General features: G+C 45.1%; 2 protein-coding genes across 2 annotated transcripts; both read left to right on the forward strand.

Annotated features, from left to right (window-relative positions):
- Positions 1-25,732: 25,732 nt before the first annotated feature.
- VWCE (von Willebrand factor C and EGF domains) lies at positions 25,733-177,868 on the forward strand. The gene is made up of 30 exons (XM_069740406.1): positions 25,733-26,218; positions 39,266-39,360; positions 46,945-47,034; positions 47,114-47,155; positions 56,678-56,797; positions 92,812-92,937; positions 93,022-93,138; positions 97,396-97,518; positions 100,129-100,257; positions 108,287-108,406; positions 108,566-108,981; positions 109,059-109,149; positions 118,869-118,951; positions 119,432-119,519; positions 119,850-119,935; positions 120,019-120,136; positions 127,059-127,144; positions 140,627-140,723; positions 140,925-141,007; positions 141,106-141,196; positions 141,269-141,351; positions 148,577-148,667; positions 149,012-149,094; positions 150,210-150,285; positions 150,354-151,142; positions 152,583-152,665; positions 161,796-161,900; positions 164,408-164,531; positions 175,976-176,154; positions 176,797-177,868. The coding sequence occupies exons 1-29, from the start codon at positions 26,112-26,114 to the stop codon at positions 176,059-176,061; spliced, it is 3,828 nt and encodes a 1,275-aa protein (XP_069596507.1). The 5' UTR covers positions 25,733-26,111; the 3' UTR covers positions 176,062-176,154; positions 176,797-177,868.
- An 81,865-nt stretch (positions 177,869-259,733) lies between these two features.
- LOC138648706 (4-galactosyl-N-acetylglucosaminide 3-alpha-L-fucosyltransferase 9-like) lies at positions 259,734-261,031 on the forward strand. The gene has a single exon (XM_069738517.1). The coding sequence runs from the start codon at positions 259,819-259,821 to the stop codon at positions 260,872-260,874; it is 1,056 nt and encodes a 351-aa protein (XP_069594618.1). The 5' UTR covers positions 259,734-259,818; the 3' UTR covers positions 260,875-261,031.
- The last annotated feature ends 27,327 nt before the right edge of the window (positions 261,032-288,358 follow it).

The following is a 288,358-nucleotide window of genomic DNA, read 5'->3' on the forward strand; positions in this document are numbered from 1 at the left end:
TGTCCTCTGATTGGGGTCTGGTATGCAAATCTTTTCATGGCCAAGCTTGAAAGCGACTTTTTGTCCTCATGTCCCATCAGGCCTCTGGTGTACTACCGCTACATTGATGACATTTTAATCATCTGGACGAAGTCTGAGCCACAGCTAAAGACGTTCCATGAACAGTTTAATCAATTTCATCCTACCATCAACTTGACACTCAACTACTCCTGTACTGAACTTAACTTTTTGGACACTATCATTAAGCTGCAGAACAATAAAATAGAGACATCCCTGTATCAGAAGCCAATTGACTGTCCAACATACCTTAAATGGGACAGTTTCCGTCCAAAACACATAAAATACTCCATTGTCTACAGCCAAGCCATCAGATACAATCGTATATGTTCCAACCCAATGGATAGGGATGAACACCTTGGTCGCCTCAGAAAGACCTTTTTGAATCGGGGCTACCATCCAAGAATAATTGAAAACCAGATTACAAGAGCCACCAGAATATCAAGGAATCACCTGCTACATTACAACGCTAAAGAAGAAAATAACCGGGTGCCTCTAGTAGTCACCTACAATCCAAATCTGGAGGTGCTAAGGGGAGCTGCACGGAAATTACAACCTTTACTACAAAAAGATGTTCGATTACAATCCATTTTTCCAGACCCCCCCCTACTGTGTTTTAGGCAGCCCCCAAATCTAAGAAGCATCATTGTCAAGAGCTCCCTGTCTTCTCCAACAGCTGCAGGTACCTTTCCTTGCAATCAGAAAAAATGTAAAACCTGTCCATTTATAATGACCACGGACAAGATAAAGATCCCCAATTCACATCAGGACTACAAGATACCAGGTACTTTCAGCTGTGTCACTTCTAATGTGGTGTACCTAATTATTTGTACTAAATGTCCAACTGGGGGTCTGTATGTGGGGGAGACAGGGCAAAAGCTTAGAACAAGAATGAATTCTCACCGCCACACAATAAGAGAAAAATGAATGGATCTACCTGTGGCATTACATTTTTGTCTCCCAAATCATAACATTATGGACATGAAATTGCTTGTGTTAAAAGGCAGCTTCAAATCTAAGAGAGACAGAAGAGTATGGGAATATAAACTGATGACGACCTTTCACAGTCTTACTGCAGGAATGGATGTGTCGCATGGATTTATGTCTTTTTACATCAACTAAGGAACTTTCCCCTCAGACTATGAGGGGTCATCACAACAGAACCAGACCCCAATCAGAGGACAATAAAACATTCCTTATCTAAGAACTGGTCCAATATTAATGGACATAACTGTTTATCACTCATGGTTTGGGCACCGGTACTCAGGAAGGATATAATGGAACTAGAGAGAGTACAAAGGAGGGCAACAAAATTAATAAAGGGGATGGGAGAACTACAATACCCAGATAGATTAGCGAGATTAGGATTATTTAGTCTAGAAAAAAGACTACTGAGGGGCGATCTAATAACCATGTATAAGTATATAAGGGGACAATACAAATATCTCGCTGAGGATCTGTTTATACCAAGGAAGGTGACGGGCACAAGGAGGCATTCTTTGCGTCTGGAGGAGAGAAGGTTTTTCCACCAACATAGAAGAGCATTCTTTACTGTTAGGGCAGTGAGAATCTGGAATTGCTTGCCTGAGGAGGTGGTGATGGCGAACTCAGTCGAGGGGTTCAAGAGAGGCCTGGAAGTCTTCCTGGAGCAGAACAATATTGTATCATACAATTATTAGGTTCTGTAGAAGGACGTAGATCTGGGGATTTATTATGATGGAATATAGGCTGAACTGGATGGACAAATGTCTTTTTTCGGCCTTACTAACTATGTTACTATGTTACTATGTTACTATGTAATTCTGCTTCATGTCACCTGTCTTATCCATTTTTTTTTTGTGCTATGTTGTGCATAAAAATGTGATTCTTCAGAATTTCTTTTAGTCTTTGCCTAATGAAGAGACCTGGGTAGTCTCGAAAGCGTGCAATTTGTTACCATCTTTTCAGTTAGCCATTAAAAGGTATCAACCACTGAGGACTCTCAATTCTAAATATTTTTCTATCTACTGGCTAACACGGTACAAAGATATACAGTTAGGTCCATATATATTTGGACAGAGACAACATTTTTCTAATTTTGGTTATAGACATTACCACAATGAATTTTAAACAAAACAATTCAGATGCAGTTGAAGTTCAGACTTTCAGCTTTCATTTGAGGGTATCCACATTAAAATTGGATGAAGGGTTTAGGAGTTTCAGCTCCTTAACATGTGTCACCCTGTTTTTAAAGGGACCAAAAGTAATTGGACAGATTAAATAATTTTAAATAAAATGTTCATTTTTAGTACTTGGTTGAAAATCCTTTGTTGGCAATGACTGCCTAAAGTCTTGAACTCATGGACATCACCAGATGCTGTGTTTCCTCCTTTTTGATGCTCTGCCAGGCCTTCACTGCGGTGGTTTTCAGTTTCTGTTTGTTTGTGGGTCTCTCTGTCTGAAGTTTAGTCTTTAACAAGTGAAATGCATGCTCAATTGGGTTGAGATCAGGTGACTGACTTGGCCATTCAAGAATATTCCACTTCTTTGCTTCAATAAACTCCTGGGTTGTTTTGGCTTTATGTTTTGGGTCATTGTCAATCTGTAGTATGAAACGACGACCAATCAGTTTGGCTGCATTTGGCTGGATCTGAGCACACAATATGGCTCTGAATACCTCAGAATTCATTCGGCTGCTTCTGTCCTGCGTCACATCATCAATAAACACTAGTGACCCAGTGCCACTGGCAGCCATGCATGCCCAAGCCATCACACTGCCTCCGCCATGTTTTACAGATGATGTGGTATGCTTTGGATCATGAGCTGTACCTCGCCTTCGCCATACTTTTCGCTTTCCATCATCCTGGTAGAGGTTGATCATGGTTTCATCTGTCCAAAGAATGTTCTTCCAGGACTGTGCTGGCTTTTTTAGATTTTTTTTTAGCAAAGTCCAGTCTAGCCTTTTTATTCTTGATGCTTATAAGTGGCTTGCACTGTGCAGTGAACCCTCTGTATTTACTTTCATGCAGTCTTCTCTTTACGGTAGATTTGGATATTGATACGCCGACCTCCTGGAGAGTGTTATTCACTTGGTTGGCTGTTGTGAAGGGGTTTCTCTTCACCATGGAGATTATTCTGTGATCATCCATCACTGTTGTCTTCCGTGGGAGCCCAGGTCTTTTTGCATTGATGAGTTCACCAGTGCTTGCTTTCTTTCTCAGGATGTACCAAATGGTAGATTTTGCTACTCCTAATATTGTAGCAATTTCTCGGATGTTTTTTTTTCTGTTTCCGCAGCTTAAGGATGTCTTGTTTCACCTGCATGGAGAGCGCCTTTGACCACATGTTTACTTCACAGCAAATCCTTCCAAATGCAAGCACCACACCTCAAATCAACTCCAGGCTTTTTATCTGCTTAACTGAGAATGACATAACGAAGGGATTGCCCACACCTCTCCATGAAATAGCCTTGGAGTCAATTGTCCAATTACTTTTGGTCCCTTTAGAAACAGGGTGGCACATGTTAAGGAGCTGAAACTCCTAAACCCTTCATCCAATTTTAATGTGGATATCCTCAAATGAAAGCTGAAAGTCTGAACTTCAACTGCATCTGAATTGTTTTGTTTAAAATTCATTGTGGTAATGTCTATAATCAAAATTAGAAAAATGTTGTCTCTGTCCAAATATATATGGACCTAACTGTATATATTTCCTATACAATTTATACACATAGAATAGATAGTTATACAGATGTCAGTTACATATACAGCTCTGGCAAAAATTAAGAGACCAATGCAAAATGTTCAATTTGTCTGATTTTTCTCTTTATAGGTATATTTTTGAGTAAAATGTATTTTTTTAATTTATTCTATAAACTACTGACAACATGTCTCCGAATTTCCAAGCAACACATTTTGTATTTTTTTTTAAAAGGAGAAATTTTCAAAATTACAAAAAAAAACCAGTGCTTTCAGACCTCACGTAATGCAAAGAAAACAAGTTCATAATCATTTAGAAACAACAACACTAATGTTTTAACTCAGGAAGAGTTCAGAAATCAATATTTTGTGGAATAACCATGATTTTTAATCACAGCTTTCATGTCTCTTGGCATGCTTTCCCCCAGTCTTTCTCACTGCTTCTGGTGCAAAAATGTAAGCAGTTCTTTGTCTGATGGCTTGTGACTATCCATCATCCTCTTGATTACATTCCAGAGGTTTTCAATGGGGTCCAGGTCTGGAGACTGGGCTGCCCATGACAGAGTTTTGATGTGGTGGTCTCTTAATTTTTGCCAGAGCTGTACAATTAGTACAGTGTCTGTGCAGCTTCCTGTACATGTATTTAATTATTTAAAAAAATGTTCTTAAAAAAATGGGATGGGCTCCCACGTACTTTTCTTCACCAGCAGAGGGAAAGCCGATGGCGGCTCTGGGCTGATGTTGATAGCCTAGGAAGAGGGTAATAGCCATGGTGCTTCCCAGGCTATTAATATCAGCTCACAGCTGTATACTTAGCCTTTACTGGCTATTAAAAGGGGAGACCCCCCAAAAATAATGTAGGGTCCCCCTATAATTAATTACCAGCAAAGGCTATACAAACAGCTGTGGGCTGTTATTAATAGCCTAGGAAGGGGCCATGGATACTGACCCCCCTCCCCAGGCTAAAACATCAGCTCTAAGGATGTCACCTGACAATACATAGTTGACATCATCATCCCTAACTATCACCTCACTTGCCACCGCTACAGGGCAAGTGGGAAGAGCGAGGCTAAGTACTAGAATTGGCACATTTTAGAGATGTGCCTTTTCTGGGGTGGCTGAGAACTGATCTTTTTAGCCTGGGGAGGGGGGCAGTATCCATGGCCCCTTCCTAGGCTATTAATATCAGCCCACAGCTGTCTGCAAAGCCTTTGCTGGTTATTAATTATTGGGGACCCTACGTCATTTGGGGTCCCTAATTTAAATAGCCAGTAAAGGCTAAGTATACAGCTGTGAGCTGATATTAATAGTCTGGGAAGTTCCATGGCTATTACCTCCTTCCCAGGCTATAAACATCAACCCCCAGCCATCGACTTTCTCTCTGCTGGTTAAGAAGATTATGCGGAAGCCTACTCCATGTTTTTCAGAAAACTAATCTTTTAATAATTAAATACATGTACTGTAAGCTGCACACACTGTACTAACTGTATATGTCACTGACACTGACATCTATATATCAATCTATTCTATGTGTATTTACTGTATGTAATCCATCTATTCTATCCTGTCGGGTCCTGCTGTGATTTTACAGTATGTGGCTGCTGAATTGCAGGCTTTTATTATATATATATACTAGCTATTGAACCCGTTCTACGCCCGGGTGGCGAGCATTTATATTGGTATATGGTCTCCATCCTGGTATGTGCTGCTCCATCCTGCGTCCCCATCCTGTCATGTGCTGCACCCATCCTGCGTCCCCATCCTGTCATGTGCTGCTCCCATCCTGCGTCCCCATCCTGTCATGTGCTGCACCCATCCTGCATCCCCATCCTGTCATGTGCTGCACCCATCCTGCGTCCCCATCCTGTCATTTGCTGCTCCCATCCTGCGCCCCCATCCTGTCAAGTGCTGCACCCATCCTGCGTCCCCATCCTGTCATGTGCTGCACCCATCCTGCGTCCCCATCCTGTCATGTGCTGCACCCATCCTGCGTCCCCATCCTGTCATGTGCTGCTCCCATCCTGCGTCCCCATCCTGTCATGTGCTGCACCCATCCTGCATCCCCATCCTGTCATGTGCTGCATTTATATTGGTATATGGTCCCCATCCTGTCATGTGCTGCTCCATCCTGCGTCCCCATCCTGTCATGTGCTGCACCCATCCTGCGTCCCCATCCTGTCATGTGCTGCACCCATCCTGCGTCCCCATCCTGTCATGTGCTGCTCCCATCCTGCGTCCCCATCCTGTCATGTGCTGCACCCATCCTGCGTCCCCATCCTGTCATGTGCTGCACCCATCCTGTGTCCCCATCCTGTCATGTGCTGCACCCATCCTGCGTCCCCATCCTGTCATTTGCTGCTCCCATCCTGCGCCCCCATCCTGTCAAGTGCTGCACCCATCCTGCGTCCCCATCCTGTCATGTGCTGCACCCATCCTGCGTCCCCATCCTGTCATGTGCTGCACCCATCCTGCATCCCCATCCTGTCATGTGCTGCACCCATCCTGCGTCCCCATCCTGTCATGTGCTGCCCCCATCCTGCATCCCCATCCTGTCATGTGCTGCACCCATCCTGCGTCCCCATCCTGTCATTTGCTGCTCCCATCCTGCGCCCCCATCCTGTCATGTGTTGCTCCCATTCTGCGCCCCCGTTCTGTCATGTGCTGCTTCCATCCTGCGCCCCCGTTCTGTCATGTGCTGCTGCCATCCTGCGCCCCCGTTCTGTCATGTGCTGCTCCTATCCTGCGCCCCCGTTCTGTCATGTTCTGCTCCCATCCTGCGCCCCGTTCTGTCATGTGCTGCTCCCATCCTGCACCCCCGTTCTGTCATGTGCTGCCCTATTCTGTCATGTGCTGCTCCCATCCTGCGCCCCCGTTCTGTCATGTGCTGCTCCCATCCTGCGCCACCGTTCTTTAATTTGCTGCTCCCATCCATATGCCCCATACGCTGCTCCATAAAGGTTTATGGCCCCCATAAAATGCTCCATAGTATATGCCCCGTACACTGCTCCATAAAGGTTGATGGCCCCCATAAGATGCTCCATAGTATATGCCCCCATACACTGCTGCATAAAGGTTTATGGCCCCCATAAGATGCTCCATAGTGTATGCCCCATACGCTGTTCCATAAAGGTTTATGGCCCCCATAAGATGCTCCATGGTATATGCCCCCGTAAACTGCTCCATTATGGTTAATTGCCCCATAAGATGCTCCATAGTATATGCCCCGTACACTGCTCCATTATGGTTTATGGCCCCCATAAGATGCTCCATAGTGTATGCCCCGTACACTGTTCCATAAAGGTTTATGGCCCCCGTAAGATGCTCCATAGTATATGCCCCATACACTGCTCCATAAAGGTTTATGGCCCCCATAAGATGCTCCATAGTGTATGCCCCGTACGCTGTTCCATAAAGGTTTATGGCCCCCATAAGATGCTCCATGGTATATGCCCCCGTACACTGCTCCATTATGGTTTATGGCCCCATAAGATGCTCCATTGTATATGTCCCCGTACACTGCTCCATTATGGTTTATGGCCCCCATAAGATGCTCCATAGTGTATGCCCCGTATGCTGTTCCATAAAGGTTTATGGCCCCCATAAGATGCTCCATAGTGTATGCCCCGTACGCTGTTCCATAAAGGTTTATGGCCCCCATAAGATGCTCCATGGTATATGCCCCCGTACACTGCTCCATTATGGTTTATGGCCCCCATAAGATGCTTCATAGTGTATGCCCCGTACGCTGTTCCATAAAGGTTTATGGCCCCATAAGATGCTCCATACTCTATGCCCCCGTACACTGCTCCATTATGGTTGATGGCCCCCTTAACATGCTCCATTCTGTATGCCCCCGTACACTGCTCCATTATGGTTGATGGCCCCCTTAACATGCTCCATTCTATATGCCCCCGTACACTGCTCCATTATGGTTGATGGCCCCCTTAACATGCTCCATTCTATATGCCCCCGTACACTGCTCCATTATGGTTGATGGCCCCCTTAACATGCTCCATTCTATATGCCCCCGTATGCTGCTGCAATATATAAAAAAAAAAAAAACATACTCACCTATCGTCGCTGGGCGCCGAGTGCTGGGGGGCCTGAGCAGGCGGGGACACCAGCGCGCTGTGGGGGTCAGGTGCCGGTATCGCCGCCAGCTCAGGCCCCCCAGCACTTACTATATTCACCTGTCCTCCGTTCCACCGCTGTGCGCCACCATCTTCCCGGTCCTCTGGCTGTGACTGGTCAGTCAGAGGGCGGCGCCGACGCGCATTAAGTGCGTCATTGCGCCCTCTGAACTGAAGATCACAGGCCGAGGACCGGGAAGATGGCGGCGCACAGCGGTGGAACGGAGGACAGGGGAATATAGCCGATACTCACCCTCCTGGCGGTCCCTGCTTCTCTGTTGGAGATCGCGGTGTGCGTTCAGTGTTAACGCATATCGCGATCTCCCGGGAGCGTCAATCTGTGAGGCCCAGACTGCGCCGGCGCTTGCGCAGTCTATAAAGGCTTCGGACAGAGTGACGCTCCCAGCGTTATATTATAGATATATATATATATATATATATATATATATATACAGTATATACAGTACAAACCAAAAGTTTGGACACACCTTCTCATTTAAAGATTGTTCTGTATTTTCCTGAAAATTGTACATTCACACTAAAGGCATCAAAACTATGAATTAACACACGTGGAATTATATACTTAACAAAAAAGTGTGAAACAACTGAAATTATGTCTTATATTCTAGGTTCTTCAAAGTAGCCACCTTTTGCTTTGATCACTGCTTTACACTCTTGGCATTCTCTTGATGAGCTTCAAGAGGTAGTCACCGGGAATGTTTTTCAATTCACAGGTGTGCCCTGTCAGGTTTAATAAGTGGGATTTCTTGCCTTATAAATGGGGTTGGGATCATCAGTTGTGTTGTGCAGAAGTCTGGTGGATACACAGCTGATAGTCCTACTGAATAGACTGTTAGAATTTGTATTATGGCTAGACAAAAACAGCTAAGTAAAGAAAAACGAGTGGCCATCATTACTTTAACCCCTTAGCGACCGCCGATACGCCTTTTAACGGCGGCCGCTAAGGGTACTTAAACCACAGCACCGTTAATTAACGGCGCTGTTGAAAAAGTAAATAGCGCCCCCCAGAGTCGGATTTTCTCCGGGGTCTCGGCTGCCGGGAATAGCCGAGACCCCAGAGAACATGATTCGGGGGGTTTTGTACCAACCCCGCATTTGCGATCGCTGGTAATTAACCGTTTACCGGCGATCGCAAAAAAAAAAAAGCGATTTCTTTTTAATTTCTCTGTCCTTCGATGTGATCGCACATCAGAGGACAGAGAAAAGGCGTCCCCGATCGCCCCCCGATACTCACCTGTCTCCCCCGGTGCTCCTCGTGGCTCCCGATGGGCGCCGCCATCTTCAAAATGGCGGGCGCATGCGCAGTGCGCCCGCTGGCCGGCCCCGGGAGAATTTTTGGGGTCTCGGCTACCAGAGGTAGCCGAGACCCCAAAAAGCATGATCGGGGTCGGTTTTACTGACCCCTGTTTTGCGATCGCCGGTAATTAACTGTTTACCGGCGACCGCAAAAAAAAAAAAAAAAGCAAAGTGTGATTCTCTGTCCTCTGATGTGATCGCATATCAGAGGACAGAGAAATAGGGGGATTCGGGGACCCTATCATACTCACCGGTGTCCCTGGGTCCTCCTGCTGCTCCTCCTGGCCGCCGGGGAAAAGAAAATGGCGGGCGCATGCGCAGTGCGCCCGCCATCTGTCTCCATCTGCCGGCCGGCAGGAGAAGAGCAGTTGTGTTGTGAATTCTGTGGCAGAGCTCCCTCCTGTGGTCACAAGTGGTACTTCGGCTGATTCTCTCTGGGAGTTTCCGTTTGTGGAGGAAAGTGGTACTGCGGCTTCTGAGTTTCCTCCCTCAGGTGATCTTGTGAGCTCGTTAGGTGCTTCTCTACTTAACGCCACCTAATGCTTTGATCCATGCTTCCTGTCAATGTTCCAGTGTTGGACTTGTTTTTCCCTGGATCATTCCTGTGGCCTGCTGCTCTGCATAGCTAAGTGCTTCTTGCTATTTGTTTGCTATTTTTTCTGTCCAGCTTGTCTATTTGTTTTGCTGGAAGCTCTGGGACGCAAGGGGTGTACCTCCGTGCCGTTAGTTCGGTACGGAGGGTCTTTTTGCCCCCTTTGCGTGGTTTTCATTAGGGTTTTGTGTAGACCGCAAAGTTATCTTTCCTATCCTCGCTCTGTTTAGAAAGTCGGGCCTCACTTTGCTGAATCTATTTCATCCTTACGTTTGTCTTTTCATCTTACTCACAGTAATTATATGTGGGGGGCTGCCTTTTCCTTTGGGGTATTTCTCTGAGGCAAGATAGGCTTATTTTCTATCTTCAGGCTAGTTAGTTTCTCAGGCTGTGCCGAGTTGCATAGGCAGAGTTAGGCGCAATCCACGGCTGCCTCTAGTTGTGTTGGAGAGGATTAGGGATTGCGGTCTGCAGAGTTCCCACGTCTCAGAGCTCGTTCTATGATTTTGGGTTATTGTCAGATCACTGTATGTGTTCTGACCGCTATGTCCATTGTGGTACTGAATTGCCTTTCATAACAGTACAGGAAGCCAAAAGTACTAATGATTCTCAATAGAGGGAAAAAATAAGTTCTGAGACCATTTTTTTTCCTTTGCACTGTGTTTTGCCTTTTTTTTCCCCTAGACATTTGGGTGGTTCAGGACACAGGTGTGGACATGGAGATTCAGGGTCTGTGCTCTTCAATGGAAAATCTCGTTATAAATGTACAAAAGATTCAAGATTTGGTGGTTCAGAAGTCTATGTTTGAACCAAGAATTCCTATTCCTGATTTGTTTTATGGTGATAGAGTCAAGTTTGTGAATTTCAAAAATAATTGCAAACTGTTTTTGGCCTTGAAACCTCACTCCTCTGGTGACCCAGCTCAACAAGTGAGAATTATTATTTCTTTTTTGCGTGGCGACTCTCAAGACTGGGCATTTTCCCTTGCGCCAGGAGATCCTGCATTGAGTAATGTTGATGCGTTTTTCCTGGCGCTCGGATTGCTGTACGATGAGCCTAATTCAGTGGATCAGGCAGAGAAAAATTTGCTGGCTTTGTGTCAGGGTCAGGATGAGATAGAGGTATACTGTCAGAAATTTAGAAAGTGGTCTGTACTCACTCAATGGAATGAAGCGGCGCTTGCAGCGATTTTCAGAAAGGGTCTCTCTGAAGCCCTTAAAGATGTCATGGTGGGATTTCCTATGCCTGATGGTCTGAATGAATCTATGTCTTTGGCCATTCAGATCGGTCGACGCTTGCGTGAGCGTAAAGCTGTGCACCATTTGGCGGTATTACCTGAGATTAAACCTAAGCCTATGCAGTGCGATAGGACTTTGTCCAGAGTTGAACGGCATGAACACAGACGTCTGAATGTTCTGTGTTTCTACTGTGGTGATTCCACTCATGCCATCTCTGATTGTCCTAAGCGCTCAAAGCGGTTCGCTAGGTCTGCCACCATTGGTACGGTACAGTCAAAATTTCTTCTGTCCGTTACCTTGATCTGCTCTTTGTCATCGTATTCTGTCATGGCATTTGTGGATTCAGGCGCTGCCCTGAATTTGATGGACTTGGAGTATGCTAGGCGTTGTGGGTTTTTCTTGGAGCCCTTGCAGTGTCCTATTCCATTGAGAGGAATTGATGCTACACCTTTGGCCAAGAATAAGCCTCAATACTGGACCCAGCTGACCATGTGCAGGGCTCCTGCACATCAGGAGGATATTCGCTTTCTGGTGTTGCATAATCTACATGATGTGGTCGTGTTGGGGTTGCCATGGCTACAAGTCCATAATCCAGTATTAGATTGGAAATCCATGTCGGTGTCCAGCTGGGGTTGTCAGGGGGTACATGGTGATGTTCCATTTCTGTCAATTTCGTCATCCACCCCTTCTGAGGTCCCAGAGTTCTTGTCTGATTACCGAGATGTATTTGATGAGCCCAAGTCCGATACCCTACCTCCGCATAGGGATTGTGATTGTGCTATCAATTTGATTCCTGGTAGTAAATTCCCAAAAGGTCGATTGTTTAATTTATCCGTACCTGAGCACACCGCTATGCGCAGTTATGTGAAGGAATCCCTGGAGAAGGGGCATATTCGCCCGTCATCGTCGCCATTAGGAGCAGGGTTCTTTTTTGTAGCCAAGAAGGATGGTTCGCTGAGACCTTGTATAGATTACCGCCTTCTTAATAAGATCACGGTTAAATTTCAGTACCCCTTGCCATTGTTATCTGATCTGTTTGCTCGGATTAAGGGGGCTAGTTGGTTCACAAAGATAGATCTTCGTGGTGCGTATAATCTGGTGCGAATTAAGCAAGGCGATGAATGGAAAACTGCATTTAATACGCCCGAGGGTCATTTTGAGTATCTAGTGATGCCGTTCGGACTTGCCAATGCTCCATCAGTGTTTCAGTCCTTTATGCATGACATCTTCCGAGAGTACCTGGATAAATTCCTGATTGTGTACTTGGATGACATTTTGATCTTCTCGGATGATTGGGAGTCTCATGTGAAGCAGGTCAGAACGGTTTTTCAGGTCCTGCGTGCTAATTCTTTGTTTGTGAAGGGATCAAAGTGTCTCTTTGGTGTGCAGAAGGTTTCATTTTTGGGGTTCATCTTTTCCCCTTCTACGATCGAGATGGATCCTGTTAAGGTCCAAGCCATCCATGATTGGACTCAGCCGACATCTCTGAAAAGTCTGCAAAAGTTCCTGGGCTTTGCTAATTTTTATCGTCGCTTCATCTGCAATTTTTCTAGTATTGCTAAACCATTGACCGATTTGACCAAGAAGGGTGCTGATGTGGTCAATTGGTCTTCTGCTGCTGTGGAAGCTTTTCAAGAGTTGAAGCGTTGTTTTTCTTCTGCCCCTGTGTTGTGTCAACCAGATGTTTCTCTTCCGTTCCAGGTCGAGGTTGATGCTTCTGAGATTGGAGCAGGGGCTGTTTTGTCACAGAGAGGTTCTGATTGCTCAGTGATGAAACCATGCGCTTTCTTTTCCAGGAAGTTTTCGCCTGCTGAGCGAAATTATGATGTGGGCAACCGAGAGTTGCTGGCCATGAAGTGGGCATTCGAGGAGTGGCGTCATTGGCTTGAAGGAACTAAGCATCGCGTGGTGGTATTGACTGATCATAAGAACCTGACTTATCTCGAGTCTGCCAAGCGGTTGAATCCTAGACAGGCTCGTTGGTCGCTGTTTTTTGCCCGTTTTGACTTTGTGATTTCGTACCTTCCGGGCTCTAAAAATGTGAAGGCGGATGCTCTGTCTAGGAGTTTTGTGCCCGACTCTCCGGGTTTGTCTGAGCCGGCGGGTATCCTCAAGGAAGGAGTAATTGTGTCTGCCATCTCCCCTGATTTGCGGCGGGTGTTGCAAAAATTTCAGGCTAATAAACCTGATCGTTGTCCAGCGGAGAGACTGTTTGTCCCTGATAGGTGGACGAATAAAGTTATCTCTGAGGTTCATTGTTCGGTGTTGGCTGGTCATCCTGGAATCTTTGGTACCAGAGAGTTAGTGGCTAGATCCTTTTGGTGGCCATCTCTGTCGCGGGATGTGCATACTTTTGTGCAGTCTTGTGGAATTTGTGCTCGGGCTAAGCCCTGCTGTTCTCGTGCCAGTGGGTTGCTTTTGCCCTTGCCGGTCCCGAAGAGGCCTTGGACACATATCTCTATGGATTTTATTTCAGATCTTCCCGTTTCTCAAAAGATGTCAGTCATTTCGGTGGTCTGTGATCGCTTTTCTAAGATGGTCCATCTGGTACCCTTGTCTAAATTGCCTTCCTCCTCTGATTTGGTGCCATTGTTCTTCCAGCATGTGGTTCGTCTACATGGCATTCCAGAGAATATCGTTTCTGACAGAGGTTCCCAGTTTGTTTCGAGGTTTTGGCGAGCCTTTTGTGGTAGGATGGGCATTGACTTGTCTTTTTCCTCGGCTTTCCATCCTCAGACTAATGGCCAGACCGAACGAACCAATCAGACCTTGGAAACATATCTGAGATGTTTTGTTTCTGCTGATCAGGATGACTGGGTGTCCTTTTTGCCTTTGGCTGAGTTCGCCCTTAATAACCGGGCCAGCTCGGCTACCTTGGTTTCGCCATTTTTCTGCAACTCTGGATTCCATCCTCGTTTCTCTTCAGGACAGGTTGAGTCTTCGGACTGTCCTGGTGTGGATACTGTGGTGTACAGGTTGCAGCAGATTTGGACTCATGTAGTGGACAATTTGACCTTGTCCCAGGAGAGGGCTCAACGTTTTGCTAATCGCAGACGCTGTGCGGGTCCCCGACTTCGTGTTGGGGATCTGGTTTGGTTATCTTCTCGTCATATTCCTATGAAGGTGTCCTCTCCTAAGTTTAAACCTCGTTTTATTGGTCCGTATAGGATTTCTGAGGATCTTAATCCTGTATCTTTTCGTCTGACCCTTCCAGATTCTTTTTCAATACATAACGTATTCCATAGGTCATTGTTGCGGAGATACGTGGCACCTATGGTTCCATCTGTTGACCCTCCTGCCCCAGTTTTGGTGGAGGGGGAGTTGGAGTATATTGTGGAGAAGATTTTGGATTCTCGTGTTTCAAGACGGAAACTCCAGTATCTGGTTAAATGGAAGGGTTATGCTCAGGAAGATAATTCCTGGGTTTTTGCCTCTGATGTCCATGCTCCCGATCTTGTTCGTGCCTTTCATGTGGCCCATCCTGGTCGGCCTGGGGGCTCTGGTGAGGGTTCGGTGACCCCTCCTCAAGGGGGGGGGTACTGTTGTGAATTCTGTGGCAGAGCTCCCTCCTGTGGTCACAAGTGGTACTTTGGCTGATTCTCTCTGGGAGTTTCCGTTTGTGGAGGAAAGTGGTACTGCGGCTTCTGAGTTTCCTCCCTCAGGTGATCTTGTGAGCTCGTTAGGTGCTTCTCTACTTAACTCCACCTAATGCTTTGATCCATGCTTCCTGTCAATGTTCCAGTGTTGGACTTGTTTTTCCCTGGATCATTCCTGTGGCCTGCTGCTCTGCATAGCTAAGTGCTTCTTGCTATTTGTTTGCTATTTTTTCTGTCCAGCTTGTCTATTTGTTTTGCTGGAAGCTCTGGGACGCAAGGGGTGTACCTCCGTGCCGTTAGTTCGGTACGGAGGGTTTTTTTGCCCCCTTTGCGTGGTTTTCATTAGGGTTTTGTCTAGACCGCAAAGTTATCTTTCCTATCCTCGCTGTTTAGAAAGTCGGGCCTCACTTTGCTGAATCTATTTCATCCCTACGTTTGTCTTTTCATCTTACTCACAGTCATTATATGTGGGGGGCTGCCTTTTCCTTTGGGGTATTTCTCTGAGGCAAGATAGGCTTATTTTTTATCTTCAGGCTAGTTAGTTTCTCAGGCTGTGCCGAGTTGCATAGGCAGAGTTAGGCGCAATCCACGGCTGCCTCTAGTTGTGTTGGAGAGGATTAGGGATTGCGGTCTGCAGAGTTCCCACGTCTCAGAGCTCGTTCTATGATTTTGGGTTATTGTCAGATCACTGTATGTGTTCTGACCGCTATGTCCATTGTGGTACTGAATTGCCTTTCATAACACAGTTGGGGCTAAAATTAGGGTTAGGGTTAGGACTAGGGTTAGGGTTAGGGCTAGGGTTAGGGCTAGGGTTAGGGCTAGGGTTAGGGCTAGGGTTAGGGTTAGGGCTAGGATTAGGGATAGGGCTAGGGTTAGGGTTAGGGTTGGTGCTAAATTTAGGGTTAGGGTTGGGGCTAAATTTATGGTTAGGGTTGGCGCTAAATTTAGGGTTAGGCTTCTTTCACACTTACGTCGGTACGGGGCCGTCGCAATGCATCGGCCCGACATACCGACGCACGTTGTGAAAATTGTGCACAACGTGGGCAGCGGATGTAGTTTTTCAACGCATCTGCTGCCCAATCTATGTCCTGGGGAGGAGGGGGCGGAGTTACAGCCACGCATTCGTGGTCAGAAATGGCGGATGCGACGTACAAAAAAACGTTACAGTGAACGTTTTTTTGTGCTGACGGTCCGCCAAAACACTGATCCAGTGCACGACGGACGCGACGTGTGGCCATCCGTCACGATTAGTGTTGAGCATTCCGATACCGCAAGTATCGGGTATCGGCCGATACTTGCGGTATCGGAATTCCGATACCGAGATCCGATACTTTTGTGGTATCGGGTATCGGTATCGGATACATAGAGATGTGTAAAATAAAGAATTAAAATAAAAAATATTGATATATTTACCTCTCCGGCGGCCCCTGGTGAGTCCGCGGGTAACCGGCAGGCTTCGTTGTTCAAAATCAGCGCTTTTAGGACCTGAGAAACACGTCCCGGCTTCTGATTGGTCGCGGGCCGCCCATGTGACCGCCACGCGACCAATCACAAGCCGCGACGTCACCGCAAGCTATTAGCGCGCTCATTTTTGAAAAATGAGCGCGTTAATGACTTTCAAAGACGTTGCGGCTTGTGATTGGTTGCGGCCACGCGACCAATCACAAGCCGCGACGTCACCGCAAGCTATTAGCGCGCTCATTTTTGAAAAATGAGCGCGTTAATGACTTTCAAAGACGTAGCGGCTTGTGATTGGTCGCGGCCACGCGACCAATCACAAGCCGCGACGTCACCGCAAGCTATTAGCGCGCTCATTTTTGAAAAATGAGCGCGTTAATGACTTTCAAAGACGTAGCGGGTTGTGATTGGTCGCGGCCGCGACCAATCACAAGCCGCGACGTCACCGCAAGCTATTGACGCGCTCATTTTTAAAAATGAGCGCTTTAATGGCTTTGAAAGACATAGCCGCTTGTGATTGGTCGCGTGGCCGCGACCAATCACAAGCCGCTACGTCTTTGAAAGTCATTAACGCGCTCATTTTTCAAAAATGAGCGCGCTAATAGCTTGCGGTGACGTCGCGGCTTGTGATTGGTCGCGGCCACGCGACCAATCACAAGCCGCTATGTCTTTCAAAGCCATTAACGCGCTCATTTTTAAAAATGAGCGCGTCAATAGCTTGCGGTGACGTCGCGGCTTGTGATTGGTCGCGGCCACGCGACCAATCACAAGCCGCTATGTCTTTCAAAGCCATTAACGCGCTCATTTTTAAAAATGAGCGCGTCAATAACTTGCGGTGACGTCGCGGCTTGTGATTGGTCGCGGCCGCGACCAATCACAACCCGCTACGTCTTTGAAAGCCATTAAAGCGCTCATTTTTAAAAATGAGCGCGCTAATAGCTTGCGGTGACGTCGCGGCTTGTGATTGGTCGCATGGCGGTCACATGGGCGGCCCGCGACCAATCAGAAGCCGGGACGTGTTTCTCAGGTCCTAAAAGCGCTGATTTTGAACAAAGAAGCCTGCCGGTTACCCGCGCTGAGTTCAGGGGCCGCCGGAGAGGTAAATATATCAATATTTTTTATTTTTATTCTTTATTTTACACCTCCCTATGGATCCCAGGGCCTGAAGGAGAGTTTCCTCTCCTTCAGACCCTGGGAACCATGAGAATACCTTCCGATACTTGATGTCCCATTGACTTGTATTGGTATCGGATATCGGTATCGGCGATATCCGATATTTTTCGGGTATCGGCCGATACTATCCGATACCGATACTTTCAAGTATCGGACGGTATCGCTCAACACTAGTCACGATCCGTCGGCAATACAAGTCTATGGGCAAAAAACGCATCCTGCGGGTACATTTGCAGGATCCGTTTCTTGTCCAAAACGACGGATTGCGACGGATGCCAAATGACTCAAGTGTGAAAGTAGCCTTAGGGCTAGGGTTAGGGTTGGGGCTAAAGTTAGGGCTAGGGTTGGGGCTAAAGTTAGGGTTAGAGTTAGGGTTAGGGTTTGGATTAGGGTTAGGGTTGGCATTAGGGTTACGCTTGGGATTAAGGTTAGGTTTGGGATTAGGGTTAAGGTTAGGGTTGTGATTAGGGGTGTATTGGGATTAGGGTTAGGTTTGAGGTTAGGGTTGAGATTAGGATTAGGGGTGTGTTGGATTTAGGGTTTTGATTAGGGTTATGGTTAGGGTTGACATTAGGGTTGTTTTGGGGTAAGGGTTGTGATTATCGTTAGGGTTAGTGATTAGGATTATGGATCGGGTTAGGATTAGGGTTAGGGGTATGTTGGGGTTAGGGTTGGAGCTAGAATTGGGGGGTTTCCACAGTTTAGGTACATCAGGGGGTCTCCAAACACGACAGCCAATTTTGCGCTCAAAAAGTCAAATGGTGCTCCCTCCCTTCTGAGCTCTGCCGTGCTTGGGCATTCAAAGTTCTCACCACACATCTAGATAAGTTCCTTGGGGGGTCTAGTTTCCAAAATGGGGTCACTTGTGGGGGATTTCTACTGTTTAGGCACATCAGGGGTTCTCCAAACGCGACATGGCGTCCGATCTCAATTCCAGACAATTCTACATTGAAAAAGTAAAACGGCACTCCTTCTCTTCCAAGCTCTGCGGTGCACCCAAACAGTGGTTTACCCCCACATATTGGGTATCAACGTACTCAGGAGAAATTGCACAACAACTTTTGTGGTCTAATTTCTCCTGTTACCCTTGTGAAAATATAAATTTGGGGGCAAAACGATCATTTTTGTAGAAAAAATGCGATTTTTTATTTTCACGGCTCTACGTTATAAACTTCTGTGAAGCACATGGGGGTTCAAAGTGCTCACCACACATCTAGATAAGTTTCTTAAGGGCACAAAAGAGAATAGTAAAACCAAAAACACTCAGTTTGAAAAAATGTTGCAGTAATCCGCAAGTGCTAGTAAAAGATGTAAAAAACAGGGTATTTGGTTGATACGTTTTTTGCAAAAAATGTATACTAAGCTGCTCTACCAATCTTCACGGTATACCCTTATCAGAGCAGTCCTAACTAATGTATGCAATCCCTATCTGATGTATTTAAAAACCTGATCATCTGTATATAACCTGTGTGAACAGGGTTCAGAGAGGGAAAAATCCATGTGTGCATACAGGGTAGAACAGCTTTTGTGCAGATAGCCCAAGAGGAGTGGTGGAACTCCCCAGTCTTGTAGACACAAGAGAACAATTATGGAAACAGGAACACATGGGCTACTTGCACAGTGAACAAGTCTGTATGATCATGTTCACACACCACCAAGAAACCTGAAGACACAAAAGAGAATAGTAAAACCAAAAACACTCAGTTTGAAAAAATGTTGCAGTAATCCGCAAGTGCTAGTAAAAGATGTAAAAAACAGGGTATTTGGTTGATACGTTTTTTGCAAAAAATGTATACTAAGCTGCTCTACCAATCTTCACGGTATACCCTTATCAGAGCAGTCCTAACTAATGTATGCAATCCCTATCTGATGTATTTAAAAACCTGATCATCTGTATATAACCTGTGTGAACAGGGTTCAGAGAGGGAAAAATCCATGTGTGCATACAGGGTAGAACAGCTTTTGTGCAGATAGCCCAAGAGGAGTGGTGGAACTCCCCAGTCTTGTAGACACAAGAGAACAATTATGGAAACAGGAACACATGGGCTACTTGCACAGTGAACAAGTCTGTATGATCATGTTCACACACCACCAAGAAACCTGAAGACACAAAAGAGAATAGTAAAACCAAAAACACTCAGTTTGAAAAAATGTTGCAGTAATCCGCAAGTGCTAGTAAAAGATGTAAAAAACAGGGTATTTGGTTGATACGTTTTTTGCAAAAAATGTATACTAAGCTGCTCTACCAATCTTCACGGTATACCCTTATCAGAGCAGTCCTAACTAATGTATGCAATCCCTATCTGATGTATTTAAAAACCTGATCATCTGTATATAACCTGTGTGAACAGGGTTCAGAGAGGGAAAAATCCATGTGTGCATACAGGGTAGAACAGCTTTTGTGCAGATAGCCCAAGAGGAGTGGTGGAACTCCCCAGTCTTGTAGACACAAGAGAACAATTATGGAAACAGGAACACATGGGCTACTTGCACAGTGAACAAGTCTGTATGATCATGTTCACACACCACCAAGAAACCTGAAGACACAAAAGAGAATAGTAAAACCAAAAACACTCAGTTTGAAAAAATGTTGCAGTAATCCGCAAGTGCTAGTAAAAGATGTAAAAAACAGGGTATTTGGTTGATACGTTTTTTGCAAAAAATGTATACTAAGCTGCTCTACCAATCTTCACGGTATACCCTTATCAGAGCAGTCCTAACTAATGTATGCAATCCCTATCTGATGTATTTAAAAACCTGATCATCTGTATATAACCTGTGTGAACAGGGTTCAGAGAGGGAAAAATCCATGTGTGCATACAGGGTAGAACAGCTTTTGTGCAGATAGCCCAAGAGGAGTGGTGGAACTCCCCAGTCTTGTAGACACAAGAGAACAATTATGGAAACAGGAACACATGGGCTACTTGCACAGTGAACAAGTCTGTATGATCATGTTCACACACCACCAAGAAACCTGAAGACACAAAAGAGAATAGTAAAACCAAAAACACTCAGTTTGAAAAAATGTTGCAGTAATCCGCAAGTGCTAGTAAAAGATGTAAAAAACAGGGTATTTGGTTGATACGTTTTTTGCAAAAAATGTATACTAAGCTGCTCTACCAATCTTCACGGTATACCCTTATCAGAGCAGTCCTAACTAATGTATGCAATCCCTATCTGATGTATTTAAAAACCTGATCATCTGTATATAACCTGTGTGAACAGGGTTCAGAGAGGGAAAAATCCATGTGTGCATACAGGGTAGAACAGCTTTTGTGCAGATAGCCCAAGAGGAGTGGTGGAACTCCCCAGTCTTGTAGACACAAGAGAACAATTATGGAAACAGGAACACATGGGCTACTTGCACAGTGAACAAGTCTGTATGATCATGTTCACACACCACCAAGAAACCTGAAGACACAAAAGAGAATAGTAAAACCAAAAACACTCAGTTTGAAAAAATGTTGCAGTAATCCGCAAGTGCTAGTAAAAGATGTAAAAAACAGGGTATTTGGTTGATACGTTTTTTGCAAAAAATGTATACTAAGCTGCTCTACCAATCTTCACGGTATACCCTTATCAGAGCAGTCCTAACTAATGTATGCAATCCCTATCTGATGTATTTAAAAACCTGATCATCTGTATATAACCTGTGTGAACAGGGTTCAGAGAGGGAAAAATCCATGTGTGCATACAGGGTAGAACAGCTTTTGTGCAGATAGCCCAAGAGGAGTGGTGGAACTCCCCAGTCTTGTAGACACAAGAGAACAATTATGGAAACAGGAACACATGGGCTACTTGCACAGTGAACAAGTCTGTATGATCATGTTCACACACCACCAAGAAACCTGAAGACACAAAAGAGAATAGTAAAACCAAAAACACTCAGTTTGAAAAAATGTTGCAGTAATCCGCAAGTGCTAGTAAAAGATGTAAAAAACAGGGTATTTGGTTGATACGTTTTTTGCAAAAAATGTATACTAAGCTGCTCTACCAATCTTCACGGTATACCCTTATCAGAGCAGTCCTAACTAATGTATGCAATCCCTATCTGATGTATTTAAAAACCTGATCATCTGTATATAACCTGTGTGAACAGGGTTCAGAGAGGGAAAAATCCATGTGTGCATACAGGGTAGAACAGCTTTTGTGCAGATAGCCCAAGAAGAGTGGTGGAACTCCCCAGTCTTGTAGACACAAGAGAACAATTATGGAAACAGGAACACATGGGCTACTTGCACAGTGAACAAGTCTGTATGATCATGTTCACACACCACCAAGAAACCTGAAGACACAAAAGAGAATAGTAAAACCAAAAACACTCAGTTTGAAAAAATGTTGCAGTAATCCGCAAGTGCTAGTAAAAGATGTAAAAAACAGGGTATTTGGTTGATACGTTTTTCCTCTTGGGCTATCTGCACAAAAGCTGTTCTACCCTGTATGCACACATGGATTTTTCCCTCTCTGAACCCTGTTCACACAGGTTATATACAGATGATCAGGTTTTTAAATACATCAGATAGGGATTGCATACATTAGTTAGGACTGCTCTGATAAGGGTATACCGTGAAGATTGGTAGAGCAGCTTAGTATACATTTTTTGCAAAAAACGTATCAACCAAATACCCTGTTTTTTACATCTTTTACTAGCACTTGCGGATTACTGCAACATTTTTTCAAACTGAGTGTTTTTGGTTTTACTATTCTCTTTTGTGTCTTCAGGTTTCTTGGTGGTGTGTGAACATGATCATACAGACTTGTTCACTGTGCAAGTAGCCCATGTGTTCCTGTTTCCATAATTGTTCTCTTGTGTCTACAAGACTGGGGAGTTCCACCACTCCTCTTGGGCTATCTGCACAAAAGCTGTTCTACCCTGTATGCACACATGGATTTTTCCCTCTCTGAACCCTGTTCACACAGGTTATATACAGATGATCAGGTTTTTAAATACATCAGATAGGGATTGCATACATTAGTTAGGACTGCTCTGATAAGGGTATACCGTGAAGATTGGTAGAGCAGCTTAGTATACATTTTTTGCAAAAAACGTATCAACCAAATACCCTGTTTTTTACATCTTTTACTAGCACTTGCGGATTACTGCAACATTTTTTCAAACTGAGTGTTTTTGGTTTTACTATTCTCTTTTGTGTCTTCAGGTTTCTTGGTGGTGTGTGAACATGATCATACAGACTTGTTCACTGTGCAAGTAGCCCATGTGTTCCTGTTTCCATAAGTTTCTTAAGGGGTCTAGTTTCCAAAATGGTGTCACTTGTGGGGGGTTTCCACTGTTTAGGCACACCAGGGGCTCTGCAAACGCAACATGGCGTCCGATCTCAATTCCAGACAATTCTACATTGAAAAAGTAAAATGGCACTCCTTCCCTTCCAAGCTCTGTGGTGCGCCCAAACAGTGGTTTACCCTCACATATGGGGTATCAACGTATTCAGGAGAAATCGTACAACAACTTGTGGGGTCTAATTTCTCCTGTTACCCTTGTAAAAATAAGAATTTGTGGGCGAAAAGATCATTTTTGTGTAAACAAAAGCGATTTTTTATTTTCACGGCTCTACGTTATAAACTTCCGTGAAGCACTTGGGGGTTCAAAGTGCTCACCACACATCTAGATAAGTTCCTTAAGGGGTCTAGTTTCCAAAATGGTGGCACTTGTGGGGAGTTTCCACTGTTTAGGCACATCAGGGGCTCTCTAAACGTGACATGGCGTCCGATCTCAATTCCAGCCAATTCTGCATTGAAAAAGTCAAATGGCGCTCCTTCACTTCCAAGCTCTGCGGTGCGCACAAACAGTGGTTTACCCCCACATATGGGGTATTGGCGTATTCAGGAGAAATTGCATAACAAAATTTATGGTTACATTTCTGTTTTTACACGTGTGAAAATTAAAAAAATGGTTCTGAATTAAGATGTTCGTAAAAAAAGTTAAATGTCAATTTTTTCCTTCCACATTGTTTCAGTTCCTGTGAAGCACGTAAAGGGTTAATAAACTTCTTGAATGTGGTTTTGAGAACCTTGAGGGGTGTAGTTTTTAGAATGGTGTCACACTTCGTTATTTTCTATCATATAGACCCCTCAAAATGACTTCAAATGTGATGTGGTCCCTAAAAAAAAATGGTGTTGTAAAAATGAGAAATTGCTGGTCAACTTTTAACCCTTATAACTCCCTAACAAAAAAAAATTTGTTTCCAAAATTGTGCTGATGTAAAGTACACATGTGGGAAATGTTATTTATTAACTATTTTTCGTGACATATCTCTCTGATTTAAGGGCATAAAAATACAAAGTTTGAAAATTGCAAAATTTTAAAATTTTTCGCCATATTTCCGTTTTTTTCATAAATAATCGCAAGTAATATCGAAGAAATGTTACCACTAACATGAAGTACAATATGTCACGAAAAAACAATCTCAGAATCAGCGGGATCCGTTAAAGCGTTCCAGAGTTATAACCTCATAAAGTGACAGTGGTCAGAATTGTAAAAATTGGCTCGGTCATTAAGTACCAAATTGGCTCTGTCACTAAGGGGATAAGAAATGAAGGTCAGTCAGTCTGAAAAATTAGGCAAACTTTGAAAGTGTCCCCAAGTGCAGTGGCAAAAACCAACAAGCGCTACAAAGAAACTGGCTCACATGAGGACCACCCCAGGAAAGGAAGACCAAGAGTCACCTCTACTTCTGAGGATAAGTTTATCCGAGTCACCAGCCCCAGAAATCGCAGGTTAACAGCAGCTCAGATTAGAGACCAGGTCAATGCCACACAGAGTTCTAGCAGCAGACACATCTCTACAACAACTGTTAAGAGGAGACTTTGTGCAGCAAGCCTTCATGGTAAAATAGCTGCTAGGAAACCACTGCTAAGGACAGGCAACAAGCAGAAGAGACTTGTTTGGGCTAAGAACACAAGGAATGGACATTAGACCAGTGGAAATCTGTGCTTTGGTTTGATGAGACCAAATTTGATATCTTTGTTTCCAACCACCGTGTCTTGTGCGGCGCAGAAAAGGTGAACGGATGGACTCTACATGCGTGGTTCCCACCGTGAAGCATGGAGGAGGAGGTGTGATGGTGTGGGGGTGCTTTACTGGTGACACTGTTGGGGATTTATTCAAAATTGAAGGCATACTGAACCAGCATGGCTACCACAGCATCTTGCAGCGGCATGCTATTCCATCCGGTTTGCGTTTAGTTGGACCATCATTTATTTTTCAACAGGACAATGACCCCAAACACACCTCCAGGCTGTGTAAGGGCTATTTGACCAAGAAGGAGAGTGATGGGGTGCTACCCCAGATGACCTGGCCTCCACAGTCACCAGACCTGAACCCAATTGAGATGGTTTGGGGTGAGCTGGACCGCAGAGTGAAGGCAAAATGGTGAACAAGTGCTAAGCATCTCTGGGAAGTCCTTCAAGATTGTTGGAAGACCATTCCTGGTGCTGACCTCTTGAAGCTCATCAAGAAAATGCCAAGAGTGTGCAAAGCAGTCATCAAAGCAAAAGGTGGCTACTTTGAAGAACCTAAAATATAAGACATAATTTCAGTTGTTTCACACTTTTTTGTTAAGTATATAATTCCACATGTGTTAATTCATGGTTTTGATGCCTTCAGTGTGAATGTACAATTTTCATAGTCATGAAAATGCAGAAAAATCTTTAAATGAGAAGGTGTGTCCAAACTTTTGGTCTGTACTGTATATATATATATATTTCCCTTGAAAATGATGTATAAATGACATAGAGAATTGCTCTTTGTAGAATCTCATAATAAAGTCACATTGCAATCGGATAGCAATCACACTGCATTCAGATGTAAATCGGATGCTAGGTGTAAAAAATCGGATTGTGCTTGCATTACACTCGTGCGACTCTCGGCAGTGAGAATTGGACTGATTTTTTTTTATATGTTTTGTCTGACTCCAGCCTTATTCTGCAATCCTCACTGGATCGATGATGGCCCTATATAAATTAATGCAATAACAATAGCAAAACAGATAAAAAAGCATGGTAAAGGTTTAATGACCTTGACCTTACATTACATGTTTCTACAGATATGATTATTTAGCAATGAGGGGGCAACTTCCTCCTCCTCTTCCATCTCTTTTTGCATCTCTCCAGGAGATTAGTTTTTTGGGGATTTGAGTATTACACATACTTGTTTATGTTTAATTTATTTAGTAACGGAAAGTTGAGCTCAGAAGTCCCGAGGCTTTCCGAGGAGATGTACACAGTCACACACATGCAATTCCTTAATAAACACTACATAGAAGCACACGCTTGTGCAGAACAGATAGACACACGCAATCTTGGCACATCAGAGAGTGTGACATCTGGGAGCGGATAGAGAGATCTGCATCTGGCAAAACTTTCTATCCGTTCCCAGATGTCACTGTGGGGCCACTTCCTTCTTACTATGATGTGAGGGGCTCCTATCCCATCAAATTCATCAGCAGCAGAGCAGAGAGGGAGAAAGTGAGTCAAAGGAGGGAGAGCTTTCGAGAGGGGAGGATGGAGAGTTTTTCGAAGGTGATAGTTCAGAATAGGATACAGCTAAGGACACGGCATTAGGAAAAAAGTAGGGAAGCAGAATACAAACACTGAATAGAGATAGAGGGAAAGACAGAGAGAGGACAAGAAAGGGGCAGAGGAAGACCGCAGATGATCAGGGGACCAGACCGGTAGTGGACGTCTATGTAGCTGGAGCAAGGGCCAGATATTCTGTAGGTTCATTGAGTGGAGGGCCAGAGAAGACGGTTTATATTTGGAGTAAAGGTGACAGAGACACAATAGAGAGGAGAGACCTAGCGAGATCCACTCACTATTGGTCACTGCCGGATTTGGGGCTGGTTCGAGAGCTCATCATGATCCCGTTTTGGATGAGGGTGTCCTGCATACTCCTCCTAACTGCTGGAAAAGAAGGGAGAATTTACAGCGGGAGGAAGAAGCCGCCAGCACTGACAGCACAGAGGTATAGTAACTCAGAAACTCAGATTCTGGGACTTGTAACTCTGGACATGCGCAGATTCGGGGGACTGCAAAACACGAGGATGGGGCTTTCTTCTCATGCAGTACACTATACAGATGCAGACTTTAATATGACATTTTATTATTATTATTTATTTATATAGCACCATTAATTCCATGGTGCTGTACATGAGAAAAGGGTTACAGAGTTATAGATATAGTTTACAGTAAACAAGTTTACAATGACAGACTGGTACAGAGGGGAGAGGACCCTGTCCTTGCGGACTTACATTCTATGGGCTATGGACTATGTCTATGGACATTTAATTCATTGCTTGTCATTGAAAATATCAAGTTAACATTTGTTGCTAATACCTGTGTAAAAGAACATTGACACATTTTTACATCACTACATCATCCATAATAGTGTAATATATTGGATTTATGGCAGGAAGCCTACACTACATTGTTATAGGACCTGCTCACATGAAGCTTTCTGCAACAGGGAGATATTTGTTTCACAGGGGCAGCCTGCGTTATGAGGGCACTGTTGCTGGAGGCACTATGGCTGCTTTCACACATCAGTTTTTTGCCGTCAAGACAATCCGTCGAATGTTGAAAAAGATGGATCTGTCGCAGATTGTGAAAAACTGATGCGATGGATCGGTTTTTTCAACGGATCAGACTAGCTGATCCAGCTAATTGGATAAAAAAAATGGAGCATGCTCAGCTAAAAACAACGGAATCCATCGCCGGATTCCGTCATTTGACTGATCCGGCGCCATAGGGTACCATTGTAGCAAACGACGGATGGCGACGGATCCGTCATTGTCTGTTTTTTTCTACACAAAAAACTTTACTATGTCTGTTTTTCTGGCCGCCGGAAAACCAATTTTTGACGGATCCGGCAAAAAACGGATGAAACGTGAAACAATCCGTCACTAATACAAGTCTATGAGAAAAAAAACAGATCCGGCGGCAATTTTTGCAGAATTCGCCGGATTGAGCCTGATGGCAAAAAACTGATGTGTGAAAGCAGCCTAAAGGAGACTGTGTCGCCACTATTACTAGGAGTATTGTGGGTGCCATTGTTATAAGGCACGCTAGCTGACAATATTATTGCGGTCCTGTAGCTGTCACTGTTATAAGGCACTCTACTGATACTGTTATGGGGCACTGTGGCTGGCATTGTTATAAAGCACTTTAGCTGACACTATTGTGGAGGCACTGTGGCTGGCTGGCATTGTTATAAGGCACTCTAGCTGTCACTGTTATGGGGCACTGTGGGGGGCATTGTTATAAAGCACTCTAGCTGACACTATTGTGGAGGGACTGTGACTGGCATTGCAATAAGGCATTCTAGCTGTCACTGTTATGGGGTACTGTTATAAAGCACTCAAGCTAACACATATGGGGCACTGTTATAAAGCACTCTAGCTGACACTATTGTGGAGGGACTGTGGCTGGCATTGTTATAAGGCACTCTAGCTTACGTTATTATGGGGGTACTATGGCTAACATTGTTATAAGGTGCTCTAGCTGACAATGTTATGGGGTACTGTGGCTTGCGCTGTTATAAGACACTATAGTTGACAGTATTATGGGGTACTGTGGATGTAATTGTTATAAGCTATTCTAGCTGACAGTGTTATGGGGCACTGTTATGAAGCACTCTAGCTGACACTATTGTGGAGGGACTGTGGCTGGCACTGTTATAAGGCACTCTAGCTTACGTTATTATGGGGTACTATGGCTAACATTGTTATAAGGTACTCTAGCTGACACAATTATGGGGCACTGTGGCTGCCACTGTTATAAAGTGTCCTAGCTGACAATATTATGGGGGTACTGTGGCTGGCACTGTTATAAGGCACTATAATTAAACTATTATGGGTTACTGTGGGTATAATTGTTATAAGCTACTCTAGCTGACAGTGTTATGGGGGCACTGTGGGGGGCATTGTTATAAAGCACTCTAGCTGACACTATTGTGGAGGGTCTGTGGCTGGCATTGTTATAAAAGCACTCTAGCTGACACTGTTATGGAGCACTGTTATAAAGCACTCTAGCTAACACTATTGTGGAGGCACTGTGGCTGGCACTGTTATAAGGCATTCTAGCTTATGATATTATGGGGGTACTATGGCTGACATTCTTATAAGGCATTCTAGCTTACACTATTATGGGTCACTGTGGCTGGCAATGTTATAAAGCACTCTATCTGACACTATTATGGGGCACTGTGGCTGGCACAGTTATAAAGCACTCTGACACTAATATGACAGCACTGTGAGTGGCACGGTTATAAGGCACTCTAGCTTATGTTATTATGGGGGGACTATGGCTGATATTGTTATAAGGCACTCTATCTGACACTATTATGGGTCACTGTGGTTGGCACTGTTATAAAGCACTACTTGACACTATTATTGGGCACTCTGGCTGGCACTGTTATAAAGCACTCTATCTGGCACTATAATGAGGGCACTGTGGCTGGCACTGTTATAAGCACTCCAGCTGACACTATTATAGGGGCATGGTGAGTGTCATTGTTAAAAGGCACTATAGCTGACACTGTTATGGGGCACTGTTATAAGGCACTCTAACTGTCACTATTATGACGACACTATTATAAGGCATGCTAGGCAACACTATTATCGGGTTATTGTGGCTGAAACTGTTTTAAGCCACTCTTGCTGAAACTATTATGGGGGCTATGTGACTGGCACTGTTATAAGGCGAGGTACTATGGCTGGCATTGTTATAAAGCACTCCAGCTGAGACTAGCTCCCCGACCGCTCTTGCAGCCCCACATAAGAGCACTTCCACCACCATGTTTCACTGTAGGCACCATGTATTTAAAAAAAATGAATTAAAAAAAATGCTTGGTGCCTACAGTGAAACATGGTGCTGGCAGTGTTCTTATGTGGGGCTGCAAGAGCGCTGCTGGTGTCGGGGAGCTACAGTTCATTGATGGTATCATGAATTCACAGATGTACTGCTCGATATTGAAAGAGAAGATGCCGCTTGGTAGACATGTACTTTCCCAACTTGACAATGATCCAAAACAAACATCTCTTGCATTTCTGAAGAACAGAGTGAAAGTGATTCAGTGGCCAAGTGTCTCCTGATCTGAACTCAACCGAACACCTATAGGGAATTCCGAAGAGACAAGTTGTCATCACTCTCCATCCAGCATCCAGGCTCTAAAAGAGGTGGTTCTTGAAGCATGGAAAAAGATAGATGTTGTAATATGTTACCAATTTGTTCATTTCATGCCTAGAAGACTTGGTGCTGTGCTTATAAATCATGGAGGTTATACAAAATACCAGATGTAGTATTTTTTGATATGGGGTATGTTCATTTTTGCATCAACTAATTTGAGTGGTTAACACTGTTGCTTTGCAGCGCTGGGATCCTGGGTTCTAATCCCACCAAGGACAACATCTGCAAGGAGTCTGTATGTTCTCCCCGTGTTTGTGTGGGTTTCTTCCCACATACCGCTAGGGAGTTTAGATTGTGAGCCCCAATGTGGACAGCAATCACAATGTATGTAAAATGCTGTAGAATATGATGGTGCTCTAAAAGCAAAGAATAATATTGTCCAAATTATGAAAATAGCTCTTTTGTTCAGTGTGATACTGATTAAAGCAGGATTTTGCACAGTAACCTACAGGCAGTGTCAGGTCGGCGCTGTTATACTGATTACAATGAGACCAGGTGATGGAGTCTGTTGTGAATTCTGTGGCTGAATTCACTCCTGTGGTCACAAGTGGTACTGCAGCTTCTGAGCTTCCTCCCTCAGGTGTTCTGGTGAGCTCGTTAACTGCTTCATTACTTAACTCCGCCTGATGCTGCTATCCTTGCTCCTTGTCAATGTTTCAGTGTTGGATCTGAGCTTCTCCTGATTGTTCCTGTGACCTGCTGCTCTGTATAGCTAAGTGCTTTTTGCTTTTTTGTTGCTTTTTTTCTGTCCAGCTTGTCTTTTGTTTTGCTGGAAGCTCTGAGACGCAAAGGGTGTACCGCCGTGCCGTTAGTTCGGCACGGTGGGTTTTTTTTGCCCCCTTTGCGTGGTTTTGCTTTAGGGTTTTTTGTAGACTGCAAAGTTCGCTTCACTGTCCTCGCTCTGTCCTAGAATATCGGGCCCCACTTTGCTGAATCTATTTCATCCCTACGTTTTGTCTTTTCATCTTACTCACAGTCATTATATGTGGGGGGCTGCCTTTTCCTTTGGGGAATTTCTCTGGGGCAAGTCAGGCCTATTTTTCTATCTTCAGGCTAGCTAGTTTCTTAGGCTGTGCCGAGTTGCCTAGGTAGTTGTTAGGCGCAATCCACAGCCGCTTTTAGTTGTGTTTAGGATAGGATCAGGTGTGCAGTCTACAGAGTTTCCACGTCTCAGAGCTCGTTCTTGTATTTTTGGGTATTTGTCAGATCACTGTGTGCGCTCTGATCGCTAAGCACACTGTGTTTCTGGATTGCCTTCATAACACCTGTCATTAGCAAACATAACAGTACAAGGAGCCTAACTAATGATTCTCAATAGAGGGAAAGAAAAAGTTCTGACATCATTTTTTTTTTTTTTCTGCTCTGTGTTCACTTTTTTTTTTTCCCCTAGACATTTGGGTGATTCTGGACACAGGTGTGGACATGGATATTCAGGGTCTGTGCTCTTCAATGGATAATCTCGTTATAAATGTACAAAAAATTTGCTGGCTTTGTGCCAGGGTCAGGATGATATAGAAGTATATTGTCAGAAATTTAGGAAATGGTCAGTACTCACTCAGTGGAATGAATCTGCGCTGGCAGCTTTGTTCAGAAAGGGTCTCTCTGAGGCTCTTAAGGATGTCATGGTGGGATTTCCTATGCCTGCTGGTTTGAATGAGTCTTTGTCTTTGGCCATTCAGATCGGTCGACGCTTGCGCGAGCGTAAATCTGTGCACCATTTGGCGGTACTGCCTGAGGTTAAACCTGAGCCTATGCAGTGCGATAGGACTATGACTAGAGTTGAACGGCAGGAATCCAGACGTCTGAATGGTCTGTGTTTCTACTGTGGTGATTCCACTCATGCTATTTCTGATTGTCCTAAGCGCACTAAGCGGTCCGCTAGGTCTGCCGTCATTGGTACTGTACAGTCCAAATTCCTTCTGTCCATTACCTTGATATGCTCTTTGTCGTCGTTTTCTGTCATGGCGTTTGTGGATTCGGGCGCTGCCCTGAATCTGATGGATTTGGATTATGCTAAACGTTGTGGGTTTTTCTTGGAGCCTTTGCGGTGTCCTATTCCGTTGAGAGGAATTGATGCTACACCTTTGGCCAAGAATAAGCCTCAATACTGGGCCCAGCTGACCATGTGCATGGCTCCTGCACATCAGGAAGTTATTCGCTTTCTGGTGTTGCATAATCTGCATGATGTGGTCGTGTTGGGGTTGCCATGGCTACAAACCCATAATCCAGTATTGGATTGGAATTCCATGTCGGTATCCAGCTGGGGTTGTCAGGGGGTACATGGTGATGTTCCATTTTTGTCGATTTCGTCATCCACCCCTTCTGAGGTCCCAGAGTTCTTGTCTGATTATCAGGATGTATTTGAAGAGCCCAAGTCCGATGCTCTACCTCCGCATAGGGATTGTGATTGTGCTATCAATTTGATTCCTGGTAGTAAATTCCCTAAAGGTCGATTATTTAATTTATCCGTGCCCGAACACGCCGCTATGCGCAGTTATGTGAAGGAATCCCTGGAGAAGGGACATATTCGCCCATCGTCATCACCACTGGGAGCAGGGTTCTTCTTTGTAGCCAAGAAGGATGGTTCACTGAGACCGTGTATTGATTACCGCCTTCTTAATAAGATCACTGTTAAATTTCAGTATCCCTTGCCATTGTTATCTGACTTGTTTGCTCGGATTAAGGGGGCTAGTTGGTTCACTAAGATAGATCTTCGTGGTGCGTATAATCTGGTGAGAATCAGGCAAGGAGATGAATGGAAAACTGCATTCAATACGCCCGAGGGTCATTTTGAGTATCTAGTGATGCCGTTCGGACTTGCCAATGCTCCATCTGTGTTTCAGTCTTTTATGCATGACATCTTCCGTGAGTATCTGGATAAATTCCTGATTGTTTACTTGGATGACATTTTGATCTTCTCAGATGATTGGGAGTCTCATGTGAAGCAGGTCAGAATGGTTTTTCAGGTCCTGCGTGCTAACTCTTTGTTTGTGAAGGGATCAAAGTGTCTCTTCGGTGTGCAGAAAGTTTCATTTTTGGGGTTCATCTTTACCCCTTCTACTATCGAGATGGATCCAGTTAAGGTCCAAGCCATCCAGGATTGGATTCAGCCGACATCTCTGAAAAGTCTGCAAAAGTTCCTGGGCTTTGCTAATTTTTATCGTCGCTTCATCTGTAATTTTTCTAGCATTGCCAAACCATTGACCGATTTGACCAAGAAGGGTGCTGATTTGGTTAATTGGTCTTCTGCTGCTGTGGAAGCTTTTCAGGAGTTGAAGCGTCGTTTTTGTTCTGCCCCTGTGTTGTGTCAGCCAGATGTTTCTCTTCCGTTCCAGGTCGAGGTTGATGCTTCTGAGATTGGAGCAGGGGCGGTTTTGTCACAGAGAGGTTCTGATTGCTCAGTGATGAAACCATGTGCTTTCTTTTCCAGGAAGTTTTCGCCCGCTGAGCGTAATTATGATGTGGGCAATCGAGAGTTGCTGGCCATGAAGTGGGCATTCGAGGAGTGGCATCATTGGCTTGAAGGAGCTAAGCATCGCGTGGTGGTATTGACTGATCATAAGAACTTGACTTATCTCGAGTCTGCAAAGCGCTTGAATCCTAGACAGGCCCGTTGGTCGTTATTTTTTGCCCGCTTCGACTTTGTGATTTCGTACCTTCCGGGCTCTAAAAATGTGAAGGCGGATGCTCTGTCTAGGAGTTTTGTGCCCGACTCTCCGGGTTTATCTGAGCCAGCGGGTATCCTCAAGGAAGGAGTCATTGTGTCTGCCATCTCCCCTGATTTGCGGCGGGTGCTGCAAAAATTTCAGGCGAATAAACCTGATCGTTGTCCAGCAGAGAAACTGTTCGTCCCTGATAGGTGGACTAATAAACTTATCTCTGAACTTCATTGTTCGGTGTTGGCTGGTCATCCTGGAATCTTTGGTACCAGAGAGTTAGTGGCTAGATCCTTCTGGTGGCCATCTCTGTCACGGGATGTACGTACTTTTGTGCAGTCCTGTGGGATTTGTGCTAGGGCTAAGCCCTGCTGTTCTCGTGCCAGTGGGTTGCTTTTGCCCTTGCCGGTCCCAAAGAGGCCTTGGACACATATTTCGATGGATTTCATTTCTGACCTTCCCGTTTCTCAAAAGATGTCAGTCATTTGGGTGGTCTGTGATCGCTTTTCTAAAATGGTCCATCTGGTGCCCTTGGCTAAATTGCCTTCCTCCTCTGATTTGGTACCTTTGTTCTTTCAGCATGTGGTTCGGTTGCATGGCATTCCTGAGAATATTGTTTCTGACAGAGGTTCCCAGTTTGTTTCAAGGTTTTGGCGAGCCTTTTGTGGTAGGATGGGCATTGACCTATCCTTTTCCTCGGCTTTCCATCCTCAGACTAATGGCCAGACCGAACGAACCAATCAGACCTTGGAAACATATCTGAGATGTTTTGTTTCTGCAGACCAGGATGACTGGGTGTCCTTTTTGCCGTTGGCTGAGTTCGCCCTTAATAATCGGGCCAGCTCGGCTACCTTGGTTTCTCCATTTTTTTGCAATTCTGGGTTCCATCCTCGTTTCTCTTCAGGACAGGTTGAGTCTTCGGACTGTCCTGGTGTGGATTCTGTGGTGGATAGGTTGCAGCAGATCTGGACTCAGGTAGTGGACAATTTGATCTTGTCCCAGGAGAAAGCTCAACTTTTCGCTAATCGCAGACGCCGTGTGGGTCCCCGACTTCGTGTTGGGGATCTGGTTTGGTTATCTTCTCGTCATATTCCTATGAAGGTTTCCTCTCCTAAATTTAAACCTCGTTTTATTGGTCCGTATAGGATTTCTGAGGTTCTCAATCCTGTGTCTTTTCGTTTGACCCTCCCAGACTCCTTTTCCATACATAATGTATTCCATAGGTCGTTGTTGCGGAGATACGTGGCACCTATGGTTCCATCTGTTGAGCCTCCTGCCCCGGTTTTGGTGGAGGGGGAATTGGAGTATATTGTGGAGAAGATTTTGGATTCTCGTGTTTCTAGACGGAAACTCCAGTATCTGGTTAAATGGAAGGGTTATGCTCAGGAAGATAATTCCTGGGTTTTTGCCTCTGATGTTCATGCTTCCGATCTTGTTCGTGCCTTTCATGCGGCTCATCCTGGTCGGCCTGGGGGCTCTGGTGAGGGTTCGGTGACCCCTCCTCAAGGGGGGGGTACTGTTGTGAATTCTGTGGCTGAATTCACTCCTGTGGTCACAAGTGGTACTGCAGCTTCTGAGCTTCCTCCCTCAGGTGTTCTGGTGAGCTCGTTAACTGCTTCATTACTTAACTCCGCCTGATGCTGCTATCCTTGCTCCTTGTCAATGTTTCAGTGTTGGATCTGAGCTTCTCCTGATTGTTCCTGTGACCTGCTGCTCTGTATAGCTAAGTGCTTTTTGCTTTTTTGTTGCTTTTTTTCTGTCCAGCTTGTCTTTTGTTTTGCTGGAAGCTCTGAGACGCAAAGGGTGTACCGCCGTGCCGTTAGTTCGGCACGGTGGGTTTTTGTTGCGTGGTTTTGCTTTAGGGTTTTTTGTAGACTGCAAAGTTCGCTTCACTGTCCTCGCTCTGTCCTAGAATATCGGGCCCCACTTTGCTGAATCTATTTCATCCCTACGTTTTGTCTTTTCATCTTACTCACAGTCATTATATGTGGGGGGCTGCCTTTTCCTTTGGGGAATTTCTCTGGGGCAAGTCAGGCCTATTTTTCTATCTTCAGGCTAGCTAGTTTCTTAGGCTGTGCCGAGTTGCCTAGGTAGTTGTTAGGCGCAATCCACAGCCGCTTTTAGTTGTGTTTAGGATAGGATCAGGTGTGCAGTCTACAGAGTTTCCACGTCTCAGAGCTCGTTCTTGTATTTTTGGGTATTTGTCAGATCACTGTGTGCGCTCTGATCGCTAAGCACACTGTGTTTCTGGATTGCCTTCATAACACCTGTCATTAGCAAACATAACAGGAATCCATCTTGTGGTTGTTGTTTATTCTGTATTTGTAGTTTTCAGTTAATGATTTGCTCGTGCCCCGGGGCGGCCTATGGGGGGCTTCATGTGGTGCTCTGATTAGGTATTCATGTGCATGGCTTCTGATAGATCACTCACTTGCCCCAAGTTTACATAATGAATATCTACTATATAATTGTCTAAGGGTCCCTTCCATCTTTCTGTCTGTCCTTCTGTCTGTCTTTCTGTCTTTCTGTCACGGATATTCATTGGTCGCGGCCTCTGTCTGTCATGGAATCCAAGTCGCTGATTGGTCGTGGCAAAACGCCCACGACCATTGTCACGACCAATCAGCGACGGGCGCAGTCCGGCGGCAATATGGCCGCTCTTTCCTCCCCGCAGTCAGTGCCCGCTCCATACTCCCCTCCAGTCAGCCCTCACACAGGGTTAATGCCAGCGTTACCGGAGCACGTGGCTGGGCAATATACTACATCACTGGGCAATATACTACGTGGCTGGGCAATATACTACGTCACTGGGCAATATACTACGTCACTGGGCAATATACTACGTCACTGGGCAATATACTACGTGGCTCTGTGCTGTATACTACGTAGCTGGGCAATATACTACATGGCTGGGCAATATACTAAGTGGCTCTGTGCTGTATACTACGTAGCTGGGCAATATACTACGTTGCTGCGCAATATACTACGTGGCTGGGCAATATACTACGTGGACATGCATATTCTAGAATACCCGATGCGTCAGAATCGGGCCACCATCTAGTTATATATATTTGATAAAAATGACCTTCTGCAGGGCTGCGCCAGCAGCGGCCCCTGCGCTGCAGCATGATTGCATCTATAATGTGTATTTAATTATTTTTTGGAATGGTATACATTAATTCATATAAAAAAATCAGTCTGCCCCTGTTCAGTAGCATATATCAGATCGCCGATAGATGTTGCTTAGTGGAGACAATGTTTTTTTCTCTAGCAAGAAGGCGCCGGCACTGTAACAACTATCAGGTCGCCGATAGCTGCTACTGTGCAGGCACAGCTGGCACCATTTTCAGGCTGATTTTTTTTTTTTATGAATGAATGTATACCATCCAATCCAATAGATGCTACGGAGCAAGCGCCGGCAGCACCATCTTGTAGGAGGCAATATTTTTTCTCTAGAAAGATGGCACCGCAGCAGCTATTGGTTCACTGATAGCTGCTATTGCGCAGGCGCGACCTGTGCCATTTTCAGACTAATTTTTTTATGAATGAATGTATACCATCAAAAAAAAAAATTACGTACACATTATAGATGCGATCATGATGCAGTGCAGGTGCTGGCACTGGCGCCTGCCTGCAGAAGGTGATTTTTTTTTAAAATATATAATATTCATTATGTAAACTAGGAGGCAGGTCAGTGAGGAATGGGTGACCTGTCAGAAGCCATACAGATGAATACCTAAGCAGAGCACCACATGAAGCCCCCCCCCCCTCCACAGGCCCTCCGAAGCACGAGAATCTCATTAACTCAAAACTGAAATTAAAGATTAAACAACAACCACAAGACGGATTTCATCAACCAAGGTATCATTTTAAGGGCTCATACTCATTTGCGAGAAAAACGGACGAGTACAATCCGATAAAAAATTGGATTGCACTCTGACCAATGTTATTCAATGAGTTACGTCTCATCTGCGATTTTTTTCTCAGCTGAAATCGGACTGAGAAAAAAAATCTCAGCATGCTGCGTATTGCTGCGTATCTCGGACGAGACTCGCCAATGTAAGTCAATGGATGTGAGAAAAAAACGCACAGCACTCACACCATGCGAGTACTGTCTGTTTTTTATGCATCGGTGTCTTTTGAAAAGCCGGTAATTCATGTGCCGTGTACAGTAAAATCACACTGGCATGTTAGAATAGAATACATAGAATAGAAATATACACATAGAATACATACCGTATTTTCCGGCGTATAAGACGACTTTTTAACCCCTAAAAATTTTCCCAAAAGTCGGGGGTCGTCTTATATGCCGGGTACGGGTGCACGGAGCAATCCTGAATGGTTCCCAGGGTCTGAAGGAGAGGAGACTCTCCTTCAGGCCATGGGATCCATATTCATGTAAAAAATAAAGAATAAAAATAAAAAATATGGATATACTCACCCCTCCGACGGACCCTGGCTCTCAGCGCTGCAAGCGTCTACCTCCGTTCCTAAGAATGCAGTGAGTGCAGGACCTTCGATGACGTCGCGGTCACGAGAGCGGTCGCATCTTGGCACCGTCTTGGTTGAAAACTGTATATACCCCAGACATGGATTACGGCGTGGGACACAACTACGGACAGGTATGTGTATATTGTTGGTTTATTATTTTACTTTTATTACAGGAGATCGAGGGTGTTGCATGGATTAGGAGTAACAATAAAATGGTAAAACTGTGTTGTGTTTTATTTCATTAAAAGAGTTTATTCTGCCTGTGTCTTTATTTAACATGTACCAACTATAGGACTAGTAATGGATAGGTGTCTTGTTGACACCTCTCCATTACTAAGCCATGGGCTTGATGTCACCTTTCAATACAAAGGTGACATCAACCCCACAACTATTACCCCACTTGCCACCGCTACAGGGCAAGTGGAAAGAGCGAGGCTAAGTGCCAGAATTGGCGCATCTTAGAGATGCGCCTTTTCAAGGGCGGCTGAGTGCTGATGTATCCTTGGCCCCTTCCTAGGCTATTAATATCAGCCCGCAGTTGTCTGCATAGCCTTTGCTGGTTATTAATTATGGGGGAACCCCACATCATTTTTTTGGTGGGTCCCTCATTTTAATAGCCAGTGAAAGCTAAGTATACAGCTGTGAGCTGTTATTAATAGCCTGGAAAGCTTCATGGATATTGCCCCCTTCCCAAGCTATAAACATTTGCCCCAGTCGCTGGCTTTCCCTCTGCTGGTTTAGAAAATTGTGCAGAAGCCCACGCCATTTTTTTCCAATAAATAATATTTTATTAAATACATGTCAGGTAATTTGCACAGACATTGTACTAATTGTATTTGTAACTGACATCTATATGTCTATCTATTTTATATGTATTTACTGTATGTTAACCATCTCTTCTATCCTGTCAGCTCCTGCAGTGATTTTACAGATGCTGACAAATGAATTACTGGCTATTCTTCTATCTATCGCTCTAAGAAATACAAAGACATATATATGTGTGTCACTGACAGAATAGATGTATATACAGTATATATATATATATATATATATATACTGTATATATATGTGTATATCCATAAAACGAAGAATAAGGTAAGCAGCACTCACCGATCCTTAAAACAGGTTTGTCCTTTATTCAGTCATAGTTTAAAATCTTCATGGCTCGGGGGTGTGCAAGGATAAGAGTGCGCAGGTTCAGACGACAGCCGTTTCACGCCGGTGTGGCGCTTCTACGGCACCCCCGAGCCATGAAGATTTGCAGTCGGATAGCAATCGCACTGCACTCAGATGTAAATCAGATGCTAGGTGCGAAAATCGCATTGTACTCGTATGACACTCGCATGATACTCGCATGACACTTGTCCGTTTTTTCGGTCCAGATTACGGACTGTTTTTTTTTGGGTATGAGCCCTAGTCAGTATAACGGCACCGACCTGACACTGTCTGTGGGTTACTGTGCACAATCCTGCTGACAGGTTCCCTTTAAAATCTAACTTTTCAAAGTGAGTTCACTCATTTATGCTGAGCACTATATATATATATATATATATATATACAGTATATATATATATGTATATATATATATATATATATATATATATATATATATATACACATGTATATAAATTATTTTTTTAATTATTTTTTTTTACACTAGTTTTATCTTTACCTTGCAGAATGCGTTCTGGACCTCATGTGTGTTTCTCCGGTATGGGCAATGGATGTTGTCCAGGTTGGACTGTTTCTCCAGGCACTGGACTATGCCTGCAGCGTAAGTCTCCTGCAATCTGTTAATTAATGGCTTATGATATGAATAAATTTTAAATTGTGCCATCTAACATTTTTTTCTTAGTTTTGTCAACACTATAAATCATATGAATCAGTAGTAGCAGGGCTGGCTGGATTGGGACTAAAATTCAGCCCTGGCATTTGAAGTTACGCAGGCCCACTTGTTACATGGTGACTGTATAATATCTTTGTACACTTGTAGGTTACAAGAAGTGAGGGGAGTGTAACACGACTATATAACATATAACTACAGCTGTATTCAGCATTACAGCTTGGTCCTATTTATTGCTTTTAGTTGCAGTACCAAGAAAAGCCGCTACTTTACCTGCATAACTGGATCTCGTAGATAATGAAGGGATGAGACGACCAAAGGCTATGGAACCTCATTCTGATGCTCCATTATCTTTGCCTACAGCCACTTTTGGTTCTGCTGCGCAGCACGAGACCCGGTGACTCTGAAGAGCGGTGACGTCAGTAACGTCACCGCTCTTCAGATATTCCGGGTCTTGCGTTGCATTCGGCGACTGTGAAGAGCGGTATTGTCACTACCGTCACCGCTCTTCAGAGTCCCTGGGTCTCGCCAGGTCTGGGCTAGTACTGGGGGTGTCTGATAGACACCTCTCCATTACTTACACCAGGGATTGATAGCAGCTGACATTACACAGCTGACATCAACCCTAAAAATCATAACACATACCAGAATTAAATGCTCTGATGGCTGGGAAAAGTAGTAGAGTTAGCGCTATTCCCAGGCGCCGGGTGCTAACTACAACTGTCATCATCCTTGCCTGGTCTCCCTGCGAAGCATTTCTGTTGTATTTACATGCGCTGATCTCAGGCCGTTAAATGAGTGTGATCGACAATACTGAATTCATTCGCTTGTTTCCTGGCCTCTTTACACCAACTGAGAAAGAAAGAAGGGAACAGAACAATCACAATTAGATCAATCTGTCCCCATACAGTATCATGTTATCAGCAGCACATCTACAGTTTACAGCGGCGATGTGCTGCTGAGAACAAGGATTTCTGTTCCCACATAAACAATCCAATCACTCGATGAATAGGCAGCATTTTGCTTGTTTAGTATAATACACCCCATAGTCCTCCATATATTATAATGTGCACCTCAGTCCTCCATATAGTATAATTCACTCCTCAGTACTCCATATAGTATAATACACTCCTCATTCCTCCATATAGTATAATACACTCCTCAGTCCTCCATATAGTATAATACACTCCTCAGTCCTCCATATAGTATAATACACTCCTCAGTCCTCTATATGCTATAATACACTCCTCATAGTCCTTCATATATTGTATTGTGCACCTCAGTCCTCCATATAGTATAATACACTCCTCAGTTCTCCATATAGTATAATACACTCCTCAGTCCTCCATATAGTATAATACACTCCTCAGTCTTCCATATAGTATAACACACTCCTCAGTCCTCCATATAGTATAATACACTCCTCATAGTCCTCCAAATATTAAAATACACTGCTCAGTCCTCCATATAATATAATACACTCCTCAGTCCTCCATATAGTATAATGTACTGCCACAGTCCTCCAAATAGTATAATACACTCCTCATAGTGCTCCATATAGTATTATGCCTGGCCATTGTCATCCATGTAGTACAATTCACTTCCCATGGTATAATGCACCCCATAGTTCTTCATATAGTATAATGTATTCCCCATAGTCCTCTTTACAGTATAATGCAGCCCACATATAGCATAATGATGCCACTCCAGAGTATAATGTAGCCATCCCACAGAATATATTGTAGCCCCCTGAGTATAATGTAAACCCCAGAGAATATAATGCAGCCCCCTCATATAGTATAATGCAGCCACTGCATATATATGGTAGCCCCCTCATAGAGCATAATGCGCCCCTCATAGAATATAATGTAGCCCCTCCATGGAATACAATGCAGCCCTCCTCATATAGTATAATCCAGCTCCCCATAGAATATAATGTAGCCCCCTCACAGAGTATGATGCAATCACCCCTCATAGAATATAATACAGCCCCCCATAGAATGTAATACAGCCCCATAGAATATAATACAGCCCCCATAGAATATAATACAGCACCCCATAGAATGTAATACAGCCCACCTCCGCACATAATATAATACAACCCCCCATGAAATATAATGTAGCCCCCATAGAATGTAATACAGCCCCCCATAGAATGTAATACAGCCCCCCCATAGAATTTAATACAGCACAGCCCCCATAGAATGTAATACAGCACAGCCCACAAAGAATGCAATGCAGCCAGCCCCCATAAAATGTAATGCAGCCAGCCCCCATAGAATGTAATGCAGCCAGCCCCCATAGAATGTAATACAGCAATGTAATGCAGCCAGCCCCCATAGAATGTAATGCAGCTAGCCCCATAGAATGTAATGCAGCTAGCCCCAGAGAATGTTATGCAGCTAGCCCCAGAGAATGTAATGCAGCCAGCCCCATAGAATGTAAGGCAGCCAGCCCCCATAGAATGTAATGCAGCAAGCCCCCACAGAATGTAATAAAGCCCCCCATAGAATGTAATACAGCAATGTAATGCAGCCAGCCCCCATAGAATGTAATGCAGCCAACCACCATAGAATGTAATACAGCCAGCCCCATAGAATGTAATGCAGCCAGTCCCCAGAGAATGTAATGCAGCCAGCCCCCATAGAATGTAATAAAGCCCCCCATAGAATGTAATACAGCAATGTAATGCAGACAGCCCCCATAGAATGTAATGCAGCCAGCCCCATAGAAGGTAATGCAGCCAGCCCCCATAGAATGTAATAAAGCTCCCCATAGAATGTAATACAGCAATGTAATACAGCCAGCCCCATAGAATGTAATGCAGCCAGCCCCCATAGAATGTAATGCAGCCAGCCCCCATAGAATGTAATGCAGCCAGCCCCATAGAATGTAATGCAGGCAGCCCCATAGAATGTAATGCAGCCAGCCCCATAGAATGTAATGCAGCCAGCCCCCATAGAATGTAATGCAGCCAGCCCCCATTGAATGTAATGCAGCCAGCCCCCCCAGAATGTAATAAAGCCCCCCCATAGAATGTAATACAGTAATGTAATTCAGCCATCCTCCATAGAATGTAATGCAGCCAGCCCCATAGAATGTAATGCAGCCAGCCCCATAGAATGTAATGCAGACAGCACCCATAGAATGTAATGCAGCCAGCCCCCGTAGAATGTAATAAAGCCCCCCCATAGAATGTAATACAGCACAGCCCCCATAGAACGTAATACAGCACAACCCCCATAGAATGTAATACAGCCCCCCCAATTGCCCCACAATCCAGTTATCACTCACTGATATATTAAAAAAAAAAAAACACTCTCCTCACCTCTTCTCGTGCCCCGCTCTGCTCCCGGCTCCGGTCTCAGCAGCTGCAGTCTGCCCGGCCACACAGCAGGTGTCAGCGCGAGGCAGAGCGGGGAATGATGGGAGAGGGAGCATCAGCGGACGCTCTCTCCTCCGTCATTACTTTCAACTGTACCTGCGTCATAGATGCTGGTTTAGTTGAATGCAGGGGCGAGCGATCGGGGGGGGGGGTGAGTTGGTGCTGGCGCCGCTGATAGCGGCAGTAGCCCACTCCTGGCACCGGCCCTTCTGGTATTTGCCAGGAGTGCCTGATGGCCAGTCCGGCCCTGAGCAGTAGATAATAGTAGAACAGGTGAAACATATTCAACTGCTACTTGGGGAAACTTTTCAGAAACCTTCTCAGTCTTCCAAATATCAGTGCATCAGCTAGACAGATTTATATAGATTTTGAGATATATTAGATCATAATTCTTATGATAGCATTTAGATTTTTTTTAAATATACATTTGTGTATATTAACCCCTTAACGACCAGGGGTATTTCAGTTTTTAAATTACTGTTTTTTACTCCCCTTCTTCCCAGAGCCATAATTCTTTTATTTTTCAGTCAATATGGCCATATGAGGGCTTGTTTTTTGCGGGTTGTACTTTTGAACAACACCATTGATTTTAACATATTGTGTACTGGAAAACAGGAAAAAAATTGCAGTGAAAGTGCGGTGAAATTCCAAAAAAATAGCAATTCTAAAGTTATTTATTTGTTACCATGTTCACTAAGTGCTAAAACTGACCTACCATTATGATTCTCCAGGTCATTACGAGTTCACAGACTCCAAACATATGCAGTGCATTGCGAAAGTATTCGGCTCCCTGGAACTTTTCAACCTTTTCCCACATATCATGCTTGAAACTTAAAGATACCAAATGTAAATTTTTGGTGATGAATCAACAACAAGTGGAACACAATTGTGAAGTTGAAAGAAATTTATTGGTTGTTTTAAATTTTTGTGGAAATTCAAAATCTGACAAGTGGGGCGTGCAATATTATTCGGCCCCCTTACTTTCAGTGCAGCAAACTCACTCCAGAAGTTCATTGTGGATCTCTGAATGATCCAATGTTGTCCTAAATGCCTAATGATGATAAATATCATCCACCTGTGTGTAATCAAGTCTCCGTATAAATGCACCTGCTCTGTGATAGTCTCAGGGTTCTGTTTGAAGCACAGAGAGCATCATGAAGACCAAGGTACATAACAGGCAGGTCCGTGATACTGTTTTGGAGAAGTTTAAAGCCCGATTTGGATACAAGATGATTTCCAAAACTTTAAACATCCCAAGGAGCACTGTGCAAGCGATCATATTGAAATGGAAGGAGTATCATACCACTGCAAATCTACCAAGACCCGGCCGTCCCTCTAAACTTCCATCTCAAACAAGGAGAAGACTGATGAGAGATGCAGCCAAGAGGCCCATGATCACTCTGGATGAACTGCAGAGATCTACAGCTGAGGTGGGACAGTCTGTCCATAGGACAACAATCAGTCGTACACTGCACAAATCTGGCCTTTATGGAAGAGTGGCAAGAAGAAAGCCATTTCTCAAAGATATCCATAAAAAGTGTTGTTTAAAGTTTGCAACAAGCCACCTGGGAGACACACCAAACGTGGAAGAAGGTGTTCTGGTCAGATGAAACCAAAATCAAACTTTTTGTCAACAATGCCAAACGATATGTTTGGCGTAAAGGCAACACAGCTCATCACCCTGAACACACCATCCCCACTGTCAAACATGGTGGTGGCAGCATCATGGTTTGGGCCTGCTTTTCTTCAGCAGGGACAGGGAAGATGGTTAAAATTGATGGGAAGATGGATGGAGCCAAATACAGGACCATTCTTGAAGAAAACCTGTTGGAGTCTGCAAAAGACCTGAGACTGGGACGGAGATTTGTCTTCCAACAAGACAATGATCCCAAACATAAAGCAAATTCTACAATGGAATGGTTCACAAATAAACGTATCCAGGTGTTAGAATGGCCAAGTCAAAGTCCAGAGCTCAATCCAATCGAGAATCCGTGGAAAGAGCTGAAAACTGCTGTTCACAAACGATCTCCATCAAACCTCACTGAGCTTGAGCTGTTTGCCAAAGAAGAATGGGCAAGAATTTCAGTCTCTCGATGTACAAAACTGATAGAGACATACCCCAAGCGACTTGGAGCTGTAATCACAGAATAAGGTGGCGCAGCAAAGTATTAAGTTAAAGGGGCCGAATAATATTGCACGCCCCACTTTTCAGTTTTTGAATTTCCACAAAAATTTAAAATAACCAATAAATTTTGTTCAACTTCACAATAGTGTTCCACTTGTTGTTGATTCTTCACCAAAAAATTACATTTGGTATCTTTATGTTTGAAGCATGATATGTGGGAAAAGATTGAAAAGTTCCAGGAGCCGAATACTTTCGCAAGGCGCTGTATAGATTCTTTTTTATTTAAATGGTGAAAAAAACCTCAAAAATTTGTAAAAAAACAAACAAAAAAAGCGCCATTTTTGGAGTCCTGTAGTGTCTCCATTTTTCTTGACCTGCGACTGGGTGACGGCTTATTTTTTGCACACCAAGCCGACGTTCGATACTATTCTCGTGTAGATACGATCTTTTGATCGCTATTTATTGTATTTTATTGCAATGTAGAGGCGACCAAAAAAACATAATTTTGGTGTTTTTACTTTTTTTTTCGTTGCGCCGTTTAGTGATTGGATGAATTCCTTTTTATATTGATAGAGCGGGTGATTCTGAACGTGGCGATACCACATATGTGCTTATTTGATTTTTTTTATTGTTTTATTTTGAATGGGGCGAAAGGGGGGTGATTTGAACTAACATTTTTATTTTTTTAAATATTTTTTTAAACTTTTTCTTACTTTTTGCATGCTTCAATAGTCTCCATGGGAGACTAGAAGCTGCAATACTTTGATCGGCTCTGCTACACACAGGCAATGATCAGATTGCCTGTATGTAGCAGAAATGCTCGCTATGAGCGCCGACCACCTATTTAACTATTAAAAGTTGAAATCTATTTTCCCCAAAACATTCTGTCTTCTCAGATCTTGTAGCAATCTTAGCTAAATAATCTTTTTGTCTTAACCTTCTCGTTTATCCATAGGCATCTTATATAAGCTGTTTGTGGTATCATTTTTCAAAAGATCTCCCCCTAAGAATACTGGATAGCTGTTGTCATCTACCTGTTTGGACCTGTATCCATTTTAAACAGGGAGATGTCAACAGATATCCTGATTTTTCCAGTGGACATCTACCTCGTTGGGTGAAAAACATACCTTATGGCCAGTTCTGCTGGATTCGTAAAAATTGTACGTCTGAAGTTGATTTTTATAATGAATCTTAGATTCTGAGAGGAAATTTTTGGAAAAGGGATAAGCATGGTGGTAGCTCAGTTGCCCATGGTGGTGGCTCGGCAATTCGTACAGTTGGTCATGGTGGTGGCTCGGTGATGGCTACAGTTGCTCATGGTGGTGGCTTGGTGATGGTCTGGGGCTGCTTTGCTTCCTATGGCGTTGGAAGAATGCAGCATGTGCAAAGTTAGATGAATTTAACCAGGTATCAGGAAAGCCTGGGAGAAAATGTCATACCTTCTGTGAGGAAACTGAGGCTTGGGTGTCAATGAACCTTCCATCAAGGCAATGGTCCAAAGCATACCTCAGAGTTCACTGAGGCTTGGTTTCAGCTTGGAAGATTCTGGAGTGGCGGGATGTGTAGAAGGCATTGGTGTATACAAACCCAAGGTATTACTGAACTGGAAGCCATTTCCAATGAGGAATGGGATAAGATTCGTCAGTAACGCTACCAGAAGCTGGTCTCTAGCTGTGCATCACATTTGCAGCAAGACATTACAGACAAAGGTGGTCTACTAAATGTTAAAGGTACTTGTCATATAGGGGGTGATTAATTCTGAGAATACAGCAGTCAGTAAATGTGTCTTCTTGTCCTGAATTTGGAGAAACCACTCGTTATATTACTTGTGTTGAGCGATTTACACTATTTTATTGTTTTATTGCAAACAGTAGAATGTTTGTAAATTTTGCTGATAAAATTAATTTGTAGAAGGGTCTGGATAATTTTGATTGCAAATTTATCTATTTAATGACAATTCTAAGAGTAACACTGACTATGCACATGGCTTATCTTTATTTTGTAGCTCTTTGTGCTTATGGATGTGGCAGTGGATTTTGTATTGCCCCTAATGTGTGTTCCTGCAGAGATGGTCATCATGGCATCACATGTACTGGTAATGGCATAAATTACCCAAGTGTTTTCTATCTAGTCACTAAGAATTTCCACAATTCTGAGGTATTGTCTCATTTCAGATCATTATACCAGTGAACATGATCGAGAAATGGAAGAGAAAGGTGGGTAGCAAATCTGTTGGTAGAACTATAGAAGTAAATGTAGTAGATAATGGAACATGAGGCATAAGAGATCAGACCAGTGGCGTAACTACAAAGTTATGGGCCCCAGTGCGAAGTTTAATATGGGGCCCCCCATGCCAAAATATTTATGCACCCAAATTCACATTTTCCCTATTCATTTTGCACTCTATAGCTTTGTTGCAATGTTGTATAATCTGACCTCAGTGGCGTAACTATCCGGTGCCCCATCCTGGTATATACTTGTCTCCCGTACTGCCGTTGTTCTGTAACGTATAAAAGAAAATAAACCATTATACTCATCAAAGGTTTACACAGAAGTCATGGGGATCCATATAAGAAGTATAATGCACCCCCATCGTCCTCCATATAATATTATGAGTGTTGTAGGCCAATGCGGCCCACCACCAGACCACCTATCTGGCATTTGCTAGAATTTCCAGATGACCAGTCTAATGTTGATTGGAATGGAGCGGTGGTCGTTGAATGGAGTGGTGGTCTCTTGAGGGCTACCGCTATACCAATGTCTATGGGACTGAAGGAGGTAACCAATCACTCTTCTCCATGGGCTACCCTGTGTATGAGGACCCCTAGTCTAGAGATAAGAGGGAACCTTGCGATCCCACATGTGTCACTGTGTGGAGGGGAGATACAGGTTACCATGGGCCCACCTTATTGAAACATGCAAAAGAGAATGAGTTACAATTAAGGCTATGTTTCCACGTTCAGGAAACCCAGCGATTTGGATGCAGCGGATACACCTCTCCGCCCAAAGCGACACCCCCTGTTCTATGCACAGTGATTCCGGATGTGCTCATTGAACACATGCGGAATAACCGCATCGTATTCATAGACTGTGTTATTTATTTTGCAGAGACGGAGCGTCTCCGCAAGGTAAATAGACATGCTGCGGTATGGAAAGATGAGCCGCTTGTCCGGTTACGCAGAGCCCGCCGGATGCGGCCCTGTACGTCAGAGGCGTAGCTAGGGTTTTGGTTCAGGGGGCGAAGCTTCTGAGTGGGCCCCTAACCAGGTAACCTTGATTACAACTGGGTGACGCACTCTAATAGTGGAGGAGAATCTCAGCAGATGACCGCGCTGTTACTGGTAAAAATCTCTATACAAAGAGCAACATTGATATTACCGCCATATGGTCAGTGGTAGATACCAGCCCTGCAGAAAATGTAAGAGATCACAGCACAGTTACAGATGGTGACTTACCGCTGATGTTGTTTCTGATGAAGTTGTCCACTTTTCCGGTCATTTCCATCTGGCCCAGACTGACACAAAATCTTCCACCCAGGACTCGTCTGCAGAGAATACAACAAAGACACATTTCACTTCTTATATTTTCAGCACGTCACCATCTATTCCCTACCTGCACAAACTCATCATCCTACTAGTACCCTAATGCTGTTGCCATATGTGTCCCTATTACTGCACCTGCTGTGTGGTTTTCTGTGCCCTCTAAATTCCAAAGCAACCCTCTTAAATATAGTAATGCCGTGTGCAAGTGCCCTAGAAAACAATGCCCACATTTTGCTACCTAGAAAGTAATAATGCCCTGTGTGCTCCTTTGACAGTCACAGTAACCTGAGTTCCCCTATAACAATAAGTGCCCACTTAACACTGATTAATGTCCCGAGTCTCCCCCTGTACAGCTCCCCTATACACAGCATGATGCTATCTTATAGATAACATGATGCCTCCTCACTGTAATGTACCCCCACACAGTATACTGACCCCTTACTTGCCCCCAAACTGCTTGATGGCCCCAACACTGTGTGATTGCATCTTCACTGTAATCCCCACACTGTATGATGGCCCCCTAGATAGCCTCCATATAGTATAATGTGTCAGATAGTCCTCAATATAGTATAATACATTCTCCATAGGCCTGTATGGTATAATGCATTCCCCATAGGCCTGTATAGTATAATGCACTCCCCATAGGCCTGTATAGTATAATGCACTCCCTATAGGCAACCAGTGCAGTATAATGCACTCCCCATAGGCAACCAGTACAGTATAATGCACCCCCATTAGGCAGCCAGTACAATATATTGCACCCCCATTAGGCAGTCTGTATAGTATAGTGCACCCCCATTAGGCAGCCAGTATAGTATAATGCACCCCCATTAGGCAGCCAGCATAGTATAATGCACCCCATTAGGCAGCCTGTATCCCCTGGCAGGGGGATGATGGGAGAAAGAGCATAAGGCCGGTGTCACACTAGTCCATAATACGGACAAGTGCTATGTGCTAAAAAATCGCATAGCACTCGGACCAATGTTAAACTATGGGGCAGCTCCTATCATCCATGGTTTTCTTGGCCGTATTATACGTGCGTAGGAAATCGCAGCATGGTGCATTTGTCACTGTATTACGCCTAAAATACACCAATGCAAGTCTATGGGTGCGAGAAAAATACAGATTACACACGGACCATATGTGTGACTTGCGAGAAATACGCATTGGTGTTCTATAGAAAAGCTGGCAATTCAGTGCGGTGTACAGTAAAATCACACTGACAGGTTGCAATAGAATAGATAAAATAAATGTCTACACATAGTATAGGTACTGTATATATATAAATATATGTCATTGACACACATATACCTGTATGTATATTTATATTTCATACAGCGCTAGACAGCAAAAAAGCCGTTGATTCAATTGTCGGCTTTTGCTAAATCATTACCGAATCCGACAGGATATGAGACATGGTTTACATACAGTAAACCAGGGGTGTCAAACTGCATTCCTCGAGGGCTGCAAACCATGCGTATTTTCAAGATTTCCTTAGCATTGCACAAGGTGCTGCAATCATTATGTGTGTAGGTGATTAAATTATCACCTGTGCAGTACAAGGAAATCCTGAAAACATGACCTGTTTGCGGACCTTGAGGAATGCAGTTTGACACCTCTGCAGTAAACCATTGCATATCCGTTATATTTTTATATATCCCTCACTAATAATGTTAGTAGTGTTTGTGTGCAAAATTTGGGAGCTCTAGGTGTTAAATTAAAGGGTTAATTCACGGAAAAAACTGGCGTGGGCTCTCGCGCAATTTTCTCCGACCAGAAAGGGAAAGCCAGTTACTGAGGGCAGATATTAATAGCCTGGAGAGGGTCCATGGTTATTGGCCCCCCTGGCTAAAAACATCTGCCCCCAGCCACCCCAGAAAAGGTGCATCTGTAAGATGTGCCTATACCGGCACTTAGCCTCTCTCTTCCCACTGACCTGTAGCATTGGCAGATGGTGTAATAAGGGGTTAATAATGGGGTTAATAATAGTTTAAGACTTGATAATAATGGAGAGGTGTCAATAAGATGACTATCCATTATTAAGCCACTTGTCTGAAAGGGTTAAAAAAAACACACACACATTAAGAAGAAAGTATTTTAATGAAATAAATAAACACACAGCTTTCATTATCTTTATTGTACTTTCAATTCAACTGAAGACTCTCCTTCTCCTGTAAAAAAAAAAAAATTAAAAACAACACTATACCTTACCTGTCCGTTGTACAGTCCCAAGCTGTAAATCCATCTCAAGTGGTTAACCCCTTTCTAACATCGGACGTACTATCCCGTCCATGTGGGGTGGGCCCCTATGACCATGGACGGGATAGTACGTCCAGCGCGATCGGCGGCGCTCACGGGGGGAGCGCCGCCGATCGCGGCCGGGTGTCAGCTGCCTATCGCAGCTGACATCCGGCACTATGTGCCAGGAGCGGTCACGGACCGCCCCCGGCACATTAACCCCTGGCACACCGCGATCAAAGATAATCGCGATGTGCCGGCGGTGCAGGGAAGCATCGCGCAGGGAGGGGGCTCCCTGCGGGCTTCCCTGAGCCCCCCGCAGCAACGCGATGTGATCGCGTTGCTGCGAGGGTCTTACCTCCCTCCCTGCCTGTTCCAGACCCGGATCCAAGATGGCCGCGGATCCGGGTCCTGCAGGGAGGGAGGTGGCTTCACAGAGCCTGCTCAGAGCAGGCACTGTGAAGCAGCCTGCACTGCTCTCAGATCGGTGATCTGACAGAGTGCTGTGCAAACTGTCAGATCACCGATCTGTGATGTCCACCCCTGGGACAAAGTAAAAAAGTTAAAAAATTTTTTTTCAAATGTGTAAAAAAAAGATGAAAAAAAAAAAAATCCAAAATAATGAAAAAAAAAAAAATTTTATTTCCATAAATACATTTCTTTATCTAAATAAAAAAAAAAAACAATAAAAGTACACATATTTAGTATCGCCGCATCCGTAACGGCCCGACCTATAAAACTGGCCCACTAGTTAACCCCTTCAGTAAACACCGTAAGAAAAAAAAAAAAAACGAGGCAAAAAACAACGCTTTATTATCATACAGCCGAACAAAAAGTGGAATAACACGCGATCAAAAAGACAGATATAAATAACCATGGTACCGCTGAAAACGTCATCTTGTTCTGCAAAAAACGAGCCACCATACAGCATCATCAGCAAAAAAATAAAAAAAGTTATAGTCCTGAGAATAAAGTGATGCAAAAATAATTATTTTTTCTATAAAATAGTTTTTATCGTATAAAAGCGCCAAAACATAAAAAAATGATATAAATGAGGTGTCGCTGTAATCGTACTGACCCGAAGAGTAAAACTGCTTTATTAATTTTACCAAACGCGGAACGGTATAAACGCCTCCAGCAAAAGAAATTCATGAATAGCTGTTTTTGGTCATTCTGCCTCACAAAAATCGGAATAAAAAGCGATCAAAAAATGTCACATGCCCGAAAATGTTACCAATAAAAACGTCAACTCGTCCCGCAAAAAACAAGACCTCACATGACTCTGTGGACCAAAATATGGAAAAATTATAGCTCTCAAAATGTGGTAACGCAAAAAAAATTTTTTGCAATAAAAAGCGTCTTTCAGTGTGTGACGGCTGCCAATCATAAAAATCCGCTAAAAAACCCACTATAAAAGTAAATCAAACCCCCCTTCATCACCCCCTTAGTTAGGGAAAAATTAAAAAAATGTATTTATTTCCATTTTCCCGCTAGGGCTAGGGTTAGGGCTAGGGCTAGGGCTAGGGCTAGGGTTAGGGCTAGGGTTAGGGCTAGGGTTAGGGTTAGGGCTAGGGTTAGGGTTAGGGCTAGGGCTAGGGTTAGGGTTAGGGCTAGGGTTAGGGCTAGGGTTAGGGCTAGGGTTAGGGTTAGGGCTACAGTTTGGGTTGGGGCTAAAGTTAGGGTTCGGGTTGGGGCTAAAGTTACAGTTAGGGTTTAGATTACATATAATAGGTTTGGGATTAGGGTTAGGGGTGTGTCAGGGTTAGAGGTGTGGTTAGGGTTACTGTTGGGATTAGGGTTAGGGATGTGTTTGGATTAGGGTTTCAGTTATAATTGTGGGGTTTCCACTGTTTAGGCACATCAAGGGCTCTCCAAACGCGACATGGCGTCCGATCTCAATTCCAGCCAATTCTGCGTTGAAAAAGTAAAACAGTGCTTCTTCCCTTCCGAGCTCTCCCGTGTGCCCAAACAGGGGTTTACCCCAACATATGGGGTATCAGCGTACTCAGGACAAGTTGGACAACAACATTTGGGGTCCAATTTCTCCTGTTACCCTTGGTAAAATACAAACCTGGGGGCTAAAAAATATTTTTTGTGGGAAAAAAAAAGATTTTTTATTTTCACGGCTCTGCGTTATAAACTGTAGTGAAACACTTGGGGGTTCAAAGTTCTCACAACACATCTAGATTAGTTCCCTGGGGGGTCTAGTTTCCAATATGGGGTCACTTGTGGGGGGTTTCTACTGTTTAGGTACATTAGGGGTTCTGCAAACGCAATGTGACGTCTGCAGACCATTCCATCTAAGTCTGCATTCCAAATGGCGCTCCTTCCCTTCCGAGGTCTGCCATGCGCTCAAACGGTGGTTCCCCCCAACATACGGGGTATCAGCGTACTCAGGACAAATTGGACAACAACTTTTGGGGTCGAATTTCTCCTCTTACCCTCGGGAAAATACAAAACTGGGGGCTAAAAAATAATTTTGGGGGGAAAGATTTTTTTTTTTTAATTTTTACGGCTCTGCGTTACAAACTGTAGTGAAACACTTGGGGGTTCAAAGCTATCACAACACATCTAGATGAGTTCCTTAGGGGGTCTAGTTTCCAAAATGGTGTCACTTGTGGGAGGTTTCTACTGTTTAGGTACATTAGGGGCTCTGCAAATGCAATGTGACATGTTGTGAATTCTGTGGTCAGGCTCCCTCCTGTGGTCATGAGTGGTACTTCGGCTAGTTCTGTCCATGAGCTTCCTTTGGTGGATGTGAGTGGGGCTGCGGCTTCTGAGTTTCCTTCCTCAGGTGACGAGGTTAAGTCGTTAGGTGCTGTTCTATTTAACTCCACCTAGTTCTTTGTTCCTGGCCTCCAGTCAATGTTCCAGTGTTGGTCTTGCTCTCTCCTGGATCATTCTTGTGGCCTGTCTGCCCTGCATAAGCTAAGTTCTGCTTGTGTTACTTTTGTTTGCTATTTTTTCTGTCCAGCTTGCTATATTGGTTTGTTTTGCTTGCTGGAAGCTCTGGGACGCAGAGGGAGCACCTCCGTACCGTTAGTCGGTGCGGAGGGTCTTTTTGCGCCCTCTGCGTGGTTGTTTGTAGGTTTTTGTGCTGACCGCAAAGCTATCTTTCCTATCCTCGGTCTATTCAGTAAGTCGGGCCTCACTTTGCTAAAATCTATTTCATCTCTGTGTTTGTATTTTCATCTTTACTCACAGTCATTATATGTGGGGGGCTGCCTTTTCCTTTGGGGAATTTCTCTGAGGCAAGGTAGGCTTATTTTTCTATCTTCAGGCTAGCTAGTTTCTCAGGCTATGCCCGAGGCGCCTAGGTCTGGTCAGGAGCGCTCCACGGCTACCTCTAGTGTGGTGTGATAGGATTAGGGATTGCGGTCAGCAGAGTTCCCACGTCTCAGAGCTCGTCCTATGTTATTAGTAACTAGCAGGTCATTTTCAGTGCTCTTAACCACCAGGTCCATTGTGGTTCTAAATCACCAGTTCATAACAGTGACACCTGCAGACCATTCCATCTAAGTCCTCATTCCAAATGGAGCTCCTTCCCTTCCGAGCCCTCCCATGCGCCCAAACAGTGGTTCCCCCCCACATATGGGGTATCAGCGCACTCAGGACAAATTGGACAACAAATTGTGGGGTCGAATTTCTCCTGTTACCCTCGGGAAAATACAAAACTGGGGGCTAAAAAATAATTTTTGTGGGAAAAAATTTTTGTTTTATTTTTACGGCTCTCCATTATAAACTTCTGTGAAGCCCTTGGTGGGTCAAAGCGCTCAGCACACATCTAGATAAGTTCCTAAGGGGGTCTACTTTCCAAAATGGTGTCACTTGTGGGGGGTTTCTACTGTTTAGGTACATTAGGGGCTCTGCAAACGCAATGTGACACCTGCAGACCATTCCATCTAAGTCTGCATTCAAATGGCACTCCTTCCCTTCCGAGCCCTCCCATGTGCCCAAACAGTGGTTCCCCCACATATGGTGTATCATCGCACTCAGGACAAATTGGGCAACAAATTTTGGGGTCCAATTTCTCCTGTTACCCTCGGGAAAATACAAAACTGGGGGCTAAAAAAATAATTTTTGTGGGAAAAAAATTTTGGTTTATTTTTACGGCTCTGCATTATAAACTTCTGTGAAGCACTTGGTGGGTCAAAGTGCTCACCACACCTCTAGATAAGTTCCTTAGGGGGTCTACTTTCCAAAATGGTGTCACTTGTGGGGGGTTTCAATGTTTAGGCACATCAGTGGCTCTTCAAACGCAACATGGCGTTCTATCTCAATTCCTGTCAATTTTGCATTGAAAAGTCAAACGGCGCTCCTTCCATTCTGAGCTCTCCCATCCGCCCAAACAGTGGTTTACCCCCACATATGGGCTATCAGCGTACTCAGGACAAATTGTACAACAACTTTTGGGGTCCAATTTCTTCTCTTACCCTTGGGAAAATAAAAAATTGGGGGCGAAAAGATAATTTTTGTGAAAAAATATGATTTTTTATTTTTACGGTTCTACATTATAAACTTCTGTGAAGCACTTGGTGGGTCAAAGTGCTCACCACACCTCTAGATAAGTTCCTTAGGGGGTCTACTTTCCAAAATGGTGTCACTTGTGGGGGGTTTCAATGTTTAGGCACATCAGGGGCTCTCCAAACGAAACATGGCTTCCCATCTCAATTCCAGTCAATTTTGCATTGAAAAGTCAAATGGCGCTCCTTCGCTTCCGAGCTCTGCCATGCGCCCAAACAGTGGTTTACCCCCACATGTGGGGTATTGGCATACTCAGGACAAATTGTACAACAATGTTTGGGGTCCATTTTCTCCTGTTACCCTTGGTAAAATAAAACAAATTGGAGCTGAATTAAATTTTTTGTGAAAAAAAGTTAAATGTTCATTTTAATTTAAACATTCAGAAAATTCCTGTGAAGCACCAGAAGGGTTAATAAACTTCTTGAATATGGTTTTGAGCACCTTGAGGGGTGTAGTTTTTAGAATGGTGTCACACTTTGTTATTTTCTATCATATAGACCCCTCAAAATGACTTCAAATGAGATGTGGTCCCTAAAAAAAAATGGTGTTGTAGAAATGAGAAATTGCTGGTCAACTTTTAACCCTTATAACTCCCTAACAAAAAAAGATTTTGGTTCCAAAACTGTGCTGGTGTAAAGTAGACATGTGGGAAATGTTACTTATTAAGTATTTTATGTGACATATCTCTGTGATTTAATTGCATAAAAATTCAAAGTTGGAAAATTGCGAAATTTTCATAATTTTCGCCAAATTTCCGTTTTTTTCACAAATAAACGCAGGTACTATCAAAGAATTTTTACCATTGTCATGAAGTACAATATGTCTCGAGAAAACAATGTTAGAATCACTGGCATCCGTTGAAGCATTCCAGAGTTATAACCTCATAAAGGGACAGTGGTCAGAATTGTAAAAATTGGCCCGGTCATTAACGTGCAAACCACCCTTGGGGGTAAAGGGGTTAAATACATTTACAACCGGGAGCGCTGCTAATGTGGATGCTCCCAGCTGTGAAAGACTGGGGAATGAATGAAATACAGGGAACGGAGCTTCGGTGACTAGGGGTGCCGTCACCGAGGCTGGGCCCCTGGCGGTAGGAACTCTGTAGTGTGGGAAAGTTTCTGAATATTTTCTTATGCTACAGAGTTAATATGAGTTCATGCCACCAGGGGGCGCAGCTGCCGTGACGGCACTGCTAGTTACCGAAGCTCTGTTCCCTGGATTTCATTCATTCCCCAACTTCAATTTTTGCAACAATTTCAACGGTGCTAACACTTTTGGCCATGACTGTAAAAGTAAGCGACTATCGGGAAAAGGTTGGTTCCTTTTTCGATATTAATACTGAAATTATTTTAATTTACTAGTTGACAAGAAGCATTGATCATCTGTGAGGTTTTGCTCGAATTGTGCAACCTGAAACATTTCTTTTGTTCCAAGGTTATTCTCTTACCTGCTTATCTGCAATGTGTGAACAAGGCTGTAAAGTCATTAATGGTGCCACCGTCTGTAGCTGCCTTCATGGTTACTCTCTGGGAAAAGATGGGAAAACTTGTTATGGTAGGTATATATATTTTCATTAAAAATAAAGAAACAAACATTAAGGTCAAAGATTATGAAAGGAAGCAAGCAATGTCATTCTTGAGAAAGCTGTTCACTGGAGCAGAACCGATTTTGTAGTTGAATCCTCTTTAGGGGACAGTCCTGGCCAGAGATGTATCAAGGTTTTCTGGCACCCGATATTTACCCTGGTTACCATTGTAAATGTAAAAATGAAAAAACACTACATACTTACATTCCAGTGTCTGTCGCGTCCCTCGCCGTCAGCTTCCCGCACTGACTGTGAGGGCCGGCCGTAAAGCAGAGCACAGCGGTGACGTCACCGCTGTGCTTTACGGCCGGCGCTTACAGTCAGTGCGGGAAGCTGACGGCGAGGGACGCAACAGACACCGGAATGTAAGTATGTAGTGTTTGGTTTTTTTTACATTTACAATGGTAACCAGGGTAAAAATCGGGTTACTAAGCGCGGCCCTGCGCTTAGTAACCCGATGTTTACCCTGGTTACCAGTGAAGACATCGCTGGATCGGCGTCACACACGCCGATTCAGCGATGTCAGCGGGTGATCCAGCGACGAAATAAGGTGCTGGCCTTCTAGCTCCGACCAGCAATGTCACAGCAGGATCCTGATCGCTGCTGCGTGTCAAACACAACGATATAGCTAGCCAGGACGCTGCAACGTCACGGATCGCTAGCGATATCGTTGTTAAGTTGTTCAGTGTGAAGGTACCTTTAGTGTCTTCAGCTCCACTAACATGAAACACTTACCCCCAATGCTCTCCGCGCCGGAGAGTGACGTCAGCAGTGTGATCACATGACCTGGTCACGCTACTGACTTTGCTCTAACTCGGCAGTCAGACCTTCAATTGTACTCGCATTAGGCGGCCAGACTGCACCCCACTGTCTGCTGTGCCCTGGGCATTTGCACCGTGTGCCCCCCCCTAGATACGCCTCTGGTCCTGGCACTTGCTAGACTTTCTTGGGCGCCCTGACACCGTCTTTATAGCAATTTAACCTCAATTTAATGTTCTTAATGATCCAATAAATGTCTGATTTACATTTGCTGCTCATCTGATCACTCTTCATAACAATCTAGACAGTGCAAATTGTCATACTAAAAACTGAAGCAGCACACTTTGTGGAAACCCAAGAAGTATCGTTTCTCCTTGCGGAGATTGACATGCTAAGCATGCCGAGATGAGGAGACTTAAAGCTGCAATGCTCCTCTGGGAAATATGTTAATTATGCAAATTGTCTCTTCAGAGAGGAAGAGGACTCGAACTCTAGTGCCACCTATTGGAAGTAGCAATCCTAACAGTCAATGTCGACCCTTTAGCGAGCCTTGTCACATGATTTAGGATAATAGCCAAACCAGAATCTCAATTTGCAGACACTGTGTTTTGGGGTACTACCCCTCGTCAGTGCAAAGTGGAGATCCAAAATTTGTGTCAGTCTCAGAACTGTTGGTCCCAACTGTACAGTATGCCATTGTGTAGTCCTGTGTTCTGTATGCCATCCAGTCCCCTGAATGCTGCTGTTAGGTAATACACGTCTCTCCTGTTGGGGACTTTATGTGTAGTTTAGGTACTCACTCTTGATGTGTTTGTGTCTCTTAATAAAGTAACAATCCTGGAGCTTTAGTTCTTAGGTGCTGTTCACATAGGTCATAGAAACTATGTCTCGTGGTGTTGCCTGAATCCCAATTTTATAGGGATTTAGGTAGAACCGTCAACTATGCCATAGACAGCTATGACACGAATGAAGTTCAAATTAATTCTGTTTCTGCTTTTTTTTAACTAAAAAACTCATTTCTTTCCAGACAAATCGAAAAATATAGCATTTCTGTGTCCATATGAAAACACAGACACTGTCAAGAAAAAAGCACAAACAAAAAGCATTTGAACTCGGTTCGTGTCATAGCAGCCTATGGCACTGTCGGGGGAAGGGGGTTCTTTCTGATTTCTGTTTTCATAGGGATTCAGACAGAACACAATGCATAAGCGCAGTGTGAACAGGGAACTCAAACTGTGTTTGTGCAGTTCCCAGTTATGCCTCTTAGAAATATTTCCCATTGTCAATGGTGCACATCTCTATAAACTACTATACACCTTGTAGATTGTGAGCTCTCGTGGGCAGGGTCCTCTCGCCTCCTGTACCAGTTGGGACCTGTATTGTTTTACCCCTTTCTGACATATGATGTATTATCCCGTCGAGGTGGTCTGGGTGGTATGGCCACCGACGGGATAGTACGTCATCATCGATCAGCCGCGCTCACGAGGGGAGCGCGGCCGGTCGGGGCTGGGTGTCAGCAGGCTATCACAGATGACATCCGGCACTATGTGCCAGGAGCGGTCACAGACCGCTCCTGGCACATTAAACCCCGGAACACTGCAATTGCAGCGTTCTGGCGGCATAGGGAAGCATCGCGCAGGGAGGGAGCTCCCTGCGTGCTTCCCTGAGACCCTCGAAGCAACGCAATGTGATCGCATTGCTTCGAGGGTCTCCTCCGTCCTCATCCCTGCAGGCCCCAGATCTAAAATGGCCGCGGGGCTCCTTCCGGGTCCTGCAGGGAAGCGGCTTGCAAGCGCCTGCTCAGGGCAGGTGCCGGGAAGCCCCCCTGCAGTGCCTGTCAGATCGCTGATCTGACACAGTGCACTGCAAAGTGTCAGATCAGTGATCTGACACTATATAGTCATGTCCTCCCTGGGACAAAGTAAACAAGTAAAAAAAATATTTACATGTGTAAAAAAAAAATCCTAAATAAAGAAAAAAAATTCTTGTAAATACATTTCTTTATCTAAATAAAAAAAAAACAATAAAAGCACACATATTTAGTATCGCCGCGTCCGTAACGACCCGACCTTTAAAACTGCCCCACTAGTTAACCCCTTCAGTGAACACCGTAAAAAAAAACAGGCAAAAAACAACACTTTATTATCATACCGCCGAACAAAATGTGGAATAACATGTGATCAAAAAGACGGATATAAAAAAACATGGTACCGCTGAAAACGTCATCTTGTCCCGCAAAAACGAGCTGCCATACAGCATCATCAGCGGAAAAATAAAAAGTTATAGTCCTCAGAATAAAGCAATGCAAAAATTATTATTTTTTATATAAAATAGCTTTTATCGTATAAATGCGCCAAAACATGAAACAAAATTATATAAATGAGGTATCCATGTAATCATACTGACCCAAAAAATAAAACTGCTTTATCCATTTTACCAAACGTTCAACAGTATAAACGCCCCCCAAAAGAAATTAATGAATTGCTGGTTTTTGGTCATTCTGCCTCACAAAAATCGGAATAAAAAGCAATCAGAAAATGTCATGTGCCTGAATATGGTACCAATAAAAACGTTGACTCGTCCCGCAAAAAACAAGACCTCACATGAATCTGTGGACCAAAATATGGAATAATTATAGTTCTCAAAATGTGGAGATGCAAAAACAATTTTTTGCAATAAAAAGTGTCTTTTAGTGTGTGACAGCTGCCAGTCATAAAAATACGCTACAAAACCCGCTATAAATAGTAAGTCAACCCCCCCTTCATCACCCCCTTAGTTAGAGAAAAATAATAAAATAAAAAAATGTATTTATTTCCATTTTCCCATTAGGGTTAAGGTTGGGGCTAAAGTTAGGGTTAGGGCTAAAGTTAGGGTTAGGGTTGGGACTAAAGTTAGGGATGGGGCTAAAGTTACCGATAGGGTTTGGATTACATTTACGGTTGGGATTAGGGTTAGGGGTGTGTCAGGGTTCGGGGTGTGGTTAGGGTTATGGTTGGGATTAGGGTTAGGGGTGTATCAGGGTTAGGGGTGTGGTTAGGGTTATGGTTGGGATTAGGGTTAAGGGTGTGTTGGAGTTAGGGTTGGAATTAGGGTTAGGGGTGTGTTGGGGTTAGGGGTATGGTTGGGATTAGGGTTAGGGACGTGTTTGGGCTAGAGGTGTGGTTAGGGTTATGGTTAGGGTTGGGATTAGGGTTAGGGGTGTGTTTGGGTTAGGGTTTCAGTTAGAATTGGGGGGTTTCAACTGTTTAGGCACATCAGAGGCTCTCCAAATGCGACATGGCATCCGATTTCAATTCCAGCCAATTTTGCATTGAAAAGTCAAACGGTGCTCCTTCCCTTCCGAGCTCTGCCATGCGCCCAAACAGTGCTTTACCCCCACATGTGGGGTATCAGCGTACTCAGGACAAATTGCACAACAACTTTTAGGGTCTAATTTCTCCTGTTACCCTTGGTAAAATAAAACAAATTGGAGCTGAAGTAAATTTTTTGTGAAGAAAAGTTAAAAGTTCATTTTTTGTTAAACATTCCAAAAATTCTTGTGAAACACCTAAAGGGTTAATAAACTTCTTAAATGTGGGTTTGAGCACCTTGAGGGGTGCAGTTTTTAGAATGGTGTCACACTTGGGTGACACTCAAAGTGACTTCAGATGTGATGTGGTCCCTTTAAAAAAAATTGTTGGTCAATTTTATCCCTTATAACTCCCGAACAAAAAAAAATTTTGGTTCCAAAATTGTGCTGATGTAAAGTAGACATGTGGGAAATGTTACTTATTAAGTATTTTCTGTGATATATCTTTGTGATTTAAGGGCATAAAAATTCAAATTTGGAAACTTGCAAAATTTTCAAACTTTTCGCCAAATTTCCATTTTTTTCACAAATAAATGCAAGTAATATCAAAGAAATTTTACCACTATCATGAAGTACAATATGTCATGAGAAAATAAAGTCAGAATCATCAGGATCCGTTGAAGCGTTCCAGAGATATAACCTCATAAAGGGACAGTGGTCAGAATTGTAAAAATTGGCCCGGTCATTAACGTGCAAACCACCCTTGGGGGTAAAGGGGTTAAGAATATTGTACTTATTTTATAATGTATACCTCTTTTCACATGTAAAGCGCCATGGAATAAATGGTGCTATAATAATAATAAATAATAATAATAATAATACCCTATCACATCAGTGCTGCATTGTGCAGGAACACTCCAGTGACAAAAGGAACAATAACATCCAGTTGTCAATTTATTTAAATTATACATTTCCAGGAGAAATAACAGAGGAACAGTGCAACACATAATTATTATATCAAGGGCAAAACAAGTGCTTAATAAACACCACGTCAGATGGATGGGCAGGTCCTCTTTATCACGTCCCTTGTACAATGCCATGATATTCTGATTATAATATACTGTTTGTTCCTGTGTCAGATGTGGATGAATGTTCCCGACCTCAAGCATCAAATCTTTGCCAACAACAATGTAAGAACAACATTGGAAGCTACAGATGTCTGTGCTATTATGGATATAAAATTTCTCCCAATGGCCGCTCATGTGTACCTATAAAGCACCCCAACACAATTGTTGGTAAGACGTAAGACTAATTCTAATATTGGGTTTAGCAATGACGGGGCCACTTCATGTCATCAGTCCCTACATGCTCTTTTTATTATTATTATTTATTTATATAGCACCATTGAATCCATGATGCTGTACAAGAAAAGGGGTTACATACATATTACAGATATCACTTACAGTAAACAAACTAACAATTACAGACTGATACAGAGGGGCGAGGACCCTGCCTTTGCGGGCTTACATTCTACAGGATTACGAGGAAGGTGACAATAGGTTGAGGGTTACAGGAGCTCCGGTGTTGGTGAGGCTGTATCTCTGGTAGTGATGAGGCAGCAGCGGGGTCAGTGCAGGCTGTAGGCTTTCCTGAAGAGATGGGTTTTCAGGTTCCGTCTGAAGGATAAGAATGTGGTTGATAGTCAGACGTGTTGGAGCAAAGAATTCCAGAGGATGGGGGATATTCGGGAGAAGTCTTGGAGGCGGTTGGATGAGGAGCGAATAAGTGTGGAGGAGAGAAGGAGGTCTTGGGAGGACCGGAGATTACGTGAGGGAAGATATCGGGAGATTAGTTTAGAGATATATGGAGGAGACAGGTTATGGATGGCTTTGTGGGGCAGTATTAGTAATTTGAACTGGATATGCTGAGGGAGTGGGAGCCAGTGAAGAGATTTGCAGAGAGGGGAAGAGGAGGAGTAGCAAGGAGAGAGATAAATTAGTCGGGCAGCAGAGTTAAGGATGGACTGGAGAGGTGCAAGGGTGTTACCAGGGAGGCCACAGAAAAGGATATTGCAGTAGTCAAGGCGGGAGATGATGAGGGCATGCACAAGCATTTTAGTAGATTGACGGTTGAGGAAAGGACGGATTCTGGAGATATTTTTGAGCAGGAGGCGACAGGAGGTGGACAGAGCTTGGATGTGCGGTTTGAAGGACAGGGCAGAGTCAAATGTTACTCCGAGGCAGCGGACTTCCGATACGGGGGAAAGCGTGATGTCGTTAATTGCGATAGATAGGTCAGGTAAGGAAGATCTATGGGATGGAGGAAAGATGATGAGTTCAGATTTGTCCACATTGAGTTTGAGGAAGCGAGAGGAGAAGAAGGAGGATATGGCTGATAGACACTCTGGGATTCTGGACAGCAGAGCGGTGACGTCTGGGCCAGAAAGGTAGATCTGAGTGTCATCAGCATAAAGGTGGTACTTGAAAACCATGAGACTTTATGAGTTGTCCCAGGCCAAGTGTATAGATTGAGAAGAGTTGGGGTCCTAGAACAGAGCCTTGAAGGACTCCAACAGAGAGAGGGTGGGATGAGGAGGTAGTGTGGGAGTGGGAGACGCTGAATGTGCGGTTGGAAAGGTACGAGGAGATCCAGGATAGGGCAAGGTCTTTGATGCCAAAGGAGGAGAGGATCTGTAGTTGGAGGCAGTGGTCAACTGTGTCGAAAGCAGAGGACAGGTCTAGAAGGAGGAGTACAGAGTATTGTCCGTTAGCTTTGGCTGTAAGTAGGTCGTTAGTGATTTTGGTCAGGGCTGTCTCAGTTGAGTGATGGAGCGGAAACCAGATTGTAGATTGTCAAAGAGCATGCTGGATGAGAGGTGGCAGGAAAGTTCAGCGTGGACTTGCTGCTCCAGAAGTTTGGAAGCGAATGGGAGTAGCGATATTGGGCGATAGCTGGACCTAGCAGTTGGAACGAGGGTTGGCTTTTAAAGGATAGGCGTGATTGTGTCATGTTTGAAAGCAGAAGGGAAGGTGCCATAAGTGAGTGACAGGTTGAAGAGGTGGGTTAGGGATGGGATAAGTGTGGTGGTGAGGTTGGGGAGAAGGTCGGATAGGATGGGGTCGAGCGCACAGGTGGTGAGGTGCGATTTGGAGAGGAGACAATGAAGCCCCCCTTCAGTGATGCTGTATTGGCAGGTTATGGGGTTTGGGCATTTGTCTGGTATACAAAAAGGTTGTGGTGGTTGAACAATGAAGACTTGCCTTGTCTGGTCAATCTTATTTTTAAAGTGTGTGGCAAAGTCCTCAGCAGAGATGAGGGAGGTTGGAGGGGGCAGTGGGGGGCAGAGGAGGGAGTTAAAGGTTTTGAATAACTGATTGGGGTTGTAGGATAAGGAAGATATGAGGGTTGTGAAGTAGGCCTGTTCAGCAGAGGTGAGACAGATTTAAAAGTGAGTGTTTCCTGTTTGAATGCAGTGAAGTTATCTTGCGAGTGTGTTTTCTTCCAACGCCACTCTGAAACCCTAGACAATTGCCGGAGCTTTTTGGTGGTGTTATTGTGCCAAGGTTCTCTATTGATACGTCGCACTTTGCCTTGAACGAGAGGGACAACCGTGTCAATAGCTGATTCGAGAGTGGCATTGTAGAAAGCAGCGGCACTGTCTGTGTAGTGGAGTGAGGATATGGATGCCAGTGGTAGGATAGAGCCAGAGAGTGTGTGGGTGTCTAGATGTGCAAGGTTTCTGCGGGAGTGTGCATGTTGCTGGATATGGGTGACCGGTGAGGAGGACAGGGATGAGAAGATGAGCAGATGGTGTTCGGATAGAGGGAGAGGGGAGGTGGTGAAGTTAGATAGAGGGCAGAGACTGGTGAAGACAAGGTCTAGTGTTTGTCCGTCTGTGTGGGTGGCTGCGGTGGACCACTGAGTAAGTCCAAAAGATGAAGTAAGGGACATAAGTTTGGAGGCTGTTGACTGAAGGGTATCAATGGGGATGTTGAAGTCACCCAGGATGGTGGGAATGTCAGCAGAGAGAAAGTGAAGAAGCCAGGTGGAGAATTGGTCAATAGAGGCAGTGGCCGGGCCTGGAGGTCTGTATATGACGGCTACTTGGAGGTTGGAGGGAGAGTGGATGCGGACAGAGTGGACTTGAAAAGAGGGGAGAATAAGGGAGGGTAGAGGTGGGATTGGGTTAAAGGCGCAGTTAGAAGAAAGGAGAAGACCCACTCCTCCACCATGTCTGTTGCCAGGGCGAGGGGTGTGGGTGAAGTGGAGGCCACCGTAACACAGCGCAGCAGGGGAGGTGGTGTCAGAGGGTGTTAGCCATGTTTATGTGAGGCCAAGGAAGGCAAGATTGTGGGAGAGAAAAAGGTCATGAATCACATGAAGCTTATTGCAGATTGAGCGGGCATTCCAGAGTGCTCCAGAGAGAGGGAGTGGGGGGTGGGCGTCAGGGGCAGGGGTTTTATGTTGGAAAGATTGCGGTAGTTCATATTAGATAGGGAGTGGTAGGAGGGAGTAGTAATGGGAGGTATGAGCTGTGGGGGTCCAGGGTTGAGAGATATGTCCCCAGCAGTGAGAAGCAGAGAAAGGGAGAGCATGTGGGGGCAGGACAGTGGCTGGATTGTTTCATGTTTTATTAGGACAGATTTGAGGTTGAGGAGCAGGTCAGCAGAGGAGGACAGGCGGTGAGGTAAGAGTGCAGTGGAAATGATTATTTGGTTAGAGGGTGCTGGGGTTTGTGGATAGCGAAGGAGAGCGAGGATTAGTGGAGCAGACACTGTAAGGGCGTATGTAAACATGGTGAAGGAGTAAGATGGGTTAATAGAAAAGCTAGATCCAAGTAATTAGAAGTGCTTATTCAGCAGACATACCCAAATAAAAGAGCGAGATAGAGTGGGGTCCTGACTCCTGCCGTGACTAACTGTCATTGAAATAACTGTGGCGTCTGTATGCTTAGCTGCATGATGCTTTGCTGCAGGGATGTGCATGCCTGACCCTACATGCGTGCACCCCTTAAGATGCTACTAAATTTATAGGACTGAGTAAAGGATCAGGTGAGAGGGATTGTGGGTCCTTATTTGGGATAAATTAGCAATTGGCCAACACTCCAGGGGAGGTTACATGATCAAAGGCACTGAGCCTCGCTACAACCATATGCTCTAACACCTTGCACACGATAATATCTCCTGTGACCCCAGCATGGATGTATAGAAGTGAGTAATACAATGCAGCAATTGAATTTAGCAAACATTCAGCAGGCACATTAAAGGAATTGTTGCAGCTTGAAAGGCAGCAGATGACAGCAAGCAGAGATATTTGTACCATTAAAGGAATTGCTGCAGGATGAAAGGCAGCAGATGACAGCAAGCAGAGATATTTGTACCTCTGTGAAGCGAGGAGATGGATGTTAATTCCCGGCCATTGAAATAACTGCGGCATCTGTATGCTTAACTGCGTGATGCTTTGCTGCAGGGATGGGCGTGCCTGACCCCACACGCGTGCACTGTTGTGAATTCTGTTGTCGGGCTCCCTCCTGTGGTCATGAATGGTACTTCGGCTGGTTCTGTCCATGGACTTTCTCTGGTGGCTGTGGGTGTCTCTGAGTTTCCTACCACAGGTGACGAGGTTAATTCGTTAGCTGGCTCCTCTATTTAACTCCACTTAGATCTTTGCTCCATGCCACCTGACAATGTTCCAGTATTGGTCTAGTTCACTCCTGGATCGTTCTTGTGACCTGTCTTCCCAGCAGAAGCTAAGTGACTGCTTGTTTTTCTCTGGTTTGCTATTTTTCTGTCCAGCTTGCTTTTTGGATTGTTGTCTTGCTTGCTGGAAGCTCTGGGACGCAGAGGGAGCGCCCCCGCACCATGAGTCGGTGCGGAGGGTCTTTTTGCGCCCTCTGCGTGGTCTTTTTGTAGGTTTTTGTGCTGACCGCAAAGCTACCTTTCCTATCCTCAGTCTGTTCAGTAAGTCGGGCCTCACTTTGCTTAATCTATTTCATCTCTGTGTTTGTATTTTCATCTTTACTCACAGTCATTATATGTGGGGGGCTGCCTATTCCTTTGGGGAATTTCTCTGAGGCAAGGTAGGCTTTATTTTTCTATCTTTAGGGCTAGCTAGTTCCTTAGGCTGTGCGGAGTTGCATAGGGAGCGTTAGGAGCAATCCACGGCTATTTCTAGTGTGGTTGATAGGATTAGGGATTGCGGTCAGCAGAGTTCCCACGTCCCAGAGCTCGTCCTATATTATCAGTAACTATCAGGTCATTCCGTGTGCTCTTAACCTCCAGGTCCATTATTGTCCTGACCACCAGGTCATAACAGTGCACCCCTTAAGATGCTCCTAAATTTATAGGACTGAGTAATGGATCAGGTGAGAGGGATTGTGGGTCCTTATTTTGACCCTAACTGATGACTGCTCTGTTATGACACATATGCAAATGTCATCAAGCTTTTAGCGTAATCTGAGAGCAGCATAATGTAGGGGCTGAGATTCTGATTACAGCGATGTATACCTTGGGCTGCATGCTGTCATTTTGATACAATCACTATTTTCTCTGCTGCATATAAAGCAGTGCTCTAAATGCTGATCTCTGTGTGTCCCCTCTCGAACCACTGATTGGAAGCTTTTCATGCACACTGTGCATAGGCTAGTCAGTGGTGGGGGTGGGGTTACACAAGGCAGTTGACTAGGAGGAATGAGACACCTAGTCCTGGAGTGATTATCTTCTGCTGATAAAATACTGACATTATTGAAACTACAAACACACAGTCTAGTAAGTGACACATCACTGGAATTAGGGTCTCTGTCTCTACACCATGCTGCTCACAGATTATGTATCAAAACCTGCTGACAGATTCTCTTTAAAACCAAAGGAGTGGGGATAGGTGGGATTTAGTGAAAATAGCTGATATCAAATCTGTGGGGGTCTGAATTTTTTGACCAGGGCTTGTTCTGCAGTTCCTGGCAGCATCTGCTACACATTGCAGAAAGCTGTGCTGTGCAGCACTGTTCCATGTGGGTGATGCATGTGGAGCGCCCCATCAGGGCAAGGGGGTACTCTGTACCGGGTCTGGTGTTTACAGGGGGATGTCACGGTGGCTGTCCCGGTCTGTGGCCCTGGGACGTCCGTATAAAAGGGGAAGATCTTTAAAGGGATAAAAATTGTATTCGTGACGCCACCTGTGGTATTTGGTCAGGGTGACCGATGCTGCTTGAAGGGGTCCGCTGGGGTGATGTTATGGCAGCTAGATGGAATACCTGCCCACAGGTGAAGTATATCTCCAGGGCTTCCCAGTATATAGCTAGTGAATTATGAATGGTGCAGTGAAGAACGAGGACACAAGGTTGCAGTCTCTTTACCTTTACTGAAGACTTCAGCATCCACAGTCCAGGCACCAGACCACAGGGCAGGCAGAGTCCGGCCAGTTCGGAGGCAAGTCCAGAGTCCCCTTGTCCAGGTGGAAATCAATAGCCTTCCCTTGCGCTGTAGTGGTGTAGTCCCTTACTGCATAAGCTTCAAATAAGGTCCTCACAGATGTAGTGTCTCTCTCTCTGTCCCCCATATAGGATAGGACAAAACCAGTATGAGTGGTGACTTGAGCCTGTTTATAGGGTCTCTTAGATAACCCGGCTCTGTGGGGTGTCTATGTAGCTCGTGTGTGCCTCATTTGCTAAATCCTGTTTCCTGCCTACGTGTGTCTTTTCCTCTACTACTCACAGTCAATATTTGTGGGGGGCTGCCTATCCTTTGGCGTTCTGCTCTGAGGCAAGGTAGAAATTCCTATTTCCATCTATAGGGGTATTTAGTCCTCCGGCTGTGTCGAGGTGTCTAGGTTTTGTTGGGCACACCCCATGGCTACTTCTAGTTGCGGTGATAAGATCAGGGTTTGCAGTCAGTATAGTTACCACCTACTCCAGTGAAAGTTTTCATGCTGCTCCAAGGTCACCTGATCATAACAGTACAACTGGCCAGTAATGAGTTAAGTGCATCTCAGAAGAAGGGAAGAAAGGTCTTGAGCCATTTTTTTTTCTTCAGTCTACTTTGTCTTCTCCTCCCTCTTAAACTCTCGGTGGCTGAAGAGCCTTGTGCTAGCATGAATGTTTAGGATTTAGCTTCTCATATGGACCAGCTTGCTGCTAGGGTACAGGGTATTTCTGATTATATTGTTCAGACTCCTGTTTTAGAACCGAAGATTCCTACTCCTGATTTGTTTTTTGGTGACAGGTCCAAATTTTTGAGTTTTAAAAACAACTGTAAACTGTTTTTTGCTTTGAGACCTCGATCATCCGGAGATTCCATTCAGCAGGTAAAAATTGTCATCTCCCTGCTGCATGGCGACCCGCAGGATTGGGCATTTTCCCTGGAATCTGGGAATCCGGCTTTGCTTGATGTAGACTCCTTTTTTCAGGCTTTGGGATTGTTGTATGATGAACCTAATTCTGTGGATCAAGCTGAGAAGACTTTGTTTGCCCTGTCTCAGGGTCAAGAGGCGGCAGAATTGTATTGTCAGAAATTCAGAAAATGGTCGGTGTTGACTAAATGGAATAATGATGCTTTGGCGGCAATTTTCAGAAAGGGTCTTTCTGAATCCGTTAAAGATGTTATGGTGGGGTTTCCCACGCCTTCCGGTCTGAGTGATTCTATGTCTCTGGCCATTCAGATTGACCGGAGCTTGCGGGAGCGCAGAACTGTGCGCGCTGTGGCGTTATCCTCAGAGCAAATTCCTGAGCCTATGCAGTGTGATAGGATTCTGTCTAGAACGGAACGACAAGGTTTCAGACGTCAGAATAGGTTGTGTTATTATTGTGGCGATGCTTCTCATGTCATTTCTGTCTGCCCTAAGCGGACAAAGAGGATCGCCAGTTCAATTACCATCAGTACTGTACAACCTAAATTTTTATTATCTGTGTTCTTGATCTTCTCATTGTCATCATTTTCCATCATGGCGTTTGTGGATTCAGGCGCCGCCTTGAACTTAATGGACTTTGAGTTTGCCAAGCGTTGTGGTTTTCCCTTGCAGCCTTTGCAGAACCCTATTCCTTTAAGGGGCATTGATGCTACACCCTTGGCTAAAAATAAGCCCCAGTTTTGGACACAGGTGACCATGTGCATGGCGCCAGCCCATCAGGAAGATTGTCGATTTCTGGTGTTGCATAATTTGCATGATGCTATCGTGCTGGGTTTTCCGTGGTTGCAGGTACATAATCCTGTGTTGGATTGGAAGTCCATGTCTGTGACTAGTTGGGGTTCTCCGGGGGTTCATAATGAGGTTCCTTTGATGTCAATCTCCTCTTCTTCCTCTTCTGAAATTCCAGAGTTTTTGTCTGATTTTCAGGATGTATTCGATGAGCCCAAGTCCAGTTTCCTTCCACCGCACAGGGACTGCGATTGTGCTATTGACTTGATTCCAGGCTGTAAGTTTCCTAAGGGTCGACTTTTCAACCTGTCTGTGCCTGAACATACCGCCATGCGGAGCTATATTAAGGAGTCTTTGGAGAAAGGGCATATTCGACCATCTTCTTCACCGTTGGGAGCGGGGTTCTTTTTTGTTGCTAAAAAAGATGGTTCCTTGAGACCCTGTATTGATTATCGCCTCTTGAATAAGATCACTGTCAAGTTTCAATACCCTTTACCTTTGCTTTCCGATTTGTTTGCTAGGATTAAGGGAGCTAGTTGGTTTACTAAGATTGACCTTCGGGGGGCATATAATCTTGTTCGTATTAAGCAGGGTGATGAATGGAAAACTGCGTTTAACACGCCCGAAGGCCATTTTGAATACCTTGTGATGCAATTCGGACTCTAATGCTTCATCTGTTTTTCAGTCCTTCATGCATGATATCTTCCGGACTTATCTTGATAAATTCTTGATTGTATATTTGGACGATATTTTGATTTTTTCCGATGATTGGGAGTCTCATGTGCAACAGGTCAGGATGGTATTTCAGAACCTTCGTGACAATGCTTTGTTTGTGAAAGGGTCTAAGTGTCTCTTTGGGGTGCAGAAGATTTCTTTTTTGGGCTTTATTTTTTCTCCCTCGTCTATAGAGATGGATCCGGTTAAGGTTCAGGCCATTCATGATTGGATTCAGCCCACATCCGTGAAGAGCCTTCAGAAATGTTTGGGTTTTGCAAATTTTTATCACCGTTTCATTGCTAATTTTTCCAGTGTGATTAAACCCTTGAGCGATTTGACGAACAAAGGCGCTGATGTGGCGAATTGGTCCTCTGCGGCTGTCTCTGCCTTTCAGGAGCTTAAACGTCGATTTACTTCTGCTCCGGTGTTGCGCCAACCGGATGTTTCTCTTCCGTTTCAGGTTGAGGTTGACGCTTCTGAGATTGGGGCAGGGGCCGTTTTGTCTCAGAGGGATCCTGTTGGTTCCTTGATGAAACCGTGTGCCTTCTTTTCCTGTAAGTTTTCGCCTGCTGAACGCAATTATGATGTCGGCAATCGGGAGTTGTTGGCTATGAAGTGGGCGTTTGAGGAATGGCGACATTGGCTTGAGGGAGCTAAGCACCGTATTGTGGTCTTGACCGATCATAAGAATCTGATTTACCTCGAGTCTGCCAAACGGCTGAATCCTAGACAAGCTCGATGGTCCTTGTTTTTTTCCCGTTTTGATTTCGTGGTCTCGTACCTTCCGGGTTCTAAGAATATTAAGGCTGATGCCCTCTCTAGGAGTTTTTTGCCTGATTCTCCTGAGGTCTTAGAACCGGTCGGAATTCTGAAAGAAGGGGTGGTCCTTTCTGCCATTTCCCCTGACTTACGACGGGTTCTTCAGGAATTTCAGGCTGACAAACCTGACCGCTGTCCTGTGGGGAAACTGTTTGTTCCTGACTGATGGACTAGTAGAGTGATTTCTGAGGTTCACTGTTCCATGCTGGCTGGTCAATCCTGGCATTTTTGGTACCAGAGACTTGGTTGGTAGGTCCTTTTGGTGGCCTTCTTTGTCGCGTCATGTGCGTTTTTTTGTGCAGTCCTGTGGGACTTGTGCGCGGGCCAAGCCTTGTTGTTCCCGTGCTAGTGGGTTGCTTTTGCCATTGCCAGTCCCTGAGAGGCCCTGGACGCATATTTCTATGGATTTTATTTCGGATCTCCCCGTCTCTCAAAAGATGTCGGTCATTTGGGTGGTTTGTGATCGCTTTTCTAAGATGGTCCATTTGGTACCTTTGTCTAAATTGCCTTCCTCCTCTGATTTGGTGCCATTATTTTTCCAGCATGTGGTTCGTTTACATGGTATCCCGGAGAACATCGTTTCTGACAGAGGTTCCCAGTTTGTTTCGAGGTTTTGGCGGGCCTTTTGTGCTAGGCTGGGCATTGATTTGTCTTTTTCTTCTGCATTTCATCCTCAGACAAATGGCCAGACCGAGCGAACTAATCAGACTTTGGAGACTTATTTGAGATGCTTTGTGTCTGCTGATCAGGATGATTGGGTGGCCTTCTTGCCATTGGCCGAGTTTGCCCTTAATAATCGGGCTAGTTTGGCTACTTTGGTTTCGCCTTTCTTTTGTAATTTTGGTTTTCATCCTCGTTTTTCTTCAGGGCAGGTTGAGCCTTCTGACTGTCCTGGTGTGGATTCTGTGGTTGACAGGCTGCAGCAGATTTGGGCTCATGTGGTGGACAATTTGGTGTTGTCTCAGGAGGAGGCTCAACGTTTTGCTAACCGTCGTCGGTGTGTTGGTTCCCGGCTTCGGGTTGGGGATCTGGTCTGGTTGTCTTCCCGTCATGTTCCTATGAAGGTTTCTTCCCCTAAGTTTAAGCCTCGGTTTATTAGTCCTTATAAGATTTCTGAGATTATTAATCCGGTGTCTTTTCGTTTGGAGCTTCCGGCCTCTTTTGCTATCCATAATGTCTTCCATAGATCTTTATTGCGGAAATATGTGGTGCCCGTTGTTCCCTCTGTTGATCCTCCGGCCCCTGTGTTGGTTGATGGTGAGTTGGAGTATGTGGTTGAGAAGATTTTGGATTCTCGTTTTTCAAGGTGGAGGCTTCAGTACCTTGTCAAATGGAAGGGTTATGGCCAGGAGGATAATTCTTGGGTTTTTGCCTCTGATGTCCATGCTGCTGATTTGGTCCGTGCCTTTCATCTGGCTCATCCTGATCGTCCTGGAGGCCCTGGTGAGGGTTCGGTGACCCCTCCTCAAGGGGGGGGGGTACTGTTGTGAATTCTGCTCTTGGGTTCCCTCCAGTGGTTGTAGGTGGGAATGCAGTTGTCTCTGACTCGCAGTCCTGGCCAGGTGTATCTGCTGATTGCAGTTCTGACTGGGATATTTAGGTGTGCAGGACTCATTAGTCCTTTCCAGTTGTCAATGTTTCTTCTGAAGTGTTGGATCACTTTCTGGCTTCTCCTGCTTAGCTGTCAATTCAGCAAAGATAAGTGTCTGGTTTTTGTTTCTGTGGCACACATGCAGTGTGCTTATATTCTGTGCTATTCATTTGTTTTTCTCTTGTCCAGCTTAGACTGTGTCAGTGTTTTTTCAGTCTTGTTGGATTCTCTGGAGATGCAGATATACGTTCCACATCTTTAGTTAGATGGTGGAGTTTTGTATTTTCTGCTGTGGATATTTTTGGAAGGATTTTTAATACTGACCGCTTAGTATCCTGTCCTATCCTTTTCTATTTAGCTAGTGTGTGCCTCATTTGCTAAATCCTGTTTCCTGCCTACGTGTGTCTTTTCCTCTACTCCTCACAGTCAATATTTGTGGGGGGCTGCCTATCCTTTGGGGTTCTGCTCTGAGGCAAGGTAGAAATTCCTATTTCCATCTATAGAGGTATTTAGTCCTCCAGCTGTGTCGAGGTGTCTAGGTTTTGTTAGGCACACCCCACGGCTACTTCTAGTTGCGGTGATAAGATAAGGGTTTGCGGTCAGTATAGTTACCACCTACTCCAGTGAAAGTTTTCATGCTGCTCCAAGGTCACCTGATCATAACAGGTGTCACCGTGCCTCCTGGGTGTAGGTGCGGACAGGTAACATGCAATTAGCTGTCCTGCCGGTCTCTGAAGTAAGGCGTAGATGTCCTTACTACCTCAGTGTTCTGGCTACTGGTGTTCTGTGCCTCAGAAGAAGGCAGCCTGTTTGGGACTGGTCCCCTTCTGGTATCCTCTCCTTTGCTTTGCCTTCCTTCACGCTCGCTGCAATACAGTTCTGCCTTCAAAATATCTCTTTCTGGGAGCTACAGCTCTTAGGGGATGCACAGCTCCATGGACCCTCTGTCCTCCTCAGACGGATGTCTGGAACTAACTAACTTTCCATACAGACTACCAGTTATATAAATATGGGGAGTCACCTAATAAATAGGATCTGAAGCTCCCCCTAGTGGCCTGGAGTATGAATGTGTTGCATGGTTGTGATACCTGGATGCAGTTATCCTTCCTTGCCTCCAAACATAGCATCACTCTCCCCGGGAGGAAAGCAATACCACTGTGACGACCAGGACCCTGGGGCACCACATATGCTGCACATGGGTTTATGCAGCATGAATTGCATGACAGGGGCTCTTTAATCAAAACTATTTACAAAGTTTTCAATAACTTTACGGTTTCATTGGTGACCTTTAATGATGGATGTGCACTGTATGTCACTGGCATTTTGTTGTAGAAGATGTTGAGTGTCCGGAGAATCTTTCATGTTCTACAGAGCAGTATATACATATCAAACCTCACATCAGACTAGAGGAGGAGGAGAGACCTCGCTGCAAACATCTGTTTCCTGGTGTACTTGTTCCCTGATGTTCAGCAGATGTGCAGGACTACAGAACAATTCACAACAGTGCCGAGACGGTCCCGTAGTGTCAGACATTACATCCAGGCTCCATATAATTCTCTTCAGCTTTTGTAGATAGCATTGCAGAAAGCTGAAGCCACACATATGTCCATCAACAGTCTGTTATTACAGTCACTGTCATACAGAGGAAGCCATAAAAAGCAACATCATGTTTTGTCATTATCTCTCAGCGAGATCCGTGTTTTATAACCGAGGCTGTCAGTCATGGTCGTGCTACAATCCCCACTACTTGTCCTTGTTACGTACTTATAGGATGGGCTCCTCCGCACCATTACAGTGGGCAGCGCTGGCGGTGGAGGAGGCAGTGTGCCTTCAGTCTCGCCCCAGGTCCTCACTTAGCTGGAGGAGCAGCATACTTCTTTCCTGCTGGGTAGTGTCTGCCAACATAAATGGTCACACAATAAGGATCCTGCTCGTCGGCCGCTTTCTGGAGCTGGTTGACAGACATGAACTTAGAGTAAATAAATATATAATCAGGGTCTCAAATCATTCTCATAATAATCCCTATTCAAACAAATCTTTATTGATAAACAGAACCCACAATTGGTTCACGCCACAAAATTGACTAAATGCACATGGAAAATTGTGCTCACACATAAACACGTCAAAAATGGGGTGTACTAGGTGTCCCTGGTGTGTTCACTGAACTCACACCTGCCTAACTGCAGAGGTTGGCACCCTAGGGGGGAGCGTTACGGCTCCCCCGCTCCACGATGGCTATCCCTAGGGAATCTATGGCACCCTACCGCCACTGGGGAGTCCCCCTACCGAACATCTCAAGGTACCACTAGCAATAAACAAAGATATTTCCTGTGCTAAAGGAACCCTAGGCCCCAATACATTAAAAACAATAATATATGTAGAACACATAAGGCATATTCATGGTACGAAGGAACATAAACCAGCTCACCCGTGATTCAACAACCAAACCTCGGGAGCACGGACCCGCTGTGTCCAGGCGTACAAAATCCAAAAAAAGAAAGGAATGTCCAGCTTCACCGAGTCCGTAAAAAAGCGTTTTCTTTATTCACAAACTTTAAACATGGAGGATACAGACTTCAGCACAACCATATGGGTAAGAATCTCAACGCGTTTCTGGAGACTAGGCTCCCTTAATCATGACCATGATTAAGGGAGCCTAGTCTCCAGAAACGCGTTGAGATTCTTACCCATATGGTTGTGCTGAAGTCTGTATCCTCCATGTTTAAAGTTTGTGAATAAAGAAAACGCTTTTTTACGGACTCGGTGAAGCTGGACATTCCTTTCTTTTTTATATTCATGGTACCCTGGTGAAGGAGTCAATACACAAATAACCTCTTGTATACACAGCACTTAATGTAAATAAATTAGTTCGATATACATCAGGTTGACTTAACAAAAAGCTAAGATATTCCAACCATATTATCTCCTTTTTCTTTGAGACATCCTAAGACACAATTGCTAGTATCCTAGACAAAATTCAAGGGCAATTAAATTCATACGCCCCTTAACTGTATAGATTTCTCCAGCCACCCTGGTTTCAATGTCCCACAAATTGAGCACAGTTCACACATCAGATAAGGAGCCAAGAGGTTTTTCACAAACACATCAATTATATCTGAACACTTATCTTCCTTCACCCGCCATCTACCAAGTAGATTTTCAATGCCTCAACGCGTTTCGCCCCATTGGGCGAAATAATGATACACCCTCCATTTTAAACCTACCGCCCATACCTGTGTTCAGGAGAAGTATCCAATCTTTGGCTGTCAGACGCGATATCAGATACGCCCCAACATTCAAAGGGCGCATGCTCTAGTTGGAACGCACATAAAAAGCACCCAATCCATCAGCAACGGATGGTTTACAGCAATGCTGTCTCCAATACTTGATCCCGCATCTAAGTTCTGCTACCGGGTGAGGATGACTTCATGTTGGCATGTTCGCGCCAACCCAGAGCGCATGCTCAAGTCATCCGGCCCCACACTGTGGAACGCAAACCCACTGTCACGCCTCGCTATCGCGAGCCTGCGGCGTAATTCCGGCCAAATTTAATTATTGCGGTACTTGATATTAACACAACGCGCATACTCAGAACTGGCCGATACTCCATCTGGTCAGTTTCCATGGAGATACAAGCTTCTCCTGTGTGCACACCATCAGCATTCACAGCGCAGACTCGGATCAGATTAAGTTTCCTCTGTAAGTGCCACAGCACTGTTAACAGCACACAGATGGATTAACATCACCATAGCCATAAGTCTATAATTTAGATAAACCATTATAGATATCTCCTTAGTTATGCAAATATAGAACACATCGATACCTCTTTATACAGGTCCTCCTCAAAAAATTAGCATATAGTGTTAAATTTCATTATTTACCATAATGTAATGATTACAATTAAACTTTCATATATTATAGATTCATTATCCACCAACTGAAATTTGTCAGGTCTTTTATTGTTTTAATACTGATGATTTTGGCATACAACTCCTGATAAACCAAAAAACCTGTCTCAATAAATTAGCATATTTCACCCATCCAATCAAATAAAAGTGTTTTTTAATAACAAACAAAAAAACCATCAAATAATAATGTTCAGTTATGCACTCAATACTTGGTCGGGAATCCTTTGGCAGAAATGACTGCTTCAATGTGGCGTGGCATGGAGGCAATCAGCCTGTGACACTGCTGAGATGTTATGGAGGCCCAGGATGCTTCAATAGCGGCCTTAAGCTCATCCAGAGTGTTGGGTCTTGCGTCTCTCAACTTTCTCTTCACAATATCCCACAGATTCTCTATGGGGTTCAGGTCAGGAGAGTTGGCAGGCCAATTGAGCACAGTAATACCATGGTCAGTAAACCATTTACCAGTGGTTTTGGCACTGTGAGCAGGTGCCAGGTCGTGCTGAAAAATGAAATCTTCATCTCCATAAAGCATTTCAGCCGATGGAAGCATGAAGTGCTCCAAAATCTCCTGATAGCTAGCTGCATTGACCCTGCCCTTGATGAAACACAGTGGACCAACACCAGCAGCTGACATGGCACCCCACACCATCACTGACTGTGGGTACTTGACACTGGACTTCAGGCATTTTGGCATTTCCTTCTCCCCAGTCTTCCTCCAGACTCTGGCACCTTGATTTCCGAATGACATGCAAAATTTGCTTTCATCAGAAAAAAGTACTTGGGACCACTTAGCAACAGTCCAGTGCTGCTTCTCTGTAGCCCAGGTCAGGCGCCTCTGCCGCTGTTTATGGTTCAAAAGTGGCTTTACCTGGGGAATGCGGCACCTGTAGCCCATTTCCTGCACACGCCTGTGCACGGTGGCTCTGGATGTTTCCACACCAGACTCAGTCCACTGCTTCCTCAGGTTCCCCAAGGCCTGGAATCGGTCCTTCTCCACAATCTTCCTCAGGGTCCGGTCTCCTCTTCTTGTTGTACAGCGTTTTCTGCCACATTGTTTCCTTCCAACAGACTTACCATTGAGGTGCCTTGATACAGCACTCTGGGAACAGCCTATTTGTTGAGAAATTTCTTTCTGGGTCTTACCCTCTTGCTTGAGGGTGTCAATGATGGCCTTCTTGACATCTGTCAGGTCGCTAGTCTTACCCATGATGGGGGTTTTGAGTAATGAACCAGGCAGGGAGTTTATAAAAGCCTCAGGTATCTTTTGCATGTGTTTAGAGTTAATTAGTTGATTCAGAAGATTAGGGTAATAGGTCGTTTAGAGAACCTTTTCTTGATATGCTAATTTATTGAGACAGGTTTTTTCGGTTATCAGGAGTTGTATGCCAAAATCATCAGTATTAAAACAATAAAAGACCTGACAAATTTCAGTTGGTGGATAATGAATCTATAATATATGAAAGTTTAATTGTAATCATTACATTATGGTAAATAATGAAATTTAACAGTATATGCTTATTTTTTGAGAAGGACCTGTATATACACCTAGGCATGTCCATTTTTTATATATATATATCTGCCAAGTCTACTAACATCTGGACACATCCATCTGATTAATGTGTCTATCAATACCCCTGAATATACCTGATATATCCCCCATTATACATATATATAAGATACAAGGGGAAAGGGGTATTTTGTCCTGTGGGACAAATTTCTATGATAGGTATAGGGAGAAGAGATACCAGATGATGAATCTCACATAGTAATCTATGAAGCTCCCATTCTAAAAGGAGACTCATCAAAAATTGGAATTAATACCAGTATTCTCAAGAATAAAAAGTCCTCATATACATTTTCTCTTTCTCAGCCCGGCTATAAGAAACAAGCAAAGGACAACTGTTCATTTATCCCTTTCGGCAGGGCTGCCACTAGAAATTTTGGGGCCCTATACTGGCAAAATTTTCGGGGCCCCCTTGAAACTCCGCCCAGGCTCCACCCCAGCCCCGCCTCCAGGCTCCACCCCACGAACTGCCCATAGTCCCACCGCTCTCTCTTGGAAAATCTCCACTTCTCACCAATCACACATTGACAGTTCCCATCACCAGATCACACATATAGCTGCAGCTTTTGTTTTGGCCAAAAGATTTTTTAAGTCGCCACCATAACACGGTAGACACTTTTGGCCGGGCCCTACTCTACTGTAACCTATTAAATATTTGTTAAAATATGCAATACAATTTAGGTATATTTTTATTTATTTTTCAATTTTTAAAATGACCTATAATACTACATACAAGGAACAAATACCACAGCACTATGACCAGATGACATATTACCACCACAGTGATCGAATAATATAAAATACAAGGAACAAATACCGCTACACCATGACCAGACCGCATATTACCACCAATGACTGAATACTACAATACTGATCAGTAATAAAAAAAAGAAAACACAATACTATCACCATCAGTGCCATTATGCACAGGAGATCTGTATTTAGTATGCAGTGTCTGTGTACAGGTAATACAGTGATCACCGGTGACATTACACACAGGAGCTCTGTATATAATGTATAGGTAATACAGTGATCACTGGTGACATTGTACACAGGACCTCTGTATATAGTATACAGTGTATAGTGTCAGTGTATAGGTAACACTGACTCACCAGTGACGTCTCTAGGTGAAGTCCTTCATCTTTCATCCAGCACAGACCGCCATCACTTCATCCAGCCAGGACTCGTCTCTGCAGGAAATAAAACAGTTATCTCGAGTTCCGCTTGTAGAACACATTACTTAATTTTCCCAACTTCTACATTACACCACATGAAGAAGGCGACATAGTATCACTCTACACAGTAACAGGACCGCCCCCCTCTATGTTGAAACAGGAAGTCTCTTGTCCCTGCATTTTTCATTCCTCTCTTCAACTTCTGACCCAGCTGCTCCCTCCTCCACCTGCCAGGGACTTTTTCAGTGATACTCATGGAGGAAAAAAAGTCTTCCTTCTTCTACATAGAGCTTAGAAGGATTCAGCTAGGCAGTTTTTAATCACATGATGTCATAGACCTAATGGGAGAGAGAATAATTAACATGGTAGAAAGGTAAAATGAGCAATTGAAGTTGCACAGTGCTGTATAGTATAATGATTACAATATATTAAGAGGATACAGATTTTGATAGAAGTGCTTCTTTAACTTTTAGAGATTGTTTATAAAATCTGGGAATACCTATAGCTATAATACTGGAACGGATCTTAGCTGAAGGATAAATGGACAATTAGCTTGATGCAGTGGTATAATGCATTGCTCTGTAGCTGTCCTGTACTTTTTAATCAGCACGAGGCACTGGCGTACAAAGAAAAGGGCTCCTGTGTAAGTGAAGCGGTACACAAGATGAGGTGCAAACAATAAAGGGTAGATTTAATGGGAGGCAAGGAATGAAGTGGATGAGGAAGATGCAAACAGGGGTATGCAATGGCAAAAGATAATTTACAAAAGTTATATTCTTTAGCTTGTCCGTAAAATAGCACGGTGCTCCAACTGTTACAGACTCAATATATGTCACACAAGTAAATGCAAACAATAAGCAAAGAATGATGCTACTCTACGTATAACCTCCCTGGCCTTTACTAAGCAGGCCTTACGGCTGCCGTGTTCTGACTATTGAAGCCTACACAAGGCCCTGACATGTGCACAAAACAGGAACAAACTCACGGTGATGTTGGGGACTCAGATCCAGTCCCGGGGGCCCCCTACAGTCTAGTACGGTGGTGCGCACGGCTTTCTGCCAGCTCGGTGAAACGTGGTCTTCTCCTTGCTTTGGGGTCTTCGAGGTGCTCCTGGAACCTGTAAGTCCCTTTCTCGGTATCTTCGTGGCTCCTCGAACTAACACAGGACAGCCACCGTTGCTGCACCCGGAAAAGTCTGTGAAATCTCACAAGTCCACTCCGTTACAGTCCTCTCCTGCAGCTATATCAGGACACAGTTCTCCTCTGTTGCAGCTATAAGCACAAAGTTCTCTCTGCAGCAGCCTCAGCTCACACACACACACACACACGCACTGTTCAGGCTCCACCCCTGTTATCTGCACGGTCCAGTTCATTCACACAGTATATCCCAGAGGAGAAGCAGACATTCCATCCTGCCAGACAAGGGGGTGCAGCCTCTTAAAGTTACAGCGTGTTCCTTACTGTCCATAACAGCACCACACTCCTACATAAAGAAAATATAATGGGCCCTTTGCAGTCTATTAACTCATCATAATGCACAATGCAACAAGTGTTAGAGCTGGAAATGGGCCCCCTTACTTTTTGTGCCCCTGTGAGACTGCACAGGTTTCACCAATGATATGCCCGCCTGTGATGGTGTGATATGGTGTGTGGGGTATCATTTTATGATCATATTTTTACTGATTTTAGGAGTGCTGTTTTGTTGCTCTGTATCATTCTGTGTGCTCCCCGTCTTGTCTAGAGCCTTAATTACCTTACAAAAGGCCCAATAATTGAATTAGGTCAGTTACCATCTGCAGCCTGAATGTGTCCATGCCTCTTGATAAACCCCTGCTGGCATTTCCTGACTGTCCATTCATGAACCCTCTGCTCTCCAGATGCCGCAAATCACCCCTTGTTGTGCCTGGATCTCTGAGGCACTGTTCCCAGGTCTAGAGGGCTTGAAAACCATCCAACGTGTCTGCCTATCCGTACCCCTCCCAAATATATACAGCAAGCTTCTCTGCATTTGGAATATAGCTATTGGAATAAACTGTGCTGGATTGCGCTCTGCAAACGACTTTCGACTAACTTCTGCACTAATCCGTACCTCCCACTCCCGACTCCAAGACTTCTCCCGTGCTGCGCCAATCCTCTGGAATGCTCTACCCCAAGATATTAGGACCATCCACAATTTGCATAGTTTTAGGCGCTCCATCAAAACACATTTGATCAGAGCGGCCTATCGCGTTCACTAATCAAAGTCATTTTATGTTTGTGTGTGTGTAGCCCATTCACTATCTCCATTTATCCCCCACCCCTGAAGATGGCTGGACTATCATTGTAAATACATCATTGTAAATACACACCTGTGCTTTGTATCTCCCCCACCTCATTGTAGGTTGTAAGCTCTCACGAGCAGGGTCATCTTATTTTGCTTTAATTATTGTATTGCTAACGTTGTTACTTATGACTGTTGTGTTTGAAACTGTTAAGCTGTAAAGCACTGCGGAATATATTGGCGCTATATAAATAAAGATTATTATTATCATTTATTATTGGAGTTATGGGAGGACTTCCATCAGATAGCCTCCTTGGAAACAACATTGGGGATTTACAGTGCCATTTCATGTGAGCCGTCACCCAATTACAGGCCATTCAAGCACCACGACAGCTGGACTTCACTGGGGAGCCACCACCAGGAACTCAGACACCAGAACGCTGATGGACTGTCCCGACAAGAAGAACCATAGACTTCCTCAGGCTGACCTACCCCTATCGCTATACAAGTAACTTTCAACAGTTGAGCATTATAGACTAAAGTGAGGTGTCCAGAGGCCTGTGTAAACTTCATGGTGTGTTCACTTATTAAAAGGAGGGAGAGGTTGTGATGGTATAATATGGTGTGTGGGTATCATTCTATCTATGTTCATATTTTTACTGATTTTAGGAGTGTTGTTTTGTTGCTATATATCATTCTGTGTATCCTGCATCTTGTCTAGAGTCTTAATTGCCTTAAGGTACCGTCACACTAGACGATATCGCTAGCGATCCGTGACGTTGCAGCGTCCTCGCTAGCGATATCGTCCAGTGTGACAGGCAGCAGCGATCAGGCCCCTGCTGTGCTGTCGCTGGTCGGGGAAGAAAGTCCAGAACTTTATTTCGTCGCTGGACTCCCCGCAGACATCGCTGAATCGGCGTGTGTGACACCGATTCAGCGATGTCTTCACTGGTAACCAGGGTAAACATCGGGTAACTAAGCGCAGGGCCGCACTTAGTAACCCGATGTTTACCCTGGTTACCATCCTAAAAGTAAAAAAAACCAAACAGTACATACTTACCTACAGCCGTCTGTCCTCCAGCGCTGCGCTCTGCTCTCCTCCTGTACTGGCTGTGAGCGTCGGTCAGCCGGAAAGCAGAGCGGTGACGTCACCGCTCTGCTTTCCGGCCGCTGTGCTCACAGCCAGTACAGGAGGAGTGCAGAGCACAGCGCTGGAGGACAGACGGCTGTAGGTAAGTATGTACTGTTTGTTTTTTTTACAAATCACCCCTTGTTGTGCCTGGATCTCTGAGGCACTGTTCCCAGGTCTAGAGGGCTTGAAAACCATCCAACGTGTCTGCCTATCCGTACCCCTCCCAAACATATACAGCAAGCTTCTCTGCATTTGGAATATAGCTATTGGAATAAACTGTGCTGGATTGCGCTCTGCAAACGACTTTCGACTAACTTCTGCACTAATCCGTACCTCCCACTCCCGACTCCAAGACTTCTCCCGTGCTGCGCCAATCCTCTGGAATGCTCTACCCCAAGATATTAGGACCATCCACAATTTGCATAGTTTTAGGCGCTCCATCAAAACACATTTGATCAGAGCGGCCTATCGCGTTCACTAATCAAAGTCATTTTATGTTTGTGTGTGTGTAGCCCATTCACTATCTCCATTTATCCCCCACCCCTGAAGATGGCTGGACTATCATTGTAAATACATCATTGTAAATACACACCTGTGCTTTGTATCTCCCCCACCTCATTGTAGGTTGTAAGCTCTCACGAGCAGGGTCATCTTATTTTGCTTTAATTATTGTATTGCTAACGTTGTTACTTATGACTGTTGTGTTTGAAACTGTTAAGCTGTAAAGCACTGCGGAATATATTGGCGCTATATAAATAAAGATTATTATTATCATTTATTATTGGAGTTATGGGAGGACTTCCATCAGATAGCCTCCTTGGAAACAACATTGGGGATTTACAGTGCCATTTCATGTGAGCCGTCACCCAATTACAGGCCATTCAAGCACCACGACAGCTGGACTTCACTGGGGAGCCACCACCAGGAACTCAGACACCAGAACGCTGATGGACTGTCCCGACAAGAAGAACCATAGACTTCCTCAGGCTGACCTACCCCTATCGCTATACAAGTAACTTTCAACAGTTGAGCATTATAGACTAAAGTGAGGTGTCCAGAGGCCTGTGTAAACTTCATGGTGTGTTCACTTATTAAAAGGAGGGAGAGGTTGTGATGGTATAATATGGTGTGTGGGTATCATTCTATCTATGTTCATATTTTTACTGATTTTAGGAGTGTTGTTTTGTTGCTATATATCATTCTGTGTATCCTGCATCTTGTCTAGAGTCTTAATTGCCTTAAGGTACCGTCACACTAGACGATATCGCTAGCGATCCGTGACGTTGCAGCGTCCTCGCTAGCGATATCGTCCAGTGTGACAGGCAGCAGCGATCAGGCCCCTGCTGTGCTGTCGCTGGTCGGGGAAGAAAGTCCAGAACTTTATTTCGTCGCTGGACTCCCCGCAGACATCGCTGAATCGGCGTGTGTGACACCGATTCAGCGATGTCTTCACTGGTAACCAGGGTAAACATCGGGTAACTAAGCGCAGGGCCGCACTTAGTAACCCGATGTTTACCCTGGTTACCATCCTAAAAGTAAAAAAAACCAAACAGTACATACTTACCTACAGCCGTCTGTCCTCCAGCGCTGCGCTCTGCTCTCCTCCTGTACTGGCTGTGAGCGTCGGTCAGCCGGAAAGCAGAGCGGTGACGTCACCGCTCTGCTTTCCGGCCGCTGTGCTCACAGCCAGTACAGGAGGAGTGCAGAGCACAGCGCTGGAGGACAGACGGCTGTAGGTAAGTATGTACTGTTTGTTTTTTTTACTTTTAGGATGGTAACCAGGGTAAACATCGGGTTACTAAGCGCGGCCCTGCGCTTAGTTACCCGATGTTTACCCTGGTTACCGGCATCGTTGGTCGCTGGAGAGCGGTCTGTGTGACAGCTCTCCAGCGACCAAACAGCGACGCTGCAGCGATCCAGATCGTTGTCGGTATCGCTGCAGCGTCACTAAGTGTGACGGTACCTTTACAAAGGGTCCAATAATTGAGTTAGCTCGGGTGGGCAGCACGGTGGCGCAGTGGTTAGCACAGCAGCCTTGCAGCGCTGGAGTCCTGGGTTCAATCCCCACTAAGGACAACATCTGCAAAGAGTTCTCTCCATGTTTGCGTGGGTTTCCACCGGGCACACCGGTTTCCTCCCACATTCCAAAGACATATTGATAGGGAATTTAGATTGTGAGCCCCATTGGGGACAGTGATGATAATGTGTGCAAACTGTAAAGTGCTGCGGAATATGTTAGCGCTATATAAAAATAAAGATTATTAGTTACCATCTGCAGCCTGAATGTGTCCTGCTGACATTTCCTGACTGTCCATTTGCTGCTCTCCAAATGCTGCAAATCATCCCCTGTAGTGCCTTACTTTTGGAGGAACCTTTCCAAGTTCTGGGGGGTCTGAAAACCATCCAAAGTGTCTGGATATAAGGAGATTGCTTGAGGAGCATAGCTACAGAAGTAAGATAGATTCTATGGGTACCGTCACACATAACGATATCGTTAACAATATCGTTGCTTTTTGTGACGTACCAACGATATCGTTAACTAAATCGTTCTGTGTGACAGCGACCAACGATCAGGCCCCTGCTGGGAGATCGTTGGTCGCTGGGGAAAGTCCAGGACTTTATTTTGTCGCTGGATCTCCCGCTGACATCACACACGCCGATTCAGCGATGTCGTCACTGGTAACCAGGGTAAATATCGGGTTACTAAGCGCAGGGCCGCGCTTAGTAACCCGATGTTTATCCTGGTTACCATTGTAAATGTAAAAAAACAAACACTACATACTTACATTCCCGGTGTCTGGTCATGTCCCCCGCCGTCAGCTTCCCGCACTGACTGGTGAGCGCCGGTCAGCCGTAAAGCAGAGCACAGTGGTGACGTCACCGCTGTACTTTACGGCCGGCGCTCAGTCAGTGCTGGAAGCTGAAGGTGGGAGACATGACCAGACAACGGGAATGTAAGTATGTAGTGTTTGTTTTTTTACATTCACAACGGTAACCAGGGTAAACATCGGGTTACTAAGCACGGGCCTGCGCTTAGTAACCCGATGTTTACCCTGGTTACCCGGGGACTTCGGCATCGTTGGTCGCTGGAGAGCTGTCTGTGTGACAGCTCTCCTGCGACCAAACAGCGACGCTGCAGCGATCGACATCGTTGTCGGTATCGCTGCAGCGTCGCTTAGTGTGACGGTACCTTTAGTGGGATGTTGATGCTAAGGCTAGCACCCCAGAGAGACTTGAAGAAACCCAGATTACCCTGGACAATACTGTTGGAGGAGTCCTACATGGAGAAGTTTTTGGAGCCGCACACCCTTATTGATCTCTAAGCAGAGGATTTGACTCATTTCCCGGGGGAATTTACCCCAATACTGGACTGTATCCATGTTCCTGGAATATTTTAATCTCTGTGTGGTGGATTGTTTTTTGGACCTTTCGGTTTGCATGTAATAAATGTTCTTGGGACTGTTCAGTCGTCTCTCTCTGTGTTGATTTTGTGATACCGGAGTAGGACCCTGTGACACCGCCCCTGGAATTTCTGATCACTCTTCCTTCACTCTTTATAAGCGAACCATGCTTATTTATAATGATGTCTTGATTTTGTTTGCCTATTAAGGACACATTTTTTGATGTTTTAATGCTATATTACTACTCTTTCTAACACCTATATATCCATTCACGTGGCCAATTTTATTGATATAGGAAGTTTATTAATAACTCCTTGTATATCTTTTACTTGGCCTTGTATACATTTTTTTGCGTGGATGTAGCCATCTATTTTTTGACATTTCATTTTAGGCACTTTACCTTTAAGATGTGGCATACTGTATTTTGCATAATATGTTCCCATGTTCATATCTTTATTTTGAATTTTTTAAAAATGATTTTAAGCTTTCTATTTCAATAAAAACATATATTTTTAAGGCATATAGCTTCCCTCTCTTCTCTTTTGGATGTGCTGAATTAAAGATGCAGCCACCTTACTAGGCAATTATATATTTTGATGTGACTAAAATGTCCTAGTTTTAGTAAATATATTCCCAGGGCTGACTTTAGTTTACAGAACTGTCGTGAGTATTTTGACCATACCATCATCTTTTGCTCAGTGGTATTCGGGTTTCAGCCTCCTTACCTCGGCAATGTCTCTGAGCACTGAATACCTTGTACTTCTGAGTCTTGTTCAATGATATTCGGGTTTCAGCCTCCTTACCTCGCCCATGTGTCTGAGCACTGAGCACCTTGTACTTCTGTGTCTTGTTCAATAGTGGTCTGGTCTCAGCCTCCTTACCTCGGCCATGTCTCTGAGCACTGAACACCTTGTACTCCTGTGTCTTGCTCAGTGGTGGTTTGGTCACAGCCTCCTTACCTCGGCCATGTCTCTGAGCACTGAACACCTTGTACTCCTGTGTCTTGCTCAGTGGTGGTTTGGTCACAGCCTCCTTACCTCGGCCATGTCTCTGAGCACTGAACAGCTCCTACTCCTGTGTCCTGTTTACTGGTGATCGGGTTCAGCCTCCCTTACCTCGGCCATGTCTCTGAGCACTGAGCACCTTGTACTTCTGTGACTTGTTCAGTGGTGGTCTGGTCTCAGCCTCCTTACCTCGGCCATGTCTCTGAGCACTGGGCACCTTGTACGTCTGTGTCTTGCTGAGTGGTGGTCGGGTTCAGCCTCCTTACCTCGGCCATGTCTCTGAGCACTGAACACCTTGTACTCCTGTGTCTTGTTCTGTGGTGGTCTGGTCTCAGCCTCCTTACCTCGGCCATGTCTCTGAGCACTGAGCACCTTGTACTTCTGTGACTTGTTCAGTGGTGGTCTGGTCTCAGCCTCCTTACCTCGGCCATGTCTCTGAGCACTGGGCACCTTGTACGTCTGTGTCTTGCTGAGTGGTGGTCGGGTTCAGCCTCCTTACCTCGGCCATGTCTCTGAGCACTGAACACCTTGTACTCCTGTGTCTTGTTCTGTGGTGGTCTGGTCTCAGCCTCCTTACCTCGGCCATGTCTCTGAGCACTGAGCACCTTGTACTTCTGTGACTTGCTCAGTGGTGGTCTGGTCTCAGCCTCCTTACCTCGGCCATGTCTCTGAGCACTGAGCGCCTTGTACTCCTGTGTCTTGCTGAGTGGTGGTCAGGTTCAGCCTCCTTACCTCGGCCATGTCTCTGAGCACTGAGCGCCTTGTACTCCTATGTCTTGCTCAGTGATGGTCTGTTCTCAGCCTCCTTACCTCGGCCATGTCTCTGAGCACTGAACACCTTGTACTTCTGTGTCTTGCTCAGTGATGGTTGGTTTCAGCCCTCCTTACCTCGGCCATGTCTCTGAGCCCTGAACACCTTGTTCTCCTGTATGTTGCTCAGTGGTGGTTTGGTCTCAGCCTCCTTACCTCGGCCTTTTCTCTGAGCACTGAACAGCTTCTACTCCTGTGTCTTGTTTAGTGGTGATCGTGTTCAGCCTTCCTTACCTCGACCATGTCTCTCAGCACTGAGCACCTTGTACTTCTGTGTCTTGTTCAGTGATGGAGAGCATACAGCAAACACACGTTTCACTTCTCACATTCCAGCCATCACCATCTATTCCCAACCTGCACAAACTCCTCATCCTGCTGATACCTCAATGCTGAGCCCCTGCTGCCGTATGTGTCCCTATTACTGTACCTGCTGTGTGGTTCTCTGTGTCTTCTAAATTCTAAAGTAACCCTCTATAATATAGTAATGCCGGATGCAAGTGCCATAGAAAATAGTGCTCATATTTCTCCCCCTAGAAAGTAATATTGCCCTGTGTGCCCCTTTGTCAGTCACAGTAACCTAAGTTCCCCTATAACAATATGTGCCCACTTTACATTTAATAATGTCCCGAGTCTCCTCTGTACAGCTCCCCTACACACAGTATGGTGCTCTCTTATACACAGTATAATGCCCCCTCACTGTATAGTACCACCCACACAGTATACTGACCCCTTAGTAGCCCCCCAACTGTTTAATGGCTCCAACATTGTATGATGGCCCCTTCACTGTAATCCCCAAACTGTACGATGGCCCCCTCACTGTAATCTCCACACTGTATGATGGCCCCCTAGTTAGCACCCATATAGTATAATGCAACAGATCATCCTAAATATAGTATAATGCACTCCCCATAGGCCTCCAAGTAGTATAATGCACTCCCCATAGGCCTACTCTATATTGTATAATGCACACCCATAGGCAGACTCTATAGAACAAGGCAGCACCCATAGGCAGACTCTGTAGCATAAGGCAGCACCCATAGGCAGACTCTTTAGCATAAGGCAGCACCCATTGGCAGACTCTATAGCACAAGGCAGCCCCCATAGGCAAACACTATAGCACAAAGCAGCCCCATAGGCAGACTCTATAGCACAAGGCAGTCCCCAATGGCAGACTCTATAGCACAAGGCAGCACCCATAGGCAGACTCTGTAATATAAGGCAGCACAACATAGGCAGACCCTGTAGTAAAAGGCAGCACCCCCATAGGCAGACTCTGTAGTATAAGGCAGCACCCCATAGGCAGACCCTGTAGAATAAGTCAGCACCCCCATAGGCAGACTCTGTAGTATAAGGCAGCACCCCATAAACAGACCCTGTAGTATAAGACAGCACCCCCATAGGCAGACTGTAGTATAAGGCAGACCCCCCATAGGCCGACTCTGTAGTATAAGGCAGACCCCCCCATAGGCCGACTCTGTAGTATAAGGCAGACCCCCATAGGTAGACCCTGTAGTATAAGGCAGCACCCAATTAAAATAAAACAATAAATAAATACTCAACTCTCTTCCTCCTTGTTCCCGCGGTGCTCTGAGCTCCTGCTCACCTCCTGACAGTGGGCGTCAGGTAGTGACATCATTGCGCCCACTGTCAGTGTCGGCGTCGGTTATGTCAGACGCTGACAGGTGGATGATGGGAGAAAGAGCGTTCCTTCCCTCATCAATGCGGTCAGCTGTATCGGCTAAATGCCGAAACAGCTGACCTTGCGATGACGGGCTGGGGGCCCACTGCTGGCACCGGCCTCCCTGCCTACTCAGGGGCCCCATAGTGGCAGAGCAGGGAGATCAATTCTCCCTGTTCTGCGGCAGAATGTAACTGTATCGGCGTGCTTCGCGCACCGATACAGTTATAGTAGCGTAAATCCGGGTGGGGCCCCTCTGATCACCTGGCCCGGAGCGATGGCCGCCTCTGCCCCCCGGTAGCTACGCTACTGCTGTGTCTTGATCAGTGGTGGTCTGGTCTCAGCCCTCCTTACCTCGGCCATGACTCTGATCACTGAGCACCTTGTACTTCTGGGCCTCCAGGGAAGTTGCAGTTCTGGAATATGGCAGCACTGAGGGATAATGGCTTCCCAGCTGCATCACGTTTGGTTCTTTTCAAATCTTTGGCAGTTAATGTCGTCTTTTTTTCCAACCTGTTGTATGCAACCCTGTTGACTATTTTCAACAAAACTCTGATGGTTCTTAGGAATTTCAATAGTGCCGCATCCTCTGTAAAACTTGTAACCATTTTTTACTTTTCAGAGTCAAATAAATCTCTTTTTTGGGCCATTTTGCCTGAGGAAAACAAGATGTCTAACAAATTCATGCAGAGAAATTGCTCTTGGAGGATGTTTAGATCCCATTCTTTATTTATGGCAGTGTTTTTAGGCAAAATTCTGAGTGAGTCCATTCCCTTCATAAAAAATCACGGAGCACACTGAAACTTCATGTGTGAATGCAGACTTAGGCTTCCTTTACACATACTGGATTTTTTGCAGCCCATTAGTGCTGGCCTTTTTTGTGGGCCGTATCGCCGTAATTTTCACGGTCTGCTGCAATAACAGACCGCAAAAAACTTGCAGATCGACATTTTTTGGGTTTCCAATACTATGGAAATAGTATTGAAAAAAAAAAAACAGAAGCCACGGTGCACCGTAAAAACAAGCTTCCTTTGATTTTCAATGGGGGCCGTGTCCATAAGCCATGAAAAAGATCGAGCAGGCTCGATCTTTTTTCATGGCCGTAAATACGGCCAACACGGCCATGCGGCGCACCGTGAAATTATTGCGGCCCATTTTTGATGCCCCATAGAAATCTATTGGGGCCACAAAAACGGGCCGCAAAACAACGGTATGTGTAAAAGAAGCCTAAAAGATGTGAAAACACAGAAGCAGCAAACTTTGGAAAAACTAAAATTTGTGTCAGGTCAGTCTCAAAACTTTTGGATATGACAATAAGAATAAGTTGTAGAGAACAGTCAGGATACCGAAAAGTAAAAACAATGCAAACTCTGACCACTAGAGGTCAGTGCACACTAACCTTATATTTCACATTTCCATAACACTCAGAAGATAGATATGCTGTCTCCATAGTAACAACATCGTGCTTATGATAATACCAAAATAATATTTCATTATTATTCCATAAATTACTTTCACTTTGCAAAATAACAAAATATATCAATTATAGCTAAAACATTAGCATTCAATGCTGGCCCTCTGTACTACCCCTGAAATACCATTATGCCACATTCACACATTCAGTATTTGGTCAGTATTTTACCTCAGTATTTGTAATCCAAAACCAGGAGTGGAACAATTAGAGGAAAAGTATAATAGAAACACGTCACCACTTCTGTATTTATCACCCACTCCTGGTTTTTACTGAGGTAAAATACTGACCAAATACTGATTGTGTGAATGTGGCCTGAAAGGCACCACTCCAGCGTTTTTTTTATTGCTCTGCTGGAGTGGTGATTGTAATGTAATTCATCTGCCCCCTGTCCAATACTCACCTTCTTCCGCCTTCATCCTTTTCCAGTGTTGCTCCCGTCGGTCTCCGGGGAAGTGACCTGTTGGCAGCTCCAATGTTTCATAGAGTGGCGCAGAGGTCACTTTACAATACAAAGCTATGAGAGACTCGTTCTGCCCTCGTTCTGGCTCTCATAGACTTGTATTGAGCTCTTGTGACGTCACTTCTGACTTATAGTCAGTCGGAAGTTATGGGAGCAAGATGGCGCAGTGGGTCAGTAAATGGTGAAGGTGCTGGAAGGTGAGTATAAGAGCAGGGGCAAAAAAAACAAAAAAAAACATAGTGGTTCTTTAAAGAAAAAAAAGGATCACACAAAAGGGGTTGGGGGGAGTCACTACAGCTCAGCATTTTCTTCAAAAAGTCTTAAAAAAAATGTTGCTCATTATATTTGTGCAAAAGTTTGCAGCCCTTTGCTATTTTTTGTACATTGCTTGCCACCTTTAACCCTGGGTCAGGTGCATCTCTGGCACTCCCGAGTTCAGGCGCAGTGCGCCTAACAGGCACAGGTTAGAAAATCGCCTATAATATTTAATTACCTCAATTTCTGTAATATGCATTAAAAGAGAGTGCACAAAATTAGATGCAAACCCCCCCCCCCCCCCCCCCCAGCATGTTCACCAGTGGGTGTAATGTGGGCATTGTTAACTGGATCATGGGCACGTACCCTTATGATAACTTCCTCCCAAGATGTTCAGCAAAATGAGCAAATGAGAATGATCTTTGTATCTCTTCCCATAGACCCCAGTTCTGGAGGGTGGGCTCGGGGTATATGCGGACCCCTGGGTGCAGAGCAGACACTGTAGCACCTTGTGTCTGGCATCATCCTCATTGATCTGCGTCTTTTTCCTTCCAGCTTCTGCGCCGTGCGGAGAATACGGCTGTGAGCTAAGCTGTAACGATGGAGGCTGTGAACACATTTCAAGGGTTTGTCCTGTTGGATTCAGAATGGCAGAGACGACTAATGGAGTGACCTGCACCGGTATCCCAGCATGCTTTGCTCTACTGCAGCGATCGTACATACTAGCGATCACGGGTTTGTCACTAAATCTCTCTCTTTCTCCAGACATAGATGAATGTGCAGCGTCCATCTGTAAGGGGACTTGTCTCAATACTGAAGGAGGGTATATGTGTGACTGTGGGCCTGGACTCAAGCTGGCTGCTGATAGAAGCACTTGTCTGGGTAAGAAGCAGAACTGCAGTATAAAGCATGGGGGAGGAACAAGGCTGCAGTCTGAGTGTCTGAATGCTAAGGGGGTGGAATTCAGATGATGGATAGCAATCTGTGCCACTAGGCTACTAACCAGCATTACCACTATGTGTGAATATGCCGCAAGGTAATCTTACATACGTGTCCATAGCTTTAAAGCTGATGATTACTTAAAAGTATGTGACAATATTTTTGAAATACTGACTCCACTTGAGAGCTGGAATAGCATTATTAACCCACAGGCAGAGGCGTAGTGTTGTAGTGAATTCAACTCACTTATAGCGGTACACAGAGGTAGAAAACAGGAACACTGTCTCTTTAAATCTTCAGTTGGTTTATTAGACAGACTGCATAAACCAACATGAAGGGAAAAGTAAACACAGCCCTTTGGGTAAAACAGGAAAACAAAATGCTGTAACACAGTCCATACTTTTGTAGGGAGCTGCCCGCTCTGGAGCAACACAGGGATAGCACAGGTTCAGGCATTCTTCCTCAGGACACAAACCACTGGAGATCCTCTCTCCAGCCCTACTGAACAACTGCTGCCTCTGGAAGCCAGCTACATAAGCCCCAGACCACACCCTGGGGTGGAGATAAGGTGGACATCCTCCCACCCACTCTATGGATGTCTACATAAAACTCAGCCCATCATACTAATTAGCTGTTAACCCCTCACCGCAATTAATGTGCTGGAGGAAAATTTCTGGGTTTTATTTCACTGACGCCATTAAGCGCAGTGAAACATATCTCCCGTCTAGCACTTCACCAGTGTTTGTCACAGTAGCTGTAGTAGATGCAATGAAAACCTAAAAAGTAAGCCGGAGTATAAGTTGGTATACATGCAACGCATAGGAGCATGTTCACACTGTGATCATTTAACGGACAGAGCCTAAGATGGCACAACAAAATAAGCAAATGCCCTATTGTAAGCCAATAGTAATAGTACATATAAATAACATAGGGACCTAGTAAACACTGTTTTTGATAAAAAAAAAAAAAAAAAAGCATAAAAGCCATCCCACCACAAAAAGGTGTACCCAATCTGGACGATACTTATCTCTAGTTTTAAAACCTCAACTTGTATCGGATGACCTCAATGTAGATGCGGGTATAGCAGGATGGAGGCCCGACTGTTCAGGCACCTGTCCATGGGAGGTGGTGGGATGACTTTTACTCTTGTTTTGATCAAAAATGGTGTTTCCTAAGCACATTATGTTATTTATATGTTATTTATATGCACTATCACTATATACTTACTTATTGTAGGGTATATGCTCATGTTGTCTACATCTTAGGTTTTGTGTGTATAATAGGTGCAGGGGCTGTAGTCACAGCTGGGCCCTGGTGCCCAGGGGGGCCAAAATAACCCTTTGGCCCATATGAGAAAACCAATACTATTAAGGTTCTAGTGAGTGAGGGGGGGCCCTGTTAGACATTTTGCAATGGGGCCCATGAGCTACAAGTTACGCCACCGCCTCCAGGTACCAGGGATAATATTATAATTTCCACTAGACACCACGAATAAAATTGTTATCCCACTAGAGGGTCAGGATATACAGTGGGGCAAAAAAGTATTTAGTCAGTCAGCAATAGTGCAAGTTCTACCACTTAAAAAGATGAGAGGCGTCTGTAATTTACATCATAGGTAGACCTCAACTATGGGAGACAAACTGAGAAAAAAAAAACAGAAAATCACATTGTCTGTTTTTTTAACATTTTATTTGCATATTATGGTGGAAAATAAGTATTTGGTCAGAAACAAACAATCAAGATTTCTGGCTCTCACAGACCTGTAACTTCTTCTTTAAGAGTCTCCTCTTTCCTCCACTCATTACCTGTAGTAATGGCACCTGTTTAAACTTGTTATCAGTATAAAAAGACACCTGTGCACACCCTCAAACAGTCTGACTCCAAACTCCACTATGGTGAAGACCAAAGAGCTGTCAAAGGACACCAGAAACAAAATTGTAGCCCTGCACCAGGCTGGGAAGACTGAATCTGCAATAGCCAACCAGCTTGGAGTGAAGAAATCAACAGTGGGAGCAATAATTAGAAAATGGAAGACATACAAGACCACTGATAATCTCCCTCGATCTGGGGCTCCACGCAAAATCCCACCCCGTGGGGTCAGAATGATCACAAGAACGGTGAGCAAAAATCCCAGAACCACGCGGGGGGACCTAGTGAATGAACTGCAGAGAGCTGAGACCAATGTAACAAGGCCTACCATAAGTAACACACTACGCCACCATGGACTCAGATCCTGCAGTGCCAGACGTGTCCCACTGCTTAAGCCAGTACATGTCCGGGCCCGTCTGAAGTTTGCTAGAGAGCATTTGGATGATCCAGAGGAGTTTTGGGAGAATGTCCTATGGTCTGATGAAACCAAACTGGAACTGTTTGGTAGAAACAAAACTTGTTGTGTTTGGAGGAAAAAGAATACTGAGTTGCATCCATCAAACACCATACCTACTGTAAAGCATGGTGGTGGAAACATCATGCTTTGGGGCTGTTTCTCTGCAAAGGGGCCAGGACGACTCATCCGGGTACATGAAAGAATGAATGGGGCCATGTATCGTGGGATTTTGAGTGCAAACCTCCTTCCATCAGCAAGGGCATTGAAGATAAAACGTGACTGGATCTTTCAACATGACAATGATCCAAAGCACACCGCCAGGGCAACGAAGGAGTGGCTTCGTAAGAAGCATTTCAAGGTCCTGGAGTGGCCTAGCCAGTCTCCAGATCTCAACCCTATAGAAAACCTTTGGAGGGAGTTGAAAGTCCGTGTTGCCAAGCGAAAAGCCAAAAACATCACTGTTCTAGAGGAGATCTGCATGGAGGAATGGGCCAACATACCAACAACAGTGTGTGGCAACCTTGTGAAGACTTACAGAAAACGTTTGACCTCTGTCATTGCCAACAAAGGATATATTACAAAGTATTGAGATGAAATTTTGTTTCTGACCAAATACTTATTTTCCACCATAATATGCAAATAAAATGTTAAAAAAACAGACAATGTGATTTTCTGGATTTTTTTTTCTCAGTTTGTCTCCCATAGTTGAGGTCTACCTATGATGTAAATTACAGACGCCTCTCATCTTTTTAAGTAGTGGAACTTGCACTATTGCTGACTGACTAAATACTTTTTTGCCCCACTGTAGTTATTACCCACTAGAGAGCGAGAATAGCATGATTATCCCTTTAGATAACAGAGCGGCCATTGTATCCTAGTAGAATAGCATTATTAGCCCACAGTACATGAATGGCAGCATTGTTGACCCACTAGAGAACAGTCATAGCATTGTTAAACCACAAAATGTCAGGAACAACATTGTAAACCTTTTAGGATATTACTATTATTAACCTATGTGAGATCAGCAAGATTATTACCAATCTGCGAGACACCAGGGATAGTATAACTGACTCACTGGACATTAGGGATAATATTATTTGAACACACTAAAGACCAGGATACCATTATAGCCAAGTAGACACAATGGAATAGCATTATGAACCCATGAGAGACCAGGAATAGTATTATTTTGTTGATGGCTGGGGGACTGAGAGCTGAGTCCCCTAGCGATTACAAGATCGGGGCTTTGGAAACCTTAGAATTGGGTTATGCTGCCTCATCTTGATAGAAGCAGAGACGCCCAACCTCTGCTCCATTCATTGTCTATGGGACTGCCAAAAAAAAGCTCAGAACAGCACTCGGCTATGTCCTGTAGTCCCATAGATAACTAATGAAATCAAGGCCGAGTGAGCGCACCTCTGCTCCAGTCAAGACAGGGCAGTAGAGTCCTGTTATCCAGGTTCCCCACCCCTGATCTCAGGATCCTGTTGGATCTTTATGGTTGAGCAAGTTAATCCCTGTAGGAGATAACTAAGGGAATAACCCTTTAACTCACTTACACGGACAACAATATTTTATTATAATATTGTATTTATAATAATAATAATTAATAATAAAAATAATTTACCTACTGGATGCCAGGAATTTGAACCATTGCCTATTGGACCAGAGGGACACCACACATTATTATTATTTAATAGCAATTTTCTATTACTTTAGTGTAGTTGAACTTTAATATTGTTGTCCCCTATTGTAATTTATAATATATTGATGTTGCAGAACTGTGTGTGCAATGTACCTACATCATATATACGTGTATTATGTATGTGCCCTCAGCAAGCACCTAACAGCAGCCTGTTCCTCCATGCTTCTAGATATTGATGAATGTTCAATTCATAGATCTATCTGTCAGCACAGATGTAAAAATATCTATGGGAGTTACAAGTGTTTGTGTGGAGCTGGGTTCACCCTACAGAGCAATGGACGCACTTGCACAGGTAGCTATAGAAGAGAATGTCAATTTTTAGGTAAAATGTTGAATGTGTTAAAAACATATGCAGATTGGAAGCTTTTGAACTATAGCGTCTAAAAGTCAATATCGACCCTATAACGAGCTTTGCCACATGACAGTATGTCATTATTTTCTTTATATCTGGAGGATTGGTCTTTACCTGGGAAGCTTGGCACCCTCAGCTTTTGTTGCTGCTGCTTTTACATTTCATGGAGTCAACAAATGTCCTCAATAAATGTCCTCATTAAACCTTTTGAGGTTTACTCCTGAAAAAACAAGTTATCCCCTATGCCCGAGGCCAGAGATTTGGAACCCTAAGAACGGGGTTCTCCTCAGTTTTGGAAGGTGTGCATGTTCAATTTGCCCTCCGTCCATTGTCTATGGAACTGCTGGAGAAAGCTGAGCTCTGTACTGAGTCTCAGGAGTACCATTGACAATGAATGGAGGTCAGGCATGTAGCTGATCTCCATGAGTCCAGCATCTGAAAACTGTGGAAATGTGATATGACATCTGTTCATATGGATAGGCGAAAGTAGTACATAAGTCTGGAGCGCCTGCTAGGACCATGGGATATTGGGTACCGAGTTGGCACAGTTGTTAAAGGGGAAGTCACGGCGCCAGTGACCTGGTCCGTGGTCCTGGGCATCCAATTAAAGAGGATAAAGTGTAGTGGCAAATAAAGTCTATTGTAGTAATGTTCGTGACGCCACCTGTGGTACTTGGCCAGAGATGGCCAACGCTGCTTAAAAGGATCCGCTGGGGCTGATGGTAATGCAGCTTAGATGGTTTTGCTCCCCACAGGTGGAGCGGAGGCCCCAGGGCTACCAGGACAGTGTATGAGAGGTTGTAGAAGTTGGGGTGCAGGAAATAATTGGAGGACACAGGATTTGCAGTCTCTTTACCTTTTACTTGTGAAATTGCAGCCCAGGGCACAGGATACAGGTGATCTTTGAAATCTGGGCAGCCTGGAAGCTGTTCGGAATCCCCCTAGCCAGGTGTGGTTGGAAGCCTTCCTTTCTGCGCTGAATTCTAGGTTCTTGATGCCTTAAGGTACCGTCACACTTAGCGACGCTGCAGCTATACCGACAACGATCCGGATCGCTGCAGCGTCGCTGTTTGGTCGCTGGAGAGCTGTCACACAGACAGCTCTCCAGCGACCAACGATCCCGAGGTCCCCGGTAACCAGGGTAAACATCGGGTAACTAAGCGCAGGGCCGCGCTTAGTAACCCGATGTTTACCCTGGTTACCAGCGTAAAAAAACAAACAGTACATACTTACATTCAGCTGTCTGTCCCTTGCCGTCTGGTTCCTGCACTGACTGCTGGCCGTAAAGTGAAAGTGAAAGCACAGCACAGCGGTGAGTCACACAGCGGTGACTCACCGCTGTGGCTGTGCTCTGCTTTCACTTTACGGCCAGCAGTCAGTGCAGGAACCAGACGGCAAGGGACAGACAGCTGAATGTAAGTATGTACTGTTTGTTTTTTTACGCTGGTAACCAGGGTAAACATCGGGTTACTAAGCGCGGCCCTGCGCTTAGTTACCCGATGTTTACCCTGGTTACCAGTGAAGACATCGCTGAATCGGTGTCACACACGCCGATTCAGCGATGTCTACGGGGAGTCCAGCGACGAAATAAAGTTCTGGACTTTCTTCCCCGACCAGCGATCTCCCAGCAGGGGCCTGATCGCTGCTGCCTGTCACACTGGACGATATCGCTAGCGAGGACGCTGCAACGTCACGGATCGCTAGCGATATCGTCTAGTGTGACAGTACCTTTAGCTTTCCTCAAGTCCCTCTCTCAATCTGTCCCTCAGGTGGAACACTACCCACATGGCAGGCAGCTCGAGCCTTTTTTCAGGTGTCCCTCTCTCGTGGTGACTCCGGGCTCTTATCTGCTGCTGTGCCTTTGGGTGTTTGTTGGGGTCAGGAGACCTGCAATCTCCTGCCCTCTGGTTTCTGCTGTGGGGCATACAGCTCCCCCACAACCTTGGACTCCGGTGTCCGGTTTCTTGTGCTTAATCCTGGGAGTGAGCTCAATCGCAGCTCCACTCCCAGTTTCTCTCTCCTAATGTGCCTCCTCTCCCTTCACCGTCTCACACAGACTGACTGCTCACTCCTCCTCCAGACCAGAACATATAGGGAAGCTACCCTGAAACCGGGCCTAGAGCTCCCCTTTCTGGCTTGGAGTCAGGAAAGTGTTGTATGCTAGTGTTACCTGCTAAGGGGATTCCTTCTCACTTCCAGGCATGGCATCACTCTCCCTGGAAGGCAGGCAATACCACTGTGACAACCAGATTCCTGGGGTGTCACAAGTCCTCCCTGAAGAATCCACTGTTTTGTAGGAGCCACAACAAAGACCTCTGTTTTATAAGATCCATATGCCTTCATAGCACATACATTTTTTTTATTATAATTTCTCATATTTCTTCCATCATAATTTAATTTCTTTGACTATAAATATTTCTTAAATCATAATTGTTCTTTTTTTTAGACTAAATCGCCAGTTACTACAAATACATACACGCCCTCTGGTACATATTCACATTATAAATATGAGTAAGATAACACTGTCACATTCTTTTGGTTCTTTTGAAGACATCAATGAATGTCGCCGACCAGGAACATCTCACCTTTGTGAACACTTCTGCCACAACACACAAGGAAGTTTCTTCTGTTCCTGCCGAAGTGGGTTTGCTCTCGGTGCAGACAGAATGTCATGTGTTGGTAAGTATTTTGTGGGAAACGACTTTGCGTTCTTAGAGCTCCATTGGATCTTGTTTATTTACCCTGATTTCCTGCTACACAGTTTGTGATTTTTCTCCATGAAGAACAATTTCCCTTTGTAATGACAATCTGCAAATATATAAGGTGGGAATAACTAAAAGGAAATTAGTAAAACAGTCAGTACTAGATGTATCATTTCCAAGATAAACCTTATTGAGTTTTGAGAGCTGCACTTGTATCCTGGATTTATTCCAAATCCTCCTCCTCTTTATTCCAATTCCATGTGCTTAGACAACAATAAAAGTAGATATAAAAACACTGATACTTTTCAGGATAAAATTCCTTAATCATAGCTGTTTAACCCCTTTCCGACATTGGGTGTCATAATCCCTCCCTTGGGTGTTGGCTCTGGCGCTGAGCCCACATCTTTCCCAGCTATTTTTAACAGCTGACATGTGCCTCTAACAGCTGCGGGTGGAATCGCGATCCAACCATGGCTGTTAAACCGTTAAATGCCGCTGTCAATCTCTGACAGCGACATTTAACTCGCACTTACCAGAAGCACGTTGGAATTCCCGCTTTTTTGTGACACCATCACGTGATCGTGGGTCACCGATGGGTCGGTGGGCATGACAACCAGAGGTTTCCAGTAGACCTCTATGGTTGTCATTGCTGGATTGCTTTGAGCTCCATCTGGTGGTTGGCGCTCATAGCAAGTGAGCATTTCTGCTACTCACAGGTAGTGTTGAGCGATACCTTCCGATATCCAGAAGTATCGGTATCGGATTGGATCGGCCGATATCCAAAAAATATCGGATATTGCCGATACCCATACCCGATACCAATGCAAGTCAATGGGACACAAATATCGGAATGTAAATAAGCCCTTTCTGTCCTTCTACATCCTGTTCCGGAGGGGGGAAGAGTGTGGACGGTGCGTTGGCAGACACTATGCATGTCTGTGTGTGCGGGCAGGGTCTGTGCAGGTCTGCCGGTGCTCTGCGTGGGCCTGCCGGGGCTCTGTGCGGGCTGTCGGGGGTCTGTGCGGGCTGGCGGGGGTCTGTGCGGGCCTGCCGGGGTTCTGTGCGGGCTGCCGGGCGTCTGTGCGGGCTGGCGGGGCTCTGTGCAGGCCTGCCAGGGGTCTGTACGGGCCTGCCGGGACTCTGTGCGGGCTGCCAGGGCTCTGTGCGGGCTGCCGGGGGTCTGTGCGGGCCTGCCGGGGGTCTGTGCGGGCCTGCCGGGGCTCTGTGCAGGCTGCCAGGGGTCTGTGCAGGCTGCCAGGGCTCTGTGGTCTGCTGGGGGTCTGTGCGGGCTGCCGGGGCTCTGTGTGGTCTGCTGGGGGTCTGTGTGGGCCTGCCGGGGGTTTGTGCGGGCTGCCGGGGCTCTGTGCGGGCCTGCCGGGGCTCTGTGCGGTCTGTGCGGAACCCACGCCGTTTTTTTCCAGAGTAAGCTCCACATTAGGGAAAAAAATTCCTTCCCGACTCCACATATGGCAATCAGACTAGTTCCCTGGATCAACGCCCTATCAAGGAATCTAGTATATAGATAGATCACCTCAGGCCACAATTTAGCATCTCCCCTCCAAGATCTCAGAGGTGTCAAATGTTACCTTCTTCTTGGCTCTAGCTAGACCTCCTGGTGTGATATGGAGACACAATACTAGTCCCAAGGAAGTACCTACTAGCACCTAGGTGCGACTTGCCTTCAGGACAGGTGTTACATTATCACTAGTCACACATATAACCCTAGACAAATGTCACTACACACATATAGATATATAGATATATATATACACATATTTCACCACATGGATAGGCGTCTTATTGACGCCTCTCTGTTATTAACCCGGCTTTATGTCACCTTACAATAGCAAGGTGACATTAACCCCATATTACCCCATATCCCACCGCTACATGGGAGTGGGAAGAGAGGGGCTAAGTGCCGGAATTGGCGCATCTTACAGATGCGCCATTTCTGGGGCGGCTGCAGACTGGTATTTGTAGCCAGGGGGGCAATAGCCATGGCCCCTCTCTAGGCTATACATATCAGCCCGCAGCTGTCTGCGTAGCCTTTCTGGCTATAAAATATAGGGGGACCCCTCGTCATTTTTTTGGGGGTCCCCCTTTTTTAATAGCCAGTAAATGCTATGCAGACAGCTGCGGGCTGATATTCATAGCAGGCTACAAATATTGGCCCCCGGCTGTCGGCTTTCCCCCTCTGGCACAGAAAATTGCGCAGGAGCCCACGCCATTTTTTTCCGTTTTTTTTTTAATTAAACGCTCATTAAGGCCTCTTTCACATTTGCTTCGTTACGGGTCCATCGCTATGCGTCGGGCCGACGTACCGACGCACGTTGTGAAATTTGTGCCCCGACATGGGCAGCGGATGCAGTTTTTCAACGCATCCGCTGCCCATTCTGAAGTCCGGGGAGGATGGGGCGGAGTTTCGGCTGCGCATGCGGGGTAGAAAATGGCGGACGCGATGGACAAAAAAACGTTCACTTGAACATTTTTTCGTGCCGATGGTCCGCCAAAACACAATGGATCCGTTGCAAGACGGACGTGACTTGTGGCCATCCGTCGCGATTCGTCGCTAATACAAGTCTATGGGTAAAAAACGCATTCTGCGGGCATATTTGCCCGCACAGAGCCCAGGCAGGCCCGTACAGACCCCCGGCAGGCCCGCACAGAGCCCCGGCAGGCCCGCACAGACCCCCGGCAGCCCGCACAGACCCCTGGCAGCTCACACAGAGCCCTGGCAGGCCCGCTCAGACCCCTGGCAGCCCGCACAGACCCCTGGCAGCCCGCACAGAGCCCCGACAGGCCCGCACAGAGCCCCTGCAGCCCGCACAGATTCCCGGCAGGCACGCACATACCCCCGGCAGGCCCGCACAGACCCCCCACGGTCACGCACAGACCCCGCCCGCACACACAGACACGCAGTCTCCGCCCATGCACCACCCACACTCCATTATAGTGCATCATTGCACTATGGGAACTTCCGATTCCGGTATCCGATATCGCAAAAGTATTGGAACTCGGTATCAGAATTCCAATACAGCGAATATCGGCCGATACCCGATATTTGCAGTATCGGAATGCTCAACACTACTCACAGGCGATCTGATCCATCGCCTGTGTGTAGCAGAGGCGATCAGACAACTGCAGCTTCTAGTCTCCCATGGAGACTATTGAAGAATGCAAAAACTAAAAAAACAATGTTTTAAAAAAAAAAAATATATAAAATTTCAAATCACCCCATGCAAAATATATCACAAAAAACAAGTATAAGTATACACATATTTGGTATTGCTGCATTCAGAATCCCCATATCTATCAATATAAAAAAAAATTAACCCGATCACTAAACGGCGTAAAGAGAAAAAAATTCAAAACACCAGAATTACGTTTTTTTGGTCGCCGCTACATTGCAATAAAATGCCATAATGAGCAATCAAAAGATCATATCTGCACCAAAATGGTATCAATAAAAACATTAGCTCGGCACACAAAAAATATGCCCTCACCCACACATAAAATGATGTAATTTTTTTTTTTTTTACCAAAGTTTGGATTTTGTTTTCACCACTTAAATAAAAAAGAACCTAGATATGTTTGGTGTCTATGAACTCGCAATGACCTGGAGAATCATAATGGCAGGTCAGTTCTAGCATTTAGTGAACATGCTAAAAAAAAAACAACAACTGTGGAATTGCACTATTTTTTTCTATTTCACGGCACTTGGAATGTTTTCCTCATGTTCAAATTCATGATATGTTAAAACCAATGGTGTCGTTCAAAAGTACAACTTGTCCCGCAAAACACAAGGCCTCATATGGCCATTTTGACTGAAAAATAAAAACAGCTATGGCTCTGGAAAGAAGGATAGCAAAAGATGAAGAGGTGATACCTTATTGTACGTAAGGAACTTTATTCCGTAACACATCAGTGTTTTGATACTTATTTTAATGTTGTCTGCACACTTGGATTTGGAATAAAGAGTTTATCCAGGAGAATGGAATGCTGAAATTTTCTTCTGTTGGACTTTTCTCAAAATTCTTTTAACAGATTTTTACAGTATAGGGGATAATGGGTTGGGAATGTAATGAAGGGAAAGGAAGGTAACCAAACAAATGAAAAGAGGAAAGGGGTTAGGTAGGAAGAGGAGAGAAGGAAAATGAATGGAAATGAAGATCATCTTAAAGGGAACCTGTCACCCCGAAAATCGCGGGTGAGGTAAGCCCACCGGCATCAGGGGCTTATCTGCAGCATTCTGTAATGCTGTAGATAAGCCCCCGATGTTACCTGAAAAAGGAGAAAAAGACGTTATATTATACTCACCCAGGGGCGGTCCCGCTGCTGGTCAGGTCGGATGGGCATCTCTGGTCTGCTGCGGCGCCTCCCATCTTCATTACAAGACGTCCTCTTCTGATCTTCAGCCACGGCTCCGGCTCAGGCGTACTTTGCTCTGCTCTGTTGAGGGCAAAGTACTGCAGTGCGCAGGCGCCGGGCCTCTGACCTTTCCGGCGCCTGCGCACTGCAGTACTATCCTCTGCCCTCAAGAGGGCAGAGCAAAGTACGCCTGCGCCAGAGCCGTGGCTGAAGATCAGAAGAGGACGTCTTGTAATTTAGATGGGAGGCGCCGCAGCGGACCAGAGACGCCCATCCGACCTGACCAGCAGCAGGACCGCCCCTGGGTGAGTATAATATAACGTCTTTTTCTCCTTTTTCAGGTAACATCGGGGGCTTATCTACAGCATTCTATAATGCTGTAGATAAGCCCCTGATGCCGGTGGGCTTACCTCACCCGCGATTTTCGGGGTGACAGGTTCCCTTTAACATAGTTGCACCACAACAATTACCATACCAAGTGCAAAAACAGCATAAAATAAAGTATAGATTAAAAGTATTCTGGCAAAGTAATAAGACATCATATAAAGAGGCTTTTCTTGCTTGAAGAAAAAATTAAGTCCCAAGAGGACCATTTGGAATTATATTTAGGTATAGAGTTATTCCTTAAAGCTAAGGACATTTAAAAGGAGTTATGAGAGAACATAATATCAATTATGTCAGAAATAGAGGGAGTATCTATCGATTTTCACTTTGATGCAATAGAAGCTTTTATGACAGAAAAAATATGTAAAGAAATTATTTTGAGGGAGGTCATCAGCTTCTAGAAAAAGGAGAGACAATTGGGGGTAAATTTTGACGGGAGGCTCATTTATTTTATTCAATAGTAAAAACACAGCTTTCCTAAGTATCGAAAGTTTGGGACATTCCCAGAATATATGAAGAAGATTACCTCTTTGACCACAATTCCTCCAGCATAAATTGGATTGATCGAGAAATGCGTTTTTAAGTCTAGCGGGAGTGTAGAACCACCTAGATAAAATTTTAAAATAATTTTCATGTAAGTATGCGCTAATAGAAGATTTGTATGCTAATTCCTATTTATCTAGAAGGAATTAATTCTTTAGATCTTTAGGGTCAAAGGTAAAGAGAATTTATTTCTAATATATTTTCTTAACTCTAGAAAATTATAGAATTCTTCGTCAAGAAGATTGTATAGGGTTTTTAATGATTGAAAGTTTATAATCCAGTCTAATTTAGGCCCTGTTTTAAGTGAAGAACAGTCTATAATTCCAGACTTTTCACGTGGAAAATTTGGTAGAGCTGTATGAAAACTTGAGATTGATGGGATTAATGTTACATTTATTAGTTTTTGAGATACTATATAGCTTTTTCTTAAGTGAGATAGTAGATTTCATCAAAGCGTGATTAGGTAAAGGAAGAGATGGTTCTAATAAATGGGATATTATCAATGATGATAAATAGCAATTATTATTATAAGTTTTTTCAAGTTCCGTCCAGCCAAGTTTGCTGGATTCAAGGAACCAGTGTCTACTTTGAAGAATGACATTAGAAGCATGGTAGGCATAGATATTAGGTAGGCCGAGTCTACCATTTTTCTTATATTTAAACAGCATTAAAGTTTTGAGATCCTCACGGGTTTAAATTGCCATATAAAATTGGATAATTGTTTATGCAGTTTATTAATCCAATAGTCAGGGATTTAGATGGGGATAGTATGAAATATGTATTGGAGCTAAGGAAGGATCATCATCTTAAAAAGAATAATCCTGCCTAACCAAGATGTATCAGATTTATCAAAGTTATCAAAGTCAACTTGTATGGATTTCTAAATATTACATAGATTTTAATCTAAGATTTTGTAGCTTGGATTAGTAATTTGTATCCCCAAATAAGGAATAAAAAATTTCTCCCATGAGTAAGGATATTCCTTTTTCAGCAATTTCCCTAGGCTGGAATCTATGAAAAAGCCCAGTATTTTTTATTTCTTTATATTTATTTTATAACGAGAAACCAATGAAAAAGTTTTGTAATTAATTTATAGGATCTGAAAGTGTAATTAGAATATCATCCGCAAAAAGTCCTATTTTATGCTGTCTAGAATTTGCAACAATACCTCTTATTAAATGATTAGACCTAATAGATTCAGCGAAAGGCTCCATTATCAAGGTAAAGAGTAATGGAGACCGTTGCCGAGTACCGAAAGCTATGGAGAAGTAATTAGAGAAAACACTGTTAACAGATACTTTTGCTGATAGGAAGGAGTATAAAGCAGAGATTGCTCTTATAATTTCCTCTTTAAATCCAAATTTTTCAAGGGTGGCGAATGTGTAGTTCCAGTTTATACAGTCAAATGCCTTTTCGGCATCCAGTGATAATAGAATTGAAGGGGCTCTTCTCTCCTCTATGGATGACAGGAAATTCAAAAATGTTCTTGTTCCATCTGTTGGACCTTTCTAATAACCACCTCTTTGAGAAGACCATTCATTTTTTCCAGATCAGATTGCTGTTACAGATTCACCATTTAATCATTTACTATACATACTGGAAATACACTTTGAGAGGGCCACTCCTTTGGAAGACATCTTGTGGTGTACTTTTTGGTTGCTTCCTCATTGAGGTTTCACTGTATGATAAAGGATATTTATATTCTACTTCATAGAGAATGTATTTTGGGAGATATAAAAGTCTTAGAAGAAACCTCTAGGGAAATCTAAATATAGGAATAAAAGCTCCCTAGTGGATCAAAATACAAAGACAATAACTGGTCAAGAGGCAGAAGATGACAGAGTCAGATAAACACTTTTGTCTAATAGGGGACCACCCATGCTGAAACCCATATTCATCCCTTCTGCAAGTCATGTGACCCTTCTCTTAGCATGCTGGTAGGTCTAAAAGTTAAATGCTTGTCCCACAGTTCCAACTTATGAATTATCCATAGGTAATAAATTACTAGGCTCATGACAGATAACACACTAGTGTGATCAACTTGCTGATTTATGCTATTCTCGCACTGGGATCATGGCTTCTTTTTTTAATGGTAGCTATGGTGCTGCATCAGTTCCTTCATTTGATGGTTCAAAAAGATGCCCAATAGACCAATCAAGGCTCCTTCCTTCTTTCAATTTTATTACAAGTGTTATTCCTGCCTTCAAAATTGAGAGAACCCCCTGCATTAGTGCAGATGTGAACAGAGCTTCAAACAGTTCTTCAGTTTACCTAAAACACTTTTCTATGTAGCTTATTGCCTTTATTTATATGGTGGAAACATATTATGCAGAATTGTTCACATTGTAGAGTTCATCATCTGCATAAAGCTCATAGTCTAACCATTCAGTGGGACTCACAATCTAAATTCCCTATGAGTATCTCTTTGGAGTCTGATAGGAAACCGAGAGAACCCTGAGGAAACCCATGCAAACACGGGGAGAACATACAAACTCTTTGCAGATGTTGTCCTTGGTGGGATATGAACCCAATACCCCAACACTGCAAAGCCACAGTGCTAACCACTGAGCCACCATGCTGCCCTAATGATCATCCAAAGAATATATAGCCTGGGAATATGAGGTCATAGAGATTCATAGAAGTGTACAATTATTGTGGGGACAATGAATTATATGAATGGGGCTTATGACTGATACAAATTTATTTTTTAGATGTAAATGAATGCCTGGAGAATACCACCCTTTGCTCCTCTGGAAGTTGCATCAATACTCTGGGGTCTTATATCTGCTTGTGTCCTGTTGGGTTTCTATCAATTAACAGTAGTTGTGCAGGTAACAATAGCTAACATTTTACTGTGACCAAACTTTTATGTACGAAATGTGGTGATTTTGTGCATATCTATCTATCTATCTATCTATCTATCTATCTATCTATCTATCTATCTATCTATCTATCTATCTATCTATCTATCTATCTTATGTATGTTGCAGCTGTTACTCCTGAGGCACAGACAATCGGTTTTCTACAAGCAGTGCACACCTTACCGCAAGTGAAGTCAACATCTTCACCACCAGTAAGCCTGGGACCACTTGTGACCACTGCCTCCCAGACTACGGTGGCCATCACTACATTACCAAAAATATTTACAATACTGTCTACCTCAAAACCACAAACTACAACCACCAATCTGGATCCTTTCCCACCACCTCAGCACCTCAAAACGGGTAACTCGCAACTATCTCAAAAATCCTCAGGGGTCTCCCATATGTCATTGAAGGAAAACATTATTTTCCCAACTGGAGCTCCCACTACACCGCACACAAATTTGCACTGCTGGCACAACCAGGAATTACGACAGATGGGCAGCTCATGGACAGAAGCAGATTGTATGGATTGCATTTGCCAAGTAGGTGACACAGCTTGAAGATTTGATTCCATTTTATAGTCCACTTCATAGAATTACTGTCTTAATACATGTTGCAGGAAGGTACCATATCATGTGAAAGAAGAATATGTAGCCCAACCTGCTCACATCCAGTTCTGCACCCAGAAAGTTGCTGTCCTACATGTGATGGTGAGTTCTTTAAAAAACAAACAAACAAACAAATAAAGTTGCACTATAGCATGAAAACATAAAATATATGAAATATGCATTGCATTACTGCTCTAGTAAATAGGAAAACTTGAGAATACTTAGTGCATAAATTGGCCAATTCATTTATACCCGGCAGCCACGATAAGGCGATTCTCATTGCTTGGGACCTATCCAATGTGAATCCTCTTTTTGCTGAATCCTACATTTATGTGGGTAGATAGGATCCTGCTATGATTAAAACCACCAGAGGCTGTAGGGTGGAGTGCTGTGACAGAGGGCTTATGTATACAAATAGCAAAAGACTGACTGTCACTTCCAAACAGAAACCAGGTGTATACATGTATGAACTAAGAGTAGCCATCTCTATATATAACTAACAAATAAAGTAGCATTCTGTAGCGCTATAGCATGAAATCATGAAATATATGAAATATGAATTGCATTTGCTGCTCTAGAAATTAGGAAAAATTGAGAATACTTAGCGCATAAATTGGCCAATTCATGTATACCCAGCAGCAGATAAGATGATTCTCGCTGCTGGGAACCTATCTAATGTGAATCCTCTCCTAGTTTGAAGCCTACATTTTTGTGAGTAGATAGGATTCACATTAGATAGGTTCCCAGCAATGAGAGTCGCCTTATCGCGGCTACATGAATTGGCCAATTTATGCGCTAAGTATTCATAGTTTTTCTTATTTTCTAGAGCAGTAATGCAATGCATATTTCATATAATTTATGGACTGGACCCACTGAATCGCAGTGACGACCGTTCCAGGCGAACTGTCCAGGTGGAACTGACCCCTATACAGGGATCGTTAGAGGCAAGCCTAACAGGGAGATACACCGCGATAGCTTGTGCCAGAGGGGGGCTCGAGAATCAGGATACTCACCGAGGACCAGACGGGCAGAGCAGCCACAGAGAAAACCTGGAACTCAGGACATAGCAGGGTTCACGCAGAAGGTACTGGATCCTGGACGGAGCAGAGCTTGCACTGGAGGAGTATAGGAATGGATCAGAGCACACACGCATGCAGTGAAAGCGTGCAGGGACAGAGCAGATCATGCACTGGAAGCATACAGAGACTGAGCAGAGCACACACACTGGAAGCATACAGGGACTGGGCAGAACACGCACTGGAAGCGTACAGGGACCGAGCAGAGCATGCACGCACTGGAAGCGTGCCGGGACAGAACAAAGCGCGCACTGGAAGCGTCAGGGATGGAGCAGAGTATGCACACACTGGAAGCGTACAGGGACAGAGCAGAGCACGCACTGGAAGCATGCAGGGACAGAGCAGAGCATGCACTGGAAGCGTACAGGGATAGAGCAGAACAAGCACACACTGGAAGAGTACAGGGACCTGATGTACAGAAACCTAAGTGTACCTGGAGGGAAAGGCACAATAACAATCAGGCACTTCCTCTCACTGTAAGCCACCTGATATACCCGGAGGCCGCTGCCCAGCCAGGACATCGCTTCCGGGTCAGTACAACCCGGCATCATAAGCTGGGAGTGTTTGTGACCGTGACCTAAGCGGCCTAGCGCTCGTACGCAGGGAACGGGATCCCCAGTGCGGCTGAGGACCCGGAAGAGAAGGTGGTATGTGGCGAGGGACCCGGGAAGCAAGATGAGTATCTGCATGCACAGTAATATTACCCCCTCCCTTACATCCCCCTTTCTTAAGGCTGGAAAGAAATCTCAAGATACGAGGAGCATTGATGTTCTCCCGTGGTTCCCATGACCTCTCCTCAGGCCCATACTCCTTCCAATCAATCAAGAAGGTTCTCCCCCTAACCTTTCTCCTGGCTAGTATATCTCTTAAGGCCCCTTCACATTAAGCGACGCTGCAGCGATACCGACAACGATCCAGATCGCTGCAGCGTCGCTGTTTGGTCGCTGGAGAGGTGTCACACAGACCGCTCTCCAGCGACCAACGATGCCGGTAACCAGGGTAAACATCGGGTAACTAAGCGCAGGGCCGCGCTTAGTAACCCGATGTTTACCCTGGTTACCATCCTAAAAGTAAAAAAAACAAACGCTACATACTTACCTACCGCTGTCTGTCCCCGGCGCTCTGCTTCTCTGCACTCCTCCTGTACTGGCTGTGAGCACAGCGGCTGGAAAGCAGAGCGGTGACGTCACCGCTCTGCTTTCCGGCTGACCGACGCTCACAGCCAGTACAGGAGGAGTGCAGAGCACAGCGCTGGAGGACAGACAGCGGTAGGTAAGTATGTACTGTTTGTTTTTTTTACTTTTAGGATGGTAACCAGGGTAAACATCGGGTTACTAAGCGCGGCCCTGCGCTTAGTTACCCGATGTTTACCCTGGTTACCAGTGAAGACATCGCTGGATCGGTGTCACACACGCCGATCCAGCGATGTCTGCAGGGAGTCCAGCGACGAAATAAAGTTCTGGACTTTCTTCAGCGACCAACGATCTCCCAGCAGGGGCCTGATCGTTGGTCGCTGTCACACATAACGATTTTATTAACGAAATCGTTGCTACGTCACAAAAAGCAACAATATCGTTAACAATATTGTTATGTGTGAAGGTACCTTTACTTCAAAAAACATTATCAGTGTTAACAGGTGGCGGAGAAGAACCAACAGAAGAATGATGCCAGTTAAGGACTACAGGTTTAAGGAGAGACACATGGAAATAGTTGGGGATATGGAGTGAGGCAGGCAACCTCAACTTGTAGGCTACACCATTGATTCAAGGCAGAATCTCAAAGGGACCAATGTAGCGAGGACCCAATTTATAGGACGGAGTCTTAAGACGGATATACTTGGACAAAAGCCAGACCTTATCGCCGGGTTGATAATGGGGAGCATCCAAACGCCTTTTGTCAGCATGCTTTTTCATCCTAATGCAAGACCTCTCAAGGGCATCCTTGGTCTCCTGCTACATCTTAGAGAATTCCAAGGACAGGGAGTCGGCAGCTGGCACACCCGAACCAGAGGAAACCAGAGGCAGGTTGGGATGTTGACCAGAGACGATGAAGAATGGGGACCTTTTAGAAGACTCATCGGAGTGATTGTTATAGGCAAACTCGGCCCAAGGGAGGAGGTCAACCCAATCGTCCTGGTGGGCATTAGAAAAATGTCAGAGATACGAGGTCAAGATCTGGTTAATCTGCTCCATCTGACCGTTGGGGATGATAGGCTGAAGATAAATCTAAAGTCACGTTCAAAATTTACAGAGAGTTCCCCAAAACCGGGAGGTGAATTGGACTCCCCTATCTGACACGATGTGTTGCGGGAAACAATGGAATTTGAAAATGTGATGAATAAAAATTCTTGCCAACTCGGGAGCTGAGGGCAAACCAGGTAGTGGGACAAAGTGGGCCATCTTAGAAAACTGATCCACAACCACCAGGATAGTTGTGCAATCCATGGAGCGAGGAAGATCGGTGACAAAGTCCATGGCAATATGCCGCCAGAGTACCGAGGGCACAGGAAGAGGATGCAGGGCCCCAGAGGGTAGTTGTCTCAGAATGACAGGATGCTCAAAATTCTTTGACATCCTGGTGCAGGGACGGCCACCAGTAGTGGCGAGAGACAAGGAAGTACATCTTCTTAGACCTGCAATTTTAGAAGAGTGTCCTAAGCGCAGCACCCTCTCCCTGTCTTTCTCAGAGACGAATGTCTTACCCGGTGGTAAGGTAGCAAACCTCAGGGGAGACACAGAGATGATTTTGTAGGGATCAATAATGTGGGATGGTTCCTCTTCAAAATCAGCTGACAGGAAGGACCTTGACAGCGCGTCAGCCTTATCGTTCTTTTTGCCAGGTTGGAAGTGAAGCTCAAAATCAAAATGGGCGAAAAACAGGGATCACCGAATTTGCCGAGGGTTGAGTCTCTGGGTCAACTGAATATAAGCCAGATTCTTGTGGTCAGTGAAAATTATGAAGGAGTGTACCGCGCCTTCCAGAAGATACCGCCACTCCTCCAATGCTAACTTGATGGCCACAATTTCTCTGTTACCGATGGAATAGTTGCATTCCGAAGAAGAGAATGCCTTGGAGAAGAATCCGCAAGTGATCAAATGACCAGACGACGACTTCTGGGAGAGCACAGCCCTGGCCCCTATGGAGGAGGCATCCACCTCGAGAATGAATGGTCTATTAGTGTCTGGGCGATGAAGTACTGGCGCTTGTGCAAAGGCTTGCCTCAGAGTAAAAAAGGCCTCCTCGGCCTCCAAAGACCAAACACTGGGATCAGCTCCCTTGCGGATAAGTGACGAGAGGTGAACGGTCAATGAGGAGAAGTGGGGCACGAACTGCCTGTAATAATTTGCAAAACCGAGGAATCTTTGGATGGCCTTCACCCTGAGGGGTCACGGCCAGTTGAGGATGGCGGACACCTTCTCAGGATACATCTTTAAACCGGAAACAGAGATGATGTACCCCAAAAAAGGCAAGGATGCCTGTTCGAAGATACACTTTTCGTACTTGGCGTATAAGCGCTTCTCTCTCAAAAGAGGTAACCATCTATGGGTAGGCAGATCCGGAGATAGAAAAGGAGAATGTTGTCGAGGTACACCACAACGCAGGAATACATGAGATCCCGGAAGACGTCATTTAGAAACTCCTGAAACACTGCAGGAGCATGTAGGGATTCGGACAGAAATCCGAGAGTGGACCCTCTGGGTCGTGACTCTAGAGCCCCCGGGGTCGAGCGGACCAGATGGAACCACCCCCTATACAGGGAGTGTTAGGAGCAGGACCTCGGGGGAATGGAGACCCAACAGCTAGAGCCAAAGGGACGACCCGAGAGAAAAAAAGAGACCACAGAGCTATAGGAATGGCGAGGAACAATAGGAAAACAGGACTTAGCTGAATACGACAGGAACACGAGAGGAGGCAGGACACGGCAGGAACTCAGGACTGGGCAGGACACGGCAGGAACACAGGACTTGGCAGGACACGGCAGGAACACGGAACTTGGCAGGACACGGCAGGAACACGGAACTTGGCAGGACACGGCAGGAACACGGAACTTGGCAAGACAAGGCAGGAACAGGGAACTAGGCAGGACACAGCAGGAACACGGGAACTGAGACACAGAGAGAACCAGGGGGGGAAGAGATACAAATACTGGGGAGCCTAGGGCATAGGAACGCTGACGGCAGACAGTGCACCTACGAACCAAAGGCGTCTTACCTGGAAAGACGCCGGGAAGAAATACCCAGAGCCATCGGGTCGCGACCTCCCAGAGGGCTCAGCGACGGAGGAGACACGACCGCGCATGCGCAAAGACACCGGACGCCGCGAGCCAGCGAAGGAGGAGGCAGAGCGGCGAGGGACAGGACCGCGAGCGCGCTGAGGGACGGAAAAAGCCTGGTAAGTATGTGCGGACGAGACAGCGGACGTGACAGAGCATTGCAGAGACCGAAGGGCATGACCAAATATTCGTAGTGCCCATCCCGTTTGTTGAATGCGGTCTTCCACTCATCTCCAGCACGGATGCAGACCAAATTGTAGGCCCCATGGAGGTCACGTTAAGTAAAAATTCTTGGTCCTCGTAGACGATCAAAGAGCTCAGCGATGAGCGGCAGTGGGTACTTGTTCTTGATGGTAATTTCATTGAGCCCTCTGTAGTCAATGCAATGACAAAGTGAGCCATCCTTCTTCTTGACAAAGAAGAATCCAGTGCCAGTGGGAGAAGAAGACTTTTGGATAAAGCCTTTGGCCAAATTCTCCTTAATATACTCTGACATTGCTTGCGACTCAACTGGAGAGAGCGGATAGATTCTACCCCTGGGAGGTGTAGAGCCAGGAATGAGTTGAATCGGGCAATCATATGGCCGATGTGGGGGAAGACTCTCTGCCTTCCTCTTGCAAAAGACATCCATGAAGGACCAATAAGCGACTGGTAATCTGGCCGGAGCAGAGATGGGGTGAGAAATTTTGGCACGGCGAACTGATAAGAGGCATTGATCATGGCAGTGCTGGCCCCAACGGAGAACGTTCCCTTAGCACCAGTCCAGGATAGGTTCATGCGCCCTCAGCCAAGGTAGCCCAAGAAGAATTGCATGGGACAAATTGGGCAAGACGTAGAATGCGATTCTCTCTCTATGCAGAGCCCCCACCTGCAACTCCTCCTCTTCTGTAACCTTCATGACGGTCTCTTGTAAAGGCCTTCCATACACAGAGGAAATCAGACTCGGCTCCTTCAGAATCCTGACCGGAATCTGATGCTTCTTGACCTCTTCCAGACTAATGAAGTTGTCTGCCGTGCCCGAATCCAAATACGCCAATACCGAGTAGCGCCCATTCACAGAAGTCTGGACAGACATAGTTAAAGCTAGTGAGGAGTCACACACACCCAGGGAGGCCTCTCCTACCTGACCTAGGTGGGGGAGTTTCCCGGCCGTACGGGGCAGGAACAGAGTAAATGTGAGGCAATACCACCAGGCTCATAGAACACTTTGCAAAAGGTCTCTAAAAATGTAGACAATTGAGAGGTTATGGGATCATCATATTCCCACAAAGGATTTACCCAGGCCAGAGCCTCGCCCTCCAAATGTGAAACTACATACGCCACTTTTGCCTGATCAGTGGGATATTGGTGCGGCAATAATTCAAGATGCAGGCGATATTGATTAAAAAAAACCCAACATAGCTTGGGGTCACCCAAGACTGAGCTTGAGCAGAGGCTGCGGCGGCAGACTTTAGGGAGAGCAGACGGTCATCCACTGAAGCCATATAACTTAATATGTGAGTATGGGTGTCACATTGCTGAACTAGCTCCTGTTGGAGACTGGTGACCTGGGAAGCATTCCCAGGATCAGAGGCCTGTAAAGCGGACAACCGAGATTCCATGGACTTCATGAACGACATTATACACGTCTGATTCTCCCTCAAGTACACCAACTCCTTCTGAGTGGCAGCCAAGGCACCAGCGGGGCCCTTGGCCTGATTGTTCTGTTATGCCGTTCCCAGGCGAGCTGACCAGGTGAAACCGACCCCTATACAGGGACCATTAGAGGCAAGCCTAGGAGGGAGATACACCGCGATAGCTTGTCCCAGAGGGGGGGCTCGAGAATCAGGGTACTCACTGAGGGCCAGACGGGTGGAGCAGCCACAGAAAAAAACCGGAACTCAGGACATGGCAGGGTTCACGCAGAGGGTACCGGATCCTGGAAGGAGCAGAGCTCACACTGGAGGAGTATAGGGATGGAGCAGAGCATACACCCACTGGAAGCGTGCAGGTACAGAGCAGAGTATGCACTGGAAGCGTACAGAAACTGAGCAGAGCACGCTCACATTGGAAGCGTACAGGGACTGAGCAGAGCATGCACTGGAAGCATACAGGGACTGAGAAGAGCACGCACGCACTGGAAGTGTGCTGGGACAGAGCAGAGCACACACTGGAAGTGTACAGGGATGGAGCAGAGTATGCACACACTGGAAGTGTGCAGGGACAGAGCAGAGCATGCACTGGAAGCGTACAGGGACTGAGCAGAGCACGCACGCACTGGAAGCCTGCAGGGACAGAGCAGAGCACACACTGGAAGTGTACAGGGACTGAGCAGAGCACACACACACTGAAAGCATACAGGGACAGATCAGAACATGCACACACTGGAAGCGTACAGGGACCTGACGTACAGAAACCTAAGTGGACCTGGAGGGAGCACGGAAAGGCACAATAACAATCAAGCGCTTCCTCTAGCAGGAAGCGACATGATATACTCGGAGGCCGCTGCCCAGGAAGGACAGCACTTCTGGGTCAGTTCAACCCGGCATCATAAGGAAGCCGCATCCTAAGCAGCCTAGAGCGCATGTGCGGGGAACGGGATCCCCTGCACGGCTGAGGACCCGGAAGAGAAGGTGGGACACGGCGAGGGACCCGGGAAGCAAGGTGAGTATCTGCGTACGCAGTAATATATATGCTATAGCGCTACAGAGTGCAACTTTATGTCACGCTCACGCCCTGACTGGTGGGCGTGAGCTCGGGGGGTTTGTGGCCCCACTGTGCCACAAACCAGACTACCCTGGAAGGGGCGTAACTATGACAGCTGCCTGGGTTTTCACTGGAGCCTCTGATGGTGAGGTCAGGCTTGTGCAGCAGGCAGCTGCCAGGTTCTACTCCAGGGTGGTGTCTGGCTGTGGCTGCTGATCCCACTTGGGAGACAGGAACACCAGGATTGGTGCGGGCATTAGGCAGGACTGGCAGAAGAGCACGGCTGGAACTCAGACGAGTAGGCTGGCAGAGACGCGGCAGAGAACACAGGACTGGCTAGGACAGCAGGAACACAGGACTGGAAGGCAGGGCAGGAACGGCAGGACTGGCAGGAACACAGGATTGGGAGGCACTGCAGAGAACACAGGACTGGAAGGCAGGGCAGGACTGGCAGGAACACAGGATTGGTTGATGTGGTATATGAAGGAACAGGTAGGGGCCTGTTCACACTGGAGGTGCAGGTACAGATATGTAGTTTGGAGGAACAGGTAGGGACCTGTTCACACTGGAGGTGCAGGTACAGATATATAGTTTGGAGGGACAGGTAGGGACCTGTTCACACTGGAGGTGCAAGAACAGATATGAAATATGAAGGAACAGGTAGGGACCTGTTCACACAGGAGGAGCAGGAAAGGAAACAAGCAGAAAGGAATGAGGTATGAAGAAACAGGTTGGGACCTGTTCACACAGGAGAGGAGTGCAAGACTGCAGATAGGAGTGGAAAAGCAGCAAGAGATAGCGTAGCAACAAAAGCTGAGCAGAGCCACAAAGAATGTGGAGAGAAGCTGCAGCCAGAGATACTGCAGAAGCTAAGCAGAGTGGAACCGCAAGGATTGCAGAGAGGAACTGCAGCAAAAGGTTTCTGCAGCAACGGGAGCGGAGCAGAGTAGAACGGAGCAGAACCGCAGGAGTGCGGAGCAGCGGCAAAGCCACCAAGATACAGAGCAGGCAGAGCCGCAAGAGTGCGGAGTGTAAGCAGACTGAGAACACAAGGAAAGACACAGCAGGGAAGGAAGCCACAGACAAGGAGACCGAGAAAAGACAAAGTACAGACAAGGCAATGGAACAAGACACAGGGACAAAGACACAGGGACCAGGATATACTGCCTCCTGGAGGGCGGACTACAAGATCAAGGCAATAGCACAGAGAAAAGCCTCCAGAGAGGGAGTAACTCAGAGCAGGACCTGGCAAACTCAGAAGCAAGAAACAAACTGAGCTAACACATTGCACAGGCCCAGACCACAGGGTGGAGCTGCACTATATACAGGAGGCCTCTTGATAATTGGTCAGGAACTGATTAGACAGATGCACCTGATTCCTATAAGAACCAGAGAGTTCAGGCGCCGGCCCCCTATACACATAGCCATGAGGCATGCAGAGAGCAGAGACACAGAACATGGAGCTGGCATGAAACAGAAACCACATCATGGCCTGGAGCAGTGGGTAAGATAGTGTGAGAGATGTGAGGCCATGACGTGATGCCAGCAGAGTTGTTACACTTTATTTGTTGGTTATGTATGGAGATGGCTACTCTTAGCTTGCACGTGTACACACATGTATTCTGTTTGGAAGCGACGGTCAGTCTTTTGTTATTTCTTTAAAAAACAGATCTCATTAAATTGTGAAGTAATTAATCTGAGTTATAGGGTATCATTTACCCTTGTCTCAATCTTACAATATTTGGACTGTTCACCATAATACATGAAATGCTTGTGGTCTGGTACAGGGTGCTTCTTCGAGGAGACATTGAGGGCAGATGGAGAACTTTTCCCCAATTTTCCAGATAACTGCACAATATGTATTTGTTTGGTAAGTTATTAAGACTGAAACTTTTGGATGTTTTCCTAATTTTATTTACCTAATTTCCCATTGCATGTATAGCGCCATATCAGCAGTGATGTACAAAGATTGTCCCAATTTACATCACGTCTAATCTCCATGCACTAATGGGCCAATTTTATATGGTGGCAATACACCTTACATCACTGTCAGCTATTCGCTAACATTCTCACTTACGGTAACTCAGGAAAGTATGTAAGGGATCTCAAAGAAGAGATTGGAGTAGCCACTGAGAGACACTTGGGTCCATCATTTCTGTTGCATATTCTCACGTGAGTTATTAATATTGGATCATATCAATATTAAAGAAATAACTTGTAACTTTCTGACAATACAGAGTAAAGTCTCAGTGTCTCATATAAAATGAAAATTCCATTTCATTTGTAAAATGTTTCTATTGTTAACAGCATTTTGTCTTTTTTTTCCCATCTATTGTGGTTAATATTGCAGGCTGGAAATATCACCTGTATCCCACCCGTGTGTCCCCCTATTTCTTGCTCTGACCCTTTCATGTCAGATTGCTGCTTGCGGTGCCCAGGTCTGTATTACGCTTATATACCGTGTAACTCAGGGTAATATTAAACAATGCACTTATGCAATCATGAGCCGATAATCCAGTGGCCAATAACCCATGGCAATCAGATAGTTAGATTTTTGGGTTCAATGTCCACGAGTTGTGTTATGTGTTGCAACTTTGCTTGACTGTAGTGGGGTGAGTTTCAATTCTAGACACCAGACAAGTGTTTCCAAGGGTAAAACAGATTCTTATTTTTTTTCCCAATCCTTCTGTAATGGGGTCTAGCATCTCTGTGTGTTCTCACATAGTGATTGCTGTCTCGGTTTGAAACTGAACATACTTTAATTGTAGATGGATGTGAATTCCAAGGAAACCATTATCCTCATGGTGCCATGTTTAGCCGAGATGAAAATGGATGCACATCCTGTGTATGCCAGGTTTGTACCAATACTATTCTTATCCCCTTGTTCTTGTGTCTTGTAAATATTGCTGTCTCCATTTGTGCTCCTTATTCCTATAGAATGGAGCAGTGGAGTGCTCCTTTGTCCCATGTCCCAGCTTAGAGTGCCCTAGAGAGGACTGGGTGCTGGAGTCCGGACAGTGCTGCTTCACATGCCAGGAGCCACCACAAAGCACAGGTAATGGATATTTATGGGATACACCCTCGAGTACTGCAGGAATTAAGTACAGTTATTGATAGACCATTATTTTTAATCTTTAGAGACTCCATAATAACAGGGTCTGTACCACAGGACTGGCGTATAGCACATGTGGTGCCAATATTCAAAAAGGGGACAAAAACTGAACTCGGAAATTATCGGCCAGTAAGCTTAACCTCTACTGTGGGTAAAATCCTGGAGGGCATTCTAAGGGATGCTATACTGGAGTATCTGAAGAGGAATAACCTCATGACCCAGTATCAGCACGGGTTTACTAGGGACCGTTCATGTCAGACTAATTTGATCAGTTTCTATGAAGAGGTAAGTTTCAGATTGGACCAAGGGAACCCAGTGGATGTAGTGTATATGGACTTTTCAAAAGCTTTTGATACGGTGCCACACAAAAGGTTGATACATAAAATGAGAATAGTGGGGATAGGGGAAAATATGTGTAAGTGGGTTGAGAGCTGGCTCAGGGATAGGAAACAAAGGGTGGTTATTAATGGAGCACACTCGGACTGGGTCGCGGTTAGCAGTGGGGTACCACAAGGGTCAGTATTGGGCCCTCTTCTATTTAACATATTTATTAATGACCTTGTAGGGGGCATTCAGAGTACAATTTCAATATTTGCAGATGACACTAAACTCTGCAGGGTAATTAATACAGAGGAGGACAATTTTATATTACAGGATGATTTATGTAAACTAGAAGCTTGGGCTGATAAATGGCAAATGAGCTTTAATGGGGATAAATGTAAGGTTATGCACTTGGGTAGAAGTAATAAGATGTATAATTATGTGCTTAATTCTAAAACTCTGGGCAAAACCGTCAATGAAAAAGACCTGGGTGTATGGGTGGATGACAAACTCATATTCAGTGGCCAGTGTCAGGCAGCTGCTACAAAGGCAAATAAAATAATAGGATGCATTAAAAGAGGCATAGATGCTCATGAGGAGAACATAATTTTACCTCTATACAAGTCACTAGTTCGACCACACTTAGAATACTGTGCACAGTTCTGGTCTCCGGTGTATAAGAAAGACATAGCTGAACTAGAGCGGGTGCAGAGAAGAGCGACCAAGGTTATTAGAGGACTGGGGGGTCTGCAATACCAAGATAGGTTATTACACTTGGGGTTATTTAGTTTGGAAAAACGAAGACTAAGGGGTGATCTTATTTTAATGTATAAATATATGAGGGGACAGTACAAAGACCTTTCTGATGATCTTTTTAATCATAGACCTGAAACCGGGACAAGGGGGCATCCTCTACGTCTGGAGGAAAGAATGTTTAAGCATAATAACAGACGCAGGTTCTTTACTGTAAGAGCAGTGAGACTATGGAACTCTCTGCCATATGATGTTGTAATGAGTGATTCATTACTTAAATTTAAGAGGGGACTGGATACCTTTCTGGAAAAGTATAATGTTACAGGGTATATACACTAGATTCCTTGATAGGGCGTTGATCCAGGGAACTAGTCTGATTGCCGTATGTGGAGTCGGGAAGGAATTTTTTTCCCCAATGTGGAGCTTACTCTTTGCCACATGGGTTTTTTTTGCCTTCCTCTGGATCAACATGTTAGGGCATGTTAGGTTAGGCTATGGGTTGAACTAGATGGACTTATAGTCTTCCTTCGACCTTAATAACTATGTAACTATGTAACTCACTAGAGGGAATGTACAGTGCAAGCTACCATCAACTTTGCTTTGATCCACTAAGTCAACTCTGTAAATGTACTTAACTTCTGCGGGAGATTTCCTTAACCCCTCTGTGACATTAGACGTACTATCCCGTCGAGGTGCCCTGGGCTTATCTGACCCTGGACGGGATAGTACGTCATAGCCGATCGGCCGCGCTCACGGGGGGAGCGCGGCCGATCGCGGCCGGGTGTCAGCTGCTTATCGCAGCTGACATCCCGCACTATGTGCCAGGAGCGGTCACGGACCGCCCCCGGCACATTAACCCCTGGCACACCGCGATCAAAGATGATCGTGATGTGCCGGCGGTGCAGGGAAGCACCGCGCAGGGAGGGGGCTCCCTGCGGGCTTCCCTGAGCCCCCCGCAGCAACACGATGTGATCGCGTTGCTGCGAGGGTCTCCTCACCTCCCTCCCTGCTCGAGCCCCGGATCCAAGATGGCCGCGGATCCGGGTCCTGCAGGGAGGGAGGTGGCTTCACAGAGCCTGCTTAGAGCAGGCACTGTGAAGGCTGCAGCGCTGCATGTCAGATCAGTGATCTGACAGAGTGCTGTGCAAACTGTCAGATCACTGATCTGTGATGTCCCCCCCTGGGACAAAGTAAAAAAGTAAAAAAAAAATTTTCCAAATGTGTAAAAAAAATAAAAAAAAATATTCCAAAATAATGAAAAAAAAAAAAAAAATTATTCCCATAAATACATTTCTTCATCTAAATAAAAAAAACAAAACAATAAAAGTACACATATTTAGTATCGCCGCGTCCGTAACGACCCGACCTATAAAACTGTCCCACTAGTTAACCCCTTCAGTAAACACCGTAAGAAAAAAAAAAAAAACGAGGCAAAAAACAACGCTTTATTATCATACCGCCGAACAAAAAGTGGAATAACACGCGATCAAAAGGACAGATATAAATAACCATGGTACCGCTGAAAGCGTCATATTGTCCCGCAAAAAAAGAGCCGCCATACAGCATCATCAGCAAAAAAATAAAAAAGTTATAGTCCTGAGAATAAAGCGATGCAAAAATAATTATTTTTTCTGTAAAATAGTTTTTATCGTATAAAAGCACCAAACCATAAAAAAATGATATAAATGAGGTATCGCTGTAATCGTACTGACCCGAAGAATAAAACTGATTTATCAATTTTACCAAACGCGGAACGGTATAAACGCCTCCCCCAATAGAAATTCATGAATAGCTGGCTTTTGGTCATTCTTCCTCACAAAAATCGGAATAAAAAGCGATAAAAAAATGTCACGTGCCCAAAAATGTTTTCAATAAAAACGTCAACTCGTCCCACAAAAAACAAGACCTCACATGACTCTGTGGACCAAAATATGGAAAAATTATAGCTCTCAAAATGTGGTATTGCAAAAAATATTTTTTGCAATAAAAAGGGTCTTTCAGTGTGTGACGGCTGCCAATCATAAAAATCCGCTAAAAAACTCGCTATAAAAGTAAATCAAACCCCCCTTCATCACCCCCTTAGTTAGGGAAAAATAAAAAAAAATGTATTTATTTCCATTTTCCCATTAGGGCTAGGGTTAGGGCTAGGGTTAGGGCTAGGGCTAGGGTTAGGGCTAGGGTTAGGGCTAGGGTTAGGGCTAGGGTTAGGGCTAGGGCTAGGGTTAGGGTTAGGGCTAGGGTTAGGGCTAGGGTTAGGGCTAGGGCTAGGGTTAGGGCTAGGGTTAGGGCTAGGGCTAGGGTTAGGGCTAGGGTTAGGGCTAGGGTTAGGGTTAGGGCTAGGGTTAGGGCTAGGGTTAGGGTTAGGGCTAGGGTTAGGGTTAGGGTTGGGGCTACAGTTAGGGTTGGGGCTAAAGTTAGGGTTAGGGTTTAGATTACATTTACAGTTGGGAATAGGGTTGGGATTAGGGTTAGGGGTGTGTCAGGGTTAGAGGTGTGGTTAGGGTTACCGTTGGAATTAGGGTTAGGGGTGTGTTTAGATTAGGGTTTCAGTTATAATTGGGGGGTTTCCACTGTTTCGGCACATCAGGGGCTCTCCAAACACGACATGGCGTCCGATCTCAATTCCAGCCAATTCTGCGTTGAAAAAGTAAAACAGTGCTCCTTCCCTTCCGAGCTCTCCTGTGTGCCCAAACAGGGGTTTACCCCAACATATGGGGTATCAGCGTACTCAGGACAAATTGGACAACAACTTTTGTGGATCAATTTCTCCTGTTACCCTTGGGAAGATACAAAACTGGGGGCTAAAAAATAATTTTTGTGGGAAAACAAAAAGATTTTTTATTTTCACGGCTCTGCGTTATAAACTGTAGTGAAACACTTGGGGGTTCAAAGTTCTCACAACACATCTAGATAAGTTCATTGAGGGGTCTAGTTTCCAATATGGGGTCACTTGTGGGGGGTTTCTACTGTTTAGGTACATTAGGGGCTCTGCAAACGCAATGTGACGCCTGCAGACCAATCCATCTAAGTCTGCATTCCAAATGATGCTCCTTCCCTTCCGAGCCCTCCCATGCGCCCAAACGGTGGTTCCCCCCCTCATATCGGGTATCAGCGTACTCAGGACAAATTGGACAACAACATTTAGGGTCCAATTTCTCCTGCTAACCTTGGAAAAATACAAAACTGGGGGCTAAAATATAATTTTTGTGGAAAAAAAAATATTTTTTATTTGCATGGCTCTGCGTTATAAACTGTAGTGAAATACTTGGGGGTTCAAAGCTCTCACAACACATCAAGATGAGTTCCTTAGGGGGTCTACTTTCCAAAATGGTGTCACTTGTGGGGGGTTTCTACTGTTTAGGTACATTAGGGGCTCTGCAAACGCAATGTGACGCCTGCAGACCATTCCATCTAAGTCTGCATTCCAAATGGCGCTCCTTCCCTTCCGAACACTCCCATGCGCCCAAACGGTGGTTCCCCCCCACATATGGGGTATCAGCGTACTCAGGACAAATTGGACAACAACTTTTGGGGTCCAATTTCTCCTGTTACCCTAAGGAAAATACAAAACTGGGGGCTAAAAAATAATTTTTGTGGGAAAAAAATTTTGTTTTATTTTTATGGCTCTGCATTATAAACTTCTGTGAAGCCCTTGGTGGGTCAAAGTGCTCACCACACATCCAGATAAGTTCCTTAGGGGGTCTACTTTCCAAAATGGTGTCACTTGTGGGGGGTTTCAATGTTTAGGCACATCAGTGGCTCTCCAAACGCAACATGGCGTCCCATCTCAATTCCTGTCAATTTTGCATTGAAAAGTCAAACGGCGCTCCTTCCCTTCCGAGCTCTCCCATGCGCCCAAACAGTGGTTTACTGCCACATATGGGGTATCAGCGTACTCGGGACAAATTGGACAACAACTTTTGAGGTCCAATTTCTTCTCTTACCCTTGGAAAAATAAAAAATTGGGGGTAAAAATATAATTTTTGTGAAAAAATATGATTTTTTATTTTTACGGTTCTGCATTATAAACTTCTGTGAAGCACTTGGTGGGTCAAAGTGCTCACCACACATCCAGATAAGTTCCTTAGGGGGTCTACTTTCCAAAATGGTGTCACTTGTGGGGGGGTTTCAATGTTTAGGCACATCAGTGGCTCTCCAAACGCAACATGGCGTCCCATCTCAATTCCTGTCAATTTTGCATTGAAAAGTCAAATAGCGCTCCTTCCCTTCCGAGCTCTCCCATGCGCCCAAACAGTGGTTTACTGCCACATATGGGGTATCAGCGTACTCAGGACAAATTGGACAACAACTTTTTGGGTCCAATTTCTCCTGTTACCCTTGGTAAAATAAAACAAATTGGAGCTGAAGTAAATTTTTTATGTAAAAAAGTTAAATGTTCATTTTTATTTAAACATTCCAAAAATTCCTATTAAACACCAGAAGGGTTAATAAACTTCTTGAATGTGGTTTTGAGCACCTTGAGGGGTGCAGTTTTTAGAATGGTGTCACACTTGGGCATTTTCTATCATATAGACCCCTCAAAATGACTTCAAATGAGACGTGGTCCCTAAAAAAAAATAGTGTTGTAAAAATGAGAAATTGCTGGTCAACTTTTAACCCTTATAACTCCCTAACAAAAAAAAAAATTGGTTCCAAAATTATGCTGATGTAAAGGAGACATGTGGGAAATGTTACTTATTAAGTATTTTGTGTGACATATCTCTGTGATTTAATTGCATAAAAATTCAAAGTTTGAAAATTGCGAAATTTTCAAAATTTTCGCCAAATTTCCGTTTTTTTCACAAATAAACGCAGGTACTATCAAAGAAATTTTACCACTATCATGAAGTACAATATGTCACGAGAAAACAATGTCAGAATCACCAGGATCCGTTGAAGCGTTTCGGAGTTATAACCTCATAAAGGGACAGTGGTCAGAATTGTAAAAATTGGCCTGGTCATTAACGTGCAAACCACCCTTGGGGGTAAAGGGGTTAAAGGGAATCTATTACCAGATTGTTACTACTCCATCTGAGATCAACATAATTTAGTGGCAGATACCCTGGTTCCAGTGTTATATCACTTACTGGGCTGCTTGTTGTAGTTTTGATAAAATCCCATTTTTTTTCTGCAGATTTACCAGTTCTCTGCATGCTGAGCTCTGTATAACCCCGCCCACACCACTGATTGGCTGCTTACTTTTTACACAACTGATTGGCAGAAAGTGAGGGATGAGGTTATGCAGAGCATGTGAATATGGAGGACTACATGGCAGCAGGTTTACTAATTGTCTGGTCATAATCTCCTGCTGAGTGATTTTAACACAACTACAGCTAGCATCCTAGTAAGTAATGCATCGCTGGAATCAGGCTCTTTGTCTCCACATTATGCTCCTCTCAGGGGACAAAAATCTCTCTCGCCATCCCTATTTATTTGCAATAGATTTTTGTAGAGTTTTTAAATTAAGTGATCCGCTATTAACTTGAGAAATTTGAATTAGATGAAAGTTACTAAAACTTGAAAGAAATATATTTAATTAACACACCAAGCAAAACATATACACCGTCCTACTCAGCCCTCTAACGCCCTGCACTAGGCCAAGTATAACTATAACCTGTTCGGTATCTACATATGGCTGCTGTCAGAGCTGTGAGAATCTGATCAATGGGTATACCAGGTATCGAACCTCCACCTATGGATAGATCATCAATATACTGTGACTCTACACTGCAATTAGGAAGTTTTGTATATGAGAATGCTTCTTCTGTAAATTATATTGCTGTTTGCGCAGGATGTCCCTTTGATGACAATGGAATTGAGATTCCTATTGGGCAGATCTGGTCCCCTGGAGATCCCTGCTCCATCTGCATTTGCCAGGTGAGTTGAATTATGATCCCATATTTGGGAGCGTAATGAACATTTTTACCTTAATTGCTTGGGGTTTGAGCAACATCTGGATGCAGTTTGTATGTTTTCCCCATGTCTGCACACATTCACAACTTCTGTCCTAGATCCCATCACTCACATGGTCTCTTGATGATCCAACCCCGCCACTATCTATCCTACACGTTCCAATAAGAACTATTGTCCAAGACTACATTTTAGGCCTACCGGGAAACCAGATCACTGCTAAAATCCCTGTTAGTGCAAAAGGGATTCTTTCCACTCTTTTACATAACCCAACTAAAACCCTCCTAGTGTTAAGAACAGTACCATTTTCACCAACAATTTAATTGGAAAGAACTGTCTTCGACTCCAAGGTTCTGGGCAAACACCTTACTCGATCCAGCTTTATGTAAGTTTAGCACCTGGCACAATAAACTGCGCACTTCTGAAACTAGTGACCAAGCTCCCCAATTAATCAGCTTTCTCTAGAAAAAGAAGATTGACGTTTCAGAGTAGATCACTCCTGTACGAAGGAAGCAGTTCCAGAATGGAATAGCAATTTCACAGTTTTTAGTTTTACACATTTCGCACTCTCTTCGAAACATAGCACAATCAGTATAGCAGAGAAAGGAGGTTTAATTACTGGTGTAAAAACACCAACACGTAAAAAAGGGGAACCACCCACCGGTCCGTGATAAAAATATATCAAAAGATATAGTTATTAAGACAAAAACATGACAATAAGGAAAACAATCATGTTTACGGTGTCTTGCTACAAAGCGCCGACAACTACCGTGTTCAAATACCATTTCATTCTTTTAATGTAATTGTCCCATAATTTCTAAATTTCTTTTTATAAAGATTTATTTATTTATATCATAATTGATTCCATGGTGCTGTACATATGAAAAGGGGTTACATACAAGAAACAAATATAGATAGCAATGAAGAAGATAATAGTGACAGACTGGTACATAGGGGAGAAAGCCTTGCCGTGGCAGCTTTATAGTTTACGTGGTATTGGGAAAGGAGGCAGTAGGTTGGGGGTTGCAGCAGCTCTGGTTGTGGTGAGGTGACAGCGGGGCATTGCAAGTTGTGAGCTTTCTTGAAGAGATGGGTTTTCAAGTTTTGCCTGAAGGTTCTGAATGTTGGATACAGTTGGACATGTTGGGGCGCTGCATTACATACTTGGATGTGCCAGAAATAGTAAGCAGTCACCGGCTGCCACCAGATTCCTGAGGAGTCAAGATGTCGAAAACCCTTGAGTAACTGTAAAGGATCTGCAGCAAGATTTGGTGTGATCCAGCACTGATGTATTAGCTTGCACAGTAAAGCGCATGCTCGGACTCCTAGACTAAAGGTACCTTCACACATAACGATATTGTTAACGATATCGTTGCTATTTGTGATGTAGCAACGATATCGTTAATGAAATCGTTCTGTGTGACAGCGACCAACGATCAGGCCCCTGCTGGGAGATCGTTGGTCGCTGAATAAAGTCCAGAACTTTATTTCGTCACTGGACTCCCTGGAGACATCGCTGGATCGGCGTGTGTGACACCGATCCAGCGATGTCTTCACTGGTAACCAGGGTAAACATCGGGTAACTAAGCGCAGGGCCGCGCTTAGTAACCCGATGTTTACCCTGGTTACCATGCTAAAAGTAAAAAAAACAAACACTAGATACTTACCTACCGCTGTCTGTCCTCCAGCGCTGTGCTCTGCACTCCTCCTGTACTGGCTGTGAGCCGGAAAGCAGAGCGGTGACGTCACCGCTCTGCTTTCCGGCTCCCAGACAGTACAGGAGGAGAGCAGAGAAGCAGAGCGCAGCGCTGGAGGACAGACAGCGGTAGGTAAGTATCTAGTGTTTGTTTTTTTTTACTTTTAGCATGGTAACCAGGGTAAACATCGGGTTACTAAGCGCGGCCCTGCGCTTAGTTACCCGATGTTTACCCTGGTTACCGGCATCGTTGGTCGCTGGAGAGCGGTCTGTGTGACAGCTCTCCAGCGACCAAACAGCGACGCTGCAGCGATTCGGATCGTTGTCGGTATCGCTGCAGCGTCGCTAAATGTGAAGGGGCCTTTAGCCTCTACTGACACAAAAGGACAAACAAAGTTGACTTGATTATGCTTAAAACCATATGAATAAACCATAGAAGTTTGAGGATTCTGTTTTATTGAGTGTTAAAAATAACTAGAAATTTTCAGGGCTGTGGATCGGTATGTCTAGAGGAGGAAGAATGAAGCATATGCTAAAACGAGCACCCTAACTTCAGTGAAGCATGGGAGTGGCTGGGTGATGCTTTACTTCAATAGCACTGAAAGTCTACAGGACGTGTAGAGCAGGATGGATTAATCAAATCAGGAAATCCTAGGAGAAAAAGTCATGCCTTCCGCGAAAAAGCTGAAGCTTGGGAGTCATTGAATATTATTATTATTATTTATTATTATAGCGCCATTTATTCCATGGCGCTTTACATGTGAGGAGGGGTATACATAATAAAAACAAGTACAATAATCTTGAACAATACAAGTCACAACTGGTACAGCCGCGAGGGCTCACAATCTACAAGGGATGGGTGAGGATACAGTAGGTGAGGATAGAGCTGGTCGTGCAGTGGTTTAGTCGATTGGTGGCTAATGCAGGTTGTAGGCTTGCCGGAAGAGGTAGGTCTTCAGGTTCTTTTTGAAGGTTTCGATGTAGGTGAGAGTCTGATATATTGCGGTAGAGGCCAGGGAATAGCGGGGAGACAGGTAGATTAGTCAGGCAGCTGAGTTTAGAATATATTGGAGGGGTGCGAGAGTGTTAGAGGGGAGGTCACAGAGCAGGAGGTTACAGTAGTCGAGGCGGGAGATGATGAGGGCATGGACTAGGATTTTTGCAGATTCTTGGTTTAGGAATGAACGGATCCATGAAATATTTTTGAGTTGAAGGCAGCAGGAAGTGGAAAGGGTTTTGGATATGCAGTTTGAAGGAGAGATCATTGTCAAGGATTACCCCAAGACAGCGAGCTTGCGGGACTGGGGAGAGTGGGCAGCTGTTTACTGTAATGGACAGGTTCGTTGTGGGGGTCGCATGAGATGGGGGAAAGATGATGAATTCTGTTTTGTCCATGTTAAGTTTTAGAAATCTAGCGGAGAAGAAGGATGAAATAGCGGATAGACATTGAGGAATTCTGGTTAGTAGGGTGGTGATATCTGGTCCAGAGATCTAGATCTGTGTGTCGTCAGCATAGAGATGATACTGAAAACCGTGAGATTCTATGAACTGTCCCAGGCCAAAATGTAAATGGAGAAGAGCAGGGGCCCTAGAACTGAGCCTTGCGAGACTCCGACAGATAGGTGGCGAGGTGAGGAGGTGGTGTGTGAGTGGGAGACGCTGAATGTCTGGTCAGTTAGGTATGACGAGATCCAGGATAGGGCCAAGTCTGTGATACCAACAAATGAGAGGGTCTCTAGTAATAGGGAATGGTCCACTGTGTCAAAGGCAAAGGAAAGGTACAGGAGGAGGAGGATAGAGTAGTGTCGCTTGCTCTTGGCGGTTAATAGGTCATTGGTGACCTTAGTTAGGGCAGTTTCAGTGGAGTGGTGTGACCGGAAGCCTGATTGTAAGTGGTCAAAGAGGGAGCAGGAAGATAGATGAGAGGATAGTTCAAGAAGGACGTGTTGTTCCAGTAGTTTTGAGGCATAGGGAAAAAGTGATATAGGGTGATGGCTCGATAGAGAGGATGGGTCAAGAGAGAGCTTTTTGAGGATAGGTGTGTTTGAGGCATGTTTAAAGCTTGAGGGGAAAACACCAGTTGCTGGTGATAGGTTGAAGAGATGGGTTAGGCGAGGTTTGCGATGAAGTGGGAAGGGATTGGGTCAAGTGCACAGGTGGTGAGATGCGATCTTGGAATATTCAAAGAGGGTAATTATCCCAAACATACCTCAAAGTCCACCATGGCTTGGTTTTAGAAGATGTACTGGAAGACTCTGGAGTGATCACCTGAATTTGGTTTTATGTGTATATATATAGGTTTGGATTGTAAGTTGTTTGACTATATTCATAGACATACACATTGTTTTTGGGTTACTTCCTGGGTTGCTCACCTCTTTTTTCCTGTGCTTGTGGTTTTTGCCCACTTTTACAAAAAAAAATTTTCAAATAAAGATTATATCGAGTTTTATTGGCCTTGTGTGAAGTTTTGTTGTTAGGTTGATTATTTCATACAGAGTTAGATAGCAGAATAGCCGGTAATTCAATTGTTGGCTTTTGCAAAATCATTACCGAACCCGACATGACATAGGGTATACGTGAGTTCCGTGACCTGGAAAAAATTACCCCAACCCCCTTAAACAGATCTCTTAACAATCTAAAGAATAAACTTCTAACGTACTCAAAACAGCAGACAGAGACATATGTTGGATTTAATTGGCCACAGCAGCCATTTTATTAAATAAAAGATAACAGAACTTTTATGACAACCCAGAATAGGAGGGGCAGTCCTCGAAGCCCCAAAGTTATAAAAAACTCAGTATCCCAAAAACTCCACAATGTTCAGCCCAGGATGAGTCTTACCCCCAGCCGTAAAGCACCAGCTCAGGGATAGATAACAACCAATCCTGGTCCACCGAACCCACCCCCATGCCAGGGGTCCATAAATCCACCTCACGCGGAATAACCGTACCGCGCCTTGTTAAATTCTCTCATGGGGTGTCCAGGACCTCTCAAGATCCCCACCCCATTGAACCACGATTTACCATTTCCACCGACTTCGAGGACCTCCACCCCCGCCAACTGCCGTGACAATACCCTGACAGCATTCACATAACAAAATAAATACATTTAGACGCCTCTTAAAACAATACTCCAAAAGCCCACATATGCCGACTTCACCCCCCCCATTACCCTAACCAAAAAAGGGAGGGTGGGCGGGAGATTCCTCACTTGTCACGCAGGCACCTAAAATGGATGCCTGCGTGAGGAGCGTGCCCCTTTTTATGTGCCCCCTCCCCACAGTCCCCTAGTTCCACCCCTTATTTTCAAAAAATGCCCCTAAAGCCACCCCTCAAGTTCCCAGTTAACCCCTTACCACCGTATCCCTTCTAACTGCTCCAGCTCCCCAGGTCCCACGTAACCCTGTCATGGCGGCCTCCCTTTACGTGCCGTGGGCCCCCAGTACGGCCTTTCTTGACATAGGGTATACGTGAGTTCCGTGACCTGGAAAAAATTACCCCAACCCCCTTAAACAGATCTCTTAACAATCTAAAGAATAAACTTCTAACGTACTCAAAACAGCAGACGGAGACATATGTTGGATTTAATTGGCCACAGCAGCCATTTTATTAAATAAAAGATAACAGAACTTTTATGACAACCCAGAATAGGAGGGGCGGTCCTCGAAGCCCCAAAGTTATAAAAAACTCAGTATCCCAAAAACTCCACAATGTTCAGCCCAGGATGAGTCTTACCCCCAGCCGTAAAGCACCAGCTCAGGGATAGATAACAACCAATCCTGGTCCACCGAACCCACCCCCATGCCAGGGGTCCATAAATCCACCTCACGCGGAATAACCGTACCGCGCCTTGTTAAATTCTCTCATGGGGTGTCCAGGACCTCTCAAGATCCCCACCCCATTGAACCACGATTTACCATTTCCACCGACTTCGAGGACCTCCACCCCCGCCACGAACACGAATGGCCTGACACCTTAGCCATTCATGTCCCTCCACACCTTCAAGCTTAATTCAATGCCACTACGGATAGCCAAACACCACATATCATTACCCACCGCGTTCAGGTGCACGCCATCAGCTCTCCAGTAAGCTCCTTGACCCGATTCCAAGTCCACATGTCTCACGGCCAACGCGCCATTCCTCACCATAAACCGAGATATGGCCCTGTTTATTTTAATCCGGGCCCTGTTCACCCCCTCGTGTGATCTAGCACCTCTCCATCTTTTACGGGGAATGATGTCGGACCACACCAACAACACTTTTGGAAACATGACCCAGAACCTCAGGATATCGAATTTGATATCCTTAATCAGCTCCCTACAAGACCGTTTAGCCAAATCATTCCCCCCTAAATGTATCACCACGATCTCCGGCACTCTATCCAGTCTAACAAAACGATGAAATTCAGGTAACCATTCCTTCCACACCATCCCCCTTTTACCGATCCATCGTAAAGTCACTGTCTCTCGAGAAAGACCCAACTGACGACCGTCCGGACGAACCGCAGCACGCAACGCAGCCCATACAACATACGAATGCCCCATGATCCAGACGAGCATCGGATCAGGCCCTGCAACACAGAAAGAAAGGCAACAAACAATTAACTTAACACAGCTTCTAACTCACAATAGGTTTGGGCGAACATACGACTGGAATCTTGAAGATTCCCACCTCCCAATTCTCCGAACCACATCCTCACCAAGGCCCCACCTAGCGGCCTCAGTCGCTGCCCCGATCCTGAAGGAGTGACCACTATATTGTGTTGCAGGTAAGCCCGCTGCCGCCAAACATTTCCTAAAAACAGAAATAAACTGAAAACGGGACAAGAAAGACCCATTTTCGTGCACCAAGAATGGCTCGTCTAACACCCCGCCCTTTGCCATGTACTTCTTCACGGATGCCACCGGGCACACCGGGGATCCTTCAACATTGAACAACACCACTTTGCACCCTTTCCCATACACGTCCGTTTTGGAAGCCTTAATAAACACTACCACCTTATTCCCTTCGACATCCACGTTTTCTCTTAACAAAATACCTTTTTTACTAACGGACGGGCTAACCAACTCACCTAACCGAAATGCCCCAAAGAAGGCCAAAGAAAAGGCTGCACGGAACAGAACCACTTCCCATTCGGAAAAACACACCTCTTGCAACTTCCGCTCAATGGCTGAGAGCACCTCATAAGATACGGGTCGGCGACCGTCCGAAGCCTTCCAGCCTTTCTTCCAACCCCGAACAACTTGCCGAACCAAGAAGGATTTCGTTATATCCTTACCCCCCCTCCATTTAAGGTTGAAGGCTAGCCCCGCCAGAAACTTATTCAAACGTGTCACAGACCAACCTGCCTCCCAATGATGACCTAAGAACAACAACAAACCATACTCCTCCTCCATATCCTGGTCCATACTTGACATCCAGGATTCCCACAAGCTCCAAGCCTGATTATAATGAGACCAAGATGAATCCGCGAGCGATTTGGTAAATAACTCTGTTACGGCCCTCGCGGCAGGTTCCACAACTCCACTGGACAATCCCGGCCCGCGCTCTCCGCCTGTGGTGCCAAATCCCGGAAAAGCTGCCACTGAAATTGAGAAAGAGCAACAACTATTGGATCAGGCGCTGACAAGCTAACTTCAGATACAATCCATAAGTTAAACTTAAGACCCAGGAAAACCAAGTGCTGCAAGACCTTCACTACTGCAGGCGTAGCCGCTGACAACGAGTTTACCGCCGTCACCGTTCCAACATGCTCACAATGAAAAGAAATCTTCAAATTCCTCAATTTGTCACCCCACAGGGCCAACGCAACTACCCTGGGGAACAAATGCAACAGTAGCCGGTTGTTTGTTAACCCCTCCTCCTTCCATTCTTCCGGCCAAGCCGCTGCTGACCAGCTACCATGAAAGAACAGACCAAAGCCACTCATTTCAACGACATGCACCAAAATGCCCAAGGAGGTAGCATCTGCCACCGGCTGAATCCACAGAGATCTGCCATTGTACTCGTCCAGAAAATCCGCCCACATCTTCAAATCGTCCCGAAACTCTTTCTTTATCCTGATGAAATGCAAAGGGGACTTTACCCCTACTGTTGCCAAGGATAGGCGGCGGCAGAACGCTCGACCCATCGGCATGATCCTACATGCAAAGTTCAGTTTCCCTAACAACGATTGCAAACTGTGCAAATTTATCTTCTTCAAACCAATCGTATTAACCACATCTTGGCGCAACGCGGTAACCTTGTCTGCAGGTAGCCTACATTCCATTGCTACCGTGTCGATTTCAATGCCTAGGAAGCTCAACACTGTCACCGGACCAACTGTTTTATCCTCCGCCAAAGGCACCCCGAAGTTTTTTGTCACACTCTCCATTGTATGCAACAAAATCGAACAATCTGCTGATTCCGCTGGCCCTATAAACAGAAAGTCATCCAGATAGTGCGAACATGAGCGTATCCCAGACACATCTTTCACCACCCATTCTAGGAACGTGCTGAAGGCCTCAAAGTAAGCACATGAAATCGAGCAACCCATGGGAAGACAACGATCAACAAAGAAGCCGCCATCCCAAAAACAACCCAATAAATGCAAACTGTCAGGATGAACTGGCAACAAACGAAAGGCCGCTTCGATGTCGGTCTTAGCCAGCTTAGCCCCCTTTCCACATGCTCTAACCCACTCCATCGCTGAATCGAATGATAAGTACGACACCGAACTCAACTCGGGATCAATACCATCATTAACCGAAGATCCCTTCGGAAATGACAGGTGATGGATTAACCTAAATTTATTAGGTTCTTTCTTAGGGACCACGCCAAGAGGTGACACCCTCAGATTTGCAATCGGAGGGGCGACAAACGGGCCTGCCATTCTTCCCAGAGCAACTTCCTTATTCAACTTCTCCGACACGACCTCCGGGAATTGTAACGCCGATTTCAAATTTTTTCTTTTTAAACTAACATCCTGCTCAACATAAGGGATTTTGAAACCCTCCTTAAAACCGTCGCGCAATAAAACTGCAGCTGACCTATCAGGGTATCTACTTAGAAAGGCCTCCATCATGACCCACTGCACCGGAGTCACCCCTTTTGTCAGCTGAATCTCCAACTTTTTGCCTGTTACCCCTGAAACATTTTGAAGCGCTATGCACCCCCCCGCAGGTTGAACACTCGTGCCTATATTTACACTTGCTCCCGAATCTGCATATGCCATCATTGAAGGCGAAACACAGTCCCTTCTGCAAAGCCGCCGAGTGTCCTGACTGCCCTGAACTCCCGGCGCCCCCGTGAAAAGGCTGGCTAGTCTGACCTAAACGGGACGGGACCATAACTCTCATCCACAACGCTATGTCCTTGTGATCCCACCTGATACTTGGCCTAAAAGCCTTACGCTGACGAAACTGTTCGTCATAGCGTAACCAACCCTGTCCCCCATAGGTCCTGTAAGCCTCCCCTATGGCATCTAAGTAACAAAATAATGCCGAGCAATTTTCCGGGGCCTTCTCCCCGATTACGCTAGCCATAATAGCGAAAGCTTGCAGCCAATTTGAAAATGATCTGGGAATCAGCCTATATCTCCGTTTCTCCTCATCTTCTTTTTTAGAGTCCTCCCTTCTAGGTCTATCCAAATTAAATCTCTCTAGGGGTAAAAGAGAAAATATTTCTATGTACTCCCCTTTCCAGATTTTTTCCCTAACCTCTTGTTTTAAATGTGCCCCTAACGGGCCCTCGAAGCAGACATAGACCTCCCCCCTAGCCGCATCGTCTAGTTGCGGTACATCCTCCTTTTCCTTATCCTGCAAAGCTCCCTCACCTGGTGCATCAATTCCTGACCCAGGCCCTGGTGCTGTTCCGTCCTTCTCCCTTGATGAGCTCCCCGTGTCTGCCGCAGGACCCGCACTGCTGGATGTACCCGTAACTTCAGACAACTGTCTAGACCCCTCAAACGACCCCGTATTTCCCAACCAAGCAGCTGACGGCAAAGACCCCCTGCTAAGACCGGACCCCCACAAGCCCGCTAGCTCCCCTAAACCTCTAAGGATTAAACCCATACCCCCGCTAGCAACTCCCGAAGTAATGTCACTATTCCTAGCTTCAGGGGAAACTATGCCTGGCAAATTAAAGATAGGGAAAATGTTCTCACCTAGCTGCCTGGGTGCTGTGAGCCCAGCAGCCGAAGATCCAGCTCCCAGCCGAAGGTGTCCTGCATCCCGACCGGCTTGATCCGCGATGTTGCCCGCCGAACTCCTGGCGGCCGTATCCGTGTCCTGGCGACTCGGTGATGCCGTCGACTGCCCTGGTGCTGCGGAAAGGGAAAAGGCCGAGCCAGCATCCTGCCGCCCGATGGAAGATGTGCGGCTCCTTGCCACGGATACGTCCCCGGCACTGCGTACCGAAGCGACGGAATGTCGCCTGCCGGAATCCGGAAAATTTCCGCCACCACCAGCAGAGGACGCAGATCCAGGAAAGTTCCGGCCATCACCAGCAGAGGGCGCAGATCCAGGAAAATCCCGGCCATCACCAGCAGAGGGCGCAGCTGCAGGAAAATCCCGGCCAACACCAGCAGAGGGCGCAGAACTTGCAATATCCAGGCCACCACCAGCAGAGGGCGCTGCTGCGTTGAAGACTCCAGAGCTGTGCACTGCAGAAGGCCGCACGCTGATGCCAGGGCCAGCCGACTGCCGCCCGCATAATCCTCGGCGCTGAGGGGCCACCGCACCTGACCCCCGTCTCCTCGGCTGTCGCTGCCTCCCACGCTGAGCGGCGCCAGCGGGCATGCTGGCGGCCGCCGTACCGGCTCCTGCTCCTGCCGCCCCACGTCGCCCGGACACTGAAGGAGGGGAGGAAGGATCCACCCCCCGTTGTAGGCCCCGCCGCACTGGAGGATTCCTCCCGGCGCCGCGCTGTGAGGTGGAGGGAACAGCGCTGCTTACCGGAGGGTCCGCAGAGGGGCTCCTATTTCGGCGCCGGGCCCTGGGGATGATGTCCGGGCTTAGGCGCGCCGGAGGCCTAGTCCTCCGCGGCCGGCGCCCGTCCTGCGGTGCCTGCGATGGTGCTCCCGATGTCCCCTGGAGAAGGCTGTTAACGGATGCATTCAGCCAATCTGTCCCCTGGGAGCTGGCTGCCGTCTGGAGACGCTGGAGGATCGCTTCAACGTCCATTCTGGTAAGTGTGACAGAGATTCCTCACTTGTCACGCAGGCACCTAAAATGGATGCCTGCGTGAGGAGCGTGCCCCTTTTTATGTGCCCCCTCCCCACAGTCTCCTAGTTCCACCCCTTATTTTCAAAAAATGCCCCTAAAGCCACCCCTCAAGTTCCCAGTTAACCCCTTACCACCGTATCCCTTCTAACTGCTCCAGCTCCCCAGGTCCCACGTAACCCCGTCATGGCGGCCTCCCTTTACGTGCCGTGGGCCCCCAGTACGGCCTTTCTGGATATGAGACATGGTTTACATACAGTAAACCACTGCATATCTGTTATATTTTTATATATTCCTCCCTAATAATGTTAGTAGTGTGTGTGTGTAATATTTGGGAGCCGTGTTAAATTAAAGGATTAATCCACGGACAAAACTGGAGTGGGCTCCCGCGCAATTTTCTCTGCCAGAGAGGGAAAGCCAGTGACTGAGGGCAGATATTAATAGCCCAAAGAGGGACCATGGTTATTGCGCCCCTGACTGAAAACATCTGCCCCCAGCCACCCCAGAAAAGGCGCATCAGTAAGATGCGCCTATTCCGGCACTTAGCCTCTCTCTTCCCACTGCCCTGTAGCATTGGCATACTGGGTAATAAGGGGTTAATGTCATCTTGCTATTGTAAGGTGATATTAAGCCTGGTTAATAATGGAGAGGTGTTAATATGACACCTATCCATTATTAATCCAATAGTCTGAAAGGGTTAAAAATACACACACATTAAGAATAAAGTCTTTTAATGAAATAATTAAACACACAGGTTTTAACCCCTTACCGGCATCGGACGTACTATACCGTCCGATGCCGGCTCCTCTGCTTTGATGCAGGGCTCCGCGGTGAGCCCGCCTCAAAGCCGGGACATGTCAGCTGTTTTGAACAGCTGACATGTGCCCGTAATAGGCGCGGGCAGAATTGCGATCTGCCCGCACCTATTAACTAGTTAAATGCCGCTGTCAAACGCAGACAGCGGCATTTAACTACCGCTTCCGGCCGGGCGGCCGGAAATGACGTCATCGCCGACCCCCGTCACATGATCGGGGGTCGGCGATGCTTGTGAATGGTAACCATAGAGGTCCTAGAGACCTCTATGGTTACTGATGACCGGTGGCTGTGAGCGCCACCCTGTGGTCGGCGCTCACAGCACACCTCCATTTCTGCTACATAGCAGCGATCAGCAGATCGCTGCTATGTAGCAGAGCCGATCGCGTTGTGCCTGCTTCTAGCCTCCCATGGAGGCTATTGAAGCATGGCAAAAGTTAAAAAAAAAAGTTTAAAAAAATGTGAAAAAAATAAAAAAAACATAAAAGTTTAAATCACCCCCCTTTCGCCCCAATCAAAATAAATCAATAAAAAAAATATCAAATCTACGCATATTTGGTATCGCCGCGCTCAGAATCGCCCGATCTATCAATTAAAAAAAAGTATTAACCTGATCGCTAAACAGCGTAGCGGGAAAAAAATTCGGAACGCCAGAATTACGTTTTTTTGGTCGCCGCGACATTGCATTAAAATGCAATAACGGGCGATCAAAAGAACATATCTGCACCGAAATGCTATCATTAAAAATGTCATCTCGGCAAAAAATAAGCCCTCAACCGACCCCAGATCATGAAAAATGGAGACGCTACGAGTATCGGAAAATGGCGCAATTTTTTTTTTTTTTTTTTAGCAAAGTTTGGAATTTTTTTTCACCACTTAGATAAAAAATAACCTAGTCATGGTAGGTGTCTATGAACTCGTACTGACCTGGAGAATCATAATGGCAGGTCAGTTTTAGCATTTAGTGAACCTAGCAAAAAAGCCAAACAAAAAACAAGTGTGGGATTGCACTTTTTTTGCAATTTCACCGCACTTGGAATTTTTTTCCCGTTTTCTAGTACACGACATGCTAAAACCAATGATGTCGTTCAAAAGTACAACTCGTCCCGCAAAAAATAAGCCCTCACATGGCCAAATTGACAGAAAAATAAAAAAGTTATGGCTCTGGGAAGGAGGGGAGCGAAAAACGAACACGGAAAAACGAAAAATCCCCTGGTCATGAAGGGGTTAACATCTATATTACACTCTCAATCCAAGCGAAGCCCTCGTTCTTCTGTAAAAAAAATCCAAATAAAAAAGCAACAATATCCCATACCTGTCTGCCGTACAGTCAAGTCCCACGCAGTAATCCATATTTGAGGGCATTTACATTTTACAACCGGGAGCAGTGCTAATGCGGCCGCTCCCAGCTGTAAACAACTGGGAAATGAATGAAATGCAGGGAACGGACATTCGGTAACCAGCCGTGCCGTCACCGAAGCTGCTCCCCCTGGCGGCATGAACTCAGATGAACTCTTCAGCATGGGAAAATCAGCTGGCATCATATATTAATATAGTCTGCACAGTATAAATAAATCAAGTCTGCACAAAAATTCAGCAAGTTTAAGAACTTTAAGAGGGTGTACCTCCAAAAAGGATGCCTGGCAAATCATAATGTTCAACACATAGGGGTCTTTTTTGTTCTCCCCTCCTTCTGACTGCCGTTCACCACATACACTCAATTCTCTTGCTTTGTTCTAGGCAGAAGGCTCTATCGTGTGTAAGAAGACAGATTGCGTGGAAACCTGTCCTCATCCTATCATGGTGCCAGGACAGTGTTGCCCTGACTGTTCAGCAGGTAGAAAAAACACTCTGCTATTGCGGGTAAATCTAAGGAGTAATGGTACATTTGTACCCCCAAAAAAATTATGAATACTATATAACAGGTAGGGGTGGGTAACGTGGCTCATTGTGGTCTCCTGAAGTCATCCAGTACCTTCAACTATATTTTTGCATGAAAACGGAAATGAAAAATTGTTTCTTGGCTCTTTTTTTAAAGGCTGCTCCTATGGAAGGAAGACATATAAGAATAATGAGAGCTTCCCTTCATACTCAGATCCCTGCCTCACATGTATTTGCTTGGTAAGAAGTATTGGAAGAATAAACTGGATTGATGAATGTATTGGCATCAATAATCCTCAGCCGGCATATATATAACAGATGCTATTCTTGTTGTACAGGTGGGTACTGTTGCTTGCTCGCCCATTGAATGTGCTCCTAACTGTACTTATCCTTTCCACAATGAGGGAGAATGCTGCCCGGTTTGTCGAGGTGAGAAGGGCTGGGTGGCTTGTGTATCTCCTACTTTTGGTCCATGACATAAACCTGTTCATGCCTTTGCAGATTGCACATATGATGGAAGGAAAGTGCTAAACAAGCAAACATTTTCACTGGAAAGTGAACCCTGTACCCAGTGCACATGTCAGGTGAGTGATTTCCTTTCCATTGGAAATTCAGCAATATTGAAACATCTACGGTATCTACTATATAATTGTCTAAGGGTCACTTCAGTCTGTCTTTCTGTCATGGATATTCATTGGTCGCGGCCTCTGTCTGTCATGGAAATCCAAGTCGCTGATTGGTCGCGGCAAAACAGCCACGACCAATCAGCGACGGGCACAGTCCAGAAGAAAATGGCCGCTCCTTACTCCCCGCAGTCAGTGCCCGGTGCCCGCATACTCCCCTCCAATCATCGCTCACACAGGGTTAATGCCAGCGGTAACGGACAGTGTTATGCCGCGGGCAACGCACTCCGTTACCGCTGCTATTAACCCTGTGTGTCCCCAACCTTTTACTATTGATGCTGCCTATGCGGCATCAATAGTAAAAAAATGTAATGTTAAAAATAATTAAAAAAAAACCTGCTATACTCATCCTCCGTAGTCCGCCGAGCCGCTCGAGCCAGCCGCCATCTTCCATTCCCAGCAATGCATTGCGAAATTACCCAGAAGACTTAGCGGTCTCGCGAGACTGCTAAGTCATCTGGGTAATTTTGCAATGCATCCTGGGAAAGGAAGATGGCGGCAGCCGTGCGCATATCGCCAGAGCTTCAGTGGATCCCAGGGGGTGAGTATATAACTATTTTTTATTTTAATTATTTTTTTAACAGGGATATGGTGCCCACACTGCTGTATACTACATGGGCTGTGTTAGATACCGTGTGGCTGCTATATACTAAATAGGCAGTGTTATATACTATGTGGGCTGTGTGATATACTCCGTGGGCTGTGCTATATACTGCATGGGCTGTGCTATATACTACGTGGGCAGTGTTATATACTACATGACTGGGCAATATACTACGTGACTGGGCAATATACTACGTGGCCCTGTGCTGTATACTACGTGACTGGGCAATATACTACATGGTTGGGCAATATACTACGTGACTGGGCAATATACTACGTGGCTCTGTGCTGTATACTACGTCGCTGGGCAATATACTACGTGGCTGCGCAATATACTACGTGGCTCTGTGCTGTATACTACGTGGCTCTATGCTGCATACTACATGACTGGGCAATATACTACGTGGCTGGGCAATATACTACGTGGCTCTGTGCTGCATACTACGTGACTGGGCAATATACTACATGGCTGGGCAATATACTACGTGGCTGCGCAATATACTACGTGGCTCTGTGCTGTATACTACGTGGCTCTATGCTGCATACTACATGACTGGGCAATATACTACGTGGCTGGGCAATATACTACGTGGCTCTGTGCTGCATACTACGTGACTGGGCAATATACTACCTGGCTGGGCAATATACTACGTGGCTCTGTGCTGCATACTACGTGACTGGGCAATATACTACATGGCTGGGCAATATACTACGTGGACATGCATATTCTAGAATACCCGATGCGTTACAATCGGGCCACCATCTAGTATATATATATATAATTACCTTGTAATGTCTTCACATCCTGGTCTGGATCCCAGAATTCAACGCGGCGGAAGTTCACCGACTGCCATATTGGGACACCCAAGTGATGGGTGTCTCAATATGGAATCTGCTGGTGGTACCAGCCTCTTGCACTGTACCACCAGCAGAACATCCTTGCACCACACACACACACTGTATACGCCATATGCACCACACACACACAAACACACACTGTATATGCGTATGCACCACATACACACACACACACACTGTATATGCCGTACGCACCACACACACACACAGTATACACCATACGCAGCCTCTTGCGTGGTACCACCAGTGGAACACCCAAAGATGGCGGCGGTCTGAATGACTGCGCCTGTGTGAATTCCACACAGGCGCAGTGAATAATTCTGCTGATGCCGGTGGCAGATGCGCGATGTGTCTACAGGCAGAGGAAGCCGGTCACATTAAAGGGGTTTTCCCACAAACGAAAGTTCATTTTAAAAATTGTCTGTGTCTGACCATGTTCTAGACTCCTTAGTGGACTCAAGAATGGAGATTACTTATTTGGTGTTGGAATCCACACCTATAAATTCCCCGTTGATAGCAGGTCTTCTTTTCATCCACCCCAGGATTTCAAAATCCATTGCACTTTGTCTCCATGTAGATGGCAAACTTATTGTGACACATTGACTAAAGGGAGATGACTGACAACTTATTAAAAATCCTTCATACTGTTTATCATATGAAGGTGAACCTGTGATCCTATTCCTCCTCTCTTAGTAATTGGAAACACTCAGCTGCCAATTTAGTTGACAGAAATGGCTTGAGCTGAAGTTTTTTTTTTATGTCCCAGCATCAAGACATAACATTGGGGAGCTCAAACCCAAATTATAACACTTCCACCTGTAACGGGCACAGGAGGCACACATGGTTTGTGGACCCACTGTGGCATGGACCGAGGAGAGCCTGGAGGGGTGTGGCAAAGCGAAAGCCCGACTTTTCACTAGAGCCCCTGATGCTGGGGTTAGATTGTCTCCAGATGGAAGCCAGGTGCTACTCCAGGGCAGACCTCGGATGCACAGCAGCTGATCCCCAAGGGACAGGACACTGTAATGGCGGGTGCAGGCTGGTACTGTACTTATACTGCCTGGCACAGCTGATTCACAGACAGGCAGGTACTGGCAGCTGCTGCTGGAATGCAGAAAGGTGCCGGTAGGTACAGGTGATGTACAGGCAGGCAACTGATATACTGGCCGGTGCAGTCGGGCACAGCTGATATACTGGAAGGCAGGTGATGGCAGGCATGACTGATATACAGGCAGGTGCAGGCGGGCACGGCTGATGTACTGGCAGGCAATTGCTGGCAAGCACAGCTGATAGACAGGCAGAAAAAAAAATAAACAAAAAATGTTGCAGTCTGTCGCGCTAAAGCATGTCAATATGAAATATGAATACCATTACTGCTTCTGGATATTCGGACAAAACTGAGACTCTGGAGCACATAATTTGGCCAATTCATGCATGCCCAACAGCCAACGACAAGGCGGTCTCAGATCTGCTGGGTCCTGTCTCCTGTGAATACCTCTCTAAGACTGAAGTCTGAATTTCTGGGTAGATGTGCATACCTCTCTCCAAAGCCTGAATTTATGGGTATGTAGGGCTCTGTTGCAATTTAAATCTACCACATGCTGGAGGGAGGAGTGCTCGGTCACAGAGCTGATATACAAATGACAAGACTGACTGGCACCTCCAAGCTAGTGTGAACAGGTGCATACTAGGAGCAGCCAAATTATGTATCCACTATTGCTATTCATATTTCATATTAACATGCTTTAACACTACAGAGGGCAACTTTATTTATTTAGTGTATATGGAGATGGCTGCTCCTAGTTTGTGAGTCGCCCGCCTGGGCAGTGGGGTACTCGGTACCGGGTCTGGGTGCACTTAAAGGGGATGTCACGGTGGCTGCAACCCGGTCCATGGCCTGGGCACTCTATTAAAGGGGAAAGGTCTTTAAGGGGTATTTTGAAATAAAGTCTATTCATGACGCCACCTGTGCTTCTCAGTCAAAGGGGACCAACACTGCTTAAAGGGGTTCTCTGGGGTGATGTTACAGCAAGATGGAAGCGCTTCCCACAGGTGAAGCGGAGTCCCCAGGGCTCCAAAGGTGTTTGGGCAAGGATGATGTATGCCGGCAAATAAGTAGAGGACACAGGGTTGTAAAGCCTTTACCTGGTTTACTGGCAGTAGCAGTCCACAGTCCAGGGTACCAGGAACAGGTGATGGTGTGGTCCAGCCGGCCTGGAGGCAATCGTGTATCCCTCTTCCAGGTGAGGTCCATAAGCCTTCCTATTTGCGCTAGTTTGCGAGGACCTTGCTGCCTGTAGCTACTGGCAAAGTCCTCTCCCTCCTGCCCTGAGACAGGTACCTGTATGATGGGCAGCTTGAGCCATTTTATAGGGTCTCTATCACGACCCAGGCTCTTCGGGTGCTTCTTCACCTCCAGGCATGATGTGGGCAATTAACATGCAATCCTATGTCCTCCGGTTCTGCTATGCGTCCTAGAGTACAACACAGCCTCTGGCTCCCGGTGCATGGATCCTGCGCTTCGGCTCTGAGGGTGCAAGGTCACAGTTCCCCTCTAAGCCCCTTTCCTTCTCCACTGTGCTCATTTCCTCAGTAGCTCCACCACTTTCAACCCCTCGGGTTCACTTCCTTTCCCTGGAGCTGCAGCTCAGTCCTGGCTGCACGGCTCCTCTGTCAGACTTCCTCTTCCTTCACTGTCTCCTCCTCCAGACCAGGATATAACTATCTGAGGGAAGCTCCCCTGAATACGGGTTCAGAGCTCCCCCTTCTGGCCTGGATTCGGAATGTGTTGAATGTGGGTGTGTTACCTGGTAAAGAGAATCCTTCTTGCCTCCAAGCATGATATTGCCCTCCCTGGAAAGGAAGGCAACATCACTGTAACAGCCAATAGAGCAAATGAAGTAGCAACATGATCAAAAATTATAAAAAATATATAATTTTGTATTGTAAATAGCAAAAAGTATAATACATTTCTCACAGGAATAATATCATATACAATAAATAACACGGGGTGCCTTTCCCCAATAATCATAGACAATCAAGAGACAGAACATATAGAGATCTATGACCTATAAGACCTGCTATCGACACATGAGTATTCATGCTGGTAATTAATGTAAATCTGTATGCTTAAATGACACACAGTGCCAGCATGCCTATTGTCACGTTCACGCCCTGACTGGTGGGCGTGAGCTCGGGGGTTTGTAGCCCCACAAACCAGACTACCCTGGAAGGGGCGTGACTACGACAGCTGCCTGGGTTTTCACTGGAGCCTCTAATGGTGAGATCAGGCTTGTGCAGCAGGCAGCTGCCAATTGCTACTCCAGGGTGGTGTCTGACTGTGGCTGCTGATCCCACTTGGAGAACAGGAACACTAGGACAGGTGCGGGCATCAGGCAGGACTGGCAGAAGAGCATGGCTGAAACTCAGACGAGTAGTCTGGCACGGTTGAGACACAGAGCTGGCAGAGAACACAGAGCTGGCAGAGACACGGCAGAGAACACAGGGCTGGCAGAGAACACAGGACTGGTTGGTGTGGTGTATGAAGGAACATGTTGGGACCTGTTCACAATGGAGGTGCAGGTAAGAAAACAAGCAGAAAGGAATGAAGTATGAAGGAACAGGTTGGGACCTGTTCACACAGGAGATGCAGGTACGGAAACAAGCCAGAAGGAACGGAGAATGAAGGATCAGGTTGGGACCTGTTCACACAGGAAGAGAAGTGCAAGGCTGCAGATAGGAATGGTAGAGCAGCAGGAGATGGAGCAGCAACAGAAGCAAAGCAGAGCCACAAGGAGTGCGGAGAGGAGCTGCAGCAAGAGATTACTGCAGCAGAAGCTAAGCAGAGCAGAACCACAAGGAATGCGGAGAGGAGCTGCAGCAAGAGGTTTCTGCAGAAGCTAAGCAGAGTGGAACCGCAAGGAATGCGGAGAGGCGCTGCAGCAAGAGATTTCTGCAGAAGCTAAGCAGAGCGGAACTGCAAGGAATGTGGAGAGGAGCTGCAGCAAGAGGTTTCTGCAGAAGCTAAGCAGAGTGGAACCGCAAGGAATGCGGAGAGGCGCTGCAGCAAGAGATTTCTGCAGAAGCTAAGCAGAGCGGAACCGCAAGGAATGCGGAGAGGAGCTGCAGCAAGAGATTACGGCAGCAACGGGAGCGTAGCAGAGTAGAACAGAGCAGAACCGCAGGAGTGCGGAGCAGAGATAAAGCCACAAAGGTACAGAGCAGGCAGAGCCACAAGAGTGCAGAGCCTAAATAGACTAAGAACACAAGGAAAGACACAGCAGGGAAGGAATCCACAGACAAGGAGACTGAGATAGGACTAAGTTAAGACAAGGTAATGGAACAAGACAAGGGACAAGAACAAAGACACAGGGACCAGGATTTTCTGCCTCCTGGAGGGCAGACAACAAGATCAAGGCAAGAACACCGCAAAAGACCACTAGAGAGGGAGTAACACAGAGAAAGGCCTGGCAAACTCAGGAGCAAAACACAAACTGAGCTAACACATTGCACAGGCCCAGTCCACTGGGTTGAGCTGCACTAAATACTGGAGGCCTCTTGGTAATTGGTCAGGAACAGATTAGACAGGTGCACCTGATATCTATAAGAACCAGAGAGTTCAGGCGCCGCCCCCTATACACACAGCCAGGAACCATGCAGAGAGAAGAGGCACAGAATATGGAGCTGGCGAGAAACAGAAACCGCAACATGACCTGGAGCAGTGGGTAAGATAGAGTGAGAGATGAGAGGCCATGCTATGATGCCAGCAGAGTTGTTACATCTATCCATATATACATGTCTCTAATGAATCCGCAGTGCATAGAACAACTTCCTATTATTCATTGCCTAAGTATAGGGCTGTAAGAAAATAGCATAGCCACTGGTAACATGACCATTACCCTGCTACAGATATGGCCGCAGGTAATTGTTGAATTCATTCTGTAATCTTGTATAGCTACTTATAGAGCCACGGTGGCTATGTTATTTTCTTACAGCCCTATACTTAGGCAATGAATAATAGGTAGTTGTTATATGCACTGCGGATTTATTAGAGACATAAATATATATGGATAGGCATGCTGGCACTGTGTGTCATTTAAACATACAGATTTACATTAATTACCAGGATGAATATTTATATTATTATCATCAGGCTTGAAAAAGGCTCAGATGGAGCTGAAATGTCGCCCGGCTATGTGGGTTGATTAAAACCTTCCACTTTTTTTCACTTTAACAATGGAGTGCTGCCTCTTTTTTGAATCCATATTATTATCATGATATGTGTCGATAGCAGGTCTTATAGGTCATAGATCTCTATATGTTCTGTCTCTTGATTGTCCATGATTATTGGGGAAAGGTACCCCATGTTATTTATTGTATATGATATTATTCCTGTGAGAAATTTATTCTACTTTTTGCTATTTACAATAAAAAATTATAGATTTTTTTATAATTTTTGATCGTGTTGCTACTTCATTTGCTCTATTGGTTTTTAGTTATTGGATTTGAAGAGGATCATAGTTTATTTATTGTTGGAGTAATTTTTTTGGTTGTATCATTGTAACAACCGGTTACCTGGGGTGTTACATTTGCACCTGTTCACACTAGTTGGAAGTGCCAGTCAGTCTTTTTGTCTTACTAGAAAATGCTTCTTTTTTATCATGAGGTTGGTGAAGTACAATGTGAAGCCATCTCCTGTTCCATCTCCTGCTCCCATCCATATAAATTTCCAGGAGAATGCTGTGCGACCTGTGAAGGTATGAATTATATTTCTATAAGATATAAGTTATGTCTGTAATATATGGGTTACAAAGACCCTATTGTCAATGTAACTAAAACATTAAAATTGTCAATCCATTGCAATCACTTACCACTTTTAGTATGGGTAGAAAATGTTTTACAGGAAGTACTGAGGGGTTCCTTGTAGGCAAGAACTCCCTCTGGCACCGATTTGCATCACATTCACACAAGTTGATTCATCTCACAATTCAGTTTTTATTTTATATCGGCGTAGTCTCTATTTTAGCTGTTTTTTACCACTTTGTGTTGTATAATGAAGCATTTGTAAAGTGATGATAATATTGTCCCTCTCTGACATCAGAGTGTGCCTTTGAAGAACATATTCTTGAGAATGGAGGTTCCTACATACTGAAGCCTGATCCCTGTGTTGTATGTCATTGCTTTGTAAGTGTATCCACTAATTTCTATCAAATCTCATGCAAATTTCTTCATTTGACCCTACTGATAGATTGGATTAGAATATTTAGTCTTAAAATGGTTGGAGAATTTCTAAAATGTCCCAAACTGTGGTCTAGTGTAGTAGGAGGTGTGGGTAACCTGTGCTGCTTATTGTGTGTCCTTAAAACAATCCAATATACAGTATAAAGGGTAACAGTACGGTTTATTTTCAACACGTTTCAAAGTTCTCTGACTTCTTCAGGAAGCCACAAAAAAGCTGTGGCCTGACATAATTAAACATAAATGCTCCCATTCTTGACCTCTGCTCTGCATTTCAAAACCCCCTGATGCCAATGGCTGCCCCTATCCAAAAGACTCAAGATGGCTGAGTAAGATGGCGTTCAGTACTGACTGTGCCGATAATGGATATTTTGCTGCCTATGTCTGCCCATGCACCGAACCCATTTGTCATTTGTATAGTACTTGCGCAGAAGGGCAGACAGCTGTTGGGTAAATCACAAGACCGCTGCTATCTTAAGCCTATGGACAAGGACAATACAGTCATCCACTGTTTACAATGCTGATCCATGTGCAGTAGGGGGTGTCACAGCTCTGATGTAAATACTTTGATTGGTTATAGCTAGAGTTGGAGTGAATAGACTCCCATGTCCCATTCCATTATCAACAAAAGTGCTGTAAGGCCACACGTATGGGAGAAGGAGTAAAAACTCTTACCTGACGACATCTGCTGCTCTTCTTTTGATTAGCCAGCATGGCACAACATTACATTGCCACAATGATGTCACGTCAGGCTGGCTAATCAAAAAAGAACCAGAGTCAGGTAAGAGGTGGTACTCTCTTTCCCATTCCTGCGGCCATAGACCAGTTTGTGACATGTGAATAAATTTGCACCAACTCTAGATACGACAGAACTCAACAGTTTAACACATTTTATAATTTTGGCCAGACAATGGTCAACCCCATTAGGCTGGCCATAGACATAAGACATCTATAGACTACTAAGAATGAAATTTGGTGAGATTGAGATATCTGTGACGGACATACAAATAATCTGGATCTTACAAAGATGTAGTGATGTTTATACAGATTTCCATCCCTAGGCTGGAAATGTTCATTGTGAAGAGAGAGAAGGTTCTTGTACTCCATGTGAGCAGAAGACTCGGGACTGTCTGAATGGTATGTCCAGTAACAAAATTCCATGTAAGTCCTTAGATGATTTATGATCATGTATTTATCTTTTCTAGAAGTCCCAGGATCTTTTCACACTAAACAGATACAACATTCTCAGCAAAATACAATAATACAAGAAGGCAATGCTCCAATTAAGCTACTGAGTGTTACTAACTCACCCCTACCTAGTCGATTGTCCTTAAACTTGAAACTGATGTCACAGAGGATCTCCATAACTTTATCCACTACCTCAGCTCTTCCCAGATTTGTTGCTCAAACTGAGGCCCCAAGTCACCAATCATTTGACAATGAAAAATTGGCTAACAATGATAGAACTTCTCAAACCCTTCTTGATCTTCAATCAAAACCAACAACAGATATACAAGTTGTTCCAGAATCACATAGTGACATTTTAAACACTGATTATTTGTCAATTTCTACCTCTGCCGTATTTCCGATTTTCTCAGGGACCACCAGAAGACCTTTTTCAACAAGTCACTCTACCTCAATATTCCATGATCAAGTTGTCACTAATCAGTCTCCTAATAGTATGTCTCAAGGATCTTCTGAGTCATCTTTTTCACCATCACCTTCCATTAGTTCCTTACAACAATTACTACAGGTTTCCAAACCTCCTTCAACGCTCACAACATTCTCTGAAGTCACTGCCAGAGAAGAAAATCTCCATGAGTCTCCACATGATCTTATCATGTCATCATCTTCGGCATATGACACTGATATGGATTCAATCTCCTCATCAAGTCCTTCAGGTCATCTTCCACATTGGACATTTAACACAAGGCTTTCACTCACAGTTTTGGAAGAAACAAAGATAACAAGTTACGAAACTGATCAAAATTCAGGTAAAATTTATTGCAGAATTTGCCATTTGTTTCTGGTTGAGTATTGTTGGCAATATATTTTATCTCTTCTACATCTATATTGTAACAAATAGTGAATATTATTTAAGTGAATATGCAGCTCTTGTGAGGTTCTGTGCTAAAACTTCACAAAACTCAGTCCACTTGATATTCACTGTTAGGCGAGAGGCACACAGCCGTATAACTAGGACGACGATTGCAACGCAATGCTCGGACTGGCCGTTGGCTCTCTTGACAGAAGTGTAACAGCATGTATTTCTATGCAGATGTCACGTTCAGGTTGGGAAAGCCGACAGCCAGTCCGAGTATTGCATTACGATCCTCGTCTGAGTTTCATGGCCACGTGACTCTCCGTTGGAGAAAATCTCATTGGAAAAAATTTGTGAAAAGAATAGTATTCTTAAAAGGAATCAGTCAACATGGTTTGCAACCACAAATCAAACGTATCTATGGTTAGATAATTCTGAATCAATCTATACCTTTGTTTTGTAATTCTTCTTTGAATTTCAAAGTGATCCTTTATTTAATTATTATACTAATAAACCACACATGTGGGGGGGCTTGACCTTGCACTGACATATCTATGCCTCTTTCTAAATTTCTCCACCAGTTGCCGTTCTTTGCTGCCTGATTGATAGATCATTCTTCTCCAAGTGACCTGTATCCCCACTGCAAATCTCGCTCAAGCACTGATAGTCCCATGCCAGTCATCTTCTTAGAAGGGGAGGTCTATGGGCAAATTCATGGTCCTGATCTTGCTATGTCATATGGACTCAGAGTGACAGCATATGCGCGAGATTGCCTGTAGGAAAGCAGGTCAATCAGACAAAAGTAACCTGTGAGTCAGGGAGCAAAGGACAAGGATGAGTGGGAAAATTGGACAGAGATTGAGAGCTGTAAGTCTCGGGTCAAGTCCTGCACTTGCTGCTCATTAGCATAAAAATTGAATAGAGTGGAACAGAAAGAAGTGATACATAAATGAATGTATGGATTGATTCTAGATTACAGAGACGTAACAAATGTGTTTGGTTTGTGGTAGTGAAACCTGCTGACAGATTCCTATGATAAGCCTATGCTCACACAGAGTTTTTCAAAGCAATTTTTGTATCAGAAACTGTGTAAACTCTCCATATCTTCTTTCAAATCTCGAAACTCAGCTAACATAGAAAACCATGTTAAGTAGATATGTAATATAAAATTTAACTTTTCAATTTAAGTAAGATTCAAATCTCAAAACTCATTAAAAACTTGGGAGCTTCTGCTCAGTTCCTGCTCTGAAAACTCAGCAAAAAGACTCTGTGTGCACATAGCCTTATAATAGTTACTGTTTTGTATATTTCCACAAGACTTATGGATTGTGGAAATTCTATGGAAATTATTAGCACTGATAAAAGACATATTTTTATTTTTGCATTTCTTCAGATTGCTCTCTGAATGGACACATATTTACCAATGGCTCTATCTACGTTGCTGACTTGGACTACTGCCTGCATTGTGAATGTCTGGTAAAACACTCCATACAAAGAGGTTCCAACAATCAATCATAATTGTACAGGTCTAACTACCTGGGCCCCAGTGCAAATGTTCTAACAAAACCTCTCACTTGACATGTGCCATAATAATAGTGGACTCCACTTATGTGACAAAGGAGCCATCGGGTGCAAGTGCCGTAGCCATTACTGCTATATAGTTACATATAAACACACATATTCTTATAAATATTTTACCATAAAGGGGTGGTCCACTACTCAGACAACTCCTTCTCAAGTGACATTGTTATGCCATATTCCCGCAGCCCTGCAGCCAATCAGCTACCGCTTCACTCTCACTTCCTTCCGACTAACTGAGATTAGGAAGTCAGAGATCATCAGCGCTGGTCACTTCCTCCTGGTGTCAGTTAGTAACAACTTTTTCACCACCAAACTTGTCCTCCAAATTAGTGAGGGGGTCTTAGCAGTTAGCCCCCAAAAATCATATATTTAAAATCTATCCTTTGGATAGGTAATAACTTTTTTCTCCAGAAATCCCTTTTATAGGAGTTGTTCAGGGCAGTGAAGTCGATGACCTATCCATAGGACAGATCATTGTTATCATTGTTACACCTGCCACCCCCACTGATCAGGTCTGGGGGAGGCTGTATGTAACAAATGGGCCCTATGCATCAAAGCTTTCATGCCAGAATTCTGGAAAGAATTTTGAAAAGTCGCAAAACTTAGGTGCAACATTTTGAGACTTCTGGCATCTTCACTCCAGCTTCCCCTAGCTCTGCCGGAATGTGTGGAGGAGTGGTAAGACGGGGTCGCAGTTACCACCGCTCATCAAATTGATGATGAGTGTCGGTATTCGCTATGTCAGAAATCTTACTAAGGCCAGAGTCACACTAAACCATAATACGGACGAGTGCGATGTGATAAAAAAATTGCATAGCACTCGGACCAATGTTAATCTATGGGGCAGCTCCTATCATCCATTTTTGTCTCGGCCGTATTATACGTGCGAGAGAAATCGCAGCATGCTGCGATTTGCACCGTATATCGACTGAGAATCGCCAATGAAAGTCTATGGGTGTGAGAAAAACTCGCATACCACATGGACCATCAGTGTGTCTTACGAGAAATACGCACCGGTGTCCTTTAGAAAAGTCGGCAATTCAGTGCGGTGTAATGTAAAATCACACTGACAGGTTAAAATAGAATAGATAGAATGAATGTCTACACACAGTATAGCTAGATATATACTGTGTATATATATATATATATATATATATATATATATATACAGTGGGGCAAAAAAGTATTTAGTCAGTCAGCAATAGTGCAAGTTCCACCACTTAAAAAGATGAGAGGCGTCTTTAATTTACATCATAGGTAGACCTCAACTATGGGAGACAAACTGAGAAAAAAAATCCAGAAAATCACATTGTTTGTTTTTTTAACATTTTATTTGCATATTATGGTGGAAAATAAGTATTTGGTCAGAAACAAACAATCAAGATTTCTGGCTCTCACAGACCTGTAACTTCTTCTTTAAGAGTCTCCTCTTTCCTCCACTCATTACCTGTAGTAATGACACCTGTTTAAACTTGTTATCAGTATAAAAAGACACCTGTGCACACCCTCAAACAGTCTGACTCCAAACTCCGCTATGGTGAAGACCAAAGAGCTGTCAAAGGACACCAGAAACAAAATTGTAGCCCTGCACCAGGCTGGGAAGACTGAATCTGCAATAGCCAACCAGCTTGGAGTGAAGAAATCAACAGTGGGAGCAATAATTAGAAAATGGAAGACATACAAGACCACTGATAATCTCCCTCAATCTGGGGCTCCACGCAAAATCCCACCCCGTGGGGTCAGAATGATCACAAGAACGGTGAGCAAAAATCCCAGAACCACGCGGGGGGACCTAGTGAATGAACTGCAGAGAGCTGGGACCAATGTAACAAGGCCTACCATAAGTAACACACTACGCCACCATGGACTCAGATCCTGCAGTGCCAGACGTGTCCCACTGCTTAAGCCAGTACATGTCCGGGCCCGTCTGAAGTTTGCTAGAGAGCATTTGGATGATCCAGAGCAGTTTTGGGAGAATGTCCTATGGTCTGATGAAACCAAACTGGAACTGTTTGGTAGAAACACAACTTGTCATGTTTGGAGGAAAAAGAATACTGAGTTGCATCCATCAAACACCATACCTACTGTAAAGCATGGTGGTGGAAACATCATGCTTTGGGGCTGTTTCTCTGCAAAGGGGCCAGGACGACTGATCCGGGTACATGAAAGAATGAATGGGGCCATGTATCATGAGATTTTGAGTGCAAACCTCCTTCCATCAGCAAGGGCATTGAAGATGAAACGTGGCTGGGTCTTTCAACATGACAATGATCCAAAGCACACCGCCAGGGCAACGAAGGAGTGGCTTCATAAGAAGCATTTCAAGGTCCTGGAGTGGCCTAGCCAGTCTCCAGATCTCAACCCTATAGAAAACCTTTGGAGGGAGTTGAAAGTCCGTGTTGCCAAGCGAAAAGCCAAAAACATCACTGCTCTAGAGGAGATCTGCATGGAGGAATGGGCCAACATACCAACAACAGTGTGTGGCAACCTTGTGAAGACTTACAGAAAACGTTTGACCTCTGTCATTGCCAACAAAGGATATATTACAAAGTATTGAGATTAAATTTTGTTTCTGACCAAATACTTATTTTCCACCATAATATGCAAATAAAATGTTAAAAAAACAGACAATGTGATTTTCTGGATTTTTTTTCTCAGTTTGTCTCCCATAGTTGAGGTCTACCTATGATGTAAATTACAGACGCCTCTCATCTTTTTAAGTGGTGGAACTTGCACTATTGCTGACTGACTAAATACTTTTTTGCCCCACTGTATATACTGTATATATATTTGTCATTGACATATATATATATATATATATATACACATATATACAGAGGTGTATCTAGCTCTTCCTGCACCCAGGGCAAAGGATCAGTTTGGTGCCCCCCCCCCCCCCCTCAGATTACTGTCCCCTATAATATCCTCAGATTTCTGCCCCCATAATGTCCTGATTTCTGCCCCCATTCCCCCTTCCCGGGTGCAGTTGCATGTGGTAGAGAAATCTGAGGAACATATGGGGGGGATGGGGACAGAAATCAGGACATTGGGGTGCAGAAGAAATCTGAGCACATTATGAGGGCAGAAATCAGGACATTGCACCCATCCAGCCCAATGGCCTTGCTTCAGTCCTCACACAGTTAATTTTTTCCCCCTGCCCTGCTCCCTCCCTATCCTTGCTACCTTGTGTGATGTCTGCTGCCAAATAGCGTCCCCGCCGACCACAACCATCCCTTCCTAGCCAGGTACTTAGTAGCCCCCTTAAATTTCCAACATTAACCCCTTAGTGACAGAGCCAATTTGGTACTTAATGACCAGGCCAATTTTTGCAATTCTGACCAGTGTCACTTTATGAGGTTATAACTCTGGAACGCTTCAACGGATCCCGCTGATTCTGAGATTGTTTTTTCGTGACATATTGTACTTCATGTTAGTGGTAACATTTCTTCGATATTACTTGCGATTATTTATGAAAAAAACGGAAATATGGCGAAAAGTTTTAAAATTTTGCAATTTTCAAACTTTGTATTTTTATGCCCTTAAATCAGAGAGATATGTCACGAAAAATAGTTAATAAATAACATTTCCCACATGTCTACTTTACATCAGCACAATTTTGGAAACAAAATTTTTTTTTGTTAGGGAGTTATAAGGGTTAAAAGTTGACCAGCAATTTCTCATTTTTACAACACCATTTTTTTTTAGGGACCACATCACATTTGAAGTCATTTTGAGGGGTCTATATGATAGAAAATAATGAAGTGTGACACCATTCTAAAAACTACACCCCTCAAGGTTCTCAAAACCACATTCAAGAAGTTTATTAACCCTTTACGTGCTTCACAGGAACTTAAACAATGTGGAAGGAAAAAATGAACATTTAACTTTTTTTTGCAAACATCTTAATTCAGAACCATTTTTTTTATTTTCACAAGTGTAAAAACAGAAATGTAACCATGAATTTTGTTATGCAATTTCTCCTGAATACGCCAATACCCCATATGTGGGGGTAAACCACTGTTAGGGCGCACCGCAGAACTTAGAAGTGAAGGAGCGCCGTTTGACTTTTTCAATGCAGAATTGGCTGGAATTGAGATCGGACGCCATGTCACGTTTGGAGAGCCCCTGATGTGCCTAAACAGTGGAAACCCCCCACAAGTGACACCATTTTGGAAACTAGACCCCTTAAGGAACTTATCTAGATGTGTGGTGAGCACTTTGAACCCCCATGTGCTTCACAGAAGTTTATAACGTAGAGCCGTGAAAAAAAAAATTGCATTTTTTCTACAAAAATGATCTTTTTGCCCACAAATTTTTATTTTCACAAGGGTAACAGGAGAAATTAGACCACTAAAGTTGTTGTGCAATTTCTCCTGAGTACGTCGATACCCAATATGTGGGGGTAAACCACTGTTTGGGCGCACCGCAGAGCTTGGAAGAGAAAGAGTGCCGTTTTACTTTTTCAATGTAGAATTGTCTGGAATTGAGATCGGACGCCATGTCGCGTTTGGAGAGCCCCTGATGTGCCTAAACAGTAGAAATCCCCCACAAGTGACCCCATTTTGGAAACTAGACCCCCCATGGAACTTATCTAGATGTGTGGTGAGAACCTTGAATGCCCAAGTGCTTCACAGAAGTTTATAATGCAGAGCCGTGAAATTAAAAAATATTTTTTTTTCCACAAAAAAGATTTTTTAGCCCCCAAGTTTTTATTTTCACAAGGGTAACAGGAGAAATTGGACTGCAATAGTTGTTGTCCAATTTGTCCTGAGTATGCTGCTACCCCATATGTTGGGGTAAACCACTGTTTGGGCGCACGGCAGAGCTCGGAAGGAAGGAGCGCCGTTTTGGAATGCAGACTTTGATAGAATGGTCTGCGGGTATTATGTTGCGTTTGCAGAGCCCCTGATGTACCTAACCAGTAGAAACCCTCCACAAGTGACCCCATTTTGGAAACTAGACCCCCCAAGGAACTTATCTAGATGTGTGGTGAGAACTTTGAATACCCAAGTGCTTCACAGATGTTTAGAATGCAGAGTCGTGAAAATAAAAAATATTTTTTTTTCCACAAAAAAGATATTGTAGCCCCCAAGTTTTTATTTTCACAAGGGTAACAGGAGAAATTGGACTGCAATAGTTGTTGTCCAATTTATCCCGAGTACGCTGATGCGCCATATGTGGGGGTAAACCACTGTTTGGGCGCACGGCAGAGCTCGGAAGGGAAGGAGCGCCTTTTTGGAATGCAGACTTTGATAGAATGGTCTGTGGGCATTATGCTGCGATTGCAGAGCCCCTGATGTACCTAACCAGTAGAAACCCTCCACAAGTGACCCCATTTTGGAAACTAGACCCCCCAAGGAACTTATCTAGATGTGTGGTGAGAACTCTGAATGCCCAAGTGCTTCACAGAAGTTTAGAATGCAGAGTCGTGAAAATAAAAAATATTTTTTTTTTCCACAAAAAAGATATTGTAGCCCCCAAGTTTTTATTTTCACAAGGGTAACAGGAGAAATTGGACTGCAATAGTTGTTGTCCAATTTATCCCGAGTATGCTGATGCGCCATATGTGGGGGTAAACCACTGTTTGGGCGCACGGCAGAGCTCGGAAGGGAAGGAGCGCCTTTTTGGAATGCAGACTTTGATAGAATGGTCTGTGGGCATTATGCTGCGATTGCAGAGCCCCTGATGTACCTAAACTGTAGTAACCCCCCACAAGTGACCCCATTTTGGAAACTAGACCCCCCAAGGAACTTATCTAGATGTGTGGTGAGAACTTTGAATGCCCAAGTGCTTCACAGAAGTTTAGAATGCAGAGTCGTGAAAATAAAAAATATTTTTTTTTTCACAAAAAAGATTTTGTAGCCCCCAAGTTTTTATTTTCACAAGGGTAACAAGAGAAATTGGACCCCAGAAGTTGTTGTCCAATTTATCCCGAGTACGCTGATGCCCCATATGTGGGGGTAACCCACTGTTTGGGCGCACGGCAGAGCTCAGAAGGGAGGGAGCACCATTTGACTTTTTGAGCGCAAAATTGGCTGTCGTGTTTGGAGACCCCCTGATGTACCTAAACAGTGGAAACCCCCCAATTCTAGCTCCAACCCTAACTCCAACACACCCCTAACCCTAATCCCAACCTGATCCATAATCCTAATCACTAACCCTAACCATAATCACAACCCTTACCCCAAAACAACCCTAATGTCAACCCTAACCATAACCCTAATCAAAACCCTAAATCCAACACACCCCTAATCCTAATCTCAACCCTAACCTCAAACCTAACCCTAATCCCAATACACCCCTAATCACAACCCTAACCTTAACCCTAATCCCAAACCTAACCCTAATCCCAAGCGTAACCCTAATGCCAACCATAACCCTAATACCAACCCTAATCCAAACCCTAACCCTAATCCCAGCTCTAACCCTAACTTTAGCCCCAACCCTAACCCTAACTTTAGCCCCAACCCTAGCCCTAAGGCTACTTTCACACTTGCGTCGTTTGGCATTCCGTCGCAATCCGTAGTTTTGGACAAGAAACGGATCCTGCAAATGTGCCCGCAGGATGCGTTTTTTGCCCATAGACTTGTATTGCCGACGGATCGTGACGGATGGCCACACGTCGCGTCCGTCGTGCACTGGATCAGTTGTGTTTTGGCGGAGCGTCGGCGCAAAAAAAACATTCAATGAAACTTTTTTTGTACGTCGCATCCGCCATTTCTGACCGCGCATGCGTGGCCGTAACTCCGCCCCCTCCTCCCCAGGACATAGATTGGGCAGCGGATGCGTTGAAAAACTACAGCTGCTGCCCACGTTGTGCACAATTTTCACAACGTGCGTCGGTATGTCGGGCCGACGCATTGCGACGGCCCCGTACCGACGTAAGTTTGAAAGAAGCCTAACCCTAAGTTTAGCCCCAACCCTAACCCTAAATTTAGCCCCAACCCTAACCCTAAATTTAGCCCCAACCCTAGCCCTAACCTTAGCCCTAGCCCTACCCCTAACCCTACCCCTACCCCTAACCCTACCCCTAACCCTACCCCTAACCCTACCCCTAACCCTAACCCTACCCCTAACCCTACCCCTACCCCTACCCCTACCCCTAACCCTACCCCTAACCCTAACCCTACCCCTAACCCTAACCCTACCCCTAACCCTACCCCTACCCCTAATTTTAGCCCCAACTGCTGTTCTCCTGCCGGCCGGCAGATGGAGACAGATGGCGGGCGCACTGGGCATGCGTCCGCCATGTTCTTCTGCCGGCGGCCAGGAGGAGCAGCAAGAGGATCCAGGGACCTAGGTGAGTATGCTAGGGTCCCCGAATCCCCCTATTTCTCTGTCCTCTGATGTGCGATCACATCAGAGGACAGAGAATTACACTTTACTTTTTTTTTTTGCGGTCGCCGGTAGACAGTTAATTACCGGCGATCGCAAAACAGGGGTCGGTAATACCGACCCCGATCATGCTCTTTGGGGTCTCGGCTACCCCCGGCATCGGAGGACAGAGAAATTAAAAAGAGATCGTTTTTTTTTTTTTTTTTTGCGATTGCCGGTAAATGGTTAATTACCGGCGATCGCAAATGCGGGGTGGGTTAAAACCCCCCCGAATCATGTTCTCTGGGGTCTCGGCTACCCTCGGCAGCCGAGACCCCGGAGAAAATCAGCCTCTGGGGGGCGCTATGGACTTTTTCCACAGCGCCGTTAATTAACGGCGCTGTGGTTTAAGTATCCTTAGCGGCCGCCGTTAAAAGGCGTATCGGCGGTCGCTAAGGGGTTAAGCCTTCGGTGTCTTCAGCTCCAGCCTCCATTACCCAGCCGTCTGGAGCTGGAGCACTTACCACAAACCGCAAGGCTGCCTGTGAAGAGCCGGCGAGTGACGTCATGTGACCTGATCACGCTGCTGGAGCTTCACTGATGCGGATGTGCGGCGGTCAGGGCATAGATCAAGGGTACTAGCGTACCCTAGACGCTAGTACATCCTTGGGAACCAACACGCAGCACTTTCTCTGAGCCCGCTGTCAATTTGACAGCCAGCTCAGAGAACAGAAGAATCTCAGTGTGGGGGCGGCAGAATTCCGCCGACGAGGAGCCTCCTCCTTGGACCGCCACATCAGGCGGCCCGCTGGCGCCCCCCTGTCAGCTGCGCCCAGGGCACATGCCCCGGCTGCCCCCCCTGGATAGGCCACTGTATATATATTTATATTTCATAGAGAGTTAGATAGCGGAATAGCCGATAATTCAATTGTCGGGTTTGTAAAATCATTGCAGCACCCGACAGGATATGAGACATGGTTTACATACAGTAAACCATTGCAGAACAGTTAGATTTTTATATGTCCCTCAATAATAATGTTAGTAGTGTGTGTGTGTGTGTGTGTGTGTGTGTGTGTGTGTGTGTGTGTGTGTGTGTGTGTGTGTGTGTAAAATTTGGGAGCTGTAGGTGTTAAATTAAAGGGTTAATTCATGGAAAAAACTGTCGTGGCCTCCCGCAAATTTTTCTCTGCCAGAGAGGGAAAGCCAGTGACTGAGGGCAGATATTAATTGCCCAGAGAGGGACCATGATCCTGATTAATGAAGAGGCAGGCTCCAGCATGCCCTTCATTGTCACGGGTATCCACAATGTTGGTGTTGATGCATTGGGCCCAGTGTACAGAGTTGGAACAGTGCAGCTTCATACACACTGGATTGGCTGCTACTAGGTACTGCAATTAGCTCCTGATGAAGTGTATGGGAGAAACCTGAAAATGGCCACTACGTATTGACCAGAGCAGTGCTGTTCTGTCTCCAGCTGGCCGCTGCTGGAGCTGATATCAGCTGATTTAGTTGTTTCCTGCTGTTGGATCCAACTGATTGGATATTGATGATCTGATAAGGGTAGGTCATCATACTGTCAGTTCTGGAGGAAGCTTTTTAGACACACAAGCTGTCAGTTCATGTATGTCTATAGGATTACTCATATTGTTGTGCAATTCTTGTACTACTCCCAATATCGGTAGATTTATAACTATTTTCTATTTCCTTTCAGGAGGAGGAAATTTACTGTAACGTGCCCTCATTTTTTTCCACTGGTCTGTGCTGCCAGGGCTGTGATATTTTCCCAGTGGATTCCTGCTCTAACGAAACTAACCAGGTAATGACCTTCTGTTCCTCATTGGATCATTGTTTTCCAACCTTTTTGCCCATGGGGCAGTCCTGGTAAAAATAAATGTATTTTAACGGCACCCTTCTATCTATATAATCATCTAAGGGGCATTTCCGTCTGTTTGTCTGTCTGTCCGGGAAATCCCAAGTGGCTGATTGGTCGCAGCCGGCCGGCCACGACCAATCAGCGACAGGCTTAGTCCGGCCGCGAATTGGCTCCTTCCTACTCTCCTCAAGTCAGTGCCCCCTCCCTACTCCCCTCCAGTCAGCGCCAGCAGCATCAATAGTAAAAAGATATACTGTTAAAAATAATTAAAAAAATTAAAAAATCGTGCTATTCTCACCTTCTGTCGTCCACCGATGCACGCGATGCTGCCGCCAGCTTCCGTTCCCAGTGATGCATTGCGAAATTACCCAGATGACTTAAGGTACCTTCACACATAACGATATCGTTAACGATATCGTTGCTTTTTGTGACGTAGCAACGATATCGTTAAGGAAATCGTTCTGTGTGACAGCGACCAACAATCAGGCCCCTGCTGGGAGATCGTTGGTCGCTGAGGAAAGTCCAGAACTTTATTTCGTCGCTGGACTCCCTGCAGACATCGCTGGATCGGCGTGTTTGACACCGATCCAGCGATGCCTTCACTGGTAACCAGGGTAAACATCGGGTTACTAAGCGCAGGGCCGCGCTTAGTAACCCGATGTTTACCCTGGTTACCAGCGTAAAAGTAAAAAAAACAAACAGTACATACTTTCCTACCGCTGTCTGTCCCCGGCGTTCTGCTTCTCTGCACTCCTCCTGCACTGGCTGTGAGCGTCGGTCAGCCGGAAAGCAGAGCGGTGACGTCACTTTCCGGCCGCTGTGCTCACAGTCAGTGCAGAGGAGTGCAGAGAAGCAGAGCGCCGGGGACAGGTAAGTATGTACTGTTTGTTTTTTTTTACTTTTACGCTGGTAACCAGGGTAAACATCGGGTTACTAAGCGCGGCCCTGCGCTTAGTATCCCGATGTTTACCCTGGTTACCCGGGGACCTCGGGATCGTTGGTCGCTGAAGAGCTGTCTGTGTGACAGCTCTCCAGCGACCAAACAGCGACGCTGCAGCGATCGACATCATTGTCGGTATCGCTGCAGCGTCGCTGAGTGTGAAGGTACCTTTAGCAGTCTCACAAGACCGCTAAGTCATCTGGGTAATTTCGCAATGCATCACTGGGAACGGAAGCTGGCGGCAGCATCGCGCGCATCGGAACAGCTTCGGTGGACGCCGGAGGGTGAGTATATAACTATTTTTTATTTTAATTCTTTTTTTTAACAGGGATATGGTGCCCACATTGCTATATACTACGTGGGCTGTGTTATATACTGCGTGGCTGCTATATACTACGTGGGAAGTGTTATATACAATGTGGGCAGTGTTATTTACTACGTGGGCTGTTATATAATACGTTGGCTTTGTTATATACTGCATGGGCTGTGTTTTATACTGTGGGCTGTGTTACATACTGCGTGGGCTGTGTTATTTACTGCGTGGGCTGTGCTATATACTACATGGCTCCTATATACTACGTGGGCTGTGCTATATACTGCATGGGCTGTGTTATATACTGCGTGGGCTGTTTTATATACTGCGTGGGCTGTGTTATATACTACATGGCTGTGTTATATACTGCGTGACCTGTGCTATATACTACGTGGCTCCTATATACTACGTGGCTGTGCTATATACTGCGTGGGCTGTGTTATATACTGCATGTGCTGTGTTATATACTACGTGGCCTGTATTATATACTACGTGGGCTGTGTTATATACTGCGTGAGCTGTGCTATATACTACGTGGCTCCTATATACTACGTGGCTGTGCTATATGCTTCGTGGGCTGTGTTATATACTGCATGTGCTGTGTTATATACTACGTGGCCTGTATTATATACTACGTGGGCTGTGTTATATACTACGTGGGCTGTGTTATATACTGCGTGGGCTGTGTTATATACTATGTGGCTTTTTTATATACTGCATGAGCTGTGTTATATACTATGTGGCTGTGTTATATTCTGCGTGGGCTGTGCTATATATTACATGGGTTGTGTTGTATACTACGTGGCTGCTATATACTACGTGGCTCCTATATACTACATGGCTGTGCTATATACTATGTGTTTGTCTGTGTTACGTGGGCTGTGCTATATACTACATGGCTGTGCTATATACTATGTGGCAGTGTTATATACTACGTGGCTGTACTATATCCTGCGCCCCGAACCCCCGACATCCAGCTCCCCGAACCCCCGACATCCTGCGACCAATCAGCGACAGGCGCGACGTACATACATACATACATATTCTAGAATACCCGATGCGTTAGAATCGGGCCACCATCTAGTATGAAATAACTTATTTCAATTAATCAAAAAACATAAATTGTGCCCCTGAAGTAATATATATATGGCCATTTTCTATCCGTCTCACATGCACAATCATTGCTTTCTTCTGTAGATTCAGACCGAACGAGGAAAGGGCTTTGAGTTCTGCAAGTGTCAAGGAGTAGCACTTCTATGCCATTCCTGCTCCTACAAACACGGATGTAGCAGTGAAGGCACAACACAAAGTGCGGAGTCAGGTAACTGCTCACATCGAATGTCAAATGAGAACTATGCTTTTAAAGGGGCTGTCCACTGCTTGGATAGAAGAATGTTCACAGAGAAGAATGTTCAGGTACTAACTCAACTTTCAGTGGATAATAGTAAAAAAAATCTATTGGCAGATTGGTTGGAATGTTGTTGTTTTTACACTGGCCACTAAAATTTCCTAACACAATGGACTGGAGCATACCATTTGGTAGAAATAATTTTTCATCTTGTGCGGCATACACGGGGGGACAGTGGTCATGTCATCATCGGGGCTGCATCACAATTAAAGTTGACACCTCTATTAAAATCCTCTGGTGACAGATAACAAATGATGATCAAACCATTGATGATAGGGAATTGGGACAACTTCACTCTTCATCCATCTCTACAATACGCAACAACAAGTCCAGAGGTGTAGTCTAGGGATGAGCGAGCACTAAAATGCTCGGTATCTTGTTGCTTGAACTGGGCAATTCCTAATACTCAAATGCTTGTTTCGAGTAAAGGTACCGTCACATTAAGCGACGCTGCAGCGATATAGACAACGAGCCGATCGCTGCAGCGTCGCTGTTTAGGTCGCTAGGAGACGTCAAACACCGGCAACAGCAGAACGATGCAGGAGCGATCCAGTGACGTACTTATCGTTCTCGCTGGTTGTTGGCTCCATGAAAATCCATTGCAGGCATCGTTGCTTTTGCTGTCAAACATGACAATACACGCTGACCTGACGACCAAATAAAGTTCCGGACTTCTAGCTCCGACCAGCGATGTCACAGCAGGATCCTGATCGCTGCTGCATGTCAAACACAACGAGATCGCTATCCAGGACGCTGCAACGTCACGGATCGCTGTGGTTCTCGTTGGAAAGTTGCTCAGTGTGAAGGAACCTTAACAATTATATTGGGAGTCAATGAGAAAACTGAGCTTTTTTCCGGCAGACCCTACAAAGAGATCTGGGGGTAGTGAAAATGTTCAAATTGATGGAAAAAGTGCTGAATGGAAGGAGAACAGCATGGGGGAGACTCCTGGATTCATCTATGACTCCCAGATCGCTGCTGAGAACAATGGTGTCACACTTTTACTCCACTTTAAGGACTGACAATAAAACATTCCAAACTGACGAGAAATTGCATTTTCCAGGAAAATAAAATGTTAAGAAACATTTTTTTCTGTATAATCACTTGTATATAAGGCAATATTTAAAAGGGTTTTACTTAAATGCATAATGTCAGTAAGCCAAAATTTATTTGTTTATCAAAAAATAGGAAATTTCAGTTTAGTTTATGAAGGAAGCATTAACTGCTAAAAATAAGGGACTCAGATACACCATGTATTAGACACAAAGGAAGGCCTCATACACATTCTGTTCAAATTGTCATGTATTGACAGACTATGCACTTTTGAGGGTTATATACCAAGGAAATGTACTTCAGACCACAGAATAGTCTATAGATGAGCAATAAAATATTGATATGGGTATGTGCACATATTGAGTAAAATTTCGGCTCCATTTCTGCATCTCTTGGCTGGAAAAATGCAACTGCAAAAAACTTTCCTGCATTTTGTATTGATTTGAGTGAAGTGAATGTTGAAAACCGCAGGGCAAGAATGTGAGTCGCCCTCCAGGGCAGCGGGGTACTCGGTACCGGGTCAGGTCGCACTTAAAGGGGATATCACGGTGGACCTGGCACTCAATTAAAGGGGAAAGGTCTTTAAGGGGTATTTTGGAATAAAGTCTATTCGTGGTTCTCGGTCAGAGGGCACCGACCCTGCTTAAAGGGGTCCTCTGGGGTGATGTTGATGCAGCAAGATGGTGGCGCTTCCCTCAGGTGAAGCAGGATCCCCAGGGCTCCGAAGGTGTATGGCAAGGATGGTGGGTTGCCGGTAAATAACGGAGGACACAGGGTTGTAGTCTTTACCTGGTTTACTAAAGTAGTAGTCAGCCTCAGTCCAGGGTACCGGCAACAAGTGCAGAAGGAGTCCATGCAGCCTGAAAACAAGTAGAAATCCCCTTGGCAGGTCAGGTTGGGAGCCTTCCACTATGTGCTGGTTTTCTGGTCCCTTTCTACCTGTAGCTTGCTGGCAAGGTACCCCTTTCTCTCTCCTGTCCTGGGACAGTACCTGCATGGTAGGCAACTTGAGCTGTTCTGTTGGGGTCTCTGACACAGTGACTCCAGGCTATAACTGCTTCTGTACCTCAGGTTTAGTATGGGCAATTTACATATAGTTCCATGCCCTCCGGTTCTACTGTGGACCTTGCAATTATCCACAATCTCGGGCTCCCGGTGACCGGTTTCTGTGCTCTGGCTCATAGGAGGCCCAATTGCCACCTCCTTGAGCTCCTAATCGCTCCTCAGAGCTCCTTTCCTGTCTCTTTTCTCACACAGACTGACTAACTCCTCCAGACCAGGATGGAATCCAGGGAAGTTCCCCTAAAACAGGGTTTTGAGCTCCCCCTTCTGGCCTGGAGTTGGAATGTGTTGTGTGTACAGCTTGCCTGCCAAAGGGATCCCATTTGTCTCCACTGTGGTACCCGAACTCCTGGGGTGCCACAAATGCACAGAGAATTGCCATGCTGCAGATTATTGCACTAAGTCTGCAAGTCAAAAATACTCAACGTGTGCATGACACTTCAGGTTTGTCATTCACTTTGCTAGCATCAGGTTTTGCTTCAGGTTTTGTCACAAATCTGTGAAGAAAAAAACTCACACAGCCTAAATTTTTTAACAAGCTTTTTGAGGGTCATATACCAACGAAATGTACCCCAAAAAATGCAATACCCTATTGGCCCAGCCCATAGACGCCCCCATGCTGACCAACCTCAGAAGGCGTGGGGTGCGCGTCCCCCGGGGACGCAATATGGACCCTTTAAACCGCAGAGGGGGACCTGGCGTACCCGAACTAGAGGAGGGCAGCGACCGGGGTTCTGTGGCAGCTGAGCATGTGGACAAGGAAAGAGACATGTAGGACTTGATTACACCGCGTAACTTCAGGTATAGAGAAAGTAAAGTTTACTAAAGTAAAGTCATACAGTACGTAAACAAAACATGACGATGTCAGGCTCCCGATTCCACACCTCAGAAGGGTACCACCCAGTGGACCCCAAGGCACCAACGGATCACCGAGGCACACATAGGCGGGACATCAGGACACAGGCAGGACATCAGGATACCCGAGGACATCAGGGCGCAGGCAAGACATCAGGTTACAGACAGGACATCAGGACATCTGAACTCAGGAAAGACCTCAGGACATCAGGACACAGGCAGGGCATCAGGACACAGGAGTACTGGACAGACATCCGGGACACTGGCATGGCAGCCCAGGTCATCAGCTGGGACACTGGCGAACACCGCCGTACTGAACATGAGCCAGACAGGGTTAACACCGCATGGTAGTCAGAGCACAGAGTAGTAGATGCTCAGCAGAAACACCGGTTTCAAGAGACTCAAAATCACTGGGAGTGAGGCTCCAGATGCAAAGGGATTCCAGGAACATAATCACAGCAGACACAGTTCAGACAGGTTCAGGTACAGGAAAAGTACAGGATCAAGGACCCGGGCCTGGATATACCACCTCCAGGACACGTGCCCGAACAGGACAAAACAGGAATCAAGGCAAGGACTTTGGTACCAAAACATAGACAGGAGAGGTGATGGAACACAAACACACTTAGCAAAGTTCAGGAGCTTTGTGAGTAGCTCTGGCCCTGCCCATAGGGCAGGGGAACTTTAAGTAGGAGCTGCCCCTAAGCAATTGGCTGGGGACAGCATTTGAAGTACACACCCTCACCCTGATAAAAGCAGGGGAGGTGTGGCCGCACGCACCCTAAGCACAAACAGAAACCATTACAGCACAATCAGTGCAGGATCTGAGGCTCAGGGCACCTGACTGAAACTGCATGCACTGACTCACATGGAAAGTTATGCACCAGCTGCAAATGACCTCACAACCTGCGGACAGCTTCACAGCAGCAACCAGGGACCGCACATGAAGAAGGTATGCAGCAGGGCAAATACCTAAACACCCATGTACGACTGCGCAGCAGAGCAGGGAACTGAGAAGGCTCATCCAAGTAACAGCCAACAGTATCCCAACTCAATTCAGGGAGAAAAGAGTAAAGGGTTAAAGCAAACATATGCATTGTCATGCCGAAAAGCAGAAACAGACAGAACGGCGTGACAAATACCGTATATACTCGAGTATAAGCTGAGATTTTCAGCCCACTTTTTTGAGCTGAAAGTCCCCCTCTCGGCTTATACTCGAGTCATACGCAGGGGCTGTGAAATTATACTCACCTACTCCTGGTGCGGTCCCTGCAGGTCCCCGACGCCGGCAGCAGCAGCTTCTTCCTGTACTGAGCGGTCACATGGTACCGCTCATTACAGTAATGAATATGCGGCTCCACCTCCCATAGAGGTGGAGCCGCATATTCATTACTGTAATGAGCAGTAACGGTGACCGCTCAGTACAGGAACAAGCTGCAGCGCCGGGGAAGCCAGGGACTGCACAGCACCAGGAGCAGGTAAGTATAACGGAGAGGGGAGCGCTGCGATGCGCGATAGTTACCTTTCCTCGTTCCGGGTGTCGCTCTGTCTTCAGATGTGACGCTCAGATCAGAGAGCGCAGTGATGTGGTTAGTGCACGCCCTCTGCTGAACGTCAGTGTGGAAGACGGAGCCGCACCGGAATGAGGAGCAGGTAACTATTGAAAGCGCCGGGGGCCTGAGCGACAGAAAGGTGAGTATGTGATTTATTTATTTTTATCGCAGCAAATGGGGCAAGTGTCTGTATGGAACATCTATGGGGCCATAAGGTTTGTGCAGCACTATAAGAGGCCATAACATTTGTGCAGCACTATATGGGGCCATAACATTTGTGCTGCACTATATGGGGCCATAACATTTGTGCAGCACTATATGGGGCCATAACGTTTGTGCAGCACTATATGGGGCCATAACATTTGTGCAGCACTCTATGGGGCCATAACATTTGTGCAGCACTATATGGGGCCATAACGTTTGTGCAGCACTATATGGGGCCATAACATTTGTGCAGCAATATAAGGGGCCATAACGTTTGTGCAGCACTGTATGGGGCCATAACATTTGTGCAGCACTATATGGGGCCATAACGTTTGTGCAGCACTATATGGGGCAAGTGTCTGTATGGGGACATAGTTAACCTTCGTGGAGCATTACGGTATATGGGGCAAGTGTCTGTATGGAGCATCTTATGGGGCCATAATCAAGGTTTGTGCAGCACTATATGGGGCAAATATCTTTATGGAGCATTTTATGGGGCCATAATCAGCATTTGTGCAGCAATATATTGGGCAAATGTGTCTATGGAGCATCTTATGGGGCCATTATTAACCTTTATGCAGGATTATATGGGGCATATTTTAATATGGAGCATCTTATGGGGCCCATCATAAACTGTATGGACTATTATATGGGGCTCCTGATTCAATATGGATATTCAAAAACACTTAACCTACTGATGTCTCAGTAAAATTAATTTTTATTGGTATCTATTTTTACTTTTGACATTTACCAGTAGCTGCTGCATTTCCCACCTTAGGCTTATACTCGAGTCATTAAGTTTTCCCAGTTTTTTGTGGCAAAATTAGGGGGTTGGCTTATACTCGGGTCGGCTTATACTCGAGTATATATGGTACATTATTTAACTTTTTTTTATGTTTGTACAGCAACTAAATTTAACCAAGTAGATGCAATGCCCTATGGGTGAGCAATATAATACAGATACATTTTGAACAAGGATTTTGAGGGTTATATAGCAACGAAATGTATTACACACCACTGTATAGTCTGTAGGTGATCATTATAAAATCGATAAATTTAGAACAAGTTTTTGGAGACTTATATAACACTGAAATCTACCTAAGAATATGTAAGGCTATGGATGAGCAATATAATACTGATAAATTTTGTAAACATGTTTTGGGAGATTTATATACCAACCAAATGTACTCTAGGCCATGAAATGGTCAATAGATGAGCAATATAATACCGATTAAATTTAAAATTATTTTTTTACGCTGCTATAGAAACAAAATTTATCCATCAAGATGTAATACCCTATGGATGAGAAGTTTTTTGAGGGTTATATACCAACAAAATGTACCCAAGAACACGTAATACTGCATGGCTGAAAAATGTAACCCCAGAAAATGGAATAGTGTATGGGTAAGAAATGTGAACAAACACGCTAATTTTTCAAACACTTTTGTGTACTGTTATAAACCACCAAAATGACATAGATATAACGTAATATTCTATGGATGAGTAATATAATCCTGAAATATTTTTCTTTGTAGGTTTTACATACCACTGTAATGCAACAATAACTGTGCTAAACTGTATGGATGAGTCATTGAATACATAGCAACATTTTGAACAAAAATATTTCGAAAGTGTAGTTGAAGTACTTATACAATCATAAAGGCTTTGCAGAAAGTGCAAAGCCAGGCAGAAATTATTATGAGGGTCATCCATAGACCTCTGAAAGGCAACAACTGGTGGGCCGCATTAAAATATTGAATATTACAAACACTTTATGTGTTGCTGTCATTTGGTGGTGTTGAAAAGTGTGGGCTAATCCAGGCTTTGTTCATTTTTATGAGAGTGAGCCTGTTTGCATTCTACTCAGATAAGACTCTTGCGGTATGGCAGCAAAACACCTCCAAGGCATAGAGGGACAACTCATGCCAGGTGTCCAGCTTTGAGAAACAATAGCTCAAAGTTGTAGAGGAATTAGGGAGTATGCTGCTTTGGTCAGCAAGGTATTCCTTGACCATCTTTAAAAACTTTTCCCTCCTTGTCAAAAATACCAAGTCATCAGGCCCTGGGCGCTGGGCAGATGTCATGAAATTGGCCCATGCCTTTGACAATGTACCCCTGCCTCTGCTGTGTGTCTCCCTCGCCTCTCCTCCTTGGTTGGTATTCCTGATGGAAATATTTTCAACATATTTTCCACAATGACCTTCTGGTATAGCACCATTTTAAAAGACCTCCTCGCCTCAGGAATAAAAGATGCAACATTCTCCTTGCAGCGAGGGTCTAGCAGGGTTAAGAACCAGTACTCGCGAGTGTCACAAGAAAGGCAGTGGTAAATAATATTGGCCATGTGTGCCAAGCTCCATACAGCCAACACCTCCCTGTCTCCACCATAATGGTGACTCTCCATTTCATCCTCCCTCTCTTCCTCCTCATTCCCATCCTCAGCCCATCCATGTAGGAGAGACAGGATGAAGGTTGTGTGGCTACTAGCCACTGATGCACTAGCCACCAGCTCCTCTTCCTCATCTTCCTCCTCCTCAGGGTCCACCTTCTCTTTGTTACCCACACCGCTCTGAGCAGATGAGATGGGGCTGGGTTGGCTATAATCTTGTCTTCCTCCATCCCCATCTGGTACACAGGCAAAACTTCATGTTTAATTATGAGCAGCCACTATTTTAAATAGGCACAGAAGCAGGATAGTTGAACTGACTATGGCGTCATTGCTGCTCACCATCTTTGTCAAGTTCTCAAAGTCTTAGAGAACCAAACAAATGTCAGACATCCACGCCCACTCTTCAGTTGTTATGTGTGGAGGCTGACCAGAATGTGATGGGCGTGTTGGAGTTGGTACTTAACCACTAGCCTCTTCTGCTTACAAAGCCTTGCCAGCATGTGCAGTGTGGAGTTTCAGTGTGTGGTGACGTCCCACACTGGTAAGTGAGCTGGTACTTGCATGCACTGCTGCAGCAGTGCCAGAGCTGCGGCAGCTGTAGCCGACTTGTGATCACTGATGCGGCGTACCCTGACAAGAAACTCTGACAAATCTGGGCATATTTTCAGAAACTGCTAAAGTACCAAGTTGAGCACATATGACAAGCAGGGTACGTGTGCGAGCTTGCCAAGCTTCACAGCCGCCACCAGATTACGCCATTTCTCTCACACAACCATGCCTGATTGGAAGTTCAGTGGCAAAAAACAGAGATCTGTCTGGTCTGTTATTCCTTTAAGCATCTCTGCCACGACGTGCAGTTTGTCTCATAGACAAATTAGCTTCATCAGAGTCTGTTGCCGCTTTGCAGAGGCAGTGCTGCAGAGCTTCCGGCTTCTGGCTGATGTGGACGACATACTCTGAGATAGCACATCAGAGATGGAGTATAAGGAGGAGCATGATGGGTACAGGAACTGCTGTAGGAGGAGGAGGAATCCCTGATAGAAGTAGAGCCAGCAATCCTCAGCGTCGCACATGCCCCGTGCCAGGGTGTTACTCTGACCCAGCCTCCAGAATGTTCACCCAGGGTGCCATTAGGGAAGTATAGTGTCCCTGGCCACAAGATCTTTTTCACTTGTCAGTCGTTAAGTGGACAATCCCAGTAAGTGCATTGGTGAGGCCACTGGTGATGCTCCTGGACATGTGCTAGTACAAGGCGGGGAATCCACACCGGGAAAAAAGTGGCATCTGGGGACTGAGTACCGAGAGATGGCTGCTGCCATAAGTCACTGGAAATCCTCTGTGTCTACCAGACTAAATGGCAACATTTCCACGGCAAGCAGCTGGGAAATGTGCCCTGCTGGGAGCTTTATTTTTCATTCAAAGGCCTGGGATAGGGACAGCTGAAGATTGGGTTTGACAAGGATTTGGAAGATTCACGCCCCCGGAAGAAGCCAAGGATGAAGCACACGTCGGGGTGAAAGGGGACAGCTTAACCACCCATAACATTGCTGTTTATCATCTGATGTACTGGTGGCTCCTCAACAAAAGGTAATATAATGTATACCTGATGTGCAATATTGTTATGAGGGGCTTCACTAAGGAATGTTATTATTCAAGGATGCCATAGGCACTGGTTTATTATACTAATATATAATACCCTGTATGATTGTTTACATGTGCAATATAGCTTTATGTAATACTGTGTTTTGTTAGGCACCAGGTCCGTATATGTTTACATTGTAGGGAGCCATTATATATTTAATTAATTATTCTTGGAGGTGGTTTACTTGGTCCCCTCTATGTGTAATTCTGTGTGATGATGTATTATGTATGTTATAAATTGTAATAATTATTAATAAATGTGACATTTTAAGTGTATTTTGGTTCTCTTCTTTTGGTCGGCTGCTAATTCCAGTCCAGACATATTGGGTTGTTAAGATAAATTGAAGTGCCAAATTTGTTGACTTTAGGACATTTTTGCTGTGTACTTAAGGATTTGGAAGTGCCTGATGATGGGAAGCCAGAATGGATAGGTGCAGGGCAGGAGGCATCTTTGCCAGTGTTTTGGACAGGGAATTGGGAAGCATCTAGCACAGGGAAAGAGGCAGTGGTGTCACCTGATTGCACCAATCATGGACCAAGGTGTGAGGCCCACCAAGTCGGGTGATTAGATAACATATGTCTGATCATGCTGGTGGTGGTTACATTCTTAGTAGTCAGGCCCCAGCTGATCTTTGCCTGGCACAGGTTGCAAATGGCTATTTCGTTTGTCTCAGAACTTTCTTTAAAAAGCCTCAGGCTGGAGAACACCTAACTCTTTGATGGAGAAATTCAGGAGTGTCGGCGCTCTGTGGAACAGTTGGCTGCCTTCTCCCTCTGGTCACCCCACTGCCTCTTCCTGTCTGTTTTGGTGCTGATGATCTCTCCCCCTAAGCACTGCTGGCCTTGCTCTGCATACCAGCTTCCCAGCTTGGGTCAGTGACTTTGTCATCCACCACCTCGTCTTCCACCACTGCACTCTGGTCCTCCTGACTTTGCGACTTAACAACAAGACTTAGCAGCAATGATGTCTCATCATCGTCTTCCTCCTTATCCCAAATTTTCTGTTCCTCATTGTAATGTTCTTGTTGCTGTGGCTGCGCTAAAGTGTATGCATCACTAAACCACATGTCACCCTGTCCCTCTTGGAGCATGCAGGTTGAGAGGCCACAATCATAAAATTATGTTGTGAAGAGCTCCCGGAGTGTCCTAGTGTGGGATCACTAGTCTCCTGGGACTCAATATGGTGGGAGGATCAGGGTGAGGATTAATAGAAGACTACAAAATGTTAAAGCTTTTGTTCACTTTTAGAGATCACAGAAATGCTAACAATGCATGTAACTCTGTATTTCTGAGAAATAGAAGCCTACAGTACAACATTTTTAAAAGACTTCACTTTTAGAGATCACAGAAATGTTCATTGAGCATGTAATACTGTATGTAATGGAAATGGAAGCCTACAACATTTCTGAAAGCTTTTTAGCAGTTTTAGAGATCACAGAAATGTATTCCACTCTACAGAATAGTGTATGGCTGACAAATATAGCTCAGGAAAATGTTTCAATGATTTTTGGGTGTGCTATATAACACAAAAATTGCCTCAAAGAATGGATCAAAATATATATAAAAAAGTTCAGCTTCCACAAAAAAACCTGCAGCTATATATTTGCCAACGGACTGCACAGGCCTAATCCCCGTCTACAGACTGTATTCTGTCACTCTCCCTGCTCCTGTGACTCTCTCTCCCTCCGTAGACTAACTGCAGATTGTATGTGATGCAAACGATTAGCCTTTAGAAGGGCTGTTAGTATGATGGCTCAGCTTCAGCACCAGGCCTCTGATTCATTATACTGTGTGCACACAGGCCTAGACAAGCACTCTCTCCTTCCAATATGAAGTGTCACAGAGCTGTGACATGGCGTCGGTGTGCCGATCGGGGCGGCACCTGTCCTTTTAAATTTCCTTTTGATGTCTGACATCCAGCCAATCACAGTAATGGCACAACCAAGATGGTTGTGTCATTACAGTGACTCACAGGCAATTTCCGCATTCTTATTGGCTGCATAACAGGCACCAAAGATGCGGGGTGGGGATTTGAGTTTTACATAGCAGCCGCCCATTACTCGTCGAGTAACGAGCAGATCCCAGCACCGTGACAACTGAGTACCACTGAGCACGTTTGCTCATCCCTAGTATAGTCTAAATTATGTCCCGGTGTTGCTTTAAAGCAAATCTCTGGAATTGCTAACTGAGTGGATCAGTAAGATGGCTGCTTCTGTAATTGATATTAACTCCTTAAGATAGGTTCTCACCTCAGTGTTAGCTTAATAGTACTGAGCTATATGAATGGACCACGGTTCTCTTATAGGCACCATCATGTCACTTCAGTGTTTACAAGGCATAGCTCCATACTTGCCATATTGGCTCTACCTGGTGTTACTGCTTCCTCCCAAGTCAATGGGATAGTATGAATGAAGACCTCCACCAAATAAAAATTGTTGGGCTGTCCTTAAGGTTAGGCCAGACACAACATTTTAAAAAAAATATTGATCCTTGACATATAAGACTAAAATAGACTTTGATTTGCATAAAGAATCTAATACTCGGTTATTGTCTAACAACCAATGGTTGAAAGAATGTAATATTTTAACTTTTGGTTCCAGATAAAAACCCTACAAACCAGATGAACTGGATCCCATTAGTTATTTTCAATGGGTCTGAGATTGTGGATGAGAATTTAAGACCTTGAGAACTTCATGTTTTGAATATCCAGGATTAAATGTACCAGAACTGTTATCATCCTCTGATGTCAGCTCCTCAAAGGTTCTTCTTTGATCCAAAGGTGAGATGATATTCGATAATATGACCATCCTTATGTGACATTAAGGGCTTCTGGATTTTCAAACCTACAGGTTATTATCAAGTTTAATTTGATGTGATTCCTGCATTTTGAGCTGAAATGATCCATTTGTGACTAGTGTTTTAGAGACTCTGCTCAACCTTTCCTTAAAGGGGTATTCCCATATCCAAGATCCTATCCCAATATGTAGTAGGTGTAATAATAATAATATTAACAAATACATCCAATCAGAATTGTAGTATCGTTTCCTTGATTCACTAGGTCTTTCCTCATGTGCAAGCATTGCAGGACCTTAGGTATCCATGGCTCTGCCCACCGATAAAGTGACAGTTAGCTAGTTGCTAGTGGTCGTAACCATGGATACCTAAGATCTTGCAATGCCTGCACATGAGGATAGAAACATAGCGTATCAAAAAACTATACTTCTTTTCTGATTGGAAATATTTGCTTATATTATTAGTAAATACTATTGGGATAGGATCTTAGAGATGGGAATACCTCTTTAAGTTATTATATTACCTACTCTTGAATAATGGTAATTTAACATATGTAACTTTTTTCAACCATCTTATGTAAATGACCATATTTATGACAACCACCTATTCTTTTCTGTTTTTTAAACAGTTCTCAGTAGCTTCTATATTGCCAGATGTCGAATACAAAGCATGGTCAATAGTTGAAGCTCCACATTCCAATCAAAGAGCTGACATTTGCCGAGCACCACTTGAAGACCTTTTCATTATTTAGTTCATAACTAATGCTTGAAGTAAGAAGTTGATGGGATGTCCTGGATGAATTACATACACAGGGTAGTACTACTTCAAGAAGAGAATAGCCAAAGGCTTTCTATTGTCCCAAATTGGGTTCAGAGTACTCTTGGCTATTGGCTCCAAACAGATCAGGAAACTTCCACACCCCAGTTCTTTGCAGACTTTTCTAGACAAGTCATGGGAGTCTGAAAATATTTTATGTATTCCTCCAATAATATCAGTATTAATGTGAGCAGAAGAGGTGGTATGAATGAGCCATCGCCCTTACATTGACATACATGGATAAGAGAGGCAGGGAATAGAGGACTCCAGAAGCAGGGACAAAAGGAGCTATCACATAGCTAAGTATATTCAACAGTTTTTTTATATTTATTTTTGTATATTTTGCATATTAGAAACACCCTTTAAGTTAGCTATACATTTTTGACATTTGGAATGTCAAGCCAATGTCACCAATTTTTGAGCATAAAGGTCTACATGGACTTTGTTCCTGTCCTGGTTTTAGAGGAAAAGAGTGACAAGCATTATGGTCACCAAGTTATGGTATCCAAAAAACTTGTCACTAATCCTTGCTTACATGTGTATTCCATATATGGCCTGTTTCCATTTCACCAAAGGACACCAGTATTGTTAATTACATTTATATAAAAGTGGCCAGTATTTTCTGTATTTTCATCCACATGTGCCGTGCAGTAACTTATCTACTCAGGCACCTCTCCATGTTCTACCACTGCTCAGTATATTGCACTGACTTGAAATTTGGAACCACTCAGAGTAGACATAGAGCAGTTCTAGTAAAGGTTAGAAGGTATTTCTGCTGTATGGAAAATAAAGATTTTTTTTAAAGTATAAAATTGATATGTCTGACTCATGTGTAATAAATATTTGTAAAGTATAATTTGTACTTGACAATAAAACTATCAGCAAAATAATTACAATTGTTGATGGTCAAAATTTTTCAGGCATTTTAACAGAGGTGTGGAGACTTTTTATATCCACTGTACATCAAAAATCCAACTATAGAGACAATGGCAGAGGTTGATGTATATTAGGTTTCTTAATGTTGCTCAAGGTATACTTATCCTTCCACACAAACCCTGTAGAAAAGCATGATCTTGCTGTCAACATCCTCAACAACAAGTTCTGAAGAGCCCACCTGGAGCATGCTACTTTTAACTGTATCAACGTGTACAGGGGAGTGCATTATATTATATTGAGGACTATGGGGAGTACAGTATACTGTACAGAGGACTTTAGGGAGTGCATTATTCTATATTGAGGACTATGGGGAGAGCATTATACTACTGTCATTGCACTGTTGCAGGATTTCCAAGGGCTAAGGGCTCCTTCCCTATCCCTAAATCTCGGGGCGCCCTAGCTATCCCAGCTCCCCGGATTACTTCTGAAGGTGAAGATGCTGGGGCCACATGCCTTGCCTAGCTCCTATATCAGCCCATATATTTCCCATCCCCCATCCAGGGAAGTGGGGAGGTGTAGTGTGTAAGAATATGCAAATCACACTAACAAGGGAAGACATACAAGGATAAATGAAAATACCAAACATACAAATATACTCTCACAAACAACAGAGTGGAAAACCCACAAGTAAAGGAAGAAAAAAACAAATAGGAGAGGATGAGGATATATACACTGACTAATCACTAAGCAACAATCTCCGGAGCAACGCTACAAACACCTCCTCAAACAATGAAAAAACCTCCAACTCTAAAACCAGATAGTTTAAAATTAACACTGGCAATCCTTGATCGCCAGAGGTGAGTATATATAGCAGAAGGGAGTGGCCAACACTGAACAGCTGAGACTATCAAAACAGGAGAGGTCCAGGAGCTCTTAACTGAACTGATTAACCCTTGTACTGCTAGCAGAAACCTGCACTGTTTAATTTGATGAAGTTTTTCTAATCAAAGCAGGCATATGTGTAATCAGATATCGCAGTCTTCTGGCCCCTCTCTGTCACGGTAAACCCGTGACAACTATATTAACGACTATGAGGATGCATTGCACTACATGAAGGACTATTGGGGTGCATTATACCATATGGAGGACTATGGGATGTGCATTATACTGTATGGAGGACTATAGGGTGTGTATTATACTGCATGGAAGACTATGGTGAGTGCATTATACTATATGGAGGACTATGGAGAGGGCATTATACCATATGGAGGACTATAAGAAGTTCATTATACTATATGGAGGCTACTTAGGGGGCCATCATACAGTGTGGGGACTACTGGAGGTGTCTGTTATGACCTGGTGGTCAGGACAATAATGGACCTGGTGGTTAAGAGCACACGGAATGACCTGATAGTTACTGATAATAAGGACGAGCTCTGGGACGTGGGAACTCTGCTGACCGCAATCCCTAAACCTATCAAACACACTAGAAATAGCCGTGGATTGCGCCTAACGCTCCCTATGCAACTCGGCACAGCCTAAGAAACTAGCTAGCCCTGAAGATAGAAAAATAAAGCCTACCTTGCCTCAGAGAAATTCCCCAAAGGAAAAGGCAGCCCCCCACATATAATGACTGTGAGTAAAGATGAAAATACAAACACAGAGATGAAATAGATTTAGCAAAGTGAGGCCCGACTTACTGAACAGACCGAGGATAGGAAAGGTTACTTTGCGATCAGCACAAAAACCTACAAAAAGACCACGCAGAGGGCGCAAAAAGACCCTCCGCACCGACTCACGGTGCGGAGGCGCTCCCTCTGCGTCCCAGAGCTTCCAGCAAGCAAGACAACAAATTAAATAGCAAGCTGGACAGAAAAATAGAAAACCAAAGAAATACAAGCTGGAACTTAGCTTCTGATGGGAAGACAGGTCACAAGAACGATCCAGGAGTGAACTAGACCAATACTGGAACATTGACAGGTGGCATAGAGCAAAGATCTAAGTGGAGTTAAATAGAGCAGCAGCTAACGAATTAACCTAGTCACCTGTGAAACTCAGAAACACCCACCAGAGGAAGTCCATGGACAGAACCAGCTGAAGTACCATTCATGACCACAGGAGGGAGCCCGACAACAGAATTCACAACAGCACCCCCCCTTGAGGAGGGGTCACCGAACCCTCACCAGAGCCCCCAGGCCGACCAGGATGAGCCAAATGAAAGGCACGAACCAGATCGGCAGCATGAACATCAGAGGCAAAAACCCAGGAATTATCTTCCTGACCATAACCCTTCCACTTGACCAGGTACCGGAGTTTCCGTCTCGAAACACGAGAATCCAAAATCTTCTCCACCACATACTCCAACTCCCCCTCAACTAACACCGGGGCAGGAGGATCAACGGATGGAACCACAGGCGCCACGTATCTCCGCAATAACGACCTATGGAACACATTATGGATGGCAAAAGAAGCAGGAAGGGCCAAACGAAATGACACAGGATTGATAACCTCAGAAATCTTATACGGACCAATGAAACGAGGCTTAAACTTAGGAGAGGAAACCTTCATAGGAACATAACGAGACGACAACCAAACCAAATCCCCAACACGAAGTCGGGGACCCACACAGCGCCGGCGGTTAGCGAAACGTTGAGCCTTCTCCTGGGACAATGTCAAATTGTCCACCACATGAGTCCAAATCTGCTGCAACCTATCCACCACAGTATCTACACCAGGACAGTCTGAAGACTCAACCTGCCCTGAAGAGAAACGAGGATGGAAACCAGAATTGCAGAAAAACGGCGAAACCAAAGTAGCCGAGCTGGCCCGATTATTAAGGGTGAACTCAGCCAACGGCAAAAAGGACACCCAATCATCCTGATCAGCAGAAACAAAGCATCTCAGATATGTTTCCAAAGTTTGATCAGCTCGTTCGGTTTGGCCATTTGTCTGAGGATGGAAAGCCGAGGAAAAAGTCAAATCAATGCCCATCCTAGCACAAAAGGATCGCCAAAACCTTGAAACAAACTGGGAACCTCTGTCAGAAACGATGTTTTCTGGGATACCATGTAAACGAACCACATGCTGGAAAAATAATGGCACCAAATCAGAGGAGGAAGGCAATTTAGACAAAGGTACCAAATGGACCATCTTAGAAAAGCGATCACAAACCACCCAAATGACCGACATCTTTTGAGAGACGGGGAGATCCGAAATAAAATCCATAGAAATATGCGTCCAGGGCCTCTTCGGGACCGGCAAGGGCAAAAGCAACCCACTGGCACGAGAACAGCAGGGCTTAGCCCGAGCACAAGTCCCACAGGACTGCACAAAAGAACGCACATCCCGCGACAAAGACGGCCACCAGAAGGATCTAGCCACCAAATCTCTGGTACCAAAGATTCCAGGATGCCCAGCCAACACTGAACAATGAATCTCAGAGATAACTCTACTAGTCCATCTATCAGGGACAAACAGTTTCTCCGCTGGGCAACGGTCAGGTCTATCAGCCTGAAATTTTTGCAGCACCCGCCGCAAATCAGGGGAGATGGCAGACAAAATTACCCCCTCTTTGAGAATACCCGCCGGCTCAGGAACACCCGGAGAGTCAGGCACAAAACTCCTTGACAGGGTATCAGCCTTCACATTCTTAGAGCCCGGAAGGTATGAAACCACAAAATCAAAACGGGAGAAAAATAACGACCATCGAGCCTGTCTCGGATTCAACCGTTTGGCAGACTCAAGATAAGTCAAATTCTTGTGATCTGTCAAGACCACCACGCGATGCTTGGCTCCTTCCAGCCAATGACGCCACTCCTCGAATGCCCACTTCATGGCCAACAATTCACGATTACCAACATCATAGTTACGCTCAGCAGGCGAAAACTTTCTAGAAAAGAAAGCACATGGCTTCATCACCGAGCCATCGGAACTTCTTTGCGACAAAACAGCCCCTGCTCCAATCTCAGAAGCATCAACCTCAACCTGAAACGGAAGCGAAACATCTGGCTGGCACAACACAGGGGCAGAAGAAAAACGACGCTTCAACTCCTGAAAAGCCTCTACAGCCGCAGAAGACCAATTAACCACATCAGCACCATTCTTGGTCAAATCAGTCAACGGTTTAGCAACAGTAGAAAAATTAGCGATGAAGCGCCGATAAAAATTAGCAAAGCCCAGGAACTTTTGCAGGTTCTTCACAGATGTCGGCTGAGTCCAATCATAAATGGCCTGGACTTTAACAGGGTCCATCTCGATAGTAGAAGGGGAAAAAATGAACCCCAAAAATGAAACCTTCTGAACTCCAAAGAGACACTTTGACCCCTTCACAAACAAGGAATTCGCACGAAGGACCTGGAACACCATTCTGACCTGCTTCACATGAGACTCCCAATCATCCGAAAAGACCAAAATATCATCCAAATACACAATCAGGAATTTATCCAGGTACTCTCGGAAGATGTCATGCATAAAGGACTGAAATACTGATGGAGCATTGGAAAGCCCGAATGGCATAACCAGGTACTCAAAATGGCCCTCGGGCGTATTAAATGCAGTTTTCCATTCATCGCCTTGTTTAATACGCGCAAGATTATACGCCCCTCGAAGATCTATCTTGGTGAACCAACTAGCCCCCTTAATCCGAGCAAACAAATCAGACAGCAGCGGCAAAGGATACTGAAATTTGACTGTAATTTTATTAAGAAGGAGGTAATCAATACAAGGTCTCAAAGAACCATCCATCTTGGCCACAAAAAAGAACCCTGCTCCTAACGGTGATGACGACGGGCGAATATGGCCTTTCTCCAAGGATTCCTTTATATACCGTATTTTCCGCTTTGTAAGACGCACTTTTTTTCCCCCAAATTTGGGGGGGAAATGTGGGTGCGTCTAACAAAGCGGATATACCGCTTACCATTACAGGCTGGGAGGAGGGGGTGTCCGCCGCCGCTACCGCCTGCCGCCGCTGTCGTCCGCCGCCACTGCCGGGGTTGTCCGCTGCTGCCCCGGGTGATGCTGAAGGCTCCGGTGCTGCGGGGGGCTCTGGCGACATTTTGTGAAAGACCAGAGCCCCCCGGCAGTTCTTCCATGCGTTCCAGTATGACTAATTCCGGGAAAATGGCCGCCGGAATCTCGGGAGATGAGATTTCAGCGCTGAGATCTCATCTCTCGAGATTCCGGCGGCCATTTTCCCGGAGTTAGTTCCAGTATGACTGACTCCGGGAAAATGGCCGCCGGAATCTCGGGAGATGAGATTTCAGCGCTGAGATCTCATCTCTCGAGATTCCGGCGGCCATTTTCCCGGAATTAGTCATACTGGAACGCATGGAAGAACTGCCGGGGGGCTCTGGTCTTTCACAAAATGTCACCAGAGCCCCCCGCAGCACCGGAGACAGCCCTACAGCACAGGAGCCCCCTGCAGACCCCTCATCCCAGCCTGCAGCAAAGGAGCCCCCTGCAGACCCCTCATCCCAGGCTGCAGCACAGGAGCCCCCCTGCAGCACAGGAGCCCCCTGCAGACCCCCTCATCCCAGCCTGCAGCAATGCTCCACTCCTGCCTCCGGCAACGAGCCTGGGACCCTGATCCACCACAACCACAACCCCTGGTAAGTAATAAGACACATGGATTATAAGACGCCCCACCAATTTATTAAAAAATAGTTTTTTCCTATTTTTCTCCTCAAAATTTGGGGTGCGTCTTATAATCCGGAGCGTCTTACAAAGCGAAAAATACGGTAACTCTGCATAGCGGCGTGTTCTGGCACAGATAAATTGAACAATCGGCCCTTAGGAAACTTACTACCAGGAATCAAATTAATTGCACAATCGCAATCCCTATGAGGAGGTAGGGCACTGGCTTTGGGCTCATCAAATACATCCCGATAATCCGACAAAAACTCTGGAACTTCATAAGGAGTGGAAGACGAAATAGACAAAAATGGAACATCACCATGTACCCCCTGGCAACCCCAGCTGGACTCAGACATAGATTTCCAGTCCAATACTGAATTATGAACCTGTAGCCATGGCAACCCCAAAACGACCACATCATGCAGATTATGCAACACCAGAAAGCGGATATCCTCGTGATGTGCAGGAGCCATGCACATGGTCAATTGGGTCCAATACTGAGGCTTATTCTTGGCCAAAGGCGTAGCATCAATTCCTCTCAATGGAATAGGATACTGCAAGGGCTCCAAGAAAAAACCACAGCGCCTAGCATACTCCATGTCCATCAAATTCAGGGCAGCGCCTGAATCCACAAATGCCATAACAGAATAGGATGACAAAGAGCAAATCAGAGTAACAGACAATAGAAATTTAGACTGTACCGTACCAATGGTGGCAGACCTAGCGAACCGCTTAGTGCGCTTAGGACAATCGGAGATAGCATGAGTGGAATCACCACAGTAAAAACATAGCCCATTCCGACGTCTGTGTTCTTGCCGTTCAGCTCTGGTCAAAGTCCTATCACATTGCATAAGCTCAGGCCCATGCTCAGATAGTACCGCCAAATGGTGCACAGCTTTACGCTCACGCAAGCGTCGATCGATCTGAATGGCCAAGGACATAGACTCATTCAGACCAGCAGGCATGGGAAACCCCACCATGACATCCTTAAGGGCTTCAGAGAGACCCTTTCTGAAGATTGCTGCCAGGGCACATTCATTCCACTGAGTGAGCACAGACCACTTTCTAAACTTTGCAAGTATCAAATATTAATAGTAAAGCCGCACCCTATAATGGCAATGTGTCTATGGACAGCAGAGTGCACGTCCTCACCGGGGGATCCATCCCAGTAGGTAAATCCAGAAGCACATGAAGAGAAGGACAGCACCACAGCAATTGTGAAAAAACAGCTCTCGTATTTATTCTGCCATCTGCAACGTTTCGGTCCGTGTACCTTTTTCAAGCTTGAAAAAGGTCCACGGACCGAAACGTTGCAGATGGCAGAATAAATACGGGAGCTGTTTTTTCACAATTGCTGTGATGCTGTCCTTCTCTTCATGCACTTTCTAAACTTCTGACAATATATCTCCGCTTCATCCTGACCCTGACACAGAGCCAGCAAGATTTTCTCTGCCTGATCCACTGAATTAGGTTCGTCATAAAGCAATCCAAGCGCCAGGAAAAACGCATCAACATCACGCAATGCCGGATCTCCTGGCGCAAGGGAAAATGCCCAGTCTTGAGGGTCACCACGTAACAAAGAAATAATGATCTTTACTTGTTGAACAGGGTCACCTGAGGAGCGAGGTTTCAAGGCAAGAAACAATTTACAATTATTTTTGAAATTCAAGAACTTAGATCTATCACCAAAAAAACAAATCAGGAATTGGAATCCTAGGCTCTGACATCGGACTCTGAACCACAAAATCTTGAATGTTTTGTATCCTTGTAGTGAGATTATCCATCCAAGAGGACAGACTTTGAATGTCCATGTTTACACCTGTGTCCTGAACCACCCAGAGGTAAAGGGGAAAATAGAGACAAAACACACTGCAAAGAAAAAAAAATGGTCTCAGAACTTCTCTTATCCCTCTATTGAGATGCATTAGTACTTTGGGCCACCTGTACTGTTATGACCTGGTGGTCAGGACAATAATGGACCTGGTGGTTAAGAGCACACAGAATGACCTGATAGTTACTGATAATAAGGACGAGCTCTGGGACGTGGGAACTCTGCTGACCGCAATCCCTAAACCTATCAAACACACTAGAAATAGCCGTGGATTGCGCCTAACGCTCCCTATGCAACTCGGCACAGCCTAAGAAACTAGCTAGCCCTGAAGATAGAAAAATAAAGCCTACCTTGCCTCAGAGAAATTCCCCAAAGGAAAAGGCAGCCCCCCACATATAATGACTGTGAGTAAAGATGAAAATACAAACACAGAGATGAAATAGATTTAGCAAAGTGAGGCCCGACTTACTGAACAGACCGAGGATAGGAAAGGTTACTTTGCGGTCAGCACAAAAACCTACAAAAAGACCACGCAGAGGGCGCAAAAAGACCCTCCGCACCGACTCACGGTGCGGAGGCGCTCCCTCTGCGTCCCAGAGCTTCCAGCAAGCAAGACAACAAATTAAATAGCAAGCTGGACAGAAAAATAGAAAACCAAAGAAATACAAGCTGGAACTTAGCTTCTGATGGGAAGACAGGTCACAAGAACGATCCAGGAGTGAACTAGACCAATACTGGAACATTGACAGGTGGCATAGAGCAAAGATCTAAGTGGAGTTAAATAGAGCAGCAGCTAACGAATTAACCTAGTCACCTGTGAAACTCAGAAACACCCACCAGAGGAAGTCCATGGACAGAACCAGCTGAAGTACCATTCATGACCACAGGAGGGAGCCCGACTACAGAATTCACAACAGTGTCATCATATAGTGTGGGAGCTAATGTGGGTCCATTGCACAGTGTTGGGGGCCATCAAACAGTTTGGGGGCCACAAAGGGGTCAGTATACAGTGTGTGGTACTATACAGTATGGGTGCATTATATTGTGTAGAGGGGAGCTGTACTGGGACAGAATCAATAAGTGGACATGCAGCGCCCCAGGGTCCCGGTCGTTGCAGTAATGTCATTCTTCCACCAGGGGGAGTGATGTTACATCTGATGGCAATAAAGGAGATCGCCTTACCAGGTATCACAAACCACACAACACACTTCACACTCCAGTCAACCAGGGGGAGCTATGCTCCTATCTATTAGGGCACTCCTCACAATTGAGTAAAACTGGTGGCTTGGATAGGAAGTTAGGCAGAAGCTGACTGGGCATTGACCCTGGCAGAAGCTGGCTGGGGATTGACCGAGTCAGAAGCTGACTGGGCTTCGCCCAGGCAGCACCTGTCAGACAGACGAGAAAGGAGGAACACAAAACCATTGCAGACAGAGAGGTCCCTGACAGGGGTGGGATCCTGTCAGAGGCCTAGATAGAAGGCCACGGAGCTGCGCCTGCCCCACGTGCGGCAGCATCCTAAGAAAGGACACGAAGGGAATTGCGTTGCCCTACACGGGGGGGCAATCCAGGCACTTACTGTTATAGAGGCACTCAGGCTATTGTGACTGCCAAAGGGGAACACAGAGAGCATTATTACTTTCTAGGTGAAAAATGTGGGCACTGTTTTCTAGGGCACTTGCACATGACTAATATATTCTAGAGGCTTGTTTTACCATCTAGAGGGGACAGAGTGCCACACAGTAGGTGCAGTAATAGGGACACATACGGCAGCAGCTGCTCACTATTAGGCTGCCGTCACACTATCAGTATTTGGTCAGTATTTTTGGTCAGTATTTTACATCAGTATTTGTAAGCCAAAACCAGGAGTGGGTGATAAATGCAGAAGTGGTGCATATGTTTCTATTATACTTTTCCTCTAATTGTTCCACTTCTGGTTTTGGCTTACAAATACTGATGTAAAATACTGACCAGATACTGATAGTGTGACGGCAGCCTTAGGGTATCAGCAGGATAAGGAGTTTGTGCAGGTTGAGGATAGATGAGGATGGTAAAAAAAATGTGGGGTGCTTGAGGGGTGAGGCTTAACAGAGAGCACAATTTCAAAGTTAGATATAAAATCATTCATTGTTTGAAGACCATTTACACAATACCAGGGACAAATGGTGATATTCATCCCTCACATCCTATATTTTAAATGTCAGAACAAAGGATAGTATGGAAACAAATATAGCTTAACTGCAATGGGAGCCTCTCGGTTTCAATTAAGGTGTCCAGCATTTGGAAGACACCTAATGGAAGCTAAACAGACTCCATTATATATATGGTTTATGCGTCCGTCATGCAACAAATACAGCTTGCAATGGTGTTTTTTTTGCTATATTCTTGTACTGTTGGTAGTTCTGGTGCTTTAATCATGTACTAATAGTTAGTGATGGGCGAGCACTAAAATGCTCGGTTGCTCGGTTCGAGCAAAGTGGAATACTCGGGTACTCGGCCAGAACAACGAGCCCAATGTAAGTCTATGGGAGACCCAAGTATTTTTACCGCGATCCCCCCGGGGGTCCTTTTAAAGTCTAAAAACGTCTGAAAATGATGGAAACACTGCTCAAATGACATTGGAACATCATGGGGATCGCCCCTGGAAGCATTCCTGACTTCTAGTTCACAGCTTTAATAATTCTTTCAGAGATTCATGCCATTTTTCCCAGTGCCACAAAAACACATGAAAACGAAACCAAAATGGGTTTTGCTTGGAAATATGTCAAGGTACATCTTTTGCAGGTTAATGACTTGCCTGTAAGGCCAAATATTTAACCCCAGACCGAAAATTTCCTCTCCCACTTAGGCTTAGTTCAGACGCTGCGTTTTTAAAGCGTTTTTCAACTTTAATATTGCTTTCAACCACTACAAATGCATTCACTGAGAAATGTCATTGTAACAATGAACACCCCTAGCTGGCCATGTGGTGTGTGACACATAAGCAGACCCATCTTGTTTCATGTACAAAGGAGGGACTCTTAAAGTCACAGAGCCTATTTTTATTGGTGTATCAGTATTAATCTTCTTAAAGGGCCATTATGAATCAGTGGGTCTCCTAAGCTGTTGTAGCCTATGCTGTTTGTGGATGGGCTGCCAAGAATTACGACGCACCACAATACCCCTTTCATAAGATGTCCAGGGGGGACTCCTGAAAAAGTGTTGCATTGACTGCAAGGCCTGCCCTGCTACCAATTCATATGCCCCCCACTTCACAATATGCATTTTGTGCTCCATACTCCTCTGTTTTATACATTAGCAGGAAGGCCAGCCCTGCTGCATAGTCAGTAATATGCACCCCATTAGGCCTTGGAACCCACATAGTGGATGGGCCCATGAAAATCCACTTCACAATATGCATTTTGTGCTCCATACTCCTTTGTTTTATACATTGGCAGGAAGGCGAGCCCTGCTGTATATTCATATGCACCCCATTAGGCCTTGGAACCCACATACTGGATGGGCCCCAGGAAAATTCACTCGTATTTTTTAATGGTATGATGGTTCCCTCTTTGCACAATTATTTACAGGAGAATTTGGCAATTTTATTTGACATGTTTTTAACACTAAGGTTCAGATACGGCTTTAAAAAAGGCTAATATTTGCAATACAAGGCAATTTTACTGCAAACTACAAAATTTAAGGAATAGTATGATTGAATAGTGTAAGTGCGTACACTTTTGTATGTGTTAACATACACTGGTTAATAAGTACATATAAGGATTAAATAAATATAGTGATTACGTATATACTGTATACTGTGTACTGTATGCCTTGTATTGCAAATATTAGCCTTTTTTAAAGCCGTATCTGAACCTACATATAGTATAGTTAGATCATCACCAAAAGGCTTTTAAACATCATCCGTCTGGAATATCAGAGAAGCAACACCAAGACAGAGAACCCCTGGGAGATTACCTACACTGCATGGGCGTCCCCAATTATGCAGGTATCAGCACACTGTACTAGTACAGGTACCCCAGTTTTGGCATCTGTCTTAGTCATGTTTCTCTGGTCTTATATAGTGAATAACACAACGTAGTAACTCTGGTTTCACCCACACCTTCAAGTGGCCACTTTTCAAGGCATTAATCACAATATTCCATATATATTTAGATAACCAATAACAGAGGAGCTAGACAATATGGTAATTAACTAACCACCCCTAACCAACTCTTTTCTATATGCTATTATAAAACCATATATGTACAATAAATCATCAGTATTGGTGGAATGTTATTGTCACAATGGTGTGCAGTCTCATTCTTGAGCACTCAAAATACTTAGTCTAATTTGGAATGGCCGCAGCACACACAGGGATAGATTTATCCAAACCAAATTTCCATAACAATAACAGTACTGAGCACGTGGAACCCTGGTCATCTAGCGGCAGTTAAAGGACAAATTGCAGGAGACAGACTTAAGGAGACCGAGTTAAGAAATAGGCCCAATGGAATGCCATGCCCAATTCCCCAATGTGGTGTCCTTTTTGGACTGATTAAAATAGTGTGCCATTACAGCCCCCTTGGCCAAAATGCACCGTACAGAGCAAGTTGACCCTGGTGATCTAGTGGCAGGTACAGGACAGATTGCAGGAGACCGAGTGAAGAAGTAGGCCCAAAGAAATGTCATGCCCAATTCCCCAATGTGTTGTTCTTTTTGGACTTTAACAATACTGCGCACGTTCACCCTGGTCATCTAGCGGCAGTTAAAGGACATATTGCAGGAGACAGACTTAAAAAGTAGGCCCAATGTAATGTAATGCCCAATTCCCCAATGTGAGGTCCTTTTTTAACAAAATGAAATAGTGCCTTCACAGCCCCCGTGCCCAAAAATCACCAGCCTATAACAGTACAGAGTACTTTCACTCTGGTCATCTAGAGGCAGTTTAAGGATACATTGCAGGAGACAGACTGAAGAAGTAGGCCCAATGTAATGTAATGCCCAATTCCCCAATGTGGGGTCCTCTTTTTACAAAATAAAATAATGCCTTCACAACCCCCATGCCCAAAAATAACCGGCCTATAACAGTACTGAGCACGTGCATCCTGGCCTTCTAGTGGCAGTTAAAAGACACATTGCAGGAGACAGACTGAAGAAGTAGGCCCAATGTAATGCCCAATTCCCCAATGTGGGGTCCTGACTGACTCCTGTTTTTAATATCTAAAATGGCAGTAAATAGATTAAACCTCTGGTGAGGTACATAATTCAAACCCAATGAAATAACCTTAATATGTCAATTTAACAATTGTCTAGAGGATATATTGAGAACACTGTTATATGAGTTCATTTTCTAAATGTTTTCTTTCAACGTGTTAAACCTCCTAAGTCGTTTCCTGTGTTTCCAACCGCCGCGCCTCTTGCGTTTTTTGATGGTTGGTAGTATTTATTTCTCCCAGTATGAATAGTTTCATTTATGAAAATGTCTTATGCACTTAAATTAGTGTCAGATGAATCCGGGACAGACAATGTGAAACAAACATGTGGCTTAACTGTCGGTTTATTATAAGCTTGGCTTCGCTTAAAAAGGGATTTGGGGGTTTGCGGTGATCTGTCCCATTGACCCCAATCATACACTTTTTTTTTGTTGAATAATCATTTGAGTCTCGCAGGAATTTGCATTTTTTTTTTGGGGCTCATAATTTCATCTTCTAATGATGATGTGTTGTCATGAATTTTTTTCATGAGTTCATCAAAATTAGTCATGACTTTACATTTTTCTAGTAGTAGTTTAGTACTTACAATTTCTTTCTGTACGCCTGTTAATTTTGATTCTTCATATTCACCCTTTACCCCTGAGGGTGGTTTGCACGTTAATGACCAGGCCAATTTTTACAATTCTGACCACTGTCCCTTTATGAAGTAATAACTCTGGAACGCTTCAACGGATCTTGGCGATTCTGACACTCTTTTCTCAGAACATATTGTACTTCATGTTAGTGGTAAAAGTTCTTCAATATAACTTTGGAAAATAAAGCAATTTTCAAACTTTGAATTTTTATGCCCTTAAAACAGAGAAATATGTCACAGAAGATAGTTAATAAATACATTTTCCACATGTCTCCTTTACAACAGCACAATTTTGGAACCAAAATATTTTTTCGTTAGGAAGTTATAAGGGTTAAAAGTTGACTAGCGATTTCTCATTTTTACAACAAAATTTACAAAACCTTTTTTTTGGGACAACCTCACATTTGAAGTCACTTTGAGGGATCTATATGGCAGAAAATACCCAAAAGTAACACCATTCTAAAAACTGCACCCCCTCAAGCAGATCAAAACCACGTTCAAGAAGTTTATTAACCCTTCATGTGTTTCACAGGAGCAAAAGCAACGTGGAAGGAAAAAATGAACATTTAACTTTTAAGTCACAAAAGTGATCTTTCAGCAACAATTTTTTTTATTTTACCAAGAGTAAAAGGAGAAAATTGGACCCCAAATGTTGTTGTCCAATTTGTCCTGCATACGCTAATACCCCATATGTGGGGGGGAACCACTGTTTGGGTGCACGGCAGGGCTCGGAAGGGAAGGAGCACTGTTTGACGTTTTCAAACTAAAATTGGCTGGAATTGAGATTGGACGCCATGTCGCGTTTGGCGAGCCCCTGATGTGCCTAAACAGTGGAAACCCCCTTATAAGTGACCTCATTTTGGAAACTAGACACCCTAAGGAACTTATCTAGATGTGTGGTGAGCCCTTTGAACCCCCAAGTGCTTCACCGAAGTTTATAACGCTGTGAAAATAAAAAATAATATTTTTTCGACAAACATGATCATTTAGTCCCCAATTTTTTATTTTCCCAAGGGTAACAAGAGAAATTGGACCCCAAAAGTTATTGTCCAATTTGTCCTGAGTATGCTGGCACTCCATCTGTGGGAGAAAACTACTGTTTGGGCACACGTCAGGGCTCGGAAGGGAAGTCGTGACGTTTTGGAAAGCAGACTTTGATGGAATGGTCTGTAAAAGTCATGTTCTGTTTGCAGAGCCCCTAATGTGCCAAAACAGTAGAAATCCCCACAAGTGACCCCATTTTGGAAAATAGACCCCCTAAGGAACTTATTTAGATGTGTGGTGAGAACTTTGAATCCCCAAGGGTTTCAGTAAAGTTTATAATGCCCGGGCATAAAAATAAAAAAATCCTATTTTGTCCCACAAAAATGACCTTTTAGTCCCCAATTTTTAATTTTCCCAAGGGTAACAGGAGAAATTGGAACCCAAAAGTTGTTGTCCAATTTGTCCTGAGTACGCTAGTACCCAATATGTGAGAAAAAATACTGTTTGGGCACACATCAGGACTAGGAAGGGAAGTTGTGACGTTTTGGAATGCAGACTTTGATGGAATGGTCTGCAGGCGTCATGTTTCATTTGCAGAGCCCCTGATGTGCCTAAACAGAACAGTAAAAAAAAACCCAGCAAGTGAAATCATTTTGGAAACTAGACCTCCAAGGAATTTATCTAGATGTGCCCCCTTTGTGGAACTAATCTGTTTCCTGTAAAGTAAATTAGTAGGGCATGGAGGTGTGGTACAATTTGAAGCAATCCTTCATACACAGGCCAGGTTTTTCAGGGCAGGTGTCGCATTGATAAATGGTGTCCTTGCGTATTCCCCTTTTGTAACACACTCGGCACTTTTTTTGCGACTTACCTCTTTTCCCAGTTTGCGGGACCTCCCCCGGGAAATGCTGACCTGGTACGATATGAACACCTTCAGTTCCGGAAATACTGGGGCCAGCTCCTTCCTGAATACCAAATATCAGGGCCTTAACCACTACCTTCTGGAACTGAAGGTGCGACGTATCAGTGTGGCATCCACATCGTGACAGCAGGAAAGCGTTGAGCATTGCCATTTTGTATCATGTGCACGGTCAGCTTTTTGTATCACACCCTGGCCTTTCTCAAAGCACTGTACGCCTCCAATGTTTTTGTTGTACCCAAGTACACAGTCCAGTTTGCTGACCTGTGTAGAGGTACCTCGTACAGTGCTGAGGGCGCTGCCATCACCATGTATGGTGGTCAAGAGAAGGACATCCCTCTTGTCCTTCTACTTTCCCACCAGCAGGTGGTCGCTACATTGGGCTCTGCTGTCACCCATTCTGAGCATCTGCCCAAGTAGCGTTTTCGCGAGGCCTCTTTAATTTTTGCGGACAGTGCCGCAAGGTGCAGTACCTCGCACAGACAGGGATTTGAAGAATGGGATGCTGGAATAAAAGTTATTGGTGTAGAGGTGATAACCTTTATCCAGCAGTGGGTGCACCAAATCCCACACAATTTTCCCACTCGCTCCCTGGACAAGGGGACACTCAGGGGGTTCAATCCTGGTGTCCTTTCCTTCATATACTCTAAAGATATAGGTGTACCCTAAGGTACTCTCACACAGCTTACAGAGTTTGATTCCGTACCTGGCCCTCTTTCTGGGCAGGTACTGACGTAATCTGAGCCTTCCCTTAAAATGAACGAAGGACTCATCCATGCAGATGTCCCTTTGGGGCATGTACACTTCAGCAAACTTTTTATTGAAGTGTTTGATGACCGGCCAAACTTTGAAAAGTTGGGGTCATCTCGTGGTGGACACTGTGCATTATCGGTATAATGCCCTTGATGCCCACCACCCTGCTCCATCTCTCTGGATCACTCTGGAATGCCTGCTCCATCTGCAATAAAGTCCACGTGATTCACAACCTCTTTAGCTCTTGTAATCTTTCTTTCCTGGGCCTCACTGAAACATGGCTGACACCCTCTGACACAGCTTCCCCTGCTGCGCTATGTTACGGCGGCCTCCACTTCACCCACACTCCTCGCCCTGACAACAGACATGGTGGAGGAGTGGATCTTCTCCTTTTTTCCAACTGTACCTTTAACCCAATCCCACCTCTATCCTCCCTTATCCTCCCCTCTTTTGAAGTCCACTCTGTCTGCATCTACTCTCCCTCCAGCCTCCAAATGGCTGTCATATACCGACGTCTGGGCCTGACCACTGCCTTTATTGACCAATTCTCCACCTGGCTTCTTCACTTTCTCTCTGCTGACATTCCCGCCATCATCATGGATGACTTCAACATCCCTATTAACACCCACCAGTCAGCAGCTTCCAAACCCCTGTCCCTTACTTCATCTTTTGGACTTACTCAGTGGTCCTCCTCAGCCACCCACACAGATGGACACACATTAGATCTGGTCTTCTCCCGTTTCTGCTCCCTATCTAACTTCACAACCTCCCCTCTCCCTGAGCACCATCTACTCACTTTCTCATCACTGTCCTCCTCACCTATCACCCATGTCCAGCAACATGTGCACCCCTGCAGAAATCTTGCACATCTAGACCCTCGCACACTCTCTAACTCTATTCAGCCACTGTCCTCCATAGCTTCACTCCACGACACAGACACTGTCACTAGTTTCTACAATGCCACTCTGGCATCAGCCATCGACTCGGTCGCCCCTGTCATGCATAGCAAAGTGCGACGAATCAATAGACAATCCTGGCACAATAACATCACTAAAAAGCTTCGGCAAGTATCCAGAATTGCAGAACGGCGTTGAAAGAAAACGCACTTGGAAAATGATTTCACAGCACTCAAATAAGCAACACTTGCATTCAAATCAGCTCTCACTTCTGCTAAACAGGCCTACTTTACATCCCTTGTATCCCTTGTATCTTCCCTATCCCATAACCCCAAACAGTTGTTCAACACCTTTAACTTCCTCCTCCGCCCACCACTGCCCCCTCCAACTCCACTAATCTCTGCCGAGGACTTTGCCACGGTGGCGCAGTGGGGGCAGCATGGTGGCGCAGTGGTTAGCACTGCAGCCTTACAGCGCTGGAGTCCTGGGTTCAAACCCCACCAAGGACAACATCTGCAAAGAGTTTGTATGTTCTCTCCGTGTTTGCGTGGGTTTCCTCCGGGCACTCCGGTTTCCTCCCACATTCCAAAGACATACTGATAGGGAATTTAGATTGTGAGCCCCATCAGGGACAGTGATGATAATGTGTGTAAACTGTAAAGCGCTGCGGAATATGTTAGCGCTATATAAAAATAAAGATTATTATTATTATTATTATTATTTAAAAAATAAGATAGACCAAACAAAGCAAGTCTTTGTTGTCCAACCACCACAACCCCTTTGTATGCCAGACCAATGCACTAATCACATAATTTCCCTCTCCAAAATCACTAAAGGACAGCTTGCTTATCTTCTCTCCAAATCACATGTCACGGCCACTCCTTCCGCTCATTCTTACCCGCTGCAGCGCGCTCCTCCTGCAGGTGCGCGTCCTCTCCTTCATTCTTCTCCGCTCCCCGGTTTTCGTCGGGTGCGTTTGTGCACTGCCCACTCCAGCACTTCCTCTTTCTGATTTACAGACACACTGTATCTCCTAAAAACTTGAAGACACAAAAGAGCACAGTGAGGTCAAAAATACTCTGTTGTAAAAAAAATCACAGTAATAAGCAAGCTTGCTTATTACTGTGATTTTTTTTACAACAGAGTATTATTGACCTCACTGTGCTCTTTTGTGTCTTCAAGTTTTTTGGTGGTGTGGACAGGTTCCTACAGACTTGTTTAATGTGCAAGTAGCTCTGTATCTCCTCTCTGTGATTCTGGAGGACTGTGACCCGGAAGTTCTCCAGCACTCCATGCATATAAGGCAATTCCTCCTCTGCTCCTTGCCTGTCTGTCATTTGTGCTTCTGTGACTCAGGTCCACCTTTGTCTTTGCACTGCCTGTTTTGAGTCTCCACTCTGTCCAGCCAGTTCAGCTTCTCTGTCTCTCCCAGGCTTCCTTGTCTCCTTGTCCAGTCCAGTCCTCCTGGTGTCCTCTCCGTACTCTGTTAAGGTACCTTCACACTCAGCGACGCTGCAGCGATACTGACAACGATGTCGATCGCTGCAGCGTCGCTGTTTGGTCGCTGGAGAGCTGTCACACAGACAGCTCTCCAGCGACCAACGATCCCGAGGTCCCCGGGTAACCAGGGTAAACATCGGGTTACTAAGCGCAGGGCCGCGCTTAGTAACCCGATGTTTACCCTGGTTACCAGCGTAAAAGTAAAAAAAAAAAAACAGTACATACTTACCTACCGCTGTCTGTCCCCGGCGCTCAGCTTCTCTGCACTCCTCCTGCACTGACTGTGAGCACAGCGGCCGGAAAGCAGAGCGGTGACGTCACCGCTCTGCTTTCCGGCTGACCGACGCTCACAGCCAGTGCAGGAGGAGTGCAGAGAAGCTGAGCGCCGGGGACAGACAGCGGTAGGTAAGTATGTACTGTTTGTTTTTTTTACTTTTACGCTGGTAACCAGGGTAAACATCGGGTTACTAAGCGCGGCCCTGCGCTTAGTAACTCGATGTTTACCCTGGTTACCAGTGAAGACATCGCTGGATCGGTGTCACACACGCCGATCCAGCGATGTCTGCAGGGAGTCCAGCGACGAAATAAAGTTCTGGACTTTCCTCAGCGACCAACGATCTCCCAGCAGGGGCCTGATCGTTGGTCGCTGTCACACAGAACGATTTCCTTAACGATATCGTTGCTATGTCACAAAAAGCAACGATATCGTTAACGATATCGTTATGTGTGAAGGTACCTTTAGTCTGGTGTATCTGTCCTGTCCTGCTTCCTTTGTGTCTTCCCCTTCGCAGTGCTCCTTTGGTCTCGCCTGTACCTAGCTCTTACCTAACTGTACTTCATCTTACCCCACTCTGTCCGTCCTACGCCTAGCTTCTCTATTTTGTACCTCCTACTACCTGTCTCTGGGTTCCAGCTTCTGCGGCAATAGTCTCCCTTGGGTCTGCTCCTAACGCTCCCTGTATAGGGGGTGGTCTACCTGGTCAGCTCACCCTTGGGAGGTTCGTTGTCGTGGATCTGCGGGTCCACCCCAGGTATTCCAATAGGACTGCACTCGGATGACATCTGAGTGCAGTCTGATTCTCACATCACACCTCACCACTTGTGCACTTGACCCCATCCCATCCCACCTACTCCCTAACCTCAGCACTACACTTATGCCATCCCTAACCCATCTCTTCAATCTATCACTAACTTCTGGTACCTTACCCTTTGCTTTCAAACATGCCACAATCACACCTATCCTCAAAAAGCCTTCTCTTGATCCGAGCACTATGTCCAGCTACCGCCCCTTATCTTTGCTCCCATTTGCTTCCAAACTACTTGAGCAGCAAGTCCACGCTGAACTTTCCTCTCACCTTTCATCTAACTATGTCTTCGACAACCTACAATCTGACTACTGCCCCACCATTCCACTGAGACTGCCCTGACAAAACTTACGAACGACTTACTTACAGCCAAAGCTAACAGACAATTCTCTATACTCCTCCTTCTAGACCTGTCCTCTGCCTTCAACACAGATGACTAGAGTTGAGCGACCTTGACCTTTTTAGAGTCGAGCCGGGTTTCGCGAAACCCGACTATCTCAAAAATCGGGTCGAGTGAAATCGGCCGATTATGACGTAAAGTCGGGATCGACCGAAACACGAAACCCAATGCAAGTCAATGGGGCAGCATAGTCGGCAGTGAGTGGGGGCCAGGAAAACACCTAGAGTGCCCATTTTAATGTCAAAACCATCCATTCTTCTTAATGAAGCTTGTCAAGCGTAATTTACCTTATAATAATTGGAAGGCATTTGAAATTGGGGGTCATTTGGCTAAAGTTGTGGTGGGTAGGGCTGGTTCAAGTAATTAGTGGGCCCAGGAAATCTGGACCACGTCACGGCAGTGGAGCAGGGAGAGGTAAGTATTTCAACTTTGCAAGTGCTGTGAACCTGAGCAAGCAGGGGGGGCCCACTCGTTGGCATTGGCACTGGCACAGGGCCCCTCAAAGTACAGCGGTGTGTTTGCACGGCGGGGGCGCCTCCCACCGGCAGCAACACTTTTGCGTACTATGAGAGGCCCTGTGCCAGTGACGTCGCCAACTAGTATTCCTCCCCCCCACCTGATGAAGGAACCTGCACTTTCATCTGCACCTTCCTCTTTGTCCCCGTGTAAGGTGGTATGGTATGCGGGAAGAGCAACCTGACTTTCAGCAGGGTCACAATGTTGTTGTGTAGCGTGCACGGGGAATGTTGCGTTATGGGTCAATGTACCAGCAGACTCATCTATCACTGGCTGGGCAATGGGCAGGATGAGGAGGAAACACAGATATAGGCCCAAAGAATAAAGTTGGCTAAATGCAGCTCAAAATTGGTAACACAGGAATAACCAGGGGGCATTGCAGTGGAGGACAACTGGAATGAGAGGCTGACACAGAGAGTAGGCCCAAATCAGTAAGTAGTCGAAATGCAGTTCAAAATTGGCAACCGTAGTAAACAGGCGGCACAGCTTTGTTCAGTGGAGGAGAACAGCAAGGAGTGGCAGACACCGATAGTAGGCCCCAACCCAACTAGTAGGCAAAATGCAGTCTAACATTAACAACTACTTAACGAGCGCCTGAAAACGGAATTTCAGGACAGGAAACCAGGAGAACAGCAAGGAGTGGCAGACACCGATAGTAGACCCCAAACCAACTAGTACGCCAAATGCAGTTGTTCCGTTTAACCACAATTTAATGAGAGCCTGAAGATAGAAGTTCAGGAAAGGCAACCTGGAGAACACCTTGGAGTGGAACACACCATCTCTCTACACCCCATACCCAATTTGTAGGCCTAATGCAGTGTAGTTTCCAAGAACTACTAAACGAGAGCCGGAAGATCGAAGCTCAGGAAAGGCAACCTGGAGAACACCTTGGAGTGGAACACACCATCTCTCTACACCCCATACCCAATTTGTAGGCCTAATGCAGTGTAGTTTCCAACAACTACTAAACGAGAGCATGAAGATCGAAGCATTGGCGAGGAAACCTGGGGAACACCTTGGAGTGGAATACACCATCTCTCTACACCCCATACCCAATTTGTAGGCCTAATGCAGTGTAGTTTCCAAGAACTACTAAACGAGAGCCGGAAGATCGAAGCTCAGGAAAGGCAACCTGGAAAACACCTTGGAGTGGAACACACCATCTCTCTACACCCCATACCCAATTTGTAGGCATAATGCAGCGTAGTTTCCAACAACTACTAAACGAGAGCATGATGATCGAAGCATTGGCGAGGAAACCTGGGGAACACCTTGGAGTGGAACACACCATCTCTCTACAGTGGAACACACCATCTCTCTACACCCCATACCCAATTTGTAGGCCTAATGCAGCGTAGTTTCCAACAACTACTAAACGAGAGCCGGAAGATCGAAGCTCAGGAAAGGCAACCTGGGGAACACCTTGGAGTGGAACACACCATCTCTCTACACCCCATACCCAATTTGTAGGCCCAATGCAGCGTAGTTTCCAACAACTACTAAACGAGAGCCGGAAGATCGAAGCTCAGGAAAGGCAACCTGGGGAACACCTTGGAGTGTAACAAACCCTCTCTCTACACCACGGAAGGGCTGATTCTTAGGAAGGAAGGCTGTCGGAAAGAAGCAGGGCGCGTCCGAGGGTGATTATATTCTTATTAGGTATATACTCACCCTCGGACGCGCCCTGCTTCTTTATTTGTAATGAATGTTTATTTGCAATGTGGTTTTGACTTACTCTATTTTTTTGGTAAATAATGATTTTATTATTTTCATTGTTTTGCATCTTCTTGGCAATAATATAAAGAAGACGCGACAGGACAACACTCGGTGGATGCCATATCTGTGTTTAAAATTGAAAAAACCTTTCAGTTAACTACTTGCAGGAGAAAGTTACTGTAGCTGGTGGCCATTTTTAGTACTGTACCAGATTTTTGTTGTATGTGTTTGTTTTTAATGTTAAAATGTCTGCATTTGATATCTCTCCAGTATTTTCTTTTTTATAAGCAAAATACTTATTTTTATATTTTCTGATGTTGGTTCCAGGGGTACACGGGCAGCAGTGGTGTGGTCAGTGGAGGCCTAGTGGAAGGAGTGACCGCAGACAGGCATCGAAGGCCTAAAATAATAACACATGGCTGTAGGCAATTTTAAATTGGTTCCAGGGGTACACGGGCAGCAGTGGTGTGGTCAGTGGAGGCCTAGTGGAAGGAGTGACCACAGACAGGCATCGAAGGCCTAAAATAATAACACATGGCTGTAGGCAATTTTAAATTGGTTCCAGGGGTACACGGGCAGCAGTGGTGTGGTCAGTGGAGGCCTAGTGGAAGGAGTGACCACAGACAGGCATCGAAGGCCTAAAATAATAACACATGGCTGTAGGCAATTTTAAATTGGTTCCAGGGGTACACGGGCAGCAGTGGTGTGGTCAGTGGAGGCCTAGTGGAAGGAGTGACCGCAGACAGGCATCGAAGGCCTAAAATAATAACACATGGCTGTAGGCAATTTTAAATTGGTTCCAGGGGTACACGGGCAGCAGTGCCCTGGTCAGTGTAGTAGTAGTTGAAAGAATGGACCGCAGACAGGCATCGAAGGCCTAAAATAAAAAAATTGGGCTGGCTGTAGGCAATTTTAAATTGGTTCCAGGGGTACACGGGCAGCAGTGGTGTGGTCAGTGGAGGCCTAGTGGAAGGAGTGACCACAGACAGGCATCGAAGGCCTAAAATAATAACACATGGCTGTAGGCAATTTTAAATTGGTTCCAGGGGTACACGGGCAGCAGTGCCCTGGTCAGTGTAGTAGTAGTTGAAAGAATGGACCGCAGACAGGCATCGAAGGCCTAAAATAAAAAAATTGGGCTGGCTGTAGGCAATTTTAAATTGGTTCCAGGGGTACACGGGCAGCAGTGGTGTGGTCAGTGGAGGCCTAGTGGAAGGAGTGACCGCAGACAGGCATCGAAGGCCTAAAATAATAACACATGGCTGTAGGCAATTTTACATTTGTTCCAGGGGTACACGGGCAGCAGTGGTGTGGTCAGTGGAGGCCTAGTGGAAGGAGTGACCGCAGACAGGCATCGAAGGCCTAATAATAACACATGGCTGTAGGCAATTCTAAATTGGTTACAGGGGTACACGGGCAGCAGTGGTGTGGTCAGTGGAGGCCTAGTGGAAGGAGTGACCGCAGACAGGCATCGAAGGCCTAAAATAATAACACATGGCTGTAGGCAATTTTAAATTGGTTCCAGGGGTACACGGGCAGCAGTGGTGTGGTCAGTGGAGGCCTAGTGGAAGGAGTGACCACAGACAGGCATCGAAGGCCTAACATAACAAAAATGTCAATACAATGGTATTGTCAGTGACAGGCATTGAAGGATGTCAGCGCATAGACTAAACATTAGTGGAGCTGTGAGATAATTTTGCAAGTGGTAGAGCACTGTTTGAGCTGGGGTGGGGGGAAACTGTCTTGTGGCCGGCGGTACAGGCCCAGGGCCCCTCATATTACAACGGTGTGTCTGACGTTGGGTGCGCACCACCACCGCCAGAGACACTTTATTGTACTAGGAGGGACCCAGTGGCAGTGCCGTCGACCAAAAGCGGGCTCACCCACCTCTTCAGACAAACTGCACTCTCACGGGTGCTGTCGCCAAGTGTCGATACCACGGCCCCGTGTGGGGAGTTTGGCCATTTAGTGAGGTGTAAACATGTCGTATGCTGGACAATCAGGTGCAGAAAATTACGAGATTGGAAAAGGCATTCAGAATAGTCCACAGGCAAGACCTTTTCATAGGAAAGCTAGGTGTCAGCCGGGCAAGGTGGGGCAAAAGATTTCGAAATCCAGTTGTGGTTCATTTTAATGAAGGTTAGATCATCTACATTTTGGGTAGCCAGACGAGTCCTTTTTTCTGTTAGTATTGAACCTGCAGCACTGAATACTCTTTCTGATAGGACACTAGCTGCCGGGCAAGCAAGCTCCTGCAATGCATATTCTGCCAATTCTGGCCAGGTGTCTAATTTTGATGCCCAGTAATCAAATGGGAATGACGGTTGAGGGAGAACATCGATAAGGGATGAAAAATAGTTTGTAACCATACTGGACAAATGTTGTCTCCTGTCACTTTGAATTGATGCTGCAGTACCTGTCCTGTCTGCGGTCATAGCAAAATCACTCCACAACCTGGTCAGAAAACCCCTCTGGCCAACGCCACTTCTGATTTCTGCCCCTCTAACTCCTCTGGTCTGCTGGCCCCTGCAGCTCGTGTGAGAACGATCACGGGCGCTGTGTGCAGGGAATGCCAGAAGCAAACGGTCAACAAGAGTTGATTGTTTGGTTGCTAATATTAGTTCCAAGTTCTCATGTGGCATTATATTTTGCAATTTGCCTTTATAGCGAGGATCAAGGAGGCAGGCCAACCAGTAATCGTCATCATTCATCATTTTAGTTATGCGTGTGTCCCTTTTGAGGATACGTAAGGCATAATCCGCCATGTGGGCCAAAGTTCCAGTTCTCAAATCTGCGGTTGTGCTTGGTTGAGGGGCAGTTTCAGGCAAATCAACGTCACTTGTGTCCCTCAAAAAACCAGAACCCGGCCTTGCCGCGCCACCAATTTCCAGTGGCCCCGGAAAAGCTTCCTCATTAAAAATATAATCATCCCCATCATCCTCCTCGTCCTCCTCCTCCTCTTCGCCCGCTACCTCGTCCTGTACACTGCCCTGGCCAGACAATGGCTGACTGTCATCAAGGCTTTCCTCTTCCTCAGCTGCAGACGCCTGATCCTTTATGTGCGTCAAACTTTGCATCAGCAGACGCATTAGGGGGATGCTCATGCTTATTATGGCGTTGTCTGCACTAACCAGCCGTGTGCATTCCTCAAAACACTGAAGGACTTGACACATGTCTTGAATCTTCGACCACTGCACACCTGACAACTCCATGTCTGCCATCCTACTGCCTGCCCGTGTATGTGTATCCTCCCACAAAAACATAACAGCCCGCCTCTGTTCACACAGTCTCTGAAGCATGTGCAGTGTTGAGTTCCACCTTGTTGCAACGTCTATGATTAGGCGATGCTGGGGAAGGTTCAAAGAACGCTGATAGGTCTGCATACGGCTGGAGTGTACGGGCGAACGGCGGATATGTGAGCAAAGTCCACGCACTTTGAGGAGCAGGTCGGATAACCCCGGATAACTTTTCAGGAAGCACTGCACCACCAGGTTTAAGGTGTGAGCCAGGCAAGGAATGTGTTTCAGTTGGGAAAGGGAGATGGCAGCCATGAAATTCCTTCCGTTATCACTCACTACCTTGCCTGCCTCAAGATCTACAGTGCCCAGCCACGACTGCGTTTCTTTCTGCAAGAACTCGGACAGAACTTCCGCGGTGTGTCTGTTGTCGCCCAAACACTTCATAGCCAATACAGCCTGCTGACGTTTGCCAGTAGCTGCCCCATAATGGGAGACCTGGTGTGCAACAGTGGCAGCTGCGGATGGAGTGGTTGTGCGACTGCGGTCTGTGGACGAGCTCTCGCTTCTGCAGGAGGACGAAGAGGAGGAGGAGGGGGTGCGAACGGCTACAGCCAATTGTTTCCTAGACCGTGGGCTAGGCAGAACTGTCCCAAACTTGCTGTCCCCTGTGGACCCTGCATCCACCACATTTACCCAGTGTGCCGTGATGGACACGTAACGTCCCTGGCCATGCCTACTGGTCCATGCATCTGTTGTCAGGTGCACCTTTGTGCTCACAGATTGCCTGAGTGCATGGACGATGCGCTCTTTAACATGCTGGTGGAGGGCTGGGATGGCTTTTCTGGAAAAAAAGTGTCGACTGGGTAGCTCGTAGCGTGGTACAGCGTAGTCCATCAGGGCTTTGAAAGCTTCGCTTTCAACTAACCGGTAGGGCATCATCTCTAACGAGATTAGTCTAGCTATGTGTGCGTTCAAACCCTGTGTACGCGGATGCGAGGCTAAGTACTTCCTTTTTCTAACCATAGTCTCATGTAGGGTGAGCTGGACTGGAGAGCTGGAGATCGTGGAACTAGCGGGGGTGCCGGTGGACATGGCAGACTGAGAGACGGTGGGAGATGGTATTGTTGCCACCGGTGCCCTAGATGCAGTGTTTCCTACTACGAAACTGGTGATTCCCTGACCCTGACGGCTTTGGCCTGGCAAAGAAACCTGCACAGATACTGCAGGTGGTGCGGAAAATGGTGGCCCTACACTGCCGGAAGGGATGTTGCGTTGCTGACTAGCTTCATTGGCCGAGGGTGCTACAACCTTAAGGGACGTTTGGTAGTTAGTCCAGGCTTGCAAATGCATGGTGGTTAAATGTCTATGCATGCAACTTGTATTGAGACTTTTCAGATTCTGTCCTCTGCTTAAGGTAGTTGAACATTTTTGACAGATGACTTTGCGCTGATCAATTGGATGTTGTTTAAAAAAATGCCAGACTGCACTCTTTCTTTCTTTGAGCTTTAACCGGATGGCCACGCTGTCCTCCAACAGGTTTTAGCTTTGCCACGCGTTTTGGGCAAGATACGGGCCCGGCAGATGGAACCTGTTGCGATGTTGATGCCTGCTGCGGCCCCTCCTCCTCCGCTTCAGAACTGCTGCCGCCTGCACCCTGTTCCCCCAATGGCTGCCAATCGGGGTCAAGAACTGGGTCATCTATTACCTCTTCTTGTAGCTCGTGTGCAACTTCGTCTGTGTCACCGTGTCGGTCGGTGGTATAGCGTTCGTGATGGGGCAACATAGTCTCATCAGGGTCTGATTCTTGATCAGCACCCTGCGAGGGCAATGTTGTGGTCTGAGTCAAAGGACCAGCATAGTAGTCTGGCTGTGGCTGTGCATCAGTGCACTCCATGTCAGATTCAACTTGTAATGGGCATGGACTGTTAACTGCTTCACTTTCTAAGCCAGGGACGGTATGTGTAAAGAGCTCCATGGAGTAACCCGTTGTGTCGCCTGCTGCATTCTTCTCTGTTGTTGTTTTTGCTGAAGAGGACAAGGAAGCGAATTGTCCCTGACCGTGAACATCCACTAACGACGCGCTGCTTTGACATTTACCAGTTTAACGAGAGGAGGCAAAAGAGCTAGAGGCTGAGTCAGCAAGATAAGCCAAAACTTGCTCTTGCTGCTCCGGCTTTAAAAGCGGTTTTCCTACTCCCAGAAAAGGGAGCGTTCGAGGCTTTGTGTAGCCAGACGACGAACCTGGCTCCACAGCTCCAGACTTAGGTGCAATATTTTTTTTCCCACGACCAGCTGATGCTCCACCACTACCACTACCCTCATTACCAGCTGACAATGAACGCCCCCGGCCACGACCTCTTCCACCATACTTCCTCATTGTTTTAAAAACGTAAACAAACTAACGGTATTTGTTGCTGTCACACAAATTACACGGTGAGCTATAACTTCAGTATGATTTAGCTACCCCTTTACAGGTGAGTGAGACCACAACAAAAATCAGGCACAATGTTACACACTCTGTTGTTGGTGGCAACAAATGAGAGAGATGCCACACACGCAGGACTGTCACTGAAGCACAAATGTAAATATTAATCTCCCACTGATTTGATTTTTTTTTTTTTCAGGGAGACTTTAGGAAAAAAAAAATAGAATAAAATGATTTTTTCAGGAAGAATTTAGAAACCAAAGAAAATAAAATGATTTTTTCAGGGAGAATTTAGAAAACAAATAAAACAAAAAAAGGCTTTCTATGGCCCACTGAGTGAGAGATGACGCACACAGGAGTCAGGAGTGGCACACAAGCCCAGAGGCCAATATTTATCTCCCACTGATTGATGTAGTGATTTTTTCAGGTAGATTTTGGAACCCAAATCAAGCTAAAAAAATAATAGGCTTTCTATGGCCCACAATTGGAGAGAGAGAGAGAGATGGCACACCCAGGAGTCAAGACTGGCACACAAGCAGAAAGGGCAATATTAATCTCCCACTGATTTGTTTTTTTTTGTTTTTTTTTCAGGGAGACTTTAGGAAAAAAAAAATAGAATAAAATGATTTTTTCAGGAAGAATTTAGAAACCAAATAAAATAAAATGATTTTTTTCAGGGAGAATTTAGAAAACAAATAATACAATAAAAAGGCTTTCTATGGCCCACTGAGTGAGAGATGACGCACACAGGAGTCAGGAGTGGCACACAAGCCCAGAGGCCAATATTTATCTCCCACTGATTGATGTAGTGATTTTTTCAGGTAGATTTTGGAACCCAAATCAAGCTAAAAAAATAATAGGCTTTCTATGGCCCACAATTGGAGAGAGAGAGAGAGATGGCACACCCAGGAGTCAAGACTGGCACACAAGCAGAAAGGGCAATATTAATCTCCCACTGATTTGTTTTTTTTTTTTTTTTTTTTCAGGGAGACTTTAGGAAAAAAAAAAAAAGAATAAAATGATTTTTTCAGGAAGAATTTAGAAACCAAAGAAAATAAAATGATTTTTTCAGGGAGAATTTAGAAAACAAATAAAACAATATACCAAGGAAGGTGACGGGCACAAGGGGGCATTCTTTGCGTCTGGAGGAGAGAAGGTTTTTCCACCAACATAGAAGAGGATTCTTTACAGATAGGGCAGTGAGAATCTGGAATTGCTTGCCTGAGGAGGTGGTGATGGCAAACTCAGTCGAGGGGTTCAAGAGAGGCCTGGATGTCTTCCTGGAGCAGAACAATATTGTATCATACAATTATTATGTTCTGTAGAAGGACGTAGATCTGGGTATTTATTATGATGGAATATAGGCTGAACTGGATGGACAAATGTCTTTTTTCGGCCTTACTAACTATGTTACTATGTTACTATGTTACAATAAAAAGGCTTTCTATGGCCCACTGAGTGAGAGATGACGCACACAGGAGTCAGGAGTGGCACACAAGCCCAGAGGCCAATATTTATCTCCCACTTTTTTTTTTTTGTTCCAGGGAAAATTTATAAACCCAATAAAAAAAATAATAAATAGGCTTTCTATGGCCCACTATCTGAGAGACAGAGAGAGATGGCACGCTTAGGACTGGCACACAAGCCCAAAGGCCAATATTAATCTCCCTTTTTTTTTGTAAGGGAGAATTTATAAAACAAAAAAAAAAAAAATAAATAGGCATTCTATGGCCCACTATTTGTGAGAGAGATGGCACGCTCAGGACTGGCACACAAGCCCAGAGGCCAATATTAATCTCCCACTTTTTTTTTTTTTCCAGGGAAAATTTATAAACCCAATAAAAAAAATAAAAAATAAATAGGCTTTCTATGGCCCACTATCTGAGAGAGAGAGATGGCACGCTTAGGACTGGCACACAAGCCCAAAGGCCAATATTAATCTCCCACTGATTGATTTATTGATTTTTTCAGGTAGAATTTAGAACCCAAATAAAGCAAACAAAAAAAAAAAATGGGCTTTCTATGGCCCACTGAGTGAGTGATGATGCACACAGGAGTCAGGAGTGGCACACAAGCCCTGAGGCCAATATTTTTCTCCCACTGATTGATGTAGTGATTTTTTCAGGTAGATTTTAGAACCAAAATCAAGCAAAAAAATAAATAGGCTTTCTATGGCCCACTGAGTGAGAGATGACACAGACAGGGATGGCACTCTAGCAGAAATGTCAATCTTAATCTCCCACAAAAAAAAAAAAAAAAACAGGGAGTGTCCTTCAATTACTATCTCCCTGCAGTAATCTCAGCCAGGTATGGCAGGCAGCAATAAGGAGTGGACTGATGCACAAATTAAATAAAAAGTGTGTACAAACCAAAAAGATAGCTGTGCAGAAAGGAAGGAACAAGAGGATTTGTGCTTTGAAAAAAGCAGTTGGTTTGCACAGCGGCGTACACACAGCAATGCAGCTATCAGGGAGCCTTCTAGGGCAGCCCAATGAGCTACAGCGCTGAGGGGGAAAAAAAAAAAATGTAGCTTCCACTGTCCCTGCACACCGAAGGTGGTGTTGGGCAGTGGAAATCGCTACAGCACAAGCGGTTTGGTGGTTAATGGACCCTGCCTAACGCTATCCCTGCTTCTGACGAAGCGGCAGCAACCTCTCCCTAAGCTCATATCAGCAGCAGTAACATGGCGGTCGGCGGGAACTCCCCTTTATAGCCCCTGTGACGCCGCAGACAGCAAGCCAATCACTGCAATGCCCTTCTCTAAGATGGTGGGGACCAGGACCTATGTCATCACGCTGCCCACACTCTTCGTTTACCTTCATTGGCTGAGAAATGGCGCTTTTCGCGTCATTGAAATGCGACTTTGGCGCGAAAGTCGCGTACCGCATGGCCGACTACGCACAGGGGTCGGATCGGGTTTCATGAAACCCGACTTTGCCAAAAGTCGGCGACTTTTGAAAATGAACGACCCGTTTCGCTCAACCCTACAGATGACCACTGCCTCCTACTACAGATCCTCTCTTCCTTTGGTGTCAAAGACCTCGCCCTATCCTGGTTCTCCTCATACATTACCAACCTGCACATTTAGCGTTTCCTACTCCCATACTACCTCTTCATCTCACCCCCTCTCTGTTGGTGTCCCTCAAGGCTCTGTCCTAGGACCCCTTCTCTTCTCAATCTATACCCCTGGGACAACTCATAAAGTCCTATGGCTTCCAGTACCATCTATATGCCGATGACACTCAGATCTATTTCTCTGGCCCAGATGTCACTGCTCTGCTCTCCAAAATCCCAGAGTTTCTATCAGCCATATCCTCCTTCTTCTCCTCTCGCTTCCTCAAACTCAAACTCAATGTGGACAAATCTGAACTAATTATCTTACCTCCATCTCACACACCTTCCCTACTTGATCTATCTATCACAATAAATGAATTCACACTTTCCCCTGTCCCAGTAATCTGCTGCCTCGGAGTAACCCTTGACTCTGCCCTGTCCTTTAAACAGCACATCCAAGCTTTCGCCACCTCCAGCTAAAAAATATTTCCATAATCCGTCCTTTCCTCAACCCTCACTCTACCAGAATGCTTGTGCATGCCCTAATCATCTCCCGCCTTGATTACTACAACATTCACCTTTGTGGCTACCTTCTAACACTCTCACACCCCTCCAGCCTGTCCTTAACTCTGCTGCCCAACTAATTAATCTCTCTCCTCGCTACACTCCTGCTTCCCCTCTTTGCAAATCCCTTCACTGACTCCCAATTTCCCAGCGTATCCAGTTTAAATTACTAACACTGACCTGCAAAGCCATCCATAACCTTTCTCCTCTATATATCTCCGAATTAATCTCTCAATATCTTCCCTCACGCAATCTCTGGTCCTCCCAAGACCTCCTCCTCTCCTCCACGCTTATTCGCTGCTCACCCAATCGCCTCCAAGACTTCTCCTGAATATCCCACATCACCTGGAAGGGGTTAATGATAAGACACATTAAATTCAGTGAACAGTTACTTACAATTTGATTCCATTCCTCCACAAATGATGCTGAATATACGGTGGTGGGTATCTTTCTAATTTGTAGAGACCTAGGAATCATATCTTTAGCCACATAGTTTTGTAGAGTAGTTTGGTCCCACCAGACTTTGGTTTCTTGCATCATTAACTTTTCCAATTGTTTTATTATATTGTCCATAATGCTCTCCTAACCTTCATTCTATTATGATAACTGAACAAACAGGTTTTCCTCGTTTCGCCTGATCACATCCTTCTTCACTCACCTGCAAGTATTTTAAACATTGTAGGAAAGTCTGCTTTGCAGATCCTCACAGACACTGTAGAGGAAGACAAAGAATTTCTGGATTACGCAGATTATTTGAAGGTTTCTTATCTAATAGACAGGTATGTTAAGGCATAGTAAATTAGGCAAACATTTTGCTTGTCTGCTGGCTCACAAAACTATACACCAGATGCTCTGCAGGCAGGAATTCTCCCTGCATGTGCTCGAAATATCAAGGTATGGGGACGCTTGATCTGCTCCCCAGTAGACTATTGTAGGACACTGATTAGGATAATTGGAGCATCCATACAATGGACAGGACCATTCGCCTTCCTCCTGTTCATTTATGAAATGCAGTGCAATATAATAACGGGTTGTATACAGGCTTCTACATGTATCTACAGTACAATGCAACAGCATTTAAAGGGATAGTCTAGAATTAGTAAAAAATGGCTTATTTTTCTGTACAGCCAACACTATTGGGCTAAATGTATTTACAGTCTGAGTGCTGCCCATGAAAAAAAACAAAAAACAGATCTCACAGGCCGCATTAGGACCAATGTTATTGAATTGAGCTGATCAGATGACAGTTTTTTTTTTACTTGCACCTTCCAGTCATGTCTATGTATACGCTAAAAACAAAAACAGATCTCATATGGATGAACTTTTTTATAGCATCTGATTTTTTTTTTTAAGGATACATTGCAATTTTTAAAACAGGAAATTCATTTGATCATTTACATTTTATTCAGTCCTGATGTATATAAACAGATGGCATTCGTACCACACAAATGAAAATTCATCTTTTTTTTAATAATTCTATAGATATGATTCACAATGGGATCGTATTCTATCCATGAAAAAAGGGACAGAACACTAATGTGAAACTCAGACTTTAAGTTATCTTCACACATTGAGCATTTGGTGAGTCTTTTTTCTTTATTTTTTTACATCATTATTTATAAACCAAAACCAGGAGTGGGTGATAAATACAGAAGTGGTGACGTGTTTCTATTACAATTTTCCTCTGACTGTTCCACTGCTGGTTTTGGCTTACAAATACTGAGGTAAAATACTGATGTAAAATACTGATGTAAAATACTGAGGTAAAATACTGAGGTAAAATACTGAACGTGATCTTACAATGCATTGGTGATGTGTGCGTCAGCATAAATTAACGTGCTTCAGTTATGAAATCTTCTCTGCAGCATGTGCATGACATGTAGTGATATCTCGGCCATGATTCTCTTACAGTAATTTTCAGTGTCTTTTCTGGACACAAATCCGCAGCAGAAAATTAGACAATGTAGCGCAAAATTGTCTGAAACAGATAGCGGACGCCATGTCACGTTTACAGACCCCCTGATGTGCCAGAACAGCAGAACTTCCTCATCAGTCATGTCACTTTACAAATGACACTCCCCAATGAATTAATCTCTGGGTGCAGTGAGCATGTTGAAACCACATGTGCCTCACAGAGTTTTATAACATTGGGCAATGAAAAGTGCATAATTATATTTTTACCTCTAAAATGTTGCTTTGGCTCCAATTTTTTTCATTTTTATAAGCGCTAATAGAAGAAAATGGACCTCACAGTTTGTTGTGCAGTTTCTCCTGAGTACGTCAATACCCTACATGTAATCGGGAACTACTTTACAGGAACAATGCAAAGCTCAGAAGGGAAGGAGCGCCATACTATAGTGCAGATTTTACTGTTGTGGTTTGGGGGTGCCATGACTCATTGGCAGAGCCCCTGAGTTGCCAGAACAGCAGACCCCCCATAAGTGACCCCATTTTGCAAACTACACCTCTCAATGAATTCATCTAAGGGTGCAGTGATAATTTTGACACCATGGGTGTGTCACAGAATTTTATAACATTGGGCAGGGAACAAATAATAATTACATTTTTACCACAAAAAAATTTTTTTTAGCCCAAAACTTTACATTTTCACACTGGGAGATGGGTAAAAATGGCACCATAATTTGTCACACCATTTCTGCTGTAGGTAGAAATACATTGTAGATAGCCTTCAGCACAGAAGGTGAGAATGAGACAGTAAATGAATATCAGAAGCTTTATTCATGACCGTATGGAAATACAGACAATTTAATTCAACGTTTCGTCCTGAGGCCTTTATCAAGAATATCTGTAAATCATATAGATACAGGAAAGAAATATATCTTGGTACCGTGTTAGCCAGTGGATAGAAAAATATTTAGAATTGAGAGTCCTCAGTGGTTGATACCTTTTAATATACTGTGTTGTGCATAAATATGTGATTCTTCAGAATTTGTTTTAGTCTTTGCCTGATGAAGAGACCTGTGTAGTCTCGAAAGCTTGCAATTTGTTACCATCTTTTCAGTTAGCCATTAAAAGGTATCAACCACTGAGGACTCTCAATTCTAAATATTTTTGTAAATCATATAATAATTTGAGAAGATAAGAAGCCTGATCATAGTCTCAGAATGATAGAAATAATAAAAAGGTGACAAATCCTGCCAACAGCAAAACCTTTTACATATATTCATACACACATATTTATAACCACTATAAAATCAATGGTTCAATATCCAAACTAATCACCATATCCTAAGTTGAGAAACTATTATAAATAGATGTGTTTTCTTGAAATCAGTCTTTCATCGGTGATGATAAGTTCATCTATAAAAGGTTACAAATATATAAAGATATAAAAAAAATGTAAAACACCTCTTTGTATAAGGGCTCATTTCCACTTGCGAGGAAAACGGACGAGTGCAATCCGATAAAAAAATCGGATTGCACTCGGACCAATGTTATTTAATAGGTGTCTTTTCATTTGCGTTTTTTTTCTCAGCCGAAATCGGACTGAGAAAAATCTGGGTCGGCTGAGAAAAAAATCGCAGCATGCTGCGATTTGCTGCAGGTCTCGGATGAGACTCGCCAATGCAAGTCAATGGATGCGAGAAAAAAAAACGCATGGAATACGGACCATCCGTATTCCATCCGTTTTTTTACGGATACCTTACCATTCTGTGGCATAGAACACTGTAAAGAGTCCTGTAAATGACTGTATAAAAATAGTTGCAGAGAAAAAAAACGGATTGCATACGGATGTCATACGGATGTAAAACGGATGGTGCGATTAAAAAAATCGCATTGAACTCGCATCACAAACGCATGACAATCGCATACGTTACATCCGTTTTTTCGGTCCAGTTTACGGACCGTTTTTTTTTCTCACAAGTGGAAAGGGGCCCTTAGGGATATTGTGTTTGAAAACTCTCCCAATATAAGTAAGAGGAGGAGGATAATTTGAATAAAAGAATAGTAAGTAATTATGGAAGAGAGAAAATTCTAGAACTATTATGGAAAAAGAAAAGGTGCTGGTAGGTAGAAGGTACAAATACCCCATATGTGGCTGTACAGTACTGTTTAGCCACATTGATAAGAAAAAATATAAAAAAGTCAGCTCACCCATTTATCGGTCCCAGTATCCAAGCACGGAAGCTGCAGTGTAGCAGGAACAAGTAAATCATGAAGGTATAATCCAGCTCAAAAAGGTCCATTAAAATATTTTTCAAAATTATTAGAAAAATATCTTTCCCCAGTCTTGGGATCATCTTGCCTCATTGAATAAAGCTGAGAAATCAACACTGAAAGAGAATTTCCCAATATCTCTGATTGCTTCTGTTTTCGGATTCTCGGTACCTGAAACTTGGACAAAAAATGTCATCCGTAAGTTGGCAGATATTCTCGCAGCTGATAAGATACTCAGTTTTTCTGAAATTAAAAGCAAATTCAAGGTACCATCCTCAGACTTTATGCAATACTGCATGATTAAGGAGCACCTTCAAAAATTCTTTAGTATGGTTCCTCCGAAAACGGAAGCAATTCACCTTCTTCTAAACAATTCTAATCATAAAATCTTCTGGAGCACTAAATTTCTCTACAGTTCTTTCAATAAGGACGGTGACTTCACAAAAAATATGTATATATATGGTCAAATGGGAGAGGGACCTCCAGTTCTGCGCAACAAAAGAACAATGGGAGAGAGCAATAAAAAATTCATATTCTTCAAATATATCAATACAGCTACATGAGTCATTCTATAAGTTATTAACAAGATGGTACCTTACTCCATCTATGGTAGCACATTTCAAATCTGGTATATCTTCACCAGGGGCGGACACAGACAGCTTGGGGCCCCTGTGCAGGAAATGTGTCTGGGCCCCCCCTTTCTTTAAAGGCGACAAAGCTATATATATATATGCTTTGGATGCAGCACATGTCCGCTCGGTCCAAAGCGCTGTCAGCTTTTGTACGAGTGATGCTTCCGCATGTGTTCATTGAACACATGCGGAATCACCGCATCCTATACATTGGACTGTGATATTTATCTTGTGGAGACTGAGCGTCTCCGCAAGATAAATAGACATGCTACGGTCTAGGAAGATGTGCCGCATGTCCGTCTCTGCAGGGAAGCTGCGGGTGCCGCTGCATACATAGTGGACATTGGATTCCTTGAAATCTCATGCACTATGCTGTAACATCAGGACGCTGCGGACTGGATGCTGCGGATGTACACAGCGTCCAATCCGCAGAGTTTACTGACAGTGGAAACATACCCTTATATGTGTGTTTAATGCAACAGATACAGTATATGTGAAAAAGTCTTCACTGGGGGATGGGCTCAGGGGTCAGTCCCAGCCTGGATCTGATACTGCAGTGATGACTGGAGTCCCGTCAGAGAATAGACCCAGTGATTTAGTGACTGTGCTCCTGAGCTCTGAACTCTCTGGTCCCTGCTGTGTGTGGATGAAAATCCTGCACTGACCAGAGAACACAAAGCTCCGGGGGTCACAGTCAGTAAATCACTGCTTCTAGTCTCTGACTGCAGCCCCTGTCTCCCCTCTTTACTCTCTAAACAATCCGTCACATTCAGACCGTTCTTTACCTCCTGTTCAGGGGGTGATTGAGGTCCTGCACAGCTGCAGCTTCCTTCCAGGCATGAGTGTGCAGACGCCGTTCTGCACAGGCTGGAAGTGTGTGCAGGGAGAAGGTGCCAGACAGGACGAGCCGGGAGGAGGAGCAGCCGTGAAGAAGACCTCTGCGCACGGATCCTATCCTGAAGCTGCACGCCGGCAGCTTCCTGTCTCGCACAGCCGCAGCGCGGAATGATGATGTCATTCAGCTGAGCCGCTGCTGTCTGTGTGAGAAAGGAAGCAGGAAGCATCCATTCCCTGCAGATCCGGTGCCATTTTCTCTTGCAGGCAGCGGAGCTGCAGGGATTGCTCCCTGCCTGCCGCACATGAGGGCAATCTGGCCAGGGGGCCCCCGGAGCCTCGGGGCCGGATAGACTGGCCAGATTGCCCTCTATATTAGCCGCCCTGAGGGGTGAACCTAGCCTCTCTGCTGCCTGAGGCGAACGGAAAAATGGCGACCACCCCCAACACAGTCCCTGCCTCACTGCCTGTGCACACACATCCCTCCACCGGACCCGGTAATCGCCGCTCGCAGTAGCATACCAGCAGAGGTTTATCTAGGGTTTCTGGCACCAGGGACAAGAATTAATTTTGGTGCCCCCCCTCCGCCAAGGACATATGCGATTTGTACACTTAGCCATGTGCCCACGAGCTCCTCTCCCTAATGCTCTCAATGTTCAGTGAAAAACTGAGAGAAGCAGAAGAGAAGCTCGTTGTCACAGGACCATAAGTGTTAAAGTCGCATATGAGTGAAGTGTCCATGTGACGACTACTGGAACCTGCAGAGCTGAATCCTGACATCGCAGCTTCTGAATTCTAGCAACGCATGCACTGCACACTACTAGGATTCTCCCTTGCCGGTGGACGATCATGTCAGCACAAGCATGTGATTTGTATACTTCTGACCACATTCCGACTAGACGTGCCCGGCCTCGCTCAGTTCATTTTCAATGACGGAGGCTACACATGTCTAGTCAGCACATGACCGCATGTACAGTTAGGGCCAGAAATATTTGGACAGTGACACAAGTTTTGTTATTTTAGCTGTTTACAAAAACATGTTCAGAAATACAATTATATATATAATATGGGCTGAAAGTGCACACTCCCAGCTGCAATATGATAGTTTCCACATCCAAATCGGAGAAAGGGTTTAGGAATCATAGCTCTGTAATGCATAGCGTCCTCTTTTTCAAGGGACCAAAAGTAATTGGACAATGGACTCTAAGGGCTGCAATTAACTCTGAAGGCGTCTCCCTCGTTAACCTGTAATCAATGAAGTAGTTAAAAGGTCAGGGGTGGATTCCAGGTGTGTGGTTTTGCATTTGGAAGCTGTTGCTGTGAGCAGACAACATGCGGTCAAAGGAACTCTCAATTGAGGTGAAGCAGAACATCCTGAGGCTGAAAAAAAAGAAAAAATCCATCAGAGAGATAGCAGACATGCTTGGAGTAGCAAAATCAACAGTTGGGTACATTCTGAGAAAAAAGGAATTGACTGGTGAGCTTGGGAACTCAAAAAGGCCTGGGCGTCCACGGATGACAACAGTGGTGGATGATCGCCGCATACTTAATTTGGTGAAGAAGAACCCGTTCACAACATCAACTGAAGTCCAGAACACTCTCAATGAAGTAGGTGTATCTGTCTCTAAGTCAACAGTAAAGAGAAGACTCCATGACAGTAAATACAAAGGGTTCACATCTAGATGCAAACCATTCATCAATACCAAAAATAGACAGGCCAGAGTTAAATTTGCAGAAAAACACCTCAAGAAGCCAGCTCAGTTCTGGAAAAGTATTCTATGGACAGATGAGACAAAGATCAACCTGTACCAGAATGATGGGAAGAAAAAAGTTTGGAGAAGAAAGGGAACGGCACATGATCCAAGGCACACCACATCCTCTGTAAAACATGGTGGAGGCAACGTGATGGCATGGGCATGCATGGCTTTCAATGGCACTGGGTCACTTGTGTTTATTGATGACATAAGAGCAGACAAGAGTAGCCGGATGAATTCTGAAGTGTACCGGGATATACTTTCAGCCCAGATTCAGCCAAATGCTGCAAAGTTGATTGGACGGCGCTTCACAGTACAGATGGACAATGACCCCAAGCATACAGCCAAAGCTACCCAGGAGTTCATGAGTGCCAAAAAGTGGAACATTCTGCAATGGCCAAGTCAATCTCCAGATCTAAACCCAATTGAGCATGCATTTCACTTGCTCAAATCCAGACTTAAGACGGAAAGACCCACAAACAAGCAAGACCTGAAGGCTGCGGCTGTAAAGGCCTGGCAAAGCATTAAGAAGGAGGAAACCCAGCGTTTGGTGATGTCCATAGGTTCCAGACTTAAGGCAGTGATTGCCTCCAAAGAATTTGCAACAAAATATTGAAAATAAAAATATTTTGTTTGGGTTATGTTTATTTGTCCAATTACTTTTGACCTCCTAAAATGTGGAGTGTTTGTAAAGAAATGTGCACAATTCCTACATTTTCTATCAGATATTTTTGTTCAACCCTTCAAATTAAACGTTACAATCTGCACTTGAATTCTGTTGTAGAGGTTTCATTTCAAATCCAATGTGGTGGCATGCAGAGCCCAACTCGCGAAAATTGTGTCACTGTCCAAATATTTCTGGCCCTAACTGTATGTAAATCACCAGCACAAGAGAATCCTGACAGCGTGCAGTGCGCACTGTGAGAAGTCAGAAGTCTGCTGGACATCCCCTTTAAATCTCCGAACATAAATAAAAACATGAGAATTAGTTAGTATCACAAATAACATTTACATCCAGGTACCTTATAGATGGCGTTGACTCTGGAGCCGTTCTTCTTTTCTTCATCTTGTCCAGACCCCATGATGAGTTTTCTCAGCCACAGCCGTCTCTACAGACTTCCATCTTTTCTGCTCTTTTGCAAAAAGTCTCCACATGACGCCCTTAAAGATACAAGTGTCATTATAATGCTCCGGAATAAAAAATTGCCCCTCTTATGGTATATGCTCTTCACACTGACCTCTCCTTTCTATACTGGCCCCCTCTTCACACTGTCCTCTCACACTGTGTCCCCCCTATAGGGCCTAGTATTTATACTCCATATTTATACTCCATCCTCCCACCCTGTGTGCATGGCTCCCCCATCCTTCTCCCCTGCGTTCACGGCCAGGGCTGGCTCCAGGTTTTCGAGGGCCCCGGGCGAAAGAGTCTCAGTGGGCCCCCCCCTTTAACACATACCCCGATTTATGATGCACAGATACGGCAGAGAAATGTATAGTCCAATGCCAGATTTCACTTCTTACATGAGTGACAGCTATTGTAAATTCTGCAGTGTATATATAAAGGACAGGAGGAGTTGTACTGTGCAATGTATATATACAGGAGAGGTGCTGTGCAGTGTATACATACAGGAGGAAAGGTGCTGGGCAGTGTATATATAGGACAGGAGGAAAGGTGCAGTGTATATATACAGGAGAGGTGCTGTGCAGTGTACATATACAGGAGGAGCGGTACTGTGCAGTGTATATATACAGGGGGAGAGGTGCTGTGCAGTGTATATATACAGGAGGAGCGGTACTGGGCAGTATATATATAAAGGGGGAGAGGTGCTGTGCAGTGTATACATACAGGAGAGGTGCTGTGCAGTGTATATATACAGGAGAGGTGCAGTGCAGTGTCGTGAGCAGGGCGTTGTATCAGAAAATCTTTTCTGTTTTGAGTTTTTCTATGAAACAAAGACTTTTCTACATAAACAACGTTGTTTGGTTTTGCGGCCCTAACAGATCTGTGCTACAAAGTAACAGGCGGCTCGGGCATTAATGAGAGACCTGATGCTGAATCCTTTCCACAAACCCTAATGACCCAATTAGTGCCCCGTCATTAGAAGCTCATTAAACGCCTCCCTGTCCCGAGCAGTCATGTACAGTATGGGGGGATCCTGCAGCCCACCCCCTGACTGCTCCATACCATACACTGCCCTCTGTCGCGCTCACTATTATCCTGTGCATTTCTCCTTCATCATTACCCCATGTTAGGCTCGGTTCATATTGCGTTAGTGCAATCCGATTAGCGCCTAGCGCTAGCAGGTTGCCCTAACGCAATGTTGTTTTATGGGGTCGCGTTAAACGTCCCCGCTCTCGCAGATCTCTGATCTGCGAGAGCGGGGAACGGACCTCGGGCGCGCCGCGGACGCTGCAAGCAGCGTCCGCGGCGCGCCACAAAACACCGGCACATCGCCAGCGCGTGCCAAAAATGGCACGCGCTAGTGATGCGCGTCCCCATTGCTGTTAATGGGCGTGCTAACGGACGCGTTGCACGGCGTTAATTTCGCCGTGCAACGCTGTCCGTTAGCGCGGTCACATTAACGCAATATGAACCAAGCCTTACACTTGTCACCCCCCACTACAGAGTAGCAGGGCAGCCAATGTCACAGGTCACCCCCTCCCGGACCCTAATGGCAGCAGGAAATGTCTGCTCCTCTATTGGGTTGGAACCTGATTTAATCAAGGAATAATGTGGATTTGTTGCCGGTGGCTGCAGGGGAAGGGTTAAGTGATGCCACGTCCTTGGTGGGAGCAGTGGCAGATGCTGGGACCTGGACAGAGACAACCAATGTTGCTGTGACTGCACAGTGTGACCTGGAGGAGAGAAGCTGAGACTCCGGAGCAGAAATCACCCACATGCCAGCACTGGGCAGAGTCCCTCCAGTCACCAGCCTGGGGCCAAAGGGCCCCAACATACAGCCCACAGCTCAGTTTTATCCATGGCAGCAGCTCCCCTTCCTCCTGGCATTTGGTTAACCCCATTTATGCGGGTTGGATTGTTGTCTTTAAGGTTCAGCAATAACCTTCATACAGATGGGAAGGGGTTAAGCTTCTTCCTACCCCACTGGTGCAGGTTCAGTGTGGCATGCATGTATTCTGGGGTTCTGGGAGAGCTGGGTGGCTGCAGGTTGCAGGCTGCACCCCACCAGCTGCTCCTCCAGACATCACCCACATTTTTAGGCAGCGGAGACAGACAGCAGCAGACTGAGCCACAAGTCCATCTGCAACCACTGCTGGATACCATAGCACTCACTCAGTCACTGGTAGCTGGAGCTCCGGGTCCGCCCACAAACAATGTCACACTGGCTGCCTTCTCTTAACCCCTATATGCCTGCCTGGCTGCACTGACTGAGTGAGAAGATGCTTGTGTCAGAGCTGGCACATAGGGGTTAAGAGAACGCAGCCAGCAGTGACTTTGTGGGCAGAGAGAGCATGTTCTCCTGCTCTGCTCTCCCAGCTGTATCTATGACAGTGGGCCCCCCTCTCTTCCCAGGGCCCCGGCATTTGCCCAGGTGCGCCGGGTGCTGACGCTGGCCCTGACTGGACCCAGCTGACCATGTGCATGGCTCCTGCCATGGCTCCTGCACATCAGGAGGTTATTCGCTTTCTTGTGTTGCATAATCTGCATGATGTGGTCGTGTTGGGGTTGCCATGGCTACAAGCCCATAATCCAGTGTTAGATTGGAAATCCATGTCGGTGTCCAGCTGGGGTTGTCAGGGGGTACATGGTGATGTTCCATTTCTGTCAATTTCGTCATCCACCCCTTCTGAGGTTCCAGAGTTCTTGTCTGATTACCGGGATGTATTTGATGAGCCCAAGTCCGATGCCCTACCTCCGCATAGGGATTGTGATTGTGCTATCAATTTGATTCCTGGTAGTAAATTCCCTAAAAAGGTCGACTGTTTAATTTATCCGTGCCTGAGCACGCCGCTATGCGCAGTTATGTGAAGGAATCCCTGGAGAAGGGGCATATTCGCCTGTCATCGTCACCATTAGGAGCAGGGTTCTTTTTTGTAGCCAAGAAGGATGGTTCGCTGAGACCTTGTATAGATTACCGCCTTCTAAATAAGATCACGGTTAAATTTCAGTACCCCTTGCCATTGTTATCTGATTTGTTTGCTCGGATTAAGGGGGCTAGTTGGTTCACCAAGATAGATCTTCGTGGTGCGTATAATCTAGTGCGAATCAGGCGAGGAGATGAATGGAAAACTGCATTTAATACGCCCGGGGGTCATTTTGAGTATCTAGTGATGCCATTCGGACTTGCCAATGCTCCATCAGTGTTTCAGTCCTTTATGCATGACATCTTCCGAGAGTACCTGGATAAATTCCTGATTGTGTACTTGGATGACATTTTGATCTTCTCGGATGATTGGGAGTCTCATGTGAAGCAGGTCAGAACAGTTTTTCAGGTCCTGCGTGCTAATTCTTTGTTTGTGAAGGGATCAAAGTGTCTCTTTGGTGTGCAGAAGGTTTCATTTTTGGGGTTCATCTTTTCCCCTTCTACTATCGAGATGGATCCTGTTAAGGTCCAAGCCATCCATGATTGGACTCAGCCGACATCTCTGAAAAGTCTGCAAAAGTTCCTGGGCTTTGCTAATTTTTATCGTCGCTTCATCTGCAATTTTTCTAGTATTGCCAAACCATTGACCGATTTGACCAAGAAGGGTGCTGATTTGGTCAATTGGTCTTCTGCTGCTGTGGAAGCTTTTCAAGACTTGAAGCGTCGTTTTTCTTCTGCCCCTGTGTTGTGTCAACCGGATGTTTCTCTTCCGTTCCAGGTCGAGGTTGATGCTTCTGAGATTGGAGCAGGGGTGTTATGGCTGGCAATCAGGCAACACAGCGTGCAGTAATCAGCGCACATACAGAGATCTGGCAATAACCAAAAACAATAGGACGAGCTCTGAGACGTGGAATCTCTGTAGACTGCAGTACCTGATCTATCCTCACACAACTATAAGCAGCAGTGGATTGCGCCTATCACTACCTATGCAACTCGGCACTGCCTGAGGAGCTGACTAGCCTGAAGATAGAAATACAAGCCTGACTTGCCTCAGAGAAATACCCCAAAGGAATAGGCAGCCCCCCACATATAATGACTGTTAGCAAGATGAAAAGACAAACGTAGGAATGAAATAGATTCAGCAAAGTGAGGCCCGATATTCTAGACAGAGCGAGGATAGCAAAGAGAACTATGCAGTCCACAAAAAACCCTAAAACGAAAACCGCGCAAAGGGGCAAAAAGACCCACCGTGCCGAACTAACAGCACGGCGGTGCACCCCTTTGCTTCTCAGAGCTTCCAGCAAAAGATAATAGCAAGCTGGACAGAAAAAACAGAAAACAAACTAGAAGCACGTATCTAGCAGAGCAGCAGGCCCAAGGAAAGATGCAGTAGCTCAGATCCAACACTGGAACATTGACAAGGAGCAAGGAAGACAGACTCAGGTGGAGCTAAATAGCAAGGCAGCCAACGAGCTCACCAAAACACCTGAGGGAGGAAGCCCAGAGACTGCAATACCACTTGTGACCACAGAAGTGAACTCAGCCACAGAATTCACAACAGTACCCCCCCCTTGAGGAGGGGTCACCGAACCCTCACCAGAACCCCCAGGCCGACCAGGATGAGCCACATGAAAGGCACGAACAAGATCTGGAGCATGGACATCAGAGGCAAAAACCCAGGAATTATCTTCCTGAGCATAACCCTTCCATTTGACCAGATACTGGAGTTTCCGTCTAGAGACACGAGAATCCAAAATCTTCTCCACAATATACTCCAATTCCCCCTCCACCAAAACAGGGGCAGGAGGCTCCACAGATGGAACCATAGGTGCCACGTATCTCCTCAACAACGACCTATGGAATACATTATGTATGGAAAAGGAGTCTGGGAGGGTCAGACGAAAAGACACCGGATTGAGAATCTCAGAAATCCTATACGGACCAATAAAACGAGGTTTAAATTTAGGAGAGGAAACCTTCATAGGAATATGACGAGAAGATAACCAAACCAGATCCCCAACACGAAGTCGGGGTCCCACACGGCGTCTGCGATTAGCGAAAAGCTGAGCCTTCTCCTGGGACAAGGTCAAATTGTCCACTACCTGAGTCCAGATCTGCTGCAACCTGTCCACCACAGAATCCACACCAGGACAGTCCGAAGACTCAACCTGTCCTGAAGAGAAACGAGGATGGAACCCAGAATTGCAGAAAAATGGAGAGACCAAGGTAGCCGAGCTGGCCCGATTATTAAGGGCGAACTCAGCCAACGGCAAAAATGACACCCAATCATCCTGGTCAGCGGAAACAAAACATCTCAGATATGTTTCCAAGGTCTGATTGGTTCGTTCGGTCTGGCCATTAGTCTGAGGATGGAAGGCCGAGGAGAAAGATAGGTCAATGCCCATCCTACCACAAAAGGCTCGCCAGAACCTCGAGACAAACTGGGAACCTCTGTCAGAAACAATATTCTCAGGAATGCCATGTAAACGAACCACATGCTGGAAGAACAAAGGCACCAAATCAGAGGAGGAAGGCAATTTAACCAAGGGCACCAGATGGACCATTTTAGAAAAGCGATCATAGACCACCCAAATGACCGACATTTTTTGAGAAACGGGAAGGTCAGAAATGAAATCCATCGAAATATGTGTCCAAGGCCTCTTCGGGACCGGCAAGGGCAAAAGCAACCCACTGGCACGTGAACAGCAGGGCTTAGCCCTAGCACAAATTCCACAGGACTGCACAAAAGCACGCACATCCCGTGACAGAGATGGCCACCAGAAGGATCTAGCAACCAACTCCCTGGTACCAAAGATTCCTGGATGACCGGCCAGCACCGAACAATGAAGTTCAGAGATAACTTTACTAGTCCACCTATCAGGGACGAACAGTTTCTCGGCCGGACAACGATCAGGTTTATTAGCCTGAAATTTCTGCAACACTCTCCGCAAATCAGGGGAGATGGCAGACACAATGACTCCTTCCTTGAGGATACTCGCCGGTTCAGATAACCCCGGAGAGTCGGGCACAAAACTCCTAGACAGAGCATCCGCCTTCACATTTTTAGAGCCCGGAAGGTACGAAATCACAAAATCAAAACGAGCAAAAAATAACGACCAACGGGCCTGTCTAGGATTCAAGCGCTTGGCAGACTCAAGATAAGTAAGGTTCTTATGATCAGTCAAAACCACCACGCGATGCTTAGCACCCTCAAGCCAATGACGCCACTCCTCGAATGCCCACTTCATGGCCAGCAACTCTCGGTTGCCCACATCATAATTACGCTCAGCAGCAGAAAATTTCCTGGAAAAGAAAGCACATGGTTTGAACACTGAGCAACCAGAACCTCTCTGTGACAAAACCGCCCCTGCACCAATCTCAGAAGCATCAACCTCGACCTGGAACGGAAGAGAAACATCAGGTTGACACAACACAGGGGCACAGCAAAAACGACGCTTCAACTCCTGAAAAGCTTCCACGGCAGCAGAAGATCAATTAACCAAATCAGCACCCTTCTTGGTCAAATCGGTCAATGGTCTGGCAATGCTAGAAAAATTACAGATGAAGCGACGATAAAAATTAGCAAAGCCCAGGAATTCCTGCAGACTTTTTAGAGATGTCGGCTGAGTCCAATCCTGGATGGCCTGAACCTTAACCGGATCCATCTCGATAGTAGAAGGGGAAAAGATGAACCCCAAAAATGAAACTTTCTGCACACCGAAGAGACACTTTGATCCCTTCACAAACAAGGAATTAGCACGCAGTACCTGGAAAACCATTCTGACTTGCTTCACATGAGACTCCCAATCATCTGAGAAGATCAAAATGTCATCCAAGTAAACAATCAAGAATTTATCCAGATACTCACGGAAAATGTCATGCATAAAAGACTGAAAAACAGATGGAGCATTGGCAAGTCCGAACGGCATCACCAGATACTCAAAATGACCCTCGGGCGTATTAAATGCCGTTTTCCATTCATCTCCCTGCCTGATTCTCACCAGATTATACGCACCACGAAGATCAATCTTAGTAAACCAACTAGCCCCCTTAATCCGAGCAAACAAGTCAGAAATCAATGGCAAGGGATACTGAAACTTAACAGTGATCTTATTAAGAAGGCGGTAATCAATACACGGTCTTAGCGAACCATCCTTCTTGGCTACAAAAAAGAACCCTGCTCCCAATGGTGACGACGATGGGCGAATATGTCCCTTCTCCAGGGACTCCTTCCCATAACTGCGCATAGCGGTGTGTTCAGGTACGGACAAATTAAATAAACGACCCTTAGGGAATTTACTACCAGGAATCAAATCGATAGCACAATCACAATTCCTATGCGGAGGTAGGGCATCAGACCTGGACTCCTCAAATACACCCTGAAAGTCCGACAAGAACTCTGGGATGTCAGAAGGAATGGATGACGAAATAGACAAAAATGGAACATCACCATGTACTCCCTGACAACCCCAGCTGGTTACCGACATAGAGTTCCAATCCAATACTGGATTATGGGTTTGTAGCCATGGCAACCCCAACACGACCACATCATGCAAATTATGCAGTACCAGAAAGCGAATAACTTCCTGATGTGCAGGAGCCATGCACATGGTCAGCTGGGCCCAGTACTGAGGCTTATTCTTGGCCAAAGGTGTAGCATCAATTCCTCTCAACGGAATAGGACACCGCAAAGGCTCCAAGAAAAATCCACAACGTTTAGCATAATCCAAATCCATCAGATTCAGGGCAGCGCCTGAATCCACAAACGCCATGACAGAATACGATGACAAAGAGCACATTAAGGTAATGGACAAAAGGAATTTGGACTGTACAGTACCAATAACGGCAGAGCTATCAAACCGCCTAGTGCGTTTAGGACAATTAGAAATAGCATGAGTAGAATCACCACAATAGAAACACAGTCTGTTCAGACGTCTGTGTTCTTGCCGTTCTACTTTAGTCATAGTCCTGTCGCACGGCATAGGCTCAGGTTTACTCTCAGACAATACCGCCAGATGGTGCACAGATTTACGCTCGCGCAAGCGACGACCGATCTGAATGGCCAAGGACATAGACTCATTCAAACCAGCAGGCATAGGAAATCCCACCATTACATCCTTAAGAGCTTCAGAGAGACCCTTTCTGAACAAAGCCGCTAGTGCAGATTCATTCCACAGAGTGAGTACTGACCACTTCCTAAATTTCTGACAATATACTTCTACATCATCCTGACCCTGGCATAAAGCCAGCAGATTTTTCTCAGCCTGATCCACTGAATTAGGCTCATCGTAAAGCAATCCCAGCGCCTGGAAAAATGCATCAACATTACTCAATGCAGAATCTCCGGGTGCAAGAGAAAACGCCCAGTCCTGTGGGTCGCCGCGCAAAAAAGAAATAATAATCAAAACCTGTTGAATAGGATTACCAGAAGAATGAGGTTTCAAGGCCAAAAATAGCTTACAATTATTTCTGAAGCTCAGGAACTTAGTTCTGTCACCAAAAAACAAATCAGGAATCGGAATTCTTGGTTCTAGCATCGATTTCTGATCAATAGTATCTTGAATCTTTTGTACATTTACAACGAGATTATCCATTGAGGAGCACAGAGCCTGAATATCCATGTCCACAGCTGTGTCCTGAAGCACTCTAATGTCTAGGGGAAAAAAAAGACTGAAGACAGAGCTAAGAAAAAAAAATGATGTCAGGATTTCTTTTTTCCCTCTATTGGGAATCATTGGGTGGCTCCTTGTACTGTTATGGCTGGCAATCAGGCAACACAGCGTGCAGTAATCAGCGCACATACAGAGATCTGGCAATAACCAAAAACAATAGGACGAGCTCTGAGACGTGGAATCTCTGTAGACTGCAGTACCTGATCTATCCTCACACAACTATAAGCAGCAGTGGATTGCGCCTATCACTACCTATGCAACTCGGCACTGCCTGAGGAGCTGACTAGCCTGAAGATAGAAATACAAGCCTGACTTGCCTCAGAGAAATACCCCAAAGGAATAGGCAGCCCCCCACATATAATGACTGTTAGCAAGATGAAAAGACAAACGTAGGAATGAAATAGATTCAGCAAAGTGAGGCCCGATATTCTAGACAGAGCGAGGATAGCAAAGAGAACTATGCAGTCCACAAAAAACCCTAAAACGAAAACCACGCAAAGGGGCAAAAAGACCCACCGTGCCGAACTAACAGCACGGCGGTGCACCCCTTTGCTTCTCAGAGCTTCCAGCAAAAGATAATAGCAAGCTGGACAGAAAAAACAGAAAACAAACTAGAAGCACTTATCTAGCAGAGCAGCAGGCCCAAGGAAAGATGCAGTAGCTCAGATCCAACACTGGAACATTGACAAGGAGCAAGGAAGACAGACTCAGGTGGAGCTAAATAGCAAGGCAGCCAACGAGCTCACCAAAACACCTGAGGGAGGAAGCCCAGAGACTGCAATACCACTTGTGACCACAGAAGTGAACTCAGCCACAGAATTCACAACACAGGGGCTGTTTTGTCGCAGAGAGGTTCTGATTGCTCAGTGATGAAACCATGCGCTTTTTTTTCCAGGAAGTTTTCGCCTGCTGAGCGAAATTATGATGTGGGCAACCGAGAGTTGCTGGCCATGAAGTGGGCATTCGAGGAGTGGCGTCATTGGCTTGAAGGAGCTAAGCATCGCGTGGTGGTATTGACTGATCATAAGAACTTGACTTATCTTGAGTCTGCTAAGCGGTTGAATCCTAGACAGACTCGTTGGTCGCTGTTTTTTGCCCGTTTTGACTTTGTGATTTCGTACCTTCCGGGCTCTAAAAATGTGAAGGCGGATGCTCTGTCTAGGAGTTTTGTGCCTGACTCTCCGGGTTTGTCTGAGCCGGCGGGTATCCTCAAGGAAGGAGTAATTGTGTCTGCCATCTCCCCTGATTTGCGGCGGGTGCTGCAAAAATTTCAGGCTAATAAACCTGATCGTTGTCCAGCGGAGAGACTGTTTGTCCCTGATAGGTGGACGAATAAAGTTATCTCTGAGGTTCATTGTTCGGTGTTGGCTGGTCATCCTGGAATCTTTGGTACCAGAGAGTTGGTGGCTAGATCCTTTTGGTGGCCGTCTCTGTCGCGGGATGTGCGTGTTTTTGTGCAGTCCTGTGGGATTTGTGCTCGGGCTAAGCCCTGCTGTTCTCGTGCCAGTGGGTTGCTTTTGCCCTTGCCGGTCCCGAAGAGGCCTTGGACACATATCTCTATGGATTTTATTTCAGATCTTCCCGTTTCTCAAAAGATGTCAGTCATTTGGGTGGTCTGTGATCGCTTTTCTAAGATGGTCCATCTGGTACCCTTGTCTAAATTGCCTTCCTCCTCTGATTTGGTGCCATTGTTCTTCCAGCATGTGGTTCGTTTACATGGCATTCCAGAGAATATCGTTTCTGACAGAGGTTCCCAGTTTGTTTCAAGGTTTTGGCGAGCCTTTTGTGGTAGGATGGGCATTGACTTGTCTTTTTCCTCGGCTTTCCATCCTCAGACTAATGGCCAGACCGAACGAACCAATCAGACCTTGGAAACATATCTGAGATGCTTTGTTTCTGCCGATCAGGATGACTGGGTGTCCTTTTTGCCTTTGGCTGAGTTCGCCCTTAATAATCGGGCCAGCTCGGCTACCTTGGTTTCGCCATTTTTCTGCAATTCTGGGTTCCATCCTCGTTTCTCTTCAGGACAGGTTGAGTCTTCGGACTGTCCTGGTGTGGATACTGTGGTGGACAGGTTGCAGCAGATTTGGACTCATGTAGTGGACAATTTGACTTTGTCCCAGGAGAAGGCTCAACGTTTCGCTAATCGCAGACGCCGTGTGGGTCCCCGACTTTGTGTTGGGGATCTGGTTTGGTTATCTTCTCGTCATATTCCTATGAAGGTTTCCTCTCCTAAGTTTAAACCTCGTTTCATTGGTCCGTATAGGATTTCTGAGGTTCTTAATCCTGTGTCTTTTCGTCTGACCCTTCCAGATTCTTTTTCCATACATAACGTATTCCATAGGTCATTGTTGCGGAGATACGTGGCACCTATGGTTCCATCTGTTGATCCTCCTGCCCCGGTTTTGGTGGAGGGGGAATTGGAGTATATTGTGGAGAAGATTTTGGATTCTCGTGTTTCTAGACGGAAACTCCAGTATCTGGTTAAATGGAAGGGTTATGCTCAGGAAGATAATTCCTGGGTTTTTGCCTCTGATGTCCATGCTCCCGATCTTGTTCGTGCCTTTCATGTGGCTCATCCTGGTCGGCCTGGGGACTCTGGTGAGGGTTCGGTGACCCCTCCTCAAGGGGGGGATACTGTTGTGAATTCTGTGGCAGAGCTCCCTCCTGTGGTCACAAGTGGTACTTCGGCTGATTCTCTCTGTGAGCTTCTGTTGGTGGAGGGAAGTGGTACTGCGGCTTCTGAGTTTCCTCCCTCAGGTGATCTGGTGAGCTCGTTAGGTGCTTCTCTACTTAACTCCACCTAATGCTTTGATCCTGGCTTCCTGTCAATGTTCCAGTGTTGGACTTGCTTTTCCCTGGATCATTCCTGTGGCCTGCTGCTCTGCATAGCTAAGTTCTTCTTTGCTATTTGTTTGCTATTTTTTCTGTCCAGCTTGTCTAATTTGTTGCTGGAAGCTCTGGGACGCCAAGGGTGTACCTCCGTGCCGTTAGTTCGGTACGGAGGGTCTTTTTGCCCCCTTTGCGTGGTTTTCTTTAGGGTTTTGTGTAGACCGCAAAGTTACCTTTTCTATCCTCTATCTGTTAAGAAAGTCGGGCCTCACTTTGCTGAATCTATTTCATCTCTACGTTTGTCTTTTCATCTTAACTCACAGTCATTATATGTGGGGGGCTGCCTTTTCCTTTGGGGTATTTCTCTGAGGCAAGGTAGGCTTATTTTCTATCTTCAGGCTAGTTAGTTTCTCAGGCTGTGCCGAGTTGCATAGGCAGAGTTAGGCGCAATCCACGGCTGCCTCTAGTGTTGTTTGGAGAGGATTAGGGATTGCGGTCTGCAGAGTTCCCACGTCTCAGAGCTCGTTCTATGATTTTGGGTTATTGTCAGATCACTGTATGTGCTCTGATCTCTGGTACCAAAGATTCCAGGATGCCCAGCCAACACTGAACAATGAATCTCAGAGATAACTCTACTAGTCCATCTATCAGGGACAAACAGTTTCTCCGCTGGGCAACGGTCAGGTCTATCAGCCTGAAATTTTTGCAGCACCCGCCGCAAATCAGGGGAGATGGCAGACAAAATTACCGCCTCTTTGAGAATACCCGCCGGCTCAGGAACACCCGGAGAGTCAGGCACAAAACTCCTTGACAGGGCATCAACCTTCACATTCTTAGAGCCCGGAAGGTATGAAACCACAAAATCAAAACGGGAGAAAAATAATGACCATCGAGCCTGTCTCGGATTCAACCGTTTGGCAGACTCAAGATAAGTCAAATTCTTGTGATCTGTTAAGACCACCACGCGATGCTTGGCTCCTTCCAGCCAATGACGCCACTCCTCGAATGCCCACTTCATGGCCAACAATTCACGATTACCAACATCATAGTTACGCTCAGCAGGCGAAAACTTTCTAGAAAAGAAAGCACATGGCTTCATCACCGAGCCCTCAGAACTTCTTTGCGACAAAACAGCCCCTGCTCCAATCTCAGAAGCATCAACCTCAACCTGAAACGGAAGCGAAACATCTGGCTGGCACAACACAGGGGCAGAAGAAAAACAACGCTTCAACTCCTGAAAAGCCTCTACAGCCGCAGAAGACCAATTGACCACATCAGCAACCTTCTTGGTCAAATCAGTCAACGGTTTAGCAACAGTAGAAAAATTAGCGATGAAGCGCCGATAAAAATTAGCAAAGCCCAGGAACTTTTGCAGGCTCTTCACAGATGTCGGCTGAGACCAATCGTAAATGGCCTGGACTTTAACAGGGTCCATCTCGATAGTAGAAGGGGAAAAAATGAACCCCAAAAATGAAACCTTCTGAACTCCAAAGAGACACTTTGACCCCTTCAAAAACAAGGAATTCGCACGAAAGACCTGGAACACCATTCTGACCTGCTTCACATGAGACTCCCAATCATCCGAAAAGACCAAAATATCATCCAAATACACAATCAGGAATTTATCCAGGTACTCTCGGAAGATGTCATGTGTTGTGATAGGCAATTCAGTATCACAATGGACATAGCGGTCAGAGCACATACAGTGATCTGACAATAACCCAAAATAATAGAATGAGCTCTGAGACGTGGGAACTCTGCAGACCGCAATCCCTAATCCTCTCCAAACAACACTAGAGGCAGCCGTGGATTGCGTCTAACTCTGCCTATGCAACTCGGCACAGCCTGAGAAACTAACTAGCCTGAAGATAGAAAAATAAGCCTACCTTGCCTCAGAGAAATACCCCAAAGGAAAAGGCAGCCCCCCACATATAATGACTGTGAGTTAAGATGAAAAGACAAACGTAGAGATGAAATAGATTCAGCAAAGTGAGGCCCGACTTTCTTAACAGAGCGAGGATAGGAAAGATAACTTTGCGGTCTACACAAAACCCTAAAGAAAACCACGCAAAGGGGGCAAAAAGACCCTCCGTACCGAACTAACGGCACGGAGGTACACCCTTTGCGTCCCAGAGCTTCCAGCAAAACAATTAGACAAGCTGGACAGAAAAAATAGCAAACAAATAGCAAAGAAGAACTTAGCTATGCAGAGCAGCAGGCCACAGGAATGATCCAGGGAAAAACAAGTACAACACTGGAACATTGACAGGAAGCATGGATCAAAGCATTAGGTGGAGTTAAGTAGAGAAGCACCTAACGACCTCACCAGATCACCTGAGGGAGGAAACTCAGAAGCCGCAGTACCACTTTCCTCCACAAACGGAAGCTCCCAGAGAGAATCAGCCAAAGTACCACTTGTGACCACAGGAGGGAGCTCTGCCACAGAATTCACAACAGTACCCCCCCCTTGAGGAGGGGTCACCGAACCCTCACCAGAGCCCCCAGGCCGACCAGGATGAGCCACATGAAAGGCACGAACAAGATCGGGAGCATGGACATCAGAGGCAAAAACCCAGGAATTATCTTCCTGAGCATAACCCTTCCATTTAACCAGATACTGGAGTTTCCGTCTTGAAACACGAGAATCCAAAATCTTCTCCACAATATACTCCAATTCCCCCTCCACCAAAACCGGGGCAGGAGGGTCAACAGATGGAACCATAGGTGCCACGTATCTCCGCAACAATGACCTATGGAATACGTTATGTATGGAAAAAGAATCTGGAAGGGTCAGACGAAAAGACACAGGATTAAGAACCTCAGAAATCCTATACGGACCAATGAAACGAGGTTTAAACTTAGGAGAGGAAACCTTCATAGGAATATGACGAGAAGATAACCAAACCAAATCCCCAACACGAAGTCGGGGACCCACACGGCGTCTGCGATTAGCGAAACGTTGAGCCTTCTCCTGGGACAAGGTCAAATTGTCCACTACATGAGTCCAAATCTGCTGCAACCTGTCCACCACAGTATCCACACCAGGACAGTCCGAAGACTCAACCTGTCCTGAAGAGAAACGAGGATGGAACCCAGAATTGCAGAAAAATGGCGAAACCAAGGTAGCCGAGCTGGCCCGATTATTAAGGGCGAACTCAGCCAAAGGCAAAAAGGACACCCAGTCATCCTGATCGGCAGAAACAAAGCATCTCAGATAGGTTTCCAAGGTCTGATTGGTTCGTTCGGTCTGGCCATTAGTCTGAGGATGGAAAGCCGAGGAAAAAGACAAGTCAATGCCCATTCTACCACAAAAGGCTCGCCAAAACCTCGAAACAAACTGGGAACCTCTGTCAGAAACGATATTCTCTGGAATGCCATGCAAACGAACCACATGCTGGAAGAACAATGGCACCAAATCAGAAGAGGAAGGCAATTTAGACAAGGGTACCAGATGGACCATCTTAGAAAAGCGATCACAGACCACCCAAATGACTGACATCTTTTGAGAAACGGGAAGATCTGAAATAAAATCCATAGAGATATGTGTCCAAGGCCTCTTCGGGACCGGCAAGGGCAAAAGCAACCCACTGGCACGAGAACAGCAGGGCTTAGCCCGAGCACAAATCCCACAGGACTGCACAAAAGTACGCACATCCCGCGACAGAGATGGCCACCAAAAGGATCTAGCCACTAACTCTCTGGTACCAAAGATTCCAGGATGACCAGCCAACACCGAACAATGAACCTCAGAGATAACTTTATTCGTCCACCTATCCGGGACAAACAGTTTCTCCGCTGGACAACGATCAGGTTTATTAGCCTGAAATTTTTGCAGCACCCGCCGCAAATCAGGGGAGATGGCAGACACAATTACTCCTTCCTTGAGGATACCCGCCGGCTCAGACAAACCTGGAGAGTCGGGCACAAAACTCCTAGACAGAGCATCCGCCTTCACATTTTTAGAGCCCGGAAGGTACGAAATCACAAAGTCAAAACGGGCAAAAAACAGCGACCAACGAGCCTGTCTAGGATTCAACCGCTTAGCAGACTCAAGATAAGTCAAGTTCTTATGATCAGTCAATACCACCACGCGATGCTTAGCTCCTTCAAGCCAATGACGCCACTCCTCGAATGCCCACTTCATGGCCAGCAACTCTCGGTTGCCCACATCATAATTTCGCTCAGCAGGCGAAAACTTCCTGGAAAAAAAAGCGCATGGTTTCATCACTGAGCAATCAGAACCTCTCTGCGACAAAACAGCCCCTGCTCCAATCTCAGAAGCATCAACCTCGACCTGGAACGGAAGAGAAACATCTGGTTGACAACACAGGGGCAGAAGAAAAACGACGCTTCAACTCTTGAAAAGCTTCCACAGCAGCAGAAGACCAATTGCCCCAATCAGCACCCTTCTTGGTCAAATCGGTCAATGGTTTGGCAATACTAGAAAAATTGCAGATGAAGCGACGATAAAAATTAGCAAAGCCCAGGAACTTTTGCAGACTTTTCAGAGATGTCGGCTGAGTCCAATCATGGATGGCTTGGACCTTAACAGGATCCATCTCGATAGTAGAAGGGGAAAAGATGAACCCCAAAAATGAAACCTTCTGCACACCAAAGAGACACTTTGATCCCTTCACAAACAAAGAATTAGCACGCAGGACCTGAAAAACCGTTCTGACCTGCTTCACATGAGACTCCCAATCATCCGAGAAGATCAAAATGTCATCCAAGTACACAATCAGGAATTTATCCAGGTACTCTCGGAAGATGTCATGCATAAAGGACTGAAACACTGATGGAGCATTGGCAAGTCCGAATGGCATCACTAGATACTCAAAATGACCCTCGGGCGTATTAAATGCAGTTTTCCATTCATCGCCTCGCCTGATTCGCACCAGATTATACGCACCACGAAGATCTATCTTGGTGAACCAACTAGCCCCCTTAATCCGAGCAAACAAATCAGATAACAATGGCAAGGGGTACTGAAATTTAACAGTGATCTTATTAAGAAGGTGGTAATCTATACAAGGTCTCAGCGAACCATCCTTCTTGGCTACAAAAAAGAACCCTGCTCCTAATGGCGACGATGACGGGCGAATATGCCCCTTCTCCAGGGATTCCTTCACATAAGTGCACATAGCGGTGTGCTCAGGCACGGATAAATTAAACAGTCGACCTTTTGGGAATTTACTACCAGGAATCAAATTGATAGCACAATCACAATCCCTATGCGGAGGTAGGGCATCGGACTTGGGCTCATCAAATACATCCCGGTAATCAGACAAGAACTCTGGAACCTCAGAAGGGGTGGATGACGAAATTGACAGAAATGGAACATCACCATGTACCCCCTGACAACCCCAGCTGGACACCGACATGGATTTCCAATCCAATACTGGATTATGGGCCTGTAGCCATGGCAACCCCAACACGACCACATCATGCAGATTATGCAACACCAGAAAGCAAATAACCTCCTGATGTGCAGGAGCCATGCACATGGTCAGCTGGGTCCAGTTTTGAGGCTTATTCTTGGCCAAAGGCGTAACATCAATTCCTCTCAATGGAATAGGACACTGCAAGGGCTCCAAGAAAAACCCACAATGCTTAGCATATTCCAAGTCCATCAAATTCAGGGCAGCGCCTGAATCCACAAACGCCATGACAGAATACGATGACAAAGAGCAGATCAAGGTAACGGACAGAAGAAATTTTGACTGTACAGTACCAATGGTGGCAGACCTAGCGAACCGCTTAGTGCGCTTAGGACAATCAGAGATAGCATGAGTGGAATCACCACAGTAGAAACACAGCCCATTCAGACGTCTGTGTTCTTGCCGTTCAACTCTGGTCATAGTCCTATCGCACTGCATAGGCTCAGGTTTAATCTCAGGTAATACCGCCAAATGGTGCACAGATTTACGCTCACGCAAGCGTCGACCGATCTGAATGGCCTAAGACATAGACTCATTCAAACCAGCAGGCATAGGAAATCCCACCATGACATCCTTAAGGGCTTCAGAGAGACCCTTTCTGAATATAGCTGCCAGCGCAGATTCATTCCATTGAGTGAGCACGGACCACTTTCTAAATTTCTGGCAATATACCTCTATCTCATCCTGAGCCTGACAAAGAGCCAGCAAATTTTTTTCTGCCTGATCCACTGAATTAGGCTCATCGTACAGCAATCCAAGCGCCAGGAAAAACACATCGATATTACTTAATGCAGGATCTCCTGACACAAGAGAAAATGCCCAGTCCTGAGGGTCGCCACGCAAAAAAGAAATGATGATCCTAACCTGTTGAACTGGGTCACCAGAGGAGCGAGGTTTCAAAGCCAGAAATAGTTTACAATTATTTTTGAAACTCAGAAATTTAGTTCCATCTCCAAAAAACAAATCTGGAATAGGAATTCTCGGTTCTAACAAAGAATTCTGAACCACAAAATCTTGAATATTTTGAACTCTTGCCGTGAGCTGATCCACACATGAAGACAGACCTTTAATGTCCATTGCTACACCTGTGTCCTGAACCACCCAAATGTCTAGGGGAAAAAAAGGCAAAACACAGTGCAAAGAAAAAAAAATGGTCTCAGAACTTCATTTTTCCCTCTATTGAGAATCATTAGCACTTTTGGCTTCCTGTACTGTTGTGATAGGCAATTCAGTATCACAATGGACATAGCGGTCAGAGCACATACAGTTATCTGACAATAACCCAAAATAATAGAACGAGCTCTGAGACGTGGGAACTCTGCAGACCGCAATCCCTAATTCTCTCCAAACAACACTAGAGGCAGCCGTGGATTGCGCCTAACTCTGCCTATGCAACTCGGCACAGCCTGAGAAACTAACTAGCCTGAAGATAGAAAAATAAGCCTACCTTGCCTCAGAGAAATACCCCAAAGGAAAAGGCATCCCCCCACATATAATGACTGTGAGTTAAGATGAAAAGACAAACGTAGGGATGAAATAGATTCAGCAAAGTGAGGCCCGACTTTCTTAACACTTGTGACCACAGGAGGGAGCTCTGCCACAGAATTCACAACAGTCATGCATAAAGGACTGAAATACTGATGGAGCATTGAAAAGCCCGAATGGCATAACCAGGTACTAAAAATGGCCCTCGGGCGTATTAAATGCTGTTTTCCATTCATCGCCTTGTTTAATACGCACAAGATTATACGCCCCTCGAATATCTATCTTGGTGAACCAACTAGCCCCTTTAATACGAGCAAACAAATCAGACAGCAACGGCAAAGGATACTGAAATTTTACTGTAATTTTATTAAGAAGGCGGTAATCAATACAAGGTCTCAAAGAACCATCCTTCTTGGCCACAAAAAAGAACCCTGCTCCTAACGGTGATGACGACGGGCGAATATGGCCTTTCTCCAAGGATTCCTTTATATAACTCCGCATAGCGGTGTGTTCTGGCACAGATAAATTGAACAATCGGCCCTTAGGAAACTTACTACCAGGAATCAAATTAATTGCACAATCGCAATCCCTATGAGGAGGTAGGGCACTGGCTTTGGGCTCATCAAATACATCCCGATAATCCGACAAAAACTCTGGAACTTCAGAAGGAGTGGAAGACGACATAGACAAAAATGGAACATCACCATGTACCCCCTGCCAACTGTTATGAACAGGTAATTCAGAACCACAATGGACGTTGAAGTTCAGAGCACACAAAGTGACCTGACAATTACCAAAAACAAAGGACGAGCTCTGAGACGTGGGAACTCTGCTGACCGCAATCCCTAATCCTAACACACCACACTAGAGGTAGCCGTGTATTGCGCCTAACGCTCCCTATGCAACTCGGCACAGCCTGAGAAACTAACCAGCCCTGAAGATAGAAAAATAAGCCTACCTTGCCTCAGAGAAATTCCCCAAAGGAAAAGGCAGCCCCCCACATATAATGACTGTGAGTAAGATGAAAATACAAACAGAGAGATGAAATAGATTTAGCAAAGTGAGGCCCGACTTACTGAATAGACCGAGGATAGGAAAGATAGCTTTGCGGTCAACACAAAAACCTACAAACAACCACGCAGAGGGGCAAAAAGACCCTCCGCACCGACTAACGGTACGGAGGTGCTCCCTCTGCGTCTCAGAGCTTCCAGCAAGCAAGAAAAACCAATAAAGCAAGCTGGACAGAAAAAATAGCAAGCAAAAATAACACAAGCAAAACTTAGCTTATGCAGGATAGACAGGCCACAGGAACGATCCAGGAGGAAGCAAGACCAATACTAGAACATTGACTGGAGGCCAGGATCAAAGCACCAGGTGGAGTTAAATAGAGCAGCACCTAACGACTTAACCTCGTCACCTGAGGAAGGAAACTCAGAAGCCGCAGTACCACTCTCATCCACCAAAGGAAGCTCATAGACAGAACCAGCCGAAGTACCACTCTCGACCACAGGAGGGAGCTTGGCCACAGAATTCACAACAGGCAACCCTAGCTGGACACAGACATAGATTTCCAGTCCAATACTGGATTATGAACCTGTAGCCATGGCAACCCCAAAACGACCACATCATGCAGATTATGCAACACCAGAAAGCGGATATCCTCCTGATGTGCAGGAGCCATGAGGCTTATTCTTGGCCAAAGGAGTAGCATCAATTCCTCTCAATGGAATAGGATACTGCAAGGGCTCCAAGAAAAAAAACACAGCGCCTAGCATACTCCAAGTCCATCAAATTCAGGGCAGCGCCTGAATCCACAAATGCCATAACAGAATAGGATGACAAAGAGCAAATCAGAGTAACAGACAATAGAAATTTAGACTGTACCGTACCAATGGTGGCAGACCTAGCGAACCGCTTAGTGCGCTTAGGACAATCGGAGATAGCATGAGTGGAATCACCACAGTAAAAACATAGCCCATTCCGACGTCTGTTCTTGCCGTTCAGCTCTGGTCAAAGTCCTATCACATTGCATAGGCTCAGGCCTATGCTCAGATAGTACCGCCAAATGGTGCACAGCTTTACGCTCACGCAAGCGTCGATCGATCTGAATGGCCAAGGACATAGACTCATTCAGACCAGCAGGCATGGGAAACCCCACCATGACATCCTTAAGGGCTTCAGAGAGACCCTTTCTGAAGATTGCTGCCAGGGCACATTCATTCCACTGAGTGAGCACAGACCACTTTCTAAACTTCTGACAATATATCTCCACTTCATCCTGACCCTGACACAGAGCCAGCAAGATTTTCTCTGCCTGATCCACTGAATTAGGTTTGTCATAAAGCAATCCAAGCGCCAGGAAAAACGCATCAACATCACGCAATGCCGGATCTCCTGGCGCAAGGGAAAATGCCCAGTCTTGAGGGTCACCACGTAACAAAGAAATAATGATCTTTACTTGTTGAACAGGGTCACCTGAGGAGCGAGGTTTTAAGGCAAGAAACAATTTACAATTATTTTTGAAATTCAAGAACTTAGATCTATCACCAAAAAAAAAAATCAGGAATTGGAATCCTAGGCTCTGACATCGGATTCTGAACCACAAAATCTTGAATGTTTTGTATCCTTGTAGTGAGATTATCCATCCAAGAGGACAGACCTTGAATGTCCATGTTTACACCAGTGTCCTGAACCACCCAGAGGTAAAGGGGAAAATAGAGACAAACCACACTGCAAAGAAAAAAAAATGGTCTCAGAACTTCTCTTATCCCTCTATTGAGATGCATTAGTACTTTGGGCCACCTGTACTGTTATGACCTGGTGGTCAGGACAATAATGGATCTGGTGATTAAGAGCACACGGAATGACCTGATAGTTACTGATAATATAGGACGAGCTCTGGGACGTGGGAACTCTGCTGACCGCAATCCCTAATCCTATCAACCACACTAGAAATAGCCGTGGATTGCGCCTAACGCTCCCTATGCAACTCGGCACAGCCTAAGAAACTAGCTAGCCCTGAAGATAGAAAAATAAAGCCTACCTTGCCTCAGAGAAATTCCCCAAAGGAAAAGGCAGCCCCCCACATATAATGACTGTATGACTGTAAGTAAAGATGAAAATACAAACACAGAGATGAAATAGATTTAGCAAAGTGAGGCCCGACTTACTGAACAGACCGAGGATAGGAAAGGTTACTTTGCGGTCAGCACAAAAACCTACAAAAAGACCACGCAGAGGGCGCAAAAAGACCCTCCGCACCGACTCACGGTGCGGAGGCGCTCCCTCTGCGTCCCAGAGCTTCCAGCAAGCAAGACAACAATTTAAATAGCAAGCTGGACAGAAAAATAGCAAACCAAAGAAATACCAGCTGGAACTTAGCTTCTGATGGGAAGACAGGTCACAAGAACGATCCAGGAGTGAACAGACCAATACTGGAACATTGACAGGTGGCATGGAGCAAAGATCTAAGTGGAGTTAAATAGAGCAGCAGCTAACGAATTAACCTCGTCACCTGTGAAACTCAGAAACACCCACCAGAGGAAGTCCATGGACAGAACCAGCCAAAGTACCATTCATGACCACAGGAGGGAGCCCGACAACAGAATTCACAACAGGATACATAGAATAGGTATATATATATATATATATGTCATTGAGACACATATATGTATATATATTAATATTTCACACAGCGCTAGATAGCTTTAAAACCGGTAATTCAATTGTCGGCTTTTGCTATCTCCTTCCTAAACCCGACAGGATATGAGACATGGTTTACATACAGTAAACCATCTCATATCCCCATTTTGTTTTTTGCATATTCCACACTACTAATGTTAGTAGTGTGTATATGCAAAATTTGGGCGCTCTAGCTATTAAATTTAAGGGTTAAATGGCGGAAAAAATTGGCGTGGGCTCCCGCGCAATTTTCTCCGCCAGAGTAGTAAAGCCAGTGACTGAGGGCAGATATTAATAGCCTAGAGAAGGTCCACGGTTTTTGCCCCCCCCCCCTCCCGGCTAAAAACATCTGCCCCCAGCCACCCCAGAAAAGGCACATCTGGAAGATGTGCCTATTCTGGCACTTGACCACTCTCTTCCCATTTACGTGTAGCGGTGGGATATGGGGTAATGAAGGGTTAATGTCACCTTGCTATTGTAAGGTGACATTAAGCCAGATTAATAATGGAGAAGCGTTAATTCTGAGACCTATCCATTATTAATCCAATAGCATGAAATGGTTAATAAAAACACACACACATTATTAAAAATTATTTTAATGAAATGAACACACAGTTTGTTTGAATATTTTATTGTTCTCTCAATCCACCTGAAGACCCTCGCTCTGTAACAAAGGAAACATAATAAACCAAAAATATACATACCTTCCGATGATCTGTAACGTCCCACGATGTAAATCCATCTGAAGGGGTTAAAATATTTTACAGCCAGGAGCTCTGCTATAATGCAGCTGTGCTCATGGCTGTAAAACCCCGGGGAATGAAGGTAAAGTAGGTCAATGACCTGTAGTTACCTTCATTCGCGGTGATGCGCCCTCTGCTGGATGTCCTTCGAGCGTGGGAAAAAAATCAGACAAGTTCCCAGGCTCGAGTTCATATGAGGACAACCAGCAGAGGGCGCCTCACCGCGAATGAAGGTAACTACAGGTCATTTACCTAGTTTCCATTCATTCGCTGGGGTTTTACAGTCATGAGCACAGCTGCATTACATTAGTAGTGTGAAATATGCAAAAAAAATGGGGATATGACATGGTTTACTGTATGTAAACCATGTCTCATTTCATGTCGGGTTTAGGAAGGAGATGGCAAAAGCCGGCAATTGAATTACCGGCTTTCTGCTATATCGCGCTGAAATAAATATTAATATATATATATATATATATATATATATATATATATATATATATATATATGTGTCTCAATGACATATATATATATATATATATATATATATATATATATATATATGACAGTATATATGTTTTTATGATTTTTTGAGAACATGGATCCATTGTATGTTCGTATGTCGGTTTTGCAAGCCTGCGAGAAAATCTCACAGTACGAATGGCATACGGATTACATACGGAGGATGCCATGCGCAAAATACGCTGACACATCCTGCCTACGGAGGAGATATGGACCACTATTTTGGGGACTTTTCTGCGTATTACGGCCGTAAATTACGGACCGTATTTTTATACGCTGAGTGTGACGCTGGCCTAAGGGTATGTGTCCACAGGGCGTATTGGCAGTGCTTTGGATGCAGCAGATACCCCGCTCCGCTCAAAGTGCTGCCCCCTTTTGTATGTGTGGTGATTCCACCTGTGTTTATTGTATACAGGCGGAATCATCGCATCCTATTCATTGACTGTGTTATTTATCTTGCAGATACTGAGCATCTCCGCAAGATAAATAGACTTGCTGCGGTCTATAAAGATGCGCTGCATGTCCGGTTACGCAGGTCTGCCACCTGCGTGTTTGTACGCATAGTGGAGATGGGATGTCATAAAATCCCCTCCACTATGCTAAAACATCTGGATGCTGCGGATTGCACGCTGTGGCTGTATGTAGCGTCCTATTCGCAGCAAAAATTCAAGCCACACACCCCGTGGAAACATACCCTAATGTGGCACCAAAGTTACTCTGGACGCCATCTGGCCTCTGTTCAGTGTTGTCCTTCTTTTCAGAATTGCACAAAACTGTAGCCAACCGCGCTTTTATGCATGGCTAAAAAGACGGACACTGCCAAAATACAGGTCAGATGGCATCCACGGTGCCTCCACCTGCCTCAAAATAGGGAATTTGGCACTGGAGATTCCTTCTAAATCACATATTTCAGAGGTTTACATGGAAATCCTGGTGTAAGCGCTTAGCGTAGAGAGCAGGATAATGTGAGCCGAGCCTTGCAATCTTTGTGAGGCAGAATGAGAAAAATCAACAGCAGGTGAAGAATTGGTTTCTAATTTTTTATGCCATTCTTCGTGTGGTATAAATGATTAGACAACTTTATTCTTCGGGTCGGTGCAATTACATCGATTCCAGATTTATACATATTTTTTTATGTTTGGCTGCTGTCAGACACTAAAAGACTTTTCTTTGCGAAAACAAGTTTTGGAATCACCATATTTGAGGGCTATAATTGAATAGTTACATTTTTTGTTGGTACCACTTTCGGTCATGTAACGTTTTTGATTTCTTTCTAGTCCAATTTTTTTGGGGAGGCAGAATAAACAAAAACCAGCAATTCAGGAATTGTATTTTTTTTTTTTGTCGTTCCGCTGGGGTAAAATTGATAAGACAGCTTTATTCCTCTGGTCAGTAAGATTTGTGATGCCACATTTATGTATTTTTTATATTTTGGTGCTTTTCCACAATAACAACTATTTTATAGAAAAATAACTCTTTTGGCATCCCTGTATACTGAGAGCTGCAGCTTTTATTTTTCCATTGATGAAGCTGTATGGTGGCTTGTTTTCTGCCTGACAAGAGGACTTTTTCAGAGATACCATTTTTATTTACATTCGTCTTTTTGACTGTGTTTTATTCCACTTTTTGCTCGGCTGTATAAGGCTAGGGTCACATTGCGTTAGTGCAATCCGTTTAGCGCTAGCGGATTGCGCTAACGCAATGTTTTCTATGGGGCTGCGGTCGGGGTAGCGGTAACGTCCCCGCTCTCGCAGATCCCCGATCTGCGAGAGCGGGGAACGGACCGCGGGCGCGCCTCGGACGCTGCAAGCAGCGTCCGCGGCGCGCCAGGAATCACCGGCGCGTCGCTAGCGCGTGCTGAACATGGCACGCGCTAGTGAAGCGCGTTCCCATTGCCTTCAATGGGCGCGTTAACGGACGCGTTGCACGGCGTTAATTTCGCCGTGCAACGCTGTCCGTTAAACGCGGTCCCATAACGCAATGGGAACCCAGCCTAATGAAAAGCATAGTTTTGTTTTGCTTTTTATTTTAGTGTTCACTGAAGGTGTTACCTAGTGACAGTTTTATAGGTCGAGTCGTTCCGCATGCAGCGATGTCAAACGTGTACTTTCTATGTAAAAAAAACTTGTTTATGGATATATACCGTATCTCTTTTTTACTTAGTCACTCTGTGGGACTTGTAACTTTTAGCACTATGATCACAGGTATAATGCATATATTGCAATGCTTTATACCTGTCAGTGCTGCACTGACAGAAGCCTCTTAGACCATGCTCTCAGCATGGTCTCACACTTTCCATAGCCTGGTGACCCAGATGTTGTCATAACTACTTTGGGTCACCATGGCAACAATCGGGCCCTCGCAATGAGATTACTGGGTCGCCGATCACGTGGAAGAGGGAACTCCCTCCCTCTCCCAACCTCCTAAATGTTGCGATCGATATTGATCATGCCATTAAGGCCGGCGTCACACTAGAGAGGAATAAAGATGAACGAGAGGCACAAAAACAACGCATTACACTCGGACCAATATTTCTCTATGGGGCAGCTCCCATCAGCCGTATATTTCTCGGCCGTATTTTACTGGCTGAGTAAATTGCAGCACGCTGCGTTTGTCAGCGTATTGCGCAAAAAATCTGTCAATGAAAGTCTATGGGGGCAAGAAAAATACGGATTACACACGGACCATGCGTGTGACTAGCGAGAAATCCGCAATGGTGTTCTATAGAAAAGCCGGCAATTCAGTGCGGTGTACAGTAAAATCACACTGACAGGTTAGAATAGAATAGCTATAATAAATGTCTACACATAGAATAGGTATATATATACATATATATACATATATATATATATATACAGTATATGTGTCATTGACACACACACACACATACTGTATATCTACTATATAATTGTCTAAGGGTCACTTCCGTCTTTCTGTCTGTCTGTCATGGAAATCCCAAGTCGCTGATTGGTGACGGGCACAGTCCAGCCGTGAAATGGCCGCTCCCTACTTCCCTGCCATCAGTGCCCGCTCCATACTCCCCCCTAGTCAGCGCCTGCCACCCACATAGCGTTGTAGCAGTCCGTTAAACCGACTGCATTACACCGCGGCATTACGCGGTGTAACACAGTCTGTTAACGCTGCTATGCAGCATCAATAGTAAAAAGATCTAATGTTAAAAATAATAAAAAATTGTGATATACTCACCTTCTGGGGCCTTTCCCGCTCCTCGCGACGCTTCGGGCCATGCATTGCGGTCTCGCGAGATGATGACGTAGCACTCTCGCGAGACCGCTACGTCATCATCTCGCGAGACCGCAATGTATTCTTGGGACCAGAACGTCACGAGGAGCATCGCTGAACGCCTCGCCTGGATCCGGGGGCCGCCGGAGGGTGAGTATATAACTATTTTTTATTTTCATTTTTCTTTTTAATGGGGATATGGTGCTCACACTGCTACATAGTACTTGGGCAGTGTTATATACTGCGTGGCTGCTACATACTTCGTGGGCAGTGTTATATACTACATGGGCTGTGCTATATATTACGTGGGCTGTGTTATATACTACGTGGACAGTGTTATATACTACGTGGGCAGTGTTATATACTAAGTGGGCAGTGTTATATATTGTGTGGGCTGTGTTATATACTGCGTGGGCAGTGTTATATACTGCGTGGGCTGTGTTATATACTACGTGGGCTGTGTTATATACTATTTGGGCAGTGTTATATACTATGTGAGCAGTGTTACATACTACGTGGGCAGTATTATATACTACGTGGGCTGTTATATACTACGTGCCTGTGTTATATACTACGTGGGCTGTGTTACATACTACGTGGGCTGTGTTATATACTACATGGGCTGTGTTATATACTAGGTGCCTGTGTTATATACTATGTGGGCAGTGTTATATACTACGTGCCTGTGTTATATACTACGTGGGCAGTGTTATATACTACGTGGGCAGTGTTATATACTACGTGGGCAGTGTTATATACTACGTGGGCAGTGTTATATACTTCGTGAGCAGTGTTATATGCTACGTGAGCAGTGTTATATACTATGTGGGCTGTGTTATATACTACGTGCCTGTGTTATATATTACTGCATGGGCTGTGTTATATACTATGTGGGCAGTGTTATATACTATGTGGGCAGTGTTATATACTACGTGGGCTGTGTTATATACTACTCGCCTGTGTTATATAATACATGGGCTGTGTTTTATACTACGTGAGCTGTGCTATATATTATGTGGGCTGTTATATACTATGCGGCTGTGCTATATACTACGTGGGTTGTTGTGAATTCTGTGGCTGAATTCACTCCTGTGGTCACAAGTGGTACTGCAGCTTCTGAGCTTCCTCCCTCAGGTGTTCTGGTGAGCTCGTTAACTGCTTCATTACTTAACTCCGCCTGATGCTGCTATCCTTGCTCCTTGTCAATGTTTCAGTGTTGGATCTGAGCTTCTCCTGATTGTTCCTGTGACCTGCTGCTCTGTATAGCTAAGTGCCTTTTGCTTTTTTGTTGCTTTTTTTCTGTCCAGCTTGTCTTTTGTTTTGCTGGAAGCTCTGAGACGCAAAGGGTGTACCGCCGTGCCGTTAGTTCGGCACGGTGGTTTTTTTTTTGCCCCCTTTGCGTGGTTTTGCTTTAGGGTTTTTTGTAGACTGCAAAGTTCGCTTTACTGTCCTCGCTCTGTCCTAGAATATCGGGCCCCACTTTGCTGAATCTATTTCATCCCTACATTTTGTCTTTTCATCTTACTCACAGTCAATATATGTGGGGGGCTGCCTTTTCCTTTGGGGAATTTCTCTGGGGGCAAGTCAGGCCTATTTTTCTATCTTCAGGCTAGCTAGTTTCTTAGGCTGTGCCGAGTTGCCTAGGTAGTTGTTAGGCGCAATCCACAGCCGCTTTTAGTTGTGTTTAGGATAGGATCAGGTGTGCAGTCTACAGAGTTTCCACGTCTCAGAGCTCGTTCTTGTATTTTTGGGTATTTGTCAGATCACTGTGTGCGCTCTGATCGCTAAGCACACTGTGTTTCTGGATTGCCTTCATAACACCTGTCATTAGCAAACATAACAGTACAAGGAGCCTAACTAATGATTCTCAATAGAGGGAAAGAAAAAGTTCTGACATCATTTTTTTTTTTTTCTGCTCTGTGTTCACTTTTTTTTTTTCCCCTAGACATTTGGGTGATTCTGGACACAGGTGTGGACATGGATATTCAGGGTCTGTGCTCTTCAATGGATAATCTCGTTATAAATGTACAAAAAATTCAAGATACTATTGATCAGAAATCTATGTTAGAACCAAGAATTCCTATTCCTGATTTGTTTTTTGGAGATAGAACTAAGTTTCTAAGTTTCAAAAATAATTGTAAGCTATTTCTGGCCTTGAAACCTCATTCTTCTGGTAATCCTATTCAACAGGTTTTGATTATTATTTCTTTTTTGCGCGGCGACCCTCAAGACTGGGCATTTTCTCTTGCGCCAGGAGACCCTGCATTGAGTAGTGTCGATGCGTTTTTCCTGGCGCTCGGATTGCTGTACGATGAGCCTAATTCAGTGGATCAGGCTGAGAAAAATTTGCTGGCTTTGTGCCAGGGTCAGGATGATATAGAAGTATATTGTCAGAAATTTAGGAAATGGTCAGTACTCACTCAGTGGAATGAATCTGCGCTGGCAGCTTTGTTCAGAAAGGGTCTCTCTGAGGCTCTTAAGGATGTCATGGTGGGATTTCCTATGCCTGCTGGTTTGAATGAGTCTTTGTCTTTGGCCATTCAGATCGGTCGACGCTTGCGCGAGCGTAAATCTGTGCACCATTTGGCGGTACTGCCTGAGGTTAAACCTGAGCCTATGCAGTGCGATAGGACTATGACTAGAGTTGAACGGCAGGGATACAGACGTCTGAATGGTCTGTGTTTCTACTGTGGTGATACCACTCATGCTATTTCTGATTGTCCTAAGCGCACTAAGCGGTCCGCTAGGTCTGCCGTCATTGGTACTGTACAGTCCAAATTCCTTCTGTCCATTACCTTGATATGCTCTTTGTCGTCGTTTTCTGTCATGGCGTTTGTGGATTCGGGCGCTGCCCTGAATCTGATGGATTTGGATTATGCTAAACGTTGTGGGTTTTTCTTGGAGCCTTTGCGGTGTCCTATTCCATTGAGAGGAATTGATGCTACACCTTTGGCCAAGAATAAACCTCAATACTGGGCCCAGCTGACCATGTGCATGGCTCCTGTACATCAGGAAGTTATTCGCTTTCTGGTGTTGCATAATCTGCATGATGTGGTCGTGTTGGGGTTGCCATGGCTACAAACCCATAATCCAGTATTGGATTGGAATTCCATGTCGGTATCCAGCTGGGGTTGTCAGGGGGTACATGGTGATGTTCCATTTTTGTCGATTTCGTCATCCACCCCTTCTGAGGTCCCAGAGTTCTTGTCTGATTATCAGGATGTATTTGAAGAGCCCAAGTCCGATGCTCTACCTCCGCATAGGGATTGTGATTGTGCTATCAATTTGATTCCTGGTAGTAAATTCCCTAAAGGTCGATTATTTAATTTATCCGTGCCCGAACACGCCGCTATGCTCAGTTATGTGAAGGAATCCCTGGAGAAGGGACATATTCGCCCATTGTCATCACCACTGGGAGCAGGGTTCTTCTTTGTAGCCAAGAAGGATGGTTCGCTGAGACCGTGTAATGATTACCGCCTTCTTAATAAGATCACTGTTAAATTTCAGTATCCCTTGCCATTGTTATCTGACTTGTTTGCTCGGATTAAGGGGGCTAGTTGGTTCACTAAGATAGATCTTCGTGGTGCGTATAATCTGGTGAGAATCAGGCAAGGAGATGAATGGAAAACTGCATTCAATATGCCCGAGGGTCATTTTGAGTATCTAGTGATGCCGTTCGGACTTGCCAATGCTCCATCTGTGTTTCAGTCTTTTATGCATGACATCTTCCGTGAGTATCTGGATAAATTCCTGATTGTTTACTTGGATGACATTTTGATCTTCTCAGATGATTGGGAGTCTCATGTGAAGCAGGTCAGAATGGTTTTTCAGGTCCTGCGTGCTAACTCTTTGTTTGTGAAGGGATCAAAGTGTCTCTTCGGTGTGCAGAAAGTTTCATTTTTAGGGTTCATCTTTACCCCTTCTACTATCGAGATGGATCCAGTTAAGGTCCAAGCCATCCAGGATTGGATTCAGCCGACATCTCTGAAAAGTCTGCAAAAGTTCCTGGGCTTTGCTAATTTTTATCGTCGCTTCATCTGTAATTTTTCTAGCATTGCCAAACCATTGACCGATTTGACCAAGAAGGGTGCTGATTTGGTTAATTGGTCTTCTGCTGCTGTGGAAGCTTTTCAGGAGTTGAAGCGTCGTTTTTGTTCTGCCCCTGTGTTGTGTCAGCCAGATGTTTCTCTTCCGTTCCAGGTCGAGGTTGATGCTTCTGAGATTGGAGCAGGGGCGGTTTTGTCACAGAGAGGTTCTGATTGCTCAGTGATGAAACCATGTGCTTTCTTTTCCAGGAAGTTTTCGCCCGCTGAGCGTAATTATGATGTGGGCAATCGAGAGTTGCTGGCCATGAAGTGGGCATTCGAGGAGTGGCGTCATTGGCTTGAAGGAGCTAAGCATCGCGTGGTGGTATTGACTGATCATAAGAACTTGACTTCTCTCGAGTCTGCCAAGCGCTTGAATCCTAGACAGGCCCGTTGGTCGTTATTTTTTGCCCGCTTCGACTTTGTGATTTCGTACCTTCCGGGCTCTAAAAATGTGAAGGCGGATGCTCTGTCTAGGAGTTTTGTGCCCGACTCTCCGGGTTTATCTGAGCCAGCGGGTATCCTCAAGGAAGGAGTCATTGTGTCTGCCATCTCCCCTGATTTGCGGCGGGTGCTGCAAAAATTTCAGGCGAATAAACCTGATCGTTGTCCAGCAGAGAAACTGTTCGTCCCTGATAGGTGGACTAATAAACTTATCTCTGAACTTCATTGTTCGGTGTTGGCTGGTCATCCTGGAATCTTTGGTACCAGAGAGTTAGTGGCTAGATCCTTCTGGTGGCCATCTCTGTCACGGGATGTACGTACTTTTGTGCAGTCCTGTGGGATTTGTGCTAGGGCTAAGCCCTGCTGTTCTCGTGCCAGTGGGTTGCTTTTGCCCTTGCCGGTCCCAAAGAGGCCTTGGACACATATTTCGATGGATTTCATTTCTGACCTTCCCGTTTCTCAAAAGATGTCAGTCATTTGGGTGGTCTGTGATCGCTTTTCTAAAATGGTCCATCTGGTGCCCTTGGCTAAATTGCCTTCCTCCTCTGATTTGGTACCTTTGTTCTTTCAGCATGTGGTTCGGTTGCATGGCATTCCTGAGAATATTGTTTCTGACAGAGGTTCCCAGTTTGTTTCGAGGTTTTGGCGAGCCTTTTGTGGTAGGATGGGCATTGACCTATCCTTTTCCTCGGCTTTCCATCCTCAGACTAATGGCCAGACCGAACGAACCAATCAGACCTTGGAAACATATCTGAGATGTTTTGTTTCTGCAGACCAGGATGATTGGGTGTCCTTTTTGCCGTTGGCTGAGTTCGCCCTTAATAATCGGGCCAGCTCGGCTACCTTGGTTTCTCCATTTTTTTGCAATTCTGGGTTCCATCCTCGTTTCTCTTCAGGACAGGTTGAGTCTTCGGACTGTCCTGGTGTGGATTCTGTGGTGGATAGGTTGCAGCAGATCTGGACTCAGGTAGTGGACAATTTGATCTTGTCCCAGGAGAAAGCTCAACTTTTCGCTAATCGCAGACGCCGTGTGGGTCCCCGACTTCGTGTTGGGGATCTGGTTTGGTTATCTTCTCGTCATATTCCTATGAAGGTTTCCTCTCCTAAGTTTAAACCTCGTTTTATTGGTCCGTATAGGATTTCTGAGGTTCTCAATCCTGTGTCTTTTCGTTTGACCCTCCCGGACTCCTTTTCCATACATAATGTATTCCATAGGTCGTTGTTGCGGAGATACGTGGCACCTATGGTTCCATCTGTTGAGCCTCCTGCCCCGGTTTTGGTGGAGGGGGAATTGGAGTATATTGTGGAGAAGATTTTGGATTCTCGTGTTTCTAGACGGAAACTCCAGTATCTGGTTAAATGGAAGGGTTATGCTCAGGAAGATAATTCCTGGGTTTTTGCCTCTGATGTTCATGCTTCCGATCTTGTTCGTGCCTTTCATGTGGCTCATCCTGGTCGGCCTGGGGGCTCTGGTGAGGGTTCGGTGACCCCTCCTCAAGGGGGGGGTACTGTTGTGAATTCTGTGGCTGAATTCACTCCTGTGGTCACAAGTGGTACTGCAGCTTCTGAGCTTCCTCCCTCAGGTGTTCTGGTGAGCTCGTTAACTGCTTCATTACTTAACTCCGCCTGATGCTGCTATCCTTGCTCCTTGTCAATGTTTCAGTGTTGGATCTGAGCTTCTCCTGATTGTTCCTGTGACCTGCTGCTCTGTATAGCTAAGTGCCTTTTGCTTTTTTGTTGCTTTTTTTCTGTCCAGCTTGTCTTTTGTTTTGCTGGAAGCTCTGAGACGCAAAGGGTGTACCGCCGTGCCGTTAGTTCGGCACGGTGGGGTTTTTTTTGCCCCCTTTGCGTGGTTTTGCTTTAGGGTTTTTTGTAGACTGCAAAGTTCGCTTTACTGTCCTCGCTCTGTCCTAGAATATCGGGCCCCACTTTGCTGAATCTATTTCATCCCTACTTTTTGTCTTTTCATCTTACTCACAGTCATTATATGTGGGGGGCTGCCTTTTCCTTTGGGGAATTTCTCTGGGGGCAAGTCAGGCCTATTTTTCTATCTTCAGGCTAGCTAGTTTCTTAGGCTGTGCCGAGTTGCCTAGGTAGTTGTTAGGCGCAATCCACAGCCGCTTTTAGTTGTGTTTAGGATAGGATCAGGTGTGCAGTCTACAGAGTTTCCACGTCTCAGAGCTCGTTCTTGTATTTTTGGGTATTTGTCAGATCACTGTGTGCGCTCTGATCGCTAAGCACACTGTGTTTCTGGATTGCCTTCATAACACCTGTCATTAGCAAACATAACAGTGGGTAGTGTTATATACTAAGTGGCTGCTATATACTAAGTGGCTGCTATATACTAAGTGGCTGCTATATACTAAGTGGCTGCTACATACTAAGTGGCTGCTATATACTATGTGGCTATGCTATATACTACATGGCTGTGCTATATACTACGTGGCTGTCTGTGTTATGTGGGCTTTGTTATATACTGCGTGGGCTGTGCAATATACTGCATGGGCTGTGTATATATTACGTGGCTTTTATATACTACATGGCTGTGTTATATACTACGTGGCTGATATATATTACGTGGACTGTGTTATATACTACGTGGCTGTGTTATATACTACGTGGCTGCTATATACTATGTGGCTGTGCTATATGCTACATGGCTATGCTATATACTACGTGGACTGTGTTATATACCACGTGACTGTGCTATATACTACGTGGCTGTGCTATATACTACGTGGCTCCTATATACTACATGGCTGTGTTATATACTACGTGGCTGCTATATATTGCGTGGACTGTGTTATATACTACGTGGCTGTGTTATATACTACGTGGCTGTGTTATATACTACATAGCTGCTATGTACTACGTTGCTGTGCTATATGCTACGTGGCTGTGCTATATACTACGTGGCTGTGCAATATAATATGTAGCTGTGCTATATACTACGTGGCTGTCTGTGTTATGTGGGCTGTGCTATATACATACATACATACATATTCTAGAATACCCGATGCGTTAGAATCAGGCCACCATCTAGTATATATACTGTATATATATATATATATATATATATATCTTGAGAAAGGTCCACATCCTGGACTGAAACGTCGCACATGGGCCAATAAACTACATTTATTTTTTCTATTGGAGTGCTGCCTTCATTTTTCTGGATAATAGCATGAGGTTTGGTATATACCTGGAAGGATTTTTTGCACCCTTCGTTTTCTTTTGCTGCTACTTTCTGTTATATATATATATATATATATATATATATATATATATATATATATATATATTTATATTTAATACAGAGCTAGATCGCTTAAAAGCCGGTAATTCAATTGCCGGCTTTTGCTATCTCCTTATCAAACCTGACAGGATATGAGACATGGTTTACATACAGTAAACCATTCATATGCCTTATATTTTTACATATTCCTCACTAATAATGTTGGAAGTGTCTGTGTGTAAAATTTGGGACCTCTAGTTGTTAAAATAAAGGGTTAAATCACGGAAAAAACTGGCGTGGGCTCACGCACAATTTTCTCTGCCAGAGTAGGAAAGCCAGTGACTGAGGGCAGATATTAATAGCCTAGAGAGGGACCATGGTTATTGCCCCCCCCCAGGCTAAAATCATCTGCCCCCAGCCACCCCAGAAAAGGCACATCTGGAAGATGCGCCTATTCTGGCACTTGGCCACTCTCTTCCCACTCCCGAGTAGCGGTGGGATATAGGGTAATAAGGGGTTAATATCACCTTGCTAATGTAAGGTGACATTAAGCCAGGTTAATAATGGAGAGATGTCAATAGACTGTATATATGTTTTCACGAATATTTGAGCCCATGGATCCATTCTATGTCCATTTTGCAAGCTGGCGAGAAAATCTCGCCGTACGGATGCCATACGGATGCCATACGGAAGACATACGGATAATTTTTGGCGAAAAAAATCGCATCCTCGCATTGAATACGGATCACTGTTCAGGAAATTTTCTGCGTATTTCGGCCGTAAAAAACGGACTGTATTTTGATACGTTAGGTGTGAAGCCGGCCTAAGGGGTTAAACAGCTGGGGAAGGGCCAACGAGTCTTGAGGAAGTGTGTGAGTCGTTAAATTGCAATAGTCCTGCAATCAGTGACAGCAGAAGTGATTTTCTAACTTCCTTCTCCACAGCTATAAAAATACAAATGTACGTAAAAAAAAATGGCAAAGAGATATTGCCCTGCAGGCATTAGTGAGTTAATATTGAATAATAGTCATGTTACCTGCACTTATAGCGAATAATTAATCTGTTGCCATAGGCTTACAGTATTTCTTAGCATGGATGTGCCATCCATAACTGTAGACCATCCTTTGCTATGAGGCCTGTGAGCTGGGTGAGGGGCCTAATGCCAAGTGGCACCATACCTTACAACTACCCCTCTCCTGTCATCGCAATTTCAGAAGTATCTGCATATGTCAGATGCAGGATACTGTTGAATTGAATGGTGCCAAAGGGAGCCTGCAACCCCCTGCTGTACCTCTCTACCTGTGCACCTGAGTAAAAGGTACCGTCACACTTAGCGACGCTGCAGCGATACCGACAACGATCCGGATCGCTGCAGCGTCGCTGTTTGGTCGCTGGAGAGCTGTCACACAGACAGCTCTCTCCAGCGACCAACGATCAGGGGAAAGACTTCGGCATCGTTGAAACTGTCTTCAACGGTGCCGAAGTCCCCGGGTAACCAGGGTAAACATCGGGTTACTAAGCGCAGGGCCGCGCTTAGTAACCCGATGTTTACCCTGGTTACCATCGTTAAAGTAAAAAAAACAAACGCTACATACTTACCTACCGCTGTCTGTCCCCGGTGCTCTGCTTCTCTGCTCTGGCTGTGAGCACAGCGGCCGGAAAGCAGAGCGGTGACGTCACCGCTCTGCTTTCCGGCTGCCCGCCGCTCACAGCCAGAGCAGAGAAGCCCAGCGTCGGGGACAGACAGCGGTAGGTAAGTATGTAGCGTTTGTTTTTTTTTACTTTAACGATGGTAACCAGGGTAAACATCGGGTTACTAAGCGCGGCCCTGCGCTTAGTAACCCGATGTTTACCCTGGTTACCAGCGAAGACATCGCTGAATCGGCGTCACACACGCCGATTCAGCGATGTCAGCGGGACCTCAACGATCAAAAAATGGCCCAGGCCATTCTGACACGACCAGCGATCTCACAGCAGGGGCCTGATCGCTGCTACGTGTCACACATAGCGAGATCGCTACTGAGATCGCTGTTGCGTCACAAAACTTGTGACTCAGCAGCGATCTCGCTAGCGATCTCGCTATGTGTGACGGGGCCTTTACTCAGCACAGCAGGCATGATGACATCATTACATTGTGACTCCTGTGCGAACAGTACCTCAGTCGGGTACCAAGTGAAGTAATATTCGTGGGGTTGATGTCAGCTGTTTTTTGGCTGCTGACATCAAGCCTGGGGATTAGTAATGTAATAATGTAGGGGTGTTTATAAGATGCCCCATTACTAACCTCATAGTCATATTGTAAAGAAGACACAGCCATAATAAAGCCCTTTAATTGAAATAAAGACTGACACTTTTTTAAAATGTTAAAATAAAAAAGCAGTTATACCTGTCTTGATGCCTAGTCCGTTAATACCCATGTTTCTTGTAATAAGAAACAACCATATTCCTCACCTGTCTGATGACTTAATTCATTTGTCCTTTGATGAATCTAGCTCTGCTACATCTAGATGCCAGGCTGAATGCTGGCATGATGCGAGCGTTCAGCCTGCCAGCCAGCAAAGGCTCAGAGCTGCGCTTCATAGTGCAGCATCATTGCCTCACAATGTTGTGAGAAAGGTGAGTGGAGTTCATAGTCAATGAACTCCATTTACCTCAATGACCTCACCGCTAGCGTGAAAACTTTCTCACGTCCTAGTGTTGACGTCAGTGAGGTGAACGGAATTAATTGGCTAAAAACTCAGCTCACCTTAGTCACTTCATTGTGAGACACTGATGCTGCACAATTAAGCGCAGCTCAGTGTCTCTGCTGGCAGGCTGAATGCTCACATCATGCCAGCGTTCAGCCTGGCATCTAGATGTAGCAGAGCTAAACTCGGCAAGGTAAAAATGGATTATGTTCTGACAGGTGAGGAATAAGGTTATTATTTTAATTCTTTCACAGGGGACATGGGCTTCAGTAGATTAGGCATCAAGGTGAGTATAGCTTTTCTTATCTTAAATTATAGAAAAAGGTCAGTTTGTTTATTTCAATTAAAAGACTTTATTCAGGGTGTTTTTTTATTTACAATATGACTAGGGTTGAGCGAAACGGGTCGAAAATTTTCAAAAGTCGCCGACTTTTGGCAAGGTCGGGTTTCATGAAACCCGACCCGACCCCTGTGTGGGGTCGGCCATGAAGTCGGAGATCTTTTGAATCTGGAATCGGAATTCCGATACCGATTCCCGATATGTTTAAGATATCGGGAATTGGTATCGGAATTCAGATTTAAGTGTAAAATAAAGAATTAAAATAAAAAATATCGCAATACTTACCCTCTGACGCGCCCTGGTACTAACCGGGAACCTTCCTTCCTTAGAATCAGCCTTCCAGGACCTTGCGGTGACGTCGCGGTGACGTCGCGGCTTGTGATTGGTCGCGCGGCCGCCCATGTGACCGCTCGCGCGACCAATCAGAAGCTGTGACGTCACCGAAGGTCCTTCAAGCGCTGATTCTTAGGAAGGAAGGCTGTCGGAAAGAAGCAGGGCGCGTCCGAGGGTGAGTATATACCTAATAGGAATATACTCACCCTCGGACGCGCCCTGCTTCTTTCCGGCAGCCTTCCTTCCTAAGAATCAGCGCTTGCAGGACCTTCGGTGACGTCGCGGTGACGTCACGGCTTCTGATTGGTCGCGCGAGCGGTCACATGGGCGGCCGCGCGACCAATCACAAGCCGCGACGTCACCGCAAGGTCCTGGAAGGCTGATTCTAAGGAAGGAAGGTTCCCGGTTAGTACCAGGGCGCGTCAGAGGGTAAGTATTGCGATATTTTTTATTTTAATTCTTTATTTTACACTAAAATATGGATCGCAGGGCCTGAAGGAGAGTTTCCGCTCCTTCAGACCCTGGGAACCATGGAAACCCAATGCACTGCATTGGGTTTCGGGTTTCGGCCGACCCCGACCCCGACTTTTTTATAGGATCGGCCGATTTCACTCGACCCGACTTTTGAAAAAGTCGGGTTTCGTGAAACCCGACCCGATCCTATAAAAGTAAAGGTCGCTCAACCCTAAATATGACTATAGGGCTAGTAATGGGGTGTTTTATAGACTCCTCTCCATTACTAACCCCTGGACTTGATGTCAGCTGCCAATACAAAGCTGACATCAGCACCAATACTATTACCCCACTTTTCAATGCACCAGGGCAAGTGGGAAGAGCGAGGCTAAGCTCCAAATTTGGTGCATCTTATTAATTTGCCATGTCTGAGGCAGTTGAGGGCTGATGTTCTTAGCCTGGGAGGGGAGTCAATTTCCTTAGCTATTAATATCAGTCCACAACAGTCTGCTTAGCCTTTGCTGGTTTAAATTTATAAAATAAATAAAATAAAATAACCAGTAAAGGCTAAGCAAACAGATGTGAGCTAATTTTTAATAGCCTGAAAATGTTTTAAGGATATTGTCCCTTTTCCTAGATTATTAACATCAGCCCTCAGCAGTTTGCTTTCCCTCAGCTGTTTCTGAAAATTATGGGGGACCCCACGTTGTATTTTTTTTTTTTTCATTTTTTTTTATTAACAAGTACAGTAAAATACATACCCAAGGTAACCTTAGTTCACAACCTCCAGGTGTTCCAGCAACTGGTAATTTCAGTAACTTTAAAATGTCCCTCAAAGTTTCCCACAAGATTTCCAGGCCTCGCAGCTGCCAAGATACCCAGTGGCTGTAAACTCTCCTAAGCTGAAAAGGTGCTCCACTGCTGGACTGCTGAGTGCTGAGTGACGGACACGCGGGCGTTCATTAGTCCGGCATTGGCACTTGCAAAGCGATAGAAACAGCTGCTATGAACTCAGGTGACCTTACTGTTCTTGATAATAAATAAAAATTTTTTTTTAAAAAAAAGCGTTATGGGTCCTCCATATTTTTCATAATTATCAGTGTGAAAGCTGGTGGCTGATGTTAATATTCCAGCTGTTTAATAACCAGTAAAGGATAAGAATAAGGGATACCACTCCTCCCCCCAAAAAAAAGATATGTGGATTCCTTCCAATACTCAATAACCATCAAAAACTAAACAGACAGCTGTGGACTGATGTTAATATTCGAGGAAAGGGCCATGGATATTTGCTCCCTCTCAGACTAAAACATCAGCCCTCAGCCACCTCAGAAATTGCGCATCCATAAGATGCGCCAAATCAGGCACTTAGTCTCGCTCTTCCCACTTGTCATGTGGTGGTGGCAAGTGGGGTACTGGGGTTGGGGTTGATGTCAGCTGACATCAAGCCCAGGGGTTAGTAATGCAGAGGCATCTATAAGACAACCCCATTACTAACCCCACAGTAAATTTTGAAAAAAGCTCAAAAGAATAAAATCCTTTATTTGAAATAAAAATAAAAGCGCAGTTATACTCACCTTTACGCCTAAGCCCATGTCACCTGTAAAAGTCAGAAAATAATAAACCAGCATATTCCTCACTTGTCAGTTGAGAAGATAATCCACATTTGTCTCACGAAGATCCGGATGATTTGGAGAGCAGTCACATCAATGACTGTTTTCCACACCAGCTGGCTCATACTGAGATAGGAGCGTAATCATGCTCCTGCAGTGTGTAGTGCTGGGCTGCCGTGAGAGGTCACAGGAGTTCATAGCTGGCGAAGGCGCTACTCTCACTTACAGCAGCTCAGCGCTACACACTGCAGGAGCGTGATTACGCTCCTGTCTGAGTGTGAACCGGCTGGTGTGGACAGCAGTCACTGATGGGACAGATATGGATCTTCGTGGGACAGATATGGATTATCTTCTTATTGGACAGGTGATGGTTTATTATTTTCTCACTATTACAGGTAACTTTTGCTTTTTTATTTTTATCTCACATAAAGGACTTTATTCTGATATGTGTATATATATATATATATATATATATATATATATATAATTTTTTTTTTACAATCTAACTATGGGGTTAGCAATGGGGGTGTCTTATAGATGCCTCTCCATTACTAATCCCTGGGCTTGATGTCAGCGGCCATAACACAGCTGAAATCAACCACACAAATATTACCCCACTTGCCTCAGCACCAGGGTAAGTAGGAAGGGCTGGGCAAAGTGCCAGAATTTCCCATCAATATCTATCGCCCCTTCCAAGTCTTAGAATACCACCCCATCCCACCCACAGCTTTTGATTTTAGATTGGCTGGTTGTCAAAAATATATTTTAACAATAATTAAAAAAAAAATGGCATGGGGCCCCTCTTGTTGATAACCAGCCATGATAAAGCTGTCAGCTGGGGTTGCAGCATGCAGCTGTTGGATTTTGCCTACTTTAGTTGTCAAAAATAGAAGAGACCCCACATCATTTTTATGTATTTGTAGCACAGGCGCCGGCTGATGAATACTCTCATGAGCCACACCTGCTCTTGCTGTTATCAGCGTCAGCATGCATATGCTGAGGTGCGTCGCACTCTGTTATCAGCCGACACCTGTGAATTGCGGTAATCTTTTTACCCCTGGTCACAGCTGCTGGCTCACACGATGTCATCAGTATAACAAGCAATGGATGTTTGGGGGCCCAATTCATCTGAATGAGGTTCGAGTTCTGGACTGAACTTTTTTTAAATGTTCAGTCGGACACGAACATCCATGGTTCTCCCATCACTAATACGGAAGCATCTAATGTGTGCACAGATCATTATGGAGGGAGAGGGGGTAGAGGTCAGCTGTAACATCACCTATTTTAAACATAGAAAGATATATGAAAAAAGGAAAAACACCGTTTTTTTGTGATGAATTTAATATGAAAGTTTGATAAAAACCTATTCCTTTAACATTAGTAGGCCTACGTCCAGGAGAGGCAGGTCTGATAGTTTAGATTTTGCAGTTATACGGTTTGGAGGACGTTTCTTAGAGTATTACTCTTTGAGGGCCATGAAAGGGGTATAGTAATGGATGAGAGCACTAAACAACTTCAGTATGTATTACTGTATCTGCTGTAATATATGTCTCTCTTCACGACTTTAAAAATTGGAAGGTATGACCCTTCCCCCTCACCTACTACTTTGGAAGAAGGAGGGGTGAGAGGCTTGTAGAGAGGGGCCATATTAGGACTTTTGCTATGGAGTCCTGTGATTTCAATGTACCCCACTGTATCCTAGCCATTGCAAAATATCTGTCTCACCTACTTTACTGCCCAGGTTATATCCTAGACTGCTGTATACTACAAATGGCTTAGCTGCATGTCGCTAGTAAGACATCAAATGCTTCAGTTAGTAAAGCGATTATCCACATTTTACAATCCATTTAAAGGGCACCTGTCACCATTTTTTGTGTCATACCAGCTAAAAATATGACCTTACTAAGTGTTTGCTGTGCATTCTGTAAATACTTATGCAACCCTCTGACTCCCCCCCCCCAGTATAGCCCTGAAAAAACTTTTTTATTTATCCTGCTCTGTATTCTAATTGGGTCCAAAAAAAAAACCGAAAAGCAGAAGTGCGCATGCGCCAGCAAATTTATTTCTGATACATGAAAGTGATTCTAGTAGATAAGCCAGAAATACGTTTGCCTGCGCATGCGCGCTTCTGCTTTGCCCACAGTCTCCATGTAATGTACCTGCTGGACCATCCAGATTAGAAATATTTGTTGCTGCTTTCCTCTCTATTTGTTTAGAAGTTCCATAAAAAAGTCTTTGTCCCTCTTGGAAAATTAAAACCATGCATCCTTAGTTACACTTGTATATGTACCGTATGTTTTTTTTTTAAAAATGCACGCTTTCATAAAAACTGAATAGACCATTTTGTTTTTTTGCAGTTGATCAGAAGATGAAGAAAACCCATCACAAGCAGGTCCTGACTTGTGGCTGTCTACTTTTGTTGGTCCTTTTTATTATTTTATGGATCTCCAAGAATTTGTCAACTATAACCCAAAGGAAGGAAATATATCCTGTGTTCATACAAAGGACATCAAAAGACCATGTTGACAAGACCCAACTTCTCATTCTTGTCTGGACTTGGCCATTTGGAGAATTATTTCCTTTGGACACTTGTCAGTCTATTTACGGCATTTCAGGATGCACTTTGACAGCAGATCGTAAGATGCTAAGTCAAGCTGACGCGGTGATTATCCATCATTTTGACATCATGCATAACAAAGACCTGCCTCAGGGGTCAAGACCAGGCTATCAACGTTGGGTTTGGTTTAACATTGAACCTCCCATTATCACAGAAAACCTCAAGATGTTAGACAATCTCATAAACCTAACTATGACTTATCGAGAAGACTCCGACATTTTTCTTCCTTATGGTTTTCTAAAACCACTGAAGGAACCACAAGCTTTCAAAATCCCTTCAAAATCTAAGTTGGTTTCCTGGGTGGTAAGTAAATGGTACCCAAGCAATAAGCGCACATCTTACTATGAGGAACTGAAAAATTACATCCAAATTGATGTATATGGAAAGGAACACAAGGAACTGAGCTGGGATAATTTTTATAGCACCATTTCACAATATAAATTTTATTTAGCATTTGAAAATTCTGACCATAAGGACTATATTACGGAGAAGCTGTGGATCAATTCTTTTAATGTAGGTGTTGTTCCTGTTGTCCTTGGAGCCTCTCGTAAAAACTATGAACGCTTTATCCCTCCTGACTCCTTTATTCATGTGGATGATTTCCATAGTCTGAAGGAGCTGGCACTGTTTCTATTAGAGTTGGACAAAGACGATCTAAGATATGAACAATATTTTAAGTGGAAATCTAAATATGGTCTAGTTGTAGAACAAGGTTGGGATAATTATTACTGTAAAGCGTGCAGAGAGCTACAAGAAAAACCAGGTTATAAGGTTATTCCCAGTGTGGAAAAATGGTTTTTTAGCTAAAAGGAATGTGTCATCAGAAAATGACTTGTCTAAATCAAGTTTTTAATGTGTGAGTGTGTGTATATATATATTTAAAAACTTGATATATATGTGTATATATTTTATACAGGAGCATTTTTTTTTTACATATCCAATTGTGGAAATGATTATTCATGTGAAAACCTTTTTGCCGAGAAAGACAATCTACATTTTTCTTAAGAGCATTAGTTTATGAAAACTATTTATTCATGTTAGAAAACCCCCCGTAAACAACAAGATCTCCCCCTTCATGAATAATGAGGGCCATAGCACATCATGAGCGGCTGTCAGTTCTCGCCTGATGATGTGCTGTGTCTGTCATGCTGTAAACAGGCAGTGACAGTTCCCTTCTGACAGCTGAGCAGCATGGGAAGAGGTGCAGTAACTCATGTCAGTGGTCCCCACACTCAGAGAGCTGGGTTTGGTCAGTCAATCAGGCTGACCGATAACAACACCCAATCATCGCAGAAGCTCGGCGCAGTTTACAGCTGTGAGAGCCAGGGATGGTACCAGCACCACCCCTGGCTCTTTAATGCTTGAGGCGCCGTGATCGCGACATTTGGAAGGTTGTGAAAGAGAGGGCTTCCTCTCTCTTCCCCCATCGGCACAATCCAGACGAAATCACGGGGAGACGATGATTATTATGGCACCCACAGGTCAAACAATGACCTCCTTGTGTGCCACGTACGGTAGGTAGTCTGTTATATCCAGCCACAGGCAGCGTATAACATGCGATCTGCCTGTGTAACAACACAGGTTTCATGCATTGAAATGTTGGTGCATTGCAATGCATGATGTAAAAAGCATAAGGTTATGTGCCTATGATCAGGAATAGCAGCATTTTGGATGTAGCGTATTTTCGCTACGTTCTAATCACGCAGTGAAATCTGCATGTGTTCGATGAACCATGCGGATTTACCACATCTAATGAATGGCTATGGGTGAAACTACGCAGTGGAAGCTGGCATCTCTGTTGTAGATAGTTAACATGCTGCGGCTCATAAACTCGCACCGCAAGGGAAGGGTACGCAGCATTAAATAGAAGAACAGTGGGCGTATATTTATAGAAATCTCATCTACTTCTAAGGTAGAACGCAGCATTTTTAGTTAACCTCTTCATTAAACACCTTAAAAAAAAAAGTGGCAATAAACAAAGGTTTTTCATCATATCGGTGGAAAAAGTGTAATAAAAAGCAATCAAAAAGACCAATACTTAAAATTGTAATCACACCGACCCGATAATTTACTCACTTATACCGCACAAGGAACGGCGTTAAAAAACAGAACAAATTCTATCTGCACTTACACCAGGGTTTCCACGTAAATCTCTGAAACACGTGATTCAGACGGAACCCTAAATAGATTCCCTATGATTAGGCAGACGAAGGCACTGTGGACGCCATCTGTTTTGTGCACCTCTGAAAAGCTGTATACTGCCAGACTGAGTCCAGTCCTGCAGTCTCATTATAGTGAATGGATCCAAATTTTGCACTCCAAAAGTCAAATAGCACTCCTACTGTTCTGAGCCCTACAATTAGCCCGGACAGTAATTTTCCACCACATTTGGGCTAGCACAGTACTCAGAAGAAATTGCACGACAAGTTTTAAATTACATTTTCTCTTGCTACACGTTTGAAAATGAAAAATATGGGGCTAAAACAACATATTTATGGGAATTTTTTATTTTAGTTATTTTTTATTCTATTTTCACGGCTCAACATTAGAAAATTCTGTGAAACACCGCAGGGCTCAAGGTGCTCACCACACTTGTAAGTTCCTTGAGAGGTGTAGTTTCCAAAATGGAGTGACTTTTGGAAGGTTTCTACCGTTTAGGCACATCAGGGGCTCTGCAAACGCTACATGGCGCTCGTTCTCGATTCAAGCCAATTCGCATTCAAAAAAATCTAACGATTCCTTCCCTTCCGAGCAGTGCCTTGTGGCCAAACAGTAGTTTTCCCTCACATGTGGGGTATTGACTTACTCAGGAGAAATTACACAACAAATTTTGAGGTCCGCTTTCTCCTGGTTACGCCAAATTTCATTTTTTTAAATGGTAAGTAACATTTTTGTGAAAAAGTAAAATGTAAATTTTTTTCCTTCCACGTTACTTTTTAACTCCTGTGAAGAACCTGATGGGTTAATACATTTCATGAATGTGGTTTTGAGCACTTTGAGGCATGCAGTTTTTAGAATGGCGTCAGTTTTTGGTAAACCCCTCAAAGTCACTTCAAATGTCATGTGGTTAAAAAAAATGGTTTTGTAAATTTTGCTGGAAAAATTAATTGTCTCTGGAAAATATGACTCGGTAATTAACGTACAAAGTGGCTTGGTCCTTAAGGGTTAAACCTCGCAAGCAAAAACCTGTCATGATCATGACCTGCTCACATAGCAACCTATTTTGCTTAGTATTTTGGAAGGGTTTTTTGTAATATGTCTGAAAATGTAAGTTGTGCTTGAAACTGATGGAATGAATGGAGATGGAACGAGTTACCTGGCATGAACTTTTATTGCTTTTCAATAAGGCTACACGATGTTTTAAAGTTCTACGCTGGACTACAATTTTCTTGAAGATTGTCTTGGATGGTTTTGACTGACTGGTGTATATGTGTGTGTGTATATATATATATATATATATATATATATATATATATACGGTATATAGGAATTTGTATTTAATATTTGTATTTAATATATATACGAGTATCTGGCCTCAGAGACCAATTGGTTCACAGTCACCACATAGGTGAAGGTTCGAAATTTATTTTTGGATCCAAAGGCCCAAAATGGGGTTGTACTAGATGTTGGAGATGTGTGGCTTGCAAGAACATCTGTGACACTGCTGAGTTTTCTAATTCTAAAAATGATAGGATATACAAGATTACACATACTATCACGTGTACGACCAAGGCAGTTGTATACCATGCAACCTATCCCTGCGGATTAATCTATATAGGCATGACGTCACGGGAACTCCGTTGGACAGTCTGTGAACATGTCTTAAATATAGAAGGTGCAACTATGGAAGAGGATCTCCAGAAACTGAAACCAATCCACTGAAAACACTTTAAGACGGCGCATGGCTTTGATCCAAATGGTTTGATCATCAAAGGGATTGATAGGGTTTTTATTGGATCTAGGAGCAGTAGCTAGAGAAGATTGCTGGCACAAAAAGAGGCCAAGTGGATTTACAAATTGGATACCATCACACCATTGGGCCTCAAGACAATAACAGTTTAGTCTCATTTCTGCCAGTATAACGTAGCATTTTTTGCCATTATTTGAGTTCAACAGTTGTTTTCAATGCTGTCTTCTGTCTGTTTTAATCTGGTTTTAATTATTTTTCTAATTTTATTTTTATTTGTTCATATTTTGATAGGGTCACCAATTGATGACAGGTCCACCTTCTCTTTACTTCTGTTTCCTTTTTGCGACATTGTAATCTCCTATGGGTGAATGTATCATTTCTTGAACCTGGGAAGTTGATACCATGAAGAGGCCCTACTTCCGGGGATCGATGTCACTATTTATTGTTTAATTTATAAAGGGATTTATGTATAATGCTTTTGACATGTTCTTTTTTTGCACTTATGTATGGGTGTTATGTCACTATATATGTATATATAGGGCACCCCTATTAATCTTAAGCTTAATGTTTTATAAAAATTGTTTTTTTTGCAACAGCAATTTCAGTTTCATATATCTAATAACTGTTTGACACAGTAATGTTTCTGCTGAGGTTTATTGCACTAACAGAAAATGTGCAATCTGCATTCAAACAAAATTTGACAGGTGCATGAGTATGGGCACCCCACCAGAAAAGTGACATTAATATTTAGTAGATCCTCCTTTTGCAAAAATAACAGCCTCTAGTCGCTTCCTGTAGCTTTTAATGAGTTCCTAGATCCTGGATGAAGGTATTTTTGACCATTCCTCTTTACAAAACAATTCCAGGTCAGTTAAGTTTGATGGTCGCCGAGCATGGACAGCCCTCTTCAAATGATCCCACAGATGTTCAATGATATTCAGGTCTGGGGACTGGAATGGCCATTCCAGAACAGTGTAATTGTTCCTCTGCATGAATGCCTGAGTAGATTTGGAGCGGTGTTTTGGATCATTGTCTTGCTGAAAGATCCATCCCCTGCGTAATTTCAACTTTGTCACTGATTCATGAACATTAATGTCAAGAATCTGCTGATACTGAGAGGAATCCATGCATCCCTCAACTTTAACAAGATTCCCGGCGCCGGCATTGGCCACACAGCCCCAAAGCATGATGGAACCTCCACCAAATCTTACTGTGGGTAGCAAGTGTTTTTCTTGGAATGCTGTGTTTTTTGGCCGCCATGCATAACGCCTTTTTGTATGACCAAACAACTCAATCTTGGTTTCATCAGTCCACAGGACCTTCTTCCAAAAAGAAAATGGCTTCTCCAAATGTGCTTTTGCATACCTCAGCCGACTCTGTGGCGTGCTTGCAGAAATGTCTTCTTTCGCATCACTCTCCCATTCAGCTTCTCTTTGTGCAAAGTGCGTTGTATAGTTGACCGATGCACAGTGACACCATCTACAGCAAGTTGATGCTGCAGCTCTCTGGACGTGGTCTGAGGATTGTCCTTGACTCATCTCACCATTCTTCTTCTCTGCCTTTCTGATGTTTTTCTTGGCCTGCCACTTCTGGCCTTAACAAGAACTGTACCTGTGTTCTTCCATTTCCATAATATGTTCCTCACAGTGGAAATTGACAGGTTAAATCTCTGAGGCAGCTTTTTGTATCATTCCCCTGAACAACTATGTTGAATAATCTTTGTTTTCAGATCATTAGACAGTTGTTTTGAGGAGCCCATGATGCCACTCTTCAGAGGAGATTCAAACAGGAGAACAACTTGCAAGTGGCCACTTTAAGTAGCTTTTCTCATGATTGCATACACCTGGCTATGAAGTTCAAAGCTCAATGAGGTTAGAAAACCAAAAAAAGTGCTTTAATAAGTCAGTGAAAAGTAGGTAGGAGTATTTAAAACAAGAAAATGATAAGGGTGCCCATACTTATGCACCTGTCAAATTTTGTTTCAATGCAGATTGCACATTTTCTGTTAGTTCAATAAACCTCATTTCAAGGCAGAAACATTACTGTGTCCAACAGTTATTAGATATACAGTATGAAACTGAAATAGCTGTTGCAAAAAAAAACAAAACAATTTTTATAAAACATTAAGCTTAAGATTATTAGGGGTGCCCAACACTTTTTCATATAACTGTATATATATATATATATATATATATATATATATATATATATACAGTGGGGCAAAAAAGTATTTAGTCAGTCAGCAATAGTGCAAGTTCCACCACTTAAAAAGATGAGAGGCGTCTGTAATTTACATCATAGGTAGACCTCAACTATGGGAGACAAACTGAGAAAAAAAATCCAGAAAATCACATTGTCTGTTTTTTTAACATTTTATTTGCATATTATGGTGGAAAATAAGTATTTGGTCAGAAACAAAATTTCATCTCAATACTTTGTAATATATCCTTTGTTGGCAATGACAGAGGTCAAACGTTTTCTGTAAGTCTTCACAAGGTTGCCACACACTGTTGTTGGTATGTTGGCCCATTCCTCCATGCAGATCTCCTCTAGAGCAGTGATATTTTTGGCTTTTCGCTTGGCAACACGGACTTTCAACTCCCTCCAAAGGTTTTCTATAGGGTTGAGATCTGGAGACTGGCTAGGCCACTCCAGGACCTTGAAATGCTTCTTACGAAGCCACTCCTTCGTTATCCTAGCGGTGTGCTTTGGATCATTGTCATGTTGAAAGACCCAGCCACGTTTCATCTTCAATTCCCTTGCTGATGGAAGGAGGTTTGCACTCAAAATCTCACGATACATGGCCCCATTCATTCTTTCATGTACCCGGAGCAGTCGTCCTGGCCCCTTTGCAGAGAAACAGCCCCAAAGCATGATGTTTCCACCACCATGCTTTACAGTAGGTATGGTGTTTGATGGATGCAACTTAGTATTCTTTTTCCTCCAAACACGACAAGTTGTGTTTCTACCAAACAGTTCCAGTTTGGTTTCATCAGACCATAGGACATTCTCCCAAAACTCCTCTGGATCATCCAAATGCTCTCTAGCAAACTTCAGACTTGCCCGGACATGTACTGGCTTAAGCAGTGGGACACGTCTGGCACTGCAGGATCTGAGTCCATGGTGGCATAGTGTGTTACTTATGGTAGGCCTTGTTACATTGGTCCCAGCTCTCTGCAGTTCATTCACTAGGTCTCCCCGCGTGGTTCTGGGATTTTTGTTCACCGTTGTTGTGATCATTCTGACCCCACGGCGTGGGATTTTGCATGGAGCCCCAGATCGAATCAGATTATCAGTGGTCTTGTATGTCTTCCATTTTCTAATTATTGCTCCCACTGTTGATTTCTTCACTCCAAGCTGGTTGGCTATTGCAGATTCAGTCTTCCCAGCCTGGTGCAGGGCTACAATTTTGTTTCTGGTGTCCTTTGAGAGCTCTTTGGTCTTCACCATAGTGGAGTTTGGAGTCAGACTGTTTGAGGGTGTGCACAGGTGTCTTTTTATACTGATAACAAGTTTAAACAGGTGCCATTACTACAGGTAATGAGTGGAGGAAAGAGGAGACTCTTAAAGAAGAAGTTACAGGTCTCTGAGAGCCAGAAATCTTGATTGTTTGTTTCTGACCAAATACTTATTTTCCACCATAATATGCAAATAAAATGTTAAAAAAAACAGACAATGTGATTTTCTGGATTTTTTTTTCTCAGTTTGTCTCCCATAGTTGAGGTCTACCTATGATGTAAATTACAGACGCCTCTCATCTTTTTAAGTGGTGGAACTTGCACTATTGCTGACTGACTAAATACTTTTTTGCCCCACTGTATATATATATATATATATATATATATATATATATATAGTATATACACATGTATATTTTATCTTTATGGATATTGTCTTAATTTCAATATTTCATCAAATTGTACACTATTAATATGTATTACATTTATATTTATTAATGTTGCACTTATCACTTTATATTTATAGGCAGTAGTTTCTTATTGACACTAATATATGCCTTATAATTTGCATTTTTTGCACATATATATGTATGTGTGTATGCACACACACACATATATATATATATATATATATATTTTTTAATGGTTTATTTTTCACCTTACAGCTTACCCCATATGTGTGATGTCCATCATTCTCTGGAGTTCATTTATCTAGTGACAACAGGTCGTCCTTTTTGGGTTTTCTTTGGCTTTTTCATTTTAACTTGTTTCCTATGTATATCTTCATATATTGTACATTGCTGTTCTGTTCAAACCTTTTGGGTGCTCCCAGTTTATCAGTTGATTGGGGATGGCGTGAGGTAACCGAATGTAATACGACTAGTGATGAGCGAACATACTTGTTACTCGAGATTTCCTGAGCACGCTCGGGGGTCCTCCGAGTATTTTTTAGTGCTCGGAGATTTAGTTTTCCTTGCAGCAGCTGAATGATTTACATCTGTTAGCCAGCTTGATTACATGTGGGGATTCCCTAGCAACCAGGCAACCCCCACATGTACTCAGCCTGGCTAGTAGCTGTAAATCATTCAGCTGAGGCGATGAAAACTTAGGCCATGTTCACACTTTGCGGCATCCCTCTGTGGGTTCTCCCGCAGCGGATTTGATAAATCTGCAGGGCAAAACAACTGCGGTTCTCCCTGCAGATTTATCGCGGTTTGTTCCGCGGTTTCCGCTGCGGGTTTCCGCCTATACTATTGATGCTGCATATGCAGCAATATGCAGCATCAATAGTAATGTTAAAAATAATAAAAATTGGTTATACTCACCCTCTGACGTCCCGATCTCCTCGACGCTGCACCCGGCGGTCCGGTTCCAACGATGCTATGCGAGATGGACCCTTCGTGACGTCACGGTCATGTGACCGCGATGTCACCGCAGGTCCTGGTCGCACAGCAACTCTGACCGGACGGCCGCGTGCAGCGCTGAGACTTCAGAGGGTGAGTATAACATGATTTTTTATTTTTATTCTTTTTTTCACCCCAAATATGGTTCTCAGGGCCTGGAGGAGAGTCTCCTCTCCTCCACCCCGGGTAGAAACCGCACATTAGCCGCTTACTTCCCGCAATGTGAGCACAGCCCCATGCGGGAAGTAAGCGGTTCAATGCATTCCTATGGGTGCAGAATCGCAGCGATTCTGCACAAAGAAGTGACATGCTGCGGGTTTTAAACCGCTGCGTTTCTGCGCGTTTTTTCCTGCAGCATGTGAACAGCGGTTTGCGGTTTCCATAGGGTTTACATGTAAATGGAAACGCTATGGAAACTGCTGCGGACCCGCAGCATCAAAATTGCGGCGGTTCCGCGGTAAAAACCGCAAAGTGTGAACCCAGCCTTAATCTCCGAGAACTAACAAATACTCGGAGGACCCCCGAGCATGCTCGGGAAATCTCAAGTAACGAGTATATTCGCTCATCACTAAATATGACACATTCGGTCATTACCACAGCAACATACATAACAGCTCCGGATGTTACGTAGGGTTTGTTGATTGCGGCAGCTGCTATGACAACATATCATGCGGCAGCAGGAAGTGACGTTACGGGTGGTTAATCATCGGATATGACATTCCGAAATCAACCGCTGCCTTAGGAACACACACAGCGTCTTCTGATGCCATGTAAAATGTTTAGACTAAGTATATGCGCATGCTCGATTTCCTCTATCCCGGAAAGACTCCATTTACTACCAGGTCAGCAGTGACTTCCTGCTGGTAACCAAATAAGCAGCACTCTGTCGTCATTATCACAGCGGTCTGCGCCCAATCAATGAACTTCATCACAGGTGAACGGGAGGGTGGTATTTGTTGTCTCTCCTTCTGCAATTGGTCAGTATTCATATAAAAGCCCTATCTGGCCAGTACCCAACCACCCCTGGATGAAGCATTTCAGGGTGAAACGTGCGTCGGGTATGGTGGGCTCCTCAGATGCGCCCCTTTGGTAACTATGCCTTACTTATGCTAACACAGTTTTGTATACCCATTTTTACTGGTGGTTACTGTTAGATATTGTTATTGGATTACTTTTCGCCTTCTCTGTGCAAATATGGACACATTTGCATGATTGATAGATCTGTTTTTATGTATTTTCATATGTATATCTGTTTCATCACTTGATTTTTGACTAGATATTTGCATATTTTCCCATATCACCATTATTGCACTTTAGGTGTCATTATCTGTATACGGAAGGTGAATTATTTTGTACCTTTGGTAACATTGTTATATTCAATATCTGATTCATTATTTTACTTCATGGTATACTCTGTTTGTTTGTTTTTTGGGGGCCGTTTCCGTGGGTGTCCCACCGTCTATTCTCCTGTACTTGTGGTATCTGCCTTATTTTTAATGATATGTAGTTCAATAAAGATATATATATTTTTTACAATTTGGCCTTGTGTGAAGAGTTGTTTTTTGGTTTTCATTATCCGGTGCTGGACAAAGACCATTACTGGCTTCTCCAGGTTCCTAAATGAGACTCAGATAGAGGCGTCCAGTTTTCTTCTCGTTTTTGAAGGGCCACCTTCAAGCTACTAAATGTCACTTTGGATTTCTATTTGGCCTACCATCCTCAGTCCAATGGGCACGTAGAGTGGATCAATCAGATCCTGACTAACTGCATCCGGCACTTCGTCAATGCCCACCACAGTGACTGGGCAGAACTCCTGCCTTAGGCCGAATTCTCATACAATAACCATGGGAGAGAATCCTCTGCCAAATCTCCATTCTTTTTGGTCTACAGTCAACATCCCAAAATGGACCCCAAACGCTTATAGTCACGGAAAATAACAAGGTCAGATGGTACTCACCCTCCCCGGGTTCTGTGCCAGCTTTCTGCAGCTGCCCCAATCTTTGTGTTTTGGCTGCAATGGTGATGTCATAACTACAGCACACATCACAGGCAATCACTGAGCTCAGCCTCTCATGCCATCTACATCAACAGTGCCGCTTAGCTCACAGATTGACTGCAGTGATGATGTGCTGTCAACATGACATTGCCGCTGTAGCCAAAACACAGAGATCAGAGCAGCAGCAGAGAGCAAGCGCTAGACCTGGTGAGGCTTTGTTATTTTGTTGACAGTGTTATGGTTAACATTTTATATTATTATAGTAGTTAATATTTTATTTATTTCTTTGACTTATCATTTAAACAATTTATTTCTACCATATATACTCGAGTATAAGCTGACCCGAGTATAAGCCAAGGCACCTGATTTTGCCATGAAAAACTGGGTAAATTGACTAGAGAATGATTAGCCGGGTATACATTGTCCCCTCATCCCTATCCTGGTATGCATGGTTCCCCGATCCCTGACCTTGTATGCATGGCTCTCCGGTCCCTGTATGCTTGGCTCCTTATCCCCTATCCTTGTATGCATGGCTCCCCGGTCCCTGTCCGGGTATGCATGGCTCCTTATCCCCTATCCTTGCAGCATCTCGTTTGTTCCAGCACCAGCAGCATTTTCTGCAGAGCGATCATGTGGCCCCACTCATTAAGGTAATGAATATTCATTCCACGCTTTTGGGAGTGGATAGGCGTGCATATTCATTTCCTTCATTACCTGATTGCTCTGCAGAAAGTGCTGTTGGCACCGGGATGAAGGAGATGCAGCAAGGGCGCGCAGGAAGGAATGTAGGATGTGTGCCACCGTGATGTAAGCCGGAGGCTGCGGCTGTCACTGTGCACGCTATAAGAGAAATTAATTTAATATTCATTTCTCTTTAGCATCGGCACACGCTTTAGCCACAGCCGCCGACTCCTGCCTCTGTGACCTGCTGCTCGGCTGCTCCCCCTCCCCGCCAGCTTTTTGGGACAATGACACGTGTATAATCCGAAGGGGGTGTTTTCAGCACAAAAAATGTGCTGAAAAACTCGGCTTATGCACGAGTACATATGGTATATATATTTCTATATTTCTAGCTTTAACAACTTTGTGTTTGTATTAGCTTTACTTGTCTTGCTCATAAAGGCAATGAGACCGGGTGTTTGCAAGCTGTGCTTAAAATATTTATTACATTGAGAGCTAATTTCAGCTAGTTCTTGGGAGGATCTAGCATAAAAAAATTATTTGCGAGCTTTGTTCTTAAATTTACATATGCTTTCCTGGTAATGTACTCAGTCATTCCCATTTTTCCTGTGAGTGTAATAAAAATCTCTGTCTTGATACCTAAGAACAGACAAGCCTTGTACACCAACTGTTGCTGTATGTGTGTTCTTGTCTCCGATCAATCGATGTCCTGATTTGGTCAAAATTGGCAAACGTGTGAGACAACTTGTGTCTCCCCTAAAGCTCTCAGTGAAGAGGGGTCTCCACAACAGCAGTGACATGAGCTGTGACTTTGTGATCACAAGGTGGTTTCAGATTTGGCAACTTGCAAGCTTTTAGCTTTGCTACCTAGGGTGCTTGGGAATAATTCTGTAGTAGAGCTCTTTCAGATGTCCATGATCATTGGTCTGATCCCGGGTTACAATGCACGGACTGGACATGCATCTGAACAGAGCGTGTCATCCAAAATATATGAAGCTGTCACGCTCGTGTTGAGAGACGCTCTGTCAGTTCGCGCATTGCAATCCGAGATTGGACCCATGATCACGGACATTTTAAAGAGCCCTTAGATAGTGAGTTTGCAGTCACAAAGACCTTCAAAGGTGCTGAATAAAGCAATATGGAGTTGCTAGTGCTAACCTGTAACTTCCTCCGAGGTGAGGCATGCTAAGGACATGGGATAGCAATGTGCAATTGGCTTTCAGTCATGTAGGCGAGCCACAGAGAAAGTATAATCACCTCTGACAACCGCATCTGCAATGCATCAGTACAGAGCCGGCTGTCAGTCAGTGCTGGGGTGTGCATACAGGCACACCTGCATGACTGAAAGCCGGTGGCTCCCAGCAGAAATAAAGTTAATTTTCTCCCGGGCGTACAGCGGCTGGGCACATTTACAACACTATTAACCTGCAGATTAACCCTATAACTGCAGGTTTATAATGTTATCGAACCTGATATTTTCCAATTAAATTCTATAAAATGCCAACATTTAATCTCAGACTCAGTACTATTTTTTTTAACATGTTCTGAAAAGGCTCCTCACTAAAACATATCCTTATACAATGGAACAAATATATAAAGATAAATCTCGGCTTCAGTTGTGGGAACTAGCAGCCATCGTCTTATGCCCTTATCTAGGGCAGTTGATTTATATAAGAACATAGATATTCACATGCATCATGGTCTTCAATCAGAGACTGTAAATGACGCGAGTTGAACTAATCCGTGACTAGCGAAACAACGCATGAAGAAATATCTTGTAGGCATTATCCAGTTTTTCTATTACTGCTTATTTGGGGAATTTGCCTGTCGGAGTATAATTACATATCACTGACCACATTAGAAGCAAATGTGTCTGAGGCATCGCAGAGGAAAATATTTACACAAATCCTTTTAATTTGTTTGCAGGGATAAAGCTGAGAGATTTCTCCCATTAGCCATGGGCATGGAACAAATAACAATGTAACAAATGAGCATAACAAGTCAGAGATCTCTAGTTGTAGATGAGAACCCTATCATGTCACCTGTGGTGGTGGATGAATATTGTCACCGCTACTGAGCAGCTTAGTGTGGGCGGAAATGCAATGGAATTAGCCGTTTAATCCTGAGCTGGAAGATCGATGCATAAAACTGTGTGACCACCATGACTAGTGTCTACAAAGATAATGATTACCAGCACTGATTTATTATCTGGAGGGCCAAACTGGGCCAAACGAGTCCTTGAGGATCCTCTGGTGGGCCCAATCTCTGACACAATAATAGGCTTGGATTACAAAAGAGTCCTAAAGATTCAGTAAAAGATAGCCCCATTTGGTGGTAACTATGGAATCAACCACTGATTACTGGGGTCTCTTTACCGTGAGTTAATTCATATATAAGCTGGTTGCTTTATTGCCAATAGGAGGAGGATTAACCAATTGAACATAAGTAAATGACTCATTATTACATAATAATCAGAAATAGCCTGAATCATACATCCTGGCTGATAGTTATCTTTTTCCTATGGGTAAATTGTAAAGATGAAGATGCAGCTGAGTTAATGTAAATGTCCTCCATTCCAACACCACCGGACACTTTAGTTTATGAGTCAGGGGTATTCATGAGGAAGCGCTCCATCTGCCGCGTCACATCTCCTTGCTGCATACATAGCAGGCTGTCATTCACTGTGAGGAGACCAGACGGAACATGCTCTTCATGAAGACTTAGGGTCTGATAGTGAAGGGGGAGAACAGGACCGGTTTGCTGTGGGCCAGAACTGAGTTCTGATTGCCCTGAAACCCCTCTTCTAAACAAGAGTCTGATAGGTGTAGGGTGTTGTGCCGTGGAGTTTGTTCTTTACTCGCTTTTCATTCAGAATTTGTTCCTACCTCCCCGTCCATGGGATTGGGTCTGCCTGTAACTACAGACAAGACAGGAGACCTTGACAGATTCAGTTTTACTGTGCAATTCGGTTACACACGACTGCAGCATACAGAATAAGACATAGTCCCATTTTAGTGGTTTCCTTTGTTTCCTGGCTTGTCAGTCTTTGTCTCCTTACTTCCTGACTTGTCCCTAGACCAACTGTCCTAATCGGCCCTAGGGACCCTCCTTCTGGCATGACAGCTTCCCTGAGGACCACCATCCTTCCCTTTCTCTGCAACACAGCCAACATCTTCCTCACAGGGTGGACAGCAGTATGGCACTCTATCTATCCTCAAGCCCAAGACTGTCCTGGCGTCCAGACGAAACTGTGGATGTGCCCTGATGCTGTGGGGAAACCTTGACTGACAGCACCCATTCGTCTCTGCTCTATCTGCCTTTTCTTGCACCTGTTGAATCTGACTTGTCCAGCTTTGCTTCTACTTCCTGACACCTCACTTGACTCTCCCTCTCTCCACTCCTCCAAAATTCTGTTACCCGGAAACCTTTTCTTTTAAAAACCTAACTTACCCCTTCCAGAGTATGGGCTAATCACAACATTATTAACTCCATTAAATTGAAAACAGAAAAATAGCACTCAGCAAATCCTTTAGGCAAATCTCCTTTATTTCAACTGGTTTGGACATGAGTTTGCCGACATGCAGGTTTGCAGGGCAGCTGGATGGGGGAAGGAGGATGGACGACCACCATTTTGCGTCTATCCGTTGCATCTACGGATCAAATCTATTTTTCTATTTTCTGTTTTATGGAACATGCAAGTCTAGATTTTTGCACCACCTTACTATATCCTTAAGAAGTTGAAATGTCAGTATTCATTCTATACAGCATGGGATTTTGGTGCCTAGTTTTCTTTAATTGCACAGACTCCTGCACTATTACCTACCTAATGCCCTGTGTAGTGCAAGCTGTGTTCCTATACCTACTGTAGTGTGGTTCCCCTAGTGGACGGACCTCCTGCATTCCCAGGGACAGCCATCAACCAAAGCCCAGAGGAGAACCGAACACAACACCAGCCATAGGACTGTAATAAAACATTTTAACACACATGAACATATCAAACTTCAAATAGCTGTAGAGGATGTAAATATATGTTGTTCCTTCTTCTCCCTAACCCCTTTTAAATGTGTACATTGTTTATTATACACGGTGGCACTGCTACACATTAAGTGTGTTGTCACTGTGTACAAGAGTATTGCTACACCTTAATGCGTACTACTCTATACGTCTGATTGTTTAAATATTCACATGTATTGCACACACATGTCAGTTAGGGAAAGCAAGTGCCCCGAACCCGTATAGTGTTAGGGAGAATAGTACCCCAAGTTGGCCACTAGATGGGGGCATCATAGATAACAGATATAGTGTTAGGTATAGTTAGAGTAGGAGGGGCACAAGTGGGAATAAGTATAATGTAGCTTCCTGGTTTAGTCAGTTGGAGCCTGGGCGCCCCTGCAGCTCAGACAGGGGCTGTCTAGCCCAGGGCACTTTGTGCCCCATAACATTCTATAGGAAGAAATAGGCCCAGCAAAGGTATCCAGGGGCCCAGGACTAAGTATATAGAGAGAAAGAATACAGCAACAGCAGAATCAGCAGTGCAGGAATAGTGGTGCAGCGCCCCAGAGACCTGGTCGTTGCAGTATAGCGCTCTGCCACTAAGGGGAGCAGCGGTACGTCTGATGGCACTAAAGAGTTATCCTGACCAGGTATCACCAGAACACATTACACTTCACACTCTGGCCACTAGGGGGAGCAAAAGGCTATATTTATTGGGCCACTCCTCACACTGGTAAAACTAGGGGCTGGGGAGGAAGTTAGTCAGAAGCTGACTGGGTTGGAACCAGGCAACATCCCGTGGCAGGGGGTGTTGCAGGGAGAAGACACAGGGGGTCCCTGTCAGGCGTGGGAACCTGGCAGGTGCCTAGCGAACAGAACAGAACGTAACGGAACCGCGCCTGCACACCTTGCGGCGGTATCCTAAGAGAGAGACAAGAGGGGAAGAATATTGTGGAACAGTGTAAACGAGATCAGCACAAAGGAGAGCCAGTAAGAGTCGTGCCGAGAGAGGAAGGCAACATCTTACTGAGGCGTGTAGTCGGTGGCCGGATCACCGTAGGAGTAACTGACTTCAGGCCTTACTCCAAATTCCGCTGGACAGTTAATCATAGGTTGGCTGTCTATCTTCTACACCTACGAAGACATAGGGGGCAACATTGGGAGAGGGGCGTCTCTAGGGTCCCGGAAGACCTCCAAGCCTACCCGTCAAACGGGTGGCGTCCTAGCCATAACATACCTGGGGGACGTTAGAAACTAGCAACATCTGGAACCAAAGAACGAGAGAGAGAGAGAGCTGTAGAGAACGAACGAACGAGAACAGTTGTGAGGACTATTCTGAATGCTCAGCAGGGTAGGACTACAACACACAAGCGCTATTGGTAGGCAACGATTTCCATCTGCGAGGGAAACTCTGGATGTGCCCATCGGACCGGCCGGTCTCAGAGAGCCCTCTTGAACATACTCTGGATTGAGGATCCTGAAGCCTTCAGTAAAGAGGTAAAGAGACTGCAACCTTGTGTCCTCGTTATTGACTGCGCCTTACACCATCACCATCCACCTTACTGGGAAGCCCTGGGGACATACTTCACCTGTGGGAAGTTATACCATCCAGCTGCCATTCCATCACCCCAGTGGACCCCACAGCAGCGTCGGTCACCCTGACCGAACACCACAGGTGGCGTCATGAACCATTGACAGACTGTACAAATCCCTTTACTGGACGCCCCTTAGCAGGGTCACGGACCGGGTCTAGCCACCGTGACAGCCTCAGAACCAAACCAGAGAGGCCCGGTACCGAGAACTCGTGGCCCTGTGTCTGGGGGCGATCTAGTGGGACTGCACCTACTGAAAAGAAGAAGGCTGAGCCATTTGGAAGAAAGTGCACCAAGATGTGGCAGATTTTTGCGTGGGCCGCCTGTCTAAGAACCAGGGCAAAACGGCAGGGAATGCCCCCATGAAAGGCAGAAATACCGGACATTGAGGACACTGTTGGACCGTATAGTACGGACCGCCCCGAACACAGGTTAAGCGACAGGCAAGGGTCAGAGACACCAATGCCTGATGCTGTAACAATCTGTGCCCTGGATGACAAGTTGCTGAGTAAAGATGTTGAAGTTGAAGTGAAACCGGACTGTGACTCTTTATTCTTGGAACTGTCTGCAGAGGTAACTGTTATGAAAGGCAATTCAGAATCACAATGGACATGGAGGTCAGAGCACATACAGTGATCTGACAATAACCCAAAATTATAGAACGAGCTCTGAGACGTGGGAACTCTGCAGACCGCAATCCCTAATCCTATCAAACCACACTAAAGGTAGCCGTGGAGCGCTCCTGACCAGAACCTAGGCGCCTCGTCACAGCCTGAGAAACTAGCTAGTCCTGAAGATAGAAAAATAAGCCTACCTTGCCTCAGAGAAATTCCCCAAAGGAAAAGGCAGCCCCCCACATATAATGACTGTGAGTAAGATGAAAACACAAACATAGAGATGAAACAGATTTAGCAAAGTGAGGCCCGACTAGCTGAACAGAACGAGGATAGGGAAGATAACTTTGCGGTCAGCACAAAAGCCTATAAATAACCACGCAGAGGGGACAAAAAGACCCTCCGCACCGACTAACGGTACGGAGGTGGTCCCTCTGCGTCTCAGAGCTTCCAGCAGGCGAGAAAAACCAATAAAGCAAGCTGGACTGAAAAATAGCAACAAAATAACATAAGCAAAACTTAGCTTTGCAGAGCAGCAGGCCACAGGAATGATCCAGGGAAAAAACAAGTCCTACACTGGAACATTGACAGGAAGCATGGATCAAAGCATCAGGTGGAGTTAAGTAGAGAAGAAGCTAACGAGCTCACCAGATCACCTGAGGGAGGAAACTCAGAAGCTGCAGTACCACTTTCCTCCACAAACGGAAGATCCCAGAGAGAATCAGCCGAAGTACCACTTGTGACCACAGGAGTGAACTCTGCCACAGAATTCACAACAGTACCCCCCCCTTGAGGAGGGGTCACCGAACCCTCACCAGAGCCCCCAGGCCGACCAGGATGAGCCACATGAAAGGCACGAACAAGATCGGGAGCATGGACATCAGAGGCAAAAACCCAGGAATTATCTTCCTGAGCATAACCCTTCCATTTAACCAGATACTGGAGTTTCCGTCTTGAAACACGAGAATCCAAAATCTTCTCCACAATATACTCCAATTCCCCCTCCACCAAAATCGGGGCAGGAGGCTCAACAGATGGAACCATAGGTGCCACGTATCTCCGCAACAATGACCTATGGAATACGTTATGTATGGAAAAAGAATCTGGAAGGGTCAGACGAAAAGACACAGGATTAAGAACCTCAGAAATCCTATACGGACCAATAAAACGAGGTTTAAACTTAGGAGAGGAAACCTTCATAGGAATATGACGAGAAGATAACCAAACCAGATCCCCAACACGAAGTCGGGGACCCACACGGCGTCTGCGATTAGCGAAAAGTTGAGCCTTCTCCTGGGACAAGGTCAAATTGTCCACTACCTGAGTCCAAATCTGCTGCAACCTGTCCACCACAGTATCCACACCAGGACAGTCCGAAGACTCAACCTGTCCAGAAGAGAAACGAGGATGGAACCCAGAATTGCAGAAAAACGGTGAAACCAAGGTAGCCGAGCTGGCCCGATTATTAAGGGCGAACTCAGCCAAAGGCAAAAAGGACACCCAGTCATCCTGATCAGCAGAAACAAAGCACCTCAGATATGTTTCCAAGGTCTGATTGGTTCGCTCGGTCTGGCCATTAGTCTGAGGATGGAAAGCCGAGGAAAAAGACAAGTCAATGCCCATCCTACCACAAAAGGCTCGCCAAAACCTCGAAACAAACTGGGAACCTCTGTCAGAAACAATATTCTCTGGAATGCCATGCAAACGAACCACTTGCTGGAAGAACAAAGGCACCAAATCAGAGGAGGAAGGCAATTTAGACAAGGGTACCAGATGGACCATCTTAGAAAAGCGATCACAGACCACCCAAATGACTGACATCTTTTGAGAAACGGGAAGGTCAGAAATAAAATCCATAGAGATATGTGTCCAAGGCCTCTTCGGGACCGGCAAGGGCAAAAGCAACCCACTGGCACGAGAACAGCAGGGCTTAGCCCGAGCACAAATCCCACAGGACTGCACAAAAGTACGCACATCCCGCGACAGAGAGGGCCACCAAAAGGATCTAGCCACTAACTCTCTGGTACCAAAGATTCCAGGATGACCAGCCAACACCGAACAATGAAGTTCAGAGATAACTCTATTCGTCCACCTATCAGGGACAAACAGTTTCTCCGCTGGGCAACGATCAGGTTTATTAGCCTGAAATTTTTGCAGCACCCGCCGCAAATCAGGGGAGATGGCAGACACAATTAATCCCTCCTTGAGGATACCCGCCGGCTCAGACAAACCCGGAGAGTCGGGTACAAAACTCCTAGACAGAGCATCCGCCTTCACATTTTTAGAGCCCGGAAGGTACGAAATCACAAAGTCAAAATGGGCAAAAAACAACGACCAACGAGCTTGTCTAGGATTCAAGCGCTTGGCAGACTCGAGATAAGTCAAGTTCTTATGATCAGTCAATACCACCACGCGATGCTTAGCTCCTTCAAGCCAATGACGCCACTCCTCGAATGCCCACTTCATGGCCAGCAACTCTCGGTTGCCCACATCATAATTTCGCTCAGCAGGCGAAAACTTCCTGGAAAAGAAAGCGCATGGTTTCATCACTGAGCAACCAGAACCTCTCTGTGACAAAACAGCCCCTGCTCCAATCTCAGAAGCATCAACCTCGACCTGGAACGGAAGAGAAACATCCGGTTGACACAACACAGGGGCAGAAGAAAAACGACGCTTCAACTCTTGAAAAGCTTCCACAGCAGCAGAAGACCAATTGACCACATCAGCACCCTTCTTGGTCAAATCGGTCAATGGTTTAGCAATACTAGAAAAATTGCAGATGAAGCGATGATAAAAATTAGCAAAGCCCAGGAACTTTTGCAGACTCTTCAGAGATGTCGGCTGAGTCCAATCATGGATGGCTTGGACCTTAACAGGATCCATCTCGATAGTAGAAGGGGAAAAGATGAACCCCAAAAATGAAACCTTCTGCACACCAAAGAGACACTTTGATCCCTTCACAAACAAAGAATTAGCACGCAGGACCTGAAAAACCGTTCTGACCTGCTTCACATGAGACTCCCAATCATCCGAGAAGATCAAAATGTCATCCAAGTACACAATCAGGAATTTATCCAGGTACTCTCGGAAGATGTCATGCATAAAGGACTGAAACACCGATGGAGCATTGGCAAGTCCGAACGGCATCACGAGATACTCAAAATGACCCTCGGGCGTATTAAATGCAGTTTTCCATTCATCGCCTTGCTTAATTCGCACCAGATTATACGCACCACGAAGATCTATCTTTGTGAACCAACTAGCCCCCTTAATCCGAGCAAACAGATCAGATAACAATGGCAAGGGGTACTGAAAATTAACCATGATCTTATTAAGAAGGCGGTAATCTATACAAGGTCTCAGCGAACCATCCTTCTTGGCTACAAAAAAGAACCCTGCTCCTAATGGCGACGATGACGGGCGAATATGCCCCTTCTCCAGGAATTCCTTCACATAACTGCGCATAGCGGTGTGCTCAGGCACGGACAAATTGAACAATCGACCTTTTGGGAATTTACTACCAGGAATCAAATTGATAGCACAATCACAATCCCTATGCGGAGGTAGGGTATTGGACTTGGGCTCATCAAATACATCCCGGTAATCAGACAAGAACTCTGGGACCTCAGAAGGGGTGGATGACGAAATTGACAGAAATGGAACATCACCATGTACCCCCTGACAACCGCAGCTGGACACCGACATGGATTTCCAATCTAATACTAGATTATGGGCTTGTAGCCATGGCAACCCCAACACGACTACATCATGCAGATTATGCAACACCAGAAAGCGAATAACCTTCTGATGTGCAGGAGCCATGCACATGGTCAGCTGGGTCCAGTATTGAGGCTTATTCTTGGCCAAAGGCGTATCATCAATTCCTCTCAATGGAATAGGACACTGCAAGGGCTCCAAGAAAAACCCACAACGCTTAGCATATTCCAAGTCCATCAAATTCAGGGCAGCACCTGAATCCACAAATGCCATGACAGAATACGATGACAAAGAGCAGATCAAGGTAACGGACAGAAGAAATTTTGACTGTACAGTACCAATGGTGGCAGACCTAGCGAACCGCTTAGTGCGCTTAGGACAATCAGAGATAGCATGAGTGGAATCACCACAGTAGAAACACAGACCATTCAGACGTCTATGTTCTTGCCGTTCAACTCTGGTCAAGGTCCTATCACACTGCATAGGCTCAGGTTTAACCCCTTCATGACCGGGGGATTTTTCGTTTTTCCGTGTTCGTTTTTCGCTCCCCTCCTTCCCAGAGCCATAACTTTTTTATTTTTCCGTCAATTTGGCCATATGAGGGCTTATTTTTTGCGGGACGAGTTGTACTTTTGAACGACATCATTGGTTTTAGCATGTCGTGTACTAGAAAACGGGAAAAAAATTCCAAGTGCGGTGAAATTGCAAAAAAAGTGCAATCCCACATTGGTTTTTTGTTTGGATTTTTTGCTAGGTTCACTAAATGCTAAAAATGACCTGCCATTATGATTCTCCAGTTCATTACGAGTTCATAGACACCAAACATGACTAGGTTATATTTTATCTAAGTGGTGAAAAAAAATTCCAAACTTTGCTAAAAAAAAAAAAAAAAAAAAAAAAAAAATTGCGCCATTTTCCGATACTCGTAGCGTCTCCATTTTTCATCATCTGGGGTCGGTTGAGGGTTTATTTTTTGCGTGCCGAGATGACGTTTTTAATGATAGCATTTCGGTGCAGATATGTTCTTTTGATCGCCCGTTATTGCATTTTAATGCAATGTCGCGGCGACCAAAAAAACGTAATTCTGGCGTTTCGAGTTTTTTTCCCGCTACGCTGTTTAGCAATCAGGTTAATACTTTTTTTTATTTGATAGATCGGGCGATTCTGAGCACGGCGATACCAAATATGCGTAGATTTGATATTTTTTTTATTGATTTATTTTGATTGGGGCGAAAGGGGGGTGATTTAAACTTTTATGTTTTTTTTATTTTTTTCACATTTTTTTAAACTTTTTTTTTTTACTTTTGCCATGCTTCAATAGCCTCCATGAGAGGCTAGAAGCAGGCACAACCCGATCGGCTCTGCTACATAGCAGCGATCTGCTGATCGCTGCTATGTAGCAGAATTGCACGTGTGCTGTGAGCGCCGACCACAGGGTGGCGCTCACAGCGACGGGCAATCAGTAACCATAGAGGTCTCAAGGACCTCTATGGTTACAATATACAAGCATCGCCGACCCCCGATCATGTGACGGGGGTCGGCGATGACGTCATTTCCGGCCGCCCGGCCGGAAGCGGTAGTTAAATGCCGCTGTCTGCGTTTGACAGCGGCATTTAACTAGTTAATAGGTGCGGGCAGATCGCGATTCTGCCCGCGCCTATTACGGGCACATGTCAGCTGTTCAAAACAGCTGACATGTCCCGGCTTTGGTGCGGGCTCACCGCGGAGCCCTGCATCAAAGCAGGGGAGCCGGCATCGGACGGTATAGTACGTCCGATGCCGGTAAGGGGTTAAGCTCAGGCAATACCGCCAAATGGTGCACAGATTTACTCTCACGCAAGCGTCGACCGATCTGAATGGCCAAAGACATAGACTCATTCAAACCAGAAGGCATAGGAAATCCCACCATGACATCCTTAAGGGCTTCAGAGAGACCCTTTCTGAATATTGCTGCCAGCGCAGATTCAATCCATTGAGTGAGCACTGACCACTTTCTAAATTTCTGACAATATACCTCTATCTCATCCTGAGCCTGACAAAGAGCCAGCAAATTTTTTTCTGCCTGATCCACTGAATTAGGCTCATCGTACAGCAACCCAAGCGCCAGGAAAAACGCATCGATATTACTCAATGCAGGATCTCCTGACGCAAGAGAAAACGCCCAGTCCTGAGGGTCGCCGCGCAAAAAAGAAATGACGATCCTAACCTGTTGAATTGGGTCACCAGAAGAGCGAGGTTTCAAAGCCAGAAATAGTTTACAATTATTTTTGAAACTCAGAAATTTAGTTCTATCTCCAAAAAACAAATCTGGAATAGGAATTCTCGGTTCTAGCAAAGAATTCTGAACCACAAAATCTTGAATATTTTGAACTCTTGCCGTGAGCTGATCCACACATGAAGACAGACCTTTAATGTCCATTGCTACACCTGTGTCCTGAACCACCCAAATGTCTAGGGGAAAAAAAAGACAAAACACAGTGCAAAGAAAAAAAAAATGGTCTCAGAACTTCTTTTTTCCCTCTATTGAGAATCATTAGCACTTTTGGCTTCCTGTACTGTTATGAAAGGCAATTCAGAATCACAATGGACATGGAGGTCAGAGCACATACAGTGATCTGACAATAACCCAAAATTATAGAACGAGCTCTGAGACGTGGGAACTCTGCAGACCGCAATCCCTAATCCTATCAAACCACACTAAAGGTAGCCGTGGAGCGCTCCTGACCAGAACCTAGGCGCCTCGTCACAGCCTGAGAAACTAGCTAGTCCTGAAGATAGAAAAATAAGCCTACCTTGCCTCAGAGAAATTCCCCAAAGGAAAAGGCAGCCCCCCACATATAATGACTGTGAGTAAGATGAAAACACAAACATAGAGATGAAACAGATTTAGCAAAGTGAGGCCCGACTAGCTGAACAGAACGAGGATAGGGAAGATAACTTTGCGGTCAGCACAAAAACCTATAAATAACCACGCAGAGGGGACAAAAAGACCCTCCGCACCGACTAACGGTACGGAGGTGGTCCCTCTGCGTCTCAGAGCTTCCAGCAGGCGAGAAAAACCAATAAAGCAAGCTGGACTGAAAAATAGCAACAAAATAACATAAGCAAAACTTAGCTTTGCAGAGCAGCAGGCCACAGGAATGATCCAGGGAAAAAACAAGTCCTACACTGGAACATTGACAGGAAGCATGGATCAAAGCATCAAGTGGAGTTAAGTAGAGAAGAAGCTAACGAGCTCACCAGATCACCTGAGGGAGGAAACTCAGAAGCTGCAGTACCACTTTCCTCCACAAACGGAAGATCCCAGAGAGAATCAGCCGAAGTACCACTTGTGACCACAGGAGTGAACTCTGCCACAGAATTCACAACAGGTAACTGACTCATACCGGGAAAGCCCTGATGGAATAGAGAAGCAGCACCGAGGTACTTTAAGGGAAGGGGTCCAGGGAGTGATAAAAGGACTGATGTCGGCCATAGCTACCTCCCTGGCTGACCCCGACCCTTACATAGCATCAAGTTGTTAGGGTTGGCGGAACGCACCAAATATATAGTTTATTAGATGGAATTGGTGCGTTCGCAACCCGGGATCCACCGTGCAGGAAAGTACCTGCTGCTAAGTAAGACGGACTATATGGCGGTACTATAAGTATACATACAAGGGTTAACTTCACCCTGCGTGAAGGAAGCGATCCTGTTGCGTCACAGGACCGCGGTACCGCACATAGAGCGCGAGCAATAAGTCAGCGAACACAACCCCAACTAGGATTGAAGTCCGATTAGACCACTGCTGGCACAACACCGCAACTGGGTGTGTAAGGAAACTATTGAAATAGTAAATAAAGGCACGAGAGTGCGTGCGGTGCCGCACAAACGGACGCCGCTAACCACCCAGGCTTGGGTAAGGAAAGCGCATGGCGCCGTACAGGCGGTCACAGCAACTAGATGCTGTTATGTGTGTCCAAGAACAAAGAAAACTGCGGCACTCACCCCGTTGTTGCTGTGTGAACGTGTTCTTTATTGAAACATGGCTTTACGGAAGATCATACATCCAGCTAGGCAGCAGGTTTTACAGGAGGGTGCGGTGATGGAGCGTGGACGACGGCCGTTTCGCACTGAGTGTGCGTCAACGGGTCCAGGACCCGTTGGACCCGTTGAAGCACACTCAGTGCGAAACGGCCGTCGTCCACGCTCCATCACCACACCCTCCTGTAAAACCTGCTGCCTAGCTGGATGTATGATCTTCCGTAAAGCCATGTTTCAATAAAGAACACGTTCACACAGCAACAACGGGGTGAGTGCCGCAGTTTTCTTTGTTCTTGGATATGTATTCAGCTTCACGCTTTTACTGCCAGAGCACCTGATGCCCACAAGCTGTTTGTTACGATTGCATGCAGTGAGTTCTAGTCCAAAGGAGTACACACTGCTCTAGTGCCGTCCCGCTCTCACCTTTCTTTGCATTTGGAGCTGTTATGTGTGTTTTGTGCTGATGGCTAGTCGGGCGCTAGATAGCTACCATCATCCGCAAACAGTCAACAACACTAGGGAGGGATATTTAGGAGCTTTCATCCTTCGACATACATCCATCTACACACACACATATTTTCAAGACAATACTAGCGCATGGCCGTGCGGTCATGCACAGTTTATATAGTTGCAGCACAGGAAGCTGCTACTGAAGTTTTTGCCCTTTCAGGACCTTCCAGAAGGACCAATGGAAAGTGCTGCAGTACCTGAGCATGTTTTGCCCTTTCAGGACCTTCCAGGAGGACCAATGGAATGTACTGCAGCACCTGAGCATGTGAGCGAACATGTGGCCCTCGACCTCCAATGGGAGACCCTGCCCTGGGCATGCTCAGTGTGAGTAAACAAGGACTTAGTCCCAGAGAGGCTCGCTCGCCGCAGATCAGTGCAGGGTACCATAGGAAAGCCAAAAAAGGCAGTAGTGACCCTATGCACCGAATCAGCCTCAGCGAGACGCTGGGAGCGACGTCTCCGCTGAGCAGAGCCCACTGCGGCCGATACCGAATGGGAGACCGCAGCAGACACGGATCGAGATTCCCCCTGTGCAGCAGAGGAAACTCGACTCCTAACATTACCCCCCCTCCTAGGGCCCCCCTCCTTGAGCCTCACTATGCTCAAAAGCTGCGATAAGCAGTGGAGCCCGAATGTGCTCCACAGGCTCCCAGGTTCTATCCTCTGGGCCGTGACCCTTCCAGTCCACCAGATAAAATTTCTTGCCACGTACCACCTTGCACCCCACAATAGCATTCACCTCAAACTCATCCATGGATGAACCCAATGTCCCAGCAGATGACTCAGAAAACCGGGACAAATGAACGGGCTTTAAGAGGGAAACGTGGAAAGTATCGGTGATACCGAGGTGTGGAGGAATAGCCAAACGGTAGACCACAGGGTTGACCTGTTCCAGAACCTTAAACGGGCCAATGTAGCGAGGAGCAAACTTAGTGGACTCAACTCGCAGCCTGATGTTACGGGCGGAGAGCCACACTAAGTCGCCAGGAGCAAAGACCGGAGCGGGGCGCCGTTGTGTATCAGCCGAAACCCTCATTCTCTCCTTGGAAGCCCGGATGGCATCCTGTGTGCGGTCCCAGATGTCACGTGCCTCCACCGCCCAGTCTGCCACCCTAGAATCGGTGGATGACACGGGCATGGGCACAGGGACACGCGGATGCTGGCCGTAATTAAGGAGAAAAGGAGTTTGACCAGTGGAATCGGCTACGGCGTTGTTCAAGGCAAATTCCGCCCAAGGTAGCAAAGATGCCCAGTCATCCTGCCTAGCAGAGACGAAATGTCGCAAATATGTCACCAGAGTCTGGTTGGCTCTCTCCACCAACCCATTCGTCTCGGGATGGTATGCAGAGGAGAGGTTTAACTCTATGCTGAGTAAACGGCAGAGCTCTCTCCAAAACCGAGATGCGAACTGGGGACCCCGATCGCTGACAATCTTATCAGGCATACCATGCAATCGGAAAACGTGTTTAATGAACAACACCGCCAAGGCCCGTACTGAGGGTAACCGAGGAAGCGGCACCAAATGCACCATCTTGGAGAAATGGTCGGTGACAACCCAAATAATGGAGCAGCCACGCGACTTGGGTAGACCCACCACAAAGTCCATCCCGACCATCTCCCAGGGCCTGTCTGCCACCGGTAGAGGGTAAAGCAACCCAGCAGGCCGTTGCCGAGGAGACCGATTCTGGGCGCAAGAAACGCACGCCTGAATATAGTCCTTGACATCTTGGGCCATATGCGGCCACCAGTATGTTCTCGCCAGAAGCTCAGATGTCCTCTTGGTCCCAAAATGCCCACCCACTCTGGAGGAGTGAGCCCAAGAGAGAACCTCCGGTCGTAAGTTAGCTGGTACGAAAGTCTTGCCCAGGGGCACAGACTCTAGCGAAACCGGAGCTACAGTTCTCAGGCTCTCAGAAGGGACAATAAGCCGAGGCTCCTCCTCCTCCGATGACACCACGGAGCGGGAGAGAGCGTCAGCACGAACGTTCTTCTCCCCGGAGAGGAAATGGAGAGTAAAATGGAACCGGGAGAAGAACAGGGACCATCTAGCCTGGCGAGAATTCAGCCGCTGGGCCGTTTGCAGATACACCAAGTTCTTGTGATCAGTGAAGACTTGGAAGGGAAAGCGAGCTCCCTCCAAGAGATGTCTCCACTCCGAAAAAGCCAACTTCATGGCCAGCAACTCCCTGTCGCCGATGGAATAATTCCTCTCCGCTGGTGTGAAGGTCTTGGAGAAGAAGAAGCAAGGATGCTTCCGACCTTGAGCATCCTTTTGGAAAAGGACTGCTCCAGCACCAACAGATGAGGCATCCACCTCCAAGATAAATGGCTTATCAACATCGGGGCGATGTAGGATGGGAGCGCTAGCGAAGTGTGACTTGATCGAGAGAAAGG

The sequence above is a fragment of the Ranitomeya imitator genome, chromosome 9 (assembly GCF_032444005.1).
Source record: "Ranitomeya imitator isolate aRanImi1 chromosome 9, aRanImi1.pri, whole genome shotgun sequence".
In the NCBI taxonomy this organism is placed as follows: Eukaryota; Metazoa; Chordata; class Amphibia; order Anura; family Dendrobatidae; genus Ranitomeya; species Ranitomeya imitator.

Excerpts from the sequence above, each read along its gene's own strand:
- LOC138648706 (XM_069738517.1), top strand. The coding sequence starts at position 259,819 with ATGAAGAAAACCCATCACAAGCAGGTCCTGACTTGTGGCTGTCTACTT.
- VWCE (XM_069740406.1), top strand. The coding sequence starts at position 26,112 with ATGATCCCGTTTTGGATGAGGGTGTCCTGCATACTCCTCCTAACTGCT. Across the intron at positions 97,519-100,128 it reads CAATGGACGCACTTGCACAG|ACATCAATGAATGTCGCCGA; the intron begins GTAGCTATAGAA and ends GTTCTTTTGAAG. Across the intron at positions 149,095-150,209 it reads GTGTTGTATGTCATTGCTTT|GCTGGAAATGTTCATTGTGA; the intron begins GTAAGTGTATCC and ends TTCCATCCCTAG.